The sequence below is a fragment of the Hemicordylus capensis genome, chromosome 4, assembly GCF_027244095.1.
Source record: "Hemicordylus capensis ecotype Gifberg chromosome 4, rHemCap1.1.pri, whole genome shotgun sequence".
Taxonomy (NCBI): Eukaryota; Metazoa; Chordata; class Lepidosauria; order Squamata; family Cordylidae; genus Hemicordylus; species Hemicordylus capensis.
The window spans coordinates 306,399,054-306,687,411 of record NC_069660.1 but is presented as its reverse complement, the minus strand read 5'-3'; the positions used below and the strand labels follow the sequence as shown (position 1 = coordinate 306,687,411).

The 288,358-nt window shown below is 45.7% G+C and overlaps 1 protein-coding gene and 1 long non-coding RNA gene across 4 annotated transcripts; one reads left to right on the top strand and one right to left on the bottom strand.

The window, feature by feature from the left end:
- The first annotated feature begins 72,061 nt into the window (after window positions 1-72,061).
- ADCY8 (adenylate cyclase 8) lies at window positions 72,062-268,614 on the top strand. Of its 3 annotated transcripts, none has more exons than XR_008306004.1 (18): window positions 72,062-74,648; window positions 126,624-126,773; window positions 151,860-151,990; window positions 163,456-163,567; window positions 178,393-178,520; window positions 183,655-183,813; window positions 194,583-194,853; window positions 210,123-210,320; window positions 223,243-223,343; window positions 224,963-225,164; window positions 229,762-229,851; window positions 231,631-231,803; window positions 241,091-241,172; window positions 251,855-252,013; window positions 254,010-254,156; window positions 261,303-261,330; window positions 263,686-263,778; window positions 264,515-264,533. XR_008306004.1 is itself a non-coding variant. In XM_053244775.1 (18 exons), exons 1-18 carry the CDS (start codon window positions 73,770-73,772, stop codon window positions 268,519-268,521), a joined length of 3,678 nt encoding a protein of 1,225 aa, XP_053100750.1. In that variant the 5' UTR covers window positions 72,062-73,769; the 3' UTR covers window positions 268,522-268,614. The 3 variants fall into 3 exon arrangements, 2 of the variants coding, with proteins under 2 accessions (XP_053100750.1, XP_053100751.1); XM_053244775.1 differs by lacking the exon at window positions 261,303-261,330 and adding an exon at window positions 268,034-268,614 and having other exon boundaries at window positions 264,515-264,629; XM_053244776.1 differs by lacking the exons at window positions 210,123-210,320; window positions 261,303-261,330 and adding an exon at window positions 268,034-268,614 and having other exon boundaries at window positions 264,515-264,629.
- On the bottom strand, window positions 172,553-174,891 carry LOC128322805 (uncharacterized). Its single transcript, XR_008306007.1, has 2 exons — window positions 174,353-174,891; window positions 172,553-173,740 (listed from the first exon to the last, which is right to left on the bottom strand). It is a non-coding gene; the product is annotated as an uncharacterized LOC128322805 (long non-coding RNA).
- Window positions 268,615-288,358: the final 19,744 nt, after the last annotated feature.

The following is a 288,358-nucleotide window of genomic DNA, read 5'->3' as shown; positions in this document are numbered from 1 at the left end:
CAAGTCTGCATAAACCCCCCAAAACTCTATTTATTGATTCTACAAATTGCAAAATGTCCAGCAGTTCCCCCTTATTCATTCCCCCCTCCCCTCATCCTTTTGGTTAACACCTAGCTCAGTGGTTCCCAACCTGTGGTCTGTGGACCACTGATGGTCCACAAGGTAACTGCACATATCCATAGGGGGAGAAAAAATAATGTAATCAAAATGTCCTGTGATATATCAGAGGAGAACTGGTCTTATGGTAGCAAACATGACTTGTCCCCTTAGCTAAGCAGGGCCCACCCTGGTTGCTTATGAATGGGAGACTTGATGTGTGAGCACTGTAAGAAATTCCCCTCAGGGGATGGAGCCACTCTGGGAAGAGCATCTAGGTTCCAAGTTCCCTCCCCAGCAGCATCTCCAAGATGGGGCTGAGAGATATTCCTGCCTGCAACCTTGGAGAAGCCACTGCCAGTCTGTGAAGACAATACTGAGCTAGATAGACCAATGGCCTGATTCAGTATATGGCAGCTTCCTATGTCCCTATGTCCCTATCTTAGGTATCATACTTGATGTTACATTATTATTTGCAATGTAATTTGCTTCACAAACATTCTTGTGTAATATAACATTCTCTGAATTTAAATAGAATACTGTGACTAGTACAATGTGAGTGAGCATAATAAAGTAGAAACCACTGTGTTGATGTAGGAGTTTGACTTCCGTCAATCACAGGCTATGTTAAAAGTGTTTTAAATGGCCTGCTTATGAGGTGGCCTGCAAAAGCTTTCGATGGCAGTGTTGTGGTCCCAGTGGCATAGGCAGTCCATTTCCGGGCTATCCACCCATCCCTAACTGGTGGAGCTGGCAACCCTCCCCCTACCACCCCTTGTGCTTGTAGTGATGGCGGCCTCCCTGACACAGTAGCCCATGATAGGCTGCCCTGCCCCTGCCACTCATCTGGCCACCATGCTGAGCAGTGGGGGCAGGGCAGCCTACTCTGGACTTCTTCTTCAGCGAGGCCACTGCTGCTGCCACTGCATGTGGCAGGAGAGAAGGGGTGCCACGTTCACCTTGATGGGCATCTGGCAGTGCCCTGTCTCACCACACACAACGGTGGTTTCCTTGACAAAGCAGCCCGGGGTCAGCTGCCCTGCTCCCACCATTCATTGTGGTGGCCAGCTCAACAGCAGGGTAAGGTCCACCTATCCCAGGCTCCTATGTCAGGGAGGCCACCACCAAGGGAAGGGGCAATGCATGGGCAAGGGGGGTACTGTGTGGGGGAGAGGGCACTGCCAGGTGCCCATCGCAGAGAGTGTACCAGCCCCAGGAAGGACTGGTGGCAGCTCCGGGAGGAGCTGTGCATGGGTTCTTTGTACCCTTGTGCACAATTACAGCCTCCGCCCCAAGTGGTCCACATAAAGGAAAATGTTGGAAACTTCTGATCTAGCCTGATGAAGAGTTTTGGATGGCTTGGATGCTTGACTCTCAAGCTGGTCCCAATAAAAGTATCACCCTACTTTGGATTGTGGATTTTGTTTTGTTTTCGAATGAAGCAACACCGCTCTCTGTGTTCTTGTGCTCAATATGGTGACAGAGTGATTTCTTGCGTGTTGTTCTTCCCCCCAAATTCAGACAGAAAAATGTCTAGATGTAAATTAAGATCACGCAGAAGACGACAATTTCCCACCTGAGAATGGGACAAGGTTGGCAGTGAGACTTTATGCTGTAGAGCAGCCAAAATACCTCCTTGGGGGGTGAGGGCTTCCCCAGTTCAAAACAATGGTGTTTGCTGTTGTTATTTAATCTTGACTGTACTCAAGAGCAGACTTTTGAACCGAATTGCAAATCTTCTCACACCCTATGAATCCTCCTTGTCCACCTCACCACCCAAATCTGAAATGGTGCCCTTCCTTCCCATATGATCTTGGGACTGGACATGGAAGCTTTGTGGGGTTGGAGGACTCTCTATATGGGTGCTCTTCATTGTAAGGTCTGAGAACCAGTGGTGGCCCTCATCAACCGTAAGTGAGGCCCGCTAACTGTTTATTGGGCCTTTGTGCAAAGCTCAATACTCTGCACCATCACCCTGACATCATGCCGAGGTGACCATTGCCACCATGCAGTGCTGCACTTTCCCCAGTGCTGGGGGGGCAGAGGGGGCTGAAGGGGAAAGGAGCCCTCTTGAGCTTCTCCGCCATCTTGAGAGGCATGCACAGAGTGCTGGGAAGTGTGGCCTTTCCCAGTGCTTTCCCCTTGGAGCTCTTAGGAGAGAGCTCCGTCACCTAAAGGGCCCTCCCAGCACAGAGAAAAGCACAGTACTGTGTAGAGGTCAGCCCAGTGCAAAATGACTATCATACTGAAGGTTGTTGTTTGTTTGTTTGTTTGTTTGTTTGTTTGTTTGTTTTTGCCAAAGTGGTGTACACTTGAAAAATAGTGAAGATCACTGCTCAACACCAACAAAGCCTGTGCTTTCAGTCCAAATTCTGATTTGGTTAGAAATTGACACTATCCTGTACTGGAAATATAAGTCAGGAAGTGACATCATTTCAAGTGACATCATTTCTGGTTCAGCAGGCTTGCACTTTCATTCCACCCAAGCTCTGAATGAGACCCTCTGAATCAATGATAATAAGCCAAAGTTTTGTCACAGCAGCCTGGTGCTGTGACAGGAAGTGACTTAACTAGATCATTGGCCAGTGGCAAGAGCCTAGGAAGTTAGACCTGTCAAGCAGAAAAACCTTTCTGAATTTGACGCCTGATGTGCAATGACATCTTGGATCTCAACTGTAGTCACTGAAACTCAGGAGATTCAGATCAGCCCTACCTGCAGTCAACAGTCCTCCCCACTGTTTTTGTTTCCTTTCAAGCTGAGCACTCCAGAGAAGGGGAAATGAATTATGGTAATTTTGATGTCTTATGTCTCCACATTTCTTTGTATAAATGACTTAACTGGGTCATGAAAAGTATAGCCGAGGGCAATTTGGGACCTGTGTCGCTGAGACTGTTACAGTCAACTAAAACCATTTATTTTTCCTCAATTCCATTTCCACTGCAGTATGGAGATTAAAAGAGAGAGAAGAAGATAGGTTGGAAATGACTTCCCAGAAGGCAATGTAAGGAGCAGATCCAATAGATCTCCCAAGTTATAAATATCTTCGAAATGGAGGTATTTTGCAGCTCTGAAGCCATTTGGAGGAATGGTGTTGACATTCCCCCCAGCTACATAGTTTTTGGATCAGAGCCTATGCTACCATACCCTCCAGCACTGCACAGATAATACCACCATTCTTATACTGAGAATGACTGCTTTAACCTACACCACCCCCTCTCCACCACAGCTAGTACCTACTAGAAGATCTCTTGCAGCTCTGAAATCTGATGGTTCTGCGAGGCATTACATATTCTGCCCTCTCTCATTTTACACCACCAGAGTAAACGTTGGGGATTAACAGCTAAGCAGGCACAGAGGCATTTTAAAAAAAAACCAAATGAACCACATGTGTATTTATCGATATAAGCAACCATTACAAATGCTCTTTGATATGCTCTTTGCTAACCATTACAAACGTTCTTTGTCATGAACGCTGTCGCCTAGTAAGATCTTCTGGAGAGGTCTGATTCTGGTTGCCGCCGGCTCGTTTGGTGGCAACTCAGGACTGGGCCCTCTCTGTGGCTGCCCTGGGGCTTTAGAATATGCTCCCTGTTGAAATAAGAGCATCTCCTTGCTTTTAGGAAGACCCTCAAAACACACCCATTTTTTCAGGCTTTTAACTGAAATTAATTTAATTTGTTTTTATTGTGAGAGATTGTTTTTCTCTGTCTTGTGAATTTTGGCTGTTTTTATTCTGTTTTACATAGTTGTGTTTTAACTCTGTACACTGCCTAGAGATGCACGTATCAGGCAATATAAAAATATGATAGATAAACGAGCAAACAGATCACACAATTGTAGGAGGAGCCTCCTACCCTAATTCAGGAACTGGGCATGCTCCCATTTGCCAATCACCCGTCAGTTAAAACCAAGGTTAGAGGCACCATCCAGACTCATTTGCTAAGCAGCAGCTGGGTCAGAGGACTGTTCCTCCTCCCTCATTCAGCGGCTGCTGCTTAACAGACAAGCACAGATGGTGCCTCCGACCTTGGTTTTAACTGGCAGGCGTTTGGGAAATGGGAGCCCACAGCTCCTGAATTAGGGCACGAGGTTTCTCCTACCCTAATTAGGATGATGTGAACTGCCTCCTGGCTGACACCTAGAAACATGCTTCCAACAACAGCATGCACACCCTGCTAGCTCCCTGCACTTGCTGAGGGTTAGGGATAAGTTTCCACTTAGCAGAGTGCTTCCAGAGCACAGGGAGATCACAAAAAATAGTTGCACACTTGTGCAACACAATAGTGCTTCACAAAAGCAGAGGCAGGTCCTCTATGGATGCTATTATTTTATTCATTCATTCATTCAATGTTCTGCATGACTCCAAAGGCTCTTTATATACTACCTGACCGCAAAGGTTCACAAAAATAAACACAACAAAGACAAAATAAAACAAACTGTTAAATAATCAGTTTAAAATATTCAAAGATTACTAAAAGCCAGGCCTAAAAAAAAGTGTCTTAAGGGCTCTTTTGAAGGCTAGTAAAGACGTTAAACCATGAATGTCTATAGGGAGTGCATTCCACAGCCCAGGAGTGACTACGGAGAAGGCCCGCTCCCAAGTCATCGCCAGATGGGCTGGTGGCATGCAGAGATGGACCTCTCTTGATGACCTTAATGACCTCTGTTGATGACCTTAATGTGCAGAATTCTGCATGCTTCCTTCATGCAGAAGAACCATGAAAGGCGGTATATAAATTCAACAATAAATAAAATAAAATAAGTCAGGATATCAGCCAGTGTATACGGTAGTGTTTTTGGTTAATCCATTCCTTGATCCAGCCCAGCTTTTGAATGGGGCTTTAGTTAGCAGGGCTAACAAACAACCAGCAGCAAGACCACTGAAGGCAGACTGCACTTGCTTCTCTGTACAAAATATCTATTTCATCCACTGTTACTATCCCTGATTCCCCTCCACTGCCTTGTCCTTGCATACCACAACTCTTTCCCTTGGATTCTACATATACCAAAGAACATTTGTAATGCTTCTTTGTATAAATACATATTTGGTTTATTTGTAAAACATTTTACATAGGATGGGGCCCAAGCTCAGTGGCAGAGCATCTGCTTTGCTTGTAGAAGGTTCCAGGCTGAATCCCCAGCAGCATTCCCAGGTGGGGCTGGGAGGGTTTTCTGCTTGAAACCTTGGAGAGCAGCTGCCAGTCAGCATAGACAATAATGAGCTAGACAGACCAAGGGAATTACTGACTCAGTATAAGGCAGCTTCTGAGGTTTCTGTGTAGGATGTCAGCCAGTGTCGCTGCACGCATTCATAACCGTGATGCAAGATACAGTTATACTTGCATCTCCAGCCTCCCAGTGCTTGATCAGTCCTCTTCTTTTGATGCCAGTGCAGCTGATGAAAGCCTCCTTACAGATCAGCAACCAAAAATACATCAGTCTATGGCAATATCTTCCAAATTTTAAGTCCTGGAAACACATGCTTAGAGCAACAGCCCAAGAAAAGCAAAGGGAAAGGGAACGGAAACACTGCAGTAATAATAAAGCACTAGCCAGCCCGGGGCAGAGCATCTGTGCGCACTTGGGGGCCGGCGGTTACCTCTTCCCCCCACCTTCTGCCCCAGTCTCCACTTCCAAGCCCAGCTGCTCTCCTCCCAACCGCCACTTCTGCCCCCCACCCCACCCCCCCGGCCTTGCCTCTGCGGCTGGGCTGGGCCCGCCACTGCCTCTGACCTCTGTGGCCAGGCCTGCCGCTACCGTGGCGACCAATCCTCCTGGGTGCACCTCAGCCAATCAGGCCCATCCGCCGCCCAGCCAATCAGCTCGGCACTGGGACACACATTCCAAGGCACGCCCAGGAGAATTATATATATAGATTTTACAGTTTCACTCTGCTCAGACAGGCAAAATTGCTCAGACATGCCCCTATCTTATTCCCATCAAGTATTTCCTGAGCCAATCTGTTCAGAGTCCACCATAGATATTGTAGGAGATGTGACTCCAGGTGCCCCGACTCTCCAGGTGCCCCGACTCTCAGCATCCCTGCCCTCAGACTCTTCTTATTGGTAGACTTTCAGTCCAGCACCTTGTTTCCCACAGTGGCCCAGCAGATGCCTCTGGGAAGCCCACAAGCAGGAGATGAAGGCATGCCCTCTCTCCTGCGTTGCTCCCCTGCAACTGGTGTTCAGAGGAATCTCTCCTCTGAACCTGGAGGTAGCCTATAGCCATCAAGACTAGTAGCCATTGAGAGACCTGACATCCATGAATCTGTCTAAGGCCAGGTTAAGATGCAGCATGGAACCGTGGGTGGGTCCAATGGACCTGTGCTTTTGCGCCCCCTCCCCCCGCTCTCCCATCTACATTCAGATGTTGGGCAGAGCTGCCTCTCTGCAGTCAGTGAGATTGCAGAGAGGAAGGGGAGCTGGCTGTGTGGGCTTCCTTCTTGACAGAAGGACAGTACACACAGCCAATCAGGGCAGAGAGAGGGAGGAGCTTCCTCCCTCATCTCCGGTCCTGTTGGGCCCAAACTGTGGTGCCAGTGTTCGAATGCAGCACTGGCACTGCTAAACCAGAGTTGAGGGTGGCGAAACTCCACTCTGAACAAAGGTACAGAGTGGAGTTTGGCAAGGGAAACTATGATTCTGTTTTCACCCTTAACTCCAGTTTGTGGAGTTCGGACATGCAAGCTCGGACATGCAACTTCGGAAACCGGAGGTGAAGGGAACTCTGGTTTCTGAATACATCTGAACTCGGCCTTTGTCTAATCCAAACCCTTAGGACCACAGGAACATAGGAAGCTGACTCTGGATTGAGTCAGACCATAGGTCTATCTAGTTCAATATAGTCTACACAGACTGGCAGTGGCTTTTCCAAGGTTGCAGGCAGGAATCTCTCTCAGCGCTGAATCTCTCTCAGATGCTGCCAGGGAGGGAACTTGGAACTAATTCTGCTCTTCCCATAGCAGCTCCATCCCCTAAGGGGAATATCTTACAGTGCTCACACATCAAGTCTCCCATTTATAAGCAACCAGGGCAGTCCCTGCTTAGCTAAGGGGACAAGTCATGCTTGCTACCACAAGACCAGTTCTCCTCACCACTCTCCTCAATCCTTGCTCACAATTTATTTATTTTTATTTATTTATTTGATTTATATGCCACCCTTCCAAAAAGTGGCTCAGGGTGGTTTACACAGAGAAATAATAAATAAATAAGATGGCTCCCTGTCCCCAATGGGCTCACAATCTAAAAAGAAACATTAGATAGACACCAGCAACCACCACTGGAGGTACTGTGCTGGAGGAGTACTGCTACTGCATTCCTGACAGATGCTCATCCTCCAATTGAAAACCTCCAGCAAAGGAGATCCCATCACTGCATGAGGCAGACTGTTCCACTGTCAAGCAGCTCATACAGTTAAGAAATTCTTACTAATGTCTGTATTGAATTGGCTTCCTTGTTATTTCAAAGATCTGCTTCCCTGCATCAAAACTGGGATGCAAGTGTGCACAGGATTCAAATTGCATCCACCACTCAGAGGTTTGTCACTTCCAGAAATCTGGGGAAGGAGCCTGTTAGCTAAGCCTAGATCAGCTTGACTAGCTAAGGACTACAGTGATTTAAGGCCAGGACCATGGGCTCATTTCATAACCTGTGCACATTCCTATAGATGCCACTTGAAATGGTGCACACTATTCACTGGCAGAAGAAGCCGCTTGTCTTTGCTGATGCAGAAACTTGCCCTAGCATTTTTATGGTTCCTTGTTAAGTGCTGCTAGCGAAGCGGTTTGACGTCAACGAGGCTTACAGTGCGTCATCAGGAGAATTACAGAGCAGGGAACTCGAGGTGCATAGCAAAGACAAACTCAGCATAAAGAAATCCCACAATGAGAACTCACTGTCAGCAAATAATTTGTCTCGTGGAACATTTTATAATATAATTCCCGAAAAGAAATAGATCAAATTTTACTGAAACACTGGCAGGGACTATGCTCATTCTGAGCTTCTCCCTGTCATTTCAAAATGTATTATGTCAGAAAATTGCAGGGGTTGTAAAATGCTCCCAAACCATGGAGGGTTGTGTACAAAATCACCCATGCTGGCACATAAGTGAGATGGGGAAGAAAGAAAGCTGGAAAAGAGTATTAAGTAACTGTCGATTAGTCAACTTTCCGCCTTTGGCTTTTCCTTCTCTCTTCAAAATGACTCAGAAGTCCACGGCCACCTTGACTGCATAATCAACAATGAATGCCTTTCCATGAAACACATTAGCAGGAAATGTAGGACCGACAAAAGGAAGACCTTTTTCACACTGCACATAATTAAGCTATGGAATTTTCTGCCGGAGGATGTAGGAACATAGGGCGCTACTTCTAATGAGTCAAATCCTTGGTCCTTCTGGCCAAGTATTGTCTACTAGGGATGTGTGAGTGAATCAATTTGGGTACAAAATGATTTGTACCCAAATCTACCTGTTTTGGGTGATTTATGGACAAAACAAATCACCCCTGTGCTAGCTGGCCAGATTCGAGTAAAAAACAAATTGCCCAGATTTCAGACCTGAAAGATTTGTAGATTCAAACCTCCATTTTGTGGTGATCTCTCTTGCTGTGTCCGTTTTGTGTCAGGAATTTTTTAAAAAAATCCTGCCCTCCCAAGCTTCAGATTGGTGACTTACAGTATGTAATGATTGGCTGGCAATTCCCCCCTGGTTCCAGATTGGCTCATTTCCATTCAACTCTTGTGTTGCCAAGGGCGACTGACCATGCATTGGCTAGGGGAAGAGACAAGGGTAGGGGGAGTTTGAAGGAGGGATTTTCAAATGTACTTAAGGAGGCAGCCAGCCACTATTCTGCCTTTCTGCCATGTGGTGGGGGGGGGAGAGAGAGAGAGAGAGAGAGAGAGAGAGAGAGAGAGAAGAGCTTTGCCTTGCCTTGCCTTGCCTTGCCTTGCCTTGCCTTGCTTGCTGCCTGGAGTGGATTCTCTGCTTTTTGTTCCTGCTTTTCTGATTTAGGAAAAGAGAAGATAACCTTTTTCACTCCCTTCCTGCTGCTGAGAGAATCAACACCTGTTCCTGCTGTCTGTGCGAATCAATTTGGGTACAAAATGATTTGTTGCCAAATCTACCTGTTTTGAGAGATTTGTGAATAAAACAAATCCCCCCTGTGCTAGCTGGCCAGATTTGGACCCAAAACAAATTGAGGGTGATTCTATTCGGGTACAAATTGAATAAAAAAAATTGATTTGTGCACATCCCTTCTATCTACTCTGACTGGCAGCAGCTCTCCAAGGTTTCAGGCAGGAGTCCTTCCAGCCTTACTTGGAGATGCCAGGGATTGAATTTGGGACCTAATGCATGCAAAGGAGATATTCTTCCACTGAGTTATGGCCATGTGGTGATGACTACTAGCTTTGACGGCTTTAGAGAAATTCATGGAGGACGAGTATATCAATGGCTATTGCTCTTAATGGCTCTATGTTCCCTCCAGATTCGGAGGAAGGATGCCTCTGAATATCAGTTGCAGGGGAGTAATGGTAAGAGAGGGCTCTTTGCAGCAGCAGCCCTGGTGTTTGAGGTGAGGCTGATACACCAGCTGCATCAATTTATTGAGATAAATGACCTCAGAACAGTAGCGCATATGCTGGTAACCTCCAGACCTGATTACAGATGAGGCAGCCAGGTTGGTCTCTGGGTAATCTCAAAGTAACCACATTATACCTATACTAAAAGAACTACACTGGCTACTAATATGTTTCCAGGCAAAATACAAAGTGCTGATATAAATTATAAAGTCCTCAATAGCTTATGTCCAGGGTATTTAAGAGAATTCCCTCTTTGTCTTGAGCCCCACTGCCTATTGAGATCATCTGGGGAGGTCCGTCTGCAGCTGCAACCAGCTCATTTGGTGGGGGACTGGCCTTCTTCATTGCTGCCCCGAGGCTTTGGAATATACTCCCTGTTGAACTAAGATCCTCCGCATCTCTGGTAACTTTTGAAAAAGCAGTTAGGACACATTTGTTCATCCAGGCTTTTAATTAGACCTAAAGACGTTAACATTGTTTTACATTATTTAATTGGTTTAGTGTTTTAATTCTTAATTTGTCCTGTTTTACTGCAAACTGCCCAAAGTCATGAGTTTTGGGTGGTACAGTGTATAAATATGTTAAATAGAATAAAATAAATAAAATAAAATAAATTCTGCCTTGCCCCATGTCCCTCCTGGGAGCCAGCCCCTTTTCAAAAGCAACCCTTGCAAGCCTTGAAATTGGTGCGAGGGCAAGTGAAGGTTGCCAGCTGCTTTATCTTCTCGCTTTGTGTTTTTAGCAAGATTTGTAAAGAGTGTGAGGAGAGGCACTCCTTACAACGCTTGTAGACCAGCCCCAATATATGAGAGAGAGAGAGAGAGAGAGAGAGAGAGAGAGAGAGGTTTCAGCATGGAACTACAAGAGGACACAGGAGGAGAGACATTAGGGGGGAAATGTTTATGTTGAAAGCATCAACCATCTCTACATATAAGAGTGGCAACCCTGTGTAGTTATACAGGTGAAACTCGGAAAATTAGAATATCGTGCAAAAGTCCATTAATTTCAGTTATGCAAATTAAAAGGTGAAACTGATATATGAGACAGACGCATTACATGCAAAGCGAGAGAAGTCAAGCCTTAATTTGTTATAATTGTGATGCTCATGGCATACAGCTCATGAAAACCCCAAATCCACAATCTCAGAAAATTAGAATATTACATGGAACCAAGAAGACAAGGATTGAAGAATAGAACAATATCAGGCCTCTGAAAAGTATACAGTATACTGTGCTTGATTGGCCAGCAAACTCACCTGACCTGACCCCATAGAGAATCTATGGGGCATTGCCAAGAGAAGGATGAGAGACATGAGACCAAACAATGCAGAAGAGCTGAAGGCCGCTAATGAAGCATCCTGGTCTTCCATAATACCTCATCAGTGCCACAGGCTGATAGCATCCATGCCACGCCGCATTGAGGCAGTAATTGCTGCAAAAGGGGCCCAAACCAAGTACTGAATACATATGCATGCTTATACTTTTCAGAGGTCCGATATTGTTCTATTCTTCAATCCTTGTCTTCTTGGTTCCATGTAATATTCTAATTTTCTGAGATTGTGGATTTGGGGTTTTCATGAGCTGTACGCCAAGATCATCACAATTATAACAAATTAAGGCTTGACTTATCTCGCTTTGCATGTAATGCATCTGTCTCATATATCAGTTTCACCTTTTAATTTGCATTACTGAAATTAATGGACTTTTGCATGATATTCTAATTTTCCGAGTTTCACCTGTAACTAAGGCTGCTGAAATCCTCATTATTCTCTATGGGAAAAAGCTTAAAGACATGTCAACTAATTAATAATAATAATTTTCAAAAATTCTTTAAAATTCACCCCTTTGCCCCGTTTCTTTGAAATATGGGTGGTAGCTTCTAGCCATTGGGCACTACCACCCACCCCACTCTTTTGCACCTAGGACCGCTTTTTCACATTCAGAAAATTAATGTACAAATCAAATCTGGGGTGATTCGGGGGGGCAGATTCGGACCCAAAACAAATTTGGGGTGATTTGATTCAGGTACAAATCCAAAAAAAAAAAAAAAAAGATTCGTGCACATTCCTAATAATCAGATCAGTCCCAGATCTGATGGCAGCAGTGGGGAGCATCTTGGTGCTCTACCACCAAGGTGACCATCCCACCTCACCTCAGGAAAGGTCACCCCTGGCTATTTGCCTTAATCTCTTGCTTGTGAACTTCCCAGAGATATCTAGTGCACCACTATGAGAAACATGATTCAGGATTGGATCAGCCTGAGGCCTGATCCAGCAAGGCTCTTCTTATGTTCTTAATGGAACTGCATGCTAAGCCAGATGCAAGGCAGCTGTGGAAAATGGCATCCCACATCCCTGCTTGCTTGAGGTTTTGTGGGGGCCCTTGAGGAAGACAATGACCCTTCCTTCTGTGGGTCTCTTCCATCCTCGTTGACGTGGATTACTGTAGGCACTGAGTGAGGGGCAGAGCAGCAGCAGAGGCAGAGTGGAGCAGCTGGCGTGCTCTACATATAGGACAGGCACATAAGAACCACCCTTCTGGATCAGGACCAAGGCCTCTCTAGTCCGGCATCCTGTTTCACACAGTGGACCACCAGATGTCTCTTGGAAGACCACAGGCAAGAGGTGAGGGCATGCTTATTCTCCTCTGAGTCGGTGTGGATCCTTTCAAGAAGATATATCTATTAACAGTCTTTTGCCAGTGTAGCTGAATGGAACCTCCATGTTCAGAGGCAGTCATTCCAGTAGCTGCAGGGGGCAACAATGGCAAAGAGTTATGGCCCTCATGTTCTCTGTGTGTCCATCCTAGAAACCTCTAGCAGGTCACGGTGTGAAACAGGATGCTGGACCAGATGAACCAGTAGCCTGATCTGGGAAGAGTTCTCCTTGTGTTCTTAGGTAGCCTTCCTAATGACTGCTCCAATGAAAGCAATTACGATATGACACACAGACAATTATGACATCCGGTGTATAAACAAACACTTGAGACACAAAGAGACTTGTGTCTATGCAAATCCTCTCACTAATCAAGAAGGATGATAACGAAAGACGGGGAATATTGATAAACAAAATTATCCTGTGAATGGAAGTTGCTGTAGGGGTGTGCGTGTGTAGGAAGACTGATGCCAGGAAGCTCAATCAACCACATTTTAAAAAGAAACTCTGCATCAACAATTCGTGTGTGTGTGTGTGTCTCAGAATTACAAAAATAGAGGCAGGTATACCTGCCCTTCCCATCGGGATGTGCATGAACAGGTTCGGTGCTCGCTTTCTGGAGTGCCATACTTGTTTGAATGCTGGCATTTGAGCCGTCTTGATGGGCAGTTGGGGGTGGCTTTAAAAAACAGGTAAGGCATGCCTCACCTGTTTACCCCCTTCCTGCTGCTTTCCCCCCACTAGTGCTGGGTTTTGAAAGAGACACATGGAGCTACATATTCCTTCCTGCAGTCCCAAGCGGTATCAGCATGCACATGATGTGCATGCTGATGCCGATCGGGGCTGCAGGAAGGAATGCTCCGCCCTGCACTCTTTTGGGATCGAGCACTGGTGGGGCGGGGGTAAGCAGGGAGGGGCACTCCCCTCCAAGCTTAAAAGACACTCCCCTCCATGCATCGCCCCAGGGAATGAACGATCTGTTTGTACACCTCCCTACAGCCCACATTTTTAAAAAATGACAGAATGAAAATGGTCTCAAAAAGGAGAGGCAGTGCTGCTTTGTCTCCTTCAGAAAAGCTACATTTCTGGAAACTCCTATGAAACCTAAAGTGAATCAAACAAACAAACAAACCGAAACCAAACAGAGTGTATGGGGCCTGATCTTAAGACCCCTTGGTTTCAATGGGAGAAAGTTCAGCATCTGCTTAATTCTCCCTTGAAGTCAGTGGGACCTTAGAAGTGCCTGACTTTGGTTGGATCGTGCCTTTATGCAGGCATGGGGCAAGATGAGTGGTAAGAGATGACCATAGGCAATTGTGTTACATGCACAGCAGATTTTGCCTCCAACCATTTAAACTGGTGGCCCTCATATTTAGCACGGGGTTGGCAACTGTTCCTATTCAACCCAGTTGGGCAACCCTCCCTGTGATTGTTGCTGTTGTCGCCGTTGGGTTTCTTTTTAGATGATGAGCCCCTTTGGTCTAGAAAACCACCTTCCTTTTGCTGTGTATGCCTTTTTGAGAACATTTTTGTTGAAAAGCGGTAGATATTTGTAATGATAGTAATAATAATAATAATACAGGTGGCCCTCATGCGGGTTCCATTTTTGCCTAGAAGCGTGAATATGAACACTGCAAATAACAAAACCTTGAGTCAATGGGGATTGAGGGGTTTGGTTCCTAACGACCAAAATAAGGGCTAAAAAAGTGAGGAGGAGGCAGAAAAAAGACGGGGGGGGGGGATACTATACCTTGACCCCCAACCCCCAGTTCCTCTGATTTTCCACAGAAAAGCACAAGGTTTTTGTTTTTTTAGAGCCACAAAATGGCTCTGCACTGTAAAATGGCAGCTGGAAATGACAACAGAAGTCATTCCTGGGTCATTTCCAGTCACTCAGACCTGCAAATTGGCAAATTTAGCATATTAATTTGAGAGATGATGTAATAATGCTTTGACTACTTCTTTTCACCTTCCATTCTCACCAGATTGGCGGCATGATCAATTAACTGGGTTGAATTCTTGAACTCCATATAATTTGTAAAAATTTATGTTTCAAGCTCTGGCTATACTGCTCAGAGATGTAAGTTTTGGGTGGTATAAAAATATGATAGATAGATAGATAGATAGATAGATAGATAGATAGATAGATAGATAGATAGATAGATATGCATGCATACATATACTGCCCAGAGTCTTCAGAGTGGGTGGTTTATCAAATGTTCCTAATAAATAAATAAATAAATAAATACATGCATACATACCTCTGTTGATTTTTCTCTTAATTTTCTCTAGCCAGACCCCTGACTCTAGTTTTAGATTATTCTTTTTATTCTTTTTCATTGAGTCTCCTGTTTTAAGTTTTATCTTTTGTATTGCTGAGCCTGCTTTGCTGAGACGGATTTGCAGACTGATTCAGCGGGAGTGGGGAGATGCCCCACTCCCATATTAAGGAATTCAGAAGAATTCCTTAATATGTTTAAACCTCTCAAGATTTGCTCCTTTAACCTATTTCTAATATAACTCAAATAAAACGTTAACTTGATTTCTGGTGTGTGTCTGTTTCACTTTCTGGGCAGTAGGCAAGCAGCTGGTCAGGACCCAATAAACCCATAGCTAAAATCTGGCTATTGGGGAAAATTAGGAAATAAAAATTTAAAATTAGGAAATAAAAATAAAAATTAGGAATAAAAAATTCCAACCACTGCTATATCTATATTTATATACTATCCTTCATCCTAAGATCCCAGGGCAGTTAACAACAAGATAAAAACAATAAAAACAGAAAACAGATTGAGTCTAGCGCTAAAGGTTTTTAAAAAGCAAAGGACAACTCATTGAGAAAAAGGGTAGTCTTCACTTTCCTCCTAAAGGCTGAGAGAAAGGGAGCCATGCGAGTCTCAGCTGAGAGTGAGTTCTACAGCCTGGGGGCAATCACCAAAAAGTCCCTGTCCCATATGCTCGACAAATGGGCCTCAGCAGGTGTCGGCACGTGGGGCAGAGCCCTTCTAGCCAATCTTGTCAGGTGGGTAGATTCAGCTGGGAGCAAATGATCCCTAAGGTACCTGGGGCCCAAGCTGCTTAGGACTTTAAAGGGAATCATCACCTTGAATAGTACCCGGAAACATACTGGCAGCCAGTGCAATGACTTCAAGAATGGAGTAATTTGCACTGTGAACGGTCTCAGAACATATCCCTTTTACCCAAAGCAGGAACTCTGCTGAGCAAAGAGGCACCTTTTACAGTGGAGATTCTCTGATCTTTAGCAGAGGGAGAACAACTGGCCCTAGCCAGCCTCAGCACAGCATCTCTCCTGTGGCTGCTGCCTGTGTCTATTTTATGTTTCTTTTTAGATTGTGAGCCCTTTGGGGACAGGGAACCATCTCTGTTTGTTTGTTTTTTTGTTTGTTATGCACACCACTTTGGAAACTTCTGTTGAAAAGCAGTATATAAATAGTCATAGAAGTCATCATTGTAGCAGAACGCTCTCGAACATGAATCTGGAGGAAGGTGCCTCTGCCTGCCATTCAGTGTCAGCTGCAAGTGCTGCAGGAGTTTCTTGCTTGAGCTGCAAGTGCCTGTACTGTGCAGTACGGAGGCTTGAATCATAGTGGATGACATAATGACATCATTGCTGATGCATGCTGGAGAAAGTAAAAGAATACCAGAAAGAAGTCAATATGTGCTTAATTGACTACAGAAAAGCCTTCGATTGCGTCAACCATGTCAAGTTGTGGAATATCCTTAGGAAAATGGGTGTCCCAGAATATCTCATTGTTTTCATGAGAAACCTATACGCAGGACAGGAAGCCACAGTCTAGATGGAACATGGTGAAACAGACTGGTTCCAGATTGACAAAAGAGTAAGACAAGGCTGTATACTTTCCCCTTCTTTATTTAATTTATATGCTGAACATATACTGAGAGAAGCTGGACTGGAAGAAGATGAGTGTGGTTTTAAAGTTGGAGGAAGGAAAATCAATAACCTGTGCTACGCTGATAACACCACTCTGATAGCTGAGAATGTGGGTGATCTGCAAGCTCTACTAATGAAAGTCAAGAAGCACAGTGAAAAAATGGGACTACACTAAATGTAAAGAAGACTAAACTAATGACAATGAGTACAGCAACCAGCCTCAGAATTGACGGTGAAGACATTGATGTGGTGGATAGCTTCTGCCTTTTAGGATCAACTGTCAACAGTAAAGGATCTAACAGTTAAGAAATATGCCACAGACTAGCACCTGGTAAGGTAGCAATGAAGGCCTTGGAAAGGATATTTAGATGCCATGACGGGTCTACACCTACAAAGATTAGAATTGTTTGGACAATGGTTTTTCCCATGATACTTTATGGATGCGAAAGCTGGACTTAGAAGAAGCAAGATAGAAAAAGTATTGCCACTTTTGAACTTTGGTACTGGAGAAGACTTTTGAGGATACCGTGGACAGCCAGGAAAACAAAGAAATGGATCATAGAACAAATCAATCCAGAATTTTCACTCAAGGCACAAATGACCAGGTTCAAACTATCATACTACAGACACATTCTGCAAAAACCCAGCTCCCTTGAGGAGTTCATAATGCTGGGGAAAATGGAAGGCAAGAGAAGACGAGGACGACCAGCAGCAAGGTGGATGGGCTTGATTACAACAGCAATGAATGCACCACTGAGAGACCTTAAAGGCCAAGTTGAAGACAGATCATCCTGGAGAGAATCTGTCTATGTGGTCATTAAAAGTCGACACCAACTTGATGGCACTTAATCAATCAATCAATCATCTTAAACTGGGGTGGATGATGTCATCACAAACTATGCCATTGAGATGTCCCTATGTGTCCCTACAACTGTACCCAATTGGTTCATATTGGTCCAGGCACTGCAAAGTTGATAGGGGGAGGGGGACACATATGGAAGGACACACACACACACGGAATGCCAGGTGATCATATAAGCTTACTTTTCTTAAGGAAATTAGGCTAAAAAATTGTCACTGCACTCAACATGGTTTGAAAATAAAGGTGCATTGTAATCCCAATAATGCCTTTTTGTTTCCCAATCTGGATAACAGTTGCATTGCATAAAAGTAGAGTACGTGCCAAACCTTCACAAAAGCAAAGTGGTCAGATGATCGCACACTTCACTGCAGTCTGTTTTCAACTGTTGAAATTCAAACAGTGGATTGTTGTGACTCTGTGCAATTCAAAGTTCACTACTGCTAAATCGAGAAAATGAAGGGAGGCCAAAGATGACACCCAGGAGAATTCTAGGTGTACTAGAATCCTCATCCTCTTGTGGGGCAGGAAACCCAAAGAAATCTACCTTGAAATTGGTGTTTATCCTACCAGAACTTACATTCCATTTCAGCTTAAGTTAGGGTTGAACTGAGATGACTTTCCTTGTTTCATGATTGTAAAAAAACACATCTCATTTTGGGAGATTTTTTTCCCCACATGTTGCGATGCTAACAATTCACATTATTTCATGGCTGCCTTCTTCTTTTCTTTTTTTGCCACCATCATCTTCACTGGCTTCATTTGCCCTTCATTATCCTTGGCCTCATTTGCCCACTCTGGTCTCCATTTGATTGACTGTCTGATTTTGCTGATACCCAGGTTTGTACCCAACTAACTGCACTGGTGCAGCAGGGAAGTGACAATTTTTGATGCCCTATCCTTCTCCAAGAAACCCTCTGTGACACCCAAAAAAGGTCCCTGAGGGTTGCACAAACCTCAAGAACATGTTTTCAGGTGTAATTGAAGGCTTCCTGGGGAAGAGGAGGGTGTCAAAGAATGAACAGCCATCCTTGATACCAAGTATGAGCCTAATAAAAACTATATTTAAAAATCAACTATTGCCTGCAATGTGTTTGTGTAGAGGGGTGGGGGTGGGATGGGGAGAGGTTTCACTTCAATTGCACAGAAAGGTTTAATTTGTCACACTTTACCATCTCACTAAAAGCTGGTCAAGTTATGATGCACAACTCCTCCTGGTGCAAATATCTCACAAACTGTGTGTGAAAGTAGCAAAATGTTAATATGTTTTGAGGAACTTTATTTAATCGTTTTACCCCATTGTAACAAACTACTCTGAACTTTTAGCCATTATTCATCACACAATGGAAGCAACTTGAGGCCAAGTTTCCGTGAACATTTCTGACTGGTTGAGAGACACAGATACAGCTGAATCTGACACTGTTCACTGGCCAGCTGAATGCATTTCCCATCTATCAGAGGTTTGAGTCTGATGCAGTTGGGGAGCAGGGAAGAAGAGAAGAGAAGAGAAGAGAAGAGAAGAGAAGAGAAGAGAAGAGAAGAGAAGTGGTGCAGAGACGACACATTTTGGAGAGAACCAATGAGAGGGTCTGGCTCTCTGGAGACTTCTTTATGGGGTCTCAATGATTAGACCCTTGGATCACTTTGATTTATCTTGGTGGCTGGGTCTTCCCACATCTCTCTAAGGCAGGGGTGTCAAACCGAGGCCCTCCAGATGTTGCTGGCCTACAACTCCCATCATCCCTGGCTACTGGCCATGGTGACTGGGAATGATGGGAGTTGTAGGTTAACAACAGCTGGAGCACAGTTAAGGCTACGATCGTATACACATGTGGGAGAAAGTCTGATTGAAACCAATGGTACTTAATTCTAACTAGGCATGCATAGAATGGATTGCACTATAAACCCCAAACCCTTAAACATTACAATATACAGGTAAGCAATGATTTATATCAAAATCAAGCTATCCTCTCGACTGCCCTATAGATTCTACTGCTGACAAAAAACAAACGCAACATTCCTCGGGGGAGGTAACCTATTGTGTGAACCTCTCCCAGCCAGCATCCTGTGCTTCATCTGCCTTTCTCCAAGTTCAGCGGTTGCACAGAATGGTGACTGCACATTTTGCTCTTTAACTCTGCTTCTACAAGGGCTAGAGCTTAGCTTTAAAGAAAAGAAAAGAAAGTTGGGAATCTGAGCAAGCTACTGGGCTAACCAGGCACTGGGGAACATGCTTAACATCCGGTAAATACCTGGAAATCTGGGGGAGATGGCAACCTTATACAGGCCCAGGCATAGAGGTATACATAGGGATACAAACATAAACAGGTTAATAACAGTATCAATAAAAGGTCATGGCAACATATATTAGCTCCCAGCCTCAGCTCAATAGCCTTGGTAGGGGTGTGCACAAAACGAGGTTGCCCGGTTCAGTTTGAGTCAAAACTGGACTCGAACCAGACCCAGCATGTTCAGTTTTGGTACCCTTCTTAACCCCCCGGTCTGGTTCCAGATGGTGCTGTCTCCGGTGGTTCCCCCTCCCCCCGCCAGCCTCCATATATGCCCTAATTGCCCACGGCTGTGCCAGCACCCCCTGGAGGGAGTGAGTACATTAAAAAAAAAAATCCAACTTAGAACCTTCCCAAACAGGCCGGATTAAGTTCGATATCAGACCAAACTGGGTGTGTGTGTGTTTGGTCTGATACTGAGCTATCAAACTGAACCGGTGCAATGTTGAACAGGTTCGGTTCTGAACCTTTTTCCACTTCCCTAAGCCTTGGCACAAGCAGATCAGATCCTTGCTGTTTCTTGGTGGATGGGACACTGCAAACAGGGAATTGGCCTGTGGCTCGTAACAGCTGCAAGCCCTGAAAAACATTAGTGTGGGATCAAAGGTGCACAGCTGATACACTCCCAGCCATGCTCTGGGGCTTCTGAGGGTCAAACTACACCTTACATTACATTTGGGGAGGGGAGGGGTGCTGGTCTTGTGATAGCTTGTGGTAGCAAGCATGAATTTTCCCCTATGCAAACCAGGGTCTGCCTTGCATTTGGATGGGAGAGTACAGGTGAGCACTGTAAGATATTTCCCTTAAGGGATGGGACCATAGCTCAGTGGAAGAGCATCTCCTTGCATGGAGAAGGTCCCAGCTGCTGTCCCTGACATCTCCAAATAGATCTGGGAGAGACTCCGCCTGTAACCTTGGAGAGCCACTGTCAGTCAGTGTAGACCAGGGCTGCTCAACTTCAGCCCTACTGCAGATGTTGGCCTACAACTTCCATAATCCCTGGCTATTGGCTACTTTGGCTGGGGATTATGGGAGTTGTAGACCAAAACAGCTGGGGGGGGGGTGGCTGCTTCTAAAGGCATTTCCTCAAATAGAGTCTCGTTTGATCCTTAAATGACTGATTTAAATTGCTACAAAAGAAGAAAATTAAAAATCAAGTTTCCCACTTGTAGATCACATATTTCCTGATCAAACATGCATACTAATTGGTTGCTGTAACAATTAAAACATGTTGGTTTGCAACTATACAGAGCCTTTATGCTCCCTAGGAGCATATTTCAAAACCTTTGATTGTGTTTCCTGCATGTTTATTTTGCTGCACAGAATTATAACTCATTAGAGGCAAAGGGGTGGTGGTGGTGATTGTGAAGTTAATAGATTTCTGCTTGGTTCTGCTTGCACTCATAGAGGAGATTTAAGCAAGATCACTGGCTTTAAAACTAACTGCCCAGAACTTTCAAGAAGTCATGGCTGGTACTGGACAGGAACACTGTGTATCCAGGAAACAGTAAGTGCTGTTTGGTTGGTAGAGTCCTACATATTTATAAGCTGAAAAATGAATACATCGGGTACTTAACAGGCACAAAATAAGAGTACAGAATTGCCCAGGTGACCTCATTAGATAATCCCAGTGAGATACAGGATAGCACCTCCTGGATTCTAGCATCTGCCAGTGGTGGCCAGTGAGGGTGGTGCTGGCAGGCCAGTGAGAGTCACCTTTAAAAATCATTCATTCACTCATTCATTCATTCATTCAATTGATTATTATACCGCCTTTTCAAAAATGTCTCAGGGCAGTTTACGCAGAGAAATAATAAATAAGATGGATCCCTGTCCCCAAAGGGCTTACAATCTAAACAAGAAACATAAGATAGACACCAGCAACAGTCACTGGAGGGATGCTGTGCTGGGGGTGGATAGGGCCAGTTACTCTCCCCCTGCTAAATAAAGAGAATCTCCACATTAAAAGGTGCCTTTTTGCCAAGTTAGTGGTGGTACTTCCACACCTGTAAGCCACTGAGAATAGCAGTGACCCGCCCAGCATCCTGCACAGCTGCACCACTTACTTTATCTCTTGTGGAGATAAAACAAAACCTCAGAAACATCCATTCGTAATACATTTTATTCTTGTCTATTTGTTTTGAACCTCTCATCTGTGAGTTCTGTCACTTCTCTACTCACACCAAACACAAAGCTATGTTTAACAACACAGTGGATGCCTTCGAACGTAATGTTTAACTGAGGGTTCAGTGGACCCACAGTTTGCCTCCAAGTCCGGCATGCTCCAAGACAATGATGATCTGCAGTCTGGGAGACTGCAAAGGGGGCAGAACTGACTGCTTGGGCTTCCTCCAACCCTGGAAGGAAAGCTGAGCCAGCCAATTGAATTAAAGCAGTGGGAGGAGCTTCCTCCCTTAACTCCGGCTGGGGTGAGTTGCTCTGTCTAGACCAGGGATTCTCAACGTTGGGTCACCAGATGTTATTGGACTTGAACTCCCATAATCCCCAGCCGAAGGCTACTGGGGCTGGGGCTTATGGGAGTTGAAGTCCAATAACATCTGGGGACCCAAAATTGAGAATCCTTGACCTAGATGACATATTGCAGCCTCCAGACATCGGTTTGGTGCCTTATTTACAACCAAGTGTTCAATCGGAGGTTTGGGAGAGTAGGAAAGAGGAAGGGACTGTGACCAATGGCTAAGGAGTGAACTGTTATTAGGGTGCTTCCAGTACTTTATTTATTTATTTATTTATTTATTTATTTATTTATTTATTTATCAAATTTATACCCCGCCCAAACTTACATCTCTGGGTAGCCAACAACAATTAGAACACATATAAAAGTTAAAACAGTTCAACATATAACACATATAAAGTTAAAACAATACAATTATTTAGAGTAGACAGAATCTGCCAAGGTATAGTACCACAATGTAATCACAAATATCAGATCGCATCATATTCACAAACTGTTTTTCATTCAGTTGTTCATCTGGGAGCCATTTTTAATATATGGACCCAGATAGTTTACAGCCTGCTTATTAGATTTTGGGAGAAATCTAATGGCTCCATTCCTGGATAACTTGGCATTGCTTTCCATATACTCTGAGGCTGCTGGGATTATTTCCGATCTGAGGGACACACAATATTTTGAGTGCATTCTTTCTTAAATTTGAATCAATCACAATGTAGTTAATTTCTTTACTAATCACATTTTGTGCTTTTAGGTAAGGGCCTACTGCAAAATGGTTGAAGAAACAAGTTGTTCTAGCAAGAACTAATATGCCTACTTTCCTTTAACGGCAGAATGGTTGAAGAAGAAGAAAAAGGGAAGCGAAGGGAACTGCAGAGCAACAAAGCAAGAAGCGATCAAAAACTACCAATGATGTGACTAGCGAGTGTTTTCTAACAGGCATATTAAGCCACAAAGCAAGATCTAATATGAAAAATACAAAAATATAAAAACAAGTATTTGGAGTGTGTATACAGGGACCATTTGGATTAACAGTGCCCAACCCATGATAAAGGGACACACACCAGGAGGATGTCCTGATGGATACACTCCTTCCTAATCATGTTTGCTAGGGGCTGTATCATCTGAACTTTGTGTAGTGGTGGAGGGAGTAGAGCTGTCAGCACGCTGAAGACTAAGTCAATCCAGTGGTCTGCAGTTTCAGTTAATAACCCACCACCAGCGAGAATTATTTATGCAGACATCATTGCTCTGAACCAGGTATAATAATGAGCCAAATTAGCAAATCCAGAGCCAAGCAGCAGCAACAGATGTTCTAAACATAAGAACAGCCCTTCTGGATCAGGCCCAAGGCCCATCCAGTCCAGCATCCTGTTTCATAAAGAAGCCCACCAGATGCCACTGGGAAGCTCACAGGCAAGAAATGAAGGCATGCCCTCTCTGCTGCTGTTACTCCCCTGCCATTGGTATTTAGAGGCATCTTGCCTCTGAGACTGGGGGTGGCCTATAGCCACCAGACTAGCAGTCATTGATAGACCTGTCTATCCAAACCCCTCTTAAAGCCATCCAGGTTATTGCCTGTCACCACATCCTGTGCAAGAGAACACAATACATTAATTATGTGTTGTGTGAAAAAGTACTTCTTTTGTCGGTCCTAATTTTCTTGTCAATCAGTCTCATGGGATGACCCCTGGTTCTAGGGTTATGAGAGAGGGAGAAAAATTTCTATCAGCTTTCTCCACATCTTGCATGATCGGATAGACATCTATCATGTCTGCCTTCAGTTGTCTTTTTTCTAAAGTAAAAAGCCCCAGGTGTTGTAGCCTTGCCTCATAAGGAAGGTGCTCCAGGCCTCTGACCATCTTGCAACTTTTCCAGTTCTACAATGTCCTTATTAAGATATGGTGACCACAACTGTACACAATGCTCCAAATGTGGCGGCACCATAGTTTTATATGAGCACTATAATATTAGCAGTTTTATTTTCAGTCCCCTTCCTAATGATTCCAAGCATGTAATTGGCCATTTTTATAGCTGCTGCACATTGAGTCAACACCTTCAATGAGCTGCCCACTACTACACCAATATCCTTCTCCAGTCACCAACAGCTCAGACACCATAAGCATATGGGAGAGGGTTGCCTCAATATGCATCACTTTACTCTTGCTAACATTGAATATCATTTACCATTTTGTTGCCCACTCCCCCAGTTTGGAGAGATACTTTCAGAGCTCATAAGAACATAAGAACAGCCCTGCTGGATCAGGCCCAAGGCCCATCTAGTCTAGCATCCTGTTTCACACAGCAGCCCACCAGATGCCCCTGGGGAGCCCACAGGCAAGAGGTATGTGCATTCCCTCTCTCCTGCCTCTCAGGTTGGAGATGGTCCACAGACACCCGACTAGAAGCCATTGATAGACCTGTCCTCCATGAATCTGTCTAAGCCCCTTTTTGAAGCCATCCAAGATGGTGGCCGTCACCACATCCCATGGCAAGGAATTGCATAGATTAATTATGTACTGTGTGAAAAAGTACTTCCTCTTGTCGGTCCTAAATTTTTCAACCTTCAGTTTCATGGGGTAACCCTTAGTTCTCATGTTGTGAGAGAGGGAGAAAAAATTTCTCTCTGTCTACCCTCTCCTTTCCATGCATAATTTTATACACTTTGATCATGTCTCTCCTTAGTCGCCTTTTTCCAAGGTAAAGAGCCCCAAATGCTGTAGCCTAGCTTCATAAGGAAGGTGCTCCAGACCCCTGATCATTTTGGTTGCCCTCTTCTGAACCTTTTCCAGATCTACTATATCCTTCTTAAGATACAATGACCAAAGCTCCAGTACTCCAGGTGCAGTATTCCAGATGTGGCCATAACATAAATTTGTATAAGGGCATTATAATATTAGCAGTTTAATTTTCAGTCCACTTCCTAATGATCCCTAGCATAGAACACGCTTTTTTGACAGCTGCAGCAAATTGAGTTGACACTTTCAACAAGCTATCCACCACAACCCCAAGATCTCTCTCCTGGTCGGTCACCGACAACTCAGATCCCTGATGGGATCTGATACACATCAGCATATATGTGAAGTTGATGTTTTTTGCCCAAATGTGCATCACTTTACACTTGCTTACATTGAACCACATTTGCCATTTTGTCACCCTCTCACCCAGTTTGGAGAGTTCTTTTTGGAGCTCCTCACAATCCATTGTGGATTTCACTACCCTAAATAATTTAGTGTCATCTGCAAATTTGGCCACTTTGCTGGTCACCCCAACTTCTAGATCATTTATGAACAAGTTAAAGAGCACTGGTCCCAGTACCGATCCCTAGGGGACCCCTCTTCCTACCTTCCTCCATTGTGAAAACTGTCCATTTATTCCTACTCTCTGTTTCCTGACCTTCAACCAGTTACGGATCCACACATGAACCTGTCCCCTTATTCCATGACTCAAGAGCCTTTGGTGGGGGACTTTATCAAAAGCTTTTTGGAAGTCCAAGTATACTATGTAAACCAGATCACCTTCATCCACATGCCTGTTGACACAAAGAACTCCAAAAGGTTAGTGAGGCAAGACTTTCCCTTGCATAAGCCATGCTGGTTCTTGTTCAACAAGGCCTTTTCTTCTATATGCTTAACAATTTTGTCCTTAAGTATGTTTTCCATCAATTTACCTGGCACTGAAATTAAGCTGACCAGCCTGTAATTTCCTGGATACCCCCTGGATCCCTTTCCCCCGGATCCCAAGCCTAAATAGTTTGGTGCCATCTTTAAATTTGTCCACCTCTTTCTTTACCCCAATTTCTAGATAATTTATGAACAAGTTAAAGAGCACTGGTCCCAATACCTATCCCTGGGGGACCCCACTTCTTACTTCCATTTAGAGAACTGTCCATTTATACCTACCCTCTGTTTCCTCTCCTTCAACCAGTTATCAATCCACACATGAACCTGTCCCCTTATTTATTTATTATTTAATTATTTATTGAATTTATATACCATCTAATATAACATCTCAAAGTGGTGTACAAAATTAAAAACATAATAAAAATATAAACATTTAAAATTCATAAAACGATAAAAAGATAAAAATCATTATAGATAAAAACACATTAAAATTTAAAAATTAGATTTCAGTTAAAAGCCTGGGGAAATAGGTATGTCTTCAGGGTCCTCCTAAAATCAAACAGAGAAGGAGATGCTCTTATTTTATCAGGGAGCGTGTTCCAAAGCCCTGGGGCAGCCACAGAGAAAGCCCGGTCCCAAGTTGCCACCAAACGAGTTGGCGGCAACCGTAACTAGACCTCGCCTGATAATCTTAATAAGCGACAGGGTTCATGACAGAGATGGCGCTCTTTTAAGTACCCTGGGCCTAAGCTGTTAAGGGCTTTATAGGTAATAACCAATACTTTGTATTTCATTCTGAAATGTATCGGCAGCCAGTGCAGTTCTTTTAGAATTAGTGTTATATGGTCCTTTCAGGAAAAAACAGAGACCAATTTGGCTGCCGCATTCTGAACCAATTGTAGTTTCCAAACTATGTACGTAGGCAGACCCACGTAGAGTGCATTACAGTAGTCAAGCCTAGAGGTTACCAGCATATGTACCACTGTTTTAAGGTCATTAGTCTCCAGAAATGGACATATCTAGCATATCAGCCAAAGCTGATAAAAAGCACTCCTAGTCACAGCCTCAACCTGAGAAACCAGGGCAAGTTTGGGATCCAGGAGCACTCTCAGACTTGTCTCATGACTGCTATGTTTTCTCAAGAGTCTTTCATGAGGAACTTTGTCAAAAAATCTTTTTGAAGTCCAGGTATACTATGTCAACTGGGTCACCTTTATCCACACACTTGTTGACACTCTCAAAGAACTCCAAAAGGTTGGTGAGGCAAGATTTGCCTTTGCAGAAGCCATGCTGGTTTTCCTTCAGCAGGGCCTGTACTTATGTATGCTTAACAATTTTATCCTTGAGAATACTTTCCATCAGTTTGTCCAGTACAGAAGTTAAGCTGACTGGCCTGTAATTTCCTGGATCCCACTGGACACCTTTTTGATAATCGGTGTTACATTGGCTACTTTCTAGTCCTCCAGTACAGAGCCTAATCATAGGGATAAGTTGGGGGGGGGGGGGGGGTTGCAAGGAAGTTGGTAATTTCACATTTGAGTTCTTCATGTACTCTCAGGTGGATGCCATCATGCCCTGGAGATTTGACAAAATTTAATTTTTCATTTTTCCAGACAGTATAGAATGTCATCTCTTGTCATCTATCTGACTCAAATCTTTAGCCTCTGTTCCAGAGAAGCTCGGTTCAGGCACAGGTATACGCTCAGTATCCTTTGCCATGAAGACAGATGCAAAGAACTCGTTTAGCTTTTCTGCCATCTCCATATCCTCCTGAATAATCCCTTTCACTCCCTCATCATCTAATGGACCAACTGCTTCCCTGGCAGGTTTCCTGCTTCTGATGTATTTAAATAAGTTTTTGTTATTCCCCTTGATGCTTCTAGCTAAATGTTCCTCCAACTATCTTTTCGCCTCCCTTATTTTCTCCTTGCATTTCTTTTGTCAGAGTTTGGGTTCCTTTCTGTTCACTTCATTTAGGCAGGCCTTCCAGTTTCTGAGGGAAATTTTCTTTCCCTTTATAGCTTCTTACTTTGACTTTACTTGTTAGCTGTGTTGGCATCCTCCCAGGCTTGATGGTACCTTCCCTCCTTTTTGGTATACATTCTAACTGGGCTTCTATTATTCTGGTTTTAAATAAACCCCATGCATTCTGGAGCGAAGTGACTCTTCTGATTTTCCCTTTCAATTTTCTTTTCACCAAACTCCTCATTTTAGAGAAGTTTCCTCTTCTGAAATTCAAAATGTCTGTGTTAGACTTCCTTGGCGATTCTCTTCTTACATGTATGCTGAATTTGATCACACCATGGTCACTGTTCCCTAAAGGTTCCACAGCAATGACATCTTGCACCTGGTCCTGGGCACCACTCAGGATTAAGTCCAAGGTCTCCTTCTCTCTAGTTGGTTCTATGAACAAGTGTTCTAGGGCACAGTCATTCTGAGTATCTAGAAATTTGGCCTCTTTGTCATTATCTGAATATGAATTTACCCATTCTATGTGTGCATAATTGAAGTCATCCATTTATACAGCTCTGTCTCTCTTTGACATCTCCCTGATTTCCATCTGCAACTCCCAGTCACAGTCAGCATTTAGATCTGGAGGGCGATAGCACATCCCTACTCCCACATTTCCCTCCAGGCCTTGTATAGTCACTCACAGAGCTTCTATGGAGAACTCCAGTCTTCCTAGGTTTTCTAGCTTGTTAGATTCTATCCCTTCTTTAACGTACAGTGCTACTCCACTCCCAGTTCGCCCATCCCTGTCTTTTCTATAAAGTTTATATTCAGGAATAACTGTGTCCCACTGGTTCTCACTGCTCCACCATGTTTCTATTATGCTCACTATATCTATGTTTTCATTAGCAACCAAGCACTCCAGCTTGCCAACTTGGCTTGGAGGCTCCTGGCATTGGCATATAAGCACCTATACGCCGAATCTCTTGCCTAGTGTGTGCACTAGGTAAGGTTAGCTTACAGGCCGGTTAGCTTAATGTCCATTCCAGGCAAATTGATGGAAAGCATCCTCAAGGATAAAATTGTAAAGCACATAGAAGAACAGGCCCTGCTGGGAGTGAGCCAGCATGGCTTCCGCAAAGGTAAATCGTGCCTCACAAACCTTTTGGAGTTCTTTGAGAGTGTCAACAGGTGTGTGGATCAAGGTGATCTAGTTGACATAGTATACCTGGACTTCCAAAAAGCTTTTGACAAAGTTCCTCATCAAAGACTCCTGAGGAAACTTAGCAGTCATGGGATAAGGGGACAAGCACATGTGTGGATTGCTAACTGGTTGAAAGACAGGAAACAGAGGGTAGGTATAAATGGAAAGTTTTCACAATGGAGGGGGGTCCCCCAGGGATCTGTACTGGGACCAGTGCTTTTTAACATATTCATAAATGATCTAGATGTAGGGGTAAGCAGCGAGGTGGCCAAATTTGCAGATGATACCAAACTCTTCCGGGTAGCGAAATCCAAAACAGATCGTAAGGAGCTCCAATAGGATCTCTCCAAACTGGGGGAGTGGGTGACAAAGTGGCAAATGCGGTTCAATGTTGGCAAGTGTCAAGTGATGCACACTGGGACAAAAAACCCCAACTTCAAGTATACGCTGATGGGTTCTGAGCTGTCGGTGACGGACCAGGAAATGGATCTTGGGGTTGTGGTGGACAGCTCGTTGAAAGTGTTGACTCAATGTGTGGCAGCTGTGAAAAAGGCCAATTCCATGCTAGGGATCATTAGGAAGTGGATTGAAAATAAAACGACTAATATTATAATGCCTTTATACAAAACTATGGTGCAGCCACACCTCGAGTACTGTGTACAATTCTGGTCACCACAACTCAAAAAGGACATTGCAGAACTGGAAAAGGTGCAGAAGAGGGCAACCAAGATGATCAAGGGCCTAGAACACCTTTCTTATGAGGCAAGGCTACAACATCTGGGGCTTTTTAGTTTAGAAAAAAGATGACAGTGGGGAGACATGATAGAGGTCTATAAAATCATGCATGGTGTGGAGAAAGTGGACAGAGAGAAATTCTTCTCCCTCTCACTTAACACTAGAACCAGGGGTCATCTCATGAAATTGATTGCCAGGAAATCTAGGACCAACAAATGGAAGTACTTTTTCACACAACGCATAATCCACTTGAATTCTCTGCCATGAGATGTGGTGACAGCCAGCAACCTGGATGGCTTGAAGAGGGGTTTGGGTAACTTCATGGAGTAGAGGACTATCAACGGCTACTAGTCAGAGGGCTATAGGCCACCTCCAGCCTCAAAGGCAGGATGCCTGTGAGTACTAGTTGCAGGGGAGTAACGGCAGGAGAGAGGGCATGCCCTCAACTCCTGCCTGTGGCTTCCAGCAGCATCTGGTGGGCCACTGTGCGAAATAGAATGCTGGACTGGATGGGCCTCGGGACTGATCCAGCAGGGCTGTTCTTATGTTCTATATTTCTTTTGGCCATCTATCTCTCTTTGATCAGCTAGCACATCCTTTAGCCCGGTCTTTATCTGGTCCTACTCTGTCCCCTTCTGTTTTGTCTGGAGCATTTACACGCTTGCACACTAAGGGATAGCATTTGCCAAACTGGATACTTCCCGGCTCTTGTTGGCTATCCCCCAGGCATCATTTAAAATACTGCTCTGTGATCTGTTTGATTTTAAGGAGTTTCCAACTTGGGTCCCCAGATGTTGGACCACATTTCCCATAATCCCCAGCCACAATAGGTGAAGGCCATGATGTGGGTTGTAGTCCAACAACATTGTAGTCCAACAACATTGGTTCTTTACGAATAAGATCTCCTGTATTTGGGCCGAATTGGACTCCACTATTTCTGCAGGGTCTATGGAGGAGGTGTCCAGCAATCCCTCTTGCAGTATTAGATTGCATCAGTTTCAATCTGACTTCTGAGGATGTGGACAAGCTGCTTGGGGCAGTGAGGCCTACCACCTGTTCTCTGGATCCTTGGCCAACTTGGCTGCTTCTATCTAGCAGGGAGATTGTTGGAGGTGGCCTAGTTAATATAATAAATGCATTGCTGAGGGAGGGTAGGGTGCCCCCCTGTCTGAAGGAGGCAATGGTTAGACCACTCCTCAAGAAGCCTTCTCTGGACCCCTTAGCAATGGATAGTTACAGGCCAATCTCCAATCTCTCTTGGTTGGGCAAGGTGACTGAGAAAGTGGTGGCTGACCAGCTCCAGGCAATCTTGGAGGAAACTGATTATCTAGACCCATTTCAAACTGGCTTTAGAGCTGGCTATGGGGTTGAGACAGCCTTGGTCAGCCTGATGGATGACCTTTACCGGGGAATCAACAGAGGGAGTGTGACTCTGCTGGTTCTTCAGGATCTCTCAGCGGCATTCGATACCATCGACCATAGTATCCTTCTGGATCACCTGGGGGAGCTGGGAATAGGGGGCACTGCTTTGCAGTGGTTACGTTCCTGTCTCTCAGGTAGATTCCAGATGGTGGAGCTTGGTGACAGTTGCTCCTCAAAACAGGAACTGTTATATGGAGTCCCTCAGGGCTCCATTCTGTCACCAATGCTTTTTAACATCTACATGAAACCGCTGGGTGAGGTCATCAAGAGGTTTGATGCTGGATGTTATCAGTATGCTGATGACACCCAAATCTAATTCTCCTTTTCATCTTCAGGAAATGGCACTCATTCTCTAAATGCCTGCCTACAGGCAGTAATGGGCTGGATGAGGGATATCAAATTGAAGCTGAATCCAAGCAAGATGGGGCTTGGATTCAGCCCTATTGTGGGGGTTCAGAATGAGGGGTGAGTTAGATCTTCCAGTGCTGGATGAGGTTACACTACCCCAGAAGGAGCAGAAGCGCAGCTTGGGAGTACTCCTGGACCCAGGCCTCACCCTGGTATCTCAGGTGGAGGCCATGGCCAGGAGTGCTTTCCATCAGCTTCGGCTGATTCCACAGCTGGGCCGTTCCTTGAAGAGGATGACCTCAAAACAGTGGTGCATCAGCTGTTAACCTCCCAGCTTGACTATTGCAATGCACACTACATGGGGCTGCCTTTGTACGTTGTTCGGAAACTTCAGTTAGTTCAGAATGCAGCAGCCAGACTGGTCTCTGGGGTAACCTGGAGAGACCATATTATGCCTATTTTGAAACAATTGCACTAGCTGCCGATATGTTTCCGGGCAAAATACAAAGTGCTGCTCTGTAGCTGTTCCCGGGCTGTGGAATGCACTCCCAGGAGAAATTCATAATCTTAATTCCTTACTGTCCTTCAAGAGAGCCCTTAAAACCCATCTGTTTGGCCTGGTTTTTCGGAGTTTTTAATTTATTTTAATTGTTTTAATGTTTGCCCTGGTTTTCCAGGGTTTTTAGCTGTTTGAATTTTTAATTGGTTTTATTCTGTTTTTATAGTTTTGATTTTAATTGTTAACTGGTTTTATTCTGTTTTTATAGTTTTGATTTTAATTGTTAACTGGTTTTACTTGTTTTTATTCTGTTGTAAACCGCCCTGAGCCATTTTGGAAGGGTGGTATATAAATCAAATAAATAAATAAATAAATAAATAAATAAATGATAATAATAATAATAATATGGGAACCAACATTGGGATTCTAAAGTATTGCTTACGGTCACAGATAGCCTAGAAATAAGGTTCTTCATGGCCAAATCCCAATGTCCACACACTCTTCCCCCCCCTTTTGTTTTAAACACACCAGCTACAAAATAACCACAGTTTATCATTCTTCTCTTTAAGAATGGTAAAGTGACAATACATTGGTTATCATATTCCTGACCTCAGTAGCATATGCCTTGCACTGTAGTCTCCAGATTGGATTAGCACTGCATTGGATTAGCACAGTAAATTTCATTCCCTGACCACCCACAGCTGGGCTAGGAAGCTGCCATATACTGAGTCAGACCATTGGTCTATCTAGCTCAGTATTGTCTTCACAGACTGGAAGCGGCTTCTCCAAGGTTGCAGGCAGGAATCTCTCTCAGCCCTATCTTGGAGAAGCCAGGGAGGGAACTTGGAACCTTCTCTTCTTCCCAGAGCAGTCCCATCCCCTGAGGGGAATTTCTTACAGTGCTCACACTTCTAGTCTCCCATTCATATGCAACCAGGGTGGACCCTGCTTAGCTAAGGGGACAATTCATGCTTGCTACCACAAGACCAGCTCTAGTATCACAATACTGCCCAGGCCCCTACAGACCCACCTATCCACCTCTGATCTTGGGTCAGTTACACTCTCTCTCTCTCTCTCTCTCTCTCTCTCTCTCTCTCTCTCTCTAGCCTACCTCACAGGGTTATTGTGAGGATAAAGGACATTTTGCCACCTGAGGCAAATATGATGCCCACCCATCCCTGGTCAATGAACAGTATGCCCCAGCAGGGCAAGGAAGGGCTGTGGCAGTGGATGGTGGAGTGGCACCTGTGGTTGCAGAGGCCCCCACACTTGCTGCCTCCAGTGCTTCTCGCTGCATCTGCATCTGAGGAGATTGCCTCCTGTTGCCTCATGGAAGAGCTGTCCCTGAAATGGTTAGAGTGTTGGGCTAGGAGCAGGCAGACCCAGGTTCAGGTTCCCACTCAGAGGATGTTGTCTATCAATCTGTGTTTCTTGGAGGCAAGGAAGGACAGACATGCAACTAGCAAAATACCCCTGTGGATTGTGTCCAGAAGCCTGCAGTTACCTGTAACTTCATTTTTTTACTTCGTGATGGTATGAATTGTCTAGCAAGCAGTTCATATATATATGGGATATTTCCATCACTCACGCTTGACTGTGAATTAATATATTTGTCTCCCAAGTAGCCGGTTCGCTAAGTACAGATTAATCCTGTGTTTATTTGTCTTGGTGTTGCGTAATTATTCTTCCTGATCCAGCAGCTGGAAGGCAGGCTTAAATCAGCAAAGCATAAGCGCCACAAATGAATCTATTATTCACTGGTTGGCGCAAAAAGGAAGCAAATATGGAATTAGTTCAGTTCCTGCACATTGAAATTATTAATGTCACTGAAAATGCAGTATGCAGGAAATAACACTTCATTCCTCTTTGACATTTGCCAATCAACATCAGTTGTGTGAATAATGTAAGAATGGCAGATTGAGGTCAGGCTCCGTTCATTGTTCAAGGGCAACAATTAAATCTTTGGGGGATTAGTGCTGGGCAGATGAGAGGCCAATAGAGCTCAGGCCATAATCAGCCGTATCCACATTCCAGACAGACAGAAATCTCAGGTCAGCTGGAACCTGGAGGGATAGATCCAGAGCAGGCCCATACAATTTCTGACCCCCACCCTAGGTAATATAGAGGACAGGGAAGACTGGGAAGAGTGGGATAATGCATTGTCCTCACATTGGTCTCAAATCCCACTCAGCATGAATTTCATTGGGGGTTATTTAGGAATGCAGAAGCATCCCTTCTGTTTCTCCTAAAAGTGCTTGAAGATTTGTAAGCAATTGATGCATTTGCAAAATACTCATCATTATCTCCGCTTCCCAACGCCCCCAGAAGCTGAAGGAGCTGGGAAAAAGGTAGCAGTGGAGATAGCTATGATTTCTCCAGTTCCTTCTTCATGCTGGGAATGGTATGCAGAGCAGCATTTTCTGCTAGGGTTCCTAATACCTACAAAGATTAGAATCATTCAGAAAATGGTTTTTCCCATGACACTCTATGCATGTGAAAGCTGGACTTTGAAGACACAAGATAGAAAAAGTATTGACGCTTTTGAACTTTGGTGCTGGAGAAGACTTTTGAGGATACCATCGACAGCCCAGAAAACTAACAAATGGATCATAGAACAAATCAATCCAGAATTTTCACCCGAGGCACAAATAATCAGGCTCAAACTATCATACTTGAGACACATTATTGCTCCATTGCGAAGTCCATAATGCTGGGGAAATTTGAAGAGAAGAAGAGGCTGACCAACAGCAAGGTGGATGGACTCGATCGCAACAGCAATAAATGCACCACTGAGAGAGCTTAAAGGCCAAGTTGAAGACAGATCATCCTGGAGAAAATCTATCTATGTGGTCGCTAAGAGTCAACACCGACTTGAAGGCACTTAATCAATCAATCAATCAATTAGTCAGTCAGTTAATCAATCGATCGATCATGGGCCTTGCAGACCCTGGTGGGAAAAAAGACATTCTGCTGGGTTCTGGAGTGCCTGTCTTTGCCACAGCCGTCCTCCTGCCCAAAAGAAAATTCCAGATGGGCCTTTGGGTAGGGCAAATGGAGGCAATGATGGCAGAGATTACCAACAGGGTTAGGGTGAACACAGCCCTGCTTCCTTGCCTGAGACAGGCTTTGATCAGGGCTGCAATAGTCCCAGTCCTGTGTCACAAGCATTAGCTTTTTAGAGCACCCTTTCTCCAATGCTCTCAATACCCGTTGGGACCTGAATCACCCTCATTCTCATCTTCTATATATTTCTGAAAGAGCTGGACATGTCATGAGCCTTATGGACACATAACTGGAGCACCTGCAGGTAAGAGGGAGTTCCCGGAAGACCCGAGGTAACCCACAGATACGTTAGTTTCACTAAAATCTGAAGCTGGGGGGAATCAAAGGAAGAAAAAATCCCCAAACAGCCTCAGTGTAACTCCATGGAGTGGAATGCTTGTGGATGTCATACTTTAAGAACTGCCGCTTTGATTTGTGCCTAGCAACAAGGAGAGTCAATGCAACTTCTAAAGCACCTGTGAGCTGTATTTCAAACCTGTGGTCTCAGTAAGCAATCTAGCAGTTGTAATTTGAACTGACTGCCTAAAAAGAGAGCAAGAAAAAAATATTATGTTATCCCATCCATTTTCATTATTACAAACCGCATACTGCAGTATGAGGTATTCATGCAGTAATATCAACATATTCACATTTGTTTCATTGTCCTATTTGACTCAATTCGACTCTGTCATATTGGAGATGGGGCTGCAGCTCAGTGGAAGGGCATCTGCTTTGCATGCAAAAGGTCCCAGGTTCAGTCCCTGGCAGCATCTGCAGGTAAGGCTGGGAAAAACGCCTGCCAGAAACCTTGGAGAGCTGCTGCCAGTCAGTGTGGACAATATTAAGCTAGATGGACCAAGAGCCTGACCTGGGCACGAGGCAGCTTCCTATGCCCCTATTCCCATTTATATCATAATTATATCCTAATTCTCCTCTCCAATGTCTATTTCCTTTTTTATGAATGCAACAAATATTTATATACCGCTTTTCAACCAAAGTTCCCAAAGTGGTTTACATAGACATAAATAAATAAAATGGCTCCCTGTCCCCAACGGGCTCACCATCTAAAAAAGAAAAAGAAGGTAGGCACTAGCAACAGCCACTGGAGGGATGCTGTGCTGGGGATGGATAAGGCCAGTTGCTCCCCTCCCCCATTAAATAAAGAGAAGCACCATTTTAAAATGGCGCCCCTTTGCTCTGGTAGCAGGGGAGATTCTTTGTTGTTAGTGGCTGTTGCTGACATCCTGACTCGCAAATTGCCTATGCAGAAGTGTTGCATTCCAGATTAAGGCTGCATGTCGGGTGGGGTCAAACTATTTCCCCTTCCTTTGGTAGCTGATAACGGCCACTCAAAAATATGTCTCTGATTTTTGTCATTATTTTGTATCACAGTTCCTCTTGGCACCGGCCTGTCAGTAGCATCATTTCCCCAAAGAAACCCACCCACCCCCCAAGCATTGCATCAATCCAGGGCATTGCGGCAACCACCACCCAAAAAATGGTGCCCACCCCAACACTGGTCATACAGTGCTTCAGAATGATGCAATATCCATGGTATTGTGGGAAAAGAAAATGGTATTGCTAGAATTCAACTGGGGCATAGCTAGGGGAGAGGGGCCCAGTTTGCCCCTCTCCCCGGCGGCCTCTAGCAGTGAGGGAGATAATGAAGAAAATAGGGATGGGTGGAGCTGGGGGAGCCTCAGGAGCTGGGGGCCCAGGTTCTTTGAACCCATCTGCTCAATTATAGCTACCCTCCTAGATCAGGGTGGAGCACTTCTGTGGATGTCAGGGAAGGTAAGGAAAGACCCTCAGAATGAGTCAAGAATGGGTTATTAAAATGAATAACCCATTGTGATTCACTCAGACTCTCTCACAGAATCATAGAATGGAGATCTTCTAGTCAAACCCCCTGAATGGGAAAATAGGGACAGGTTGGCAGGTATGGAGCCCATGGGGCTGAGAATTCACATAGAGACCTTGGGAAAGCACATGGGGACATCTGGGAAATGTAATTCTGTGCAGCACTGTTTCCATGGCTGTGGTGAGTGAGGGAGTGTAAGGGGATGGCAATGGGTTGTGGAAGAGGACTCAAGCTAAGGTGAATGCTAATGAGGAAGCCTGGAGCCTCATTGCTAAAATCATCATATACCAGACAGTACAAAGTCTGTAAAGCTTATATGGTGCAGAAGTTAGACTGGGCGCCTTAACTTGCAAGGTCTATGCCTTTTAGAGCACAAGTGAAAATCTAAAGCATCTTAGCACTCATCTTAAACTGAAGGTTTCTGGATTACTTAAAATACCTGGGGCTGGGCATTTTGATCATATCACGCCAGTGCTTCATCAGCTGCACTGACTCCCAGTCCAGGGTTGCTGCCCGCTTGATGAGGACATCTGAGGGGGCCCTGCTCCGGGTGCCGACAATGAGAGAGGCCTGGCTGTCGTGCACTCGGGACAGGGCCTTCTCTGTTGCTGCCCCCAGACTCTGGAATGCTCTCCCAGTGGCCATTCGTTCCTCGGACTCCATCACGGCTTTTAGAAAGCTTGTAAAGACTTGGCTTTTTACCCAGGCTTTTACATAATTGTTTTTACTGCTGCTTCTGGGTGTTTTTATTTGTTGTATTGTTTTATGCCTGTTTTTATGTTTTTATACCTTTAGCATGATGTTTTTATTTTGTTTTTATTGTATGTTTTTAACTTTTGTAAACCGCCTTGGGGCGATCTTTTAACGAAAGGCGGTATATAAATGCAAAAATAAATAAATAAATAAATAAATAAATAAATAAATAAATATCCAGGTCCAATTCAGGATGCTGGTTTTAAACTTTAAAGCTCTAAATAGTTTGGGACCAAGTTACATGAGAGAGCACCTTGCCCCAATGTCTCAACTCAGACCTTAAGATCTTCTTCGGAGGCCCTGCTCCAAGTGCCCATGCCAAATGAGGTGAGGTGGGTGGCTACTAGGTGGAGGGTGGTGGCACCCAGGCTCTCGGTGGTGGCACCCAGGCGCTCCACTTTGTTCTTTTAGATGCCAAGTGAAGACCTTTCTGTTTACTCAGGCTTTTAAAAAACGATTATAAAATCGATGTTTTAAAGGTTTTAAAAATGTTTTGTATTGCACTTTGTAATTTTTGTGTGTGTTGTAATTTGTCATATTTTATGTGTTTTTATTGGATGGTGGATTTTTTTTATGTTGTGGTATTGTGAGCAGCCCAGAGAACTTATTTTTTTAATGGAGAGGCTAACAAATAATGTTGTTGTTGCTGTTTTTGTTAGAGAGGGCATTTAAGAGCAATTATTCAGTTGCCCAGGACATTTTATTGTTTTAGAGGTCAACCAAGTAGTCCTGTGGTAGTCTAGGGGCCATCAAGTTATTTCATAAATACCCTAGATCATTTACTTCCCTGTTTCTTGAGTTTGTAATGCTGGTATGAATGGCTGTATGCATTTTGTAATCAGAGTGCCTTGAAAGTTCACTCAAAACAAACATTGGTTGTCCAAGGTCTTCACTTTCCACGAAGAGGTCATGTTATTCTTGGCTTCTAGAAAAGGAAGGTAAAGAACATATGTACAGCCCAAAACTCTGTGTACAAATTAAAGGATGATAAATCTCCCTGCAGAAGGCATGAGAATGCATTCTTTTGGAATGGATGAAACAAAGTTCATCAAAATTTCATCACCCCTGCTAACTTGGCAAAGAGGCACCTTTTAATGTGGTGATTCCCTTTATTTAGCAGGGAGAGAGTAACTGGCCCTATCCACCCCCAGCACAATACCTCCAGTGCCTGTTGCTGGTGTCTATCTTATGTTTCTTTTTAGATTGTGAGCCCTTTGGGGACAGGGATCCATCTTATTTATTTATTATTTCTCTGTGTAAACCACCCTGAGTTATTTTTGGAAAGGCGGTATAGAAATTGAATAAATAAATCATCGCTAACTGTGCATGGCATATGCTCTGATACTCCCCATTTATGAGGCACAGTTCTTGTTTGCTGGAGCCTGTCTCTGGTAGACCACTGTATCTATTTATATCTCTCTGAGATTATTTGCAAAAATGTTTAGGACATGAGTTTCTTGAGCTCTTACTCTTCAGAGTTGGTAGGCCATTCACATTTCAGCTGTTACAGATCCCACTTGGAGTGGCAGGAAGAAGCTTCCAGGCAATAGGAACATTTATCGGTTCTCAGGAGGGAAAAGTGGATCTTGTTCACAACGCTTTGTATTAATGATAAGCTGGTAAAAGGAAGCCACTAATTAAAACTTTCGAGTTGAAACGCATTTGGTAAAAATCAGTTTCTGGCATATCCTACAAAAAAAAAAAGGATCCATAAGTTAACCAGAATGGGTGGCCAGATGTAATTAGGAAGAAACTTTTTCAGCGTCAGTCATAGAACTGAATTTTGTATTTTGGATAATTATTGAGCATATCTTCTGCTGATTGAGGCTCCTAGATTATTATACCAATATTAAGGAATGGATATATTATTGTTTTGTATATTGTGCCTTTGAACTTCCTTTATGCATACACTCTTCAGAATTTAACTGTTTTCCAGGGTCTCTAGAACATAAACCTCCGAGGGTTGGGAGTGCACCGAGAGTGTGCCCACCTTGACATCACAAGAAGATGTCCCAACATGATATTGGAGTATCCCTTAATTGCATGAGGGGAGGCATTCATTTGAATTGCACCTCTACACATGTTCCTAACCCCCTGCTTTTGGAGTGTTTATGGAGGGGTGATTCAGATGAACACCACCATTTGATTAAGGGAGCACCAGGATGTCTTCCTCTGATGTCAAGGTAGACGTGCTCTTGACCAGACTCCATCCTGATCGCATATTGCAGTTGGCAATCATCTGAACCAGCCCAGAAACCAGAGTGTCTAGTGTCAATTGTGCACGTGTCATCAACACTAAAACCCTATTCATACATTATATTGAAATTGTGTACAGGTGTCAGATTTTGGGGTGGTGCAAATGATACTTTCCCAGCCTACAGTTAAAAGGGAGATGTGCCATGATTTTGTCCATCCTGCCATCTTTTGACGATGCCCTGAAATCTCGTAGAGCCGTGATGAACTGCCTCCTCCTCGCACAAAACATGTAGCGATGGAACATGCTAGGAGGATGTCAAAATGTCCAGGAAAGAGGGCAGAATGAACACCCTCTCTGCATATTGTGTAGCTTAGAAAAGTATCATCTGTACTTTGAGTGAATGACTGTATACATGTTCATTTTAAAAGACAACCTAGGTACAGGCACCCTCAAATACAAGGCACAAGCAGGAAGTGCATTATTTCTCTATGTGTGTTGAACATAATAAGAACATATAAGAACCTATTAATATAAGATCCTGCTGGATCAGGCCCAAGGCCCAGCCAGTCCAGCATCCTGTTCCACACAGTGGCCCACCAGATGCCTCTGCGAAGCCCACAGGCAAGAGGTATGTGCATGCCCCCTCTCCTGCTGTTGCTCCCCTGCAGATGGTATTTAGAGGCATCTTGCCTCTGAGGCTGGAGGTGACCTATAGCCACCAGACTAGTAGCCATTGATACACCTGTCTTCCATGAATCTGACTAAGCCCTTTTTAAAGCCATCCAAGCTAGTCGCTATCATCACATCTTGCGGCAGAGAATTCCATAGATTAATTACTCGCTGTGTGAGTAATTAATTTCTCTCTGCCCACTCTCTCTACTCCATGCATAATTTTATACACTTCTATCATCTCTCCCATAGTCACCTCTTTTCTAAACTAAAAAGCCCCAGATGCTGCAGCCTTGCCTCATAAGGAAGGTGCCCCAGGCCCATGATCATCTTGGCTGTCCTCTTCTACACCTTTTCCAGTTCTACAATGTCTTTCTGAAGATACGGTGACCAGAACTGCATGGCACACCAAAGGTTTGTATAATGGCATTATAATATTAGCATTTTAATTTTCAATCCTTTTTCTAATCATTCTAGTGAATTGGCCTTTTTCACAGCTGCTGCACAATGAGTCAACACTTTCAAAGACTTGTCCACCATGATTCCATGATCTCTCTCATGGTCAGTCACCTCAGGCTCCATCAGTGTATATGTGAGTTTTCATTTTTTGTCAGAATACGTATCACTTTACACTTCTTTACATTGGACCACTTTTGTCATTTTGTCACCCATTCACCCAGTGTGGAGAAATCCTTTTGGAGCTCCTCACAATCTGTTTTGGGTTTCACTGCCCTAAAGAGTTTAGTGCCATCTGCAAATTTGGCCACTTCACTGCTTACTCCAACTTCTAGATCATTTATGAACAAGTTAAAAAGAATTGGTCCCAGTACTGATCCTTGGGGGACTCACTTCATTGTGAAAACTGTCCATTTATTCCTACCCTCTGTTTCCTCTCCTTCAACCAGTTACCAATCCACACATGAACCTGTTCCCTTATCCCATGATTGCTAAGTTTACTCAAGAGCCTTTGGTGGGGAACTTTGTCAAAACCATTTGGAAGTCCAAGTATACTATGTCAACCAGATCACTTTTATCCACATACCCGTTGACACTCTCAAAGAACTCCAAAAGGTTAGTGAGGCAAGATTAGCCCTTGCAGAAGCTAATCTGGTTCTCCTTCAACAGGGTCTGTTCTTCTATATGTTTGAGAATTTTATCCTTAAGAATACTTTCCATCAATTTTCCTGGCACCGAGGTTAAGCTAACCGGCCTAAAATTTCCCAGATCCTGCCTGGGTCTCTTTTTGAAAACTGGAGTAACATTGGCTACTTTCAAGTTGTCTGGTACACAGCCTGATTGTAGGAACAAGTTACATATTTTTGCTGGGAGGTCAGCAATTTCACATTTGAGTTCATTCAGAACTCTTGGGTGGATGCCATCTTTCCCCGGCCTTTCAGAATTTTCCAGTTTTGCAAGATAGTTTAGAATAGCCTCTCTCATCACCTCAAATTGGCCATGTTCTTCAGCCTCCATGCCTGAGAAACTCAGTTCCAAGGATGGTATATGGTCAGTATCCTCTGCCATGAAGATAGATGCAAAGAACTCATTCAGCTTCTCTGCAATGTCCTTATCGTCCTTAATAATCCCTTTCACTCCCTCATTATCCAACGGTCTAACCGCCTCCCTGGCAGGTTTTCTGCTTCTGATATATTTAAAGAATCTTGACACTTGACACTTCTAGCTATATGCTCCTCAAACTCTCTTTTTTCATCCTTTATTATCTCTTTGAATTTCTTTTGCCAACTTTTATGTTCCTTTCTGTTCTCTTCATTTGGGCAAGACTTCCATGGTGTGGAATGAGCCAGTGTGGTGTAGTGGTTAGAGTGCTGGACTAGAACCAGGGAGACCTGAGTTTAAATCCCCATTCAGCCATGATACTTGCTGGGTGACTCTGGGCCAGTCACTTCTCTCTCAGCCCAACCTACTCCACAGGGTTGTTGTGAGGAGAAACTTAAGTATGTAGTACACCACTCTAGGCTCCTTGGAGGAAGAGCGGGATATAAAAAGTAAAAATAAAAAAATTCTGAAGGAAGTCTTCTTCCCTTTTATAGCTTCCTTGACTCAACTTATTAGCCATGTGGGTATCCTGAATTTAGTGGTAACTTCCCTCCTTCTAGGAGGAAAAGTAATATATAAATAACTGTACATGCATACAGATCTGTACATATGTTCACTGTACATAGATTGTACACACATTAAATATAACATGTGAACAGAGCTTAAGTTATCATGCAGTGTAATATGAAACACACAACTGATTTCATATTATTTTTCTAAGACTATAGTTTTGGCTTTTTGAATCTAAATTCCCAAAGCAAGTAGTAGGATCTCACTCATACACATTATCTCTCTTTCTCTTACACACACACACATAAACAAACACACACTTCCATTTTTAGCCACACCAGCTGCAGCTCTGCAAGTATATAATAGCAATGATTAGCTAGCCTTGGAAATTATAAGACTGTTTGGGGAACAAACTTTTCCAAGTTGGCATTAGGGGACCAATTAGGGACGTCGTGTTCCACCATCAAAAGTGGTCAATCATTACAGATTCCCAGGGCATGGTCCCAAACCAGTGAGCTCTTTTCAGTTTTCTTTACTAAGCATTCCTCAGCAAAGACATCAGCCTTTCAGCAGCTGCCCAGATGACACATGCATGTGTGTGTGCGCACACATGCACACACACACTCAGGCTTATTCTCCCCTTATTGCAGATAAAGATTTCATTTGATGTCTGAGCTGTAATCTTTTAGAGAGAGTGCAGATTACAGCTGCAGCCCTGGCGGGGAGGGGGGAAGCCTTCTCTCTGCAATACAGAGAGTCAGCATAAGCCTGGTATGCGAATTTCATTTTGTTGATTGGCAAAGCCCAGAGGGTCCAGGAACATGTACAGCCCTGATCACACTGCACAGCGTGGCGCTCTGCATAATTTCCAGAGAAGCCGGCTTCCTATGATGGCATGTGTCACTTTCTGAACTATCTAATAATCTGTATATGGGGCAGTCAGTTCCCAAGGTTCTGTCACACTCTAGCATGACAAAGAAACAGCCCGGGATGGAGCGATGCCCATAGAAATATCTTGTTTACCTGATTAGAAGATGACTCTGAATTTAAGATAACCCCCCTTTAAAAATACAGTTTGTTTGTTTGTTTGTTTGTATGTTTGTTTGTTATCAAATTTGTACACCGCCCCAAACTTTCGTCTCTGGGCGGTTAACAATAGCATAAAATATGTTTAAAACATATACAAAAAACTGAAAACAATTTAACGATTTAAAAATAAACCAGAGATTAAAACCTAAAAAATTAGGAAGCTGAGAAAGCTTAGGTGAAAAGATGGGTTTCCAGGTGTTTTTTTTTTTAAATTGCCAGAGATGGGGAGGATCATATCTCAGCAGGAAGCGCATTCCACAATCTTGGGGCAGCGACCGAGAAGGCCTGTCTCTGGGTAGCCACCAAATGAGTTGGCGGTAACTGGAGATGGACCTCCTCAGATGTCCTCCATCTCTGGACAGACCAAATGGAGATTAAATACAGGTTGTATCATTATTTACCCCAAAGGAAGGGGACTCTGAATTTGAGCCATTTCATTTCATTTTATTCATTGGTTTATCTATGTAAACCGCTTTGGGGACATTTGTTGAAAAGCAGTATAAATATTCAGCATACTATATTCATATAAGACAACACCACCATCACCACCACCACTACCACCACCACCCCAGTTTCTAACTTCAAAGAAATTGGCAGGGTGTGGGAGGGGGGACCTAGTCTTGGATTCATGTAAACACTGTCACTAATCCTGAGTCTCAATAGCTGGACTTACTAGGGATAGACTGCAGGGTGAGTCCCATCCCAGTGGGTACCCAACTGCACAATTTGCCTTATCGCATATAAGTAAGTGTGTACTATTCACTAGGACTGTGCAGTCATGCCAGATTGGCAGGCCTGTCAGACCCAATATGCCTTCTGTCTGGCATTACTAGAAGAAGTTCTGCCAGGACAGGAGGGACTCCCAACAGTCAGAACTCCAACAAAATCCTCCCTCTGATGGCGGAACTCTGTTTTAACATGTCTGACAGACCACATTAATGTCACTTCTTAGCTTGACACTTCTTAGCTGAGAGGTGGCCACTGGCCATTTAACATGGCCTACAAGGATGTTGGGAAATGTTGGAACTCTGATCCAACCTGACAATTTGGTGGGTTATGTCGGACAATTTGGTGGGTTATGTCGGAGTTGGTGGACTGGGCTCATGATGTAAACCACAAAGTCCTCAGCTGAGCTTGGGTTCTAACACTGCTGATCTCAGCGATTCTAACACAACATATTGACAGAGGCAAGCTACTGGAAGGCCAGAGGACCATTGCCAACCATGCTCTTGAGGAGGTTGTTTTGGAAAACATATTAAGTCCTCAACCTGCTGCTCCCAGTCAATGATGCTGTACCACCCACCCCGCAAAGACATCTCCTCTATAACCATGAAGCCCTTCGTGTAAAGTGTCACTAGCCTTCCTGCAAGGTGCAATCAATCCTTTCACAGAAGATCAGGCTCTATAAATCTGATCTCCTGTGAAAGGACTGAGTTATGTGGCAAAATGCACTGTTGAGCCTTGGATCCCTGTGTGGAGAACAATGGCGGTTGAGTCTAAATGGCCTCTGAGAGAGCAGAAGTTCTAGTGCTGTGTTGAACCTTGATTGCTGGTTCACTCTCTTCATGGGTGTTGGTAATAGAACAGGTTTAGTAAGGTTCTGTACAACTCTCTGGCAGGGCACTTAGAAACAGGCCTGCAGTAGGGTTTCTCCTAGGCCAAGGAAAGATAAGGTGAAGGGAATTTTGTAAGGGAGGAATGGCAGTTCAGTCCCCCAATAGCAAAGCAAAACCAGTTTGGTGAGAAAGCAGCAAAGCAAGAGGTCTTGAGACAATTCTTTAGTATTGAAGAACTACAAGGATTTATTCAAAGAAAAGGTTACAAACAAATGTGAAAAGGCTTGCAGCTTACTTTCAGCTGTAGCTCATGGTAGAAGAGAGAGACCAAAACAAACAGCCATCTCTGGAGAGACAAAATGGAGACTAACACTAGGAGAACAAAGAAGGGAGGAGTCCAGCACTTTTATCCATGACCCTAAACCCCCAATGGTCACTATGAGAAATTACGGCTGAGAGCTGATGCTGCCAGGGTCCTAGCTCCAAAACTTCTTCTCATTGGCTTGTGCTGCTGTCTATAAGTACCAACTTCTCTCTCAAGGTTTGGAAACGATCCCCGGGCAATGACTTAGTTAGCACATCTGCTACCATTTGTTCACTTGGACAATACATCAGTTTTACATGTCCCTTTTCTTGTGCATCCCACACATAAGGATATTTTGTTTCAACGTGTTTTGTTCTAAATTTAATATTCTCTGTTTGTGAGATCTCGATGCAGCTTTGATTATCCTCGAACATCTCAGTGGGTTTTGGTTCTTCTGTGTTGAAATCCGACATTAGCTTGTGTAGCCACGCCACCTCTTGACATACTTGAGTGGCAGATATGTATTCTACCTCAGTAGATGAGAGAACAGCTATTGATTGCTTGCAGCTACACCAACTGACTGCTCTACCAGCATAAAAAAATACATAACAACTGGTTGACTTCCGGTCTCTTTGATCCTCAGCCCAGTCTGCTTCCATATAACCTACTAATTTGGGTCTACTACTAGCAGGCAACTTTAATTTTAGATGGATTGTCTCTTTTAGGTACCTGCCTAGTCTCTTTACTGCAGTCCAGTCATCTTTGCTAGGTGTGCTTACTCTCCTATTCAAGATTTCCACAGATGCAGCTATATCCGGTCTTGTTATCATAGCTAAATATAAAAATTTTCCAGTCGCTGTCCTGTATTCACAGTTGTCTGGTAGAAGTTCACTCTCCTCCCTCTGTTTTAAGTAATCTGTTTCCATAGGTGCACTCATTTCTCTGGCCTCTTTAAGTCCCCAGTACACTAGTAAATCATTTATTTTCTGGTTTTGGTTAAGCAAATAGCTTCTATCCTCTTCTCTCTCTGTCTGTATCCCAAGATAGTGTGGAACAGGCCCAAGTTCTATACTTCTATCTCACTATTCAGGTGCTTTATTATTTCAAGACTGTCCTCTCTATTTTCATAACAAATTATCAGATCATCAACGGAAGTAAGTATATAGGTCCATCTGTTGTCTTTGAGCCTCGAGGAAGGCAAGAGTCAGCCTTTCCCTGAGTAAATCCATCATTGACTAGCAACTGGTTTAATTTAACATTCCAGGCTCTTGCAGCCTGCATTAGTGCATAAATATGTTTCTGCAGCTTACATACAAGTTTTTCTTTACCAGGTTCCACAAATCCTAGAGACTGCTCAATATAAATGTCTTCTTTGATGTCTCCATGAAGAAATGCCAAGCATGGTGGCTTCCAAAATGGCCCCTGTGCCTGGCAGGAGGAGGCCACAAACTGGCCAAAGAATGGCCAAAAAGCTGATTTATGGACTAAGGGAGGTTGGCAGGGAAACGGGGACCTCTGTGGCCCCAGCCACCTCAGACAACTCCCCTGGAGGTAGAAAGTTTAAGGAAAATTTTAAAAAATATTTTCTAAAAAAACATACAAACCCCCAGTTCAGTCCGGGGTTCAGTCAGTGGTTCAGTCCGGGTCAGACCAAACAGGGGGTGGTTTGGTTCGACCCCTAACAGTTGAACCAAACCGGTTCGACATAGAACACGTTCAACGTCAAACCTGTTTGCACATCCCTATTGGAAGAGAAAGGAAAAAGTCACTTAGCTAGTCCAATTAGTCACCTTGTAGCTAGTCCTACAAGGAGGGTTCATTCAAACAACTGCCTATTGCAAGGTCTTGTGTAGTATTCACACAAAATAACTCCAGGCAGACACAGACTTCTTAACAAAGCGTTTCCTTTGAGCAACAAACACACAAAGCAAAGTTAGCAGATACAACAGCTTGACAGATGCAATATACTCCAGTAGAATGAAACATATCTGCATATTCACTACATCATTCAAACATATCTAACACCTATCACTGAGCCACACATGTTTGCACCAGTTCATATGTACCATGTGTTAAACAAATGGAACATAATGAAGCCAGCCACAGCAAATACCACCCACAGTATAATGTTTAATGACAGCCCATTTCACAACTGAAAGCAAGTATCATGGCAGACACTTAGAGGGTCAGTTGATCTGTGAGGAGGGTACTGGGGACTTATCATGTCTTTAAAATATCTGTTTAATTGCATGGGGAACCAGACAGGCACCTAGCCAGACAGTGCCAGCCCTTAACCAAGCAACATTCAGGGAGGTCATTCACACAACCAAAAATTGGGAAGGACAAGTGTCCTATAGGGGTGTGCATGGATGGAACCATCTGGCCCTGTTCGGTTTGAGGCTGGACCGGCCTTGAACGGAACCGAGCCAGTTGGGTCCGGCCCCCATCGACACCCCCCCCACACACACCGGTCCAGTCCGGTCCTGGACCTGTCCATGACCTTTTTAAAAAAAATAAATGTAAAAAGTAACTACCTGTAGCCCCTTTGGGGGGCTTGCTGTAGCCACGGTGTGTGTCCGTGTCCATTTTGTGTGTCTGTTTTCGGGGTGTGTGTGTCCATTCAGGCCACTGCTGCGCATGCACAAATGCCCTCTGCGAGGCCTGGCATGGCCTACAGCCTTGCAGAGGGCATTTGCGCATGTGCAGCAGCGGCCCAAATGGCGGCCGCTTGCTTTTACTGAGGCCCGAAAGGGCTAAAAAGACTATGTTTACCTGGCCGCGGAGGTGATGAGGGAGGCCGGTGGGGGGAGAGGGAACCCGCGCGGACACACACACACACACACACACCCCGCGGCTACAGCACGCCCCCGAAGGGGCTACAGGCAGTTACTTTTTACATTTTTTAAAATTTGTGGGCTAAAAAGGCTCTGGCACAGCCCATTCAAGAAGTATCTTTTAGCCACTAGTGATCATGTGAGAAATATTTTTACCTGCCAGCTAAACAAAAGATTAGAGAAAAGGTGATCTCTTAACTTTGTTATCCAAATCCAAGCCACATGGCTCTTTTTCAGTATCTTTTTTTGGCATTAGCATTGACTGATTTCATTTTAAAGAAATAACATTAATAGCAGAAGAAAACCATCACAACTTCATTTTAAAAACCAGGTGATGTACCTCATTTATCAATGTCCCTTTCCTGCTATATATATTGATTAGATTAAAAAATGCTGGATGTGTCTTAAACCATCCGTTGTAAGTCGCACTTGCAATCAACTGGCATTCTGCTCATAATGTAGCCTTTGTTTTAAAAGACAAACACACCAGAGTGGTAACAAATATGCTTTTATCCACTCACTTCCTCAAATATCTTTATGTCTCCAAGCACCTGTCTGCGAAATAATGTATTGCTTCCTTGATTTAAAATATATGTTTTCTTTTCTTTTGATGCAGCCGCCCACAACTTTGGAGAGTTTGATATACGCAGAGCTGTGTGCTGTTAATAAAAAAAATTTTTTTTAAAGGAATCACCTGCTGCCTTTCTCCCCCCACCCCAGCCTTAAAACCTGGTGTTCACCTCCTCACCTCACCAGGTCCCACAAGCTTGAGTAGCTAGACTTTTGATTTAATACAGCAAGGCGGTTTATACATCCTTATCTGCAAAAATGGGCTTCTTTGCTTTCCAGTACTAATGAGATGGCACAGAATGTGGGTAACTTTACTACAACAGCAGTGAAATGCTGCAAAAGTGTTTTATGATGATCATGTTATAGGCTGTAAACTACATCTCTGATGTTTTATGATTGTCATTTCATGATTGCTGTTCTGTTCTTTATCATGCACTTGGTTTCGGCTTATGGCTAAAGCAAATTTAAAAAAATATTATTAAGTTCTCATGGTAGCAGTTCCAGGCCACTTCAGGTAAAGTTTGGATCTCATGTTCATTTTTGGTAAGGGAAAAAGTTATCATGAAGTTTCTCCCCCGCCCCCCGTTCTCTTCTTATAAAGCAACTCTATTTGAATGCTGTTATATTTACCATATTAAGGAGACTATTTGGGGGGGGGAGTGGGGGTGCAAGGGATGTGCCCAGAACCAGCTCCCTTTGAACTGATGATGGGGCAGGGGTGGCTTTAAAGATGGGGGAGGGTGCACTTACCCCCCACCCCTCACCTCGCTTCCCCTTCCGGCGCTCTGTGTAGAAATAGTCCAGTGGGGTGTTGGTGTACCTCCTTGACGCCCAGTTGTTTCACTGACCGGAAGTGACCAGAAGTGCCGTGTGCATGTGTGCACACCACGGGTATGCGGGCAGATGCGCACACATCACTTCTGGTCAGTGAAACGGGGTGGCAAAGAGGTAAGCTGCCGCCCTACCAGACTATTTATACACAGAGCACTAGAGGGGGAAGTGCGGTGGAGGGGGAGAGTAAGTGCACCTGCCCCCATCCTTAAAGCCAACCCAGCCCCTGTGTTCAAACTGGTTCGAACACAAGGGTTCCGAACCTGTTTGGCGTTCTAAGGATAGAACGCCAATCAGGTCCGTGCATATCCCTAGGGCGCTGTTCCTGACAATGATCTCATAACATGAAGATACATTTAGGATAAAGATTCATTGCACAAAAGTGATCAGGGGGAGGAAATCCATCTTTATTCATTCATCCAAATGGATGTGATAATTGGACTCAAGGAGACTTTGGGCAGGGGGACTCAGGCCTAGTTAAGACTAGGTACAGCTATCAAAGAAGGTATTTTCAGAGATCTATAGAGAAGTACTAGTGAGAAAGGTAGAGGAGTGAGAGTAAGGTAGAGGGATGAGTTATAGAGGCCGCCTTTGGACATAGTGTGAAATTGCACGTTGACAAACTTGAGGTTAATCCTTGAATCTGGGAATTGCCCCATAGATGATCTCCCAACCTAGGTCAGGCAACCTCTTGTTCCAGGGCAGAGGAGCCCCTCCCTCTCCCTGGTCTGCCGAGGCTGCATCCCATCAAGCTCCATAGCACTTGTGTTGCCAGACTGTGGGCAAGGCGTCAGCATGTCCGCAGGGCAGAAGCCATTGGCCACGATCTTCAAGGGGGAGTGCCCGGTGCAATCATGCCTTTTCAGCATAGACTGCCCACAGGGAAAGAGCATTTAAACCCTTTAAAATAGCATTTAAACCCTTTCCCTCACACCACTTGCACCGCCGCCCTCATAAGAGCCCCACGCAAGCACAATTACTGGCAATGGGGGGGATGGAGAGGGGAACTATTTTTCTGTTACTCCAGGAAAGGATCATGCTGAATTCCTAGGAGGGGATATGTATATGAGGGCAGGCAAAGGATCCTGGGGTCTGATCCATGGTGGCAAAGAATGCTCTTGAGATGACAGACCTGGTCAAAGCAGTCCATGAACCCCACACAAACTCCTATCCCCGTGTCAGCTTGCCATTCGGGGATTAGCCCTCTCATAAGAAGGCCAGTCCCCTGAGCTGCAGGTCTCCGTAGGACTTCACCCTTGTAAGTTATGCCATCCAACTATGGGGGACCCACTGATGTGAGCCCCCTGGTATGTCTGTTTAAAACTAGAACTCATACAACCTCCTCACATTCCCCACTACATTCAATCCCTACAGACTCCAAGGAGTCCAGACCTGTCCATGTGTCCAGCCATTTTTCTGTGGGCTCAGTCTGGCAAGATCAAGGATGGCTCCTAGTACTCATTTGAAATTCCTGGGACAGGACTGGTGTTGCAGTGTATACAAATTGGCCACTGTGGGGAATCGTGGGTGAGGGGAGCAACTTTTTTCAGTGATCCCTGGCAAGCAGGGTGGCCATTCTGGGCACAGGTGTATCTAGGGAAAATAGTTCCTAGGGCAAGCACTGAAATTGCGCCCCCTGTCCAAGCATCTGACACCCATCTTTCAGATAACTTTATCATAATATCAGCTGAAAAATACAAGTCAGGCTCCTTAATCTTTTAATATTTCAAAAAATATTTAGCAGTGGACTTAGCCAGACCAAAAATGCTGGAAAACTACAAATTTCAGTATGCTGGGGCTCATGAAATACCCAAATACTATGTGGAGATGTACTTGGAAAACTAATCAGAAGTCTGTCTAATTCTCTGCTATGCATTGTAGCATCACCATTACATAAGTTTTAAAAATAAATGGAGAATTTGACTTTTCCCAGATACTCTGTAAATAATTAAAGGATATGCAGAGTAAACTGTGTCACTGCTTGGAATATATTCTAGTCTTTCAGAAAGACAGTTAAAATGAGAGAAAGAGAGCAAGAAACTCCCACTGGGCCTTAATATTAAGGATTTCACACTGATTCAAAGACAAACTCACCATTAATAGCCATATTAGCAAGACAGCACATTTAACTCACTTATCACAAGAAGCAAAGTAAGAGCAAATGAATACAATCCTAGGTCATAAGCATCAACTCAGTATTCACAAGCCCTGATTCTCTGTACATAGTGCCAATCTGAATATGTGTACAGTGTCTTATATTATATTAATGTTTTTAATCTTTTTACCTGTAGTCCCTTTGGGGGTCTTCCTAAAGGCTGTGGGGAGCAGTTGCAAAGGTTCCCCCTCCCACCACTGGCCTCTAGGGCCTAGCAGGTACCATTTGAACATGTGCGGTGGCCATTTTTAAAAATAATCTTTTTTTTAAAAAAAATGGCCACTGAAAACAAAATGGCCACCACGCATGCTCAAATGGCCTCTGCAATCCCTGGCATGACCTAGGGCCTCACAGAGGCCATTTGAGCATGCACAGTGGCCATTTTGTTTTCGGCAGCCATTTTAAAAAAATTAATTTAAAAAATGGTGCCCCCTTCCAGTGGCGCCCAGGGCACGTGCCCTGCCTGCCCTGCCCTAGATATGACCCTTATTCTGGGCAAAAAGGAACATGCATATGTGCCAAGGGACGACCAGACTGCCAGTGAGTACTTTCACTCCTGCTGTTCGCCAGTTGCCATGATGATGTGGAAAGGTGTGGGTGTGGTCCCCTTCCCTGGTGCTTGCATGGATCTAGCAATGGGGCTGGGAAGCAAAAGCCCTCTGGCCTGCATGCATGTCTCTATGTCCTAACACTCTCATGAGAGAGCAGTCCTTGGGGGAAAAAGCATTGTCACACATGATTAGCAATGCAGCCCGATATTCCCCAAAACAGTTCTTCTTACGAGTGATGCCACAGAGTGAGTGCTTGCACCCAAGGGGAAGGGGCTGGGCCCCACTTCCCCTACTAATCAGTGCAAAAAATAGAGCAGAGCCACTCAAGAATTCCCGGGGCTGTCTTTCATCCCAGACCCCGAGTATGACACCCCCTGCATGCATTTTCTTTGTTGGGAAACAACCAGTTTGCCCAGCTTATGATGTCACTGGGAATCCATGTTCTTGTGCAAAGTAGGGAAGTGCACAAATTGAGATTCATGCACAGATTTGAAGCCGAACTGGTTTGTTGGGCTGCTGAACCAATTTGACTGGTGGAGAGTGGGGCAGGAAGAGATGGCGCATGGAACCTATAAAAGTAAGGACAGTAGGCCCTTACCTGCTTCTCCACAACGCCACGCTGTTTCCTGCTTTGGCATCGCTCCATGAGCTTCAGGTCTCCATTGGATTGTGCCCTCATGAGTTAGACCAGCCAACTATATGGGTCCCCACTGATATGGGCCCCCACTATATCTGTAAAAATAAAAGACAACATAAGAGTTAAACTATTATTTACATAAAATAAATGAAAACAGAAAAAAATTAAAACATTAGTTAAAATAAATGACAGCCAAAAAAAAGTTAAAACATTACAACCATTTAATTTTTTTAATTTTTTTTTTTAAAAAACAATGTTAAAACTATTAAAACAGTTTTTAATTAAAAGCCTGGGTGAACAGATGCAGCTTTAAATATTTTTCAAAAAATTCAGAGATGGGGAGGCTCTTATTTCTGCAGGGAGCACATTCCAAAGCTTTAGGGCAGCAGCGGATAATCTGGTGGCAACTGTAGATGGACCTTTCCTGGTTATCTCAATGGGTGGTGGGGTTCATGACGAAGAAGACATTCTCACAGAGGTGCACAATCCCCCAGACCTTGGGGACCCAGTCTGGTCCTCCAAGGTCTGGGAGACCCCCAAATCGCCTGGCCTGGGGGCATCTGGCAGCCACCCTGCGCCTGCACCACCAAAGTGCCACTTTTTAAAACTCTTACTGCAGCCAAGGGGTGGCTGCAGGGGGTGGGAGCAGAGCAATCCTTCTCCCTTATCCCCCCCCCAGCCCCTGGTGGTGATGGGGTGGGAGCAGGAGCGATGCTGCGCCCATCCATTCGGGCCAGCGTCTTTAAGCAAATGCAAGGCATGCCTGCGCAGAGGAGATCATCACAAGCCCATGACATCACGCAAGCCCATGACAATCTCAGAACAGCCATGTTGGATCAGGGACTAGTGCAGCATCCTGTTTCCCACAGTGGTCCACCAGATGCTCTGAGAAACCCACAGGCAAAAAGTGAGGGCATGCCCTCTCTCTTGCTGTTGCTCCCCTGCAACTGGTATTTACACCTTGCCTCTGAGGCTAGAGGTGGCCTATAGCCACCAGACTAGTAGCCATTGATAGACCTCTCCTCCATGGATTTGTCTAAGCCCCTTTTAAAACCATCCAAGCTAGTGGCCATCACTACAACCCATGGCAGAGAACTCCATTGATTGATTATGTGCTGTGTGGGAAATAACTTCTTTTTGTTAGTCCTGAATTTCCTGGCCTTCAGTTTCACAGGATGACCCCTGCTTCTAGCGTTGTGTGTGTGAGAGAAATTTTTCTGTCTATCTACTTTCTCTACTCCATGCATAAATTTATAAACCATAGTCACCTATTTTCAGAGCTCCTGGTGGCGCAGTGGTAAAACTGCCGCCCTGTAACCAGAAGGTTACAAGATCGATCCTGACCAAGGGCTCAAGGTTGACTCAGCCTTCCATCCTTCCGAGGTCGGTAAAATGAGTACCCAGAATGTTGGGGGCAATATGCTAAATCATTGTAAACCGCTTAGAGAGCTTCCAGCTATAGAGCGGTATATAAATGTAAGTGCTATTGCTATTGCTATTGCTATTTCAAAACTAAAAAGCCCCCAATGCTGTAGCCAGGGGCGGAGCCACCATTGGGCCAACGGGTTCAAAGAACCCAGGCCGCCGACCAATCAGGGGCCGCGAAAGCAGCCCTGACACACACACACCCCTGGCATCTGATGTCAGACGTGGGGAGGCTAGATTAGCTGCTGAGTGGGGCCTGCACGGCCCCTTCAGGAGCTAAACAAAGGCTGGCGCTGTGTTCGCAGCACCAGCCAGGAGCAGCTCTTCCCTGCAAAGGCAGGGAAGAGCCACTCCTGGTTGCGCACTGCGAACACAGCACCAGCCTAAGTAGCTCCTGAAGGGGCCGTGTGGCCCCTTCAGGAATTAAAAGGCTGGCACTGCTTTAGCAGCACAGCCCAGGAGCAGCTGTTCCCTGCAGGGAAGAGCCCCTCTTGGGCTGTGCTGCAAAAGCACAGTGCCAGCCTTCGTTTAACTATCAAACGGGCCATGCAGCCCCTTTGGCAGTTAAAGGGCAACTCTCACTCTCCCCGGCTCTGTCTGGGCTGGCCGAATGGAGCCTCAAGGCTCCGTTCAGCCAGACCACGCCCCCGCATCTGACATCAGACGCGGGGTCGGGGTCAGCGGGGCCACAGGAGTGGCCGCACACAGGCCACCGGCGGTCCTGCTCTGCCACTGGCTGTAGCCTTATTGTTGGAAAGAAGCCAAAGTATCACAAAAACCCAAAGGTATAACCTGAGTATGTCCTTCTGGAAGCGGAACAGGGAAGTGAAGAAAACACAAAGAGTGACTGGAATCGGTTCATGGAAATTATGAACCCTGAAATAACAGGGATTAGCCTGAGGGGAAAGGTGAGATGTCAGGAGTTATAACTGGGAAAAACAATAACTCTTTTGTTTGAAGGCCTTGCCCAAGTTAGAAGAGATGAGCAAAGAATCGTAAATATGTAACATGTTAAAGAGCAACATCCTTGCTAGTGTTAGAAAAGTGGCACTAAGTTATGGAGTTGGAGTGGAGGCTGAAATAGTACAAACTGCTGGGAGCAAGAGAGGTGTGTCTGTTTCCAAGAGACAGCCAATGAATCCATAATAAATGGCCTTAATAGTTTGTGTTTAGCTGACATAATTGGCCCCAAAGGATCCTATTAAGGACATATTATCCAGTAGGATTCCAAAGGGCCTTGGAGGGTTTTGGAGTTGGTTCTGCTGGTGATGCTGCTGATGCCCTGGTGGATACCGGGAATAGGAAACTTACCAGGGCAGACAAAATGATCGCTCCTAAATGTCCTCTCTGACCCGCTTCAAAATCAGCTCCACAGTATACGGAAGAGTTACAGGAGCTGAAGCAGCAAAGTATGGCACAGCATAGATCCCATTTGAAGGCAAGGAAGCAATTTTATTTTGCGTGTATACATCTCCAAGTTCTCACCCAGCAGAGCTGTTCTGGATTGCTAGGGTTTTAACTCAAGCTGCTTCTGCTTCAAGTATGTCTTGGAGCAGTACGGCCTAACATCTGATCTCTGGATCATTTCCCAGTATGGCTGATTTCATCCTGCAGGGAGGTTGCTGGAGCTGGCCTGGTTGATTTCACTTAATACCTCACTGAGAGAGGGCAGGATGCCACCTTGTTTGAAGAAGGTGATGGTTAGACACCTTCTTAAGAAGCCCACTCTGGATCCCCTGGTGACGGATAATTATAGGCCAATCTCCAAACTCCCATGGTTGGGTAAGATGAACAAGAGGGTGGTTGCTGACCAGCTCCAAATGGACTTGGAAGAAACTGATTATCTAGACCCATTTCAAACTAGCTTTAGGGCGAGCTATGAGGTTGAGATGGCCTTGGTCAGCCTGATAGATTATCTTTGCCAGGGAACAGACGGAGGGAGTGTGACTCTGCTGGTTCTTTTAGATCTCTCAGGGGCTTTCGATACCATCAACCATGGTATCCTTCTGGATCACCAGGGGGATTTGGGGATAGGAGGCACTGTTTTATAGTGGTTCTAATCCTATGGCTCAGGTAGACTTCAAATGGTGGTGCTTGGTGACAGTTGCTCTTCAAAGCGGGAGCTACTATATGGAGGCCTGCAGGGCTCCATTCGGTCACCAATGCTTTCTAACATCTACATGAAACCATTGGGTGAGGTCATCAGGGGATTTGGTGCTGAGTGCTATCAATGTGCTGATGACACCCAAATTTATTTCTCCTTGTCATCAAGAGCAGGAAATGGTGTTAAGCCCTTAAATGCCTGCCTACAGGCAGTAATGGGCTGGATGAGTGATAATAAACTGAAGTTGAATCCAAGCAAGACGGAGATGCTCATTGTTGGGGGCTGGAATCTGCAAGATGGGATAGAACTTCCTGTTCTGGACAAGGTTACACTTCCACATAAAGAATAGGTTCATAGAATGAGACTGCTCTTGGACTCGGGTCTTACCCTGGTGCCTCAGGCTGAGGCTGTGGCCAGGAGCGCTTTTTACCAGCTGCAATTGATTCAACAACTCCACCTGTTCCTTGAGAAGAGTAACCTGAAAACAGTGGAACACAAGCTGGTAACATCCAGATATGGACTGCTGTAATGTACTCTATGTAAGCCTGCCTTTGTACATCGTTCGGAAACTTCAGTTAGTTCAAAATGCAGCAGCCAGATTGATCTCTGGGGTATGCTGGAGAGACCACATTATGCCTGTCTTTAAACAGTTGCACTGGCTGCTGGTATGTTTCCAGGCAAGGTACAAAGTGCTGGTTATTACCTTTAAAGCCCTGAATGGCTTAGGTATGGGTTACCTGAGAGAGAGCGCCTTTCTCTACAAGATCCCCACCATTGATTGTGATAATCAGGAGGGGTCTGTCTTCAGGTGCCACCTGTTCTTCTGGTGGACACCTGGGATAGGGCCTTCTCAGTTGTCACCTCTGGTTTGTGGAACATGCTCCCCATAGGTAGAAGAGGATTTTCTTCCTTCAGGAGAGCCTTCAGGACCCATCTTTTTAGCCTGGCTTTTAATGCTATCTAGTTTTAGTTTTAATTTCAATCTGGTTTGAAACATAGGAACATAGGAAGCTGCCATATACTGAGTCAGGCCATTGGTCTATCTAGCTCAGTATTGTCTTCACAGACTGGCAGCAGCTTCTCCAAGGTTGCAGGCAGGAATCTCTCTCAGTCCTGTCTTGGAGATGTCAGGGAGGGGACTTAGAACCTAGATGCTCTTCCCAGAGTGGCTCCATCCCCTGAGGGGAATATTTCACAGTGCTCACACATCAAGTCTCCCATTCAAAAGGAACTAGGGTGGACCCTGCTTAGCTAAGGGTTCATGCTTGCTACCCTAAGACCAGCTCTCCTCTCCTGTGTTTTAATTTTAATTGTTGTATTATGTGTTTTTGATTTTAATGTAAACCACCCTAAGCTACTTTAGGAAGGGTGGTATAAAAATCAAAGAAAGAAATAAGTAAAGGCTTATTTAATCCAGCTTCCTGTTTTACACAGTAGCTCACCAGATGCCCCTGAGAAGCCCTCAGGCAAGAGGTGAGGGCATGCCCACACTCCTGCTGTTGCTCCCCTGCAACTAGTATTCAGAGGCATCTTGCCTTGGGGGCTGGAGGTGGCCTGAAGCCACCAGACTAGTAGCCATTGATAGACCTGTCCTCCATGAATTCGTCTAAGCCCCTTTTAAAGCCATCCAAGCTAGTGGCCATCACCACATCCCTTGGTAGAGAATTCCATAGATTAATTATGCACTGTGTGAATTGTTGGTCCTAAATTTCCTGGCATTCAGTTTCATGGGATGACCCTGCTGGTTCTAGGATTGTGAGAGTGGGAGAAATATTTCTCTCTGTCCACCCTCTCTACTCCATGCATAATTTTATACACTTCTATCATGTCTCCTCTTAGTCGCCTCTTTCCCAAACTAAAAAGGCTCAGATGCTGTAGCCTTGCCTCATAAGGAAGGTCTCTAGGCCGCTGATCATCTTGGTTGCCCTCTTCTGCACCTCCCTACAGAGCATGTGTAGGGAGGAGGGTAGTGATTCTCACTGATCCTTTCTACCTCTAGAAGTGCTGTGTGCCTTCCAAAATATGCCCCTGAGGGTTGTGCAGGGTTGTGCAGCCCTCAGGGACATATTTTCAGAAGGCACACAGCACTTCTGGAGACAGAGATTAGCTAAACCCCCACCCCAGCACACATACACTCTGGTAGTGAGGAACCCTTCTGCTCCATTAAATGCCACTTCCCACTGCATCCTCACTTTGTTAGTCAGGATGTCAGGCATTCAGTTGAATGTGCCCTGCACCACACTCACGCCTTAAAGTTGTATCATCTGAAGACAGCTAGAAAGGAACAGAGAGCTCTTTGCTTTCCTTAACTGAAGATGTCTTGAATTGGTTAAAATTGCCCCTTAAAATATAGAGAGTGACTCTAAGAGGTAAAGTCAGTTTGTACAAAGATGTTGTTACTGTGATTTTTGTTTGGCATTTCTCATCATCACAGCTTCAGTCAGGAAAATTCTTGGTGATTCTCTGAAGGCACTCCAAATTGAGCCCAGACAAAAGCCCTATTCAGATGTTATGTTCAATGCATGCACAGTCTGTGTTAAGTTTACACACCTGCAGATCTGTATGTGTGATTATTCACACATTATGCTGAATACACATACAGCATTACACTTCCTATCTTTATCCTACATTTCAGGGGGACTTTACCCAGGTTCACTTCTAAAATGAATGCATGTATAATCATTTACACAAAAACATGTATGAGTGTACAGACATCCAAATGCAGATATATTAGTCTTATTCAGACATTATGCTGTATGTGCATTCGGAAGTCTGCACACATGTACACATGTCTGTGTGAATTACTGTACCTGTGTTCATTTTAAACGTGAACCTGGGTACAAATCCCCCGAATGTATGGTACAGATAGGAAGTTTACCGCTGTACTGTGTTCAACATGATATAAGGAAACTGTACCAGTGTACAGATCTGTATCTGTGTATATTGTACACTCAGAGTTGATGTGTGGATAGGGCTATAGAGCCTGAATAGGGATAATGTTGCCAATGGTCAACCTGTCGTTTTGCCCAGGCTTCTGCTGCCTGCATGACAAAATATCAAGGAAATTATCATCCAAGAAGGCCTATTATCGGGGCTTGGAATGGCATTGCCCAATTTTTACAGCTTTCTCTGCTGTTCAGGGAGTTTGCCTGAAGGTTCTGAAATGCCTGAGAGTTGAAGCCGAGTAAGAGGTGGGAACTGGAGAAGAAGAGCAACAAACTGATTCAAGAGCTGTTGGACTTGACTTAGCAGCAAAGGGGGCAGGATTAAATATGTATCACTTGGGCCCAATTGAAACTGACAGGTAGGAAAACTTGAGAAAGAGCTGCTGGTATTCTGATGCTGCAGGAAGGAGGAAGAGATATAGCTAAGGAAAGGAGAGCTGTAATCAAAAGGGAAAGGCGCACAAGCTGGCAGCCAGAAACATTTGAAGGCTGTTTCTTCTCTAGCATGAATCCATAGATGGATGTCTTTCTTTCTTTGTGTATCCATTCTATACATTTATCCATTGCTTTTCAGCCAAATAAGCTCTCCAAGTGGTTTATAAAAACTAAACACTAATACATGCTCTAAAGGTAAAGGTAAAGTTGTGCCGTCGAGTCGATGTCGATTGCTGGCACCCGCAGAGCCCTGTGGTTGTCTTTAGTAGAATCCAGGAGGGGTTTACCATTGCCTCCTCCCGCACAGTGTGAGACGATACGTTTCAGCATCTTCCTATATCACTTCTGCCTGATAAAGGTGTTTCCCATAGTCTGTGAAACATACCAGCGGGGATTCGAACCGGCAACCTCTTGCTCTCTAGGCAGGTTACTTCCCTGCTAATACATGCACTAGCTTATGTTAATTAATGTTGCTGTTCTTCACCAGCCTGTAGCAGAATGGCTGGCAGTTAATCAGATAGGGAGACCCTGCTCACCAGCTCCCCTAGGAGAGAGTGGAGTTCATGGATTTCTTTCCAGTCTATCAGTCTTAGGTGCCCTTCTGCATGAGATGTGTACCAATGCTCAGCTGACTTGGATGACTCACCATGCCAGGGATTAGTTTGCTTCTGCTATATGGCCAGATGGAGCTGGGTGCCCACATGCAGATAAACCACTCATGGTGAGGAACTGGGAGATGCCCCAGAACTCCAAGCAACTTGGTGCTGCCAGTGGCACCAAATCATTCGTCATGAAAGCCAACAGCAAGCAAGACAGTAGGCAGCTCCAGATGTTCTAAAAAGCCCCACTGCAGCAATGTACAGCCAAGTGAAGAGGGGAGATGTCCCACCTCTGCCAAGTCACTCACCCATGAACCCTGCCACTCATGCACACAGTGGGTGTCCATTCTGGGGGGACTGCCGAGACCTGGAGGCTGGCTGCAGCCTCCTGGTCAAGGGTCTACTTGTGTGTCGCCGTGTGCCATGGTGGCACACAAGCAAAAAAAAATAGGTTAATGGAGCTCCATTAACCTCATTTAAGGGGAGGGGGAATTAGGCAGGCTAGCCACCACCGGGCTTACCTGGTGGTTCCCACGATCAGCAGAAAGCAGACTAGGATCCCTTAGCCCAGTTTCTACTGACCGTGGGAATAGCTTTATTGTCTGCCCCCCCCCCCCGCTGTTTTAAATCAACATGCAATCTGAGGCTGCTTAACAGAGCACAGTATAGACAATCTTATCATGATGGGTTTGTGCTTTGGGGGACCTAGAGAAACTATAGGTTTATCACAGAGAATGGAACCCTATCTTGGAGATGCTAGGGAGGGAACTTGGAACCAATGGTCTGACTCAGTATTTGGCAGCTTCCTATGTTCCTAAAATACTGTCCACACAACTGCACATCACTGCTTCTGCTGTAAACAATGGAAGTAGCACAGCTGCACAGACACTGCTTTCAGTCATTGCACAACTGTCCTGTTGCACAGCAGGAGAGTTGTGCCTTCCACACTGCACAGCAGTCCTGGCAGGTCCCTAGCGTGGAACCTCAGCCACCATTTATAAACTGCTTTTCAACAAACAATTCTCAAAGGAGTTCCAAAGAGAAAAGGACTATTCAGAAGAAGATGGTTCCCCGTTGCCAAAGTGCTCACAGTCCAGAAAGAACACAAAGGAGACACTAGCAAAATTGGCTGAGGGAATTGTGAGCTGGGAGTGGATTGGGCCAGTTGCTCTGCCTGGCTAAATATAAGAGAATCGCCACTTTTAATGGTCTCTCTTTGCCCAGTTAGCAGTCTCGCAGAAGTAGCTGTTTGGGGGTGCGGTGGGGTTGGGATTTTGATGGTGGTGGTTACTGTGTGTGGGGAGAGGATTCCAACCCTTTGCTCCAATGTCAAGTCACTGACTTAACCCCCCCCCAAAAGCCTCTATTAGCCACAGCAGTAGGAAAAAACTTGTGCCTGTAAGGTTTCCCTTTTAAGGCTAACAGGAGCTTGGGTGGCAACTTGGATGGGAGGGACCCTCCTCCCCGGCTCTGATACAAACTTATGGACTGGTAGATGCTTTTACAAAAAATGATGTTCTAAGTTCCAAGCATGGAGCTCCGGGTGGGCCTCGTTGAGAAAGGAGCATGACAGGTGGGGAGTGACAGGAGAAAATGTCCTCCTTCTTACCAATGCTGTTCATGCCTCCACAGATGAACGCAGAAAAAGAAAGGTCTGGTTTGAGTCATAGGAACATAGGAAGCTGCCATATACTGAGTCAGACCATTGATCTATATAGCTCAGTATTGTCTTCACAGACTGGCAGCAGCTTCTCCAAAGTTGCAAGCATGACTCTCTCTCAGCCCTATCTTGGAGAAGCCAGGGCGGGACCTTGATACCTTCTGCTCTTCCCAGAGCGGCTCCATCCCCTGAGGGGAATATCTCACAGTGCTCACACATCAAGTCTCCCATTCATATGCAACCAGGGTGGACCCTGCGTAGCTAAGGGGACAAGTCATGCTTGCTACCACAAGACCAGCTCTCCTCTCCAAGGAGGATCCATAGCAGCATGATCCATAGCATCATAGCAGGATCATAGCATCATAGGATCATAGCACCATAGCAGCATGATGTGTAGCAGCAGTAGGTCAAGCAGCTCTTACAATTATGAAATCTCTCCTAATGCCTAACCTGAATCTGCTTCTTGGCTATTTGAACCAATTGGTTCTCATCCTAGAGCAACAAAGAACAGGTTTACCCCTCTTCTACATGACAGCCTTGTAGATATTTGAAGATGGCTATCATATTTCATCTTCGTCTTCTCTAAAGAAGGAGGGTGATTTGAGAACCAGTTGATGGAATCAATATGTGGGTGTGGGTGTTTTTTAACCTACAAAACCCAATCTGGGGCTGGAGACGTCCTGCTGCTATAAATCAGCAACGTGCCAGCATCCCAGAAACTTGGTGCATTTATTAATCTCCCAACTGAAATTATCATGGCTCTACATTTCAGATTCATATTTGCGTTCATCTTCCCCATCAAGTGTGAATTGCAGCAGTCTGCCTTGATAGATAAGGCTCCATCCATTAGAAGTGTGGCAGGCTTGCAGTGTGGGAATGGTTTGGATGTCGCTATGAATGCACAGAGAGCAATTCTAGGCAAATGGCTCTTAAAGTGTTCCAAATGAATCGATCAGTGCAAGTCAAATGGGCTCTGTGTATTTAGGAATGAGCCACGAGCTAATGTGTGTCTGGTAGCCTGGGTTGACGTAGAGCTAATTTTCACAAAGGTGGTCAATTTGCATCTGAGCTGTATCAATTCAGACTTCAGTTGGAGGTTCACATGCCCCTCTATTAAAACAGGTCCCTGCGTGCAGAAAACAAAGATGTCAGGGAGAATAATCAGCTTCAGTTCTTTAGGTGCAGAAGAACTGAACTCTTATGACTGGACTTTTTTCAGTCATAAGAGCTCTAACCCGAAGAAAACCTTTGCTCTGCTAACATCAATGCCAAGTGGAACATAATCATCTGATGTTTGTAGACATAATCACTGATGTTTGCAGAGCAAAGTTTTAAATGTTTAAAAATGGGGGGGGGGCATATTTTCCACAGAAAATTAAGGCCTTAATAATTTAAGAATTAATGAAAATTAAGATTGAGCATGAATTCCTCTGTGTGTGTCTGTGTGTGTCTGTGTGTATTGTTGCCCAATCCCAGATACACCAAGATCAACAACTTCTCAAGTCCTTGCTTGCTTGTTTTCCTATAGGCAGCTCTTATTTTCTCCTTGGGGAAGAAGAAGAAAAAAGGAAGTTCTAAAAGAAATTGGAAGTTTCCTCTCCAGACAACTGAGTCCATCTTTTCCTATCTCTGTGCTGTAAACCTTATATCACACTGACAATGTCATGGCTTGGAGCCCTTTTGGTAGGCCAACTGCAGCCTGGTGCCACAGGGGACCAATCTAGATTAATGCGAATTGATGCAATTAATAAACCAGCCACCTTGTTTATGGACACAATAAAAGTGCTTGCATTGATGCTTGAAAATGAACAGGTGGTACTTTTCCTATCACTGCATCACCTCTGTGCTCTGTAAACACAGAGATGGAGCTATACCTTAGAGGTTGAGTATCTGCTTTGCATGCATAAGGTCCCAGGTGCAATCCCTGGCACCATCTCCAGGTAGGGCTGGGGAAGACGCCTGCCTGTAACCTTGGAAAGCTGCTGCCAGTTAGTGTTGACAATACTGAGCTAGATCTGGCCTGCTCCACTTTGGCCCCCCAGTTGTTTTTGGACTGCAACTCCCATAATCCCCAGCCACAGTGGCCAATAGCCAGGGAATATGGGAGTCGTAGGCCACCATCTGCAGGAGGGGCAAATTTGAGCAGCCCCCCTGAGTTCGATTGAACAAGGGTCTGGCTCTGTATAAAGCAGCTTCCTATATTCTTAACATATGTATGAAGCTGCCGTATTCTGAGTCAGACCAATGGGTCTTCCCCAGCTCTGATACCTGAAAGTCTTTAACAGGAAGTGCCCATGATTGAAGCTGGGACATACTGCATGAAACACCTGTGCTCTACACTGAGAATGAGATGTCTCCACATGTACCTTGTATACATGTACTGAAAGCACATATTGTAATAGCTGGAGACTAACTACCGTACAATGTGATCCAAACCATTACAGGGTGCTGCTCTATTAGTTCGAATGCATGCAGACTCTGAAGCACTAGAGCACAATCTGTCTTCTGTTTTAATTCAGCTGTTAATATTTACCATTAGTTACATTAGAAGAGCAAAGTGAACAGTCAGAGTCAGAAGATCTGGATTCCTCGAATGCCGATAGTCAAGGAGAAGGTTCCATGTCTGTTTGCCTTCGCAAAACTAGAACAATTTGAAAATTGGAACTAAGATGGACATGTGTCTACGTGGGTTTGGAGAAGAGAGCTGGTCTTGTGGTAGCAAGCATGACTTGTTGCCTTTGCTAAGTAGGGTCCACCCTGGTTGCATAGGAATGGGAGACTAGAAGTGTGAGCACCGTAAGACATTCCCCTCAGGGGATCGAGCTGCTCTGGGAAGAGCATCTAGGTTTCAAGTTCCCTCCCTGGCTTCTCCAAGATAGGGCTGAGAGAGATTCCTGCCTGCAGTCTTGGAGAAGCCGTTGCTAGTCTGTGAAGAGAGTACTGAGCTAGATAGACCAATGGTCTGACTCGGTATATGGCAGCTTCCTGTGTTCCTGTGATTTTTGTCTGCACTGATTTCTAGACAATATATTTCCCGCCCCTCGCTGGCGTGTTTTTGCTCCAGGCTTGCTTTATAGAATTCCCAGGGGCGGCCCTTTCATTAGGCAAGGTGAGGTGATCACCTCAGGTGGCAGATTTTTGGGACACCAGCAGGGTGGCAACACGCCCCCTACTCTTTGGGACTGATCCAACCCATGCCAGCTTTGCAAGGTGTGCAAGGAGAGAAGAGTGGGCTGCTGGCAACCATCCCTCTTCCCTGCCCCCTGAGCCAAACTTGCTAGGGTCAGTTTTGAAAGGAGTCAAACTTGCTAGGGTCAGTTTTGAAAGGAGTCTGGCATCTGCCAAAGGTGTGAGGGCAAGGCAGTATTTGTTGCTTTGCCTCAGGGACCACGGTCTCTTGGGCCACCCTGCATCATGCATGTATTGCTAGAGTGAGATCCCTGTGGCCTGTTGTTAGCTGCCTTGAGTGTCCCGTATTGGGGCGGGAAGGTGGGACAGATATGCATAGTAATAAAAATACTGAAAATTTTGGGCTGCAAGATCTAGGGGCCATAGCTCAGTGGGAAAATGCATGCTTTGCATGTACAGTTGAAGGCCCCAAGGTTCTGCCCCCAGCACTTCCAGTTAAAAGGATCAAGTAGCTGGTAATAGAAAAGACCTTGAGACTATTCTCAGGGGCCAGGGCTAGGCTGCCAAACCCTACTTTGAAGCCCGGCTCTTAGCCAAGGTTGGGAATGAGGGCTCCCTTAGCCTGGCTGCCAGGATCGTGTGCTGTATGCAATCCCCTGCTAACCCCTTCTAACTTGGCAAAGAGGCACCTTTTTAATGTCGTGATCCTCTTTATTGAGCAGGGGGAGAGTCACTGGCCCTCTCCACCCCCAGCACAGGACCTCCAGTGACTGTTGCTGGTGTCTATCTTGTGTTTCTTTTTAGATTGTGAGCCCTTTGGGGACAGGGAGCCATCTTCTTTATTCATTATTTCTCTGTGTAAACTGCCTTGAGCCATTTTTGGAAGGGTGGTATAGAAATCAATCAATCAATCAATCAATCAATCCAATCAATCAATCTCTGAGGAGACAGAGATGGGTGCCTAGAGTGCCCATCTGATGGGGGAATTCCCCAATGTACCATGTTTGGCGTGTGGTGCATTGGATACCTGGAGGCCAGGACGCATCATCCTGGCCTCCAGAGCTCTGCATTGCCTGGTGCAGTGCTGCTTGTCCGGGAGCACGGTAAACGCTCCTGGCAAAGTTCGATGGATCATCTGGTGGAAAGGTGCGGTTTTGCAGCCTTGCCCCACCCCCATCCTCCCGAATGTTCATGTGAATCGCTCCCTTGCCTAAGATCCTGGAGAGCCAGTGCCAGCCAGAGTAGGTAACACTAGCAGGATAGACCAGTAGTCTGCAACACAGGAATATAGGAAGCAGCTCTATAGTGGGGCAGACCAGTATTTTCTCCCCTGATTGGCAGCAGCTCTCCAAGGTTTCAGGCAGGAGTCTTTCGAGTCTCCCTACCTGGAGATGTTGGACAGAACCTGGGACTTTCTGCATGGGCTATGGCCCTTTCCTAGATCTTGCAGTTGCACGGTTTCAGTATTTTTATTCAATGTATTTCTGCCTGGCTCAGTATATGGCAGGTTCATCTATATTCATATTTTGTTACTGCTGCATTTCCTAGACTGTCAATATCTGGGGAACATTTTTTATTAATTAAAATGGGAGGTATTTTTTCATTCTTTCATATTCTCCAAGATAGATAGATAGATAGATAGATAGATAGATAGATAGATAGAATACTATACTCTTCTTTATATGTGTATGGCACATCTTTGGTCATTGGATCTGTTGTATGCGTGTTTTAGATCTATGTATCAGATATTCATCTGTCCATTTTTTCTTTCCTGAGGTGAGGTGCCAGACACGGCCTTGTTGGATCAGACCAAAGCCCATGTAGTTCAGCATCCTGCTTCACACAGTGTATCTGCAAAGTGGGGGGAAGAGGGCAACACCCCTATCCCAATGGTGTTCCCTGGCACCTGGTGTTCAGGGGAATGCCCCCTCTGATCCTGGAGGAAATATACCGCTATCAAGGCTAGAAGCCGTTGATAGCCCTCTCCTCCATGAATTTGTCTAATCCCTTTTTAAAACCATCTTGATTGGTGTCCATCGCCACATCCAGCAGCAGTGAGTTCCATAGTATAACTACACATTCTGCGAAGAAATACTTCCTTTTGTCTAGGAGGAATCTCCCAGCATTTAGCTACAGTGGATGACTCTGGCTTCTAAAATTATGAGAGAGAGAGAAACGTTTGCCTTGATCCACACCATGCATAATTTTATATGCCTCTATCATGTTCCCCCTTACCACCTTCTTTCTAAAGTAAAGAGGCTCAAACACTGTTGACTTTCCTCGTAGAGGAGTTGCTTTAGTTCCCTGATTATTTTGGTTGCCCTTTTCTGTAGTCAACAGCCTCCTCTTTTCTCCTCATGCTCCTTGACAGCTTTGCAGGGAGTATGAGGAGAGGCACACCTTGAAAAGCTTGCAAGGTCCTAGAGAGCAGCCCCAGTCTTGGCAAACTGCTGGTGCCCCCGTAATCTGCCACCTGAGGTGACCACATCACTTTGCCTCATGAAAGAGCCACCCTGATGTCACTTTTTATACGTATATTAGAGGGAGATCAATGCCACATGAGGCCTTCAGGGGCACAGAGTGATGGATAACTCCAACTTGCTCACACTGTTTCCACTAGTGTGTCTTTTCACAGCACAGTAGCTGCTGAGAGTTTTAGGTTTTTTCCTCTCTCTCTCTCTCTCTCTCTCTCTCTCTCTCTCTCTCTCTCTCTCTTGCAATGATTCTATTTGTGTGCAGTCTGTTGCTAAAAATCTCTGCTCAGCTATGACGCCATTTTGGTAATCTTGGGCAATTATGATCTCTTGTGGCATTTTCGCAAGTGACATTATGAGAAGGATGGCTTTTTAATCGGGAAATGTGCCGCCTGCAAAAATGCAGGTTAGAAAACAGAAGAGGCTGGCATTTTAAGTCAAAGGTCCATTTCGCTGAATGGGTTTTGCTTACAAATTACATACCTAGAGAATGGAAAAGGAAATTTAAGTGTCAGTTGTGAAAAATGGTCAGCCTCATCAGCACAACGTACTGTGGTTGAAAATGGAGTGTTTCTATGACCAGCAAAATGCCAGTTGTTATGCATGAAGGGGAAAGGTTTACCTGGGGCGGTCATTTCATGAGGTGAGGTGAGATGGTTGCCTTCAGTGGCTGATTTTTGGGATGCCATCCCAGCAGTGTATCAAGAGGCCTCTCACTGCTGCCTCTGAAGCAGCTCTTTGGGATCAAACTGACCCTTGCAAGCTTCACAAGGAGCACTTTGCCTACATTCCCTGCAAAGCTTGCAAGAAGCACAAGGAGAGGAGACTGCTGGCAACCTTCCCTGGTCCTGATCCCTCTCCCCCATGCCATTTTCATTGCTTGCAACTTTGGTTTTGAAAGTGAGCCGGGTTGTGGAGTACAGACAGTTTTTAATTCACTGCAATGTTATCCTCAAGAATTGCAGGTTACTTCCCTGTAGGAATGGATGGCAGCTTAAAAGTGGTAAAGACAGGCATTCGAGGATACCTCTGAGCATGAATCAGCGCCTCTACCCACCTCCTCCTTTCTGCAGCAGGGCAGGACAATTGCTGAGTGAATCTCCACTGCCACACTTGCCCAGAGGAAGGTCACAGATGTCCAAGCACCAGGAGGAGGAGGAGGAGGAGGAGAGGAGGAGGAGGAGGCAGTTCATTGAACAGAAGAACCTCGGTGGATCAGGCCCATGGCCAATCTAGGCTAGCACTCTGTTTCCCATCCCACAGTGGCCCACCAGATGCCCCTGGGAAGCCCAACAACCGGGAGGCCTGCCCCATCTCCTGCGGCTGCTCCCCTGCAACTGGTATTCAGAGGCATCCTGCCTCTGAACCTGGAGGTAGCCTATAGCCATTAAGACCAGTAGCTGTTGATAGCCCTGAAGACATTGATAGACTTGTTCTCCCTGAATTTGTCTGAGCCTCCTTTAAAGCCTCTGCTTATCCCTTGTCTCCAGGCAACAGAGAGGGCTGGGCACAGTGGGGCCACCCAGAGAGGGAGCTCAGGAGTAAAGGAGATGGCTGCTGCAAGAGTAGCCCCCCCCCCCGCCACTTGCTCACCTGGGCTCTCTCTTTGGGGCCATTGCAGCAGTGGTTATTGGGCCCAAGGAGCCAAATCATTCCTGATATACTACAGGGGGGCGGGGAGTGAGCAGATACAGCTTCCAAGGATGGACAGGTGAGTGACTGGGGCAGCAGCAACTGCTCCTTGCAACCATCACTCATCTAAACCTCCTGAGCTACAATGGGGCCACAGCTGAGCAGTAGAGCGTTGGTTTTGTGTGCAAAAGGTTCCACATTCAGCCCCTGGCATCTTCACCTTTCATCAGCGGCTGAAACGCCAACTGCAAGCTTACCTGGTCAGAGATCGCTTGGCCACAGTTACTCATGTTTTACTAACCTCGCGCTTAGATTGCTGCAGTGAGTTGTACGTGGGGCTGCCTTTGAGTACGGTCTGGAAACTGCAGCTGGTACAAAGTCGGGATGCAAGACAGTGTTCCCTCTAACAGGGATCCCCAGATGTTGTGGACTACAACTCCCAGAATCCCCATCTGCAGTGGCTTTTGCTTAGGGATTCTGGGAGTTGTAGTCAAAAACATCTGGACATCCCTGTTAGTGGGAACAGTGATGCAAGGTTATTTACTGGGACTGGGTGTTTTGAGCATATCACGCCAGTGCTTTGTCAGCTGCATGGGCTCCAAGTCTGTTTCCAGGCCTAATTCAAAGTGCTGGTTTTAACTTTTAAAGCCCTAAAGGGCTTGGGACCAGGTTACCTGAGAGAGGGCCTTGCCCCATATGTCTCGACTCTTAACTCGTACCTTAAGATCTTCTTCGGAGGCCTTGCTCCAAACGAGGTGAGGTGGGTAGTTAATAGGGCCTTTCTGGTGGTTGCACCCCATTTAGATGGTTGCACCTCCTCCCCAGTGAGATTCACTTGGCATCATCACTTTATTCCTTTGGTCACCAGGTAAAGACCTTTTTGTTCACTCAGGCCTTTTGATTTTTTGATTTTTGATTTTTAAATTTGAATTTTGATTTTTAAAACTTTTAAAAATGTTTTTAAATTGTTTTGTATCGTATTATGTGTTTTTGTTTTGTTTGGTGTGATTTCATGTCTTATGCGTTTTTACTTGATGTTTTAATGCTATGTTGTGAGCCACCCAGAGAACAATTTGTTATGGGGTGGCTAACAAATAAAGCTTTTTAAAGTGGGCTGGAAGAAGACTAGGAACAGAGGAACACAGGAAGCTGCCATATACTGAGTCAGACCATAGGTCCATCTAGCTCAGTATTGCCTTCACAGACTGGCAGCAGCTTCTCCAAGGTTGCAGGCAGGAGTCTCTCTCAGCCCTGTCTTGGAGATGCTGCCAGGGAGGGAACCAGGAACCTTCTGCATGCATGCAAGCATGCATGCTTGCCTCTTGCCTGAAAAACTTGGGAGATCTGCTACCATTCAGTGTAGGCAACACAGAATTGGACAAACCAAAGGTTTGACTTGAGGCAAGCCGTCAGGCACCTGTCCCTCTCCCTTTGGTGGCAGGGCAGGGAGGATTAGGCCCACAGCCAGAGGGAAAGCCCAGGCAAGCTGGAGGAGTTTTCAGCGGCTTCTTGCCCATTGCCTCTCCCCCTCCTCCCAGGAATTGTGGCAGGGACTGGGCCCAGGGAACCTCTCCCAGGGAAAAGTCCACAAGCAAGCACAGGCGGCAGCTGCTTTTCTGACAAGTAGTCTCCATCCTGTGTTATTTTGCTTACCCTTCCTTTCTGGGTGTTGCTTCATCAAAGAGGATTGGGTCTGCCGGGTGGATGGGGAGAGGAGGAAAGGGTGAGCCCCACTCAAGGCATATTGCTCAGGGTTCCCCATTAATCGGGAGCCAGTCCAGAAGTCAACCATTCAAGCAGGCAGAAGAAGCCGCCTCTGCTGGGGCTAAAGGCCTATAGCTCAGTGGCAGAAGAAGGTCCCAGATTCAATCAAGGTATTTCCATTGTTTTCAAGTCTTTTAATTGGTTTTAAATGGTTTTGAAAGGGTTTTAAATTGTTTTTATATTCGTTATTGGCAGTGTGTTTTAAATGGGGTTTGCTTTTATGACTTTTTTTTAAAACTTGTTGTGTACCACCCAGAGCCTTTGGATGGGCCAGTCTATAAATGTAATCAAGCAATCAATCAAAGAGAAATTCAGTCTCGTCGGAAACCTTGGAGAGCCCCACAAAGCCGGTCAGCATCCAGCCATGGGCCAATGGTCTGACGTGGTATAAGGCAGTTCCCTATGTTCCTAGGAGATCCTTTAACTCACCCCGAAACCTTTGACTGGGACAAATGAAAGCGCACGAAACAGGACTTGTTTGGGCTTCGACAGAAGGAGGCTGCTTGGCTGAAGTTGGCCTCTTTTCCTCTCCTTTTTGGAATCTCTTGCAGTTCCCAGGCCAGCGGAGTGCCTTGTGCTGCAGCGACACATCCATCCGAAAGCAGCCCTTACTTCCGAGGAACCACGGAGTCGTGCCTGCGTGCAGAGTTGGGTTCTCGGCAGCGGGGGGTGGGGGGAGCCGGGGCTGTCGCCCACCGGACCCCTCGCGGGCTCGGCATCCACGGGGCGGGGGGCGCCCGCCCGGCTCTCCCTCTTCTTCCAGTGGGCGCCAAGGGGAGCGAGCGCAGCCGGGCCTGACGTCACGGGGCCATCAGCTGACCGAGCTGGGCTCTGCCTTTCCCACTCGAGGCGGCGGCGGCGGCAGCCAGAGACGCGCCAGTCGCGCCACCGGACCAGCGTCCTGCCTGGGTTCGCTCGCCTGGCTCCGACTGCGCTCCCGCCGTCTGGAAGGGCTGCTGCGGGGAATCCAGGCGGCGCGTGAGGGATGCCCTCTCGGCTGAGCTGCGAGCCCCTCTCGACTCCCTTTCGGCAGTAGAGTGGAGGGGCTGGCTGGATGCGCGCAGCTGGAAGGGCGCAAGGAGCCAGCCAGCCAGCTGCGGGCTTGGGGGGCAGCCGCCGCCGCCGCCGCCGCCTTCCTTTCCGTCCCCCCCCCACCCCGAACTCCTGCCAGCCCAGATGCCTTCAAGCCTCCTCTCGCCTCGCCTCAGTTGGTGAAGAATCTCATACCGCTTGGGAAAAGGGACATGTTGCATTGAAAGACCCCCATTGGGAGGGGTGGTGTTTTGTTTTTGGCGGGGGGGGCGTCTCCGGGGGGGGGGGATCGTCTTGAAGTGGAATGGGAACCGCTGGCGCTCTGAGGAGCATCACCTAACCCAGATCGTCTACCCGCGAAATGCGCTCTCCAGATGCCCAGCGATGGATCTCGCCGCCGGCTGCTCTCCTCCGGAGGAGAAGGAAGGGCTAAAGTAGCCGGGACCTGATCCTCCTCTCTCCCCGCCGCCCACACTGCCCTCCTCCCCATCGCCCCGCGAGCTGGCCATGTCTCGCTCCAAAGCCCCCCTCTCCAGGAAGAAAAGGAAAACTCTTTCCTTCCTGCCCGGCTGGAGTTTTTTTGGGATCCACGGGGTTGCTCTCCGTGCGCGCTTGGAAAGATGCAGCCGCTCCCGCTGCTGCTGCTGCTCCTGCCGCTGCTCCCGGCCCGGGAGGAAGAGCCGGAGGTTTCGCAAGCTTCGTTGACCTTGCCAATTTCACGCCTGGCCTTCGGCTCGGACCACCACCAGCCTCGTCAATTTCAGGTGGGATAACCGCCCACAGCAGCACCTTGGCTGGGTTCGCCCTGGCCGTCTCTCTGCCTTCCTGGCGTGTTTTTAAAAATTCCCCACGCTTCTTCCTCCTTGTTGCACGGATGGCTGCTGCTGATAGGAGCCTGCTTCGGGGATTACAGCGAACCAGCGCTCTCCTCCAGCCCTCCCCTCCGCCTCTGTGCAGATATCATTAGGTGCCTGTGTGGGAACCGCAAACTCTTCCTCTCGCCTCTCCCTTCCCCTTGTCCCAGTTACTGCTGGCTCCTCTCTGAAGGTGCATGTTGGTCTTGTACCTAGAACCGATCTTCTCTTGCAAAGAATAATACCGTATATCTCACTATATAGGAGTGCACAGCCTTTCTCTCCAAGGAGCTGAGCTCAGTGGTCGACCCCACGCCTGGAATTCAGAAGGTCGTCTTTAGTTCAATCCTGGGCGTCTCTTGTTTAAAGGATCTCAGGGGAGCAGGGCTGGGAGAGACCTCTGTGACCCCTTGGAGAACCGACACCCTCTGGAGGAGACAAGACTGGGCTAGATGGACCAATGCTCTGGACTCATCACAAGGCAGCTGCTGCATATGCCCAACTCCAACTCCTACTTTCTCCAAGTAGGATGGGTGCCATCAGGCAGCCCTTATTTGGGAAGATTCCTTCTCTGAATTTGAGGAGCGCATTGTGCGTATTTGTTGCCCCCTTGCCCCTTCTAGTCTTTGGACTCAGTGTTGCCAAACAGCGACCCACAGGCATGGGGCTTTGATTGCGCATAACTGGACTTCCAGCCACTCATCCACAACAGGCCCCTCGATTCTCCACCCCTTCCCCCTGCTGTAATTCCTGGGGGTGGGTGGGGATGCAATTCAGAGAGCCAGCCACCCACCCATATAAAGGAATAGCCGGTGCCAACGGAGGCATGGGGAGACAGTGTGCTTCTGCAATAACTGACTGACCCTTGATCCCCCCCTCCCTCTTCAGCAAGGGGGAAAGGGGGCAGCGGCTGCCTTTCAATGTGAGACCCCCTCCCCCATCTGCCCCGACCTGCGCCATGGAGCTGTCCGAGGTACGCTGCTTGAGCGACAGCGACGAATTGTACACCATCAACCAGACGCCCCCTAGTGGCAGCGCACGCTCCCAGCGCCTGCTGTGGCAGACCGCTGTGCGCCACATCACGGAGCAGCGCTTCATCCAGGAGCACAGCAGTGGCAAAACCCTGAGCTCGGAGGAGTCCTGCTGCTCCAACCACTCCCACCACCCCCGGCACCAGCTAGTGGGCAAGAGCCTCGGCGGCCACAACAACGGGGGCACCAAAGTCTTCCCAGAGCGCACCAGCAGCACTGGCGATTTGGGCTTCCCGCACCTGGATTGTGCTCCCAGCAACTCGGACTTCTTCCTCAATTGGGGCTACACGTACCGGGGGGTGATCTTCCCCACCCTGCGCAACTCCTTCAAGTCCCGGGACTTGGAGCGCCTCTACCAGCGCTACTTCCTGGGCCAGAGGCGCAAGTCGGAGGTGGTGGTGAACATCCTGGATGTGCTCACCAAGCTCACCCTCCTGCTGCTCCACCTCACCTTGGCTGCCGCCCCCATGGACCCCATCAAGGGCATCCTGCTGGGCTTCTTCACAGGCATTGAGGTGGTCATCTGTGCCTTAGTGGTGGTCAGGAAGGACACAACCTCTTACACCTACCTGCAGTACAGTGGGGTGGTGACTTGGGTGGCCATGGCCACTCAGATCCTCGCTGCTGGCCTAGGTTGTGGTCTTCTCGGAGATGGCATAGGCTACGTGCTCTTCACCCTCTTCGCCACCTACAGCATGCTGCCTCTGCCCCTCACCTGGGCCATCCTCGCTGGCTTAGTCACCTCCCTCTTGCAACTTACCATGCAGGTGGTCATCCCCAGGCAGGCTGTGACCTCCATCAACCAGGTATTTCCTCCAGCACAATGCTTCTTTCTGTTTGGAGTCCCCTCTAGGAGAGACACCCGTACGTGCCTATTTGTCTCCTACTGAGCCAGGTTATTACTGAGCTCTCACTGAGCAAGGATTAATGCAGCCATTCATCATTGATAGGGTAAAATGAACTTGTCTCGTGACAGGTTCATTAGCAAGGATGTGACGTTGTAGTGGTGATTCTCCTTAAAAATAGAGGAGTGAAAGGCTCAGATATTTGGTGTGTTTCATCTCTGGATGGGGGAAAGGATGCGAGACTTTCTGAGAAAACAAAGCAAAAAGTTAGCTCAGTGGCAGAGCATCTGCTTTGCAGGGAGAAGGTCCCAGGTTCAATCCCTGGCATCTCTAGGTAGGGCTGGGAAAGATTCCTGACTGAAGCCTTGGAGAGCTGCTGCCAGACAATCATGATCTAGATGGATCAATGGCCTGACTCAGTAGAAACCAGCTTCCCATATTCCTGTGCTCCTATGACATTTAGCAAACCAGAGAGGAACACAGAGAGAACTCATACTGAGGACACCCACGTAAATCTATTCATCCATCACATTTGTATCCAGCTTCTCCTCAAAGGAGCTCAGGGTGGTGTATAAGGGGTGATCCCATTTTATCCTCATAGTAACTCTATGAGAGGCGGAAAGTGACCCAAGGTCACCCATTGGCTGAGCAAGGGATTTGAACCGGCATCTTCCTGTCCCAAGTTCAGTGTCCCTACCCTGTAAATGGAGGGAGCACTTCATCCTCTCTCTGTGCTCTCATGTTTAGCTGGTGGTGGTTGCCAGGTGTGATCCTAAATGGACCCCCCAATGTTATTGTTTCAATTGTACATGGTATGTAGAGTGGGAGGAAATTCAGATGCACCTGAGCATTTCACAGAATGTGTCCCATAAGGTGTCACAACAACGTGGTGCATTCAGTCTCAAAATCTGTTTTTCTAGCTCAGTCTTGGTTGGGTGACCAAGGTTAAACAAGTAGGAGAATTGTTTTAATTGTGTACATTTTATTCTCTCTTGTTTTTGTTTCTTGTTGCTTGACTGTATGTTGTTGAATCAGAGCTTTTCAGTCTTGTTTCCCACTTTGAAATGGTTGCAAGATGAGTCCAAATGGGTACATATTTATCACATGTACACATTTTTATTGAGCTTTCCTGTCTGTACCTGATCTCTTCAAGGGAACTCTGATTTTATGAGAATGACCAATGGAAGCTGCAAGACAGTGATATGACCCGGGCCACCTGCAGAGTTCATAGCTGAATTTTGCATTCCAACCTGAGTGTCTAAAAGGAAAGGCTGGTGATCTTCCCATTGAATCAGGCAGGTTGTTGGGCAATGCTGCGTTTCAGTCCTTTCTGCTCTGTCTGCTACAAGGAATGGTAGCTGGTATCTATAACATCTAGGTTGCTGTGAATGCTTTTCTTGGTGGAGCAGTTCTCTTTACCTACTACTTGGGCAAAAATATTTTTGGAGGAAAATATTTGGTAGGAAAGGACAGGATAGAGATTTGTAACATTATGCACAGTGTAGAGAAGGGAGACAGAAGTTTCTCACCTTCTCCCATAACACTAGAATTTGGAGTCAGCCAGTGAAATTGATTCACAATAGATTCAGGCCACAGAAAAGAAAGTCACACAATGTGGCAGAGGTTTTGTCTCCCCAGATATTGTTGTACTACAACTCCCAGCACCCCCAGCCACTAGGTCCATTCAGAATGGGATCAAGAGCTCAGTGGTGGAGCATCTGCTTTGCATGCAGAAGGTCCCAAGTTCAATCCCTGGCATCTCCAGGTAGGGCTGGGAAAGATTCCTTCCTTAAACCTTGAAGAGCTGCTGCCAGTCAGTGTAGACAATGTGGATGGACCAGTGGTCTGACTCAGTACTGTATTAGGCAGCTTCTGTGTCTATAGAGTTGTGATCCAACAACTTCTGCAGACCTGGCTTTGAGAACCCCTATGGCATTCACTGTCACAGGTTGTGATGTTGGCCACTAGTTAGATGATGCTAGGAGGAAATTTGATGAATTCATGGAGGATAGTTTTGCTATGGGTGTGACACATAATCTACAGGTTCAGGGGCAGATATCTCTGAATACCCGATGCTGATACAGAAGGGAGGGGGGCTATTGCCTTCATGTCCTATTTGTGGTCCTCCTAGAGGCATCTAGTTGGTCACAATGGAAAGTAGATTGCAAGATTAGATGGACCTTGCTCTGATCCAGCAGGACTCTTCTTATGCTCTTAAGAGGATGTGGGTTTGGAGGAAACAATAATCATTTCCCTATTCCCCTCCATCCCTCAGTTTATAATAAGCCAGTTCACATGGTCCTGGATAGGGTAAGACAAGCATCCTACCCAGCTTTGGGAGCTGTGCATGCTCCCAGTTTTTGATTATGTGCTTGTAAAAACCTAGGCAGGAGGAGGCGGAAGTGATGGTCCTACCCAACATTTTAATGATCTAGGAGGAAAAGCTGTCCTACTCAGCTCAATGTTTGTCAAGGATCATGTGAACTGGCTTAATCTATCAGGGAATGGGGAGGAGGAAGAAATCAGTTAACCACTTATTTAAATGGCATATTGAGTGCTCTTGAATAGATCCACTTCAGTACTCCATGCTTTTGGTTTCTGACATCTCAAAGACGTTGGAGTTGAAATAAAAACCAATTTGCTTTGATTTCAAGTCCCCAGATGCATGTGGAGTGGATTTCATGTGAGTGTTCATGCAAGTAAAAAACTTGTTTCAGATATCGGAAATCTTGCTTCTTTCAAGATTATCTTGTTGAGGCATGATAAATTATATTTTTTCTTGGAATGCCAGATCTAAAAAGAGGGAAACCCACTTCTGCTTTAGACAGATGTTAATGCAACAAAATGGTCTTATTGATAGAAATTGGTTTTTGCAAAAGGTTAAACACACATGCTGTGTGTAATTTGGGAGGAGTGGGTGACTGCTTGAACTGATAAACTAGGTAGTCTATTACTACATGCTAGATTCAGACACTTCAAGAGTAGTGTTGCCAACTGCCCTCTGCAACAGCTTTATTTCTAACAGGAATTGGCAAGTTAATCATTTTTTTACAGCTGGTAATAAACATTTTCACTTGCTAACTACGGCACATCAAGCCACAGTTAAAAGCAGGCCAAATGAAACAGTGACCTTTTTGCTGAGAGATATGTACCTTTGTATGGCACCCGGAAAGGAAAGTCCAGCTCCGAAAGCATTTCACAAAGATGCACAGAATTATTAGACTATCAGTTAATTACCCATGCAGCGGAATCATGTGGTATAGCTTCCCTGGATTGTTCCATTCAGATGGCAGGTGGGAGAATTGCATGAAAGGTGGGAGGATATCTTTTAAAAAAAAAATCATAAACATGAATAATAAAACTGATACATAATGACATTCATTAACTGTCCTTCTAGATATGTAAATAATTAGATGGAGGAGAATGACTGAAATTATCTTGATTTGTGAACAAAATGAAATCTGACCATATCATGAAAAAATCATTAGAATTAGCTTCACCCGCTCGAAGGTGGATAATATGGGTCAATTTTTAAGATATGGCAATATGCCACATAAACTGATACCAAGATGTCAGAGACATGGTTTTATACTTCCAGTGTTGAACAATGGATAATCTAGCTGCAGTTAACATAAAAACTATAATATCTATCCTGCATATTGTAAACTAGCATTTCAAAAATGGATTCCGTTTTTTCCCACTCTGATGTGCTATATTTCTGTTAAGGGTGTGCACAAACTGATTCAGGTGGTTCAATTCCTGTTCGAGCCTAGCTCGAACTGGCCGGTCCACGAACCTATTTGAGTCAAACCGGCCCCCGATTTGATCAAAATATTGAATTGGGCTGAACTGGTTTGGAATCAGTTTGGCATGCTGTAAAGGGGAATTTGGTAAGGATTCCCCATTACAAGCAATGGGGGAACCCTGCCTATCAAAAAAACCCCATCCTAATGGGGTGGGCGAGAGGGCTTCTGTAGTCTGAGGGTGTGGTGCAGAGGCCCAAACTGGCCCAGCCTGCTCCGTTTGGGGTGGGGTGGGGAACCTCCACCACCCCCCACTCTGCAGCTGCTGCTGCCGCCACCAGCACAGCCGAAGCCACCAGTGGCAGCACTTTTCAAGGTAAAAATTCACTCCCCTCTCCCCACAACTCATTTTAGCAAAGCCCCCTGGTCACCCCTTTACTGGTAAAGTGGAATCCTTACCTGATTCCCCTGTACCAGTAATTTCTGGGCCAGCTCGAGATGGACTCAGTTCAAACCGAACTGGGCCCAGTTCAAGTGTGGACAAAACTGAACCGAACCTGGTTACGCTTGAGTATGGTTCGATTCGAGCCAAATCGGGTTTTCCAGTTTTGGGCACACCTCTAATGTATGAATGTATGTATCCAGCCCCTGTCATCTTAGAAACTGAATTGGGAATTATATTTTTTTCCTGTCAGACATACAGAACTTGACAAATCTCTATCAAGCATGGTACCTGCAAGCTCTCTTTGTGTGCTCTATTATTTTTTCTCCCACTTTCAGCATATGAATATACTGTACGAAGCTGCCATATTCTGAGTCAGACTGTTGGTCCATCTAGCTCAGTATTTTCAACACTGACTGGCAGCACCCCTCCAGAGTTCCGGACAGGTATTCCCCCCCCCCCCCAGCCCTTCCTGGAGATGCTGGGCATTAAACCCAGGACTTTTTGTTCTACTATACCCCTGAAGCAGTTTAGGATAACTGCTCAGTACTTCCCATGTATACCAAATATCATGGCATTCTGATGAGCATGAAGGGCAGGGCAAAAAAATAAGCCAGCAATGGATTTAGAACCAAAAAAAAAAAAAAAAAGCATCCCGATACTGCTGGACCTTCTTCCAATGAGGTCATCTTGTAGCTCAGTTTAGAGATCTGGGTCTGTTGCCAATTGATTACAATCCTATTTGCCAGTCTTGGGTAATTTCTTGGTTTTGGACTACAAGCCCCACCATCCCTGGCCTTCAATCAGTGTGGTCAGGTATAATAGGAGTTGTAGTCCAAAAAACAGGAAGTTATCCAAAGCTGCTATTTGCCCTTACCTAGGACTCACTTGCTTCTGAGTAAACATGAATAGAATTTTGTGTGTTTGTGTGTCTATGTCTGTGTCCATATGTACATTCCACTATCAGTTTACACACTACAGTTGGTGGCATAAGTTAGTAAGGATGGGCAATTGCCAAGGACCCAGACCCAGGATGTAATAGACGAATGAGAGGAGGGTGATGTCGAACTCTCTCCTTTCTGTCTATCTGGGTTTTCAGTCCTGAGCCACTGAGACTCAACACACAGAGAAAATCTCTGTGTTCTATTAAGTCAGTGATTCCCCTGCTTGGGTCCCCAGTTGAGGTTGGATTACAAGTCCCATCACCTCCAATTGCAATGGCCATCATTTGAGGATGATGGGAGTTGTCATTCCACAACATCTGGGGACACACAATGTTGACAATCCCTGTATTATGTGTCCATCGAATTGACTTTGTCCAGAGGTCTTCTAATTGTTGGTGTCTGTACCTGGTCTTGGGCTGCCAACACAGAAGAAAGACTCTCTTGGTGTTCCACCCATCCTTCTGCTGATGGGTGAGCTGATGGAAGTGGTCTTGAGCATGGTCCTTGGGGACCAGCATCCACGATCAAGCCTGCTTTACCTAGATGTCATGGCCTCTATGAAAAACTCTGGGTCTATTTCATTTATTTATTTATTTATATTAATGTATTTAACATATTTGTATACTGCCCACTATTGAAGTCTATAGGCAGTTTACAACAATAAAACCAACCAAGAAATCTTAACAATTAAAACATATCCTGAACAAATGAAGAAACTGTTACAATTAAAATGTATTAAAACATCAAATTAAAATACCCATAAACTACCTAAAAACTAGCTAAAAAGCTTGGCTGAAGATATTATTTGTTTGTTTGTTTGTTTGTTTGTTTGTTTGTTTGTTTGATTTATATACCGCCCTTCCAAAATGGCTCAGGGTGGTTTACAATTAAAACAAACCACTAAAACAAAAAAAAGCTAAAACAAATTAAAAACAATATAACAACGATCAACAATTTAAAAACATCTTAAAACAGCAATTAAACAATTCCAGTAATTAAAAGCCCCAAAATTGGGTTAGAATTTAAAAACCCTGGAAAGCCAGGCCAAACAAATACATTTTAAGGGCTCTCCTGAAGGCTAATAAAAAATTCAAATTACGGATTTCCGCAGGGGCGCATTCCACTGCCCCGGATATGTGCCTTTAATTGTTTCCTGAAAGCCAACAGGGACGGAGCAGCTCTAATCTGTGCTGTATGCTTTGGGAGTGTTATCAATTCCTATTGCTATCATTACCATTATTTTTGCACGGTCTCACCCAATTTGCTGCAACTATAAAGAAGGCTCGCCTCTGAGTCCTTACCAGACGAGCCGGTTGGCACCTTCATATGAACATGAAGAGCATAATAGGTGACGGGCCAACCAAGATCATCCATTTGGCCAACCAATGCAGTCTTCACCCCATAACCTGTCCAAAAGTCAGTTTGAAATGAGCCTAGATAATCTGCTTCATCCAATACTGCCTGGAGTTGAGAAGCCGCCACCCTCTCAATCACCTTGGCCAACCATGAGAGATTGGAGACAGTCCTATAATTGCCCAACTCTGAGGGATCAAGTGTAGGCTTCTTTTTTTTAAAAAAAAGGTCTAATAATTGCCTCCTTTAAACAAGGAGGCATCCTACCTTTCCTCAGAGAAGAATTTATGATCTCGACCAGGCCCTCTCCAACTATCTCCTTACCTGATAATAAAAACACTATTCTACCTGATCTCACACATTTGGCCACACATTCTCTCAGTTTGATATCCTATTCTGGGCAGGATGACTGTGGTGAGGCCACTCCTAAGAAACTCTCACTTGACACCTATCACTAATCTGTGGCTACTCTCCAGTTTTCTTGAGTATCCTGTCCTATCTGGGCAAGATACTCAGGCATGTGGTGGTGATGTAGACCTAGAAGTTGTTAGAACATATAGAGACTATTCTCATGATCACCGAAAAGCGGGCTAAGGGAGCCTAGCCCACTTTTGGGTGATCGTGTGCTGCAATGGGAGCCATGTGGCTAGCAGCAGCTACCCCGCCCTATTACCCCTCCCCTTAGACGAGGTTAACCGAGCAAGCGCTCTGTTAACTTCATCTTTTTTCTCGTGTGTTGCTGTGGCATGAAGCAACACACAAGCAGACCCCTGACCGGGAGGCTGCAATCAGCCTCCGGAGTCTCTCCAGGATGGCCGGCATGCAGAGCCGGCAGTCATGTGGGCAGCCGATCCGGCTGCCCAGGGCTGCCTTTGGATCATCTGTGGGGAGAGTGGGCCACTCTCCCTGCAGACCCGGAAGAAGCTCTTCTCACTGATCGCGAGAAAAGCTTCATGGATTAACTGGATCCTTTTCAGACTGGATTCAGGACTGTTTTTGATCTGGAGATAGTTTGGTTACCCTTCTAGAAGACAAGGAATTGGGCAAGGGGAATGCATCTCTGCAGGTTCTTTTGTTTCTCTCTGTAGCTTTTGGCACTATACCACTGACCGCAATATGTTTCTGCAGTTTCTTGGGGCAGGATGGAGGGCCTTAGTTTGCAGTGGTTCTGGTCTTTTTTTGATGGTGAATTTCACAAAGTGGTTCTGGGAGGCTCTACCTTGTGATAGTTGACATCCTCCTCAGACTACTGTAAAAAAGAAGAAGGAAGACCACAACCTCCATGCTCTGCTTATGAGTTCCCAAAGGCATCTGGTTGGTTACTGCTGGAAAAAGAATGCTTGATAGGATGGACTTTTTCCCCCCTGAATCTACACGGCAGTTCTTATGTTCATCTATCTATTTTAAACAGATAGTCTATCCTTTAGCGCTCATTCACCCTTGAATTTATGGTCACTGAATCCTAATTTTGGAGCTTTGTCTTTCCCTGACTACAGAAAATGTGCACTGTCTCCAGTTAGTTTGCTTGGGTGATTTTCTGTGCTAGGCAGTCTTTGTTAGGAAGGGAAGAGAGACACTGAACACTGGACTCAGCACTGAGAACCCAGAGCAGTTCATTTCCACATGGAATCTTGGCTGCTGGACACTTGGCCTCACTCACAATGCCAGTGAGAACTTGAAATAACCAGACATGTTTCCTGGGGCTGTGAGGTTCAACTCCTGAGGGTCAATATCCACAACTGGACCACACCCTTACCCATAGTGGGCTGCACCAGTGGCACAACCACCATTTTACAGTCTTTAGGATTATCTGTTTTAGATAAGGAGAAAAATAGATAAGAAATAGAAAAGGGACAGACAGGACAGACCTTTCATTAGGCAGGGTTAGATGCCTGTCTTGGGTGTGGGTACAAGGAGGAGGCGAGTGGGAAGCAAGTGCCAGGCATGCTTTAGCGCGTGAGCCACGCGACCACATGATCCATGCTGCTGTAAGCAGTGTGGATCTCCAGAGGCCGGGATGATGCACCCCGGCCTCCAGATATCCCACAATGCACTGCGCAACAAGCAGAGTGCATGGGGGGATACCCCCGTGAGACAGGCAATCTAGGCTCCCATCTCTGTGTGCACTCGGGCTACAAGTAGCTCAAGCACACACACACACACACACACAGAGCCCCAGTGCTTGGGCTAAGGGCACGTTCATGCCCTTAACCTTGGCTAAATGCTGGGCTACCAAGTGGAGTCAGGCTGGTGGGCAGCGCCAGGATCAATGCGGATCCCGGGGCTGCACATGAGCAGCCTAACCCAGCTAGAGCAGGAGCTCTGTGACTCAGGATCATGGTACGGAAGGGGTGCTTTAATTCAACCCCACTCCATGGTCCCAATCCAGAGCTAGACCTACAACTTCTATTTGCTCCTGTTTGCTCCAATAAGAGCCTTTCCTCCCCTTTGGCAAATAGCAGCTGTGGGGGAGGTCAATCTGCATTGGGACTATGATGGAGCAGTATTAAAGCCCCCTCCCTTCACTGCAGGCCTGATCATCCGAGGGGCCAATCCAGTTGTTCTTTAACATTACAAAGACAAGCACGCCTTAGCAAAGTAACCAGCAGTTTGATTGCTAGCTTCAGCAATGCTACACCTTTTGAATATTCCAGGTAATTGACTGATTAGTAGAGATATCCAGGGCCCCGCCAAAAGAAACTGCATAAGCCTTACTGAAATCCTTTTTGCCTCCCTTGAAATTCTTTGGTAGTCTAACCTAAGGCTGTCTTATCTATTTATCTATTCGCCTATCTAAAAATACAAAATGTAAATATAAGAACAGCCCTGCTGGATCAGGCTCAAGGCTCGTCTAGTCCACATCCTGTTCCACACAGTAGCCCACCAGATACCACTGGAAGCCTTCAGGTAGGAGTTGAAGGCATGCCCTCTCTCCTGCTGTTGCTCCCCTGCAACTGGTATTCAGAGGCATCCTGCCTTGGAGGCGGCCTGTAGCCCTCTGACTAATAGCCATTGATAGACCTCTCCTCTATGAAGTTATAAAAAACCCTCTTAAAGCCATCCAGACTAGTAGCCAACACCACATCTTGGTGGTTTCTATATGCATATGCAACTTCTATATGCATATGTCATACATATGCATATAGAAGTTGATTGAATACAATGCACAATCATGAATAAATGCAGGGCGGCAGCAAAAATGACATAAAAATTAATGCCCCTCCTATAACATTCACTCATATACAAAAATAAAGATCATGTCCTTTCAGGTGTTTTATATTGTAATTTGCCATCTCATAAGTTCAGAGCTAAATTCCAGGAATAGATCCAATCTTTAATCATTGCAACATTAAAGTCACACTATGTAATGGCTATTAAGATTTTGGCTGCCATTAATAACTTCCACACTAATGCATAATTCTCCACACAGATAAAGCCTTTCAAATACTCCAGCAAAATGCATAATGGGTTAGACTAAAGGATGTAACCTGGAACCACTCTACATGTGCCTTGAAGTTTCACTTTAGGTGAATTGGTGACAATCTCCTTACTCAGGTCTTTGCAGATTTGCCTACTTCATGGAGAATTTCTTCACCATTCCTTGTTTCTCAGCAGGACATCTGGTGCTGCTGGGAGGTAGACGACACAGCATATCTTCACATCCCCTCCCCCCCCGGAAAATAGTGTGTGTGTGATTGCTGTGTTCATCTGATTTGAGCTGGGACAGAGGGTGTTCTTCCATAACTGGTTTGGAATGGGACCAGTTGAGTAGTCTACATTTTATTCATTGTCTACACCTATTTTAGGGTGCTTTTTAAACCATTCTATTCTTACTCACTTTTCTGATTCACAATTCAAGATATCTTTGGGAATATAATAAAGTTGGAGGGTGTGGTATCTGTTTCCCTGGGTTAGAAATTTGTTTTCAGTAATGGATATCACATTTGTAATGTCTTCTACAGAATCATGGTTTCCTAGTCCATTCTGACACTTCCCCAGACATCATATATTGTATCAGATCTCTGTTGCAGAGTATAAAAGATACTAGCATATCAAGAATGATTCAGAAGCTGGAGTCAAGACCCCAGCATCTGAGCCTTCTCTATCATGATGGTTTTCTCTTAGGCCTACCAGGAGGTTGGTAGATAGAGTGTCTCTATGAATATGCAGATCACCTTTTAACTCATTGGTGAGTAGCCACAGGAATTTCCAATCAACTGTGGACTGTTTGTTCATTGTTTAAAATGTTTATAATCTACCCTTCCATCCACCATGGAGCCACAGGGTAGCTTACAACAGAGTTAAAAACATCAGATGTAATAAAACCACATAAAAATCAATAAATGAAACAGCCAACAGCTGAAGGACCATGTTATCACCAGATAAGCCAGCATAGTAGGCAAGAATAAAAAGAATCAATATTTAACACCCCAAAGACCCTCAATAAAAGCAAGATTTTAGCTATGGTGATAATCTAGCAGAGAGGAGGCATGGTAGAGAGGTTAATAACTTTGATGCTGCTAAAGAGGTCATTTCACAATCAAAAGCTGAGGCTATTCACATGCACATGCAAAACTAGGCTAAGGAAGCCCTGCTCTGGGAGTTCCGAGGTGGCACATCCCGGAACCCGACCACTGGAGCTACTGGCAGAAGCTGGTGCTCATCTGGGTGGGCAATCTGCTCGCCCAAGGAGACAGCACTGCTCATCTGCGGGGAGGGTAAGTATCACCTACTCTCCCCACAGAACACCCTAGAGCCCTTCTCATGGATCATGAGAAGAGGCTCACTGTGTTCCACCTGGGTTTGGGAGCTGTGTGTGCTCCCAATTTTTGGTTATGTGGAAGCACGGTAGGAGGAAAACCTGGGTAGAAGGGATTGTGTGGACTGGAAGCAAGGCAGGAGGAAAACCTGGGTAGCTTTTCTTCCTACCTTGCTTCCACACTATCAAAAATTTGGATAGCTCCCAGACCCAGACAGAACACCATTTTTGATTGTGTGAATGGCCTCGAATTATCAGAGACTTTTAGAGCTGGAAGGGACCTTGGAGGTCCTTGAGTCCAGTCCACTGCTCTGTGCCGAAAACTGCTGCAGCATCCCTGACAGATGGCCGTCCTGTTTCTCTTTGAAAACCTTTAGAGAAAGAGAACCACAACTGCACAAGGCAGGCTGTTCCACTGCTGAGTCTGAGACACACCAGATAATCAGCCATTTCTCACGAGCAGTGAGAAGAGGGTTTGTGGGGAGGAAGCCCTAAAGAGCTCACCTCCCCACAGACAAACATGCTGTTTTCCCTGGGTGGGGCAGATCACCCACCCAGACAAGCACCGGCTGCCGCTAGCAGCTTCAAGGGTCAGGGTGCTGGGATGTGCTGCCCTGCCCCACCCTGCCCCTCAGAGCTCCAATAATGCACTAAGTGTGCGGTGCATTTTTGGGACCCCCCCACCGCCGAGTCTGCTAGCTGTGACGATCTGGAAAACAGGGTTAAAGGAATGCTTACTCCCTTAACTTGATGTTCAAGGGAGCTGCATAGGCGGGTTTGCTGCCATGGTGCTGGCAGGATCGGGTCCAATCCTGGCAGTTCACACACACATGCAAAATGGTGCTGGGCTCCCTTAGCCCAGTTTTACATGCGTGTGTGAATAGCCTCTCCATCTAGATTGTCCTCTTAAAGCATGGGATTCTGAAATGGGGCATGGGTCAGATGCTGGTAACACAAAAAGTGATTTTGATTTTACTTGTAGAACAGAGCAGAACAGAATAGATTTTTTATGGATTAGTCAGATGACCATATCAAACAACTGCAGCAGATCTAACAAAAAAGCAAACATGAAACAGTAAATTAAGCCGAAAAAGAACAGTAAATTAAGCCGAAAAAGAAAAAAAGCCCTGTGCATCAGACCAATGCACAGGACATTTTAATAATTAAACATTAACTGTTTGATTCATTTTATATTTGCTAAAATTATAATTAATTAATTTAAAAATTAAATCAACATTTGAAACAGATTTAAACCTATGTGGACCATATCATGAGACCACAGGGCTAAAAACAAGGCAGAAGTTAGACATAACATTTAAACCTTAAAAGACCATATCAAAAGACCATGGGTTTAAAAACAAGGCAAATTTAAGACAATAATATTGAAAACTAAAAACAATAAAATTTCAGTATTATAAAGGAACAGATTTTCCTTGTACATACATGGTCTTAAGATCCTTCTTTGGTTGTTGGAAGCCCATCTGAGTTCACCACAGTTCTAACAATTCAAATAAAAATAGCAGGTCAGAATGATGATCATAGGATCTTTGATAACTAAGAACCCAAGGGATAACTTTCTGCCACTTCATGTTTTAATGGCATTGAGATTAAGAAATCAAAAAGCAAGTCAATGGCTCGGTTCAGACATAGCACGGAACTGCGGATCCAATGGCCCCCCCTCCCCCCACTCTCCTTTCTATGTTCAGATGATGGGGAGAGGGGCATCTCTGCAGTCAGCAAGACTGCAGAGAGGCAGGGGAGCTGCTGTGTGGGCTTTCTTTCCTGACAGACAGCCCCCACTGCCAATAGGAGCCAAAGAGAGGGAGGAACTCCCTCCCTCAACTCTGGTTTCAGAGGGGTGAAACCGCGGTGCCTGTGTTCGAACGTAACACTGGCCCTGCATAATTGCAGTTGGAGAGGGTGAAACCGAATGATAACTGAAGGTGACAAATAGAGTTTGGGGAGGGAAATTGTGGTTCCATTTTTTTCTTTAACTCCAGTTCGCCACATTTGGACGTTCAGTTAACAAAACTGGAAGCGAGGGATCCCCGGTTTCATATTTCATCTGAAAACGGCCAATGTTATTGGATTTAAACTTGGGTCACAACTTTATTGACCTATTAGGGATCTTCCAGAGTTCATACTAGCATATTAAGGATGAACATACTCACCTTCCACCATGTGGTTACTTCATGGGATGATGCTTGCCAAGCTAATTGCTCACTCTCCTCACACCGTATTCTGAGTAAGTTCTCCATCCTGGCTCTGATCATGGAAGTAGTGCCTCTACCTGTGCCACACTCCGTACTGCCACCCATCCACTGCTGTGCTGAAGATCTGTCTCAGCCACTCCAACCCTTGCCTGTTAACTCTGGGTTGCTGGTTGTCAGGATCTGCTGTGTTTAAGGCTGGGTATCTGAGAACTTGCATATGCAGCAAGTTGAACTACAAGGGCCTTGTCAGGCATGGAGTTTTCAGGTAATATCCAGCCAGGCTGCTCATTGGTTTTTTCCAGGACAGGAAGGATATAAGGGGCTTCCTGTCTGGGATCCGGGCTTGCCTTTGTTCCAAGGTCTTCTTGGTTAGGTGTGTTTCTTGACCCTGCTTGCTGCTTGGCTTTTCCCCTGGGTGGGCCGAAGGCAGATCTCTGGATGATTTGCAGTAAGTCAGCACATATTTCTGACTCTCGGTGGTTTAACAACAGCAGCACTAGCCCCCCCCCCCATCCCAAGAAAGCTGTTGGAATGAAGAAAGATTGGGGAAATACCTGAAGTAGATTTTTCTGTGAAAGCATTCTGAGCTGAGTTCAGATATCGAGTGACATCCAGACTAGCATTCTGCAGTTGTCTCCGGTTTTTCTGCTGTTTGTGAGTTGGGGAGTATTTTTGACGCTCTCTTCCTCTCTGACACTGGGACATAGTTTTGGGAGGCACAAGTGCCCAGAGACAGCTTTTCCGGACAGCAGGCTTTGCTGTGGATTTTCTGCAAGGCTTTACTGCAAGTTCAGAGGTGCCCCCCCCCAAAAAAAAACAACCCACCAAAAACCCAACACAAAATTGGATTTTAAAATCCTGGATATAAATTGGGCTACACTAGAATGCGTGATGAAAAACCCAAATTGTGTGTGAAGTGCTCCCCAATAGCTCACAGGGACTTTGGGGTAAATTAGGCTGATATGTGAACACACACTTCTATTCCAGATGAGTTGTGAACTAAAAGCCAGGTGTGCAAAACTTCAGAGGGAAGGCAAGATTGCTGGAAGGTGCCCCTCCTTCCTTGTGCAAACAGAAAAGCCTGGCATGCCCAAAGAAGGTTTCTCTGGATGTTGGCCATTGTAAACAAGTTCTTCTGGGCATGCCTTCAAATGCACCCTGCTCCTTAAAGTTAAGTGTATGTCTGCCACCATCCCCTCTCCACATTCACTATTTTGCAACAGTTCTGGTTGGTTCAGAGGCCACAGTATACTAGGGTTTTTGGGTTTTTTTAAGGAGGGACCTGAAATCTGCCCATTCCTAAACCACACAATGGGCATGAGGCCATAGCTCAGCAGTAAACCTGTGTTGCATGCAGAAGGTCGCAGGTTCAATCCCTGGCATCTCCAGGTAGGACTGGGAAAGTCTCCTGCATGAAACCTCGAAGAGCCCCTCCAGTCAGTGTAAGGAATAGGGAGTAGAGATGTGGAAACTGATTTGGGTACAAAATGATTTGTACCCAAATCTACCTGTTTGGGGTGATTTGTGGACAAAACAAATCACCCCTGTGCTAGCTGGCCAGATTCGAGTACAAAACAAATTGCCCAGATTTCAAGCCTGCAAGATTTGTAGATTGAGACCTCCATTTCGTGGCGATCTCTCTTGCTGTGTCCATTTTGTGTCAGTAATTTTTTTTAAAAAAAAATCCCCCCCACCCCAAGCTTCAGATTGGTGACTTACAGTGTGCAACGATTGGCTGGCAATTTCCCCCTGGTTCCAGATTGGCTCATTTCCATTCAACTCTTGTGTTGCCAAGGGTGACTGACCATGCATTGGCTAGGGGAAGGGTCAAAGAAGGGACAAGGGTGGGGGGAGTTCAAAGGGGGGATTTTCAAATGTACTTAAGGAGGCAGCCAGCCACCATTCTGCCTTTTTGCCTTTTAGGGGAAAGAGAGAGAGAGAGACAGAGAGAGAGAGGAGCTTTGCTTTGTGTTGTCTTTTCTGCCTGCTGCCTGGAGTGGATTCTCTGCTTTTTGTTCTTGCTTTCCTGATTGAGGAAAAGAGAAGATAACTTTTTTGCTGCTGCTGAGAGAATCACTGCCTGTGCCTGCTGTCTGTGCAGATCATAAGAACATAAGAACAGCCCTGCTGGATCAGGCCCAAGAAGGCCCAGCTAGTCCAGCATCCTGTTTCGCAGAGTGGCCCACCAGATGCTGCTGGAAGCCACAGGCAGGAGTTGAGGCATTACACAGGCATTACTCCCCTGCAACTGGTACTCAGAGGCATCCTGCCTTTGAGGCTGGAGGTGGCCCACAGCTCTCCGATTGATTTGAGTACAAAATGATTTGTACCCAAATCTACCTGTTTCAGGAGATTTGTGGGCAAAACAAATTGCCCCTGTGCTAGCTGGCCAGATTCAGACCCAAAAGAAATCAGGGGTGATTTGATTCGGGTACAAATCGAACTGAAAAAAACAGTGACAACAGTGAGCTAGCTGAGTGAATGGTCTGCTTGGTATAAGGCAGCTTCATATGAAAGGCTTGAATGTAAAAGGAGCTATTACCAGATTGTGGTGCTGAAATTCTTGACTTCCCCCCCACCCCCCACCCCCCGCTCACTTCTATTAAGGGATGCTAAAATTAGAACACTTTCTTTTGGCTCCCTCTAGTGGCTTTCTTTGTCTTTCAGCGACAGCTTCTTTGAGCAATCTGTTTAGCTTTGATTCCATATTCTCAGCTACTCCAAGGAGCAGATGTTTCATAGAACAGCAATATTAGATAGGTCCTTTCCCCTCTGAACAATTTTGGCTCCCTAGAGAATGAGCAAAACAGTCTTCTGACTTCTGGGGGCCATGTGTGACATTGGAAAAAGGCTCCCAGAATATTATGAAAGAGAATGCTGTGTGTGTTAAATCATTTAATATATGTGTGAACTCTTGTACTTGAATGTAGTGCTATTATTGATGCAATAATATATGGGCTGAGTATGCTAACAAAGATCCTTAACTGTAAGAACTGGTGTCTGAACCTGCAAGTGTTCGATTCATTCAGAAACAGGTTCACTTTACCCGGTGCCAGAATCAGCCTTTGAGTTTCTTGGTTCAGACTCCAGGAATCGCTGCTAGATTTCATCGACTGCATTTCCTAGAAGCATAAGCTTGGTCTGTGCTAACATTGCAGGGGCTAGCAAAGATGAGTTTTCTGTTTCCCCACGTCGTTTTCAATTAGACATTGCAAACAGACAATGACTTTAGCTCACATTACTTACCTTGTATACAGTATTGATTTCTTGCTTGCTGTTGCGATGTATCAGGAAGCCTTCTCACAGTACTCCTTGCATACATGATGAAGCCCCAGTGATGGGATCGCAGCTGCATCATGAAGACTGGGCTTCTGTTAATGTTGCTACCATAGTGGCCAGAATCTGCTAGACATTTGTTTGCACACATATGCACAGTGGAGGACTCATGAATGACTTATTCTTTTCTCTAGGCTTCACAGTCCACGAGACTGTTGAAATCAAGATCATGCTCTGCCACCTGTTCCAAAATCATATTTAATATGTGGTTTCCATTTTTGACTAACAAGCAGAAGGTTGCTGGTTCGAATCCCTGCTGCTACTATATTGAGCAGCAGCGATATTAGAAGATGCTGAAAGGCATCATCTCATATTGCATGGGAGGAGGCAATGGACTTTGGTAGAGTACAGGAGGCCCCTCCTGTACTCTACCAAAGAAAACCACAGGGCTCTGTGGGCACCAGGAGTCAAAATTGACTTGACGGCACACTTGACTTGACCTTCCATATTTATGCATACAGAGAGGGACAGTGATGGCATGTTCTGAAAAGAAATGCTACAGAATTCCATGGAAAATAGAATTTGGTGGCTGGTTTTAAATTTCACTTGTCCAGTCTACTCACTGGAGTCTGGTGATTCTAGAATCTGAAGGTCAGTTATTGCCTTCTCTAAGTCTTGCTCCTGGCACATCCTGATGACATCACTGCAATGGATGTGGCTTTAACAGTACTTGATTATGGGAGGTGGCTGGCCTTCCTTTGGGGTATGGGCTCCTGATTCAAGCCTCCCAGGCGTCAGCCTTCTTAGAAGCAGACATTCATGGATACAGACAAACAAATGGACAAAAATCTGTCATGTGTCTGTGGTGTTTTTGGTTAATCCATTCCTTGATCCCAGCCAGCTTTTGAATGGGGCTTTAGTTGTATTCCAGTCCTGGAGTAGAGCTGGGCTAACAAACAGCCAGCAGCAAGAGCACTGAAAAAGCAGACTGCACTTTCCTCTCTGTACAGAATACCTATTTCATTAAATGACTAACATTCCTGATTCCACTCCACTACCTTGTCCTTGCATACCCCAACTCTTTACCTTGGATTCTACAGTGCCAGTGGGTTTCTGGAAAACTTGCTGCTTACTTCTCTGATGGCCTTTGCAATGAATTTGGAGTTCTCTTGCTTGCAGGAGCAATATTGAGGTTAACACACCTAGTCCTCTAGATGCTATGGAAGCATAGATGCATAGTTCAGAAGAATCAGGGTTTATTAAGAGAGTGGTATCATCAGTGGAGAAATTGAGGAATGTAAAACATAGTGCCAAACTTAATGTATTAATAACCCTGGCAGAAGGCTATTACTTACTAAGGATTTTACTTATATGCATATCTTTCTATATGCAAGAACATCTCCCCCCCACCCACTGTAACTGGAGCCCATCCAAGAATAGTGGGTATTCCCAGCATGCCTCAGGTGTGCAGACAGGAAGTTATCACAGCCAATTTTCCTTTTGCGAGTAGGAAGAGACCCAATCTTCCAGTTCCTTTCCTGTCTGCCCCAGGGCAGCAGCTAAGAGAGAGAGCTCCAGAAACATTCCCTTTTTCCTCTCACACCTTGTGGGCTATCTCTTCCCCTCCTTCAAAGGCTTCCTGCCCTCCTGGCCTCCTGGTACCCCAAATTTCAGCTGTTGCTATCCTTCCCCACCCCCTTCCAGTGCATGGAACTAACTTAGGCTGCAGAAGCCCTTCTGGGCTCTCTCTCAGAAGGGTCCCAAAGGGACAGAAACCAGCCGCAGTGGGGAGAAAATCATGCTCTTGCCAGAACATCTTTGGGGGGGGGGGGTCAGGAAGGGGATGGTGCTCATTCTCTCTTCAGCAAGGATTAAGGACCTCCTTCCTTGGAGAACAGTGTTCATTCCAGCCTGCCCACATAGCAATAGCAATAGCACTTACATTTATATACCGCTCTATAGCCGGAGCTCTCTAAGCGGTTTACAATGATTTAGCATATTGCCCCCCAACATTCTGGGTACTCATTTTACCGACCTCGGAAGGATGGAAGGCTGAGTCAACCTTGAGCCCCTGGTCAGGATCGAACTTGTAACCTTCTGGTTACAGGGCGGCAGTTTTACCACTGTGCCACCAGGGGCTCATAATGATGATTAACCCTCCAAAGTTTGTATGTGTCCATTATGACTCAGTGCTGACTCATTATGACTCTAAGTTGTGGCCAGATTATTATTGGGCACCACCAGAGATAATATCACCCCTACTCTGAGGGTTACTCTGATGCTCATCTGTTTCTGGATCCAGTTCAAGGTGCTGGCCGTGACCTTTGAAACCTTACATGGTGATGTTTAAACTCTTACATGGCCTGGGCCCTAGATTTCAGGACAGCCTGCTGCCTCTTGCATTTACCCGCCCTATTAGATTTTCTAGAGAGGGGGCTACTCTGTGTTTTGATGCTTGCTGAAGCTCAGTTGTGGTCATGCAGGACAGGCAGGACAGCCAGTGTGGGCCCCTCTTCCCGTTAATCCTAATAGGGGTTAAAAGAGCAGGGCCTGGGGCTTGCCATGCCCTAAGGACAGGACTGAGGACAGGACTGTCTTAGTTGTTGCCCCCAGGCAGTGAAATGGAATATCTTGCCAGGGAAGGTCTGCTCGTTTCTCTCACTCCTGACTTTCCATCAGCTTTTGGAAACCCTCCTTTCTATTTGGTCATCTGGTCTTTAGGGTTTTTTGCCCTCTTCTGGCTGGTTTCTGATTGTTCTTAGACTCTTCTTTCTGTTTACATGATTGCATTTTTATGGTCTTATATGGTATTTTGATTATATCCTGTATATATGTTTAACTGTAAATAAATAAGTTTTCATCCCAGAAAACAACCTGGAGTGGAGACGCTTTTCCAGTGAAAGCTAACTTTGCTCAATCATCCAACCTACAGTGCTTTGGAATAAGCCTTGGTTGAGTGTCCAGGTTTAGTTAGAATTTATTGTTTTGCGGATCGAAGCTGCCTACTTTTGCCTATCCTTCATTCTGAATTAGGAGGGGAAATAATCACAAGTAGTAAAATTAAGAGAGTCTTCTGCTCTCATTACACAAGGGTTTGGCAGTTCTCTAGTAAAAATGCCAGCCACCCTTCACCTCCATTAATTTCAGTCCTAAAAGTGACCACCCCTCTTGTATATGCTATTTAGTTTTCCAGAAAGTAAGAGGCTTCCTTTACAGGGGGTGAAGACAAAAGAAAAGCTTGAGGAGAAGCTTCTCTCTCTCTCTCTCTCTCTCTCATATTTATCTATCTATCTAGGAGGGAGAGGGAATAAGACTTTTGGAGGGACAGTCTGTCTGTGTGTGGGTGAGTGCGGGGATCTGCACCTCTGTTGTATGCCTTTTACACTGTACCTGTCATAGGGATTGGGTAGAACATGGTTTCCAGAACTGAAAAGATCTTGATCAGAACCCATCAAGGTCCAGTTCATCTGGAAGCTGAATAGTTTCTACTGATGAATTAATTGCCAGCTTAAGCAATTAACTTTGGGTTTAAGCAAGGTGTAACAATTATTATTTCACAACTGTGAATGAATGTTAGAAACAAGAACATAAGAAGAACCTTGCTGGATCAGGTCCAAGGTCTATCTAGTCCAACACCCTGTTTCCCAAAGTGACCCACCAGGTGCCTCTGAGAAGCCCACAGGCAAGAGGTGAGGGCATGCCCCCTCTCCTGACATTGCTCCCCTGCAACTGGTATTTAGAGGCATCTTGCCTCTGAGGCTGGAGGTGGTCTATAGCTATCAGACTAGTGGCCATTGTTTGTCTAACATTTGACTAGCTACTCTGGGCTACTCTCAGTCCCGAGCACAGCCTGAGATGGCTAAAATAATTATTAAGAAGAATCTATATTGAGGACTTTCAACTGGATATGGCTGCCATGCCAAATATGGTAGTTGCCCACAGTCATATGAAGTTGATCATGACCAGCACTAATATATTCTCAAGATCTTTGAGGAAACCTTTATGTGTTTGTAGTTTAAGACCATGCCAACTATAAGGGTATTCACATTCAACTATAAGGGTATTCCACAATGCTGGTGGGAAGTGCGGACAATGCTCCTACATGATCTGCACTGCTGAATGCAGCGCGAATCTCCAGAGGCTGGGATGATGGATCCCAGCCTCCACATATCTCACAATTCACTGTGCAATGAGCACCATGCCTTGGGGGATACTCCCATGAGACGGGTGCTCTAGGTGTCCTTCTCTGTGTGCACTCAAGCTGTTAGTAGCCAGAGCACACACAAAACCCCAGAGTCGGGGTTAAGGGGACGCTTGTGCCCTTAACCTTGGCTGAAGGCCGGGCTTCGAAGTGGGGTTAGGAAGGTGGGCAGCGCCAGGATCTGCACGGATCCCAGCGCTACACACAAGCAGTCTAACCCAGGGTCTCTTAACCTTGGGTCCCCAGACGTTGTTGGGCTACAACTCCCAGAATCCCCAGACATGGCCTTTGCAGCTGGGGATTCTGGGAATTGTAGTCCAGCAACATCTGCCCAAGGTTAAGAAACCCTGGTCTAACCCATGATGGGCTGCCGTAGCCTTGGTTAGGCTGCTTGTGAGAACAGCCTTAATATGTCAGACCAGCCGATGGAATAACAGTCCAATCAACTTACAGGTGTGTTAGTTTGGCCACAATATAATTGGAGATACAATTCATATCTAAATTCCATGTTGTCTTCTTTGCCAGGCACCCAGAAGGAGATTCCTTCCAAGTCTTATTAGTGGTTTCACGGATCCTGATGAGATTTGCTACTTGCCAGCTGACTGAGATAAATATATAACCTATAAGACAGCATGATGGTTTTCTGTAGCAGCTGAAACAGGGGCACATGAGCATGCATGCGCAATTGCATTACCTTGCCATGGTGACCATCTATTTAGAGCTGACAACCTCATGAAGCGTTTCTTTTGTTCCCAGTTACAGCTTGTCTTGTTTGGATTTACCTTATGTTATAGCTGAAATATATTAGTACGGTTCATTGAAATTGCCTTAAATATGTTGTGATTTAAGATACAGAGATACTTTATATATGTTTTTGCTGAGAAAGATATAGATATATAGCCAGGGCCGTTGTAGGCCCTGGCAACGATAACTCATGCCCTCGTCATCTCTCCTCTGGATTACTGTAATGCGCTCTACCTGGGGTTGCCTATGAAGACTACCCGGAAGCTTCATTTGGTCCAGAATGCAGCGGCCCGCCTGCTTATGGGCACTAGGAGATATGATAGTATGACACCTCTCTTGCGGTCGCTGAATTGGTTACCTATTTGCTTAGGGCTTAGCACCTTCTTACCTTCAGGACTGCATCTCCCGGCCAGTTCTGTCCTCCTGTCCTGTGAGATCTTCTCAGGTTGCCCTTCTTTCGGTCCCTGGTCTCAGAGAGGTATGTAGTACTAGGGCCCATGGAAGGGCTTTCTCTGTTGCCGCCCCTTCACTTTGGAATTCTCTTCCCCTCCAGATTCTGTCTGCATCCTCCCTTCAGCCTTTAAGATCTTATTGAAGATGCTTCCCCCCCACAACCAGGAATTGGTCCTTTAAATCTCTCTCTCTCTCTCTCTTTACACACACACACACATTTTAGGTACCTCCGCCTTCAAAGCTTACTCTTTTAAGTTCAGTAATACTGAAACATGTACAAATTGATACAGGGTTTTTATATTCTAAATTAGATTTGAATTTGTTTATCCAATAGTTAAAAAGGCAGTCAGTGAAGAATATCCCTGTGACATGGAAATAAAAATCACCATAATAAAAATGTTATTAAAAACAATCATAAGTCAAGCCATAAAATTACATTACAAATACTTTCTAAAAAGCTAAAAAAGGGGTTTCAACTTTTGCCTCTTAAAAAAACTCTTCCTTTGGGTCACTCAGTCTTAACATAATCTCTTATAGTCAGTGTCAAGTCTCTGTGCCTTCTTTTATTTAGGGAGGCTTTTGAAAGTCTACTTGTTTTCTTGTATACCCTGCAGCAGCATCTGACTAGTATCAGTGGGTCAAATAATGATTAGATTAGAAGCTTATCTGCACTGCTACCTACAATGCAGCATTGATACACCAAGGAGTGCTCAGAGGACATGGGGGAGGGGGGAGTGGCTCAGAATCCAGTAGGGAGCATACGGAGGCAGTAGTAGTTGGCATCTTTGTGTATGCTCTACACACAAGGCCACCACAACCATTGTGGCCTCTTTTCCCCCACCAGATGATAGTACTTGCAAGGGTTGTTGTAACCAGTATAACAGCAAGATCATTTGTGGCATTTTTTGAACACTAGAAAGTGCATTGCAAATGCTAAATTTGATGTCTATGCTCTATATGTTGACATCACACTGACTCTTTTCAGATACTTTTCTGCTGCTAGATTGATTCTCTCTCTCTTTCTTGCTTTCTTTTTCTTTTAATTGCCAGATTTGAATACCTCCTTCAAGTAAAATGATCCCAAGGTTGTTTACAGTATCTTTGAAACAATACAAATACGTAGAACACTTAAAACAATACTCATATTCAATTTCAATATTAAAAATGATAAAGATCTATTTATCATCATCCCTTTCTCTGATGCCTCCTGATCTCATTCTTGGGACACACTAGCAGTTCGTACCTTTGTGTAAAGATCAGTTCTATTATAAGCAATGACTTTCCTCCCTGTAGCTTGATGGCAGGTGAAATGGCAGGCTTTATGTAATTATGCTGCCATTTGTCTTGCAATAGTAAATGGTTATTAAATGATACCTTCTAAATAAAGATAAATGGGGCAACTCCCAGAGATCAGACTGTCGTTGCAAGCTCTGCCTCTTGGAGGTGCAGCAATTTGACTGCAGAAGGCCGTTATATTTTCCAGGGCTGGTTCAAGGATTTTGTGGGTGCTGGTCTATGAGTGTTGACTAAGGTCCAGGACTCCACACCGCTGCTAACTCAGATTGATGACAGTGGGGTCCAAGTGAAGACGTTATCTGGGGCTGAAGACATTGAGCTCAATTGTAGTGTGAGATTGGGGAAATATGAAGGAATTGAACTATTTTCACCATTTGGTAGTTATTTTTGCTAGCTTGCTTGCTTTCTGGATTTATTTATTTGATTTATATACCACCCTTCCAAAAATGGATCAAGGCAGTTTACATCAAAATAAAAACAATTAAAATCATTTAAACATTAAAATCATTAACGCTAAAATCATTTAAAACCAACAATAAAAAGTTAAAACCATGAATCTAATTAAAAGCCTGGGTGAATAAATGTGTCTCCAGTGCCTTTTAAAAAGTTGCCAGAGATAGGGAGGCTCTTATCTCAACAGGGAGCGTATTCCAAAGTCCAAAGTTCAGGGGCAGCAACGGAGAAGGCCCGTTCCCGAGTAGCTGCCAAACGAGTTTGCGGCAAACGCAGACAAACCTCTTTAGATGATCTTAACAGGCAGTGGGGCTCATGGCGAAGAAGACGTTCTTCATTGTGTGCAACATACTAAAATGCTGTTGAAAAATAGCTTCCTTTGAGGAAGAAAGTGTCCGACTTTCCACACTAGGGTCATCAGCCCAGTAACAGTGTATGTACACAAGTTGTGCCAATTACACAAATCGTGCAAACACAGAAATGGCACAAATGATGTTACACAAGAGTAAGCCCATAATTTTCAATGGACTTGCTCTTGTGTAAATTAATCAGTGCCACTTTTGTGTCTGCAGAGTTCTTGCACAATATATCAGCCCATGTTCTTTTTTGATTTAGTGCATTTCAGGCTGGGGATGTAAAGAAACTGAGAAAATGTTCCAATATTTCTCCTTGGAACAGACCATGACATTCTCTTTGGAGACATTTTGGTTCCAACCCAAGTGCCCCCAAGAGTCATCTGGAGTTCAGCCAAAGTTGGTAGATTCAAAAAGTCAGAATGGGGAACAAACTTAAGGTATTCAGCAGAACAGAAACGTAGGACTGCCCTTCTTATTGGCCAAATCCCTGGAGAAGGAGTCAGAATAAGACTATATAAGACAAAAGGAAACTGAAAGGAGTTGGGGAGAGAGAGAAGGAAGGAGTTGAATGAATCAGGAAAAAGAAAGATGAACAGGAAGCTGCTGGAAGAGAGAGACAAGGAGTTGAGTAAAGAAGAAGGAAAACTGGAATTTGATGCGAGAAATTTCTGCACCGAGCAGGCCTGGAAGACCCCCAAAGTCTCTTCTTCAAATTGGTTGGTATGGGACCTGTATGAAAAAGGGAACCAGTGACCAACATCCTGACCGATCCTGCACGCATGCAGCCAGAGAAAGCATGAGGCTGTTCTCACATGCAGGCTAGCCCGGGCTAGGGATGCCCAGCCCAGGTTAGGCTGTGCATGAGAACCGCTGGGATCGGGTACGATCCCAGTGGGGCAGCACGGCCTAGCCCCGCTGTTTACCCTGTTAGCCGAAGTTAAGCGATCAAGTGCTCCTTTACCCCAGGCTAACTGCTCATGTGTTTGCTGAGCCTCTGTTTAGCCCCAGCAAACACAGAGATGGGCACATGGTGTGCCTGTCTCTTGGAGGAATCCCCCAGTGCAATGTGGAAGTCACGTGTGTTGCATTGTGGGATTCATGGAGGTCAGAACAGCAAGTTCCGGCCTTGGATACCTCTTCGCTGCTCCATACTTCACAGAGCAGGGCTGCTTGTGTGGGAGCTCCCACCACCAATATCTTGATCTTCTGTGGGGAAGGTAAGATTTTTGAAGCCTTCCCTGCCCCGCCCACTGCTTACCCTATTCTCGACAATTGTGATAATCGCCCCAAAGTGTGTGTTCTGCTTTAGCAGTGATGACACTTACATAGAACAGGGGGAATGTTCTTTCTTTCTTTCTTTCTTTCTTTCTTTCTTTCTTTCTTTCTTTCTTTCTTTCTTTCTTCTGCCCTTCATCCTAAGACCCCAGGGTGGTTAACATCAAGATAAAAACAATCCAGTAGAAACATAAAAACAGAACAACTACTGCTAAAAAAATTAAGAAAGAGGATAAAAGCCTGTATAAAAAGGGCTGTCTTCACAATCCTCAGAGAGGGAGCCATGCAGATCTCAGCTGAGCTAAGAGCAAGTTCCACAGCCTGGGGGCAGCAACTGAGAAGGCCCTATTCCACATGCTAGAAAAACAAGCCTCAGCAGGAGTCAGCATGTGAAGCAGAGCCCTCCCAGCTGATCTAGCTAGGTGGGTAGATTCAGATGCGAGCAGGCGGACTCTAAGGTATCCTTTCCCCAGAAGCACTCTGTGCAGCCTATAAATATTCCCAGAGGGCTGGACAACCCTAAGGGACATATATGTGGGCTGCACATAGTACTTCATGGGCATGGGGAGATAAGTGAAAATCACCTGCCCTCACTGCAGAAGTAAGAGCACAGCTGCTACATATGTGCTTCCTTTGCCTGCATGCAGCCAGAATTAGTCAGGATGTTGGCCAACATAGTTAAGTTTAGCTGGGTGAGTTTCTCCATTGTTATGTTGATATCATTAGTGCTCTTATGGGTTCTCCTCCTGAAAAGCTGTTCTAGAATGTTTCTTCTTTTGTGATCTGCTTTGTTGCTGCCTCTCCACCAATCTTTAATAAAAACCTAATTCTGCTTAAGTGTCTAATTGCCATTCCATTCCCTGCAGACTAATTGGCTGAGTTCTAACAGTGCTTAGAAGTTGGAGAGTCATACAGCATAACTTCTGAACACAAAGAAGATGCTCTGCAACTGAGCTATAGTCCCTTATCTATCTATCTATCTATCTGTCTGTCTGTCTGTCTGTCTATCTATCTATCTATCTATCTATCTATCTATCTATCTATCTATCTATCTATCTATCTATGCCAGAGTGGTGTACATGGTTATGTTTATCCTCATAACAACCTGCGAGGCAGGGTAGGTTGGGAGAACAGTGACTGGCCCAGAGTCACCCAGTGAGGCAATTCTCACGATCGTGTGCTGCAATTGGAGCCGCACGGCTTCCAGCAGCTAGCTGCCCTAAACACTCCTCCCCTTAGCCGAGTTTAACGGAGCGAGCGCTCAGTCCTTTTGCTCGTGTGTAGCTGCGGCGTGCAGTGACACACGAATAGACCCCCGACCGGGAAGCTGCAAGCAGCCTCCCAGGCTCAAGGGTCTCTCCAGGATGCCCCTCGTGCTTGCACATGGCATCCTGGAACTTCCAGGGGCTGTGCGGCCCCTGCTCCCCGCAGCCCCCACCACGCCAGCATCGTGAAGGAGCCGGAAGTCATGTGGGTGGCTGATCCGGCCGCCCGGGACTGCCTTCCAGTCGTCTGTGGGGAGAGCGGGCTAAGCCCACTCTCCCCGCAAAACCCCTTATGGCTTCTCTCCCTGATCGTGAGACTTGCCTCAGTGAGTTTCATGGCTGAGTAGGGCTTCAAACTTGGGTCACCCCAGTCCTAGTCCAGCACTTAAACCACTAAACCATGCTGGCTTTCAATCCTTAAGGTAAGATAGGGTCAGGTAAGGATGTTTCGCCATGCTCTCTCTCTCTCTCAGGCATTTTAAGAAACAACACATCTTTTTAGAGAGGTTTTTAAATATTTTATCCACTGCTTATATCTGGTAGGTTTCTTAGTGTTTTAGATTTTTATTAATAACTTTTAATTTCAATTAAAAAAAACAAACACTTGCCATTTTAATTGTGGTTTTTGCCTGGCCTTTTAACATTTCTTATTTTATTTATTTTTCCCTTGTTCTATATTGTATCTATTTATTAATGTTGTAAGCTGCCCTGAGCAGTAGTGAAATGGAGGGATGGCGTATGGAGGGATGGAGCCCCTGGTGGCGCAGTGGTAAAACTGCCGCCCTGTAACCAGAAGGTTGCAAGTTCAATCCTGACCAGGGGCTCAAGGTTGACTCAGCCTTCCATCCTTCCGAGGTCGGTAAAATGAGTACCCAGAATGTTGGGGGCAATATGCTAAATCATTGTAAACCGCTTAGAGAGCTCCGGCTATAAAGCGGTATATAAATGTAAGTGCTATTGCTATTGCTATAAATATTAATAATTAATAATTAATTATTAGAAAATAAAAAAATAAATTGATGATGATGATGATTGATGATAAAGAAGTGGAACCAGCTGCCCCTGGATGCCACTGGCTTTCCAGCCCCTCCCCCCATCCTTACCGGCCCTCACCCTTTGGGTGGTGGCTCCTTCACCTAGTAGCTGTAGCTGCTTCAACAGATAAGCAAATGGTGGTGGACCACTGACAAGCTTGGGCAGCTGCCTGCTTCTAACTGGTGGAGGGAGATGAAGTGCAGAAGAAGAAGCCTGTGGTCCCTGTTTACCATTTTGAGTTACCTTTTTGAGATACATCAGAACATAAGAACAGCCCAGCTGGATCAGGCCCAAGGCCCATCTAGTCCAGCATCCTGTTTCACACAGTGGCCCACCAGATGCTGCTGGAAGCTTACAGGCAGGAGTTGAGGGCATGATTCTCGGTGCTGAAATTTCTTCATAGGGAATACCTTGAAAAAGTTCTTTCAAACCAAGAATCCACACCAAGGGAGATTGCCAGCCAATCATGAGATAATACAAATGAACCAACCAGAATGGCAGAGGATCTCAGAGGGCTGGCATTGCGGGGACAAAATGGAGACTCGAATAACGGAATCAATTTGAGCTTGCATCTATGGTGTTTTGATTCGACCAGTTGCATCCCTAACACTCAGTATAAACAGTACTGATCTAGATGGGTCAATGGTCTGACTCAGCATAAGATAGCTTCCTCTGGTCCTAGAAGTGACTGGTTTCAGCATGATCCAAAATGCCCATGCCCTGTTAACATTCAAATAGGTTAGATTTGTTTTGAATGAAGGAACAGGGTTTTTTTTTGTCAAGCTCTGTGGAAATATTATTGAAGGATGGTATGGGGATCCATTAAATAAAAATAAGTTTTTTGGGGGAGCAGCACTATCTCAACTTGTATGTTGTCATACATCCCAATTATGTGAACCAAATGTGCAAATCAGCTGTTGTTTTTTATTTTGGCCCAAGGCTAGCATACAAAAAAACAGCAAGAATAAATACATAAAATAGATACAATACATTTAACAAAAAATGGACAAAACATTAATGGCTTCCGATACTGCACATATAGCCAATTCCATTCAAATAAACCAGTCTATCTAAAATGCACATCCCAGCATCTTGTGCCTCCATCATTCTAAATCGAATCTTACTTGCTATAAACAAGAATTTCAAATCAACTGTGGATTTTAGTTTGGGATAAATTTACAAGATATTCCCTTGGTGCTGAACAGGTTCCTCAACTGGGATTTGGGTATGTGGCAGATCCCAATGTAATCTCATAAATTCTGTTGGGCATGAATTAAACAAATATAAGAAGAAAAGTGACAGCCCTCATATTTACCTTCTAAAGTAACATGATTTGCACCCAGACGCGACGCTTAAACACATCAGAACGCCAGTGGCCAATTTGTTGAATGTCAGTGGCTTGATCGCCAAGCTGTGATGCCTTTGAGGCAGCTCCTATGCTATGTGCAACAGAAATGTAAAGACAAGTGGCACATAGGCCTGCCCAGGATGACCAACGCTTTCTTAAACAATGCCCCAAACTGGTACTGGGTGAGAGGCATACCATCTTCATGGGCAAAAAGGTAGCCATGGGATGGCTCACCAAGGGATAGGCAACTTTAAAGCACCCCAATAGGTATTCATTCATTCATTCATTCATTCATTCATTCAACCAACATATTTATTTGTGACGACTGACTTGCTCTATGGGAGGGGACAGCTATAAGAAATTCTGAACCATTCTAGAGCATCTCAAGGTAATAGATGCAGAATCATGTCATAAATCTAGGTCCTTTCTGTGTACAGCTTGAGCAGTCAACCCACCCACCCCCCTTCAGTAAAAGCTCTGATGCCCTGAAGGCACTGAAAAAGACCGTTATAGTAGCTGCATGAAAAAGTGCTGACTCGTACAGAGATGATGATGATTGATGATGATGATGATGATGATTGACATTTTATATCCTGCTCTTCCTCCAAGTAGCTCAGAGCAGTGTAATACATACTTAAGTTCCTCCTCACAACAATCCTGTGAAGTAGGTTAGGCTGAGAGAGAAGTGACTGGCCCAGAGTCACTCAGCAAGTATCATGGCTGAATGGGGATTTGAACCCAGGTCTCCCCAGTCCTAGTCCAGCACTCTAGCCACTATACCACGCTGGCTCTCCCATATTGGCAAAGGGAAGGAAACAAGCCCACAACAGTATCAATCACTTCAGAGGTTAGAGGCTGATGAGAATCCAAATGTACAGGCTGCTCCCTCGCCCAACTTCCAGCATACAATGGAGGTCGGAATTCCCACCCTTCACCACCATGGGTCAGGTGACAGTGGGGTAAGTGCCCTAGGTAGGGTGGGGGGTGCTTTGAGAGGTGCTCCTGAATGTGCACAGCCAGAATAGGCTGGGCGTGGCTAACTAGTCTGCTGGGAGTATTCTGGCAGCATTGGTAATAAGGGCAGGGAAAGACACAGGAGAGGCATGTGTGGAGAAGCTAGGAAAGTGTGGGATGCCTGGGAGATGTTGTTCCTCCTCCAGGCATTCCCATGCTTTCCCAGACTCCCTGTGCATGCTCTACACCTCTCCTATGTCTCTTCCCGCCCTTATTACCTATGCTGCTGGAAATCAGAAGCCACACCCAGCCTACACCAGCTGTGTATGTTTAGGAGTGCCCCGTAAAGCGCCCCTATCCACCCCCCTACCAAATGGGGCACTTGCCCCACCATTGCCTGACTCCTTGTGGTGGAGGGTGGGAACTTAAGAACATGAGAACATAAGAACAGCCCTACTGGATCAGGCCCAAGCCCTCTCTAGTCCAGCATTCTCTTTCACACAGTAGCCTACCAGATGCCTGTGAGAAGCAAGAGCGGAAGGTGTGCCCTCTCTCATGCTGTTATTCCCCTGCAGTGGGTATTTAGAGGCATCTTGCCTCTGAAGCTGGAGGTGGCCGGTATGTATGTATGTATGTATGTATGTATGTATTTATTCTTTCTTTCTTTCTTTTTTTCTTTCTTTCTTTCTTTCTTTCAGTTTTTATACCGCCCTTCCAAAATGGTTGAAGGTGGTTTACAATTAAAACAAAACCATTAAAATCAATTAACTGTTAAAACAAAAACTATAAAACAGCATAAAACAACAATTAAACAATTAAAACATCATTAAACAACAGTTAAACAATCAGAACAATTTAAAAACCCTGAAAAACCAGAAAAACTATAGACACCATGGATAGACCTGCCCTCCATGACTTTGTCTAAGCCCCTTTTAAAGCTATCCAAGCTAGTGGCCCTCACCACACACCATGACAGAGAATTCCATAGATTAAGTATGTGCTGTATGGGAAAGTAATTCCTATTGTGAGTCCTAAATTTCCTGCCAATCAGTTTCATGGGGCCCATAGTTCCAGTATTGTGAGAGATGGGGAAAAAATTCTCTCTGTCCACTCTCTCTAACCCCTTGCATTATTTTATACACCTCTGTCATGTCTCCCCATAGTCATCTCTTTTCCAAACTAATTCAGACCTCCCCTTCCCAATTTTAGAGACATGTGAAGACCTAAGTCACACTGTTATAATTCATCAAGATTAAGATGTAGGAGCTAGTTAGGGTATGACCATTGTTTTTGCCTTAGCCCTAAAAATGGAAAGGTCAGCATTGCAGAAGGCAATAGGGATATGCATGGAACTGTGGCAGGGAGACTTGAAGGTGGCGGGGGTCTCCTTTTAAGAGCAGGGGAGGGTGCACACCACTCCCGCCGCTTTCCCCCCACCAGCATCCGTGTTTCTTAATGCCCATCGAGGCGGTAGCATACCTCCCGGTGGGCGTGTCAACAACTTCCGGTCATATCCAGAAGACGAGGGCAATGGGGCGGCAGGGAGGTACGCTGCCGCCCCGATGGTCATTAAGAAACACAGACGCTGGTGGGGGGAAAGCAGCGGGAGGGGTGTGCACCCTCCCCTGCTCTTAAAGGGAGACCCCTGTGCCTTCGAACCGGCAGAACCACTGGTTCTAAGAACCGGTTCCGTGCACATCCCTACAAGGCAACACTAAGGTATCTCCTACCCACCGGGGCTGTTTTTCATGTAGAAGGCAGTCCCAGTGGTGTTGCACATGAGTGCACTTGTGTAACTACTTAAAACAGTGCACGGCACTTGTGCAATACCATTTGTTTGTGCCTGTGCGCTGTTTAAGTGCACTCTTACACAAGCACACTCTTACACAATACCGCCGGGGCTGCTTTACACATGCGCAGCAGGTCAGAAATGCTAGTGTTGCCTTGCTCAACTTCTCAGCCAATATTAAAAGCAAAAATAGGAAACCCCGAAATCCAAGTACTCTAAATGCGAAACATGGTTGAATCCCGAATTTGCCTGCTGTTTTGTTTCAGCCCTGATAAAAACAGTTCAGGACATAAAAACTGAGATTTGGGGAGACCAGCTTGGCACGCTAAGCCATCCCAGGTCTCTGAGGGTCAACTTTGAGTCTGCCTGTCTATCAGACTGCCTGTATTTCTCAATGAGCATCACTAGCTGTCACTTCGATTCTGATGTACCATAATTTGCCTGAAGACCTCCTGGTGCTGCAGACTAGAGTGAGTCACAAATGCCCCTTCTCAAACAGAGGTGTGCTAAATTATATGTTTCCAAGTTACCAGCCTACCTTTTCCCCTTGGTGTTTGTATTTTATTTTATTTTATTTTATTTTATTTTATTTTATTTGCTTTTCTTATGGTAGAGCTGAGAGAGGGAAGTAGCTATCTTTTCTTAATGCAATATGGATTTTCTCACTCTGTCAATGTTAAAAATACCCCGACACATTTTCACATCAAAATTAAGCACTTTGATCTATGCATATGTCATTATTCTGGGGAAATGGAGGGAATTTATTCTTCACACTGTCAACAAAACCTCACACTGTCAGCTGTTTTTTTAAAACAACAACAACAACAACAACACACTTTTTAAAAAACCCACTGTGAGCTGTTTTTAAGTGTTTCTAAAATAGCATTAATGCAAGTGGGGGCAGGAAATGTCAAAGTTTAACTTTGTTATATTGTGATTGACTGATTTTTCTATTGTGTTTGTTGGGCACAATCATAATGCATTACAACTCTTTCTGCTGCATGTATTCAACAAGTTTATAGTGTTATAGCGGCTAGCCAGCCAATCCTTTCATTAGCCAAGTTACTTGTAAATAGCCGATGATGTTTGGGTGGTGCTTCCTTAGTGGGAGCCAATGGTCGAGATTTGGGAGATATCCCAAGATCTCTCTGGAATGTTTGAAATGGTGAAAGTTGCCAGAGTATGGAGAAGGGGAGGAAAGCTAGTCTTGTGATAAAGGTAAAGTGTGCCATTGTCGGTGTTGACTCCCAGCGACCACAGAGCCATGTGGTTTTCTTTGGTAGAATACAGGAGGGGTTTACCATTGCCATCTCCAGCGCAGTATGAGATGATGCCTTTCAGCAAATTCCTATATTGCTGCTGCCCGATATAAGTGTCTGGGAAACATACCAGCAGGGATTCGAACCGGCATCCTCTGGCTTTCTAGTCAAGTCATTTCCCACTGCGCTATTATTTATTTATTTATTTATTTATTAAATTTTTATACCGCCCTTCCAAAAAGGCTCAGGGCAGTTAACAATTAAAACAGAAACCATTAAAACCAACAGCAATTAAAACAGAAATATAAATATAAACACCAATTAACAATTAAAACATCAAATGCCTCTGGGATGAACTTTAAGAACAGAAGAACAGCCCTGCTGGATCAGGCACAAGACTCATCTAATCAAGCATCCTATTTCACACAGTGGCCTCTGGGGGCCCCAAAGTGTATGCCCTCTCTCCTGCTGTTACTCCCCTGCAACTGGTATTGAGAGGCATCATGCCTCTGAGCCTGGAGATGGCCGACAGCCACCAGACTAGTAGCCATTGATAGACCTGTGCACCATGAATCTGTCTAAGCCCCTTTTAAAGTCATTGAAGCTGGTGGTCATCACCACATCCCATGGCAAAGAATTCCATAGATTAATTATGCACAGTTTGAAAAAGTACTACCCCCTGTTGGTCCTAAATTTCCTGACTTTCAGATTCATGGGGTGACCTCTGGTTCTAGTGTTGTGAGAGAGGGAGAAAAATTTCTCTCTGTCCAACCTCTCCACTCCATGCCATGCAATAGCCCAATGCATTTCACCATTATCAAAGGCTCTTTCCCCAATATCTTTCAGTGGTGAGACAAGGCTAAGACCACATTAGCACGTAATGTGGAACTGCAGGTCCAATGGACCCATGGTTCTGCACACAACATACACCCCGCAGTTACTTGTCCACATTAAGACATAATCAGTGGGACCCCTACTGCAGTCAGGAAGATTGTAGAAAGCAGGGGGAACTGATGCATGGGCTTCCTTCTGAGATGAAGGACAGCCTCGGCAGCCAATCACAGCCAGAGCAAGGGAGGAGCTTCTTCCCTCCACTCCGGTTAGAGCTCAGTGCACTGTTCAGATGTAACACTGGCAGCTTACAACCTCAGGTAGGAAGAACGAAATCCACTACAAAGCCAAAGTTCAAATTGGAGTTTTGGGAGGGAAACCTCAGGTTGCTTTTGGATCCAAATTGTGGCTGCCCATATCCGGATGTACAAAAATTTCAACCTCAGGCCCCTTCAGCTCTGTTTCCTGTTATGTTTAAATGGGGTCTAAGAAGAGACAACTACTTTTTCTTGTAGCTATACTCTAATGAAATGACCAGGAACAGTAGATGTCTTTTCTTAGCTTCATCTGACTACTGAGTGATATTGGAACAAGGGCCCTTGATACAGGCCTTGCTGAAATGTGTCGGGCCATTAATAAAGTTCACCACAAAGGCATTTGAGGATTCTCCTCCTCTTTCATTCATCCACTCAGCAGCTATGCACCTGTACAGTACTGAAGCAGTAGCCCCAATGTCTCAATGACCAGATCATCATGCCCTTTAGTAAGGATGACCATACCCCCACCTGCATTTGGCAGTCCTCAGCAATGGAAACTAGTATTCTGCCAACTAATCTCTGGCACTGAGTGACTAATTGTCTAATATTCCAGAAGATGATCAGGCTCTTGTTGATGTGGCCTTACTTACAGCTCCCCCATTGGATTGGAGGCTAAACAGTCCCTATTTTGCAAAATGTTGAGGGCTTTCCCCATCTTCAAGTGGACATGTTTCATAACTCTATAGAATTAGTGTGTTACTAGCTGAATAAGTAACCAATCATTATTTGAATTGCTGTCAAGAAATTAGCTCCAATGAATTTTTCATTGTTTTCATTGAGCAAAAAAAAGGTGTGGTTTGATTATGATGATGATGATGATGATGATGATGACCAACCTTCTATTATTACTTTAATAGCTGTGTTGCCTCAAAATGGTTCTTCAGGTCTAATTAATCAAGTATTTCTAGGGATGTTGGCAACGTTCACCAGAATCAATTATGGAGACGAATTCTTGGAGCTCAGAAAAGTCCCTCTACGCAAAAGGAGGATAGTCTGCAAATTCTTCTGTGCTTGAATAAGTTCTCCACCTCCTTCCCACCAACCCTCCACTCTCCATCTGTCTTGGTGGTGATGTGGTAACAGGAAAAATAGCAGCAGCCTCAGCAAGGTTGTTCACGTGGGCAAGACAGAGGCTTTTTCCTCCTCTCCCTCTCCCTGTTGCTGTGGCACACTTCTGCTTGCTGGAGAAAAGCAACAGTGATCCTGACAAGCAGAGGATAAAGGAGACCTTTTTTCCCTTCTTTTCCCTTTGAAGGCCAAAGCTGTTGCAATTGGGAAGACTCCAGACTACAAGGGCGACTACACCTTTATTGTGATGACCCGCTCTGCAACTTAACAGAGCAACAATGGAGGAGAGAGGGGAAGGAAAATAGCCGCCATCCCTCCTGTTTTTCTCACTGTCCCGCCACTGAGAAGATGGATAAGGAGCAGGCAGAGAGCTGGTGGATGGGAGATGGTGAACTTACCTATGCCGGTGCAGATTGCCTTGATGAACGTAGGAAGATGCCTTATACCTGAGTCATACCATTGCTCCATCTAGCTCAGTATTGTCTACACCAGGGGTTCTCAATATTGGGTCCCCAGAAGTTATTGGACTTCAACTCCCATAATCCCCTGCTCCAATGGCCTTTGGTTGGGGTTTATGGGAGTTGAAGTCCAATAACATCTGGGGACCCAATGTTGAGAATCCCTGGTCTACACGGACTGGCAGCAGCTTCTCCAAGGCAGGAATCTCTCTCAGCCCTATCTTGGAGATGCCAGGGAGGGAACGTGGAATCTTCTGCATGCAAGCATGCAGGTGCTCTTCCCAGAGTGGCCACATCCCCTAAGGGGAATATCTTACAGTGCTTACATGTAGTCTCCCATTCAAATACAAACCAGGGTGGACCCTGTTTAGCAAAGGGGATAATTCATCGTTGCTTCCACAAGACTAGCTCTCCTCCCTATTATCTGACATCTACCCAGTCTGGGGGTGGGGAGAAGCCCTTGGATAATTTCTGAGCTAATTTGAGAATAGTTCTCTGCTGTTTGCCCATCTCTAATCATTTCCATGGCAACCAATGCTTTGGACAACATGGTCTGAAGATGTTGTATAGACAAACACCATAACTTTGCATTTCCCATAGACTAAATCCTGTTTCAAAAAACCTTTGCAAAAACTATTGGCCAATAGGAATCCTGGTAAGTGGGTAGATTTATTGCTGGCATTTCTTGCTTTGGCAAGACAGTCGTCTGAGACATCTCTCCTTATAGAATTGCTTTTTTTCTTCTGTTCTAATCTAATCACTTTCTGCTGCATTCTGTTTGTAATTGTATTTCAAGAGCTTATGGCTTTGGTTTACTAAAAGGCTTTATCAACTTCCTTGTATGCACAATATCACGGGACTTGTATGCACAATATCATGGGACTCTCTCTCTTCCATCAAGAACATTACCTTTCTCTATAGTTCTGTATATGGGGTCTATGGTGGGCAGGGATCTGTGGCCTCAGAATGACTAACGCCATGCCACATCCACACATGATAGGAACAAAAGAACACAGGAAGCTGCCTTATATCAAGTCAGACCATTGCTCCATCGAGAACAGTACTGTCTACACCAGGGATTCTCAGTGTTGGGTCCCCAGATGTTATTGGACTTCAACTCCCATAATCCCTAACCCCAGTGGCCTTTGGTTGGGGATTATGAGAGTTGAAATCCAATAACATCTGGGGACCCAAATTTGAGAATCTCTGGTCTACACTGACTGGCAGCCACTCTCCAAGGTTTCAGGCAGGAATCTCTCCCAGCCCTACCTGGAGATGTCAGGGAGTGAACCACATACAAGCAGATCCTCTTCCATAAAGCTATGGCATCATCCCCTGCCACATTACATCTCCCTGAAGTGGGTGGGGACCAGTATTCCCTCTAACAGGCATTCCTAGATGAAGTTGACTACAGCTCCCAGAATCCCCAAGCAAAAGCCATTGCAGCTCAGGATTCTGGGAGTTGTAGTCAACAACATCTGGGAATCCCTGTTAGAGGGAACACTGGTGGGGACATTAGAGCATCCCCATGTAGTCACCCATCCAAATGAAAATGGGGCAGATCCTGCTTAGAAAAGGGGACAATTCATGCTTGCTACTGAAAGGGCAGCTCTCCTCCTCATTGATGCCGGAGGACAAGTTGAAGGAACATAGGAAGCTGCCACATACTGAGTCAGACCATAGGTCCATCTAGCTCAGTATTGTCTGCATAGACTGGCAGTGGCTTCTCCAAGGCTGCAGGCAGGAATCTTTCTCAGCACTATCTTGGAGATGCCAGGGAGGGAACTTGGAACCTTCTGCTCTTCCCAGAGTGGCTCCTAGAGGAGAGCTGGTCTTGTGGTAGCAAGCATGACTTGTCCCCTTAACCAAGCAGAATTCACCCTGGTTGCATATGAATGGGAGACTACATGTGTAAGAACTGTAAGATATTCCCCTTAGGGGGGTGGAGCCACTCTGGGAAGAGCATCTATGTTCCAAGTTCCCTCCCTGGCATCTCCAAGACAGGGCTGAGAGAGATTCCTGCCTGCAACCTTAGAGAAGGGGGAATATTCCCTAATGGGAATATCTTACAGTGCTCACACATCAAGTCTCCCATTCATATGCAACCAGGGTAGACCCTGCTTAGCTAAGGGGACAAGTTGTGCTTGCTACCACAAGACCAGCTCTCCTTCAGGGGGAGCTGCTGCAAGAGTACAAGCCTATTCACCTTGGCAGGCATTTGTAAGAATGATCACTACCAACAACTTAATAGACTTCCCTCCGGCCCACCACCATTTCCAACAGCAAGCCAGGGGGGCGGGGGGAGAGGAGCGACCATGCAGAACAGAGCAGCTGCTATACAAATAGCAGCCGCTCCACTGTATACAGGCTGCATTCTGGGAAGGAATCAGAGTGTACTTTCCCTTTGCAGCCTCCAGAATCCCAATTGCCGCCCCAGTGTGCATGTGGGGGTACGATCAGCAAGGCTTTCTTTTCAAGTTGATCATCTGTGGTGAGGCAGGTAGGAGCCTGCCTCCCCACCTGCCCTCCCCGCCACCCAGGTAATAGGTCATGTGCATAACCTTTACATGTAGAATATTTGGCGGTAGACACTGGCTGACATGCAGACTAACAAAACACTTATGCAGTGCATGCCATAGGGGAGTGGTGATTTTCAATGAATTCTCCTTTCCTCTGATGCCCACTGGACCCCACTACAATAGGTCCCCTGAAGGCAATGCCGTCATCAGGGACATATTTTGGGAAGTCATAGTGAACTTAGTTCAGAGACCTATGAAAATTGCCCCTGACTTGTATCATGTAGTGCACATTCTCTACACCAGCATATTTTAAAGTCTGGATGTTAGCTGCTAGGTATATATAAAAAAAGAATAAAACCCAGTTGGATTCCTGCTCCATATGCCACAACACAACTATTTTTTCTTTCTTTCACACAGACTCACCTAGAGGTGAGAGGTTTTTCATCAACTCTGCATCGTGACTTGAGGAGGGATTTTTATTTATTATATTTTGATCACAGCCTTCTTCCAAGGAACTCAGGATGGTGTACGTGGTTGCCCCTTTTAACCCTCACAACAATCCTGCAAGTTATATTAAGCCAAGAGTGGGTCAGTGAGACTGCAGAGAGGGAGCTCTCTATTTCATCCAAATGTGGATGGAAGAGTGAGGGGAGGGAGCATGGAACCTCGGGTCCATTGGATCTGTGGTTTTGCGTTATGTCCAAAGGTGGCCAAAGTGTGGTAGGCTGGAACTGGAGAGCAAGAAGGAGGGAGCAGAGGCTGGAAAGGGAAGCAAAAGCAGGAGACTGATGCAGAGACCTGGCTCTAAGGGAGTTCTCAGTGCAGAGCTGTTGCACCAGTGAGTGCCTGGCTGATACTGAGGGGTTCATAAAGGGAAAAGGAAGCCCCACCCCTTCCTCGATGTAGTTGTGTCCAAACAATCTGTTGCTATCCAGTAGATCATTTTTGGATTGGGCTCTCATAATGACATAGGCTTGGGTAGTCCGGGACAGATGGCTTGATTCAAGCTGGAGGTGAGACTCATTGGTAAAGCAAAGACTTCACATTTAAGAATTATCTTGTTGGGTCAGACTAAAATTCATCCAATTTACCATTGTGTTTCCAACAGCAGCCAAAAGTTGCCCCTGGGAAGTCACAAGCAGGATCTTTATTTTTTGTTTATATGTATATCCCACTCTTCCTTCATGCAGCCCAGAACAGTGTTCATGATTATGTGTATCCTCCCAGCAAACCTGTGGGGTAGATTAGGCTGTGCGAAAAGTCACACAGCGAGTGTGCCCAGAGTCACAAAGCGAGTTTCATGGCTGAATGGGAATTTGAACTCAGGTCTCCCCAGTTCTAATCCAACACTCTAACAACATCACCACACTGGCTCTCTTAAATTCTGGATATGATTTTTTTTTAAATTAATAATAATAATAATCCAAAGTATAACAGTTCCACTCATCCACAAAAATTCACATTAAGAGCCAATTTATTTCAGGCTACCTGTTATAGTACTGTGAGGATAGCCCTTTCCACCTTAATGTTTGTTTTCCTATACTTTCTCTGTTTAATTTTTGTGGAAATGTCCAAAAGAAAACAAATTGCAGAACACAACAGATAAATCTCAGCTCAGGAACAAACAAATATAACACCTCAGGATCATTACTTAGCTTAATTCATTTAGAATGTTTTTAAATACAATTAGAAAATAAAAATCATTTTCAACTGCTCTGGTCTTGCTCTCTTAGCCATGTCCAGAATCACTGACTAGGTTATCAACCCAAGACCAGGGATCATCAGGGCAGTCCAGCAGGATATCAAAGGCTGCACAGCAACCACAATGTAATAACGGATGTGTAGTCACATGGTTTTAAATATTAAATAGAATTCTGAAATACAGAAGAAAATGTCTTCATCAGACACGATAGCACATAACAGGATTGATGGTGATGTAGGTTACTTAGTTTGCCAATGGGCACAGAATTGGTGTCCTGGTGACCACAGAGCCCTGTGGTTGTCTTTGGTAGAATACAAGCAGAGTTTACCATTGCCTTCTCCTGTGCAGTGTGAGATGATGCCTTTCAGCATCTTCCTAGATCGCTGCTGCCCACACACACACCTGTGCATGTTCCTTGCCTGGGGACAAATACGTACCATTTGCACATAACGTGAAACCGCAGTTGAGCGGGCCAGAGGTTGCCAAACCTGTACGGCTGAATGCAGGACACCCCACCGAAACTCTGGTTCTGTGCAGAAAACAACTCGAGGTTTTGCTCTACAAAGTCCAATTTGAACCCTCAGGTTGTAGTGAATTTCACAGCTGAGATTAGCCGCAGCCTGTGTTACGTGCAAATGCAGAACTGCAGGCTTATCTGCCTGGTATTGAGGAGCTGAGGGAGGACGCTCCTCCTTCTCTCTGGCTGTGATTGGCTGTGTGGGCTGTCCTTCATGCAAGAGAGAAAAGAAGGAAACTGTAACAACCAGCTCCCCCTCCTCTCTGCAGTCTCATTATAGGAGAGCAGGCATAGGAGAGCGGGTGTGTGTGTGTGTGCAGAATTGTGGGTCCAATGTTATGTGCAAATGTGGCCACATTTTGTTGCCTGTGTCATTCCATGACATTTAGAAGCCTATGAAGAGTGGGAGAAAATCCCCAGAATTGGGAATTGACTGCACTATTGCAGAAGAGTGTTGCATTCATCGGTGAAGACTCTGTGGGGAGTACTGTTAGAGTCTGCGGGAAGCGACTTTGGCAGGAGGAGCGAACAGTTGAGTAGTGTCTGGGTTCTAGAGAGGAACTGAATTATTCAAGTTACATTGGCTGTCGTGAGTCACTTTTTGCAACATCCAACATTATTATTTATTATTTATTTTATTTATTTATTCAATTTCTATACCGCCCTTCCAAAAATGGCTCAGGGTGGTTTACACAGAGAAATAATAAATAAATAAGATGGATCCCTGTCCCCAAAGAGCTCACAATCTAAAAAGAAACATAAGATAGAAACCAGCAACAGACACTGGAGGTACTGTGCTGGGGGTGGACAGGGCCAGTTACTCTCCCACTGCTAAGTAAAGAGAATCACCATGTTAAAAGGTGCCTCTTTGCTAAGTTAGCAGGGGTGATGACATTCTGATGACATTTTGATGAACTTTGATGATGACGTTTTGATGAAGTTTGTATCTTCATCCATTCCAAGAAAATGCATTCTCATGCCTTCTGCAGGGAGATTTATCATCCTTTAATTTGTACACAAGAAATGTACAGGAAGAAATATATTTCTCCTCAACTTATCCAATTTCCAGGATTAACTGAAATGGACTATTTAAATTAATTTTAAAGGATTGTAAGGAGGAGAATTTATTCAATGTTGCTAAATTTTGTTATATTTGTGGTGTTATACGGAATGAAGTTGTTAAGTCTAAATGATTTTATTATTGTAATTCTGGCCATTGGCTGTACTAATAAAGACTAACTGAAATAAAGAGAATCACCACGTTAGAAAGGTGCCTCTTTGCCAAGTTAGCAGGGGTTAATAATACAACTTTGGCATGACTTGAGTTTTTGAACTGTACAAATGTTCTTTTAGAACTGCATGTTTTGTGTCTGGCTGCACATTTTAAAAAGCCCTGCTAAACACAACTGAAACCAATGAGACATGACTAGCTTAAGTCATATTGATTTCAATGGGACTTTGTCATGACTAACTTAGTCTAGATCCTGTCCTTAGTCTTTAAGGTGCCACAAGTCTCTTGATTGTTTTTGCTGCAAGAGCAGTCCAAGAGTGGGTACTAAACTGAGAGGCTTTCCTCCTCCGGTTTTGAATGGCCTTGCTCATTAACTTCTATATCAGACAATGTGGTCATACAGATGACCTCTTTGGGGAGGGAGGGTGGGGAGGCAGGCCCCTGACTACCTCCCCACACACAATCCACCCTCCTTAATCCGTTCTACTCTGAAGGGCATTGGCTCTCCAAGGCTTCAGGCCTTTCCCAATCCTACCTGGAGATGCTGCCAGGGATCGAACCTGGGACCTTTGGCACTTAAAGCAGGTGTTCTAGCAGTGAGCTATGGTCCATTCTCTGCCACTCCTGCCAAGTAAGGTTTGCCATGCTCAATTCCAATTTGATCCAAGGGAAGACTACCCATCACTACTTTGGTTCTTGGCCATTGTGTGAGTAGCAAAGGAGCATACTGCACATCTGAACTCGCCTTTTCCAAAAGGTTGCTGCTTCCTGATCTATTTCAAGTAGTATTTCCATTTCTTTGTTAATCACATCTAGGAGAGCCCCTTGATATACATTGCATGCCAGGCAACTGATAAAAATAAATTGCATTGCATTAAGGTCTGTTTTCAAATCTGAAATTATCTTACCTGCTTGACTTTGGCTCACTCATACTCCATTGACTTTGGTGAGGTGTGTGTGTGTGTGTGTTTAAATATTTACTGTGCTAAGTGCCTCAAGGTCCCACCATGAAGGATATCTTGTAAATGCACATTTCATTTGATCTGTCATTTAGTTTCTTTGTGGATTCAAAGGAGATAAGAGCTTTTAGTTTCTGGGAAATTGATGAAGTGTCTTAATATGATTGATCAGTTAGTTTCCATTAATTCTGGGGAGAGAGGGCAAGGCATCCCAAACAGTTTTTACCTCCCTAAGTAAGTGGCAAAATAAAGATAGCTTTGGCGATGTCTGGTGTTGTCTCAGAAGAGTTCAAGGTGATCAAAGGAGGCTGGAGGGAGGAGGTCTCCCATCATGTTCTAAAGTCATTGGAGGATGAATACAAGCAGGCAGTTAGTGAGGTTCATGGCTGCCTCACCACTACTCGCCTGTGCCAGCCATGCCCCTTGCACTGGCGTCAGCTGCACGCCAAGGCAGGGGCTGTGTCCAGCACTGGGGAGGGGGGTGCACAACCCTTCCGTCCTTCCCAGCCAGTTCCAGCACTTTGTTGGCTAGATGTTCTTTCTCTCTCTTGCTCTGAGTGCAGGAGAGGAAGAAAGCCAGTGAACAAAGCTCTCACTAGCTGCAAGTGTGGCACAGGGCCCCTTGCCCATTCCCAGCAGTGAGCACTTCATTCACCAGCTAGGTGCCTGCTTGCTTTCCCTCGCTAGGAGGGAAAGAGTGCTTTCTTTCCCTCACCCAGGCTGCCGATCACGGAAGTGGCCACCATCACAGTTACGGCGTTCACCTCTTCAAATGCTATAACCATGTGCAGCACAGGAAGGGGAGAGAGGGAGATTGATTGACACACTGTGGGGTGGGACTTCGAGATCCACTTTGGACAGCATACATAAGTATGTTATCCTGTTTTAAAAATGTCTGAAGAGGGCTTTAGTTTCCACTGCACAATCCAGCTGCACATCAGAACAAATCTTTCTGCTCCCTTCCCCTTCCTCCTCCCCTTCCCTTCAGGGTATCGCCCATAAATCACAAGTAGCTTTGACTTAAACTCTTGCAAACCTTGTCCTTCTGCTCCCTCATACTGCCCTTTGTAGCTGAGGACTCCAGATATTTTTCAGGACCTGCACTATGTTAAACCAGACCTTCCATGCTTCATCTTCTTTCTGCCATGATAAATGCATGGTAAACATTCCCGTTCCATGAGCAGAGCAAAATCTCAAACATGCTGCAATGAAGGGCTATTTATATCATGTGTATCTCTATGCATGTGTCACAGCACTAAATTAGGGGGAAAGATACAAGTTAATATTTATTTTACTAACTGAGAGGTGGGGGTGGTGGCAGAAGTGTACAGAGGAGGTGTCTGAGAGATGAGTTGTTGATGAACCCAGCTTAGATCTAATGAGGAGTGCATAAACCTGGAACATGATAAAACAGAATAACCTCAGTGACAGATTAGCTGATGCCATGGTTTCTCTCTGTTCTTTCCAATTTATTAAGAGAAAGGCACAGTGCTTTGTTTTTTAGCCCCCAAGGGTCCCTTAAGTGCTACACCAAATTATTTGATGATTCCATCTGGTATTATTTATTTATGTTCTAATAGCTTATACTCATGGGAGTCAACCTCAGATGGAATGTTTGGGTGTATGAGATTGAGACTGCTGAAGTTTGAAGGATGGAGAAGGAGACAAGAAGTTCCTGGGCAAAAGAGGATGGAATGTGGTGGATGCTTTCAGGATGCATTAGAATGGAAACTCTGAAATAGCATACGTTTTTGTACATCCCTCTAACTCCTTTCCCTGAGTGGACTATGCAGACACACATTATCTGCATCTGGTATGTGAATGGAAGGCGTCAGCAGCTTCAACTGAGGAGAATTGCCGCAGAACCCAGGTATCTTAATAGCTGCACTGCTGGGGTAACTTGTGGATACAGGAAACTGCTGGCCTGATCTTTGCTGCTCAACAGCGCCACCCTGATAATGGATGGAAGGTGGAATTGCTGAACTCCTCACAAAAATTTGTAACCTATCTCTATAATCAGGCTCTGTACCAGAGGACTGGAAAGTAGCCAATGTAACAGTGGTTTTCAAATAGGGATCCAGGGAGATCTGGGAAATTATAGGCTGATTAGCTTAACGTCTGTGCCAGGCAAATTGCTGGAAAGCATTCACAAGGATAAAATTGTTAAGCATCTAGAAGAACAGGCTCTCCTGAAGGAGAAACAGCATGGCTTCTGCAAAGGTGAAACTTGCCTCACCAACCTTTTGGAGTTCTTTGATAGTGTCAACAGGACTTTCAAAAGGCTTTCAACAAAGTTCCTCTTCAAAGACACTTGAGAAAACTTAGCAGTCATGGGTTAAGGGGACAGTTTCATATGTAGATTGGTAACTGGTTGAACGTCAGGAAACAGAGGATAGATATAAATGGACAGTTCTCTAAATGGAGGGAAGTAAGAAGTAGGGTCCCCCAGGGATCTGAACTGGAACCAGTGCTCTTTAAGTTGTTCTTAAATGATCTAGAAGTTGGGGTAAGCAATGAACAGGCCAAATTTGCAGAGGATGCCAAATTATTTAGGACTAGTAATTTTAAGCCCGTTAAAATAACGGGCGCTAGTAGGGTTGTGTAGATACGTTTGTCAGATCTGTATTTCCTTTTCTGAGAGTACTGCCCCACTCTCCCTCCCTCCCTCCCTTCTGCCCCACACTCTTGTCTCTCTTCCCCTCCCTCCCACCCCACTCTCTTGCCCTTCCCCCTTCCCCACTCCCTCTTGCCCTTCCCCCTCCCCCTTCCCCCTCCCTCTTGCCCTTCCCTTCCCCCTCCCCCTGCCCCACTCCCTCTTGCCCTCCCCCTGCCCCCTGCCCCACTCCCTCTTGTCCTCCCCCCTGCCCCCTCCCTCTTGCCCTCCCCCCTGACCCACTCCCTCTTGCCCTTCCCCTCCCCACTCCCTCTTGCCCCTCCCCCTTCCCCCTCCCTCTTGCCCTTCCCTTCCCCCTCCCCCTGCCCCACTCCCTCTTGCCCTCCCCCTGCCCCCTGCCCCACTCCCTCTTGCCCTCCCCCCTGCCCCCTCCCTCTTGCCCTCCCCCCTCCCCCCTGACCCCCTCGCTCTTGCCCTTTCCCCTCCCCCACTCCCTCTTGCCCCTCCCCTCCCCCACTCCCTCTTGCCCCTCCCCTCCCCCACTCCCTCTTGCCCCTCCCCCTCCCCGGCTCGCAGCACAGAGCAGACCCCGTCGGAAGCCGCCCGCATTCCCTTCTCAGGCCTTACCAACTGTGCGAGTGGGCAACAAATGGCAGATGCATTTTAGTGTTAGCAAGTGTAAAGTGATGCATACTGAGGCCAAAAAACCCCCACAACCCAACTTCACTTATATGCTTATGGGGTCCGAGCTGTCGGTGACTGACTAGGAGAGAGATCTTGGGGTCGTGATGGACAGCTCATTGAAAGTGTCAATTCAATGTGTGGCAGCTGCGAAAAAGGCCAATTCCATGCTTGGAATCATTAGGAAAGGGACTGAAAATAAAAATGCTAATATCATAATGTCCTTATACACATCTATGGTGAAGCTACATCTGGAGTACTGTGTACAGTTCTAGTCACCTTACCTCAGAAAGAACATTATAGAACTGGAGAAGGTGCAGTATAGGGCAACCAATATATAGGTGCAGTATAGGGCAACCAGTATAGGGGCCTAGAGCATCTTCCTTCCTGCTGCTTTTTTAGTTTAGAAAAAAGATGTCTGAGGGGTGACATAATAAAGGTCTATAAAATTATACATGGTGTGGAGGGAGTAGAGAGAGAAAACTTTTCCTCCATCTTGCATAACACTAGAACCAGGGGTCATCCCATGAAACTGAGAGCCTGAAATTTTAGGATCAACAAAAAGAAGTACTTTTTCACAGTGTGTAAGTAATCTATGGAATTCCTTTCCTTGCCATTTGATGTGGTGATGGCCACCAGCTTGGATGACTTTAAAAGGGGCTTAGACAGATTCATGGAGGACAAGTCTATCAATGGCTACTTGTCTGATGGCTGTGGGCCATCTCCAGCCTCAGAGGCACAATGCCTCTCAATACCAGTTGCAGGGGAGTAACAGCAGGAGAGAGGGCATGCACATACCGCTTGCCTGTCGGCTCCCCAGAGGCATCTGGTGGACCACTGTGCAAAACAGAATGCTGGACTAGATAGGCCTTGGGCCTGATCCAGCAGGGCTGTTCTTATGATTTAACCCTGAAATAAAGCATCTGCAAAAGGCAAACTTGAAGACAAAAGGAGGACAGTGATTTACCAGGAATGGGTTTTGGGAAAAGGGGAAATTCTCTCTAAATAGGAACCATTGGACCATGTGCTTGATATGCCTCTTTGAACATCTTGGAAGAAGAGTAGAAGGCATGCATAATGAACATTGGGGAACTGACTGCACTTCCTCTGGCTTTGGAGATTGCATGAGGCATTGTTGTTCCACACAATTTAAAGCCTATGTTTGGAACCACAATACTAGGAACTGCCCTTCCCCCTTTGTCTTTCTCAAAAGTGAAATATGAAGGATAATGAGAACTGTAGCTGTTAGCACTGGCTGTAGCTATTCTACACTTCCATGGGCTGATATATTGCACAAACATCTCTCTGCATTGCAATGAAATATGCACACAATTGTGAAACAGTGCTCTTGTGCGAACGAGTGGAATTGTGCAGAGTTGTGCAATGGGTGACTATTATATCCAGTGGCCATCCATTGCAGGAGTTCATTTAAACTATTGTGTGTGTTTGCGCAAATATTTTTATGCAGCTGTGAACATGGTTTATTACAACGCAGATGGAAGTTTGCATGGTATGTCAGCCATGCAATTATAGAATACACATAGCCCTGACTTTAGTTTGAGAATAAATAAGAGAAAGAAGCATTGCTGCGGCGGAATAGAATGGTATGTAATGACTTTGCAGGGAAAATATATGTGACTTCGCCCAGTGATTTCATTCCAAATGGTGTTTAATCATAATGGGAAAAACCCGATGATGAGGACAATGACGATGGCAATGATAAATCTCAAATGCATACGACACTGGTCACTTTCCTTCTTCTTCTTCTTCTTCTCCTCTGCTGACAGACTAAATTGTGAAATGAGTCGCCACAGCAACATCATTTGTTTGTAAAGACATTCTGCAAAAAATAAATAAATGCTTAATTATGTTTGTAACCATTCCTGACTCCAGTGCTGTGACTCAACTTTTGGGTACATTATTTGTCGTTCAGTGAGAGTTTAATGCCCCCAAGTGCTACATATTTCTTTCTCCAGACACAGGGAGCATCGTATGTTTCAATGCCCCTAATAGGAAACCTACAGTACGGATGTGAGAGCCAGATCGCTTTGAGCCAGGCTCGGTGTTGAGCCAGCCCAGTTTGGGTGATCTGAATTCATACCGACCCAGCCCCCCAAAGGAAAGTGCTGGTCCAAATTCGAACTAGACTGGCCCCCAGTTTGAAGAAGCCGGCTCAGGTATACTTGTAAAGGGGAATCCTTGAGGATTCCCCTTTACAAGTAAGGTCATCCCTAATCCTAATGGTAAAGGCAGCGCAGGTGGTGGGGGTAGCTAAAGAAAGCGGCCTTCATCAGCCTCTGTACCTTTAGATGAGGCGGCAGAGACAGCGGAGAAGTGGTGGAGAAGCATCAGAGAAGGTCGGAAGTGGGGGCTCCTGCAAGCCCCCTGCTGGCCACCCAAATGACAGCTCGGGCTGTGGCCCGAACGGCCAGATCTCACACCCCTACCCTACAGATGGTTTTATTTCTTTAACTTGCTGTAGTTGTAGTCCAATCTAACTGTAAGCACTCAGATATGTGAAATCAAATCTCTCTCTGTAGCTGGGATTCCCAACCATGGTTCCCCAGATGTTGGACTACAACTCCCATTATCCCCAACCACAAGGGCTGAAGGCTGGAGTAATGGGAGTTGTAGTCCAACAACATCTGGGGAACCAAGATTGGGAGTCTCTGCTGCTCCAGATAGGAACATAAGAGCAGCCCTGTTGGATCAGACCAAAAGTCTATTAGTCTAGCCCCTTGCTCCTCAAAGTGGTCTGCCTGATGCCTCAAGGAAGCCCACCAGAAGGGTATGATGGCCTCCCCTGCATCGCTGCTGCCTACCAACTAGTATTCAGTGACATATTACGTCTGAACATGTAGGCTCCATCTAGTCAATGTGATGAAAATCTGTTATAAGTGACCAGTTCTTCTCCATGGATTTGTCTGATCCTCTTCTAAAGCAATCTAAAGCAAGTGGCTCTCATTACCCTTGATGGCAGAGAATGTCATGAATTAATTATGTGTTGCGTGAAGGAGGACATTCAACTAGATTAGTTGACATAAGCCGTATTCAGGCAGTGGCTAACATGCAGCTCAGTGCCCTGTCTATGGAAGAGGGACATGTGTGTGTGTGGCTCCCACCCCAGCCAAGAGCCCATCCTCACTGTGAGCAGTGCAGAGGGGAGCTGCTGTGTGCACACTAAGGTCTGTGTAATTACTGTTGTGCCTCCACCGTGAGTATTCCCAGTGATGGGGCAGTGCAGCAACCATGATGCATACTTAAGTGTGCATTTGGCAGCCCCCACCATCAATTGCTGCAAAGATGGGCCTCTTGGCTATGGCAGAAGCAGCAGGCTTGTGTCTCTCTTCCATAGGCAGCACACTGTTAGCCACTGTTTTATATCTGTGTACAGATGTCATAAGGACAGCCCTGCTGGGTCAGGAGGTCTCTCTAGTCCAGCTTCCTGTTTCACGCAGTGGCCCACCAGATGCCTCTGTGAAGCCCACAAGCAAGAGGTGAAGGCAAGCCCTCTCTCCTGCTGTGGCTCCCCTGCAAGTGGTCTTCAGAAGCATCTTGCCTCTGAGGCTGGAGGTGACTCATAGCTGTCAGACTGGAAGCCATCAATAGACTTGTCCTCCCTGAATTTGTCTAAGCCCCTTTTAAAGCCATCCAAGCTAGTGGCCATCACCCTGTGGCAGAGAATTCCATAGATTAATGATGCACTGTGTGAAAAAGTATTTCCTTTTGTCAGCCCTAAATTTCCTGGCCTTCAGTTTCATGGGATGACCTGTGGTTCTAGTGTTGTTAGAAAGGGACAAAAACTGTTCTTTATCTTCTCTCTCTACTCCATGGATGATTTTATACACCAAAATCATGTCTCCCCTAGTTGCTTCTTTTCCAAACTAAAAATCCCCAGATGCTGTACCAGTCCCTTGCCAGATGTCTATGCACGTTGTTGTTGTAGTTGTTAATTCGATTTCTATACCGCCCTTCCAAAAATGGCTCAGGGTGGTTTACACAGAGAAATAATAAATAAATAAGATGGCTCCCTGTCCCCAAAGGGCTCACAATCTAAAAACTAAAAACAAGATAGACACCAGCAACAGTCACTGGAGGTACTGTGCTGGGGGTGGATAGGGCCAGTTACTCTCCCCCTGCTAAATAAAGAGAATCACCATGGTAAAAGGTGCCTCTTTACCCAGTTAGCAGGGGCAATACATGCACATGTATTTGTGTGAATGACTGTGTGCATTCATTTTAGAAGTGCACCTGGGTAGAGGCCCCCTCAGATGTTATATATGGATAGAAAATGCACTATTGTACGTGCATTGAACACAATGTATCAGTAACTGTAGCCCGATTCAGACGCTAAGCTGTATGAGTATACAAATGGCTGTACACACATATATGTCTGTGGTCTGTACACTCATACATGTGTTTGTGTGCATGTCTGTACTGTGTTCATGGTAAAAGTGATCCAGCCTTTCAAATGCATGGTACTGATAGGAAGTGTACTTCTGTACCTGCATTCAGCATAACATGTGAATGACTGTACCTGTGTACAGATCTGTACCTGTGTACACTGTGCACTGATTGTATGCGTGTTCAAAATAATGTGTGAATGGGCCTTGTATGGCACAGATCTGTATGTGTGTACACTGTACACAGATTTTATGTGTATTCAATGTGATGTGTTTTAACTTGTTTTATGCTATTGTTAACCGCCCAGAGACGAAAGTTTAGGGCGGGGCGGTGTACAAATCTGATAAATAAATAAATATGTGAATAGGGCTATATATGCAGATCTGGAGTCACATTTTCCTCAAGCCATTAAACTCATTGCATAACCTTAGGCCAGTCATTCCCAGTCAAGAAGCACATTGGGTGAGTCACAATCTCTCAGTTTAACTTACCTCACCGTGTTGGTGTGAGGATAGAATTGGATAACCATATATACGCTGATGCTGCAGTTGCTCCCTGAAGGAAGGGTGGGAGATGTATACTCAAGTCAAGTCCATGTATTGTCATGCAGCAATTGGCCATTACACAAAACCCACCAGAAAAACAAATCTTGTACATTGAACATTAAAAAGAGCTGCAAATTATTACAAAAAACCAAAAATCATTAAGCCAGGGAAATACCAAAATCTCTTTGATGAGCCACAATGATCCATAGCATTCTCTATAGCTTTAGAATGCACTAACAGTGCGAAAGCAAGTAATTTTGTGGTTGGAGTTATATAAGGGAATGGGGCTGTAACTCTGTGGTAGAGCATCTGTTTGGCATGCAGAAGGTCCCAGGTTCAATCCTGGGCATCTGCAGGAAAGCCTGGGAGATACTCCTGTCTGGAACCTTTTTGAGCCACAGCCAGGCAGCGTAGGCAATGCTGAGCTAGACGGACCAATGGTCTTGTATATAAAGCAGGTTCCTATGTTCCATTTAGATGATATTGTATATTAAAGGTAAAGTGTGCCTTTGAATTGGTGTTGACTCCTGGCGCCCGCCCACAGAGCCCTGTGGTTGACTTTGGTAGAACACAGGAGGGGTTTACCATTGCCATGTCCTGCATAGTATTGAGATGATGCCTTTCAGCATCTTCCTAGATCACTGCTGCCCGATATAGATGTTTCCCATAGTCTGGGAAACATACCAGCGGGGATTCGAACCGGCAACCTCTGGCTTGCTAGCCAGGTCATTTCCCCGCTGCACAATTAGGGTCAACTCTAAAGCCTGAGTTGATTAATGAGTGGGATTCTACTCATAATAAAGGCAGGTCATTGAATAATTAAAAAATTTCAGTTCAAACTCCCTAATTTATATAGCTGTGTATGTGTACCTATCTGCCTACACAGAGACATTTGGCATCTCATTTATATTTCCTTCCCTTGTTTCTTCCAGACAGCAGCTCAAGCGGTTTTATTTATGTGCATGAACACCGCTGGAATCTTCATTAGCTACCTATCAGACCGAGCCCAGCGCCAAGCCTTCTTAGAGACCCGAAGATGTGTAGAAGCCAGGTTGAGACTGGAAACCGAAAACCAGAGACAGGTAAGGTTAATGGAGCATATGAAGATTCTGGGGGACTGGCCAGATTAGTCTGTTGCGGCAAACCAGAACAAGAGCAGTAGCCCTAATCATGAGTGGTCTTCAACACTTGTACAATCTGTGACTAGTAAAAAGGAAGCTGAAAGGGAAAGTCAGGAGGGTCAAATCACTTGAAGAAGCATGGAACTTATTCGAAACCAAAAGAATAGAATCTTAGTAGTTGGACTTGGTATACGGCAGCTTCATATGAGTGAGGTCCCACATGCATGTTTAACTGGAAGATCAAGGGAAATGCTGCATGTGTGAAAGAGCCATGACAAAAAACTTGCAGATGATAACAAACTCTTTAGGGTAGTGAAATCCAAAACAGATTGTGAGGAGCTCCCAAAGGATCTCTTCAAACTGGGTGAATGGGCAACAAAATGGCAAATGCGGTTCAGTGCTGGCAAGCGTAAAGTGATGCACATTGGGACAAAAAACCCCAACTTCAAGTATACGTTGATGGGATCTGAGCTGTCGGTGACTGTCTAGGAGAGGGATCTTGGGATCATGGCGGGCAGCTCGTTGAATGTGTCGACTCAATGAGTGGCAGCTGTGAAAAAGGCCAATTCCATGCTAGGGATCATTAGGAAGGGGACTGAAAATAAAAATGCTAATATTATAATGCCCTTATACAAAACCATGGTGTGGCCGCACCTGGTGTACTGTGTACAATTCTGGTCACCACATCTAAAAAAAGGACACTGTAGAACTGGAAAAGGTGCAGAAGAGGGCAACCAAGATGATCAGGGGCCTAGAGCACCTTTCTTATGAGTCAAGGCTACAACACCTGGGGCTATTTAGTTTAGAAAAAAGACGGCTGCGGGGAGACATGATAGTGGTCTATAAAATCATGCATGGTGTGGAGAAAGTGTATAGAGAGAAAAATCTTCTCCTTCTCACATAATACTAGAACCAGTGGTCATCCCATGAAATTGATTGCCAGGAAATTAAGGACCAGCAATTGGAGGTACCTTTTCACACAACACATAATCAACTTGTGGAATTCTCTGCCACAAGATATGGTGACAGCCAACAATCTAGATGGCTTTAAGAGGGGTTTGGATAACTTCATGGAAGGGAGGTCTATCATCGGCTACTAGTTGGAGGGCTATAGGTGGGCCACTGTGTGTAACAGGATGCTGGACTCGATTGGCCTTGGGCCTGATCCAGCAGGGCTGTTCTTATCTTCTTGTATTCTTATCCCCACCTCTATTCCATGACAGGAATACAGTCTAAAGCCCTATTCAAAAGCTGGCCTGGATCAAGGAATGGATTGACCACAAAGACCAAAATGTGCTGGCTCATTAATCATTCACCAGCCCATGCAGCTCTACTAGATGAATGACCAGCCTGCAGGCAGCAGGTTTTCATTAATGCTGGGACAGGGTGCAATGAGAGAAAGTGGAGCAAATGGATCTGCAAGAAGGAGTGGAAGCTGTGCCTCAATTGCCTGCCCCCGCCCCAGGCTTGTTAGGACAATGTGCTTCATTAATGTGCACCAGAGCATCTCTTCTCCAGTGTAACATTGTGCACATTATTTCCAAGGGGCTTCGTCAACCAAGTTTTTGCTGACATAGGAGTGTGGGTGGGGATCCTTATGCTTCCACTGCATTGTGCCATATTTGAGTGGTTATGTTCAACACAGAGACAAACTGTGTACAATGTATGCACATACAGATCTCTGTGTACACACAGCACAAAGTCTGAATAGGGTTTCTGGATTGAGTGGAGGCAGACAATTTTGCCTCCACATAGTGGCTGCATTTGCACATGATGTGGAATCACGGGTTCAGTGGACCCGCAATTTCTCTCCCCCACCCCCTGCCACTCTCCTGTCCAAATTTGGATGAAATGGAGTGCTGAGAACCTGCAGTCAGCGAGACTATAGAGGGGAGGGTGAACGGCCTATGTGAACTTCCTTCTTTCATGAAGGACAGCCTGCACTGCCAGTGACAGCTGGAGAGAGGGAAGAGCTTCTACCCTCAACTCTGGTTGCCGAAGAGTGGGACTGCGGTGCTGCGTTCGGATGTAACACTAGCACCACAAAACGAGTTAAAGGCGGTGAAACTTACGACAAACCGAAGGTATCAATCGGAGTGTGGGGAGGGAAACCACGGCTCCATTTTTTCTCTTAACTGTTGTTGCGCACATTCAGATGTACTCAAATTGAAATCGGAGGCCCCTTGAACTCTAGTTTTGTTTTACGTGAGAATGAGTCCAATTTGTGAATCAGCCCTGATGTGGATAGGGGAAACTAGACACACACAAAAAAATACTTTAGTGGAACTTTGCTTCCTACTCCAAAATCCCTTCCAAAATAGCTTCTTTCCAGCTGCATGCCAATTCTATCCTTTCATTCTTGATTTTCCAGAGAATTTCCATTCCTCCTCTGATGCTCTCATATTTTCTGCATGCTGTAATTAAGTAGTCTCCAGGAAAAAGAGATCTGAAGTACTGGGGGGAAATGCTTATCTACTTTGCAGTATTCATCAAGCTCTCATGCCTCTTCTTTTTAATCAGCAGCCAGTACTTGGCGGAAACTTTAATGCAAGGGCAGATCTGCCTGGAATTGGGAAGGCATTTTAAGAGGGTTTAAATGAATCTAAACATAATCACTGAGGGGATAGAAATGACTTTAAATGGAGGATAAAGATCAGAGCAGTGACAAAATACTCAACATTTTAATGTCCTAATGTTTCCAAACGTGTTAATGTGACCCCCGCCCCACCCCCACCCCGCCGCCCAGAAAACCATTGTGAAACAGCTGAGAATATTACAGGATGTTTCCCAGAACCAACTGCAATTAGAAGGGGTTCCATGGTGGATGAGCAGGGTTTCCTCACTAGGCAAGCCACCGTGTTCTCCTTTGCTGGCCACGCCCCTAGGCAAGAGCCAGAGCTGATGCCATCCCACCTCCCTACTGGCCCCACCTCTGCCTCTCCAGCCTAATCACTGCCCTCTTCCTCCTCACTGCCACCCTCAGTTGCTGGAGTGTGCTGCCATTCTTGGCTGCTTGCAAGGTGTGCACAATGCAGTATGGAGTGTGCCTCTGGCAGCGGTGGACGGCTGGACCATCTGTTACTGCTGCCCTCCTAAGCCAGTAATGCTTCTCTTCCCTCTCTTTCTCTCCAGCGGTCTCCTTTTTCCCTCCAGCAAGAAATCTGTCTGCTCTTCAGGGTGCCCACATTCGCTGCCTCATGACACAGTTGCTGCCTGAGGCCACCGTCTCAGTTGGCCTCATGGGGGAGCCACCCTTAGAGAAATTTTCTTTGAAAGTAAGAAGTTTGATCACCACTGTAGTAGAGAAAACGACAGCCTCCTGAGGCCTCTTGAAGACAACAAGGAGCTTCACACGACCTGTGTGAAGCACCAGACTTAACTGTAGCACCAGACGGGGTTTGGTGGGGAGAGTGGGCTTAGCCCACTCAGGACGCAGCTGGTGCAGCAGCAGATTCCCAAAGTGGGATTGGGAGGATGAGGTCCTCCTGCGTCCCACAAGGCACGGCGCAGGCAGCAAAGAGGCAGCCTGCAGCAGCACTCCTCTACCTGGCTACACTGTACACTGGACTCTATGGCTGTCACTCCTGGCAGCTACTCCAACAGCGGCAGTGCTGCAGACGACCAAAACATGGGATAGTACGGACTCCTTTTCTCCCCCTACCTCAGTTTTTGTCCAGGCAGGGGATCTGGGCTACCCAGCTACTATCCCTGTGCTAATTTGACGCCTGTAATGGGAGAGTGGGCTTAGCCCACTCTCCCTGCACATGAGCAGTCGCTTGTTGCTGGACAGCCAGATAGCCCGCCCACACGAGCAGCTGCTCTGGTCGGCCACTTCTCCATTGGGGAGCTCCAGGGGTTGGGGAAGGGGAGCACCGCCGTGCGACGCCCCGCCACCCAAACCCCAGGAAGGTACGGCATGAGTGTGTGGTGCCTTCCTGGGGTCCACCCTGCCTCTCCCCCCCACCCCGAGTGTGTTAGCTGCGGCTGGCTGACACACGATCAAAAGTACGAAGTTAATGGAGTGCTCGCTCTGTTAACCTCGTTTAGGGGTAGGGGTTTTTAGGCGGGCTAGCCACCAGAGAACCACCGGGCTTACCCACGAGCGCATTGGTTCTCACAACCACATGAAAGCGGGCTGGGCTGCATTAGCCCACTTTTGCGCGGTCGTGTGAATAGCTTCAGTGGCTTAGTTACTGCACAGTACCCCGCTGATGGAAGAGCAGGGCGCACATACTGGCGCCATCTTATTCCAAACCCTTTCATTGCTATTAGCGGACACAGAGAGCCTCCATGGCTCCTCTAAGGATTGCATGGGAATGTAGTTACCCTCCTCCCATCATTCCCAATGGGAGCAGGCCTGCTGCAGCACTTGTGCCATCCTAATTCACAAACAGTGGCAATACGGTTTGGAATTGGATGGAGCCAGTGTGCATGCCCCTCTCCTCCATTGGTGGGGTGCCATGCAGTATCTAAGCCCATCAGATTTATGGTGTATAAGCTTTCATGGACTAGAGCCTAATTCATCAGGCACAGGAAGTGTTATCCTCAGCTGGCAGATACATCCATCCAAATGGATGGCTGCAGAGGGGAAAAAATGTCAGTAACAGAGACAAAAGGCATGGAATGAGAGTGATGCAAGGCCTCTTTTGGCATTCAGATTGTGTGCATACTGAATAAGGTCAGTCACACAACCAAAGTGGGGAGACTTGCCTTTCCCCAGACAATTGGAGCCTCTCTGGGGCTCTGCCACATATGTACCCATGTGACTGGTGCCACAGCAGACTCCCAAAGTGGGATTGGGAGGAGGAAGTCCTCCTGCATCCCACAAGGTACAGTGCAGGCAGTGGAGAGGCAGCCTGCAGCAGTGCAACAGCACTCCTCTACTTGGCTACACTGTAAACTGGACTCTATGGCGGTCACTACTGGGAGCCATTCCCACAGCCGCAGTGCTGCAGACGACCAAAACATGAGATAGGATGGACTCCTTTCCCCTCCTACCTCATTTTTTGCCCAGGTAGGGGATCTGGGCTACCCAGCTACTATCCCTGCGCTAATTTAATGCCTGTAATGGGAGAGGAATCCAGTGGCCACATTTGCATGTAACACAGAACCACAGTTGAATGGGATAGAGGTTCACAAGCATTATGTCAGAATGCATGGAAATGTGGTTTGGTGTGGTGTCAAAGCTGAAGTTTCTGATTTGTAACTCCAATCTGAACCCTCAGGTTGTAGTGAGTTTCATCGCTGCAACCCAAGGTTGGACACACCCTGCCGTATGTCTGAATTCAGATCCGCAGGCTGTGTCCTCAGGAGCTAGAGTTGAGGGAGGAAGCTCCTCCCTCAACTCTGGTTGTGATTGGCTATGTGGGCTGTCCTTCACAGAAGAAGGAAGCCCACACAGCCAGTTCCCCCTCCTCGCTGCAGTCTTGCTGACTTCAGAGTGTGCTCTCCATGAAGTCTGAATTCAGACAAGAGAGCAGAGGGAGGGGAAGCAGAAATGCGGGTACATTGGACCCACGGTTCCATATTGTGTTTGAATGCAGCCATTGTCTCTATTCAGGCCTAAATATATAGAAACAAACTTCCTGATAATTTCTATTTCAGTAATTTCATGCTAGTGTCTCCCTTTGAAGTCCCTTCACTGAAACATTGTGACTTTCAGGTCAGCAAGTAACAGCTAATTGCGTTTCTTTTAAAAGACAACCAAAGAATAATAGCTTTCTGAGGTTAGAAACCCCCTCCTGGACATCATTTTGCATGCACGGCAACTATCACAACTACTCACTGGCTGTACTGAAGACCTCCAGGTATAAGATTATGAGTCACCACACTTGGAGCTGGAGGACCATGTCAGGCTATTTATAATCTATCAGTCAGGCACAGAACAGGAAGTTTAACTCTGTTCCCCCCACCTCCTCAAACAACTTAAGGTGTATAATAAGCATTGTCCTAGAGGGACAAAGATAGTTGAACCTATCCTTTTCTGGGCAAAGTTTGCTGGAATGAGCCAAATGAATCTTGACATCAAGCCTTCGTGTGTGAAGTGGTTTCTGTCTCTGGAGTCTTATCTCAAAACTGGTGTGTACTTAAGTAGGGAGACAAATGTGGGTTAGGGAAGAGTATGAAATGAACTTAACACTCAGGGGGTCAAAGAGGGAAAAGGTGCTAAAAGGGACTGTTCTCTGTAGAGTGTATTGAAGGAATGAGAGGTTAATTAATGAAGACATTGGCTTTGGTATATGTGCTCCAAGGAAGTATCTGTAGAGAGCCTTTTAAGGAGAGCAGATGATGATTATAAGGAACACTCAATGTAAGTTTAACTGAATGTTCATAGACAAATGTTGTTCAAGTGAAAAATGGAGATTCTAGTATCCTCAAAACATGGATGTGTTAAGAGAGAATGGTGCTGGTACTGTCAATAGGTCTGACTGATCCTTCATAAGAACATAAGAACAGCCCTGCTGGATCAGGCCCAAGGCCCATCTAGTCCAGCATCCTGTTTCACATAGTGGCCCACCAGATGCCGCTGAACGCCTACAGGCAGGAGTTGAGGGCAAGCCCTCTCTCTTGCTGTTACTCCCCTGCAACTGGTATTTAAAGGCAATATCCTTCAAATTAATCCCTGTATACGTTATGTGTGTGGTGGGGGGAGGACACATCAAGCCCTTTCTTACAATCAGTGAGAAGGAGCTTGAGGACAAGTGGGGAGGAAGGCTTGAAACGCTTACCTTCCTGCAGTCGATCATTGCTCTGGGTCTGGGCACTCAGACGTGCAGTTGCCTCCTCTGGCAGCATGGAGGGTTGGGGACAGGATGCATCTTCCGGCCCCCAGAAATCCTATGATGCACCACATGAGTGCACGGTGCATTGTGGGTATCCCTCTGGCAGTGGGCAGGAGCCCTGCAGTCTCCCAGCCAGTGCTGGCAGACAATCAAATAAGTGGGCTGAAAGAACCGCTCGCTCCCTTAACCCTGTTTAAGAGGCTGGCCTCTTTGGCGGGTTTGCTGTCAAAGCACCGCTGGAATCAGGCACATATAACATGCTAACATGGCAAAGAGGCACCTTTTAACATGGTGATTCTCTTCATTTAGCAATGGGAGAGTAACTGGCCCTATCCACCCCCAGCACAGTACTTCCAGTGACTGTTGCTGGTGTGTGTCTTATGTTTCTTTTTAGAATGTGAGCCCTTTGGGGACAGGGAGCCATCTTATTTATTATTTATTTATTATTCTCTGTGTAAACCACCCTGAGCCATTTTTGGAAGGGTGGTATAGAAATCAAATCAAATTTAAAAAATCAAAATTCCCAGTGGTTCATACAATCAGCCAGGACTGGGCTTGGCCGCTTTAGCTCAGTTTTGGCTTACCATAAGAACAGCATCATTGTTTACAAGGTTTTTGCACCACTGGTTTGCAAATGCTGTCGGTGAATTCTGATGTATATGCAGACTAAGATTAAAACCAGGGACTGTCGTGAAAAAACAAATACTCCATTCCCATGGCTGAGAGGCTGTGGAGAAATTATATTTTCCTGCTTACTTTTATTCTCACTTCTAAATAAGTATGTTTAAAGCAAACAGTACTGCTCTTTGATCCCTTCCCTGAATGCATCATTTGATTTGCTTCCTACAAGGCCAGTGCCGGAAACTGGAGACATAATTTTTCAGATTCAGTGTCTGTGTCAGGCAGGTGCCTGTTTGTGATACGCATGCAACATTTTAATCATGCGTTTGTCTGAAAAACAGTTTCTCTCCTATGCAGAGATCAATGGCCAAGGATCAATGTAATAGTTAAAGAGATATCATAGAGATTTTTCACTCTAAGACCAGCTTTGCAATCTGCATTACAGATGAACATCCTATTGAGTGATGAATGGATTCCTTCAGTTCCAATCTGTAATTATTCTAAGATTGTGATATCCCTTTGCTAATTCCACTTGGAAATCTGGATTCTGGAATAGTGATGTGCACTATTCCTAGTAGGAGGGGTGTGTGAATCAATTTGAGTACAAGATTCAGATTCCTCCTATTAATTCCCCCAGATTCTCAGCTTTCATTTTTTTTAAAAAAAAGCTAAGCTAAGCTCTAGAAGTGGAGCTATGGAGCAAAAGGTGTGGTCACTATTTTTCAAGTGTTTGGATTCTTTGGTGTATAATAACCTTTCCTCAATGAATCCCTATGAGGATTCATTACACACCTTCATTTCTTCTATTGGCTGTCTTTGGACAGTGCCAACTGTCAACTGCCTTGTGCCAACTACACCCCCCTCCCACCTGCAAGGCTGTGGGGTACTACTCAGTTTATGTTCTATGAATTTTTTTCAAGTGTTTAGTCTCTGGTGTCTAATAACCTTTCCTCATAATGAATCCCTATGAGGATTCATTACACACCAAAGAGTCTAAACACCTCAAAAAAATCCTAAGCTATAAACTGAGTACCCAGTGGCCTGTGGGTTGCGGGGGTAGTTGGCACATGGGATGCCACTAATTCCCCACACACAAAGCAGTGGGGTCAAAATGTGTAATGAAGACAACAAAGAATCCTAAAATATAAACTGAGTACCCGGTGGCTTGTGGGTTGGGGTAGTTGGCACATGGCAGGTGGCACTGTCCAATGACAGTAAAAATTAGAAGAGATAGAGGCATAAAAAGAATCCTCATAGGGACTCATTATGAGGAAAGATTATTAGACACCAAAGAATCTAAACACTTCAATATTCCTTAAAAAATAAATTGAGTACCCACTGCCTTGCAGGTGGGGGTGGGGTGTAGTTGGCACATGGAAGTTGACAGTTGGCACTATCCAATGAACAATGAACTGTCAAAATGAACAGAAGAAATGAAGCTGTGCAATGAATCCTCATAGGGATTCATTATGAGGAAAAGTTATTATACACCAAAGAATCCAAACACTTGAAAAATAGTGACTGCACATTTTGCTCTATAACTCTACTTCTACAAGTGCTAGAGCTTAGCTTCTTTTTAAAAAAAAAAAATTAAAGTTGGGGATCCATGTTAGGGTTAGGATACGGCAACGTCAAATCCCCATGATTTCCAATGGCAGAAATGTACAAAATCAGTCAAAATTTAAAAAAAACCCATTAAATATCAACCAAGTGCCCCACTGCCTTGAAATTTGAGTGGTAGGTGGCACCCATGGGGACCTATCCACCACCAAAATATGGTGCCCCTAGAGCCTTTATAAGTGGTTTGAATTGATTCAAATCCAAACTGAATTGAATCAAATTCAAATCGAATCTGGCATGATTCAGGGGGACAGATTCAGACATAAAACAAAACAGAGGTGATTCAATTCGGCACAAATCGAATTGAAAAAAAATAATTAATGCACATCTCTAATTCCTAGTTTTCAAAATCATTTTTTCAAAATGTACAATTTTAGAAGAAAACAATAAAAGGAAAGAGGGAACAGAGCTACACAATATTTGCCTCTTTCTTTCAGGCAGTGCAGAATTCGTAGCACAGCATGGACTGGAATGGGGGTGGAAATGCTAGAAGAGTCTCCTCTCCCTCTTCCAGCCTGACAAATTCCAGAAATATAATGGAAAAATAACAGATTCTAAAAGTTTCGTTTTTGCTCCAGAAAACATCACTGGAAAAGTGGAACCTGGGAATCTGGGATGGAATCCAGTACAGTGGATTTCGTAAACATCTCAAGAATGGATGTGAACACAGGGTTACGGCCTTGCCTGCTCCCCCCCCCCCCGCATTATTTCAATCTTATTTTAATTATACAACAGATACTGTTTAATCCAAAGAATAAAATTAATACCAGGATGAAACAAATAATGCAAGTTTAAGAAATGCAACCCTGTTGGAATAAGTGGCAGACATCCTGACTAATGAAGTGCACATGTAAGTAAGATGTGCAGAAGCACCCCTCACTCGTCTTCTCCATCCTCCTGCACCTGCTTTATTGTGCCAGAAGGCAAAGAGCCTGGGGCGCACCTTGTGCCCTGAAAGCACTTAGTGGCTGTATTCACATGTAACACAATTAAATTCTTTTAAATATCTAGGAGTGGTATTTCACTCGTCAGGATCACGTAGTCCTCATCTTTATTCCACTTTGATGACGGCTCATCTTACTACTAATCTTATTACATCTTTTTATTACTCGAGGGAAACTTCTTTTATCCCGCAGCCGTTAAATTATTTGCCACCAAAGTCCATCCCAAATTGTTGTATGGTGCTCAGTTAGGAGCGGTCAGAAATTTTTCGTCTTTAGAAGTTCTGCCATCTAAATTTCTGAGATCGATATATCGGTCCCTTGCTGTGTTCCTCCTGTTGTGCTGAGAAGAGAGGTGGGCTTGATTAGAATGGTGACCTGTTACTGGAGAACCATCTTCTTATTGTAGTTAAAATTTGTGTTTTCCTGTGTGGGTTTGGCCTCTCTTATAAACATCGATTCGTTTAGGTTTAAGTGGTCCACCCTGATCAGTGACAAATTGGCACATTATAGGTTCTCTACAGAGGAAATTTTTTTAATGGGTTATGACTGGGCCAGGAGGGAAATTAAGCAACGTATTATAGATATAGATCTCCAGGAGAAGGTTGCTCTTCTGCCTAGGAATGTGCATTTGGGGGAGCAAACATTTAGTTGTAACCCTGCAAGTTATCTGTGTTTTGTTATTGTTCCCAAATTTAGATGCATTTTGACTTTAGCTCAATTGGATGTGCTTCCCTCAACTGTTTTGGAGGGCAGATTTAAAGGCATTCCTTTCCCTGCCTGTCTATGTCCTTGCGGAAGAGGCCAAGTGGAGACCAGTGTGCATTCTATTTTATATTGTGATTTTTATTGGGATGCCCGTTTAGGATTAATTTCCCCTTTGTTGACTGATTTTACAGGGCATCCTGATGATTTTCATTTGAAGTTTTTATTAGCCAGTCCTGATGAGAATGTTATTAATAGAGTGGCCAGGTACTGTTATATAATTTGTACAATCCGATCTGGTTTTTAAATGTTTGATGTTCATGTACCTGTTTATTTTTTTTCTCTTTTTGTGTATTTGCTTCTTCTTTGTGTTTTTCTACTCTTGTCTATGACCGTAATAAAGATTGGATTGGATTGTAACACAGAATCGGAGTTGAATGGGCCAGAGATTCCCAAAGCATTACATGCAAATGCTCCCTGAAGAGCTTTGCCATGCTCCCTCCCTCAGTATTATTTAAAAAACCCACTAAAGACACACCTTTTTAAGGATGCTTTTTAATGTTCCACCTTTGGTTATATCTGGGAGGTTTTTTAGATTTTAGTTTTTATAATTTTCAGTTTTTAGCTTTTAAAATAACTTTTAATTCGAACTTAATACCGATTGTGGTTTTTAACTTGACTTGTAACTTGTTTACTCCATTTGGTTAATTTTATGGCTTCTATTGTATATTGTTTTCTATTTCATTGTTGTGAGCTGCCCTGAGCAGTAGTGCACTGTAGGGGTGTGCAAACAGGTTCAATGTTGAATGTGTTCGACATCAAACCAGTTTGGTCCGACTGTTCAGGGTGAAACTGAACCTCCCCTCTGTTTGGTCCAACCCAGGACCGAACACCCCCCCAATGTTTGGGGGGTTCGCGAGCTGACATAGTAAAAAAATATTTTTTTTAACCTTTACTCCCCTCGGGGGAGTTCCTGGAGGTGGGGGGGTCTGTGGAGGATCCCCCTCCCCCTGCTGGACTCTGTAATCATCCCTCGGCTGGTTCGGCCACTCTTTGGCCAGTTTTCGGCCTATACCCGACAGCCTGATGGCCATTATACAGCCCGCACACCTGCGCACATGGCCTCTGCTGCAAAAAATTTTTTTTTACTATGTCAGCTCACAGCCCCACCCCCGGACTGAACCAGACCAGTGGGGTTCGAGGGGGTTCCAGATCGAACTGGCCCGGTTGGGTTCGAGGCCGGTCTGGCCTTGAACCCATTTTGTGCACATCCCTAGTGTACTGGAGGAACGGGACATAAATATTTTAAATTTTAAAAAATACAAACGCGTGCAAATGCGGTGTGGTGCAGAAACATATCCAAAGTTTCAGACTTCTGACTCCAGTCTGAACCCTTCTGTTGCAGTGAGTTTTCTCGCTGTAACCCGAGGTTGGACACAACCTGCATTGTGTCTGAATGCAGAACCGCTGGCTGCATCCCCTTCAGCTCCTCCCTTAACTCCATCCATGATTGGCTGTGCAGGCTGCCCTTCAAGCAAGAAGGAAGCCTGCAGAGCCAGATCCCCCTCCTCTCTGCAGTCTCACTGACTGCAAAGAAATCGCTCTCAGTTACATCTGAATTCGGATGGGAGAGTGTGTGTGTGGGGGTGGGTGGGTGGGTGGGGGGGGGTTATGAAACTGCGGAACCACTGGACAAGCAGTTCCACATTATGTGTGAATGCTGCCAGTAAGATAAGAAATGCATCACAGAATTCTGACTTGATCTTACTTAGTAAGTTAGTTTTGATCTTACTTGGTAATATCAGCAATGCATCACACAAGAGTGAAATTGCCCATGTTCTTGTGGACTGCTGGGATCCGATGCATTGTATGCACATATTTATCACCCAGATTAACAATAGAGGGGGCTGTAGCTCAGCGATCAATTACATCATGGTTCGCATGCAGAAGGTCCCAGGTTTAATCTCTGGCATTTCTAGATGAGGCTGAAAAAGACCGTTGACTGAAATCCTGGAAAGCTGCCGTCAGTCGGTGTGGATCAGGGGTTCCCAACTGAGGGTACTTGTAACCCTGGGGTACCTGAAGGGCTCTCAGGGGATACTCAGCATCCTCCTGCCTCTCCATGTTGCAGCTATACTTTTTGTTCCCCATCTGAGGATCACCAGTTTGAAGCCAATGCATCCTTTTTTTATGCATTTGATGCAGGAGGGGAGGGAGAAGGCTGAAGATCCTCCTCCTCCTCTTCCTCCTCCTCCTTGGTTCCTGATTGACAGGCTACATGCTGAAGCTCAGCCTAGCCCGCAGCCTGACTGACAGGCTTCAGAAAATTGGCACTGAGTACGCCATCTGAAATTAATGGGACATGTAACCATGCCCCATTAATTTCAGTGGAAGTACTCATGAGTCCCTTAGTCTGGATGTAAGCCAGTGATGTATGTACACTCTCTCTCTCTCTCTCTCTCTCTCTCTCTCTCTCTCTCTCTCTCTCTGGAGTACGTGAGCTGAAGGTTTGCAACAGGGGTACATTTCATTGATTTGTTTATTTATTTGTTTGTTTAACATATTTCTATGCTGCCCAAATCTTGCCTCTCTGGGTGGTTTACAATTAAAATTGTATAAACATTAAAATCATTAACCTTAAAATAATTGAAAATCCAACATCAAAAGTATTAAAACTATACATCCAATTAAAAGCCTGAGCGAATAAATGTGTCTTCAGTGCCCTTTTTAAAGTTGCCCGAGATAGGAAGGCTCTGATCTCAACACGGAGCACATTCCAAAGCCCAGAGGCAGCTACGGAGAAGGCCCGTCCCTGAGTAGCCAACATACGAGTCAGTGGCAACTGCCGATGTACCTCTCCAGAAGATCTCAACGGGCAATGGAAGAAGACGTTAAGGCTCTACCCACGATCAGTGGGTAGAGCTGAAAGGGGTTGAGCTGGGAGATCAGCGGCTTGGCTCTGGTGCTCCTGCCACAGCTTGCCTGGCAGCTCTGGGGTTCGGGTGGAGGGAAGTGCCGCCGCATGGTGCCCCCCCCCCGGAACCTCAGTAATGCACCACGCGAGTGTGCAGTGCATCCCTCGGATCTCCCTTCCCCTCTCCCCGCTACCCGAGCGTGCCTGCAGCCATGATGGACACACGATTGCTGAAATGAGATTAACGCAGTACTCATTTAAGGGGGAGGGTATTTAGGTGGGCTTGCCACCATGGAGCCACTGGGCTCGCCCACAAGCCTGCTGGTTCTCATGAGCGAGAAAAACTGGGCTAAGGGAGCCCAGCCCGGTTTTGCTTGCTCGTGAGAATAGCTTCATTCTCTTCAAAACCCAGGGCCTAAGCTGTTTAAGGCTTTATAGGTAATAAACCAGCACGTTGTATTTTGCCTGGAAACCTATCGGCAGCCAGTGTAGCTGTTTCGAAATATGGTCTCTCTGCGATGACTCAGAGACCAACCTAGCCACCGCATTCTGTACCAACTGCAGTTTCTGGACTATGTACAAAATCAGCAAAATCAGTACAAAAAAGAGTGCATTGCAGAAGTTCAGTCTGGAGGATACCAGCATATATACCACTGTTTTGAGGTCATTCATGACAAGAAATCTAGCCACGACATTTCTTAAATAAAGTTTGGAGAACCCCCCTGGTGTAATCAGTAATGGGCTAGATGGAGCAAGGGTCTGACTCCGGATAAAGAAGCTTCATGTGTGTTCACCCTCTAAGTTGGGCTGCACCAAATGTTTTCTGCTTTGGGGCTGAAACAAAGGTGAAGTTGGGCGTTCTGTGCATTCAACTTGACATTTTGTAGGATTCAGAAAATGAGATGGAGGCAAAACCAGCTCCCTATCATGGCAGTCATAGTAATTGTCAACAATGGCATCCTTCTCTCAGTAAATGATGGCCACCATGTTTCCCCCTCCTCTGGAAGTCATTTGAAAAGCAGGAGGTGGTTGGGATGCTGCCTGTGGATGTGGTGTACATGTCCTGCACATGATGCCAGATCTGCTGCCAGAACTGCCCTTAGCACTGTGAGGCCCTAACACATGGCAAGAGGACTGTGCCAGGGGGCACTAGTGGGACTACTGACTCTTCTGCAATTGCATGTTGTGCACTACTTCCATTATTCCCACTAGAAGTAGCATGCAACATGTGATTGTGTGAGAAGTCAGTAGTTCTGGTTCCTCCCTCTTGCTCACCACTGTTGCCACCTGTGTTAGAGTCCTGCAATGGTGCAGGCAGTTTTGGAACCATCCATGTTACAATGTGGGACATAGGAAGCTGCCTTATACTGTGTCAGACCATTGATCTGTCAAGCTCAGTATTGTTTTCACTGATTGGCAGCAGCTTTCTAAGATTTCAGGCAGGGATTGAACCTGGGACTTGGACAACTCCAAGAGAGAGCAAGAGTCAGGCCAGGGATCAGTACCTTAGAGAGTTCCAAACAGGCAAGGCTGATCTGGAGAGTAACACCAAAGCAGTTAAGATATTGTTCCAGTAAAGGTTTGGAGTCTCCTGCACGCTTATGTAGGTTGCTGGCAACGTGGGGTATTTGATTCCCACTCTAGAGAAGCTTCTGTGGTTTAAAGAGGCCTTGCTTGATTTTACAGGTGCTGATTCTGCCTGGTCCTCAGGGGGCTCCTCCACCTTGAAGGATCAGAGCAGAGCCAGAGCCTCAGGGCTTGGAAGGTGTGGTGGAGGCAGCTCCTTGGGTCCTCTCCAGGGGCGTAGCAAGGTTGTAGGGGGCCCAGAGACGAGATTTTAAAATGCCCCCCCCCATCACTGCCTTCCTCTCCTCCTGGCCCAGTGTCTCTGCTAACTATCCCAACTAGTTAAAAGGTGAAGTGTGCCATCAAGTCAGTTTTGACTCCTGGCACCCACAGAGCCCTGTGGTTTTCTTTGGTAGAATACAGAAGGGGTTTACCATTGCCTCCTCCCACACAGTATGAGATGATGGCTTTCAGCAGCTTCCTATATCACTGCTACCCTATATAGTACCAGTGGGGAGCTAAACTGGCAACCTTCTGCTTGTTAGTCAAGCATTTCCCTGCTGCGCCACTTAAGGTGGCAACTACCCCATCCCCAACGTGTAAATTAGTGACTCGTTTCATCTCAGCCCTCATTCTAAAAAGGTTATGGCTGAAAATCAAACTTTCAGTTTTTCTTATCTTATTTCTCTGCTTATTCCATGAGATCTGCCTCTCGTCCTTCACCCCATTTGCCTGATTTCAGTTCATGTGTAGCATTCTGCAGGCTCTTCTCATACTGTTCCTCAAAGCATGCACTGGAATTTGGTGATAAGGAGATTAAAAGAATTCTCACGTCCCTCTTTCACTCTTCCTGATGCATTTCTTCATCCCTGTGTGAGATTTTAAGGCTGGAGCCTGTTACTGATTTGGAAGAGTTTCCAATGCAGGCTGCCAAAGAATAGCATTATCTTCACCCCTATAGTGCAGACGAAATATGTCAGTGATCTTCAGAGGTTATTGGCAGCATTACAGAGGTTTAAAAGAGACTGGCAAAGGTTTAAACAAGTCCTATGCATGCTTACTTGGTAAATGGATAGGTTTAAATCAAGACACTTCCCAAGAATATTTGGAAATTGCAGCAAAATGCAGCATATTGGATTTTGTCTGGAGCTCCCCATTGGGAGCATAGCGTGCCCATTTTGAACGAGTTGCACTGGCTGACCATTTGTTTCTCCAAATCAAGGTGCTGGTTATTACCTTCCAAACCCTTAATGGTTTTGGCCTTGGTTACCTGAAGGAATGTCTGCTCTTGAAGGTTTCTGACCACTTGACAAGGTCATCAGAGGGGACTCCATGTGCCGACACTGAGAAAGGTTTGATTGTCAGGCATACAGGACAGGGCCTTCTCATTCATTGCCTCCAGGCTTTATAATGCCCTCCTGGTCATCATCCACTCCTTGGCCTTCCTTGTTACCTTTTCATTGGAACTGAAGATAGCCAGGCTTTTGCCCTCTAGGGGGTGCTGTTTTTACTAGGGGTGTGGAATTCGGATTTTTGGTGATTCAGTTCAGGACCTGAACCGAATCACCCCTGTTCTGTTTTGTGCCCGAATATGGGCCACCCGAATCACCCTTGATTCGGTTTGGATTCGGATTTAACCCGAATCCGAATCTGAATCAATTTGGGGGGAAAGGGGCCCAGGGGCAAAATTTTGGGGTGGGGTGATAGTGCCCAATGGGTGGAGTCTACCACCCCAATTTCAGGGGAATTGGGCAAAGGGCTGATTTTTGGGAGGAATTTTTGAAGTTTTAGTGACTTTGGGGCAGTTCGGGGGCATAGCATGGGATCTGGGCAAAAGGAGTGGGGTGGGGTGGTAGTGCCTAATTGGTGCAGGCTACCACCCCAATTTCAGGGGGATTGGGCAAAGGGCTGATTTTGGGGAAATTTCTGAAGTTTTCATGTCTTTGGGGCAGATTGGGGCAGAAATTGGGGCCTGGGGCAGAATAGTGGGGTGGGGTGGTAGTGCCTAATGGGTGGAGGCTACCACCCCAATTTCAGGGGGATTGGACAAAGGGCTGATTTTTTGAGAATTTTTGAAGTTTTAGTGACTTTGGGGCAGTTTGGGGGCAGAAAGTGGATCTGCCCCAAAAGAGTGGGGTGGGGTGGTAGTGCCTAATGGGTGGAGGCTACCACCCCAATTTCAGGGGGATTGGGCAGAGGGCTGATTTTTTGGGAATATTTGAAGTTTTGGTGTCATTGGGGCAGATTGGGGGCAGAAAGTGTATCTGCCCCAAAGGAGTGGGGTGGGCTGGTAGATAGTGCCTAATGGGTGGAGGCTACCACCCATCCCCAATTTCAGAGTGATTGGGCAGAGGGGTGAATTTTGGTGAATTTCTGAGGTTTGTCTTCATAAGGTGAAGTGTGCTAAATTGATTACTTCCTCATATTCATAGTAATTGAGAGTGTGAAAAAGTGAAAGGGGGGTCATGAGAGTTGTTTAATTGAAAAAAATCTCATTTGCTATGATAGAATGAGAATTCACACCTCAGAAGTTTCCCCAAAATCAGCCCTTTGCCCAATCCCCCTGAAATTGGGGTGGTAGCCTGCACCCATTAGGCACTACCACCCCACCCCACTCCTTTTGCCCAGATCCCATGCTATGCCCCCAAACTGCCCCAAAGTCACTAAAACTTCAAAAAATCCCCCAAAATCAACCATGAACCGAATCACCCGAATTTTTTGGGCCCGAAATTCGGGTGATTTGGCTTGGGCCCGAAAAATATCGGGGGACATCGGGGGTGATTCGGTTTGGCCCCAAATCACCCGAAATTGCTCGTTTCGGGCACAGATCGTTCTGTGCCCGAAATTTTTTGCACATCCCTAGTTTTTACTACTGGTGCTTTTTTATGAGCAGTGTTTTATGGTTTTGTGTCTCTGTTTATTTTATTTTAATTTTAATATTTCTATTGGAAACCGCCTTGAGATATTTTATGGAAGGCAGTATATAAATGTAAAAAAACCCCAAACTTGATTGAAAACATTGACTGCAATCAAGTTTCCAGCTTTCTTATTCATATTTGTATTGAGCCAGCCTACATAGGAGACTGCTTTGGTTGGCCTGATGGATAATCTCCAATTGGGAATTGACAGGGGAAGTGTGACTCTGTTGGTCCTTTTGGACCTCTCGGCAGCTTTCGATACTATCGACCATAGTATCCTTCTGGAGCATCTGAGGGGGTCAGGGGTGGGATGTGGACAAGCTTCTGTGAGTGACGCAGCCTCCCACCTGTTCTCTGGACCCTTGCCCGATGTGGCTAATACCATCTGGCAGGGAGTTTGTTGTAGAAGGCCTGGTAGAGATCATAAATGCTTCTCTGAGGGAGGGCAGGATGCCTCCTTGTCTTAAAGACACAATTATTAGACCACTTCTGAAGAAGCCTGTCCTGGATTCCTCAGAGTTGAGCAACTATAGGCCTGTCTCCAACCTTCCATGGCTGGGCAAGGTAAGTGAGAGGGTGATGGCCTCCCAACTCCAGACAGTCTTGGATGAAACTGATTATCTAGACCCGTTTCAGACCAGCTTTTGAGAGGTCTATGGGATGGAGACTGCCTTGGTCAGCCTGATGGATGATCTCCAATTGGGAATTGACAGCGGAAGTGTGACTCTGTTGGTCCTTTTGGACCTCTCAGTGGCTTTCGATACTATCGATCATAGTATCCTTCTGGAGCATCTGAGGGGGTTGGGGGTGGAAGGCACTGCTTTGCAGTGGTTCCACTGTTACCTCTCGGTCAGATTCCAGATGGTGTCCCTCGGGGACTGTTCTTCAAAAACTGAACTCTTGTATGGTGTCCCTCAGGGCTCCATATTGTCTCCGATGTTGTTTAACATCTACATGAAACCGCTGGGAGAGATCATCAGGAGATTTAGTGCAGGGGGCTATCAGTATGCTGATGACATCCAAGTCTATTTCTCCATGACAACATCATCAGGAGAAGGCATAACCTCCCTAAATGCCTGCCTGGAGGCAGTGATGGGCTGGATGAAAGGTAACAAGCTGAGACTGAATCCAGATAAGACGTAGGTACTTACTGTGAGGGGTCGGAACTCGGGAGATGGTTTTTATCTGCCTGTTCTGTATGGTGTCACACTTCCCCAGAAGGAACAGGTATGCAGTCTGGGGGTGCTTCTGGACACAAAACTCTCCCTGGAGTCCCAGGTTGAGGCAGTGGCCAGAGGTGCCTTTTATCAGCTTTGGCTGATAGGCCAGCTGCATCCCTTTCTTGAGATAAATGAACTCTGAACAGTCGTACATCTGCTGGTCACCTCCAGACTTGACCACTGCAATGCGCTCTACATGGGGCTGCCTTTGTACATAGTCCGGAAACTGCAGTTAGTCCAGAATGCGGCAGCCTGGTTGGTTTCTGGGTCATCTTAGAGAGACCATATCAGTCCGATCTTAAAACATCTACACTGGCTGCTGATATGTTTCCGGGCAGAGTACATGGTTTTGGTTATAACTTATAAAGCCCTAAACAGCTTGGGCCCTGGGCGTTTAAGAGAACACCTTCTTTGCTATGAACCACACCACCCATTGAGATCATCTGGAGAGGTCCGTCTGTAGTTGCCTCCCCATTTCTTACAACTTTTAAAAGGGCAGTCAAGACACATTTATTCACCCAGGCTTTCAATTATATATGTTTTAATTGTGATTTAATTGTGTTTTAATAGTTTTAACTTTTAAAATTTTAATTATTGAAATATGTTAATCTTTTTATAGGTGGTTTTTATTGTTTTGTAAACTGCCCAGAGAACTTGCATTTTGGGTGGTATAGAAATATGCTAAATAAAAAAAATATTAATTGATTGCTATAACAATTAATGCATACTGATTGCAAGTAAGTACTCTTTGTATTATTTATTTATTATTTATTTATCATATTTTTATACTGCCTGATATGCATATCCCTAAAAGCGGTGTACAAAATTTAAAACGTTTGGAAGTCACAAATTAAAATACATGACAATAAAAACAATGCAATAAAATTATTAAGACAAGTTTTTAAAATTATTAAAATTAATTCTAATTAAAAGCGTGAGAGAACAGGAGGTTCTTGAGGTTCTCCTATTACTCAGGAGAATGAACCAAAACTTCTGGTCATGCAGTCCATATCCTTTTAAAGTACAAAATATATGTGCTGAGGAAGTGATTGTGATATAAAGGACTTTATTTTGCCTCTCTGTATATACATATGTAAGAACACTGTGCAGAATAACTTTCTTGAAGACTTAAATGCCAAGACTCACATTCTACACAGCAAGCCACCAATCCAAGGGAGAGGCTCTGTGGCTACTAAGGAGTGCATCATTGAACTTCCAACTGCATTCCCTGCATTCCCAATGGGAGTACCATTGAAAGCACTGTTCTCTCTAACAGGGATTTCCAGGTGTTATTCACTACAACTCCCAGCATCCCCAGCTGCAATGGCCTTTGGCTGGGGTTATGGGAGCTGTAGTCAACAACATCTGGGACTCCCTCTTAGAGGGAACACTGATTGGAAACATGGTGATGGATTCCTTAGTAGGCATGGAGCCTCCTCGCCGTCAGAAGCAGTGCTGGTGAGATTTAAAGTGCTGCAGAAGCAACGAGCCTACCTCTCCCTTGGATCATCTACCTGCTGCGTAGAATGTAACCCAAGAACTTCCCAGAAGGAAGTGCTGGTAGCTTCTGGGCAGAACAGTTCCCCTGTGACATGGAAAGTAAATGTCCTTGTTGTTTGGTTGACATTCTTAATATTCATAATTTGCTCAATAAGAAATATACGACCTATTGCATCATATTTATAATGCATGACTCAAAAGTAGCATTTTTTTTAACCCTAGCTCATTCTCTTATATAGACAAGAAGGCTGTAATTCAATTTGCTTGACAGGAGGTCATGAGATCAGCTTTTAGAGATTATGAATGCGGACTTATTGTGTTTAGTTTCTTGCATTCAGATATCATTTTAAAGGAACACTTTAATATAACTGTAACATCTGGTTTTAAGAATTAAAAAACCTCATTTTTAAAAAGTATCATCATCATCACTCATCATATCATCATCTAGAATATTTACATACCGTTTTCCAACAAAGTTCTCAAAGCAGTTTACACAGTAAAAAGAAAAAAAAAGAAAAATCAAATCAAATAATGGCTTCCTGTCCTAAAGGGGCTCACAATCTAACACACACACACACAGAGAAAGAGAGAGAGAGAGAGAGAGAGAGAGAGAGCAAACACCAGCAACAGTCACTGGGAGAGATGTTATACTGTGCTGAATAGGGACTGTTGCACTTCTCTCTACTAAACAGAACAAAACACCCACTTTATTGATGTTTATATTTATGCGACCTGGCCTCTTTGCCCAGTTGAAAGGGTTTGTTTGTTTGCTTGCTTGCTTGCTTAACAGATTTATATACTGCCCCAAACTCATGTCTCTGGGCCGTTTACAATTTAAAAACACAAATTAAAACAAAATTAAAATGTTAAAACCATTCAAAATTTAAAACCAATAATAAATTCAATAAATCTAATTAAAAGCCTAGATGAACAAATTCATCTTCACAACCTTTTAAACTATTATTTAATATTTATTTTATTTAACATATTTCTTTACCACCAAAAACCTGCATCTCTGGGCGGTTTAAAATTAAAATCATATAAACATTAAAATCATTAACATTAAAATGATTTTAAACCCAACATTAAAAGTATTAAAACTATGAATCTAATTAAAAGTCTGGGTGAACAAATGTGCCTTGACTGCCTTTTTAAAAAGTTGTCAGAGATGGGGAGGCTCTTATTTCAGCAGGGAGCATGTTCCAAAGCCCAGGGTCAGCAAAGGAAAAGGCCCTTCCCCAAGTAGCCACCAGATGAGCCAGTGGTAACCGTAGACATACCTCTTCAGAAGATCTCAATGGGCGATGGGGCTCATGGCAAAGAAGATATAATCTTAAAAACCCAGGGCCTAAGCTGTTTAGGGCTTTATAGGTTATAACCTTGTACTCTGCCTGGAAATGTATCGGCAGCCAATGAGAGGAGAGCTGGTCTTGTGGTAGCAAGCATGACTTGTCCCCATAGCTAAGCAGTTGCATCTGAATGGGAGTTGCATCTGAATGGGAGACGATGTGTGAGCACTGCAAGATATCCCCGTCAGGGGATGAAGCTGCTCTGGGAAGAGCAGAAGGTTTCAAGTTCCCTCCCTGGCTTCTCCAAGATAGGGCTGAGAGAGATTACTGCCTGCAAGCTTGGAGAAGCCTCTGCCAGTCTGTGAAGACAATACTGAGCTAGATAGACCAATGGTCTGACTCAGTATATGGCAGTTTCCTATGTTCCTAGATATTTTAAGATAGGAGTGATATGGTCTCTCTGAGATGACCCAGAGACCAACCAGGCTGCTGCATTCTGGACTAACCAGCACCTTCTATTTTGTCCAGAAACCTGTTGGCAGCCACTGTAGCTCTTTCAACACAGGAAAGAGCTGTCAGAGATGGGGAGACAGTAGGGAACATATTCCAAAGCCACGGGTTGGCAATGGAGAAGGCCCATCCCTGAATAGCCACCAGATGAGCTGGTGGCAATTGCAGATGGATCTCCCCAGATGATCTCAATAGGCAGTAGGGCTCATAACAAAGAAGGTGTTCTATTAACTTTATCTTTCCTATTTAACCAGGAAGTCCTAGGGACCAAGGATAGATGAATTACTATTGGTGTACAGCTCACCCCGTTGTTCAGCAGAGCCCCTAACTGAGCTGACAGACGTGATGGACCTGTTTGCAGGGTTGGCATTGGAGTTGCCCAGACTGTTGGTGTTAAGGGACTTCAATGTTCACAGTTGGACCAGGTTGTCAGGAGCAGCTCAGGAGTAGTTCATGGCAACCATGACAACTATGGGCCTATCCCAAGTGGTTTCTGGACCAATGCATGTTGCTGGTCACATGCTTGATTTGGTCTTTTGCTTTGATCGAGGTGGTGTTCCATGTGTGGGGACTCATGTGATTTCCACATTGTCATGGAGGGACCACTATCTGGTTAAAGTAGGACTTGCAACCACAACTCACCTCGGCAGGGATGAAGGACCCATTAGGTTGGTCCACCCAAGAAGGTTATTGGATCCAATAGGATTTTAAGAAATCTTGGGAGGGTTTTGTGTTGGCTCTGCTGGTGATTCTGTCAGTACTCTAATGCAACCTTGGAATAATGAGCTCACTAGAGAAGTAAACACAATTGCTCCTAAGCGTCCTCACCAACTTGCTTCAAAATTAGCCCCATGGTATTCAGAAGAATTACGGGAGCTGAAGCGACAAGGTAGATGACTAAAACGCAAATGGAGAAAGACTCAACTAGAATCCGACAGGTTACAACGTAGAACACATCTGAAGATCTTTGCTCTGGCAATACACATCCAGCAGAGTTGGCAAAGAAGCAGTGGATAATACATTTAGGGCAGAGTCTGTTATGGAGGTGTCCAGAAACTCCTCTCATCTCGTCAGACTGCATCACTTTCAGCACTGTGCATCCTTACACCTGCTCTCTTGAACCTTGCCCATCTTATTTTATGTAACATTCAGATTATCGGAGAGGGTCTGGATGAGATTACACATCCCCTGAAAGATCAGGTACGTAGCTTGGACACAAAACTCTCTCTGGTTTCTCAGATTGAGGCAGTGGACAGTAGCACATTTTATCAGCTTCGGCTGATATGTCAGCCTACACCCATTTCTGGAGGTAAATGTCCTTAAAACAGTGGTGCATATGCTGGTAACCTACAGGCTTGACTACTGTTATGCACTCTACCTGGGGCTGCCTTTGTACCTTGTCCAGAAACTACAGCTCGTACAGAATGTGACAGCCAGGTTGGTCTCTGGGACAACCCGAAGCAATAACAATATTTAAAGAATTGCACTGGCTGCCGATACATTTCTGAGTGAAATGCAAAGTGCTCGTTATTTATTTATTTGTTTATCATACACACACACACACACACACACACATATATACACACACACACCACCTGATATATACAACTCTAGACAATCCAAATTCCAATGTAAAAGTAAAAACAAACAAAACGCTTTCACAGAATAAAAACAATGAAAAAGAATTCAGAGTGAAACAATTAACATAATGTCACAGGATAAAAACAATTAAACGGTTTAAAATTAATTGTAATTAAAAGCCTGAGAAAACAGGTGTGTCTTAAGGGTTTTATCTGATTATTACCTATAAAGCCCTGAATGGCTTAGGTCCAGGTTACTTAAGCGAGTGCCTCCTTTGTCATGAACCGTGACACTTATTAAGATCATCTGGGGAGGTCCAGTTATGGTTGTATCCAGCTTGTCTGGTGGCGACTCGGAGCCGGGCCTTGTCTGTGGCTCCCCCAGGGCTTTGGAACGCACTCTGTGTTAAAGTAAGAGCTTCTCCATCTCTGATGTGCGCGCTCTCTCTCTCTCATGCACACCCCCCCAGGGGGTATATAAGTACATAAATAAATAAATAACCAGGAAAGGTTCCTAGGGAGGGGGCAGCATGTGCCTACTCATGGTGTGCATACATCCTGATCATACGACAGGCTGCTGGATGAAATATCATCTTAACTGGCCCTTTGTAAAAGCCTTTTGGGGCTTCTTGGAAAACATCCTGTGAATGGTGGTTTTTTTTCTTTTTTGCTGTTGTTTTTTTTAAAGGACTTGTACAAAAACGGGAGCACGTCAAGAGTACTATCAAAAACACACTGAAAAACATCTTGTCCCAGTCAAAACACGTGCTCCAAAATGGGGTTGGGAGGTTGGGGAATTTGCTGTTGATTTGCATGAACAAATTGTGTTCAGACATCAGCTCCAAGGACCACCGCCTAGCCTCTCTCTTGTTTTGTTCCAGGAGCGGCTGGTTCTGTCAGTGTTACCTCGATTTGTAGTGCTTGAAATGATTAACGACATGACCAACGTGGAGGACGAACACTTACAGCATCAATTCCACAAGATCTATATTCACCGCTATGAAAATGTCAGGTGAGAGAATGTGTCTGCCTCTTGTGCTTTAACGATCTCCTCCTCCGCTGAATGTCAACTGCAGGCTTTTGGGTGCCATCTTTTGATCAGTTCATTAATCACCCATTTGGAATGTTGAAAGTTGTTGCTCTGCTTTCTTTTCTACTGATAAGGGTTGCACACAGTTGTCTAGAATGCATCAGAGCACCATGGTGACTGCTCTTTGGCCACCGATGCTGAATTCCCCCTTGTTTCCTTGCAAATCGGGGGTGGGGTGGGGTTGTTCATGAAAACTGATCCTGAACCATAATGCCCTACTCTTGCCCATCTTGCTGCCCCATTTTCAGGTAGCCAAAAAAGGTGCATTAAAGAGATTTGGGGGATAGTGTGACAAATAGGTGGGAGGATGAAATTCAATGGCAGGAGTGATGCTCTTACTGACGGCTGCTAACTGGCCAGCCTTTTCCCCCAGAAGCCCCTGGGTTCTGAACCTTTGATACTCCAGATGTTGCTGAATTGCAACTCCCATTAAGGGTCTGCAGAATTGTTTTGAATCAAACTCATCTTGCCCAGAACCGGGCCCCCACCAGCTGCACTGATGGGGGAAAGTGCCGGCAGGGCTTTTGATCCCTCTTTTAGTTGCCAGGGATCCCCCTTTGCTTGTAAAGGGGAATCCTTACCATATTCCCTTTTACAAGCATCCCGAATAGTGCCGAACTGGTTCAACCCGGTTCAAATGCACAAAATGAACCGCCCCACCGGTTCTAATGAACCAGTGGACTCACGGACTGGCGGTTTGGTATGAATTCAGTTTGAATTTGAACCAAACTGCCCAGAACGGTTCCATGCACAACCCTAACTCCCATCATCCGCAGCTACAATGCATTGTGGTTGGGACAATGGGAGTTGTAGTTCAGCAACATCTGGAGTACTACAGGTTGGGAACCCCTCCCTAGAAGGATGTGATATTGTGATTTCACTCTGATAGGCCTTCTAGACACAAGAGTACCCTCTCTTGGTCCATTCTGGAGGCCATCATTTCCCCCCAGAACCCCACTTTAGAATAGTGCTTTGTTATCTTGTAGCACTGTTGTAGCTGGCTTTAATGGGGGAAATGGCTAGCGAGCAAGCACTGTTAAAAGAATCACCATCACAGTAAAACACGCAACAGCAAGCAAGGTAAATGGGCAGTTTCACCACCACCCCTTTCCTCCCTAGTCACCCCAAATTTTGAGACAACCATTCTCTGCTGATAATTTGCAGCTTAGTCTTAATGAAAACTGACGACACCAGTTTATCACCACCAAGGCCGCAATCCCAAGCTTTCTTCCTTTCAAGTAAGTCCCACTGGAATTAACAAAGCTTGCTTCCAAGTCAACATAATTAGGATTAGGCTGTAATCTTTCTGGTGCAGGCAGAGTCAGCTATACAATGTAGCCAGTTGGTACAACCACCCAGGGCAGCCCAATTCAAGGGATAAAAATATGACCTGGCCTGACCTGATCTGATCCCTCCTTCTTATTCTTATTATCAGTGGCTACTAGTCCAGTGGCTATAGGCCACCTCCTGCCTCAGACGCAAGATGCCTCTCAATACCAGTTGCAGGGGAGCAAGAGCAAGAGAGAGGGCATAACCTCAGCTGTTGTCTGTGGGCTTCTCAGAGGCATCTGGTGGGCCACCATGTGAAACAGGATGCTGGACTTGGGCCTGATCCAGCAGGGCTGTTCTGATGTTCTCCTGGCCATTAGCCATGGAAATAAGACAATGAGGGAGAGAATTTTGTAAACAAAGAACCAAGCATTTGAAGGGAAGAGACACCCCTCTTGAATCTGAATAAAGCATTCAGAAACCTAGTTAGCCCCAAGTGCTGGCAACCAAAGGCTCTCCCTGCTAGAAGATAGCTTATGAGAGGGTCCTATATGGCAGCTTCTAATCAAGGGATGGTCTCCTTTGTGGTTGTTCCTTTCTGAGGTCAAGTATCCATATCTCCGCTTCACAGGTACCCAGTCTAGGCCATAATCTCCCTGTGACCTCAGCACTGGGGGCAGGCAAGAAAAGGATTCCAATACTACCCTTTGTTTCCTCTGCCCCCCTCCCTTTAGCACCTTCTTCCCCATTCCCTCAACCCCTGGAAGCCAGGACAGTCAGCCCATCAAGTCTCTCCTCATCAGCCCCCCTGCTGCCTTGCTAAAGACTTGGCAGCTTTGACAGTTGCACACCAAGATAAGCACAGCTGCGTCTTCTGGGTGTCCATTTCTCAGTGGCAGAGCATATACTTTGCATGTAGAATGTCCTTGATTCAGTCCCTGGAATCTCTGGAAAGACCTCTGTGTGAAACCTGAAGCTTTCCCAGACAGCATGCTTTACCGTGGGTTTTCTGTGAGGCTTTACTGCGAGTTCAAAGTTGCCCGCCCCCCCAAACCGACGCAAAAAGTGGATTTTTAAACCCCGGATATAAATCGGGCTACACTCAAAAATGCAATGAAAAACCTGGATTGTGTGTGAAGTGCTCCCCAATAGCTTGCAGAGACTTGGGAGTAAATCTGGCCGATATGTGAAAACACCCCCTCCATTCCGGAGGCTATGCAAACTAAATGCCGGGTGTGAGAAACTTCCTAGAGAAGTCATTGCTAGTCAGTGTAGATCAGGCTTATGAAATCGACCTTTAAAAAAAAACACAAACCTGGAACCTGGAGGTCCACCAACTGAAGCTAGGTACAAAATAGTCACTCAGGGCGGTGGGGGCCGAGGGCCAGATGATGGTCATAGTATACATTTACTATGAGGCAGCTATATATATCTGGGCTTATACTGTGCCAGCTCAAATCCTGCCTCTGACCAAGTGCATATGACTATGGGGTGGCTTTACAACAGGCCTGTACAGCATGTGGCTCATCAAGCCAAAACAGCCCACCAGGGTTCTGGCATGGTGGCCTACCCAGCGGGGTTTAATAAACCACTTGCTTGTGTTTCCTGTCTGAAACTGCAGAAACAGAAACTGCAGAGAGCTTGCCGAGGGCTGAGCAGAGAACAATATATTCCTAGTGGGCTGTGCCCAGCCTCCTGGTTCATACGCCATGCAGCTTTGTCTTGCATGGAGTGACCATGAAATATCATTGGCTGGGATCCAAAGATCACTGAGTGGAAGGAGGACATGACTTAGCGTAGCTTTCCTCATGACCAGCCTAACCCAGTTTGGGGCAGCCCAGGTAGGGTTAGGCTGGTTGTGAGAAGTGGCAGGATCCTCATGGATCCCTCTGCTCCCCTCCCGTCTAACCCCCTTAATAAACCTGGGTTTTATCCGGGTTTTAACCCAGCCTTAACCCAGCTACTAGGAATTGTGCGATTCTTCGGGCTGCGTGCAGCCCAAGGAATCACAGAGACAGGCACATAGAGTGCCCATCTGAGGGGGGAATCATCAGTGCAATGCGCGTGCCATGCGTTGCATTGAGGGATGCCTGGAGGCCGGAACAACGTGTTCTGACCCCAGATCTCTTTACCCTGCTCCATGCTTCATGGAGCTGCACAGAGCAGGGCTGTCCATGTGGGCACGCGGGAGGCGCAATGAAGCCAACCTGCTTGGCCATCTGGGAGGAAGGTAAGTGGACAGCAGCCTTCCGCCTGTGCCCTCCCTGCCCACCCAGGGCAATCAGGACAATCACCCCAGTGTTGTTCCCTTGCTAACTGAGCAAAGAGGCACCTTTCTAAAGCAGTGATTATTTAGCAGGGGGAGATCAACTCTCCCTGTTCACCACAGCACAGCATCCCTCCAGTGGATGTTGCTGGTGTCTATCCTATGTTTCTTTTCAGGTTATCTCTCTATCTCTCTATCTGTCTATTAATTGATTTATATACCGCCCTTCCAAAAATGGCTCAGGGTGGTTTACATCAAAATAAAAACAATTAAAATCAATTAATTAGAATCAAAACTAAATCAATCAAACAATTAAAATCATTTAAACATTAAAATCATTAACATTTAAAATCATTTAAAACCAACATTAAAAATTTAAAACAATGAATCTAATTAAAAGCCTGGATGAATAAATGTGTCTTCAGTGCCTTTTTTAAAGTTGCCAGAGATGGGGAGGCTCTTATTTCAACAGGGAGCGCATTCCAAAGCCCAGGGGCAGCAACGGAGAAAGCCCATCCCCAAGTAGCCGCCAAATGAGTTGGTTGCAGGCGAACCTCTCCAGATGATCTTAACAGGTGGTGGGGTTCATGGAGAAGAAGAAGTTCTCTTAAATACCCAGGGCCTAAGCTGTTCAGGGCTTTATAGGTAATAACCAGCACCTTGTATTTTGCCTGGAAACGTATCGGCAGTCAGTGTAGCTCTTTCAATACAGGAGTAATATGGTCTCTCCTAGATGACCCAGAGACCAACCTGGCTGCTGCATTCTGGACCAACTGTAGTTTCCAGACTACGTACAAAGGCAGCCCCAAATAGTAAGATTGTAAGTCCTTTGGGGATGGGGAGCCAATGATTGATCGATTGATCGATCTCTACGAAAACCACTTTGAGAACTTTTGTTGAAAAGTGATATATACATAATCATAGTAGTAGTGGTAATGGTCGTGGTGGTAGTAGTAGTGGTAGTAATAGTAGTTCCATCAACTCATGCTCAAGTAGTCATGGTGGACTTTTTTTCAAATGCAAAGCCACAGCGTGCCAAGGGTTGCATTACAATATGTGAAACATGGTGAATCATGAAGACAAAGTCTGTAGAACCAGCTTTGGACAGGAGCTTGTGCAAACTCTTACACAAAATTGATAGAAGCTGATGGAAGGCCAGAAGTGCGTCAGCTGCGTCCGTTTCTTGAGATAAATGACCTCAGAACAGTGGTACACCTGCTGATAATCTCCAGGCTTGACTACTGCAATGCGCTCTACGTGGGGCAGCATTTGTATGTAGTCCGGAAACTGCGGTTGGTACAGAATGCGGCAGCCAGGTTGGTCTCTGGGTCATCTCAAAGAGACCATATCATTCCTATATTTAAAAAGCTACACTGGCTGCCAATAAGTTTCCGGGCAAAATACAAGGTACTGGTTATAACCTATAAAGCCCTGAACAGCTTGGGCCCTGTTTATTTAAGAGAACGTCTTCTTCGTTATGAACCCCACCGCCCATTGAGATCATCAGGAGAGGTCTGTCTGGAGTTGCCACCGGCTTTCCTGGTGGCTACTTGGGGACGGGCCTTCTCTGCTGCTGCCCCAAAGCTTTGAAATGTGCTCCCTGCTGAAAAAAGAGCCTCCCCATCTCTGACAACTTTTTAATAGTCCTTAAAGATGCATTTATTCATCCGGGCTTTTAATTAAATATTGTTTTAACAGTTTTAACATAGTTTTTAAATGTTCTTTTAAAATTTAAATTGTTGTAATATTTTAACTTTTACTATATCGTTTATTTTGTTTTAACTACTGTTTTAAGTTTTGTGTTGTCATTTGTTTTAACTAACGTTTTAATGTGCGTGTGTTTTTGTTTGCTTGTTGTAAACTGCCCAGAGACGTGAGTTTTGGGCATATAAAATATGTTAAGTAAATAAATAACATAAAAATAAATAAAAACTTTGCCGAATTAGAATAACTAGTCCATGATCCAGGCTCATAAATCTTGGCCATTGGTACCATCAGAGGGGATGGATGTTCATAGTGATTTTTGGCAACGGCTACTCCACTAGAAATGGAAAATAGGTGATAGCATTCTTGCACTTTTCCAGCTTTCTCTGTTATCACCTCTTCTGTATCCCTGCTTGCAAATGATGAGGATAAAAATGCAGTCATTTTTGCACCGAGGAAAAGGTTAGGGTCAGAGACAGAGTTAGGGTAACAATTGACATAGGGACATAGGAAACTGCCATATACTGAGTCAGACCATTGGTCTGTCTAGCTCAGTATTGTCTTCACAGACTGGCAGCTGGTTGTACTCTCTCCATGGAGTAAGCTTCGAAGAACATTCCTGGTCATTTTCATTTCTATTCCTCTGATAACATTGATAAAACTTTATAGTAGTTTTTTGTGGTTTTAAAACGTTTTAAAGCTTTTAAAACACCACTGCACATCTGGCCCAATGGTCAGGATAATAAAAGTATGATAACACCCTCAATACTGAAAATATTGCAATGCTACCACCTATTTTCCATTTCTACAGGTATAGACTTTTTCAAAAATCACACTCATTCTTCCCCCTAGATGGTACTGAACACCCCAGCTGGCTCATGTACTAAACTCCTCTGGATTTTATTAACTTAGGAACATAGGAACCTACCATGTACCGAGTCAGACCACTGGTCTATCTAGCTCAGTATTATCTATAGAGACTGTCAGAGGCTTCTCCAAGGTTGCAGGCAGGAATCTCTCTCGGCCCTATCTTGGAGATGCCAGGGAAGGAATTTGGAACCTTCTGCTCTTCCCAAAGTGGCTCCATCCCTTGAAGGGAATATCTTACAGTGCTCACACCAAGTCTCCCATTCATATGCAACCAGGACAGACCCTGCTTAGCTAAGGGGACAAGTCATGCTTGCTACCACAAGACCAGCTCTCCCCTCCTATACTGAATCACTTTTCTCACACAATGCTTTTCTGCTACGTCAGAAATAGCCTTTCTGGTTTCTGTGACCAGAAGAGATCTTCTGCTAGCAGAAAGTCACTGTTAGATCCAAGCCAGTGCTGCACTGCACATTGTAGTGCTAGGTGTTTTTGTTCCTATGAAGATGGGCTCCTTATCCTTAGGGCTGGTTGACACATGCATGGATCTTTTTTGTTCACTCGTCATGATGACCCTCCACTATATATCTGAACTGTCTCCATTGACAAATGTTTTAGTGAACTTGACACTGTACAGAATTTTCATGAGTGCTTATTAATGTCGAATGGCTCATTCATACATGTAAGTCATCTCTTGATGATGGACATACAGGTGTGAACCAGTCCTTAATGACTAAGGAAGGTCTGAGATTGTTTTTTTGTGTGTGTTTGAGCCACTCAGGGCCTTATTTTGACACGCTGAGCCCCTAAGCTATGCCCTAAGCTATGTCTAAGCTATTTTAATGGCAGCTTGTCCCCAAAGGGCTCACAATCTTAGAACAAAACATAAGATAGACACCAGCAGCAACAGCCACTGGAGGGATGCTGTGCTGTGGATGGATAGGGCCAGTTGCTCTCCCCCTGCTAAATAAAGAGAATCACCACTTTTAAAAGTGCCTCTTTGCTCAGTTAGCAGGGCACAGCTAAATAGCATAACTATTTTTCAACCAGGTATGTAAAACTTTAAATTTAATCTTTTTTGGTATTCAGAGGCCCATCATAATGTGAGGTCCTAAGCTTACTCAGCTTGTGCCTAAATCCGGAACTGATAGAATAATAGTTTTTCTGAAGCTTTCCCCCTCTCACCCTATTTTTCCAGGGAAAATGCCCAAGATATGCATTGCAAACGATGAATCAGCAGAAGCCATATTCAAAACGCATGCATGCAAATTAAAGCTAGACAACTTTGTTGAGAGTTTCTCCTTAAAGCTTTAATATTAGAGTCCTATAGGAACATAGGAAGCTGCCTTATACAGCGTTAGACCATTGGTCCATCTAGCTCAGCAATGTCTACACCAGGCCTTCTCAACTTAACCCCACCCCCCAGCTGTTTATGGACTACAACTCCCATAATCTCCAGCCACAGTGGCCAATAGCCAGGGATTATGGGAGTTGTAGGCAAACATCTGCAGGAAGGCCGAACTTGAGCAGCCCTGGTCTACACTGATTGACAGAAACTCTCCAAGGTTTTAGTCAGGAGTCTTTTCCAGCCCACAGGCCACCTAATGCCGCAGCGAGGAAGCAATCTGCCTAGCGACCAGGAGGCTGTTGGTTTGAATCCCCACTGGTATGTTTCCCAGGTAAACCACTCCTGTATTCTACAAAGAAAACCACATGGCTCTGTACAGGGGCGGAGCCATCATTGGGCGAACGGGTTCAAAGAACCTGGGCCGCTCCCAATCAGGGGCTGCAAGCGCGGCCCCAGACACCCCCACACACATCTGACATCAGATGCGGGGGCGTTATTTCGGTCCCAAACGGGGCTCCATGGCCACGTTTGGAGCCGAAATCAGCCTGCGCATCATAGGTAATGTGGCCGGAGCAACTCTCCCTGCCATAAAGGCAGGGAGAGCCACTCCTGGTCTCGCTGCCAACGCAGTAGGCCAATCAATCTCCCTCCCAAACAGGGCCTCAAAGCAGCGCAGGCCAATCTCCTTTCCAAATGGGTCGCACAGCCCCGTTTGGAAGGGAAACCACGCCCCCGCACCTGATGTCAGACATGGGGGCATGGCTAGCCAGGCGCGTCTGATGTCAGTCATGGGGGTGGGGCCAAGGGGCCATGGCGGCGGCCGCACACCGGCCATCACCAGCCTGGCTCCACTCCTGGTTCTGTAGTTACCAGGAGTCGACACTGACTTGACAGCACAACCATTCCATTCCTTTTCCAACCCTACCTGGAGATGGCAGGGATTGAACCTGGGACCTTCTGCTTGCAAAGCGGATGCTCTACCACTGAGCTACTGCCCTATTCCCAAAGGTGGCATGCATGGATACATGGGTATCCAGACGATACCAAAACCTGCTTAGCTTCAGAAAGGTGGCTGTATTGTGTGTTTTTAAGGCATGCTCTGGGACCTAGCACTAACCCTGGTGCTGCGCCTGCCTGTGACTACTTCTGTAGAAGACACGCCCAGGCTGCGATCATGGGCAGCCATTTCAAAATCCAGACCAACCCATGGGCCCTGCTGGAATGAGTAGCTTAGCTCAGTGGCAGCCAGGACCTTCACTGGCAACCTCATCCATTGTCCTGTCCCCCAGGACTTGAACTGGGAACCTACAGGCTGACGATGGATCTGTTCTCTGTGAGCTACTGGAAAGCATTTAGAACAGTCTCAGAGCCTTCTTCAGGCCTGGAAGGTAATAGGGGTGTGTCCAGAGTAGGGGTGCATAACAGTATTGGCAGGCATTATGACTCTTCCAGCTTTGCCAAGCCTGGTATAAATATCAGGAATCTGGCCTTCTGCCCTAGCCTGTTCAATATTATCTACATACTATATCCAGCATGCAGCTGTTCTTAAAAAGGCCCACTGGTTTCATACATGAACTCATATACAATTAGCTATCTCCAGAATTACATCCTTTGACTCTTCCCTGTATTTTTAGGCATCAGGGTAAGTCACCTCATTCCTGAAGTGCCCCATTTTTTGAATCACCTCCTAACTCTGGGCATCATGATCAAGCCATTAATGGCTGGTCACCGTTATTTATTCCTATTTATTTATTTGTATACTGCCCAAAATGCAAGTCTCTGGGTGGTTTACGACAAAACAATAAAACCAACAAATAAAAAGGTTAAAACATTACAACAATTTAAAAGGTTAAAACTATTAAAGATTAAATAATTAAAACCGTATCTAATTAAAAACCTGGGTGAACAAATGCATCTTGACTGCCTTTTAAAAAGTTGTCAGAGATGGGGAGGCTCTTATTTCAGCCAGTAGTGTGTTCCAAAGTCTCGGGGCAGCAACAGAGAAGGCCCGCCCCCGAGTAGGCGCAAAATGAGCCAGTGGCAACTGCAGATTAACGTCGCCTGATGATCTCAATGTGTGATGTGGTTCATTGTGAAGAAGACGTTCTCTTAAATAATACCCAGGGCCCAAGATGTTTAGGGCTTTATAGGTTATAACCAAAACCTTGTTGAAGGTCAGACTGTTGTTGTCGAAGCAGCTGAAAAATGTGTCATCTTAGGATGGTACACTATTTATTTATTTTTATTTATTTATTTGATTTCTATACCGCCCTTCCAAAAATAGCTCAGGGTGGTTTACACAGAGAAACAACAAATAAATAAGATGGATCCCTATCTCCAAAGGGCTCACAGTCTAAAAAGAAACATAAGATAGACACCAGCAACAGTCACTGGAGGTACTGTGCTGAGGGTGGATATAGGGCCAGTTACTCTCCCCCTGCTAAATAAAGAGAATCGCCATGTTAAAAGGTGCCTCTTTGCCAAGTTAGCAGGGGTTAATGGGTTAATTTAATAGGAGAAGCATAACCTACCATCTTAAACAAAACACTGCTATAATTCTCAAAGGGTTAAAATCAAGCGGTCCCATTTTTGAGTCAGAATAGATTTTCTTCCATCTCTGTGGCCTTGGTTTCACCTAGACATAGGTTTTTACTGAGTCTGGCAGAAGGAACAAGAAAACTGTAAGTGCTTTCCACTGCATTAAATTAGATATGCCAGGATATTGTCTCCTCCCCTGCTGTTTTGTAGCTCAGAAATGAGCAGAATCACCATTATGAAGCTGCCTGATGCTGAGTCAAATCATTGGTCTACCCAGCCCAGAATTATCTGTTCTGACTGGCAGTGATACTTCAGGGTCATAGGCAGAGAGAGGTTTTCCTTATCACCTGCTGCTAGGGTTGGAACTGAAATTTCTCCAAAGTGAGAAGGCATTTCAGGATGCCTTCAAGGAGAAATCTGGGGTTTCTTTTTAGAACATTTTTTAGATAAATGTTGGGGGTGGGAACGCCATACCAGACCAGAAGATTAAAAGTAATTTTATTATATAATATTTTAATGTTACATTATAAAATACATACTGTATAGGTAGTACTTTGTAGTAAATGCTTTTTATATCCATTTCCAAATGTGGAATATCCTTTATAAAGGTATTTTTGTTGAAGGGGAAATTATTTACTTTGGGGATGTTGATGCTATGGTCTGTGTTGGCACTCACCAAAGATGGGTGGTGTTAGTCATTGGCCGCCTTCGGACAGACCAGCAAACTGTGGATCCATCCATGGGGTTTGCCTCCATCCCGTCCCCCATGTGCTTCCATACGATCAGAATCTGAAATCTGGGGGCTGGCAAAGGAGGCGGGACTGGCTGTGTGGACTCCCTCCAGCCCTGGAGGGACAGCCTGCACCAGCCAATGAGCTGGCAGCCTTCAGGAGGAACTTCCTCCCTTACCTCCAGTTTGGGGAACAACCAGAAAATGGATGGGCATGCCTACATGGTGACATGTCTTTAAAACACACAGTTCCTATTCAACGGAGATGTATCTGGCACGAACAATTAATAGACTAAGTTACACTTGTAGTCTTGGTGGCAGGGTTATATAGAAAATGAGGAGACCTACTGCTTTTCCATTCGTTTCTTTGGTACCCCATCTGGCAACACAGCAGCTTTAGCTAGTGACGAAACTGACTACAATCTTGCCTTTGTATATAGCAGGGGTTCTCAAACTTGGATCTGCCAGGGTTATTGGACTACAGTTCCCATAACTCCCAGACACTTGGCCACTATGGCTGGGTATTGTGGGAGTTGTAGTCCGACAGCATCGGGGGGGCCCATGTTTGAGAACTCCTAGTGTATAGAGTTACCACCTGCATAGATTGTGCTAATGACTGTGTAAATACCTGAAATGCTAATTTTATTTTCCCCTTCTGGGTTCAGCATTCTTTTCGCAGATGTGAAAGGGTTCACAAATCTCTCCACAACACTATCAGCCCAGGAGCTGGTCCGGATGCTGAATGAACTCTTCGCCAGATTTGATCGCCTAGCACATGTGAGTCAAGTTGCCTATGCATTTTCAGGACTTCGAAATGAGGTATCATGTTGTGATGGAAGGGCAGTAATCAGTTGTAGTAGATCAGACCTGTACAACCTGCAACCTTTTGGGCTTAACACAGACCAACAGTCCTATACTGTGGTCTGGTTCTTGAGAACTTCACTGTCCCTGCAGTCCCAAGCAGGCAGCAAAAGCAGAATGTTTTTCAGACCCCTGGAGGGCTGCCTTACAGAGCTAGAGAAATAGGTTTGACATGAGGATGTACCACCAGTTTTAGAAAACCATATGAAATTCTGCATAACTCAGTCTTATTGTTTTACTATACCTGTTTCATCTTTGACTGGAGCAACAAATCTTTTGTTATTTACAAAGCAACCTTTGGTTCCTCCTCCATTTGATATGCACCAGCTGGCTAACTGCTGCCTATTCATTGTTAAGCATTCTTAGAAACTACCTTGATGCCCTGGGGAAGACTGAAGACCTATAGTCTGCAACACCCAAATGTTTCACATGTAGAGTATTCCGTGGGAAATGAACTCTCCTTGAGTGCTCTATTTACATTGTAGATGGGGACACCCATCCTAGGATGAGATGTTTGGATGGCTTTTTTCAAAAAAGGGTGTAACAAGGGTGGGGCAGCCAAGGCACGTACCCTGGGTGCCATTGCAAAGGGGTTCAGAGTGCCTGCCGTGTCCCCCCCCCCCAGCAAGCACTTGCCTGTTTATTTCAGACAGTGTTTGCTGCCTAAAAGCGTCTATTCCCCTTTCTCTTCCTCCAGAGAGGGAGAGAAAGGAAGAATAGATGCTTTCAGGCAGCAAGCCCTGTCTGAAATGACTCTGAAGAGCTTGCTCAGGCTCTTCAGAACTCGAGGCTATGCCCCTTTTCATGTGATGTCAAAGGGGGCATGGCCTCAAGCTCCGGAGCTCAAGGCCACGCCCCCTTTGCATGATGTCAAAGGGGACATGGTCTCAAGCTCCAAAAAGCCTGAGCAAGCTGAACTTATAACTTTAAAATACAAGCAAAATCTGGCTTAAAAACAGGTGGGTTGAAGAAAAAGGGGAAAGTGACTTCAGCTGGTAAAACTGAGAGCTTGTTTCTCACAATTTGACTTATCTAATACTACTCAATGAGCTTTGTGACTGAGGCAGCATTTGAATCTGGTGCCTTTTGTATGTAAACGTATTATTTGATTAATGATCCATTGCAGAATTGTCCATTATACAATTTTGAATGACCCCTTTTTTGAAGTACTAGATCTGGCTCATCTGATAATGGTGTTTTATTTTGTCAATCCCTGTAACTCTCCTGTTGGTAAAAGTACAAGCAATCCATTTGTTTTCAGCTTCTTTAAATATTTTCTTCTTATCAGGGCAGTTTTAAAATTTCATGCCTGTGGAGTAGTACTATCAAGTCTGGATTCCATGTTTTTCCTTTTGCATATCCATGAGAATGTATCATCCATTTACTGGTTTTAGTAAAGTTGCACTTCATTGCTCAGTTCTGAGCAAATAGTCGATATAGGAAGATGCTGAAAAGCATCATCTCATACTGTGTGGGAGAAGGTAATGGTAAACCACTCCTGTATTCTACCAAGAAAACCACAGGGCTCTATGGTCACCAGGAGTCGACACCAACTTGACGGCACAACCTTTCCTCTCTCTCTCTCTCTCTCTCTCTCTCTCTCTTTTTTTTGCACTGCTCTGGGCTACTTGGAGGAGGAGGAAGTGCAGGATATAAAAAGTGTAAAATAAAATAAATACTTGTATTTGATCTGATATTATGGTAAAGTTATCTGAAAGACGGGTGTCAGATGTTTGGACGGGGGGTGGTGCAACTTCAGTGCTTGCCCTAGGTGCTATTTTCCCTAGATACGCCCCTGATTTTTTGCCAGCCCTGCCTCCTGCAATCACTACGATGTGCAATAATTCAGATAAACTGGGCCACAAGCAGGAGGTCCTCCTTCCACAGTCCTGAAACTTTCCTATTCAAGCTGAGACAGTAACTAGCCAGGTAGGTTCTTCTTTGCCCCCATGTATATCCAGAAACAGAACTCTATTTACTTCCTTCTCCTTTGTCCTGTGACTGACCACACATTCTTAGACAATTCCAGGGGTGGTAAGGGTGCTCCTGTTACAGAAGCAGCCAAGTCAATTGGCACTTATGGTCCTTAGGAACATAGAATTGAATCACTTTATTACAGCCGTAGGCCATACAGAGAACATACAAAGATTAAAACAAGAGTAAAAGCAAAATATGCCAGCAGTAATATAATACATAATTATCAGGACAAAACAATAGCTCCTAAGAATTAGATCGTAAACAGGATCTTAGTCTAATAGCGACATAGAAGAATTTCGCCGCCACCTTAGTAACCTCATTATCTTGATCCTCAAGACAAAAATTCAAATAAAAGGGGTCAGCTCTTCCTGCTTAGGAACATAGGAAGTTGCCTTATACTGAGTCAGACCCATCTAGCTCAGTATTGTCTACACTGACTGGCAGTGGCTCTCCAGTTTCAGGCAGGAGTTTCAGCCCTTCCTGGAGATTCCAGGGAATAAAACTGGTACCTTCTTGATGCAAAGCCGATGTTCTTTCACTGAACTGCAGTCCATCCCCTAAGAGGAATACTGTATCTTACAGCAGACAGAGCTCACATGTAGTTGCACATCCGAATGCGAACCAGGGCAGACCCTGCTTAAGAACATAAGAACAGCCCTGCTGGATCAGGCCCAAGGCCCATCTAGTCAAACACCCTGTTTCACACAGTGGCCCACCAGATGCCGCTGGAAGCCACAGGCAAGAGCTGGGGCTCATGCCCTCTCTCCTGCTGTTACTCCCCTGCAACTGGTACTCAGGTGCATCCTGCCTTTGAGGCTTAGCAAAGAGGACAGTTCATGCTCATTACCACAATATCAACTATCACCCCTACTCCTTGGGAGGCTAGAAAAACTCCTGAAAGTAAGTGGAAGGAAGCCCTGATTCTCTGGGGAGCACTGTGTTGAATTCTCAGTTTATTTTATCTGGTGAGGAGTGTGCATAAGGAAGAGGTATATGATCTTTCTACAACTGTTGCTTATGGTTGATGAACCAGCTCATGCCATCATGCTGGGATCACCAATTTACAACTTGCCCTACTTTGAGGCCTGTAGCATACTGACCATTGCACTGAGATGTGTTAAAGATTTAGTGTAGTGATAGGCAAATCCTGACCTTTCCATTTCCCTACATGCTAGCATCACATGTTTGGGCATCTTTCAGCAAAAGTGGAGATGTGATTTTTGTAATGCGGATCTCAATTACTTCTGCACAGTGCATGCCTGCCTATTATTTTCTGCAAACATGTGTGGTTCTCCATTTAAAAGAACAGACAGCACTCTGACTGTTGCCTGTTACGATTACAATTGCACATTGCATGGTTTAATCCAAAATGAGAAACAACAATATATATTGATGCATTTTAGTGTTGCCGCAGTATATGCAACTGGGTTTTCAAAACACACAAAAAATGCTGAATGTAATTTACATAGCAAACAAAGAAAAGAAGATGGTTCTCTGTCCCAAAGGGGCTGACAATCTAAAAAGAAATACAAGGAAGGCCAGCAACAGACACTGAAAAGAAAGTTGTGCTGGGATTAATTGAGACAGTTGGTGTCAAAGAAGACAGTGACCACTTTTGAAAGGTGCCTTTGCACCTAGTTAGCAGGGGAAGTACCTTGTGCAGCTATCTAGTTCCCCCCCCCCATGGGGTGGGTTCACACATTACATGGAACTTGAGGTTCCCCCAGCTTGAGATACGGAGAGAACCTGAAGTTGGTGCTGCAGACAGTCACACATCTCAGTTTGTTGGAAGTAGTTGAGTTGAGCCAGAGGTCGCTCCCTGGCTGGACCTCCCAGTGAAGCCCTGGATGCTATCCCAGCCTGCCTTGCATTGGCTCATAGCCATTGGTCTTGATGCCAAAGTGAGCGGGCTTGCTTGGAACACACCAGCAGTTCCTGAAGAGTGTGGGTTCCAACATAATGTGCATCTCAGTGGAAGAAGCACTTGGTTTGGCAAGCCAATTTCAAATCTTGGTTAAAGATTTTGGTTGTGGCCCAGAGTGAACCTCAGCTTCCTGCCTTGGTGTGATTTCACACAATTGTGGATAGCTAGGTAACTGAGGTTGCAAAATAGATTCCATGTGATGTGTGAACCCACCCATAGATTCAAAAATATTTGCAACCCACTGCCTATTCAGAGTACTTAATCTGCAACTGCTAATATGCACAGTGCTTTGGAAGCAAAAAATCATGCCCATTCCCTACTGGATTTCTAAACTAGCAGATGTCTCAGGTTGCTTCATTCTGATGCTTTTGTTATTCGTGTCTGGAAATGTATGTAACCCAGGATTGAGAAACAGTCCTCCACTGGCCACTTACCATCATGCTTGGAAGACTTTCATGGACCCTAGCAACACCCATGGCAACTGCAAGAGAGCCAAACAAATTGGCATGAAACAGAGCCAACAAAATTAGCTACTCAAATGTCAGTCCATGGAAAGAGAGGAGCAGTTGCTAATGTTTTTGTTCTGTCTGATCATAACTCCCGAGGGTGGGGGAGAGAATGATGTGTCCCATTTGGCTCTCTGCTCACCAGGGTGAGTATTCAAAAGACCTCCCTTCTCCTCCCACACCAGAATTTTTATTTTCTTTCTCATTCTGCAAATCTGATGCCCATTGTGCAAATTCTGATGCCCATTGTGATTGCTGAAAAGTTTTGCTACTGCATCCTTTAATTTTAGTTTCTGTGTGTGGGTAGATTATTATCACGCAAAACTATTCTGAGTTGCGTGAAAGGTACAAGAGGTGTTCAAGCTGGGAGGGCCATCTCAGAGTGGAGGTGGAATGAGGGACGAAAGGTCACACAGAAAAATGGGAGATAAAAATTCCAATAAGCCAAGACATGTAATTGTCTCTTTTATACATTACAAGAATGTTTTCTTTGTTTGTAGTGGAGACTCACACCTTACGCTCATGTCCAAATGGCTCAACAGTGAAACAGATTCTTCCCCTCAGAAGTGAGAATTATCTTGCCTAATTATTGAATCAATCCAAATTCATTAACATCTCCCCTCACAAGCCCCCTAATGCCCTGTGCCCCATCTGCTCCCCTTCCATGGATCACTGGAATATTAAAAGGAGATCAACAAATGCTTCCCATTTTCAATTGGTTAGCAACAACATGCTCTCTTTCCTACATCTCAACTTAACTTGGGCTGCAAGAATCCCTGTTCAGTAGGAACACAGTGAAGGATGGATTTGTATGTATATTTGCAAGCCATCCCATTGTTCCATTGTATAGTTCCATTGCACCATTGTATATGGTACAATAGGTATCTGACTTACCTTCCATGAATCACCATTTTGCCTTTGACTCCAGAAGGTGGATCTCAGGGATTTTTATTTTTGTAAAAACAAAGCACAAATTTGTAAGTAGTCATGTTGGCCCATTAGGAAAGAAAATCCACAAGCCAAAGTAGGGAAATACTGTTATTGAGACCAACTGAACAGTCACAAGCCTGCAAGTTCTCCAGAACGTTTCATAAGAAGCTCCTTCTACTGAGTCAGAAAGGGTTCCCTGAAGGTTGAAAGTTGTCCACTGTCCACACTCATCATCTTGGTGCTACAATCAGGGTAATGAAGACTCTTTTCCTCCTAGGTATGGGTTAGGAAAGCCACTAGGTAGTAGCCACTGACGGTGTGCTGTCTCCCTGCTTCCTCCCCACACACATCCCTGATGTCTTCAGTTACTTTGTCATTCAGGGAAAGAATTAATTAACTTGACATATGTAGCATATTTCCTTCTCCATACTGGAGATATAGGCCATATTCAGATGTAACATGAAACCGGAGTTAAAGGGGCCTTCTGTTGAAATTTGTGTAAATCCTAATGTGTGCAACCATAGTTTGGACAAAAATTGGACCTGCGGTTTCCTTCCCCAGACTCCAATTGGTACCTTCAGTTTGTAGTGACTGTCACCACCTTTAACTCAGATTCCGCAGTGCCAGTGTTACGTCCAAACATGGCACCGCAGTCTCGCGATCTGGCAACCAGAGTTGAGGGAGGAAGCTCCTCCCTCACTCCAAATGCTATTGGCTGCTGAGGCTGTCCGTCAGTCAAGAAGGAAGTCCAGGCAACCAGTTCCCCCTCCTCCCTGCAATCTCACTGACTGCAGAGAGATTGCTCTCCATTATGACTGAATTTGGACAGGAGAGCAGGGGAGGGGGAGTAGAACAGTGGGTGCTTCGGACTCATGGTTCTGCATTACAGTATGTGCAAATGCAACCATATAATGACAGTCTCCGAGCACCTTCTGTCAATGCAGTGTTTCCTCAAAGTTCTGTATACATTTCCAAACTCCTTCCAGGATTTTGTAGAGTTCGGTTTAACACCTGCCAGAATTTAAGTTTGGCTGTAGGAAAAATAAAAATAAGGCCTTTTGTGATTACAGGATTTATATTGAGCACCAAAGCATCTGGGAGGAAGTCTCGTATCTCTCTCTAAGCTAACATGAAACAGGCTTGGGGGAAAGCTACCAGAGCCTGTAATAAACCCTTTGCATGTAGTTTTGGTTGCTTGGATTGGAAGGCTTGTTCAGACAGACAAGGACTACACAGTTTCTTCCCCCACCTACCCACCGCAATGTTCAGGAGTCTAAAAAATCAGTTTGGAAATGATTGCTTAGTTGTGTTTGACCTAGCATCCAGGACTTGGACAAAACAAATAATAATTAAAATGTTGACATTTTAAGCAAATCTAATATAGTGCAAACAATGTTATTGGTCAGTTTAGAACTGGAAAGATTATAATTTCCCCCCATAAGTGTTCTAACAATACAAGTATACAATATACAATACTTGTAACTGGTGACCTCTTTCTAAACTGAACTATAGAGAGCTTCTCCATCACTAATTTGGGCTCTAACACTTGCATGCACTGGTATGGATCCTAGCATGTTGTCTAATAAATGAATGGTTGGCAAACAGCTGTAATCATATTCTGCTAATGAAGAAGAAGAGCAAGGGGTTATATAAGCCTTAAACTGCAGTTCCTTATGGAGAGAGGCTATAGCTCAGGGATAGAGCATCTGCTTGCATGCAGAAGGTCCCAGATTCAATCTCTGTCATCTCTAGCTAGGACTGGGAAAGGCCCTTGTCTGAAACCTGGAAAGCTGCTGCCAGTGAACAATCAGGGATGTGCACAAATAGACTTTTTTGTTTTGATTTGTACCTGAATCAAATAATCCCCGATTTGTTTTGGGTCCGAATCTCCCCCCCGCCCATCACCTCAGATTTGATTTGTACCCAAATTTTCCAAATCTGAATCTGAATCGATATGGGGCAAAAAAGTGGGGTGGGTGGTTGTGCCCAATGGGTAGAAGCTACCACCCGAATTTCAAAGAAATTGGGCAAAGCAGTGATTTTTAAAGCATTTTGGCTTTAAGCTTTTCCCCATAGGGAATATTGGGGATTTTATTGCCATTTCATTCATGTTTGTCATTGAATCCAATCTCATTTCCTACCAGAGAATCTACTCTCAGAATAACACCTCAGAAACAACAAAACCCAGTGCCCCCTGGGCTTGTCGTTTTGGGGATGGTTGGTGCCCTATATGCAGTACACCACACCCTGCTTGGGCCACTCTCGTGCCCCCCAAGTGGAGTTATGGGGCTGCTGAAATTCCCCATTATTTCCTGGGGGGGGAACCCTAAAGACACGAAAACTTCAGAAATTCTTTAAAAATCACCCCTTTCACCAATTTCTTTGAAATCTGGGTGGTAGCAGGCACCCATTGGGGCAATACCGCCTGACTTGCTCTTCTACCCCCCAAACCCCTTTTCTTCCCCGAATCTGCCCCAGAGACATGCCAACTTCAAAAAATTTTTTAAAATCACCCCTTTGCCTAGTTCCTTTTAAATCTGGGAGGTAGCTTCCTTGCACCCATTGGGAACTACCATCTACCACAACCTGCTCTGGGCCAACCTGGTGCCCCTCACGTGGGCTGCTGAAATCCCCATTATTCCCTATGGGGGAAAGCTTAAAGATGCTGCAAATTCAAAAATTCTTTAAATATCACCCCTTTGCCCAATTTCTTTGAAATTTGAGTGGTAGCTTCCACCCATTGGGCATTACTACCCAACCCACTTTGGCCACAAAATGGAGGTCCAGATCCTCATATTTTTCAGTTCCAAATCTGGAGTGATTTGTTTTGTAACTGAATCTGGGCAATTGAGGACAGGGGTGATTTGCTTTGTCTACAAATCGCCCGAAACAGCCAGCTTAAGGTACAAATCATTTTGTACCCGAATCGTTTCACACATCCCTATCAGCAATGCTGAGCTTGATGAACCAATGGTCTGACTCAGTAGAAGGCAACAACTTCTGTAACTTCTGCTCTAAGTTTAAGTAGGCATTAAAGGTAAAGGAGGGCAGCACCCAAACAGCAGCAAAGGAAGAGATGAGCTCCAATAAGGCCCAAAGCTTGCTAGAATAGCCCCGTTTTGTGTGAACTTGTGCCATTAGGAGAAACTCTTTTTGGTGAGTGATCAGCCTTGCCTTTATGATTCTTTATATTTTATATGATGAAGATAGATCACCACAGAGGCGCTCTTACCCCTGGACTTTGGGGTCAAAGTCCAGGGCCTACACCCCCCCTGGGGGGGGGCCCAAATCCTCTTTAGTCTGTCCTGGTGGTGTGGTTTGTGCCCTCAAGTACCTATGTGTTAAAAAATGATACTTAACTTGCAGCAGGGGCAGGGGGGCGAGGAGGCTCTAATGGTCTTTAGGTCCAGGCTCCAAAATTACCTAGGTGCACCTCTGGATCACCAAAATGTGCCAGGCCTACAGAGATTACATTTTCATATTTTGCATCTCATTGATCTTTACCTCCTCCTTTTTTTTGCTTTCAGTAGGCGATGACCACACACCTCTCAGCAGAACTATAAGAATAAGGCATTTCATTTTATTAAAGAAAACAAATAAACCCCAGCATGAATTACAGAATAGTATTTTAGAGTTAGAAGGAACCTTGGAGGTCTTCTAGTCCAATGCCCTGCTCAGTCCAGGAATCTGCTACAGCATCCCTGACAGATGGTTGTCCAGCCTCTGCTTGAAAACCTCCAGAGAAGCAGAGCCCACCATTGTGTGAGGAAGACTATTCCACTGTCAAACAGCCCTTACAGTTAGGAAATTCTTCCTAATGTCTAGCCTATATTTGCTTCCTTGTCATTTTGACCCATTGATTCTAGAGCTGCCTAAGGATATGCAGAACTGGTTCACTTGCGAACCAGACCGCTGCGAACCAGGCCGAGTGGTTCAATTTCAAACCACTTTGAACTGGTGCAAGCTGCTTTGTCTAACCGATCAGCCCAGCCAATCGCTTCGTCTGAACCAGTTCACTTTGGCGTGGTTCGGTCCAAATTCAAAACAAATCATGCCAAACGGTCCATGCACACCCCTACTCAGGAGCAACAAAGAACAAGTCTGCTTCTTCTTCTGTGTGACAATCCCTTATTTGAAGATGGTAATTATATCTCCCCTTAGGTTTCTCTTCTCCGGGCTAAACATACCTAGTTCCTTCAACCATTCCTCACAAGGCTTAGTTTCCAGACCACTCACCATCTCGGCTGCCAACTTTTGAAACCTTCCAGTTTATCAACATCCTTCTACAGATTCTCATGCCTGGCCCAATAGCACTTTCTGCTCTTGTGTTCTGAATACACAGAACTACAGGATCACACCCCCACCAGCTCCGATCTTACCAGTTTTTGAGAACAGTATCCTCAGCATTAGGCCACCCCCTGCCCATGTTCCTGGTGGGATTCTGCATTGCTCTTCCCTCCATCTGTTTCTGAAGTCTAGTTTCCAAACTGAGATGAATAGCAGCCTCCAAGCTTCTGCCTGGCACTCAGCATATTGGTCTTGCTTGAAGAGTGGGTGGAATTGATAACACGGCATGGGTCTTCGGAAATGCAATCCATCATTTCTTTTCCTGCCCCAGGAAAGAAGGAATACTGATGAAGTCCCTGCTTGGTGCCTTTCAGTGGATGGAGATTTGAGCAGCTCATTTATTGGGCTCTCTCCTGCATCAATTTGTCATGCTTCCTTTCAGTCGCCATGGTTTGTTTGTTTATTCTACAAGAATAAGCATAAGCATACATCATTCACAGCTCCTTCAGCCATGTGTCATTGTGGAGGCTAGTCACAGCTTAGTGCTAAAGTATATGCCTTCTATGCAGAAGGTCCTGAGTTTATAAGTATACATAAAGGTGCATTATATTGGCCCATCTAGTCCAGTTCTCTCAACTCTGACTGGCAGCAGTTCTCCAGGGCTTCAAGTTGAGACTGAGCCTGGAATGATCATCTGGAGATGCCAGAAGTTGAACCTGGGGTCACGGATTGCCTCTATATAGATGACATTTCACACCCAAGTATTTAAATTAGCCCTAAGCTATATCAGGAAACTGCAGGGTGTGCAAATCTCAGTTTAGAGAATATACTTGCTATATAAGTTCAAGTCCACTGAGATATTGTATTGATAGTTACTGAATAACTCAAGAGACAAAGCTTCTGTTGATGCAGAGCATCTGCGTGCTAGTACTCTATTGCTCCCCTCACCCCCTGCCACAGCCTCCCTCACCTCAGAGATCTCCCCACTCTCACCTGAGCCACCCTCCTGCTCCTGCTCCTCCATCCCGTTGCTTCCATCCTTCTCACCCCTCTTGCTCACTGCTCCATCCCCCTCACCTGTCTTGGTCGTGGCTGCAATGTTGCTGGTGCCTATTGATGAAGCTGCAGCCTCCTATCCCCAGAGACCTCCCCACCCTCACTCGAGCCCCTTTCCTGCACCTCGCCACAGGAGCAGCAGCAGCAGTGGTTGAACAGGCCCTTCCTCACTGCCAGCACCGCCATGGCTGCTCGTTCCTCTCAGGCTGCTGACAGACTCGGATCCGTCCCTCGCTCTTCCCCTCTGTCTTTTTCCCTTCCCTTCTTCCTGTCTCTTTCTTTCTTTCCTTCTCTCTCTCTCAGTCTCTCCCCCTTCCTAAGTAAACAGATCTTGTTCATCTTGTTTCCTCATCTAATTCACACAACAGCAACGTCTTTCAGCTGAAGGGGCTCTTTCCTCCTTCATGACCCCTCTCTTCACAGACCCCTGCCCTCTATCCTTATATAGATAGATAGATAGATTCCTCTCCTCTACAATCAAGAACATCTTCTGACCAGTAACAGTTGCATTCCAACTGACCTTAACCATCACAGGCTCCTCCTCCCTATCTGCATATGGAATCCCCACTGCCCAGTCACAATGGTGCTTTTGCTCTCACAGGCCCTCCTCCCTATCTGTATATGGAATCCCCACTGCCCAATCAGGTGCTTCTGCTCACGAACTCTCACAAGATCTTCCACGCATGGGATTAGCCACGGATATACCTTAGAGAATTATATATATTAGCTGATCTGCAGAGCATCTGCGCCTCTAGATCTCCCTGTCTCTCCCCCCATCTTCCTTTCCCCCCTCCCTTCAGCCCCAGTCTCAACAAAACAATAAAAATAGATAGAAAGATTAAAACAAGTATTTATTGATTTATTGATTTATTTGATTTCTATATCGACCTTCCAAAAATGGCTCAGGGTGGTTTACACAGAGAAATGATAAATAAATAAGATGGATCCCTGTCCCCAAAGGGCTCACAATCTAAAAAGAAACATAAAATAGACACCAGCAACAGTCACTGGAACTGTGCTGGGGGTGGATAGGGCCAGTTACTTTCCCCCTGCTATATAAAGGGAATCACCACATAAAAAGGTGCCTCTTTGCCAAGTTAGCAAATTAAAATTCAAAATGTTAAAACTATTAAAAACACAATTAAAACAATATCTAACTTAAAGCCTGGGTGAACCAATGTGTCTTGACTGCCCTTTTAAAAGTTGTAGGAGATGGGGAGGCTCTTATTTCAGCAGGAAGTGTGTTCCAAAGCCTTGGGGGCAGCACAGATAAGGCCCGTCCATAAGTAGCCACCAGACAAGCCAGTGGCAACTGCAGACGAACCTCTCCAGATGATCTCAGTGGGCGGTGTGGTTCATAGCAAAGAAGGCATTCTCTTAAATACCCAGGGCCCAAGCTGTTTAGGGCTTTATAGGTTATAACCAAGACCTTGTATTTTGCTTGGAAACATATTGGCAACCAGTGTAGATCTTTTAAGACAGGAGTGATATGGTCTTTCCGAGATGACCCAGAGGCTGCCGCATTCCAGACCAACTGCAGTCTCCGGACTACGTACAAAGGCAGCCCCACTGCCTTTGTAGTTTGTATTTTAGAGGCATGTTACCTCTGAGGCTGGAGGTGGCCTATAGCTGCCAGACTAGCAGCCATTGATAGGCCTGTCTTCATGTGCACGGTCCTTTTTCTACAGTCTGAAAATGGCTTCTGTATGGAAGATCCATGAGTCTGCATTCTGACTGGGTCTGAGTAGAAGCCTTCCTGCTAATCCCTATCAAAGCACAGAGGGTTCAGCACTTGTGGTGTTTCTCTAGCACCAAGCTTTTTGAATCCAACCCTAGGCAATTTGGCTAGAGGAAGAATATAATGAAGGAACTTTTGCTTGGGGAAAGGGAAAAAACAGCCTCTTGCCAAAAATGTATCAACACTTGCATACAACAGATCGTTTGCAGTCTTTTTTGTGATATGTTAGTTAAGACTGTTTCATACTTGGCACTCTTCTGCATTGCTCTTCTGCTGTTTTGGCAATTTTTTTCAGCAGATGGCTTGACGTGCTGCATTTAATGAACCACCAAGTTCCAAGCCGTCGTGGCATCCTCTGGTTTTTCAGCATATTCCTGGGAGCTGCTGTCATGAATCTATCAGTAGCAAGGGAATCCACATTGCAGGTGAAGGAAGGGCAATCTTTGAAGACCAGAGATGGCCACCATTGTCAGGAAGAACCACAGAACACAGGAAGCTGCCTTATACCGAGTCAGACCATTAGACTTATCTAGCTCAGTGTTGTCTACACACTGACTGGCAGCAGCTCTCCTAGGTTTCAGGCAGGAGTCTTTCCTATCCCCATTCCTGGGCCTAGGATTGGACCTGGGCCTTCTGCATGCAAAGCAAATACTCTACCAGTGAGCTTTGGCTGCTCTAACCCAAAGGGTGGCATACATGGATCTCCCATATCCACACGCTGACCATACCAAAACCTGCTTAGCTTCAGCAAGGTATCTGTGTGCCCTTAGCCCATACTCTGGGACCCTGAGTAACTATGAGGCTCTACACATGATCAAGGTGTAGATCCTCAAGGGGTCTGGTGGAGAGAGTGGGCTTTGCCTGTTCTCCCCACACACAAGCAGTCGCTCATTGCTGGGTGGCCAGATCCCAGAGGTAAGTCCTGCAGTGACCCCACACTCTTTCAGAAACAATCACTGAGGTGGATTCCCTCCAAGCTGATGAACTGTTCCCAAGAGTGAATTTATGTTATGTATATAATATATTATTACTATAACATACCACTCTCCCCCCCCCCATGTTTACTTGTCTTTCGAGTGGGTCCACATACAACCAGAGATTGTCTCCTGCTGGAAGTTTACAACATCCCTTTTGTATCCCTGTTAATGACACTGCAGTGCATTAATAAGAATAAGCCATAACAAATTAGTGGAATTATTTACTTACAGGAGTTGCTCTCATTTCTGGGTGAGAACTCTCTTTAAAATATTATTGTGACATGGCAGAGAGCAAGGCTCTACACATGATCAGTGTCTAGAGCCTGTAGGGCGTCTGCAGGGAGAGCTAGCCCGCTCTCCCCGCAGATGAGCAGGGAGCTGCCCCTGGGTCGGATCGGCTGCCCACATGATTACCAGCCCTGTAACGGAGCCAGTAGGGGCAGCGAGGATTGGGGGCTGTCCAGCCCCTGGAAGTCCCAGGATGCCCCACGCGAGTGTGCGGGGCATTCCAGGGAGACCCCCAAGGCCAGGGGGCTTCGAGGAGCCCCTAGTCAGGGTCTCCTTGTGAGTCGGTGCAGCACAGAGTGATTCCATGATGACTCATGATCACCAAAATGGGGTAAGCAGAGCGCTTAAAGTGGGGGGTACTTATTGAGGTTTGCTGCCAGGAATCATGTTGGGAGGGCTCGGCTCGCTTAGCCCGCTTTCCCGCAGTTGTGTGAATCACCTCAGCATATCAACCTAGGACCGGGTAGATCTGGGTTCAAATCCCCACTCGGCCATGAAATTCATTAAGTGAGCTTGGGCTTTCAGTTGAACTTAACCCACAGTCTAACTTACCTAGTCAAATGGGAGTGTACATACCACCCCAAGGAGCAACCTGAAGGAAGGATGGGATTAAAACGTCATGAAATAACCATGACTGTGATCCCATTAGTGAGATACAAGCAACCACAGGGTGGAAGTCCTTCTATGTTACCTGAACCGGAAGAGAAGGGTATAAGTAAAGAGGGTCTCAGTCTTGAAAACAAGGAGATTTTGAAAAGCAGAGAAGAGGTGAAGAGACGTTAGCCTGGCTCAGGCAATTGTTTCAATCTAGGTTTAATGTTCTCCTACAACTGACTGTGCAGACCTTTCAAGAAAGCATCGGGCTTCTTTGTTTTTGGGCACACAAAGGTGCAGATTTTCGTACACTGGCACAAAGTCAAGTCGCTGATGGCTTATCACTCACACAAAAGTTGACTGAAGAGCATTCCCATTTAAATTGCAGCATCCATCACATCCCATATGCACCGTCCCTGGAAGTACAATCTCATTGCTGCAACTCACTTTCTTTTTGGATACAGGAACATCACTGCCTTAGAATTAAGATCCTGGGGGATTGCTACTACTGTGTCTCTGGACTCCCGGAACCTCGCCAAGACCATGCTCATTGTTGTGTGGAAATGGGACTCAGCATGATCAAAACAATCAGGTAATTCATTTGCTTTCTCCTTTTGTTTCACTGCCACCGTCACGCTATGCTCTACTCTCTGATTTTTGGCTCCTTGTGGCTAGACTATAGACTGTCCTCAAATTCTCTCTTGTTGCTTTGTTGCCTCCTAGGCATGTGGTGTTATTGTGGGCAGACACCACTTGCTTTCTGGAATGAGGGGTTTGCCAGAGCAACACAGGTGCTTTCCTGGATGGCTTTCGCTCTTGATATTTGGGGGTTGATTGAGGTTACTCATGGCTGCTGGGCGGGGAGGGGAGAAACCATGCAAGCCCCAAAGCATACTCTTTTTAATACAGCAATTGTTTGCTAGTTATATGTCCATCACATGAACCTACCCAGGTATTGAGATGAGACACACAAACCCTGCTCTCTGGCCTGTCATTGGCAGACATCCAGACTAATGCTGCACTAGTCCAAGGCTCTGCTGTGTTGGGAGCTTGTGTTCCAGACTACTACTGTTGCACCAGTACAACAAGGTGCAGGTGCACAACTGTGGTGCACCTCTTGCTGTGAAACCTCTTCCTCAGTCCATACATGTGGCAGGGAAGGATGCAAAGCTAACCACAATCCTTGTTGCGTAAGTGCAGTATTTGTGCAAGTGGACAGAGACCACAGGTGATCACACAACTTTGAGCCTCCACTCAGTTATGCGACACTCTTGCTCCAACTGAGGAGAGCAACTGGGGAGAGCAGCTGGCCCTATCCATCCCCAGCACAGCATCCTTCCAGTGGCTGTTGCTGGTGTCTACCTTATGTTTCTTTTTTCGACTGGGGACAGGGAGCCATTTTATTTATTTATTGTATATCTATGTCAACTGCTTTGGGAACTTTGTGTTGAAAAAAGGTATATACGTATTGGTCGTCATGTGCATCTTTGTTTATTGCGCTAGTGTCATCTAGTGCATCTAGATGTCAGCCATTATCTCAGTTTCACTGGGCAGTGCCTAGAGGCAGGGTTTATTCTGTGGTGGTGCTACAGGTGTGGAATGGAACGCCCTCCCCGGACAGATCCCCCAAGCAGCGTCCTTGGTCATTCAAACAAGGGCTATGAAAACTCTCCTGTTGCATGAAGCTTTTAACTGAGTTGTTTTGTTGGCGTTTTTATGCTGCTGCTTTCATGGAGCATCCTGTAAGTAATGTAATGGCATTTTTGTGGACTGTGTTTTTAGTGTTACTGGCAGATAGCCAGAGTAACACTGCACTACTGCAACCATGTTGCTCTAGTGCAGGCTTCCCCAACCTGTGGCCCTCCAGATATTGCTGAACTACAACTCCCAGCATCCCGAGCCACAATTTATTGTGGCTGGGTATGCTGGGAGTTGTAGTTCAGCAACATCTGGAGGGCCGCAGGTTGGGGAAGCCTGCAATGCCAGGAGGCTATAGTGACAAAGGAAGCTGCCTTCTACTGAGTCAGACCCTTGGTCCATCTAGCTCAGTAATGTTTACCTGGACTGGCAGCAGCTTCTCCAAGGTTACAGGCAGGGACGACTCAGCCCTATCTTGGAGATGACAGGGAGAGAATCATCATCATCACCATCATGATGCAGACTGATTATAAGGAAAGACGCAACAAAGTGGCTGCAATGATCCACTGGAATTTTTGCAAGAATTACAAATTGCCAGCAAGCAAGAATTGGTGGAATCCTTCGAATGAGAAGGTCACAGAAAATGAAGAGGCAAAAATCCTTTGGGATTTTCAAATACAAACTGATAGGCAGTTAGCACACAATATGCCTGAACTGACAGCCATCGAGAAGAATCGGGTTCTGATAATTGATACTGCAATCCCAAGGGATAGGTGAGTCGATGAAAAACAATTGGAGAGAAAAAACTAGATACGAGGACCTTCAGATTAAAATTGAGCGGTTCTGGAAAAAGAAAACAATAGTAGTGCCATAGTTGTTGGTGCCCTTGGTGCAGTACCAAAAGAACTTGAACACCATCTCGACACCTTGGGCATCAATAAAATTACAACACATCAACTACAGAAGGCCACACTACTCGGGACAGCACGAATACTACGATGCTATCTTAAATTTTTATTTCGTTATCCTAGACCTTTGGAAAGGGCCTGGTAATTAAAGTACCAAATCCAGTCAATAACATCTGGTAGACTGTGTGTAAATAGCATAACAACAACAACAATAATAAATCAATTTTATTTGTTTGCTGCCCCACAAAAAATTGTTCTCTGGGCAGCCTGCAATCGAACATTAAAACATGAGATAAAAACACATATCACATTACATCATAACAGACCAAAAAAAAATGGTGGTGGTCGTGGGGGAGAGAATACAAAAATACAATACTCAACCATTGAAAAGACATTGAAGCTTTTCCCACGATCTCTGGAAAGCAGGCTTAGCCCGCTTTGCAGTGGTTTTGGGAACCACCGGGCTCTCAGGTGAGCCTGGTGCTCCCAAGGCGGCTAACCCACCTAAACCACCGTAACAGTAAATATAATGCAAATAGGGCAAAAAAAGACATAATGTCAAGGTCTCCATAATACCAATAACTCAAACCAGCACAGACCTGATCTTGCATGAGGCCGCACAAAGCCTGGCCACACACAATGTTATTTTACTAGAACAGCAATCAGCTAGTAAAAAGGATGTATATCCACCATCTGTTCTAACAGGGATGTTTGATGGGGGTGGGAGATAAGAAAAATACAAATATCTCTATAAAATAAACAGTATAAAAGATCGTGAGTCACAGTCTCAACACCCTGACCACAGGGACAGATCCGGCTGAAAATAGGAATTACGACTTTGCAAACTTTTGTTGGAAAGTAGTATATAAATATTAGTAGTGGAAGTCGTGGCAGTGGTGGATACCCCAGCCAAAAAGCCCCCTTTGGCTCACCCCAAGAACCAGCTGGTTTTGGTTTTGGATGCTGTTCCTGCTAAATGTCAAAAACCCTTGAGTGCATGTTAAAATATTGGATAGGAATTCTCAGAAAGCCCAGTTGGATAGCACTGCTCCCCACTTCCCTGCTGGGCTCACCCCTATCTACCCTAAGCAAAGAAAAATAAGCTTCCTCTTGGGAAATGGTGAGGGAGAAGAGGTGATGGAAGGCTCATGTTGACACAAAGAAGACCCCGTGTCATCTGTTTCCTAGCTGATGGGGCTGGCTGAGTGGTAGAGTATCTGCTTAGAGGGCAGGTGACTATAGGTTCAGTCCCTGGCAGCATCTCCAGGTAGGACTGGGAAAGGCTTCTGCCTATGAAAACTTGGAGAGCTGCTACCAGGCAGAGTAGACATCCTTAAGCTAGATGGACCAAAGGTCTGACTCGGTATAAGACAGCTTCCTTTGTTCCTAACCACAAGCTCATAATCCCTGCCAGGAAATGATGCCATCTTAATCTAAAGAAAGGTCTAGCATGCCCCACCATAATGAAAGTGAGTCCTCCCCACCACCTGCTGTTCCCTCCCCATTCCCCAAGAGAATGCTTCTTATGCTTGGGAAAGGTTAGGGACTCTCAGAGAGAGGGCTGAGTCATGGAGTGACTAGGGTTGCTGACTCTGATGGAAGCTATCTCCCTCCCCGCTGCATTAAAATCTCCAAGATTTCTTTCACTCGTTTCCTGGAGGTGAGTGCGGATTCCTGGAGGCTCCAGGCCAGTCCTGGCAACACTTAATAGTAAGTTTAGTTTAGAAAAAAGGCGACTGCAGGGAGACATGATAGAGGTTTATAAAATCATGCATGGAGTGGAGAAAATGGATAGAGAGAAATTCTTCTCCCTCTCCCATAACACTAGAATCAGGGGTCAGCCCATGAAATTGATTGCTGGGAAACTTAGGACAAACAAACGGAGGTACTTTTTCACACAACACACAATCAACTTGTGGAATTCTCTGCCACAAGATGTGGTGACAGCCAGTCGCCTGGATGGCTATAAGAGAGGTTTGGATAACTTCATGGAGGAGAGGTCTATCAGTGGCTACTACTCAGAGGGCCACCTCCAGCCTCAAAGGCAGGATGTCTCTGAGTACCAGTTGCAGGGAGAGAGGGCATGCTCTCAACTCCTGCCTGTAGGCTTCCAGTGGCATCTGGTGGGCCACTGTGTGAAACAGGATACTGGACTAGATGGTCCATGGGCCTGATGCAGCAGGGCTGTTCTTATGTTCTTAGTGCAAACCCCATTTTGAGCTGAACCCTACAGGAAGAGGGCTGGACCTGACCAGATTTTTCTTTCCCCAAGCAGGATTTAACATTTGAGCTCCTCCTAGTCAAAATCTTGCAGCATTGCCAAGTACTCACCCACACATTCATCCATCTGTTTGACCGACCTACCCAATTTACTATCAAGCATGGTTTATAATTTGGGCAGATAACATATTCATATACTTACCATGGAATGCAAGTGGGAGAGCAGAGACAGCCCTGTTCCCTTCCATCACAGTTACTGTGTAATCTGTGATGTGCTCCACACTGAGGCCTTGGGCAGGTCACACGGGATTTTGTTTCCTCCTTGAAAAGCGGGGAGATCAAACAGATTGGGCCTATGTCTGTATGAACCCCTACATGTTGCATTATATGCATGGTGAAAGGGAGTGGGTCACCTCTGCTCCCGCAGCATGCAAGTGCAGGTCCATGGCCCAGGAAGTGTATGAATGGAGCCCTAGACATGGACTTGGATGAGTCTCCAGTGGAAGAGAATTCCAGCATCAAGGACTAGCCATCAGTAATGCCTCTCTGTGTGCACCCTGGTGATCAAGCAAGGCTCCTCTAAACAACAGAGCCTTCTTTGGGGAAGGGCCGGTGCCATTCCAATCTACCTGGGCACCAGCTACCTAAACTGGCAGACAGCTCCAATATCTGTTGGAGCAACACCCATATCACCCCGTCATATCCAGCTCTCTTGCTTGGAGTGATCTGAGGTCCTGATCACTGAGGTTTCTGCTATGCTTTCCTAGAGCTGTCTGAAGTCTGAGTCCCTCCTGGGACCCCTATTGGCATCCAGATCCCTGCCGTATTAGGTCCTCAGCTTGGCCACTGACCCCACCTGGAACAGGCTAACAAGAGGGCATTTGATAACAACCATGTTGGAACTCAGGGTGGAAATGGTTTCTTAGATACATCTTCTAAATTGTTGACTTTATTTTTCAGATATGTCAGGTCTAGGACGAAGCATGATGTTGACATGAGGATTGGAATACACTCTGGGTCTGTGCTGTGTGGTGTTTTGGGCTTACGGAAATGGCAGTTTGACGTCTGGTCCTGGGATGTAGATATTGCAAACAAACTCGAGTCAGGTGGAATCCCGGGGTAAGTGTGAGTCTGCATGACTGCAATGTTGTGATCTAGGATTGGATCCACTTGTACTCCTAAGGTTTTGAATTTTGGCTGCAGTTGCATCCTCTGAAGCGTCATCTGGCTCAGGCCTAGGTGTGTGTTGGGGAGGGGCAAGCACAGAAGGGGGTGCTGGAGGCCAAGCTGCTTCTCTCTCTTCCACCCCGCCGCCTCCTTCATTAGGTAGCTGTATGATTAACTGTGCAGCTCTACCTGATGAATGCCCAGCCTACAGGCAGGGCATCTCTGGGGTGGGGCAAGAAGAAAGAGAGGAGGAACCCCAGCTACCTCCTTGGGTTCTCCCCCTGTCTCGTTAGGATGAGCTGCTATTGAAGGCCCATTGCCAATGGCTTATGGGACCCACAGGCCCTGCCCCTAAATACATGCTGCTTCCCATCCACATCAGCATGCCCAGCCTGGCATGCTGTCAGTCAGCTGTCCAGACTGACTGACAGCTGTCCTCCAGCTGTCAGTCAGTCTTCATTTCGGTCTTTGACCCATACCAGAACACCTCAAAAGATTGTACAATTGAACACATCCATATTAATAACACATCTGTACACTGGTTCTAACCATTAGCATGCAGAGTACATTGCACTTGTATTGCAGAACAGCAGAATTCCGCGACTGTGTGTGTACTTGACAAATTAGTGAGGAGATTCTCACGATCCACTGAAAGCGAGCTAAGCGAGCTGCACAGCTCCTGGCAGGAAACCCCACAATTTCCCTTTCCTAAATGCAGCCTCCCGTCTCGGGAGTCTCTCCAGCATGCCTTGCGCGCTCGCACAGGGCATGCTGGAGCTTCCAGGGGTTGTGCGGCCCCCAAACTCCCCAGCCCCCAGCCCTCCATAACGGAGCCAGCAGTCATGTGGGCAGCCGGTTCGGCCTCCTGCAGCCGACTGACGGGTCGTCTGCAAGGAGAGCGGGCTAAGCCCACTCTCCTCGCAAACCCCATCTTGGCAGTTCCCACTGACCGTGGGAACCTCCTCAATGTCTATTAGCAAATATTTAACTTAAAATTCATCTGATCATCCTGGCAAGTTTTGTCAAACAGGGTCAGTTAGTCTTCAACTATGTAAAAGGCACACTGCAGGAGCAGATGCACAACCAATTCAACGTTGTCAGAGTTACAGGGGCAATATCTCTGCTCAATCAGAATTCTACTGTATCTAACAGCTAATAGTTCTGAGGGGAGGGCAATGCATGCATGTATGCCCTCGAGAAGGCCCATATGTGTTCAGGGGAGGTAAGGCAGAATAATCCACTGGGTGAGTTCTCATTGCACCACTAAACAGGCAAAATGCCCTAGATGTCCTCAACAGATCATTCTGAAGCTCAGTATCCCAAATTCTTCATTTAATCCGTTCTTTGGCCCTATCCAGCCCCACAGAGAGGATTGCTTTTGGTGAAAGACTGTAGGTACTGAGATTCCTTATGCAGTTCTCCCACCAACTCGAGCAGTGCCTATCTGATAACAGTGAGGGAAGAAGGCTGAAGGGCGTTAAGTTGACTCTTACCCAGGCTATTAATATTAAATGCCAAGCTCTGGCCTATAATGAGATAACACCTGATTCCAGTCTCAGAGTGCCATTAGAAATACATTTAGGGGTCTGAAATAATGCTCTTAAGTACTTGGCTTGGACCTGCTCCAGAAGGGTATATTTAACATAAGGTCCTAACTGTACCCCATATAACAATTGGGCCATCAACTCCACCTTAAATAAATTGATGGCAGCTGGAATAAACCTCCCGCCATGCCATCTGTAGAATTTGAGAATTGATGATGTGTTTCTCTGTGCCTGAACTGTGGCATATTTAATTTGAGCGGTCTTCCTCCAAGATTCTTGAAATACCACCCCCAGATATTTAAAACATTCAACCTGTTCTGTGTCATGATGATTGTCAATCCTGCATTTATATTTTTCCCCTCTTGGAAAAGGCCAAGATTTTAGTCTTCTGAAAATTGGTATTCAATTGCTCTTCCTTACAGTAGAGGGCTAAAGCCTTAAGAGCGCTTTTCATCCCCACTTGTGACTGGGACAAAATGACCATGTGATCTACATATTAAAGTACAGGAAGACGGCTATCTGTCAACTTTCAGGTGTGTATCTAAATCCTGCAGTCACCTGATTAAAGAATTTACATAAATATTAAGCAGTGATGGGGCCAGGATGCAACCCTGAACCCCCCTAGACATCCGAATCGGTCTAGATAGCTAGCCCTTACAATTGCATCTCACACTCTCCACCTGTGGTTGGACTGTAACTTCCCTCATCCCCAGCCACAATAAATTACAATAAATGATTAAATTGGAGCAGGGGGTGATGAGAATTGTGGTCCAGCCACAGCTGGAAAGCCTCAGGTTGGCCACCCTTGATATACAACATGAAACTCTGGGGAGAGTCTGGTCAGCAGGGCCACTGCTGCCCAGCTCTGCTGCTCAGCCCCAGAGAGGCTGCTGAAAGGCTGAGCCCAGCCGGATGAGGGCAAGGAAGCTGGAACTTCATCCGAGAAAGAGGGAGATGCTCTTGGTGCAGGTTCTGTCTTGCCAGATGGAGGTACTGGCCTTATCCTAGATAGAGTCGCACTTCTCCTGAAGGGCCCTGTTTGCAGCAAGGAATTGCTCTTGGAGGCTGGAGCCAGCTCTGTTCCTGGATGGCCAGGAGCACTTTTTACCAGCTCCAGCTGGTTCACCAACTTCTCTACAGAGTGCTGGACTGGTTTGGTTATCCATTGCTTACCAAGGTTCAGTTGCAAATTCAGAGGTGCAGATGCTCTCTATGCAAGCCCCCATTGCTTTGCCCAGTCTGACAGTCACACCCACCCCAACAGCCATGCACCCTTTAGAGAGGAGAGCTGGTCTTGTGGTAGCAAGCATGACTTGTCCCCTTAGCTAAGCAGGGTCCACCCTGGTTGCATATGAATGGGAGACTTGATGTGTGAGCACTGGAAAATATTCCCCTCAGGGGATGGAGCTGCTCTGGGAAGAGCAGAAGGTTCCAAGTTCCCTCCCTGGCAGCATCTCCAAGATAGGGCTGAGAGAAATTCCTGCCTGCAAGCTTGGAGAAGCTGCTGCCAATCTGTGTAGACCATACTGAGCTAGATGGACCTATGGTCTGACTCAGTATATCGCAGCTTCCCATGTTCCTAGATAGATGAAATAACTTTTGGGGGTTCTGTTACAAGTCAAGAATAGTTTCCCAATCCTACAGAGCTTGAACCTCATGTGGTTATTCACCCAAACTGATCCCGTCAGTCTGGATCATTCCCCACAAGGGCGGAGGATGCCACTTGTAAGAGAAGACAGGAAGAATGGTAATAAAATCAACTGCAGTCCATTATTCAGTCATGCAACAAATGGCTGGAATAGCAAGAGCAACATATTATGTCCATTTAGAAAACAAAGGGCTTAGACAAATTCATGGAGGACAGGTCTATCAATGTCTACTAGTCTGGTGGCTATAGGCCAGCTCCAGCCTCAGAGGCAAGATGCCTCTTAATACCATTTGCAGGGGAGCAATAGCAAGAGAGAGGGCAAGCCCTCACCCCCTGCCTGTGGGCTTCTCAGAGGCATCTGGTGAGCCACTGTGTGAAACAGGATGCTGGACTAGATGGGCCTTGGGCCTGATCCAGCAGGGCTGAACTTACGTTCTTAAGATAATAGAGAAAGTGATTGTGCTGCACAGAGGGTGCTCCTGCCTTGCTGCTGCCTGGGGGCCACTAGCCAGCTCTCCTGCACCCTCCCACACTTCCCACACAGAGAGTGCTTCATTGGCAGCTCTCTAATGCTGCTGAGCTCTGTGGCAATCCCAGAGATAACAGGTGGTCCCTTTAAGGGAGGCCTTACTAGCCTCTGCAAGCCACACAGTCTTGGCAACATCATCAGGCCATGCGGGCACAGCTGCAGTGAAGGCTGCCAGTTTGGTGACTGGTTGTGAAGAGGAAGGCAGGCAGGTAAGCCTGCCCATTCTTAAATCTTGCCCCAGGGCCAGCTCCAACCTTCATACACCCCTGATAAGGCAGCTTATCTCCTTGCTAGCAAAACTCAGCTATGTGTTAATAATAACTAAGGTTGGGCCAAAGTCCCTCCCCCATTTTGCAGACCCATTCACAGGCAAATTTGGGATATTACAACAGTTGGGGAGGTTTTTTGTGGGGGAGAATTCACCACCAGCAATCCTCCTTCTCCTTCTCAATGGTGGATTTTCACAATACTGTGCATTCTCCCAATATTATTATTAAATGTTTTCTCAGTCTACATAAGGGAGCTCAGGCTCCAATATACTCAGTGCAAGTCAATATGCTAACATTTGCCATGAATGTGGCTGAGATGCCATGTGAATTCAGAATTCAGGCAGTGGGTTTTTTCCCCCTAGAAAACCTACTAGAGAAACCTTTGAAGATTGCTGGAGAAACCCTCCAGTAAATCTAAAGTTTACCAGGGTAAGTGGCTGCATCTTTCTCATCTGCCCTCCTAATGACATGGCACTTTGGGATTACTACCCTGCAGGCCATATTCACAAATATGACATCTGGAGTTGCAAATATGCATTTGTGGTAACCTTTGCATCACTGGGTCTGCATGGAATATAGTTTCCATCCATCTGCCTAGCCATTTCTCCATCCAAAGTGGCTACTCTAATTGCAGAGTGCAGATGTTATTGCTACCTGACATGGCCTTTATTTCAACACGTTTTGAGAAGTGCAATTCATATATTTAGCATGATAAGAATTGCCCTTTCTCAACAGTGATGATGAGAGACTGTAAGAAGGCAGGAGACTAGCCATCAAGCCACAGATACACACACACCCAGCCCCATCTATAAGCCATTTAACAGCCAATTTTCTTTGGGCTATTTCCTAAACATCCAAGAAGGGAGACACTCAGTTTAGGAATAAGTCACCTCTGAGAACATCTTGCCTACTCCCAAGAACACTTAACTTCCAGGGAAAGTTGTTAAACAACAAGCCTTCTCCATTAAAGATCCCAGTAAAACTCACTAAACTCAATTCCCAAGAGCTTCAGAGATTCATAATGCTTGCAATGGCCAACATGATGCACAGCCTTCCAGAACCAGGACACTCCATTCCGGGGCTGCTGCAGACTCGTAAGGCAGCCCCGACGCTGTTGAGAATGAGTGGTTGCACAAGCAGTGCTATCACTGTTATTACCATTGAAGAGAATGAGAATTGCTGTGGTAGTGCTGCTTGCAAAAATGTTCCTTCTCAGCAGTGTTCGGCTGCTTCACAAGACTGCAGCACCCCCAGCAGAGGGCATTCTGGTGCTGGAAGACTGTGCATCATTTTGGCCATCTATTTTTTAGGGCAAGCATTATGAATCCCTGAAGCTCTTGGGTACTGAGTTTAGTGAGTTTCACTGGGATCTTTAATAATTAAAAAGTAATAAAGTCTTATATTGATTCCACAACTATGAACATACTAACACCACAGATTTGAACTGAACTCTATAAGACATTGAGGCTATTCTCACGATGGGAGAAAAATGGGCTAAAGGAGCCCAGCCTGGTTTTCTCCCTTTGTGAGAACCCCGGGCTCACGGGCAAGCCTGGTGGTTCTCTGGCGGCTAACCCACCAAAGAAGCCATCCCCTTAAATGGGATTAGCGGAGTGAGAGCTCCGTCAACCCCATTTTCCCGATCGTGACTTGCCATGGCACGGCTCTGCACCATGGCAACTCGTGAGGAGACCCCCGCCGAGAGGCTAAAATGAGTTCCCTGGTGTTGGGGGTCTCTCCAGGATGCCCCATGCACTTGTGCGGGGCATCCTGGGACTTCTGGGGGCCAGGCAGCCCCCAATCCCTGCAGCTCCGTGACAGAGCCGATAGTTGTGTGCGTGGCCAATTTGGCCACCCAGCAATGAGCGGCTGCTCGTCTTCAAGGAGAGCGGGCTATCCTCCCAGGCTCTACACACAGATTGTGTTTAGAGCCTCAGTGTTTCTTATCAGCCCCAACACAAAGCTTTCTGGTGCCAGAATGTTGCTCATCATGTCTGCCCTTGAACATAAAATGGGTGAAGATTGCAAGGCCCCTGAATTCTTCCCTAGTTGAGATTAAAATGTGAGCTGGAGAAGAATTCCACTCACCTGGCCACTCCCAATCTCCAAACCTCTTCCCTCCCCTTTAAACTTGGAGTCAGAGGAAGCTTCCAAGGACACCCCCAGCCATGGCCCATGGTGTCACCAGAACAGGATCTTACAAGATTGGGTGAGGCCCCTTTTAAAAGGCCCAAGCTGGTTTACAGAAGTACAGGGTCAAGTCTTCTTGCCAAGCAGGAGTCTTCAAAAGCCAGCAGTTCACTAAGAGAGAAAGCACTGGAGCAACTTCCACCTTAACGCCCAACTTCTGCACTCACTTTTTCAACTCTGACTGTGGTCCTGGCCTGGCCTGTTGCCCTGGGAGCTGTCCTGGTTCTGGGGCCTCCCTGGTCCTTGCTTCAAGAGAGATTGTGGCATTGCCTGGAGCAATGTACAAGGAAACACTGAAATTCAAAGAGGAATTTCAGGGTTCTTCCTAAAGAGAAACATCAGAGGATTTTATCAGGTGGTTTCTCCATAAAAGAAAAGATAAGGAGATCTGAACTCCTGTATCAGATATACTTCGGCCCTTGTAGCCCATCTGCAAGTCAGCAAAATCAAAGTACTAAACTGATTTTGTGCCTCCCAGACATTAATGGGACCAAATTGTGTATACCCAATTTCAACTAGGTTATGAATTGGGCTTTACATTTGCATTTTGATGGAAGTCAATGTCCCACTTTCATTACTTCTATTTAATCAAGTGAATGTAACCAATTAAAGTTGCAGTTTGATTTTCATTAACATGCAAACTTGAGTGAGGTCTCTGGAGCTGAAGCAAAACTTTGATTAATTTAAATGGACTCTGGTTTCAATTCCTTTGAATTGTAATGGCAAATTAAACTAGATGCAGAGAATCCTGAAAGAAAGTGAGATATAAACAACTCAACTAACCCCACACCTCCTCAACACCGATGCTGCACACTCTCCTCCTCAATGGCCAAAAACAAAGAAGGTCATCCAAACTACCGTTTTATGAGTGCAAAGGATGTCATGCTGGTTAGTCCCCTCAAGTTAGGAGCTTGTGCCTGAGATGAGTGTCGCTACAGGTGCAACAGGGAGTACTTGCACAATTTGTGGTGTGCTTCCTGCTGTGAAATCTTTTCTTCAGTCCATAATGTTGCAGTAAAGCAGGGCTATCAAACTGCCAGACAGATGCAGCCTGCAGAGCTCGGCAGTCCGGCCCCCAGCAAGCCACTGTCACCATGTTTCACTGCCCACCCCCACACTTCTCCTTTCCATAGTGGTGTGGAAAACGCCACCAGTTTCCTAACCCCTGCCACAGCACTCTTTAGCCCCCACCACCCTCACCTCGCTTCTTCTTCTTGCCATGACACTCTTTAATCCCTGCCCCTGCCACTGCAACATTCCTTACCCCTTGCCCCTGCTGCAGTGCTCCTTCCCCTTCACCCAAAGCCTAATCCTGCCACTGCTACTCAGAAGAAGCGAAGGCTAGCATAGTTCTTCACTAGGACTGGCTGAGGCAGGCCCCAGTCAGTGGGGAGGGAGAGCTAATGAGCTGGCTGGCTGGCTGGCTCAGAATTTCTTTAAAACACAACAAACAAACATAACCCCCCCCCCCAGAGCATATTCTGGTGTTAAAAGAAGAGAGAGGGAGGAAGAGAGTGAGAGAAAGAGGCTGGAGCAGGAAGAAGACAGAAACTGTGAGGCAGGTGCAAGAAGGCGGTGCAAGGTGGATGCAGCCCCCTGGAGATGCAATCAGATCAAATCCAGCCCACCACGCAAATTGTGTTTGACACCCCTGATTTAAAGCTATCTGTTCTCTCTGTTGCACAATTGCAATGCTTGCACAAGCAGACCAAGAGCACAAGAGACTGAGCATCCACTCAGCTGTGTGGCCTTCTTGTCTTGGTGCATCTTTGTTATTTGCACTAGTACCACATTAGTCTGGATGTCAGCCAGTAAGTGGAAGAGAAAGAGAGCTTCATCAGATTAACAGACGAAGCTGCCTTCTATTGAGTCAAACCATTGGTCTACATTTTCGGCCCAGCACTAGCAACATAACAAGGCTGTTCACACAAGCGGCATTGAGTAGTATAAATGTCCTGTCCAGGTTTGGGAGCTGTGTGCGCTCCCCATTTTCAGTTGTGTGGGAGCAAACAACTAGGCAGGAGGAGGGAGAAGTGATTGTGTGGGAGGCAGGAGCTGGGTAGCACAGACCAACATTTCCTTTCATACCCAGCATTTGACCAAGGTAGGAGGAAAAGCAGTCCTACCCAGCTCCTGCCTCCCACACAATCACTTCTCCCTCCTCCTACCTAGTTGTTTGCTCCCACACAACCGAAAGATGGGTGTGCACACAGCTCCCAAACCTGGGTACAACACTGAGTAGTGACATGCAACTAAAATCTGTCACAGTTGGTCTTAAGTGAATGAACCTGATGGTGGTTATCTTTACCAGAGAAGGGACTGACTGAAGAAGTCACATAGAACATGGTATACCAGCATTTGATTTGTGTACAGACAGCTACAGGGGCAGAGCCACCATTGAGCAAATGGAATCAAAGAACGCAGGCCGCTGCCCCTCAGGGGCTGTGCCTCATTCCCCAGCCACCACCAGCCTTGTCTGATGCCAGATGTGGGGGCATGGTTTAGCTCACAAGAAAGGGTCGCGCGGCCCAGTTTGTGAGCTAAAGCCAGCCAGCACTGCATTCGCAACGTGGCCAGGAACGACTCTCCGGCCGTGCTGCGAACGCGGTGCTGGCCAATTTTGCTCACAAATGGGGCCTCGTTGCCTCATTTGTGAGCTAAATTATGCCCCCTGTGCTGGACATCAAGAGGCAGGGGGTGTGGCTAACCTTTGCCCCCTGCATCTGAGGTCAGATGCTGACATCTGATGCAGGGGGCGGGGCTAGGGGGCCGCGACGGCAGGCTGAACCCAGGCCGCTGCTGGGCTCCCTCTGCCACTGGGCAGCTAGTATGCTTTATCACAGGCACTCACTTAAGATTTTTTAACATTAATATTTCATAACAGAGATGGTTGATCGTGGCCTGAAAAACACATAAGATCCATTGTCGTGACAGCTTAAGCAAAAATAAATACCTGATCTATTTCAGATTAGAACACGGGATCATTCAGTGGTATTGCTTGGCAGTAGATTCAGGAAAGAGAAAAGGAAGTACTCCTTCATACCGTGTGGCATTAAATGTATGGAATACAAGGTTATTTGATGGCCTCTGGCTTTGGAAGGGGATTAGATCAATTTATGGAAGATAGGCCTATGAAGGGCTATTAGTCGTGATGGCTAAATAGAACTTCCATGTTTAGGGGCAGAGAAACAGTGGGAGAGGGCTATTACTGTCATCTCAAGCTTGTGAGCTTCCTGGAGGTATCCATTTGGCTACTGTGGAAAGCAGGATGTTGGAAGCAGGATGCTGATCAGCTCTAACAGGGATCTACTTATGTTCTTAAGATGTATAGTATGAATAACAACAGTATACTGGGAGTATTTCTCATTAAAAAATTTGGAACGTTCACCTGAAAAGTGGTATATAAATACTGTCTGTATGCACTTAGAGAGATGAAGAGCCAAATCTCCCTGGGATCTCAATCTGAGCAGTGCTACTGACAACTTTTAAAAAGGCAGTTAAGACGCATTTGTTCACCAAGGCTTTTAATTAGATTTACTGGTTTTAAATCATTTTTAACAGTTTTAAGACTGTGTTAAATTGTAAAGTGTTTTAGTATTTGAATTTGTACTGCTTTTCTTGTAATCTGCCCAGAGAAATTAGTTTGGGGTGGTATGCAAATATGTTAAAAAAATACATACATACATATATTATATTGAGGTGGCCTGATCATATATCCAGCCCATTCATGCCGTACATGTTTAGGCTCTCTTATAAAGCACCTAAACTGTCAATCCACAAAAGATAAAGTTGCCAACATCGGTAAATCTCCTTGTGAACGAACTTCTCAAAATTTATTATTCATGCAAAAGCTCCTTTCCATTGAGAAAAGTCAGGTTAGTGGACTGGAATACAACAGGACTGAAAATTAAAGTTTACCATCCCTTGGGGAAAGCCCCTGCTAACATGGCAAATAGGCACCTTTTAATGGCAAATAGGCACCTTTTATTTAGCAGGGGGAGAGTAACTGGCCCTATCCACCCCCAGCACAGTTCCTCCAGTGACTGTTGCTGGTGTCTGTCTATGTTTCTTTTAGATTGTGAGTCCTTTGGGGACAGGGATCCATCTTATTTATTTATTATTTCTCTGTGTAAACTGCCCTGAGCCATTTTTGGAAGGATGGTATAGAAATTGAATTAATATAATATAATATAATATAATATAATATAATATAATATAATATAATATAATAATACTGAGGTCATTCACACGGTCAAAAACTGTGTTCTACCCAGGTTTGGGAACTGTATGCTCTCCCAGTTTTCAGTTGAGTGGTAAGAGGAAAATCTGGGTAGAAGTGATTGTGTGGAAGCAAGATAGGAGGAAAAGTTATCCAGGTTTCCCTCCTACCTTGCTTCCATACAACCAAAAATTGGGAGCACACACAGCTCCCAAACCCGGGTAGAACACAGGTTTTTGATTGTGTGGATCACCTCACTATCCAGGGTTCTGTACTGGGCTGTTGCCTATATTGATTCTGTCACTTCTTTGTGCCTCTGCAGGAGAATCCACATATCCAAGGCTACCCTGGATTGCCTCAATGGGGATTATAAAGTTGAAGAAGGGCACGGCAAAGAACGCAACGAATTCTTGAGAAAGCACAACATTGAGACATACTTGATCAAACAGCCCGAGGAAAGTCTGTTGACTCTGCCTGAAGACATTGTCAAAGAGTCAGTCACTTCTTCAGACAGGAGAAACAGTGGTGCAACATTCACGGAAGGGTCTTGGAGCCCTGAACTTCCCTTTGATAACATTGTTGGAAAGCAGCATGTAAGTTCCACTTCTGTCCTTCATGGCGTCTGCTCTGTAAGCATGCTTTTCTGTGTCTCTATAATGGGTGCCTCTGAGGAAACATGTTTTTGTTTAACCTTTTCTCTAACACGAACTGCAGATGATTAAGCAAACCACTGTAGGTCAGAATTAACCTATGGATCAGTATCAGAAAGCGCCAAGGTCCCCTCCCTCCTCCCTGCCCAAATTAAATGTTACACACAGCTTGGTGTTAATCAAATCGGAACCCCAAACAAGTTCATTATATCTAACAAGATGAAGCCTTTCAGTCCTCAAAGTTGCTTAAATTGCTGCCAGCAATAATCAGGCAGCTAATGTTTTGCTTATTTTCAGCATCGTGATCTGGAACCTAGCCTTAGTTTTCACAAAGAGCAGAGGAGGTGGGAAAGCTGCAACCATTTTGTACCACTTCAGACTGTAACTGGGAGCTCATATGACTGAATGCAGCTCAGCAGGGGTGGGGGGAATCTGAACATAGAAGACTATCATGTCTGGAAGAAGGCTCTTCTAGAATCCTTCTCCTTGACTTGTTAGTTTTCTGTGTAGTAAGAACTTTGTACAATAAATAGCTTAGCCATGTGAGTATCCACCTCAGAAATGATATAGTTCAGACACAGAATCTCGTTTCCTTTAGATGTTGGTATATGCTTACCTCTGAAGTGGTATAGTCCAGGTAAAGAATTACCACCACATCTGCTATAAGACGTGGTGAATACTGTGCAAAACTTTGAGAGTATATTTGGGGGCAGCCCACTTTGACCCCCTTCAGCCTGGAGTGAAGTGTTGCCTCAGGGGATCAAAGCAAACCGAGCTAAACACTTTGGCTCACCCGCTACCATTCAAACTACTCACCAGGACTGGCAGGGATGAGGAGAAATGGTGTGGGTGATCCTGGGGTTTGTAGTGTATTCCAAGGCTGCAGCCACTTCTGCAGCCTCAAAAAAGACTACATATCCCAGAAGCATCTGCAGCATTCCTAGGACTCCTTGAGGAAAGGAAAAAAGTCACCTTTATAAAACTTAAGTCACAGGACATGACTGTTCACTTCCTTGCAGAGAGGAGTGAAGGGAAAGACAAGAGCCTTTTCTCCTTGCCTTTGGTGGTCCTAGTAAGTAGTGAGAGGGGTGTGGAGTGAGGTGGGAGGTGAGGCACCAAAAGGTTCGGCTCAACCTGAAGCAAGCCCCCTCAAAGCAGTGCCAAAGGAGGCTAAAGCAAATTGGGGACCCTTCAGAACCCCCGAAGTGGTCCCCAAAGTGAAGAAGCCCCACTTTGTATAGGTCTGGGATATACCTCTGAGGAGTTACAGTGCTAATTTCAGAACTAGGCCTTAATCTGCATAGGAATTTGCTGTGCTTGTGATTCTGTCCCTTTATCAGAAACCCAGAAGTGTGGGAGGGTGTATTGTGGCATAATGATTTTGTGTTCCAATAGTGATACTTCCCCCAAGAGATTACAACATCAGTGGATAATCTATGCATACCTTCCTGCTATAGAAAAATAGCTATTATTTATTATTTAGTATTTATTATTATCTATTCACACACAGTCTACCAGATATTATTGACTGGATTTGGTACTTTAATTATCGGGCCCTTTCCAAGGGTCTAGGATAACTAAAGAAAAATTAAAGATAGCATTGTAGTATTCGTGCTGTCCCGAGTAGTGTGGTTTTTAATTTTTTATTTATTGTTGTTGTTGTTGTTGTTGTTGTTGTTGTTGTTATTAATAACATAGCGCCAGCAATTGCACTTTACAGAAAAATAAAAAAGAAAGGATCCCTGCCTTCAGTATCTTAAATCTAAATTTAGACAGTGGAAGGCAAGAAGGATACAGGAGATGAGGGAATGGGGAATGCTTCTCTAGGGTAGCACTAGCAATGTGCATTGTGAACAGATTCTCCAGAATGTTTTCCATAGGATGGCACACTTTGAAAAATATAACATCATCTAGAAACCCTATTTGGTCCACAAAGTCTGTCTGAGTGGTTTGGTTTTTTTCACTCTCAGTTTGTGTCAGTGACAATCCAGCCTGTAACTTGACAAACCTTTAAGGCTGGGCCATAGTTCAGTGGTAGAGTACCTGGTTTATAAACAAAACATCCCAGATTCAACTCAGTGCTTGGAGGCCCAGTGATGCCTCTGAACCAATGGTCTACATCCAGACTAATGTTGTATGAGTGGATGAATGTTTCTGTTGGGATGTCACATTCCCTGGTTGCCTGAGTGGCCCTGTAGATTCTGGCAGGGAGCGCAGGGAGCATGGCGTCCCTTCTTTTGGGCTTCGGTCTTCACCTGAAAGGAGCAGGGGTGAGATGGTTCCAGGCCGTTTGCGTCATGGTGGGATTGAGCAGCAGAGGCAGGGAGAGCTACAGGGAACAGCTTCAGTTGGGCTACCATGTTGGGCATGGCAGGAAGCAGGAAGTGATACCAGGGTGGGAGGTGGGGCTTGGAGTAGGCTTTAAGCCCTGCCAGTTCTGTATGATGGCATTTAAAACCAAGGCAGCCGATGATGAGGGCTGTTTTTGAGCATGGCAGCCAAAGTTCCCTTGGAGAGGGAACCAGCTGGATGTAGTGAGCAGGAGGACGGCTAAGGTTATAAAGTTATCTCCTCCCTTGGCTTGCTCCGAGGCTGACCTTGGCTGTTCTCATTCTGGGATTCTGGAGTCACAAAGGGCCAGGAACACACCTCCTCCCCCTTGGAGCATGACAGTTTCATTCATGCAAGTGGGAGAGAGGTGATTTTTAGTGATTCCATCCCTTCACTGTGCTGCCCTGATGCCCCTCCCCACAAGAATATGTCCCTGAAGGCTGGGGACAGTGTGGAGAACCCTTATCTGGCTGAAATTGGTCAATTCCATTTTTGCCTTTTAATTAAGATTTTTGTCCCTTTTCAAACTCAGTAGCTGATTGAGACATTAGGCAGGAAGTCAACCAAATCAGGAGATCATGAGTAAAGGAAGAAGTTGACAAGTTTAATTTTCAAAAACAAACATTTATTGTAGATCCAAAATCAAGATATATCTATTTACAGGTTTTTATTCGATGGCCTATTGCACTCTCCTCAGTTACTAATTGATAATTGGCTATGACTTTGGACTTAGTTTCTTTCTTCTACTTCAAATACAGAGTCAGTTCAGACCATACCAACCCTTGCTTAAACAAATAGGAAGGGGACATGTCAAGAGCTTGCCTGTCAGGCAGGATGTCCTACACAGACATCCATACATGCTCTCGGCATATCCCTTTCCCACTTTATTGGTTTTTAAACAAGTATTTGGAGCATCTGTAAAGAGACCATCCAGATGAACAACAACCCACCCACCCCACACACACACACTCATGATAAAGGGGTATTCCAAGGAGGTATTGAGATGTCCACAGAGGACGCCCAATGAGTGTGCTCTTGGTGCATTCCCTTCCTTATCACAAGGATCCAAACCAGCTCACAGACTTTTCCCTTCTGGAGTTCTTTCCTCACTTCTAGCTGTAGGCTGAACAACTGTAGGCCTGTCTGTTACAGACTCTTCATGAAATAGTTGTACATGATTGTGTAACTGGGAAGTAGACTCAGACACTCTGAAGTAACTGTATCACTCACAGGAATTTACCTGGAAGGATTTAGACTTGATCCCTTTACTTCCTCCTTTCCACTTGACAACAGGTTATCTCCTCCTTTTAATTTCCCTAGCTCCTTTGTGTTCCCTTCCCTTCCTATCCCTTCCCTCTATTCTTTTGCAGCCTTGTTTCTTAACTTAGCCCTTTTCCCCTGCCCTTTCGGAGCCAGTGTGGTGTAGTGGTTAGAGAGCTGGACTAGGACCGGGGAGACCCGGGTTCAAATCCCCATTCAGCTATTATTCTAGCTGGGTGACTCTGGGCCAGTCACTTCTCTCTCAGCCTAGCCTACTTCACAGGGTTGTTGTGAAAGAGAAACTTAAGTATGTAGTACACCGCTCTGGGCTCCTTGGAGGAAGAGTGGGATATAAATGTAATGATGATGATGATGATGATGATGCTCAACCCACTCCAATTTCCCCCACTGTCATTTCCAGCTGCTGAATCCTATCTGCTCTCTCCCTTCACAGCAGCCAAACTATGGTATAGCAAGTAACAGAATGGCTGCATTTGCCTATACTCCAGAACTGCAAGTCCAATGGACCCACGGTTCTGCTTCCCCCCCTCCCCCAATGCTCCCATCCAAATTTGGATATTCAAGAGAGCTGCCTCTCTGTAGTCTCTCTGACTGCAGAGAGGAGGGTGGATCTGGCTTCCTGGGCTTGCTTCTTTACTGAAGAAGGACAGCTGTGATAGCCAATAACAGCCAGAGCAAGGGAGGAGCTTCCTCCCTCAACTCCACTTGCAAAGCAACCAGACTGTGGTGCCAGCATTTGGATATCATGCTGGCACTGCTAAACCGGAGTACAGGTGGCCGACCTCACTACAGACCGAAGGTACAAATCACTATTCAGGGAGGGAAACCACAGGTCCATTTTTTCCCCCTCAACTGCAGTTGCATGCATTTGGATTTTTGGAAAATGAAGCTGGAGGCTCCTTCGCCTCTGGTTTTGTGTTACGTGCAAATGCAGCCAATCTTCCTAGCAACCATAACATTCTTATAGCTACTGCAGTGCAACCACAGTAATCCTTTGTTCTCGAGTTCTTCTTTGAGATTCTTCACAGGGTGTATTTTTAACTGGCATTGCATGCAGCACAGGAAGGGGGGATTGTCCTTCCCACTCAAACAGCATGAGTCTGGATGTAGACCAACAGTTTTTAGAAAGCTATTGGGGAACTATGGTTTAGCTAAAATGGTAGGTTTCATCAAGAGCTGCCTGACCTTTCTCATCCATTATTCAAACAATGGCTCCTTGGAATCTCTAGGTAAAGTATCTCAGGTCTAAGATGCTGAGGAACAGACCTTGGCCTGTGACCTTGTAGGCTGCTGCCAGTCAAAGCAAATAAGCGTTAGTGTTGAAGGCACATGATGCAGCCACCTTACTGAGACTAAGCAAGTCTTCTCAGTGCCCAGGTGGGAGGCCACCTGGGAACCCCATCCATGCATACTGCCTTGCATTCTGTAATGGAAGAAAGATGGGATATAAATATACTAATAACTAATGGTTCGACACAGTATAAGGTAGTTGAAAATGCGCATTAGGCTATTAGAAATGTATCTTCAATGAACTGGCCTAGTAAACTCAGGTAGTAGCTTATCCCATACCGAGCTGCAAGAACCTATGATGTGGCATATTTTGAATACCTCCCCCCCACTTCAAAATTGCTATCTCTGAATCGTTTCATAAATTCATTAGCTAAAGGGTGGGCTGCAACCTCATGATGGAGATCAAAGCGAGCATGGAGAGCAGACGGACTGAATGAGATCCATGTGCAGGATTGCCCTTAGTCAAGTCAAAAATCATGGAAATTGCATTCTGTTAGATAGAATCAAAGGAGAGCTCAGTGCAGAAACTAACACTCACTAGCAGAGCCAGACTGTGGGCAGCCCGTGTACGGATTCTACGATAGCAAATTAGAGTGGATTCATGGTGTTTCATTGAAAATCTCATTAGCTATCATAGAATCCACACTCAGAATACCTCTGAAACAACAGAACCCTGTACCCCATGGGTTAGAAACCCATGGGGGTGGTTGGCACCCTATGTGCACTACACTACCACTCGCTCTGGGCCACCCCAGCACCCCCCAAGTGCAGTTATGGGGCTGCTGAAAGCTCCATGTATACCCTATGAGGAAAAACCTTAAAGACGCGTAAACTTTAACAATTCCCCAAAAATCAGCCCGCTGCCCAAATCCTTTGAAAAAATTCAGGTAGCTTCCTTGACCCTACTTGGCACTACCACCAACCCCACACTGCTCTAGGCCACCCCTTTGCCCCCAGCGTGAAGCTATACATTTGCTGACACCTCAATGCTTCTCTATGGGGAAAAACCTTAAAGACGTGTAAAATTCAACAATTCCCCAAAAATCATCCCTCTGCCCAATCACTCTGAAATTGGGGTGGTAGCCTCCACCCATTAGGAACTACCACCCCACACCACTCTTTTTGCCCAGATCCCACGCTATGCCCCCGATCTGCCCCAAAGACACGAAAACTTCAAAAATTCCCCAAAAATCAGCCCTTTGCCAAATTCCCCTGAAATTTGGGTGGTAGCCTCCAACCATTGGGCACTACCACCCCACCCCACTATTTTGCCCCTGGGACTCATTTTTCTTACCCGAATCAATTCGGATTCAGATTTAATCCAAATCCGAACCGAATCAGGGGTGATCCGGATAGCCCAGATTCGGGCACAGAACAGAACGGGGGTGATTTGGTTTGGGTCCCGAACCGAATAACCGAAAACCCAAATTGCACACCCCTACTGGGAGGGCTGCCAAGTCCAGATGGTGAAAAAGGTCGATACCTATCACCAAAAAATAGAGGACACGTTTCACCAAAAAGGTCTCCCAAAGGTCTCTACTTTGCATAAAATGTGCATATGGTTATTGGTATTATGTGTGCACATTTGAATAAAAACTGGATAATTTGAGAATAAATACGGCTCACCACTGTGAAGCTGATAACCAGGTGAGCTATATGTCTGCTCAGTCTGCTGTCTAGGTGTAGAGTTCTCAAGGCCCCTGCTTCTTAACCATGAATTCATCTCCTGACTCGGTTTACCACACACACTGTCCTCCTGCCCCCCACCCCTATGGGTCCCCCAGCCTGCTCTCCCCAGCCAGGCCAGCAACTTCACCTCTTGGCTCAAGGCAGGACAGCCAGCTAGCTACCCAGCCAGCCTCTGTGCACGCTGGCGCAGTGGTGCATGCAAAGTCACCCACTCACTTGCTGTTCTCTGTGACTACAAATATTTAGACACTGCTTTTCAACAGAAGGTTTCACAGTGATTTTCAAAGAAAAATAAATAAGAAGATGCTCCCCTGTACCCAAATGGCTCACAATCGAAAAAGAAATGCAAGGTAACACCTGCATCAACTATTGAAGAAATTCTGTGCTGGCGTTGATAGGACCAGTTGCTCTCCCCATGATAAACCGAAGAGATTCACCACTTTAAAAAGTGCCTTTTTATTCAGTTAGCAGGGGTCACTGCTAACTGAGTAAAGTTAGTTAGCTCACTGCTAACTTCTTTCCTCCACCACATGAAGGAAGCAAGTTGCACCTGCCGGCCCCTCCATTTGTGCTCCTGCATCACGTGGCTCTGCAGCCTGCCACTGAAGCAGGACCTGTTGGTGTAGCAAGTGTTTGTATATTGCCAGAATCTCTTGGGCGGGGAGAAGTATAAGGGAAAGTAGCAACACTTATGATGACACCCATGGGGTGTGGGCTGCTCCCTGCCCTACTGACCATGAGTGACCTCAACCATTGAGTATCAAGTCATGGACCCATAGACCCAAATGAACATAGGAAGCTGCCATATACTGAGTCAGACCATTGGTCCACCTAGCTCAGTATTGTCTAGACAGACTGGGAGCGGCTCCTCCAAGGCTGCAAGCAGAAATCTCTCTCAGCCCTATCTTGGAGATGCCAGGGAAGGAACTTGGAACCTTCTGCATGCAAGAATGCTGGTCCTTTTGCTAGAGCAGCTCCATCCCATGAGGGGAATATTTTACAGTGCTTACACATGTAGTCTCCCATTCATATGCAACCAAGGCAGACCCTGCTTAACAAAGGGTACAAGTCATGCTTGCTACCACAAGACCAGCTCTCCTCATCCTGGGGTCCCCGGGGTCATGTCTTTTGGTCACACTAGAGTGTGCCAGAATATTTGAAGGGTGAAACAGAATCTTGAGCAGTGGCCTGGGGCATAGCAAGGCTGAAGTGGGCCATGGGACAAACAGTGAAATGAGCCCACATTCCCACTTCCAACTCCCTGGCTTCTTTTTCAGAGAAGTGGGAAAGAGAGACCCAAGATCAAGCTGTTACTCAACTGGTGGGCCTCCCTCTCTCAGGGGCCCAGGGACATTTGTTTCCCCATTTGCCCTTTTTTGTCATTATAGCTATGCCTCTGGAAATGATTTTCTAGGCATAAAGGCAGTTCACACAATTATAATTAGGGTAGGACAAGGGTTCTACCCTAGTTTGGGAGCCGTGCAAGCTTCTTTGTTGTGATTGTGTGCAAGGGAAAGAACAAGATTGGAGGGGGAGGAAGTGATCGTCTGGGAAAGAGAAGGTGGGTCAGAGGGCAATTCCTTCTACCTCGGTCAAGTGCTGGGTAGGAGAGCTGGGTAGGACAGTACCATCTGACCCCGCTTCTCTCTCCCAGACAGTCACTTCCTCCCCCTTCGACCATCCTGTTTCCCTTCCACCCGTCCAGAAAATAGTACAACAGCTGCTGAACTAGGGTAGGACACTTATGCTATCCTAGATATAATAGTAGACCTATGTTGGACCTATGTCCAACACTCGTACAATGAGTGTACAGCATACACAGGTCAGATCTGTACACAGGTACAGTCATTTGTGTGTTATGTTGCATGCAGGTACAGTAGTACACTTCCTATCTGTACCATGCATTTGAAGGGCCTGTATACAGAATCACTTTTAAATGAATGCAGGTACACACGCACAAGCACACAGACCTCTGTACAGTTGTTCAGAATAATGCCTGAATCAGGCTAGTGTGAACTGCCTTACTCATTTATGAACACTTTGCTCAAAATGGAGAGCTCAAGCGGCAGTCCCTTTTCAGCAGCCTTTGCCACAAGCCCTATAGGATCTGACAGGGGTTTTTTTGCTGTCACAAAATCCCTTGTGAAGGCTGTCTGCTTGAAGAAATTAAGGAGGAAAAGGTTAAAATGCCCTAAGATACCAGTCTTTCTGCTGTGTGTGAAAGATTGATGCGTCACAGTGGGAGAAGGTTGGCTGGAGTTCCCTTCCCTCCTCACCTCACCAGACAGATCCATCATGACACCACATCTCGTGTCCTGTTCTCCATGTCTTGATCTGAAACGTACGCATAACTGGCGCTATGACTTGGTCGCGTATGGATGTTGCTTTGCCAGCTAGCTACCCTTTGCATAGCAGGCATTTGCTCTGATGTACAAAACCCACGCAAGTCATTTGTGAAGAAATACCTCTGGCCACCTACAAACTGAAGCTGTACATGGAATTGAGTTTTCTGTATCTGCAAAACATAAGTTTGATAGATGTTGTGTGTGTGGGTGTGTGGGTGTTTGCTCTGAGCACGTATGGTTCTGGTTTGCTCTTTTTGCATAATAGCATGCACTGCACTGATGTTATGGTACCAAATATTCCAGAAAACCAGTGGTCGCATTTGCATGTAATGCGGACTGCGGGTCCATTATGTTCTGCTCCCCACTCCCCCTGCTTTCCCATCCAAATTCAGAAATAATGGAGAGCTCCCTCTCTGCAGTCAGCGAGACTGCAGAGAGAAGGGGGAACTGGCTACCTGGGCTTCCTTCTTAACTGAAGGACAGACCCGGCAGCCAATGGCAGCTGGAGCAAGGGAGGAGCTTCCTCCCTCAACTCCGGTTGCCAAAGAGCAAGACTGCAGTGCCGTGTTCATATGCTGGCACTGCTAAACCAGGCAAAACTCACTACATACTGAAGGTACAAATCAGAGTCTGGGGAGGTCTGAAATGGACCGAAAACTGCAGGTCCATTTCTGGCCAGAACTGCAGTTGCACACATTCAGATATACAGAAATTTTAACTGGAGACCCCTTCAACTCTGGTTTCGCGTTATGTCCAAATGTAGCCAGAATGTGACAGGTCTGTCTTCTTCCTGCTCTACTGCTTGCAGTGTTTCTTGTCCCCATAAGCAAGAAGCAAAAATATGCACACCATCTGTTATTCCCATTGTCTGTAATTCCAGCTACACCTGGCCTTATTTATTTATCATGTTTGTATTTTGCCTTTCTTCTCAAGAACTCAGGCTGACACATGCAGATTTTCCCTCATTCTCTCTTCACAACAGCCCTGTGAGGTAGGCCAAACTGAACCCCTATCAATGAGCAGGGAGGAGAGAAGGTTTTGTGCATAGTCCCCATCCCCAACCCACATGCATTCATCTGAAAATCAGAAGATTACCTATGTTTGCACAACTGAATGCACACAGGAGTTTCTTGATGTAATTGGAAGCTCTGGAAAAGGGTCTCCCGTTTCATGGAGAAAACCCTATATGTAGAGAATCTACATGCATAGGATGTGTGAAAGATCTTCAGATGGACACAGTATAGCAGAAGTGGGGCCTGCTGTTATGACCCTGCTCCCCTGCCCCATGCATTTAGTATGCCTAGATTGATAGGGACATAAGGAGCTGCCATATACTGAGTCAGACCATGGGTCCATCTTGCTTGGTATTGTCTACCCAGACTGGCAGCGGCTTCTCCAAGGTTGCAGTCAGGAATCTCTCTCAGCCTTATCTTGGAGATGCCAGGGTAGGAACTTTGAACCTAGATGCTCTTCCCAGAGCGGCTCCATCCCCTGAGGGGAATATCTTACAGTGCCTTTCATATGCAACCAGGATGGACCCTGCTTTGCTAAGGGGACAAGTTATGCTTGGTACTACAAGACCAGCTCTCTTCCCTTGCTGATAGTCTGATAAGGACTTAGAGATGGTGGACAATGCAGTAGAGGCCGCTGCAGGTGCCCTGGGGGGGTGTGGTGGCGGGAGGCCCATTTAAGCATCAATCAGTAGGTGCTTACCTCTGCTCCAGCTGCACCTGCAAACTAGCACTTCCTGAAGCAGGGGATCAACTCCACCATTCAGCTGGCTTCTGCAGAGCCAATCCCCCGCCAGTGGCCAGGTGAGTGGCAGAGCTTATTCCCCCACCACAGGGAATCACCTGGTTGGCAGGTGCAGCTGGAACAGAGGTAAGCATCTACTGGTTGATGCTTAAAAGAGCCTCTCGCCTCCCCCCCGGTGCACCCGCACCAGCAACTACTGGGCCAATGTCAGTTTGCCACAAGAGTGGCTTCCATTTTGTGTCTTGAGGGAGAGTGCTTAAGTGTGCTCTAGGGTGCACTTTCAGTTCACGCAGATCCTGACCACTGTCCTACATGAGTATGAATATGTACCCCAGAACACTTCCCAGAATCCCTTGTGGTCTTGTAGAAGCAAGCATGACTTATCCCCTTAGCTAAGCAGGGTCTGACCTGGTTGCATATGAATGGGAGATGATGTGTGATCTCTGTAAGATATTCTCCTCAGGGGATGGAGCCGCTCTGGGAAGAGCATCTAGGTTCCAAGTTCCCTCTGGCATCTCCAAGATAGGGCTGAGAGAGATTCCTGCCTGCAACCTTGGAGAAGCTGCTGCCAGTCTGTGTAGACAACACTGAACTAGATAGACCAATGGTCTGACTTGGTATATGGCAGCTTCCTATGTTCCCATGTGCTAGGGTTTTCATGGCACACCTGCAAAGAAAGGGCTCCTAGAAACAAGAGAGCTTGAAAGCTGCCACACAACACTGACTCTTCATGTGCATCTGCTATGCAAGTGATATTCATCTTGATTTAAGAGAATTTCCAACCTTGGGTCTCCAGATTGTGACTGTGGATTATGGGAGTCCAGCAATATCTGGGAAGTTTAAGCCACCATTGCTAGATTCAGATCTTAAAAGGGCTCCTGCATCCTTAAGAGTTGCCCAAAAGGGTAAATCCTGCCAGGTGTGGCTTGTTGGAACATTGCAGTGCTATGCAGCCAGAAGAGTCACACCTGACAGAATTCTCCCTTCTGGCAATTCTTAAAGCCACAGGAGCTCTTTCAAGATCTGAAACAAGGGGACCCTGGTCTTGTAGTTAGGATTCACAATGTTTCTTAGGCGCATGTGAGCCCATCAGAGTGTCTCCATTTCATTTCCATCTGTAGCACGTTGCATCGATATCCATTTGCAATTTCCTCCATGTTGTAAGAGTCACGTATCTAGTAGTAAGAAGGGCTGTTTTTAAAAAGGAGGATTTGGAAGGAACACAGGATACACAGGCCAGCCTCATGCAGCAATTGGATCCCATCAATGGCTTACATATCCAAGGGGAGGGGGGAGGCTCTGGGCTAACAACAGGTGGGGCAGCTGTGCCCAACCTCCAGCATTCCCATTGGGAGTCGGGCACAGCTGCTCTGACACAGCATCGTTCGCACAGAGCCTCCCCTGCCTGCATTAGGAGTGGTGACAGGCTGGTCAGTGCTGCACAAGCAGTGAGCCGGTGTCCCTCTTGGGTTTCTTTCTGACCTTCTGCACAGTGTGTGGGCCAATGAGAAGACAATCACTCTAAACCAGGGCTGTACCAAAATGGTTCCCATTTCAGCTCCTCATTTCCAGGGAGGCATGCTGGAGATTTTTCAGCTAAGGGGATGACATTTAGAAGTACAGGTGAAACTTGCCTAGCGGTAGTGGAGCATCTCATGGTGACTGTCATTTCCCCCTTAAAATGCCCCTCAAGAGAATGCTGTATCATTGCATAGCATCCTTCTGAGGTGAATTCGGGGACAATGGGGGGAGTAACCATGACCTGGGAGAAGCTAAATAGGCACAACTGAAAGGCAAAATGGTGGCAATAAAGTAGGCCAATTTCCTCCTCCCTTGCTCCCACTCCCCAAGCCCAAATGTGGGGGCTCTCCAACCCAAAGGTTCTCTAACATCCTTGGAGGACTACAGCCTTACCTTTGAATTCTGTGACTACAACACAATGCTGACTGGCATCCCACACCTGGCCGGAGGGTACAGTTTTGATCAGTTTGCTCGAATACCCAAGCTCATCTCCTCTCATCCAATTAACCAATGAGCATCGGGAGAGAACTCCGGAAACATGAATTAACTGCTTATCCCCATGGAGATTTAGAGCTCATTTCTCTGTCTTGAATTGTCTACTTATTCAAGCACTGGAGTTAAAAAGAAACGTTTCCCTATAATGGTCACCCACTGCCTGTGAGGATAGCTTCGAGCAGGCAGTTATACAGGGATCAGCAGAAGTAACATTAATGGTCATTAGTACTGGCTTTGAAGGCAGTATAATTTTAAAAATCAGGGCAAGTGCAGCTTTGAATTTTTATTCAAGGAAGCTGGTCTTCGGGGAATGAAGGAAATATTGAAACAAATTGCAAAAGCTCAGCATCAAAGCCTTGATATGCTTTTCTGACTCTCCATCCATCATCAACTATTTGGTAACTCATCAGGAGCAGCCCAAAGTATTCCAGCCCTGTGGGGGAGCCATCCCCTTTCAGAACTGACCCCTGCAAGCTTTGAAAGGGGGTCATGGAGGAAAGAAGTTTGCTAGCAGCCTTATCTTTCCTCCTTGTGCTTCTTGTAGGCTTTGCAAGGAATGTAGCAAGCAATGTTCCTTGCAAAGGTCAGACTGAGCCCAAAGAGCTGCTCCAGTGAAGATGGCAATGAGCATCTTGCTAACCTGCTGGTTCCCCAATAATCTAACGCCTGAGGTGACCACCTCACCATGCCTCATTAAAGGGCCATCACTGCTTATGATAGACTTTTGGCTACCTTGTGACTTCCAGCATCCCTGCCAGCTGTTTAAAAGTTTCTCTGCATGGCATGACTGCCTATTCAGTTAAAGCACATAGCAAAAATAAAAAATAAAAAGTCCTGCCCTTATAAGCCTCAAAATTGTATTACTTATAAATACCGATTTTTGAGCTAATAATTTGAAACTTAGCATGTGTAATCTACAAATGTGCATAATTTCAGCAATGTTGCAATGTGTTGATCTGATGAAAATCAGATGTGTTGATCAGATGTGTTGATCTGATGAAAATCAACACAGGTGCAGCAAGTTAAATAGTGCACAGAATTGACACATGGACTCATTTTTGCCCAAATTTTATTGAAGCATGTCATCTATTACTTTCCAATTTGGTGAAAATGACTGATATACTCTGTTCAGGCTTGTCTGGGAAGAGTGCCTTTTAGTGTTTTGGTGAAGTTAGCAGCAATTCAAAAAATGTTATTATGGTTTCCCTGCCCCATTAAAGTCTGTGGCTAGCAAATGCTGGTGAACCTCTACAGAGTGTGGCCAGCTTGACAGTGAAGAAAGAATGCTGACATCTGTGCCAGTACTCTGGTATTGGCAGGGGGAGCCAGCTACTGGGTTCTGTTGCATGTGCAATGTTTGTTCCTATCATTAGAATGTGAACTCTCAGGGAACAAGGGGTGGGGCCATGGAATGTAACTTCCAAGCAGTCAGAGGGTGACTCCTTCAACTCTCTGCATCACCTCCATGTCCTGCTTCAGAATGCTGACAGGAAAACTGCACTTGACTTCTGAGATAAGAAGGTCCCGTTGATGGCAATGGGATCAGCCACTTTACACCTAATTTATTAAAAACACTGGGGTAATCTCAGTGAAATTTGGCCGACTGTCTTCTTAGAAGCAGCACTAAATGTTGGGGAGGGTCCTGGATTGCAAACATTGTAATTATAAATCTCCTCTTCGTTATAAATATCCTCCTCTTCGCAACCCATAGGAATTCTATGGTTAAAAAAACTTGTTGGGTTAAGACCAGAGTTAAGGTTATCTCATTTTGGTTCTTAGGCTTCACAAAGCCAGGAAATTGGAACCTAGGGCTGGTGCTTTAACAGACATGGCACATGATCAGCAATGATGCTGTGCAGTGCCACAAACTGTGCTTACTTAAACTTGTCCTCTATGCCCCACATGGACAACATGGGGCATCTTTGCTGGTGTCAGGCACCCCATCCTCCCTTTATTGATTTGGGCCTCAAAGACCAAGGAACATTGTGGATGGCTTCTCATCCCCGATCTTCAGCTATGAGCACAGACAGCTTTCTAGACTGAGATGACATGGCCTGTACTCACAAATGAATAGTCATAGTCTCCAAGGAACAACTCGCCCATTCGTTCCACTGCAATTTGCTAAGAAGCAGCATGTGCCTCCTGCTTTGGAATCCAATTTGATGGGTTTCATGAATTATTGAATGGTGTAGACTTGCATTCCTTAGCCATTATCCACATAAAGGCCATGAAAAGAATAGAAACAGATGGAATTGCCATGCCACCCCAAAAGGCCAATGAGAAAAACAATGCCATCAAAGCAATGGCCCATTCTGCTTATATGTGTTTCATGGAACAGACCTCCCCTTTCAAAAGGTTAAATCATTTGGGGTGGATGAACTGCATGGAATGCTGTTACGGTTTGCAATGTGACGTGATCGGGGGAAAAGAAAAAGAGAAAGAACATTGCATTTTGAACCCAAGGGGACCAGCAGCTTTATTCTGTTTGCATGTGCTTTCCCCTAGACTCTGGCTGCTCTAACAAGAAATTCAATAAATCTGCTTCCAAACCATCTTGCACAAGCTTTGCATGTCCAGTCTGGGCCTGAGGAAATTAACAAGCGAATAGAGCACACCATCGACTTGCGGAGTGGCGATAAATTGAGAAGAGAGCATATCAAGCCTTTCTCCCTGATGTTTAAAGACTCCAGCCTGGAGCATAAGGTAGCTGGGTCTTGATAGAAGCTTTTTGCCAACTCAGATTGTCTTGAAATGACCACTGAACTAGTGAAGAAGGCATTGCTTTGGTTTTTTCCTGTCTGATTTGTTTTTCCTGCCCCCTTTCACACTCCCAGTCTGAGCTGAAAGCCACTTGAGCACATTGAAACATTGACGTTATTACAGTTGTGTAAGTGATGAGTCAGTTTCAGAGCTGGGGACCCCCTTCTGAGTGAGTAAGACTTTGGAGACAGCAAAGCCACCATGATGAGGAAAAGGACTAAAACGGACCTAGGCCTTAAATTAGGGATGTGCACGAAATTCACCCAAATTTGATTCGAATTCAGAACCGGTGAACAGAGTGGAGATTCATTTGAATCAATTTGAATTCAATTGAATTCAGGCGAATTCACCTGAATTTGATTCAGCATGATACGAATTTGTGGAAATTCACATCAATTCAAACAAATCTCTGCTGAACTCTGCTCAGTGGCTCCGAATCGAATCAATGCAAATTCTATTCGAATTTGAATTGAATTTGGATGAATTTCATGCACGTCCCTACTTTAAATGCTCCTTGGCTTTGCTGCATCAGAAGTAGGCTGACATCTATAGTGTAATGTAGGGGTTCCCAATGGGTGGTGCTCCAGATGTTGCTGAACTACAGCTCCCATCATCCCCACCTACAGTTTTTTGTGGCTGGGGGAGGCGGGAGTTTTAGCTCAGCAACATCTGGAGTATCACAGTTTGGAAACCTTTGGTGTAACATATTGAGTACCATATTTACCGGAATGAAAGGTGATTCTGAATTTAAGATGATGCCTTAAAAGACAGAGCTTAAATACAGGTTATACCTGTATTACCAAGATGAAAGAGGACTCTGAATTTAAGATGACCTCGTCATATTTAACAGAAAGGAACTTTGCTTTAAAAAAACTTCATCTTGTATTCAGGTAAATATGGTAATATTGGCTGACATACTGTGCAGCAAGCCACAGATACAAGAGGGATCTATGCTCACTGTTTTCGAGCCACTTACCAGTCCATTGGCACTGCCAGTGATGGCGGGTGGGGGGTTCTCCATACCACCAACACATCGCATTATTGCCACTGTGACCTCTATCACATTGGCATGATGGGAATAGGTTGCAACTGCAATTAGGCAGTGCATCGGTGACACAGAAGAGCACTTGCCACCTCTAGTAGTGTGACACACTGGTGAGGGTCTCAGAAGCAGTGATTGCAGATTCCTCTTGCATCTATGGCTCACTGCACAGTATTTCAGCCACAGCGCTGGTGGCTTTATTGGAATGTTCATGGACATTCTAAGGGTCGAGCTATGCATTACACCCAAATCCATGGATCTGTAGCCTGGTGGTCCTTTTTAAAGTGGAAAGGCCATTTCCAGAGTGCGTGATAGGAAACAGACATGCGCTAGGCATGCAATAAGGGGCTTTATCTCACAAAAAATGCATCCAAGGCATTTCAGGGTGGAGTTGCTAACTCGAAGCTATTCCTGGAGTCTTTCCCTCCAATAATTTTTGCAGTGTGTTTCACAATATCAAGCCCTTAAACATTCCGGGATTGCTTTCAATATTCACTTGGAGATTGATGCTGATCTCTGGAGACTCTAGGCCAATCCTAAAAGGCTGGAAGTCCTACTGCAGGCTGCTTCAGAAGCAGAGGTGTATCTAGGGAAAATAGCACCTAGGGCAAGCACTGAAATTGTGCCCCCTGTCCAAGCATCTGACACCCATCTTTCAGATAATTTTACCATAATATCAGCTGAAAAATACAAGTCAAGCTTGTTAATCTTTTAATATTTCAAAAACTATTTAGCAGTGTACATAGTCAGACCAAGAAAATGCTGGAAAACTACAAATTTCAGTATGCTGGGGCTCATGAAATACTCAAAGACTATGTGGAGGTGTACTTGGAAAACTAAACAGAAGTGCCTGTCTAATTCCCTACTATACATTGTAGCATCTTTATTATATAAGTTTTAAAAATAAATGGAGAATTTGACTTTTCCCAGATACTCTGAAAATAATTAAAGGATATGCAGAGTAAACTGTATCTCTGCTTGGAATATATTCTAGTCTTTCAGAAAGACAGTTAAAATGAGAGAAAGAGAGCAAGAAACTCCCAGTGGGCCTTAATACTAAGGATTTCACACTGATTCAAAGACAAACTTACCATTAATAGCCATTTGATTAAGACATCACATTTAACTCACTTATCACAAGAAGCAAAGTAAGAGCAAATGAATACAATCCTAACTCATAAGCTTGAGCTCAGTATTCACAAGCCCTGATTCTCTGTACATAGTGCCGAATTGAATGTGTACAGTGACTTATATTATATTAAATTAAAATTTTTTTGTTTACCTGTAGCCCCTTTGGGAGGCTTCCTAAAGGCCATGGGGGGAGGGGCTGCAAAGGTTCCCTCTCCCCCCACTGGCCTCTTAATTCACTGCTGCAGCCCATCCTGGGCTGAGGGCCTTGCAGGGACCATTTGAGCATGTGCAGTGGCTATTTTTTTTAAAAAAAAAAAATTAAAAAATTGCCGCCGAAAACAAAATGGCCACCTCTCATGCTCAATTGGCCTCTGTGAGGCCTGGCATGGCTATTTGAGCATGCATGGTGGCCATTTTGTTTTTGGTGGCCATTTTTTTTAAAGTTGATTTTAAAAATGGTGCCCCCTTCAAGTGGCGCCCGGGGCATGTGCCCTGCTTGCCCCACCCTAGATATGCCCCTGTTCAGAAGGGTTTTGGAGCAGGGAAATAAAGAAGTGAAGCACCCCCTCCCTGCCCACTTCTCCTTCATTCCCGTTGGTCTCCGTGGAGGTGGCTTTTCCTCTTCAAAACAGGAATATTGTGCTACAGTTACTCATTCACAATTGTGCTTACAATTACTCAAAGTAAATTTTACTTTGGCCCTGAATGCTGAAAGATGAAACAGGCGAGGTAGAATATTTGGGGATGGTTGTGACATGATGATAGAATTGAGGGTAGTTTTGAATTGGACTGAGACCTCACAGTGGCTCTAGGGACAGAGGATGTGGTGTGATCAAGGCAGGCAGGATGAGTTCGGATGAGGAGGTAGAGCAAGAAGACCTGAAGCAAGGTGGCCAAAGAATGGAGGTGAAGATAGTAGATCTCCAGGTGGGGCCTGAGGAAAAGACAGAAAGAAGACAGGGACATAAAGGAAGGATGGGTCAATAAGGTTGTACAAGTGGGAAAAGACTATCCAAGACCCAAGACTCAGAGAAGCTGAAAGAGACGGCAGCAAAGGGTGCTAGAAGCCAGGCTGGCTGAATGTAGAAAGCCAAGTTAGCTGAACAGCAGTCAAAGCAGATACTTGAAAAGCACTGACAGGAAAAGCAAATACTTGAAATGCAGTGGCAGGAAAAGCAGATATTTGAAATGCAGTGGTAGGAAAAGCAGATACTTGAAATTCAGTGGCAGGAAAAGCAAATATCTGCGTGGTAGGAACATCATAGTCAAAGAGAATCAAAGGAGAATCAAGAGGAGGTGGACCTGGGACCAGCTTTATACAGGTCCTAGGAAGAGAAACGGCTGTAAACAGCTAGTAGAAAGGGGGTGGGAAGCTAGAGTCTGGGGGCTGGAGAGACAAGGCGACATAGGATTGTCAGAGCCACATCCTTAAACATGTTCTTGAACCTTTAAGAGATGCCATAGAAAGGAACATTCTGCCCAGTGGAGCTTCTCTCTTCACTGCAAGTCTGTGGATGGAAAAGCCATACCAGGTGAAATGCGTTCATTTTGTGTAACATTTTCAGGGGGCTCTCAGGTTCTGGGCCTGTAAACCAGGCTTCCTATGAAGGGAGAAGGAGGAAAGATGAATTTCACAAGCTAATATACACTTTTCAGAAACTTAATACCCATCCAAATCAGGCTGTAGGAATGCAGAACAAATCCTGGGATAAGCTTGATCTGAGTTATTTCTAGGCAGGCAGGTTCCCTTTGTAAGGCATGAGAGGGGCTGGCGCTGGGCCTTACTTGGCTGCCTTCCCCTTGTGGCGATGCTGGCTCTGCTCTTCAAGGAGCCCAGGTGCCGTTGCTTCCAAGAGAAGCTGGCAAGATGAAGACTTGCCCTGGCACAGCCCATTTCTTTCCCTCTTTTTGTGCAGCAGTACAGTCCACAGGCAGGTCACAATGGTGGCCTTCAGTTACTGTTACTGAAAAATGCAACTTTCTTTGTAACAAAAGCTGTGCACTTTTAATTCCTCCCAGGATTCAAATCTCCATGTCATGGCTGCTTTCATTTTGACTCCTATATCAGCCAATCAAAACTGATTCTTAGACTCTCTTTTTAAAAAAAAAAATCTTCAGAGGAAGCAAGTAGTACGTTTTTAATTGTCTCTCTTCTTTCTCAGCAGTTAGATGATTCCCACTGGACATTCACTGCTGCAAATGTATTAGCATATTTTTACAGACTTGTATACATACCTTGCAACTCTACTAGAGGCAGTCCCTAATTTTTGGTAACTGTTCCTGGTAATATCACTGTCCCCTTCCCCCCGCCCCCCACACCATTTTTACATTTGGGGCAAGGCCTTATTATAATGTTGGTTGTGTGAGTTGAACGTGAAAGTAAATGCACGTGCATGGACACTATGGCCAAGCCATGCATAGCCTGACATTTCACACATTGTGGATGTTGTGTGATATGTATGTTGAATATGTTGATAACATACTGTAGGATAATTATGATTTTCTAGTATATCATGCTTTTAAAGTCAGCTGAGATCAGGCTGCTGCAGAGCAAATCAATGCTTAATACAACAGGCAGTGAAGTGCTATTAACAATTGACAGTATCCTGACTAGCAGTCCCATGAATGGAAAATGCGTTCTGCTGGCTCAAGGGCAATTTTCTCTGATTTTCTTCCCCCTGAAGCCACTACTATTACTACACTGCCGCCACTACTACTACTACTACTACTACTACTACTACTACTACTACTAGGGATGTGCACGGAACCAGCGTAGGGAAGTTAGAAGCTGACCTTAAAGGTGGGGGAGGGTGCACTTACCTCTCTCTCCTTTTCCCCCCCGCCGGCACTCCATTGTAAACTGGTCCGGTGGGGCAGCAGCGTACCTCCCTGCTGCCCCGCCCCCTCGTCGGACGAGAAGTAAGCAGAAGTACCCAGTGTGCATGTGCACATGTGCCAGGTACTTCTGCTTACTTCCAGTCCGATGAGGTGACCAGGCAGCAGGGAGGTATGCTGCCGCCTCAGCGGACTGGTTTACAATGGAGCGCCAGCAGGGGGAAAGTGGTGGGAGGCATAAGTGCACCCTCCCCCACCCTTAAAGTCATCCCTCCTGCCTTCAAACCGTCAGAACCGGCAGTCATTCAAACTGGTTCCGTGCCCATCCCTAACTACTGCTATGACTATGGATACCCTTTTGCCCTTACAAATATGTCCCTGGGGGTTGGGGGAACCTCAAGAGCAGATTTTTAGGTATCCAGAGGACAGCAGAGGGAAGGAGGGATTGGCAAGGATCACCCCACTCCCCTTGCTTGAGTGAAACATCTTCCACTCACAGAACTATTAGTCAGGATGCTGCCGCTTGTGTGAGAATGGAGGAAGTGGGGCTCATGAAGTGGTTCTCTTTGTATACTGATAGAAATGTTACAAGCATTGGAAGGCATGGGTAAAGAGGAAATCCAGTTTTATGGCTCAAAAGAAGAAGAACATTTCTCCTTATTGTATTCATTGAAATGAGGAGCCATCTTTAGCTATGAGGAGCCATCTTTAGCTAATATCCCAATATCTGGTTTCAGTCTATGATTCATTACATAAAGTTAAACCAGGGCAGAACCAAATTGAAATCAAAGGGAGTGGGGTGTCCCTGGCTAACTAGAAGCTAATGTGACCAACAATAATAGCAAGATTGTTTTTCATTTATGAAATTTGAAGGTACATTTCCTCCAAACAAACTTATAAGAGCTTACAGCAAATCAGGATTCTGAAGAAGTGGTTGAAGTACAGGATTCTCTGACACTACAGAGTGACCTGAGAACGATCTGACATGGTGCAAAAGAGTAGAGCTAAGAAGCCCTGTGGTTCCATGCTTGTGTGTAAAAGGAGCTTGGATGTAGGATTATGGTCCTATGCAGATGTTTGGGGTGATCTTCCTGAACAGGTTAGGAGTGACAGCTCACCCTTCTCCCCATATGTTTGTGGGCATGTTTTCAGCATTCCTCACAATCAGAAAACCTCCACAGTCAGGGTCCTTGATCACACAACCTGGCGCCTATGCATGGAGAAGATTGTGGCTGCATTCACATGCACAGCCGGAGGTGCAGGGACCAGATATTTCCCTGCCTCTGGTCCCTCTGGAAGCTACTCCCTCTCTCCGGCTGTGATTGGCTGTGCAGGCTGTCCTTCAAGCAAGAAGGAAGCCCGCACAGTCAGTTTCTCCTCCTCTCTGCAGTCTTCCTGCCTGCAGATAGCCTGCTCTCCTTTTTGTCCAAATGCATACAGGAGAGGGCATGGGAGTGCAACCAAGGGTCCATTGGGCCCAAGGTTCCACGTTACATGTGAATGTGGCCAGAATGTTAAGGCATGTTGTGGATGTACTCACAAACATGCACATGTTGGAGAGGGAGCTGGCACCACAGTGACACCCTCCCAGTCTATGGGGCTCCAGCCATGTCCCCCAAATGGCTAATGTCCCCAAGTAAAAACAGGAATATTAGTGATCATGTAAACAAGGGTATGGCTCCTTTACATGCTAATTGTGTGAGTTGCTGCCAATCCTATCTGCCTGCTTATTACAACGTATTGGGGTCCTGAATTGACTACATCTTCAATGATGTTACTTTGATGTAATGTCATTGAAGTCAGTGGTACTCCCAAAGAGTACCCCTGTTTGAATAAAGTGACTTACAGTAAAAGAATACTTTCATCATAAGAAGTTACAGAGGCACTAATGCAAGAAAAACTACGTTGCATAAAAGTCAATAACACTGTTCTCACTGAGTGCAAAGAATTTGCCTCAATGGCTTGGGGTCTTTTCTCCTTCCCTTGACAAAACTGGAAGGATGGTGCTACTTTGATCTCCCTTCATAGACTAGCAGCATAACAGCTAGGCCCAGGAAGAGGTTAATCCCAGGGTAAAGGGAACCAGGTTCTGTCCCTAGTGGGGAGTAGGATTGTGCACAAAACCAGATTGCCCAGTTCTGTTAGAGTTCTGACCAGCCACGAACTGAACCGGGCATGTTTGATTTTGTGAACCCCCGAAACACACACACACACACACACACCAGTTTGGTTCAGATTCAGGGGGTTTGTGACTTAAATTGTCTTTATTTATTTTTAGAAATATAACACCACCGCAATTCTTGGGGGCTTTTCAGAGGCCATGGGGCGGGTGTCTCTGGCGATTCCCCCTCCCCTCCATTAATGTCCGAATCACCCAATTCAGTCAGTCTTCAGCCAATTCCGGGCCTGCCCTCTGTTGCGGTGGCCATTTTGGAGGCTGCTGTGCATGCCCAGTGTGGCGGCCTCCAATATATATAAACTTAGAACCTCCCAAACAGGTCTGGGGTTTTGGTTCGATATTGAGCCATCGAACCAAACTGGTTTGATGTCGAACAGGTTCAGAACAGGTTTGTCCATAGCTAGTGGGGAGAGAGAATTCAATATACTTCTCTCTACGAACACAGGAGCCCAGCTCCTGAAAAACTTTTAAGGCTGTGTTACTGGAAGATTAGGAATTACACATCTGGGAATCTAAGCGAAGTATCAAAAGGGGATACTTGACAACCAGAACAATGAAGTCCTTGTGCAGACATCTTGTGCAGCTGTGAGGATGTTGTGCTAGTACACATATGCCATGGAAGTGCAAGGATATTGCATGAATTAGTTCTGCTATGTTGGTAAATTAGAAGTTTGCTTTCCAGTCTACTGTTGTGCTAGCTCCAACATCTCTGTGCTTGTGCAACCTATGGTGTGCCTCCTGCTGGGAAATCTCTTTCTCCACCCATTTGTATCACAGGGATAGTTTGTGCAAGAGTGCTACTTGAGATGAGAGCTGGTTTTGTGGTAGCAAGTATGAATTGTCCCCTTTGCTAAGCAGGACCCACCCTGGTTTGCATTTGGAAGGGTATCTACATGTGTGAGCACTGTAAGATATTCCCCTCAGGGGATGGGGCCACTCTGGGGAGAGCACCTGCATACTTGCATGCAGAAGATTCCAAGTTCCCTCCATGGCATCTCCAAGGTAGGGCTGAGAAGGACTCCTGCCTGCAACCTTGGAGAAGCTGCTGCCAGTCTGGGTAGACAATACTGAGCTAGATGGAACAATGGTCTGACTCAATATAAGACAGCTTCCTATGTCCTTGGGGATTTTTGTGCAGCTACAGTGCACAACTTTGTTGCATGTGTACTAAGTTAGTTTGTTTGATGCTGTGCCAAGATTATAGGTCATAGAGCCTACCTTCTGATTACCTGCATTTTTTTCTCCATTCCATGCCTCCTGCCATCAGCTCCTGAGAAGTTTATGGTAGTGAAGATTCATGAGAGGTGTAGAATTAGTGGGAGGCATGCCTAGGTCTCCGGTGAAATGCCAGCACTCTTATCCAATGAAAAAATGATGAGTCTTATGAGTATGAGTCTTATCACACGCTCATCCTGATTGCTGCAAAGCCACACAAAGGAGATCCTTTAAAAAAAAATATGATCCATCCAAAAACCAAATTGCCCTGCCTTGTTTTATCTCTGCATCAAGAGAACGGCCATCTACGACAGGCCATGATTTATCAATCCAAAGTTTTGGATCACAACAGGGCTCTTTTCCTTCTACTAAGTGTCTATAAGAGACTGGATAGTTCATCCAATTATCATCCCAAATTGTACGGCTACAGTTGGGAGTAATAGATAACTGTTTGCCAAAACAATCAATAATCCAGGGTAAACAAACACAGGGATTACTTTTGATTCGTTCAGCCAAGTAAGTAGAATTGGCTTTTCCTGGTTATAGTAGGTAGAGGAAAGGTGTCCCCAGACAAAAACATTTTTCTGTCTTCTCTGATCCCCTGAAAGAAAAGTTAGATATAAATCGAGTAAATTTAGGCAAATGGACCAATCTAGAGAAGATCTGAAGTTTTCCACTTGGATTATCTTTGTCATTCAACAGTAGCCTGATCTCTCATGCTGTACGCCACTGATTGGTTGGTTGGTTGGTTGGTTGGTTGGTTGGTTGGTTGGTTGGTTGATTAAGTGCCATTAAGTCAGTGTCGACTCTTAGCGACCACATAGATAGTTTCTCTCCAGGATGGTCTGTCTTCAACTTGGCCTTTAAGGACTTGCAGTGGTACATTCGTTGAGTCCATCCACCTTACTGTTGGTCGTCCTCTTCTTCTTCTCCCTTCAACTTTTGCCAGCATTATGGACTTCTCAAGGGAGCTGTGTTTTCACATAATGTGTCTGATAGTTTGAGCCTGGTCATTTGTGCCTTGAGTGAAAATTCTGGATTTGTTTGTTTTCCTGGCTGTCCATGGTATCCTCAAAAATCTTCTCCAGCTCCAAAGTTCAAAAGCATCAATACTCTTTCTATCTTGCTTCTTCAATATCCAGCTTTCACATCCCTAGAGTGTCACAGGAAAACCATTGTCCAAACAATTCTAATCTTTGTAGGTATAGACACGTCACTACATCTAAATATCCTTTCCAAGGCCTTCATTGCAACCCTACCAAGTGCTAGTCTGCGGCATATTTCTTGACTGCTGGATCCTTTACTGTTGATGGTTGGTCCTAAAAAGCAGAAGCTATCCACCACTTCAGTGTCCTCATTATCAATTCTGAGGAATTGAGGCTGGTTGCTGTGCCTGTTGTCATTAGTTCAGTCTTCTTTACATTTAGTCATAGTCTCATTTTTTTCACTGTGCTCCTTGACTTTCACTACTATAGCTTGCTAGCATCCACAGTCTCAGTTATCAGAGTGGTGTCATCAGCATAGCATTCTCAATTGCAGCATCCTCCCTGGGTGCAAACAGCTGCGTTTCTTCCCTTGCCTTGCCTTTCTTCCTTCATTCCTCACCAGCTCTGCACTAACTACACTTGACTGCAGGAAGGGCATCCTGGCCACTTAATCGCATAATGTTGTGCAATCCTGGAATCAAAACGATTTGGCACAAAAATCCCTTGAGGAATATCAAATGATGGTTTTTCTAGGAATAAATAATGATTTCAGTCATATCACATAGGCCAGGATTCTCAGACTAGGATCCCCAGATCCCCCAGGCCTTTGTTCATTGTGGCTAGGGACAATGGGAGCCATAGTCCAAGAACATAACATAATCCAGCTCTGCTGGATCAGGCCCAAGCTCCATCTGGTCCAGCATCCTGTTTTGCACAGTGGCCCACCAGATGCCTCCAAGAAGCCCATGGACAAGAGGTGAGGGCATGCCCTCTCTCTTGCTGTTGCTCCCCTGCAACTGGTAATTAGAGGCATCTTGCCAAACTGGAGGTGGCCTATAGTAGCCATTGACAGAGCTGTCTGAGACCTCTGACATAGGTTCATTTCTTCTTACATGTTTTTCTCTGCTTATTTGTATAACTCCAGCTCAGTTTTGAGGGACCAGGCTACATTTCTTGCATGAACATAGTAAAAATCAAATGGCTGTGTGGCAGGTCTAGAATAAAAAGAACTTTCTTATTTCATCAGTGCAATAGTTGTCTAGTAAAGCCACCTAATGGTGCAGCAGGGGAATGACTTGAAAAGCAAGCCAGAGGATGCCGGTTCAAATCCCTGCTGGTATGTTTCCCAGACAATGGGAAACACCTATATCTGGCAGCAGCGATATAGGAAGATGCTGAAAGGCATCCTCTCATACTGTGCAGGAGATGGCAATGGTAAATCCCTCCTTTACTCTACCAAAGACAACCACAGGGCTCTGTGGTCACCAGGAGTCAACACCAACTTGACGGCACACTTTACCTTTACCTTTAAAGGCAAGTCAGAAACTACTATAACTTGATACCTGCCACAAGAACTAGATGCATTTAGTTTCGATGCCTAGAGACACGGGTTTAACCCCACCCCACCCCCACCCACAGAAGCTATTCACACGATTGATCAAAACCGGGCTAGCAGAAGCCAACCCAGTTTTGATCAACCATGGGAACCACCAGGCTCGCTGGTGAGGCTGGTGGTTTCTTGGCAGCTAGCCCACCTAACAACCTTTCCCCTTAAACAAGGTTAACGAAGCGAGCTCCATTAACCTCATTTTGTCAATCATGCATCAACTGTGGGAGGGAGAGGGGAGGTGGGACCCCAGGAAGGCACCGCACGCGGAGTGCCTTCCTAGGGTTCGGGGGGCCAGGGCACCATGCAGTGGTGCTCCCCTTCACTCAATCCCCAGAGCTCCCGATGGAGCTGCAGCCGGGTGCAGGAGCGCCTGACCAGTTTGCACTGACCCTCACACTGACCCTCCTGGCACTTCACACCAGTCGTGTGAACTGCCTCACAAGCTTTCATTTATACCACAGAAAATCAACTTATTCAAATTCTGTAGGGCTAGAATGAATTACATAAACGTGATTTGATTATTTGATTTAGTAGCATGACATTTATTGTATTGATTCAATGGATGGTAAATGTGTTTTCCGTTTAACAGCAATGAAGGTGGTGTGTTATTCAGGAGTTAGTAATCCCCATCTAAATTAAATAATACTGAGCTCCTGCTACACAATGTGCAGAACAGCATTTTGCAGAATCTGAAGAGTGGGGCAAAGCTGGATGTGACTGGAAGTCATCTGAACTGCTTTAGAGCAAAGGATGAGGCGTATCATGGATGTTCTTACAGAAAGGACGTAATGTCATATGACCTGTCCAGTCTCTGCATTGTCATTCCTGGCTCAGTAGTGGGTGTGCAGGCTGAATCTGTATGCAACATACTACAAAGTCCTGGACTCAGGACTTGTAGAGGGTTCTTGGACTTGAAGAGGAGAGCTGGTCTTGTGGTAGCAGGCATGACTTGTCCCCGTAGCTAAGCAGGGTCTGCCCTGGTTGCATCTGAATGGGAGACTTGATGTGTGAGCACTGCAGGATATTCCCCTTGGGATGAAGCCGCTCTGGGAAGAGAAGGTTCCAAGTTCCCTCTCTGGCATCTCCAAGATAGCGCTGAGAGAGATTCCTGCCTGCAACCTTGGAGAAGCCGCTGCCAGTCTGTGAAGACAATACTGAGCTAGATAAACCAATGGTCTGACTCAGTATATGGCAGTTTCCTATGTTCCCAAGTCCTGGCTGACAGGTATTCTGCCCTAATTGACTAGTGAAATATAAGTCGAAAGAGACATGAGACTTCTAGACTCTTGATTGGGGACAGAAGAAGAGACAGGAGAAGAAACAGGTATATGTGAAAAACAAACAAGATCCTCCCATAGTTACTAGAAGCACCGTTCAGACCCTCCTTAGTGGAAGAGAACTGTCCAAACCGGGGCTGGACAAGGCAGGCTGGAGGCATAAGCTCTAATGGGAGCTGTTGAGCCAGCAAAGAGCTAGCAACGGAAGGCTCTGATGTCTTGCTAAGGTCCTTCTTGGACTCCTAGCAGCATCTTTCTGGTACTCAAGTAGCATAACCCATCCATTGTTTGATGTTTAATGCAGCTGATGGAGAAGACAAAGCAAGTCTAGTAAAAGTTGGTTAAAAGACAAAGTAGTTTGCCTTTCCTTTCCTGATGAGAGTGCTTTATAGGTTCCTCTGTAGCATTTTTTTCTCTGTGGATTTTAAAATATATAAATAGGGGGGAAATATCACCACAGGAAGCTAATTAATTTCCCAGACTGTCTTGCTAATTTCCCAGAAGCCTCACAAAACTGTCTTGCTCTCTTTGCAGAGCTGTCATATGAGACCAAAGTTATTTTTTCCCTTTGTCTTCTGTTTTCTGTTTCAGTATTCCCAGATGAGAGATGAAGTGTTCAAATCAAACTTGGTGTGTGCTTTTATGGTCCTCGTATTTATCACTGCAATCCAAAGTTTGCTTCCTTCCTCAAGGTAAATACAAAGTCATCCAAAGAATGGTATTGCAAAGAACCATTGGATTAGGCTGAGTCTGGATGAAGGCAGGTATAACATTTTTTAAAATGATGGAGGCAGCTGAAATGTTCCATTGCTACATACTGTACATGTGTTGTTCTGTCCTGGAGCAAGCTCTAACTGGGGGAGGGAGAAGTTTCCAGGTTTTCCATTGTTCAGGTTGAACTGATGAACAGCTATTAGCTTGTGCCTGGGACATCACCATTACCAATTCTTGGTAATGCTTTGCAACTGGGTGAATCAAGTGATTTGGATTCAAACTGAATCACCCCTCAAAAAGATAATTCGATTCAAATTTGAAATGGATTTTTGAAATTCAGTTTGAATTCAATTCGAGAGCCATTTGACACTTGTAAAAAAAAACCATTCAGGCCCCGTGATTGGTTTAAAAAAGCGCACCAAAACAGGGTCTAATTGATTCATATTTGATTCTAATTCAAACAGAATTTTCAGACTAAATTCAAATCTGATTCAAATTCAAAATGAATTTTTAGAATTTGATTCAAATTCAAAATGAATCAAAAAATGTGTTTTGTGCACATCGCTATTTCACAACTTCTTTTTTATAATGTTTGCTATTTAGCAGAGAGGAGAAAGTGAAGGCTTAATGCAAATCTTTATAAATGCACATGTGCCCCTAAAAATAAATGGTTTTTAAAGCAGAGAACCTGCCTGATATGAAGATGTGGAGGAGGAGTGTACACCTGAACCAGCATTTGACTTTTTGTATGTTTGTGTAACACAAGCTGCAAAGCTAGGTTACTCCACAGGTGAAGAATCTGCCCTCTCAAGAATTCTACATCCATCTTTGCCCTCATATTTTTGCAATTTGTGTTCTATTTATCTGAAAATTTATTTTAATAAGCAATTATTTTGTTGTAGGCAACAACTAGGTCTTGATCTTTACTGATGAGGGGGAAATTAAAATTACACTCCCATTCATGCTTCTAATCAGGGTCAGATCCAATGCTTGTTTTTGATTAACTATGCTATTTAACTATAGTGGTTTGGCTGGGAATCCCCAGAAATTCCAGGATTGCATGTCATTCTCCATGGGAGCATGTGAAGCTTGGTGGTTGTGGGTAACTCTTTAACCACTCCCATTATGGATCTGAGAACATGGCCTTTTATGCACAATCTGTATGCATGTTTCTGTCATATAGGACAATGAGCTTGCATGCATGGATCAGTCAATCTGTTTTTCTTCTGATATATAGTCAATTTAAAAATGTTTCCTCTGATCTAAGCTTTTTAATTTTAAGAATACCTGAAATTTCTGGTGCTCTCCCCACTGCCCAGTGCCCCAAATTACCTGGGCTGCTTGAGCTAAAATCCACCCTCTCACAGTTTCCCCAAATCCACTGAGTTGGAGAAAAATGTGGGCAAGATGTTTGACTGCTGTGAATCCACAACTTTAATATAATAATTAGTGATCCAAGAATTCAGCTTCATTGGCTCCGCGTGGGGCATCATCTTTCATTGTTAGACATCTGTCTAGCTTTTAGCTTTTTAGCTAGAAAGTACATCCAAAAATATGATCCTTTCTTTCCCCCTTTCTTTCCTTTCTTTCCCCCTAGGATGATACCAATGGTCATTCAGTTTTCAATTCTGATCATGCTGCACTCGGCTCTCGTGTTAATCACCACTGCAGAGGATTATAAATGTTTACCCCTTGTGCTCCGGAAAACTTGCTGTTGGATTAATGAGACCTACTTGGCCCGAAATGTCATCATCTTTGCTTCAATTATGATTAATTTCCTGGGAGCCATCATCAATATTGTAAGCATCCAAGGGGACATGGGAGTGTCTGCATGTATCAAAGGGCATTAGGTGGAGGAATAGGGAGAGAAAAAGAATGTATAAATTATTGAGACAGATGGTTTTCTCAGCCACCATAGCTACTAACAAATGTGTTTAGGAACCAAGGAGGATTTAAACATAGCCCCCCAAAAGTCAGCCAATCTGCTATTTGAAGTAGTGTGAGATCAAATGTCGGCTGATTTGTCGCTTGTGAAGATTATCTATTTTTGAAAAACATACTCGTGGCTGCATTCCACTCAGTATGTTACTTGCTTTCCAGCCACATATGGTCGACTGTGATAATATGGCTTCTCAAGGACTAATATAAATAACATTAAAATCAGATTAAATGAACAGAGATCTCTAATCCAGTGCCATGCTTGTGTATCTCTAAACAGTTGTGGCCAGGAGATTGGAAAGTGTGCACTACAGATCTAAAATTCTGCTGTCAGAAATGCTGGGATTCTGTGATTCAGAATTCAGCTCCAATTGAAAGGGTCAAGCTAAGAGCACCTTTCATGAGTGGCTGCTACAAGACCAAGGACTGTTTCTCACTTTTTATTAGTCCTTTATTGTGGCCTTAGGCTAGAGCAGGGCTGCACAACATCAGCCCTCCAGCAGTGTTGTGGGACTACAACTCCCATCATCCCTGAATATTGGTCATTGTGGCTGGGGATGATGCAAGTTCCAGTCGAACAACAGTTGGAGAGCTGACTTTGTGCACCCTTGGGCTGTGGGCAGGGAAAGGAAAGAGCTTAGTTTATGGGTTCTCAGACATGGAGTCCCCAGAGGCTGTTGGACTACAACACCCATCATTCCCAGCCATAATGGCTGAGTCACTTCTGCTGCAATTAAGTACATTTGTTCTGGATCGGGATGATGAGTTGTCAAAGTTAGTTGTAAGTGAATCTAATTGAAGCCAAAGCAGCAAGTTAGTTTTTACTTTTTCAATGAGATCTTCAGTGCAATCCTGTACAGGTTTACTCAGTCCTAATGTGACCAATTGGGCCCAGGTAAGCATGCATAGGATTGCAGCCACAATCATGGCTCACTTTGTGTGGACTGGGGCCAGTCTGTTTAGCAAGTTAATAAATTAGAACTTATAAATTAGAACTAAATAAATTAGTTAAATTAAATTATAAATTAGAACTAAATAAATTAGAACTTATAAATTAGAACTAATAAATTAGAACTTAGATTAAGCAATGAGGGTGCATTTTTAATCTTTGAGGCTTTATTTACTTAGTTAGTTTTGAGGCTCTTTTGTCAGCCTTTTATATTCCTGTAATGGGGAATGAAAAAGAAAATATTAAAAATCAGGCTAACCTGAAATTCCCCCCTTTTATTTTTCCTCTCCAGCAAATTTCAGGGGTGTGTGAAATGGCATGGGCAAAATGGAGCTTTCTGGCAGCACTCCTCTGGTTATCTGGTGTCCACCATTTTAATTTCCCATTAGTCCTCTGGGAATGACACTACATTGTCATGTAGGTCAACCTTAGGGACTTATGGGAAATTAAAATGGTGGCTGCCCCCTGTGCAGAGGAGCATTGTCACTGTAAATCAATGTCACTGCCAATAAAGAAAAAAAGGCATTTTTGAGGAACTGTTTGACCCTCTGCCCTTCCTTCAAGTGTTAAGTCCAAAGTTCTCAACAGAGAACATGTGTTTCAGCCTTCATTAAAGCTGTTCTTTTCTCCTAACAGTGAATGACTGTAGTGAATAGCAGATTTGAGCCCAACCTTTGTCTCAAGGCAAGCCCATGGTCGGGGGAGAAAAATGCTGTTTAATTCCCTCCATGTTTACTCAACAAACGCTGTTCCTTTAAAACTTAAATTGGTAGAAAATATGCTGCCACCACACCCTAATTGTTACAGAATTCCCCCCCCCCCGCCGCATTTGGGTGAATATCCAGGGGACTCTCTCTTTCTCATTTACCAATGGAAAAAATACAAAAACCTCTCCACATGCAGCTTCCACGTGGTGGGAAAACTTGGTAGGTTGCTGAACAATTAACATTGAGGCATGTTTGCACCAGAGTAAAAACCCCTTTTCCTGAGTTAAAAATCCACTCAGAGGCAGGTAAAATCCAAAGAACAAAAAAAAGGGGGGGGGGATGTTATTCAAAATACTACAGACTGCTTCAGTCTGAGGCTTTCTCAGCTTTTAGTTACAGGTAACAGAAGCACTCAGTACTTGCAAGAATACTTTCAAAGAGCCCTCCAGCTGGTATTTGGAGTGGCACACTTTAAAAATCGTGGTTACCCAGTTGCAAAAATAATTCAAAAAGCACCCCCCCCCCAGTTTCAAGGAACCTTTAAATCATCTTTACAGGGTACAGAGACTTCTACAGCACCCTGGTTGGAATATAGGGCTCAGGTTCAGTTGCTTTTAGTAACATTACAGATAAAAACACTATAGACCAATTGTAAGGATTTGCAAAAGCACAAAATCAAAAGAAATCTAACGCAGGCTACCTAACACATGGTTGCCTGCCTAAACCTTTCCCCGAAGCCAAAGCCCTTGGCTTCCTTTCCCCTTGAACTCACCCCAAACTCCAGGAGATAATTCAAGTTTCCTGCAATCCTGTGTCTCAAGGATCTGCAGATGTTCTTCCATGAGACAAGTCTGCAGGCTGGCTATTGGCCATGAGGCAGCCAGACTTCATGGCTGGTGCTCATGAAACCTGCTCCCCATCTTCTCTCATCACCCTTTTGGCTCCTTCTGAGAACAAAGACCCCCTCCACTTCCTGCTGCCAGACTCTCTAGGTCCTGGTCACCGTGTGCTGAGTGGCTGATCCCAAGAGGTCACTGCCTGACAGACAGGACAGGGTTCACTTCCTGTTCACTCTTTAGGGGCAGGATGATCACCACAATGACCACTTTTGTTTATCATCATTTTACACTTTCTTCTTTGGTCATATGCAAATATATTTATATTTAATGGATCAATTAAACATTTTTTCAGTTAAAAAGCAGATGATTAATCCACTAAATTTATTTAATTGGTTGACAGCTCTGGTTTGCGCTTAAGTGACCATTTTAAGATTTTGGTTCACTACGCTGGTTTCAGAGCCACAGGTAGGGGTGTGCACGCAACCGCCAACTGCAGTCCAGCACTGGTGTGGGGGTGTACCTTTAAGAGTGGCGGGAGGGTTTACTTACCCCTCCCGCCGCTTTCCCGCTTGGTGCCATAATGTTTAGAGCAATTGGGGCGGCAGGACACCTCCCTGCTGCCCCTTCCCCGACGTTGCTTGAAAAAATGCCCAGGAGTCCTTTGCGCGCGCACGCACGTCACAGAGACGTGCTCTCATGCTCTCTTTTTGAAGACGTGCTCTCTTTTTGAATGGCCTCCGGACCGGTCCGGGCCCATCCCTAGCCACAGGCTATGGTCTTGAAGCTTTGCCTTCTAAATAAGTGTCTCTAATGAGCCAGCATTTAAGAAGTCTTTAATGCCATGCTGAAGATTTTGCAAACATCCCACAGGATGCACCTGATTTGCTAAGATCACAGTTATTAAAAGACCAGATAATAGGGCTGCAAGATGAAACATCCTTAGAAAGTAATTATGTGGACTTGAATCTAATTAAACAAGCTATTAATTGTGTTTTAGAGAGTGTCAGAGGATCGTGTCTGCCAGCTTAGTGAAATGACCAAATCTAATTATTCAGAACTAATAATAATGTAAAAGAAAATGCTACACATTTTCATTTCCAATAATGGTCTCTTACATCATGAATGATGTAGGGCTTGCAGGGCTTCTCAAACTTGGATCCCTAGATGTTGTTGGACTACATCCCCCATCATCTCCTAGCCATTGTGGCTAGGAAGGATGGGAGCCAGACATCTACAAATTTAGGCTTAGCTCATTAGCCAGCCATTATTTGTAGTCCTCACCAATTTTCTCTCTTCCCCAAGATATTTTTCTGGCACACAGTTGGAGGACTTAGGAGAGAAGCAGGTCTTCTGTCATTTGCAGTGGGAGATGGGAATGGTAAGAAATGATGGGATTCCTCTCCTGCTGCGCAGAAAGAATTCCTTTTTTCTTCTTCTTACCATCTCAAAAATGGCAGTGGGGAAGAGATCTGTGTGGTGCTGGGTGATCTGCTTGCCAGAGGGCTGGGATCACTCACCACTACCCTTCAGGAGAATGCTGTGTCATCACATGGCATCTGGGGCGAGCAGTGACCTCTAGTTCTCTCTCTCTCTCTCTGTTCAGTCATGTCCAACTCTCAGTTGCTCTATGGATCAATGCACTCCATGCCATCCTATCTCGTACAGCTTCCTTTAATTCCACCATAGTCATTCCAGTGCCATTTTTTATAATATCCAGCCACCGAATACAAGGCTGTCCCCGTCTCCTCTAGTTACTGGCCACCAAAATAACCGCAGGTTTGCTGGGTACATTTCACCCAACACCTCTGAATTTGCCCCTACTCCTGGAAAATGGCAGAAATCCCACCCTCATTTAACTGATCGGGAATGAGGTGATGAAATGGGGTGGCCGTTTCAGCTCAGGCCTAGTAATTTATATATTGACTTGCCCATGGCATTAATTTTTGGTCTTCTTTGTCTGCAGCTGTGGTGTGATTTTGACAAACCAATGCCTTTTAAGAATCAGACATTCAATTCTTCTGTCTCTTTTACGGACATTTGCTCCTACCCAGAGGTAATTCTGAGTGTATTGTTTTAGAAGTGCTGTGTGTCCATCAAAGCCATTGCATTGATCCAAAGCTCTGCAGGAGAAGATAGATCTGAATGTGCCGTGGCAAAGCTGTCCCCAGTATTAAAGATGATACAGAAGCCCTTGATTATCTGAAGAAAAACACCCCATTTGCATTTTGGAGTTTCCAGATGCAAACAGAGCCCCTGGATCAGGCTGTACAAAGCAACCTGTTTTTACAAATTGGTCCAACCTGTTTCCACTGCATAATGCTGCACTCATAACTTTTAGCTGCTACTATAGTCTCTGCTATATTATAGTAGATGGAGTAGCACCAAGACCAAAATCTCATCTGCATCCATTAAACTTCCTGGGTGTTCCCTCTGGACAGAGTCACTAGCCTCCAGATATCTCTGCCAACACAGATGGGGCTACATGAAAGAGCATTTTATGTCGTGGCACCCAGAATGTGGAACTCCCTGTCAGTAGGGGATCTGTTTAACCTCCTCTTTACCTGTGTTCCGACACTGACTGTAGCCTATTCAGACATACCATGTGTGCATTCAGGTGTGTGTACACACACACATATATCTATACGTGTGTGGATCACTGTACACAGGGCCAGCTCAAGGGTTTTTGGCACCCACTTCCACACATTAAATATAGAGAAAAATGAGACGTCTAGAATGGACTTTTACATGCATTTATTCGGCATTCTCATTCAATGACATCCTCTCAGCCAAGAGCTTGCGTCAGTCTGTGTGTGTCAGAGTGACTCCGAGTAAATGTAGCTTGACCAACAAAAAAAAAGCCTTTTGCAGTGTTTCAGATAACAGAAAGAATATGTAGATTGATCTACAAAATGTTTCATCTGCAGTTCTTTATACCTAGACTATTCAACAGAGAGATAAAATACTTGTGTCTGCTTTGCCGTCCCTTAAAGCTTGTCACCCTACACGAACGTCTGGCTCACCTATATGGTTGGGCTGACCCTGACTGTAGATGTGCTCATTTTAAAAGTGAACCGGGATACAGCCCCCCCCCCCTGAAATGCAGGGTAGAGATAGGAAGTGCATGGCTGTATATGCATTGAACATAGCGTGGAAATAATTGTACCTGCTGCATATACATTTGCACCTATGTACACTGGCTGACGCACTGCACAAGGAAATACAAGCAGCTGGAGACCATTATTTCCAATGGGTGTCACACCACTGCATTTGAGCAACTTTGAAATGGATTGGACTGGCCCTGCTCTGCAACACTGTCAGCACTGTTTACACACACACCAACAACCCAGCTTTCCTCATGCAGTATGTCAGCCACTGTACACAGATTTTCAGAGCATTCGATATAAGGTGCTATTAGGGCTAGTAGGTTGACTCTTGCAGCAAGCTTCTACTGTTTAAACAATGTCTTCAGGTTAACTAGCTCCTTGGGGAGTTCTTCTTAATTGACTTTTAATTTGCTGCCCTTTTGATTTTTGTTTTGAATTGTTGTTGTTCAGTACACTCTTGGTTATTTTATTCTGCTTCTGTGTCTCCCTAATTTTATTTAAAATGTACTCCACCTTGAGTGCTTCTCTTTGGGGATTTGAAAAGGCAGGATATAACTCTTCGGACAGACAGATATTGAACCAGAGTAATGGCGTGAAAATATTCAAAGCCGAAACAAGCTTCTAGCATTTATAGTCAAGGCCAGTGAGAATGAATGAACTGTAACAGGTACAATTTGCATCAGTGCTGAATGCTGAAACTAATGTTTCTCCCTGCAATCCCTATTAAGTATTTTGTCTTCACCGGGATCTTGGCAATGGTGACCTGCGCTGTGTTTCTCCGTCTCAACTCTGTCCTTAAGCTGGCAGTGCTTCTCATTATGATTGCCATCTACTGCCTCCTGACTGAGACCATTTATGCTTCCCTGTTTCTACGATATGATGACATCAATCATAGTGGAGAGTAAGTGTTTAATGCAGCTTAAATGTGTTTTGTTTTGGTGGGGATCTTTAAGGCAGAGGTCTTTGTTTAAGGCCAATGACAACCCCCGTCAACCCTAAGTGCAGCTCCCTGACTTATTGTTTATTCGACCTGTGTGAAGCTTCAGCCAAAGCAGAATACTCTTCACAGCTCCCCTGGCACCATGCAGAGACAACCATTCTCACTGGGCAGTGCTGTGCTCTGCCCAACACTGGGGGGTTATTTTAGGGGACATGGGGCCCCGTTGAGCCCCTACACCATCTCGGAAGGCGTGCACAGAGTCCTGGAACGTGTATCCCGTCCCAGTGCTTTCCTCTTACAGCTCTTAAGAGAGGGCTCCGTCTCTCTTAACGGGCCTTTCCAGCACTGGAGAAAGAGCCGTACTGTGCAGAGGTCAGCACTCTGGGACATGGCTCTCATATCGGAGGGTTGTGTTTTTTTCCAAAGTGGCCCCCGCTTGGAAAATAATGAAAATCATTGCTTTAAGGACAGTGGTCCATAAGATAGGTAGCATTATATCTCCATAATGCTGAGGAGCAGAGGGAAGCTGGTGGCAGCCCGTGTTCAGCCACTGCTGCAGTTTCCTGGCCCCGCCCCCTGCATCTGATGTCAGATGCAAGGGGCTGGCAAGCCACACCCCCGCATCTGACGTGAGGCATGGGGTGTGGTCTCCTTCCCAAACGGGGCCACGGGGCCCTGTTTGGGTTGGAGATCGACCCCACTGTTTTGGCAGTGAGGCCAGGAGCGGCTCTCCCTGCATTTAAAAGTATGGAGCCGCTGCACACTACATTGGGGCTACTGCTGACCTGGAAGGCATCCCTGAGGCAGTAGAGACTGAGCGTTCATGCAAGCAGGGCTGCTGCAGTTCAACCCATTTGTGGCAAAGGTGCTGCTTGCAAAACTGCCTGTTCTCTACAGCATTGGAGCTGCCTTCCGGGTCTGCAGAAGCCCTGGGATGGAACATTATCATGGGCAGAGCCGCCATTGGGCGAACGGGTTCAAAGAACCCAGGCTGCCACCCCCAGGGGCCGTGCCAGATGCGACAGGCATTATTTTGCTCCCAGACAGGGCCATGTGGCCCCGTTTGCCCGGAAATCAGCCCGTGCTGCATTGACAGTGCTGCTGGAGTGATTCTCCCTGCCTTTAGGGGCTGATGCAGACCTGGAAGGCAGCTCCAATGCTGTAGAGAACAGGCAGTTGTGCAAGCAGCCCCTTTGCCACAAATGGGTTGAACTGCAGCAGCACTGCTTGTATGAATGCTCAGTCTCTACGGCCTCAGGGATGCCTTCCACTTCAGCAGCAGACCCAATGTGGTGCACAGGGGCTCCATACAACTGTGCATCATGCTAGTGAGTTAATAAGGCCTCCTGTCAAAGCAGGATTCATGGTACAATGTGTTACCTAAGTTCTGCCCTCAGACCTTATGTGCACAATGAAGAGAGTTGAATGAGTACAAGACTGCTCAATCACAGGGACTTTTAGATTGCTGAATCACAGGGATTTTAAAGCTGTGCTCAATCACAGGGATTTTCAGAACTCTGCTCTTGTGCAAGAACTTTCCTGCAAACCATATGAGGCATTCCACAGGTTGGGCACCTTGCTGTGCAAGCACAAACATATTTGCATTAGTGAAACACTAGCCTGGAATGCAAGCACCACACTTAAGGGCAATTAGCTAGCGCAACAGCCGTCTGTTAGTGCAGCATACTTGTGCAAGTGCAGCATTATTCAGAATGTAATTTTGGGTGCCCAGCTGGGATTCCGTATAAATAGGAATTACATGATAATGTCTTGAGTCATGACTGGTTTTGATAAGTATATAGGATGTGGTTCTCTTTGAGTGGAGAGAGCTCTCTTTGGGCAGAGAAAGAGCTGCCACCAGACAATGTGGACAATACTGAGCCAGATGAATCAATAGTATTATTCAGTATAAGACAGCTTCACTTATAACACCTCACTCCAGATTCAGAGGCAGTATGCCTCTATAACTATCAAAAGCGGGAGGGGGGATACAAAATCCCTCCTCTAGCTGTGAGGAGTCCTGGGTAGGCTGCCACTATCATTTTTTTAAATAGGAGCAGATTCACCCTTCCAAGGGAATATTCTGGGAGGGTAAAGTGGAAAACCCCTCCCTACAAGAAAGGCTTGAGCACTCTTAGGCGTTCAGGAGCATGTGACTAGAGCAGGACCCAATAAGGAGTGACACTCTTTAACAACACAGATTTATTAATTATTAGATAATAAGGAAAACTATAGAGGCATCAACAATTGCTGCTTCCATTCCTGTAGTTCCTTTCCGCAGGAACTACAAGAACTATGCAGTCAGATCCAAGCACTGGATGATAAATTCCCTGACACGCCTAGCTAAATGATAAATTCCCTGACACGTCTAGTTAAACTGGTCCCTAATATCTTTCATATTTACTTCCAGGTAAGGAACTCCCAGTTGATTCCCAGCCCAAGGCTGTTAGTCTCCCTTTTCCCCAGAGTGGTTACTGATCAGACCTCCTTCAGAGGCCTCCAGGGAAGAATGGAACTCTAACACACACCCCTCCCTTCCTTCTCTATAGGCTGTTGTCCAGTAAACCCTGCCCCTCACCCTGGATTGGGTCACAGGGATTTGATTCTCCCAGGTTTATTAGGAGAAGTCTACCCTCCAGTTAGTTACTCTAACTAAGGCCTAGTCCTCCCTCAACTTGACTATCACTACAGCCTCTGAATGCAAGTTGCAAGGAGATGGGTGTTCAAACAAGCATGTGTAACCAGCTTTGAGGCCCATGTAAAAATGCAATATAATACAGGAAATACACACACCTGATGAATTCTGGCCAGCAGCCAATCTCCTGGCTTAAGAACAAGAAAATTGTCTGCTACAGCAGAACAAAGTTTCATGTAGTCCAGCATTCTGTCTGCCAGAAACAAATGTCTTGGACATGGGTAAGTGAAATAAGAAGCAAGTTTCCCCAATAGATTTCAAATATATCTGTTCTAATGATGAAACAAACCCCATCTATCAAGAAAGTACCATTCTCACTGGTACAGTATGTAGAACTAGATGTAATTATTTATTTCCTTTTTTTGTTAACGTAGCCCAAAGGTCATTTAAAATATGTACATTTTGGGCATATTAATGCCCAAAGAAACCAAAACCAGTTTGTTTGCTTTTCTGTCCTGCTCTTCCTCCAAGGACTCATGGGTTATATTTATCCTCACAACAAACCTGTGAGGTAGGGTAGGCTGAGAGAGAAGTGACTGACCCAGAGTCACCCAGTGAATTTCATGGCTGAATAGGAATTTGAACTCGCTTCTCCCCAGTCCTAGCCCAACACTCTTAACCACTACACCACACTTTACCAGTTGCCTCCTGCAGAGCTGCCTCTCCTTCATGATGAATTGTTTGGTCCACAACTGCACTTCTTTGGGGTTTTGTAGTTTTTTGTCTATTACAATAAGTTAGCACCAGTTCAGCAAAAACAAAACAACACAAAACAAAACAGAAACATGCAAAAGCATTTCCTGGATGGCGCTACTTCAGGCTGCAGAAGGTAGAGGTGAGCTGTGTGTCTGAATGCTCCCTACATCACATGTTCATGGAAAACTAAACCGTTGCTTTATACTGAGTCAGACCATTGGTTTACCCCAAAGCTGCAGAACCTTGCCTCTCCTGCAGATGGCCTACAACTCCCATAATCCCTGACAATCAGCCTCTGTGGCTGGGGATTATGGAAGCTGTAGTCCAAAATATTTTGGAGTTGGGGAGCCAGAATTGTGCAGCCCTACTCTACGCTTGCTGGAAGAAGCTGCCCAGGGTTTTAGACATATATTTCTTAGCCCTGCCTAAACACCAGGGATTGAACCTTGGACCTTCTGCATGCAAAGCAGCTGCTCTGTACCAATGAACTGTGGCCCCATCCTCAAAAATTTAACAAGTCAGAGAGAACAATTCAGCCTAGATTTCTCCCCGGAATGCTGTTTTTCTATGCACAGGGGCTGACGTCCTGACTAACAGGAAGGGGCTTCCAGAAGGATGTTGCAGTAGTGCAAAGCTGTTGTGTTAACTCCTTGCACTAACCTCAGAGCTTGCATTCCAGATCAGAACTGCAGCTAGGTAATTTTGGAGCTTGGATCTAGTGGCCTTTTGCCCCACACACCCACCCCTGCCTCATGAAAAGCATCATCCCCCTATGAACAAACACACCATGACACACAGTATTTAACGCATGGGTTCTTGGTGGCCCAAACAATGTAAGGATATAAAACAAGTATATTTATGCAGATATGCATTAGCAGAAACACTTCAACCTGTAACAACATATTCCATCCCATCCCACATATTTCTTTCCCCACTCTGTCCATAAAGGATCCAATTTTTAAGCAATGGATTTGCAAGGACGTAGTAGCACTTAATAAGGCTTGATTAATGCATATCCCATTTTAGTGTTTGAACATTTTAGCAGCCAGACAGAAGTTTTGATAACTGATCTCACATTGATCCTAACAAAATGTTGAACTTGAGCATCTAGAAATTCATTCTAATCACAGCTGCTTCCCGTCCCTACACAATTGGATAAACAGCACTTTACCTCTTGTTCTCTCTCTGGACCGACTTTGGAAGGACGGGTTTCTCTCTCTTGCTGGTGTGCATGTGTGTGTGGCAAGCCAGGAACCAGGCACATGAGAGGCAGGCACACGCTGGCTGGTTCACTGCAGGCATGCCTGCCTACCCGGCTCCCTGTGCTCTGAGTCCTACATACAGGTGAAACTCGGAAAATTAGAATATCGTGCAAAAGTCCATTAATTTCAGTAATGCAAATTAAAAGGTGAAACTGATATATGAGACAGACGCATTACATGCAAAGCGAGATAAGTCAAGCCTTAATTTGTTATAATTGTGATGATCATGGCGTACAGCTCATGAAAACCCCAAATCCACAATCTCAGAAAATTAGAATATTACATGGAACCAAGAAGACAAGGATTGAAGAAAAGAACAATATCGGACCTCTGAAAAGTATACAGTGTACTGTGCTTGATTGGCCAGCAAACTTGCCTGACTTGACCCCATAGAGAATCTATGGGGCATTGCCAAGAGAAGGATGAGAGACATGAGACCAAACAATGGAGAAGAGCTGAAGGTCGCTAATGAAGCATCCTGGTCTTCCATAACACCTCATCAGTGCCACAGGCTGATAGCATCCATGCCACGCCGCATTGAGGCAGTAATTGCTGCAAAAGGGGCCCAAACCAAGTACTGAATACATATGCATGCTTATACTTTTCAGAGGTCCGATATTGTTCTATTCTTCAATCCTTGTCTTCGTGGTTCCATGTAATATTCTAATTTTCTGAGATTGTGGATTTGGGGTTTTCATGAGCTGTACGCCGTGATCATCACAATTATAACAAATTAAGGCTTGACTTATCTCGCTTTGCATGTAATGCATCTGTCTCATATATCAGTTTCACCTTTTAATTTGCATTACTGAAATTAATGGACTTTTGCACGATATTCTAATTTTCCGAGTTTCACCTGTAGGAACATAGGAAGCTGCCATATACTGAGTCAAACCATCAGTCTATCTAGCTCAGCATTGTCTTCACAGACTGGCAGCGGGTTCTCCAAGTTTGCAGGCAGGAGAATCTCTCAGCCCTATCTTAGAGATGCTGGCAGGGAGGGAACTTGGAACCTTCTGCTCTTCCCAGAGCAGCTCCATCCCCTGAAGGGAATATCTTCCAGTGCTCAAACATGTAGTCTCCCATTCAAATGCAACCAGGGCAGACCCTGCTTAGCTAGGGGAACAAGTCATGCTTGCTACCACAAGACCAGCTCTGCTCTCTACGGCTGCCTCTCCTTCTCAGGCCAGCCAGGCGTCGTGGGTTTCGGACTCAAGCTGGGACTCAAGCTCTGGAGTCTCTCTCAGCCAGCTTCCAAGGGTCTCAGTGACTGCCTGCCTGAGACTCCCACCTCGCCTCATGGTAGCCCACTTAGCAAGAGCTCCTGCTCCTGCTGTGCTGCTGCCTTGCCCTCGCTCGCTCTCCTCTCCTTGTGCGGTGCGCTGCACGTGGCTCAATGCTGATGCAGCGCGCGCTGTCACAAGTGCAAGTGGCACACACACAGAGCGCAGGCGCTGCACTGAAATGGCCAGTCAGAAGCTGCCGCTTGGGCTCGGCAGCCTTCTCACCTGGCCTGGCCCCACTGCTGCCTTATTGAAATCTTTCTGCCTCCATTTCAGCCTCCATTAATTGAGAGGGAGAGTAGCTTATTTCACGTGATTAGTAGAGATGTGCACGGAACCACAGAAGCATGGTCTGGCACTGAGGGGACTGTCACTTTAAGCGGGGGCGGGGGTGGTAGTACTTCCCCCCCCCGCCACTCTTCCCCCTCCAGCACTGGTGATTTAAAAAATCTTCTTGGGGCGGCAGAGTTCCTCGCTGCCGCCCCTGCCCCCGTCATTGTCCTGCTAAGCTTGGAACGAAGAAGAGCTATTGGCGCGCATGCGCCCTTCGCGGCGCGCGTACTCGTCTTTGCCGCTGGTGCCCGCCACGTGACGTATGCGGCGCCTGTGCGCCATCAGCAGAGACAAGCGCATGTGCTGCGAAGGGCACATGCGCGGATAGCTCTTCTTCATTCCAAGCTTAGCAGGACAACGACGGGGGCAGGGGTGGCAGGGAGGAACTCTGCTGCCCCATGAAGATTTTTTAAATCACCAGCATCAGAGGGGGAAGAGCGGCGGGGGGGGGAAGTACTACCACCCCCACCCCTGCTTAAAGTGACAGTCCCCTGCCCATCCGAACCTCTGGACTGCCGGAATTCCGGACCAGTCCAGAGGGCTTTTCCATTGCGCTGAACCAAAACCATGCACACTACTAGTGATTAATGCTGAGCTGATTTGTCTGCTCAGCAGCTTCTCTGGCCTGGCCCCACTGCCTCTGTGCATGCTGATTCTGGGGACACAGGCTGGCCGGGGGGAGAAATCAAGCAGTCTGGCTATTGCACGAGTTGCGCTGGGGGCCCCAAGGCCAGCAGGGACCGGACTTCCACCCGGAAGTCCGGTCCAAATGGCACCCTTGTTCCAGATTAGTAGTGTGCTTACCACAAGCGTGCTTGTGTTTGCTCAACAGTGCACAGCTGTGGCATTTGCCATTTGTTTTAAATAGAGTTGCAGGTGTACAAATCCTTGGGGTTGGGTTTGTTGTTGTTTTTTGGTACAACTAGGTGATCCTTTTGCACTAACGCAACTTTATCCATTTATTTATCTATTTGTTTTTACATTTATATACTGCTCTTCCTCCAAGGAGCCCAGAGCAGTCCCCATGGTTATGGTTATCCTCACCACAACAACCCTGTGAGGTAGGTTAGGCTGAATGATGAGTGACTGCCTCAGAGTCACCCAGTGAGTTTCATGGCCGAAAGGGGATTTGAACTCTGATCTCAATGGTCCTAGTCCAACACTCTAACCACTACACCACACTAGTTCTCCATGCAAGCACTCTCTTAGGATGTCAGTCAGGGAGTTTATGTCTAGGGGAATTTTCAAGCTTCCTCCCACCTTCCCAGACACACTGAAGCCTGAAATCATGTCCTCCAGGAAAAGCTATTGCCATTTTGCTGAGTATATAAACAGGCACTTATACAACAACCCATTATTTCTTCAAATAACAAACGTAAAAATAGTCTTGAGATGCAGAAAAACTTACCCGAGTCATCTCATATCTAGACAAGATGATTCCTCAGTGGTGCTAGAAATATCTCATCAACTGGAAACGGATGCAGGAGAAATGAAAGAGAGCCGCCTTATTATGGATCCGCAAATAGGAAAGCAATACCACGGATGGTTTGATGTGTCAATCTTTTCCTGTTATGACGGTCAGAAAGTGGCTCTCTGAGGATCATTGACTGGGCTGTAGGTTCATTGCCATGGAAATGAGGAGAGACTCGAGGCATCAGGTGCGATGCTTCAGAGAAGCTGGACCTCCCCACCAACACACCCCAGACAGTGGCATGCAATGAATGCAGCAAAGTGACAGACTTAGTTCAAGGTATTTCTGGAGGATTTCACTATGAGAATTCCCCCACCCCAACCCCATACCACTGATAGCTTGACTGAGGTATTTTCCATGGCGGGTGAACTGCCTTAGGACCCATTTGGAATTAGATATGGCAAAATGGACATTTTTGTTTTTAAAGGAAAATAGCTCAAGTGTTTTCAAGGTTAATCCCACATTTGGAAATTCCAAATGTGATTATGGATTAATTCAAGGTTAATCCCACATTTTGGAAAGTTTTAATTGTTTTAATTGTAAACTGCCCTGAGCCATTTTGGAAGAGTGGTATAAAAATCAAATAAATAAATAAAATAAAATAAAATAAATTCCCTCAGATCCCCAAGGGTCAGATCCCCGATATAGTCCCCAGGGTTCCCGACTGCATATGCCCTGCTTCTGCCATAGTTCCCAGAGTTACAGAGAGTGCTGGCATTGAGGGGAGTGGTTACCAGGCATGCTCACATTAGCTCTACCTAGGTTCACTGTACCTGGTCCCATAACTTCTGAACAAGGCTATCGGCTGTATAAGATGAAAGGAAAACGTCCAATTGGGAGCTAAATAAAACCCACCAATAAATAAATAAATAACTGGCCAACATCACGGGCAGCCCTTAGGGATCTGCCAGGGCTTCTGCACAACTTGGAAGGCAGCCCCAATTGTGTAGGGAGATGGGGCCGCTGTGGAGAGACGCAAAACCACTCCCCAGAAGTCTCACAGTGAGCTTGTGGTAGCTTTAGATTATCATTCCTCAGTGGCCCTGTCATGCTACACTGTTGGGCCTGCTTTTTCAAGTTGCTCAGCAGTTAATCCCTAATGCTGTCCGCTGTTGGTTTTGGTGTGATTGCTCTGAGAATGTATTTTCAGCAGTTCCATACCCTCTTACTGTCTTCATCTTATTTATCTTTGCCCAGTATTTTTCAATGAATTCTGTATATACACCAAACAGGATGAAGGGTTTTTCAAAACTGCTTTTTCAGCTCACCCCTCATTTCTATGTATAACATCAAAACATACAAACAAGCAAAAAAATAACCTTTGGGGAAGAAAATTGGAAGAGGGTGCCTCAGTTTGCCAAGCAGAAAGGCAGCAGAGAAGTCCTGGATGATCCATAGATTTCCAGTATCATGGCTAAACCACACAGATCAGTCACTACGTTTTGTCTGAATCTTTGCTATTCCTTTTCTTTCTTTCTTTCTCTCTCTCTGTCTCTCTTTTTTTCCAGTACAGACTTCCTGGGAACTAAGGAGGCCTCCTTGCTTCTCATGGCCATGTTTCTGCTAGCTGTATTTTATCACGGCCAACAGGTAAGGCAAGCATTTATTTGTCATGTTCTCTCGAAAACCTGCACATGTCCATGATTGCTTCCCAGTAATTACCTTCAAACTAATAGCTGCCACTTGGACCAAATAATGAAATATCAGCCAAGAGAATTTTATGTCCTTCAATAATTGGATGTCTAATTAACCTTCAAGAGAGACTGATGAAGGAGAGCCTATCTCCTGTACTATGCAGTTACATTCATGCTTCACTAAAATATATTTATAGACAACCCAGTTCCCAGTTATCAACCTCTCTTTCCTAGCATTCCATTGCACTCCAGTATGACTAGAAGCCATACTCGTGGTTGGGACCATGCAGGCATAGGCTGATTATACATTGGGACACAATTGCAAGAAGGTCTGCCCTATGCCCAAAAGACTAGGGTCATCAGAGGCAGGAGGCAAGCTTTGTACCTACCCTGATGGTGCCTGTGAGTACACTCTTCATTGACTCCTGTATCAGTGAATGGTATCCATTCTCTTCCACAGGGAAAAGGAAAGCACTGCACTTAGGGACAACCTTGCCTGGAGCCAAAACTTGCCCAACACTCCTGAAACTAGTGCTGATCTCACCCTCTCTCCCCAATTTCAAATTCCCCATTTGTGGGTAGCAAAAACCAGGAGCAGGGGCAGAGCCACCACTGAGTGGATGGGTTCAAAGAACCCAGCCGCAAGCCATGGAAGGGCTGTGCGAACCCTCTGGAGTGCAATCCCAGCCAGTGTTTGCTGGCTAGGTGTATTTATTTCCCTTTCTCTCTCTTGCTCCGGAGAATGTGCTCCAGAGAATATGCTCCAGGGAATGTGCTCCGGAGGGCTTGGTGGATCCTCCGGCAATCAGGCCACACCCATGTGTGCATGACATCATGCACAAGGGGCATCACTGGCATGTGCGGTGCATGCATGGCGGGGCTGCTGGGAATGGGGCAGGACTGACCAGCAGTTTTAATAGGTGCATCTTTGGACCACAAAACTACCATAACTTGGCAGGGGGGAGTTTCTTTTTTTTCTTTATAGAAAACGCTGCTGCTGTGAGGTCAGCAGCAGTGCTTCAAGCACTTCTGCTCTTCTAGGAGGCCAAGTGTTTCTTCCAGAATGTGCCATCATGACAAAATGGGCAACAGGAACTGACAACCCAGAAAAGCAGCAGTCACTGGTGCCACTGCTGCCCATGTTTTTGAAATGTGGTGCAACATTTTTGTAAAAAAATACTCAAAAAGCAGGCAAGCCCCTTCACCTTATTAAAAATGCTTGGCAATTTTATCCCCTCCCCACAAAATCACTGTGATTCATCCAACCCCTGTAGTCCCCAGTGGTGTCTTGAAATGCACTGGTTGGCATCCGGACTAATGCTGCACTAGTTCAAACATTCTATCAGCAAACATGTTGCACTAGTGAAAGGATGTTGCACTAGCTAGTTCCACTGAAGTTTGCATCCCAAACTAGGGTTGCACTAGCACAACAGTCTGCACTTGCACAACCTGTGGCATCCCTCCTGCTGTGAAACCTCTTCCTCAGTCCATGTATGTTGTAGAGGATGATTCCGAACTATCCAGTACCCTTGCTACTATCCAGTACCCTGAATACATAAGCACAACTCTTATCCAAAGAGACTGAGAGCACAAGAGACCAAGCAACCTGGAGCATCCACTCGACTATTAGGGGTGTGCATATAACCGGTTTGGTTGGTTTGACCTTGAACCAAGGTGTGTAGGTTTGGTTTTGGTTTTGCTTAAACCTCCCCCACCGCCAGGTTCAGTTCAAATTCAAACCCAACTCGAAACGCTTCTAAAATGTTACATAGGGTATAATGGGGACTCAAACTGGCCCATTAACCCCTATGCAGAGGACCTAGGGGCACAAAATTGGGGTGGGTGGTAGGCAACCATGGCACCCAAAGCAATCAGACACTCCTGTGATTTTTAATGAATTCCTGAATATTTTTTCTCTCTTCATTTCCCCCATAAGGAATAATGGGGATTTGAGGCATTCCCCTCTTCCCCCTTGGGGGGTGCCTCAGCACCCCAAAGTGGATTTGGAGGTAAGCCACATTGGGCCACAACTCCCCCCCTCAAGCTCCAAGCTGGTGGGGTTCATGTTTTTTTTAATGATTTTTTAAAAGTTTTTGCCTATTCTCTTCTCTCAGTGAATGCATTCCATTGAGAAGAAATCCACACACTGTGAACTTGCTGTGACCTGACCTGTGTGTGAACTCATGGATGCTTCTTCTCAATGGAATTCATGGAGCTGGGCTGATTTAGCAGGAGGAATTGCCTTCTGCATTGGCACCACTGCCTGCGATGCTGTGCCACTAGACTGGGAGGAGGAAGGGGTGGGAGATTAATGGCTGCCCGCACTGATGCTGAGTGTGAGTCACACACACTCGGGAGGCACACCATCACCACCCTCCAGATCTCTGATCCTCCTGACCTCCTCCTCTCTAACTCTGTTGACCAGGAGTTCCCTCCACCTAGACAAGTCATCTGTGCAAACAACATTGCCCTTGATGGCCGGGTCACAGAGACAAGCCAGGACATAATCCTCTCTGCCACCCAACACACCAACCAGCCTGTCAAAAGCCCCAGTCCTCAGCTGTCCAGCCAGCACATGTCCCTTTGGCATAGTGAGCAAGGTCCGGAGTTCACCCATCCGCTTTTGCAGGAGAATAGCTGCAGTCAGGGCCTGGCTCAGAGGAGTGGCATCAGCACACACAATCTTCATTGTGAACAAGAAGTGCCGAGACCATCTCAGACATGAGCTTCCACTCTGAGGTTGCACATGCCCAAGGCCTCATTCCTCACCAGGTCATCTAGGGCCACCTCTTGATCCAACAGGCTCTGAAGCAAGAGGAAGATGGGAGTTCCACCAGGTATCTACATCCGTGGGAATGAGATGGCAACGAAGGCCATGCTCATGCTGCCACTCACGGAGCAAGCACCTGGACTTCTCACTCCAGTAGAAGTGAGCTGCAATCTTGAGAGCCTTGTCCACAAGCGCAGCCATGGCAGTAACAGCACCCTGCATCGGGCGGCCCTGGTCCCTGAATGCCTTAGCCTCCTTGAGGCCAAGGGCATCCCTCACAGCCAGGTGGAGCATGTGTGCCATGCAGCAGATGTTCACACACTCCAACACAGTCTTTACAGCTGCAGTAACATTGGAGCCATTGTCTGTCACAATGAAGCCCATTATGAGTTGTGGCAACCCACTTATCCACTCCTCAGTTTGGCAGTCGAGTACGGCTCCTCCTTGGTGTGCTTGACGTTTGCTGTGCTCCAGATCCAGGGTCTCCATGTGCAAGATGGCCCACCTGTGCCAAAATGTAGTGTGCGACACGCTGGAGACAGAAGCAGCACTGGAGGTCCCCTCTCTCTCCAGGCCCCACCAGTGAGCAGTTAGGGCCAGGAAAGCAGCATGCATTCCACTCATACTGATCCACAGATCAGTGGTGAAATGCACACAGGTGCCAGGCAACACTGCATGCAGCACCGCTGACACAAGTTCCCTGCACCTCTCATACAGGGAGGGAACCACAGTCCAGCTGAATGTGGTCCTTGAGGAGAATGTGTAGCTCGGCCCAAGCATCTGGATAATCTAGCGGAATCCAGGGTTCTCAACCACCTGAAAATGTTGCTCGTCAGTGGCCATCATCTCCCCTATGAGGCGGGTGAGGAAGTATAGGTCCACATGACTAGGACTCTTCTTGCCCAACTCCTGTGTCCACTGCTTGACTGGCAGCGAGCCCTGCTTCAAGGAAGCTGGTGCACAGCCATTGTCAGTGCTAGTCACAGACACACTAGGCGCACTAGTGCTGCCAGCAGAGGCAAGGAGATCTGGGTGATGTCACCGCATATGTCACCACATGGAGGTCATCCCCAGATGCTTGGCATCCTTCCCCCAACTGGCCTGTGCCCTGGAGTGAACACACCAAGCAGCGGTTGGGGCATTTTGAGGGATTTCAAAATGCTGCCACACCACTGCTCTGGGTGGCCTCCAATGTCCTGGACACCGTCCTGGGCCACTTTGGTGTCGACGGACCTACTGGAGCTGCTGGTTGCCCACCACTGTCACCTACCCCACTTCCACCCTGCGTGTCAGAAGTGCCGGGCTTCAGCTGTGGGGCTGCCTCAGTCTCAGCAGCAGACTTTTCCTCCTCAGAGTCAGACTGGGCCCCGGAGGACCCAGAAGTGGACTTTGCCATGACCTGGACATCATCAGGGGGGAGCACTGAGTGGAAAAAGGAAGGTGGGGACTGCAATAGAGAGAGACAGTCTGGCTGCACTCCCAGTCATCAAGCCCCTGCCCTCCACCCCTGCCAAGGAAGCAGGAGAACCGCCCACACTGCCAGGCTCTGCACAGGGCAGCAGCACTGGCAGGGCACCCAGACCTGGCTCAGAGGTAGCAGGCTCCTCCAGATAGGAGAGCCTTTGTGCCGCCACCTCACCGGTGGCAAAGAATTTGCCAATGGGGACCTGTGGTACCCATGCTGTCTTCTTTGCCCCCCCCACCGGCCTCCCACACCAGCTGGGACATCCCTCCCTCCTCTGCCTTCCACCCTGCTATGAGCCTTGCTCACAACACGGTGCTGAGACATATTCCCAATCCCCAGGGGCTTTGGGGAAAATGGGGGGGTTAAAAAATTGGGGGGACCCAAAAAGCCCTAACCAAAAAAACTAACCAAAACACCTACCCACCCACTCCCCCCCCAACAACACATAGAATGAGCAGATGGGCAGCCATGGGCTACCCACCCATCCAAACAAACAAATTAAAATAAACACTGAGTGAAATAAAATAAAACATTGAGGGGAAAATTGGGGAAATTGCTGGGGAGAAGGTGAGAAAAGTGGGGGTGGGGGAGCCTAGGCCTGTGGGACAGGCAGAGAGAGCTGCTGGCCAGCTGCCACTGGAGCAAGCAATAGGGGTGGGGGGTGAAGCACCTGCTCCAGAGAGGACAGAAACAGTTTTTAAAAATCCCCTAAAGAAATCCAAAATAGAATGAAGGGAGGGGAGGGACTGAGGCTGGGGACAGAGTCAACCCAGGCCAGAAAAACAAAGCGGCCAGTCAGTCAGCAAAAAGGAAGGGGGTGGGGGAGATTTAAAAAAATGGACCAAAGGCCTATGGCCACCCTGGCAGTGGCTAGCTGGGCAGAGCAGGAGGAAACACTTCAGGGGGCGGGAATCCAAAAGGGAAAGCACACAGCAGCCACACACAGCCAGGAAAAATTACTTTTAAAAAGAAGGGGAGTTGGGGAAGGGTAGCAAAAACGGGGGGGGGCGCAGGCAGGAAAGACCTCACCAACACAGCAGCAGCAGAGACCAGACCAGAGAGACAGAAAGGCAACACGCAACTCCACAGCTAAATAAGCAGCAGCAGACAGCTCTCTCTCTCACCTCAGCAAAGCAGAGTGATTTCAAGGCCACAGGGCTTGCCTTCTAATAGAAGTTGACTCTCCCTCCTTGGAGCGCCCTCCCTTGCCCTCCCCCAGGGCCAATAGAGTACCAGTTCTCCAGGAATGGAAGCACTTAAAAGCCTCCCAGAGAGCCAGACACATCTGGCCAATCAGGGAAGCCGGAGTTCGGCAAACCACAGCAAGTGATACAAAATGGCCACCAGAACCTAAAATGGATGAGTCTTTGAACCGGTTCAAAGAGAACCAGGCTCTGTTTGGTTCAAACTTGGACCAGCATTGCCAATTCAATGCCCTGTTTGCTCTGAATTTGAACCTTCGAACCAGTTTGAATTGGAACCTGTTTGCACATCCCTATCAGCTATGCATCCTTCTTCCTTGGGCACATCTTTTTCATTATACTAGTGCAGCATTCATCCAGATGCCAGACACTAAAAATAATGTCGACAAATTATCCAGGACACCTATACTGAGTGTCAGGACTGTTACATTGGAACATAAGAATCTGTTATATATTGAGTCAGACCATTGGTCTATCTAGTTCAATATTGTCTACATTGACTGGCAGCAGCTTCTCCAAGGTTGCAGGCAGGAATCTCTCTCAGTCCTATCTTGGAGATGCCAGGAAGGGAACTTGGAACCTTCTGCTCTTCCCAAAGCGGCTCCATCCCCTGAGGGGAATATATTACAGTGCTCACACATCAAGTTTCCCATTCATATGATACCAGGTCTATTCTCTGGAACCCAAAATATTTTGGGACAGCCTGCAATTATGGTTGAGTGAAAGAGGGCAGAATCATATCTGTGATTTGCAACAGGGGCTATCTATCAGTGATCAACTACCAAAGGTTTTCCATTCCTGAATTACAATCTGCCAGCAATTCTTTATAGAGTCCCATAAATTCCTTCCTAATGCACAACCCTGATGCTGAACATGCAGGCTTTTAACTTAATTTGTCTTGGTAAAACCTGAAGTAGCCAAGCCTATTTGTTCATAATAGGGTTTCCCGTAGATATCTCCTGTAGTCAAAACATCTGGAAAATGAGTTCTGCTAAGCCCCAGATTAAAACATCAAAATAAAGAGACCCATTAGCCATTATTTGTGTATTAGTGTAAATCAGGTCATTTTAGGCCAGAGACTTCACCTAACAGAAACACAATGGTTTCTGAATCGGAGAATGATATGCCCTTAAAATCATTATGTTGCACTCTGGCTTTCAGAGGCACTTTAAAACTACATTAAAAGTGGGGGAAATAATGTGAAAGAGGCAACCCCAACAGCATGCATCTGTTCTAGGCAGAAAGGTAACAAGTTACAATTTAAACAAGAGCAGAGTATGGTATTAATAGGTCTGATGTGGAATGCTGTGAAACAGTGAAGACCTTTGCTAACTGGCCAAACAGAAGCATTTGAAATACTGTATTAAGCGGGGGGCGGGGAGCAACTGGCCCTATTCCACCCTAGCACAGCATTCCTCCAGTGACTGTTGCTGGAGAATACTCCATGAGCCCTTAGGGGACAGGGAAACATCTTCTCTTTATCCTTTTTCTATGTAAACCACTTTAAGAACTTTTTTTTTTTTTGGATGAAAAGCAGTATATAAATAGTAGTAATACTACTATTGTAGTGTTGTAGTACCATTACTGTGTGCAGTAGTACTATTGTACTACAGTAGTAGCAGTAGTCGTATAGTAATTAAGGGTGTGCATGAACCACTCAATGTAGAACTAGTTTGGATCAAACCAGGCCAGTTCGGCAGTTCGATTGGATTCCCCTTTGGAAGTATTGCCACCCAAACCACCAAACTGGTTCAATTGAACAGACCAGACCAGATGGTCAGTTCTACCAAAATAGTTTTCCAGAATGCCATTCGGTTTGAATCAGTTATAATTCGAACCGAAACATGTTTATTGGTTTGTGCACACCCCTAACAGTAATTTGATCATTTCAAGATTTACATAGTATACAAAAACCCCGGTCCTGTCACACGCTAAAGACATCTGTATATCACCTTTCCATGCAAGGTCAGGTTTTGGCATCAGGAATCAGCCATGTTAAGTACCTGCTGAGGCACAGACCAAAGCCCCCGGAAACAGCTGCTTCTCTGCCTTGGCGGTGATGGTAGCTCCTCCTCTTTCTCCTCCTACCTACTGTTCTTATCAGCTCACTTTCCTGCCTTAGTTCTGCCACTCAACTTGCTTCCTCTGGGTCTAGATTCTGAATCAAATTTTAGATGAATATATGTTGATTAAATGGAGGTTATGAATGCCACCGTGGGCTTCCTGAAGGAAGAGAGTAGGACAAAAATGTAATGAATGAATATTAATGCTGATTTGAATGATTCACAACAATTCCCCTGCCCTATTCATGAGTGGCAAATGGAGAAGCTCAGTCTGTGGTTTTTCAAGGGTGGGGAGCAAAACGATGTCATTTCTTTGGGGGAGGGCTTCCTGTAAGGTCTCCAAGGATTAAATAAAACATTGCTATGCCTCTTGAAATGCTGGTGGTCACCTCACTGTCTATGCGTATGCAGTGTTTACTGGAGAGAGATTGTGTCTGTCTAATCTAGAAGAGATTCGTAGTTCAAGAGGAAAATAAAAACTCTTAAAGAATAAATAAAAGTTTATTTTTAAACTTTATCTAGTTGGTGGGTAAAGAGTTGCTAGTGGCACCAAGATAGGCCCTCCTACTGGATTCAAGACCCAAGCCTTTTTGCCATTGGCATCTCACCATGGGCTCACCTGCCAGCTACAGCTTCAAGAACTGAATGCCCATATTTAGGATGGATGAAGTTAATTACACTACCACAATCCATGGCTCCTAGCTTAAGTTCTCAAACTTTCTAGAGAAAGTGGCGGCACCTGGGGGGGGGTTGAGGGGGGCACAGGAAGGGCAAAGTGCATTTCTGGGTGGGCAAGATGTGTCCTGCAAATTAGATTTCTGAAACAGAAAAAGTGGCAGATGGGGGCACAAACTATTTGTCAGAGAGTGCACTTGCCCCCCCCCCATTCTCAAAAAGTGGCAAATGGGGGCACAAACTACTTGTCTGAGAGTGCGCTCCCCCCCCCGTTCCCCTTCTGGAGCCACCCTTGGTAGAGATCTAGATCCAAAAGACTGTTCTTACAAAAGGGGGCCCAACTGAGCATGGCCCTAGGGCAATGGTTAACCCTGACCTAGCAAAGAGATTGCTGTAAACTAACAAAGGATTTTGATTGATTGATTAAATGCTGTCAAGTTGGTGTCGACTCTTAGTGACCACATAGATTCTCTCCAGGATGAGCTTTTTTCAACTTGGCCTTTAAGGTCTCTCAGCGGTACATTCATTGCTGTCATAATCGAGTCCATCCACCTTGCTGCTGGTCGTCCTACTCTTTTCTTTCCTTCAACTTTCCCCAGCATTATGGACTTCCCAAGGGAGCTGGGTTTTCGCATAATGTGTCTGAAGTATGAAAGTCTGAGCCTGGTCACTTGTGCCTTGAATGAAAATTCTGGATTGTTTTCTTCTGTGATCCGTTTGTTTGTTTTCCTGGCTGTCCTTGGTATCCTCAACAGTCTTCTCCAACACCAAAGTTCAAAATCCTCAATACTTTTTCTATCTTGCTTCTTCAAAGCTCAGCTTTCACATCCATAGAGTGTCATGAGAAAAACCATTGTCCATTGAACAAAGGATAGTCTTCTTTAATATATAGGGCCTGTGATGTCTTTCCATCTGTGGGAACATATGGCATCATCTGGCACTAGTCCTTAGCTTGATCTCAAGTATGCAACACTTACATCACAACCTTTGTTGTAAAGATTTCAGTTGAAATAGAAGTATGTTTTCCTTAAGAAGAGAAACATTGCTTGCAGCCTCTTGAAGCATTTTGAGCTTTTCAGAGTTATTTTGTTGAGAAAAGAGCACTTATCCTTGAGAGGTTATTATTTCCTCTTTCTCTCTGTAGAAAGCTTGCTCAGCTTTCTGTACAAATCCTCTGCAAAGTGCTATAAACAGAGTGAATCTGTACCAGCACTGCAGTGGCTAGGAATGGGGCAAGAATCTCAGACCAGGAAAGGAACCCGCAGGATACCTCACTTGCAAGGCAGATCTTTAGCACCCTGCAGTGCTTATAGGATGCATTACTTAATCATCACTTGGGTCAAGAAGACTGAGATCTGCAACCGTTCCAGGCCCTAAACCTAACCAAGAACCTGACATCAACTTTAATATTTGGTCCTTTATGGACCTTTATGGACTTCTGCTCCATCCAGCTAGATCTCTCCTGCTAATGGGACCCCTCTCCTATCATCTTTTTGATCTCTCTTTCTCTCAGCTCTAAAAGGAAATTAGGGACATGCCCTCTACTGAGTCAGACCATTGGTTTATCTAGGTCAGTATTGTCTCCTCTGATTGGCAGCGGCTTTCTGGGGCTTCAGGCAGGAATTTTTCCAGCTCTGCCTGGATCTGCCAAGAATTGAACCTAGAATCATGCTAAGGAGATGTTCAACCATTGAGCTATGACTCCCACCTCTTTTTTTCCTTTTCTCCCATTCATCCATGCTCTTCATTGCCATGGCATGACTGGTGTGGCCCACCATATGCCAGTTTGCAACTTACCTTCCATGACCTATGATAGGGGTTCTCAACCTTGAGTTCCTAGATGTTGTTAAGCTCCACGTTGTGACTGATTATGATGGGAATTGTAGCCCTAGAGCATCTGGGGACCTAAGGTTGGGAACTTTCACTGAGCAGTTAAGGCTCAATCAACTGGAACAGGGAGGGATAGACCTCAAGCTGGCAGGATTTACTTTGTGTTTATTAGTAACCCAATGTCAACCAACTAGCGCCAGATGCAAATCACCCAGAGATCTACCACTAGATCCTCATCTGCTGGCTGCCCAGCGCTAACAGTTATGGCCAATGGATCACTCTGCCAAGGCAGTTCAGCATGATAATGAACCAATAGTCCTCCTAAGCAGTTTTTTGACCAATATATGCCCAAAGGTTCAAGTTCTCCCCTTTTTTCTTTTGGTGTCGGTTTGTTCCTCCCATACTCCTTTGCTGCCCACTAGCCAGAGTTACATTGTGCCTGGATTCCCTGCAGCAAGATAATCCTGTATAAAAAGAGTGACTACATAATGGGAATCAGGTGTTCTGGAGTCCCTGTGAGACAGGTGCTTGATTGTGATACATTCATTCCCTTCATCAAACATAATCAAAAACTTAGAATCAAAGAAGTTAAACATTTGGTTTTCCCCCCCCTCCCTCTCATCATCACTACAGCTTGAATACACGGCAAGGCTAGACTTCCTGTGGCGTGGCCAGGCCAAAGAAGAAATCAATGAAATGAAGGAGTTAAGAGAGCACAATGAAAATATGCTACGCAATATCCTCCCAAGTCATGTTGCCCGTCACTTTTTGGAAAAGGACCGAGATAATGAAGTATGTAATATTTTTATTCTGGTTTCATCTGATCATTGTTAGGATCTAAAGAAGGAGTATAAAGAAAAGGTATTCCATGAGCAAATGGTTCATGGAAGAGAGCTATTTGCAATGCTGAAGCTTCTTGCTGTTACCTTCACAGCAGTGAAGCTCCTGCTGCTAAAGAGACAAGCCACTGAAAAAGCTTGACTTTTTGGCCATGCATTTTGCTGCCCAGTAACTGTGAGCAAAGCTTTGAGTGCATTTGCAACTATCTGACATGAGCCCTGGAACCGTACACACAAAATAACCTTGTATCTTGAAACCCCGATTTCTATGACTGAAATAAGCAATGCAGTGTAAAAGACACCAAGGGCATCAAGCTAAACATACTGGCAACAGAAACCAAGAACCTCGGGGCCAAATTAAATGATGCTGCATTCGCATGTAATGTGGAACCATTGTTGAATAGGCCTGTGGTTCCGCATACCTTACATATGAATGTGGGGAACCATAGTTGGACGCAGTGACAAAACCAAGGGTTCAGGATTGGGACTCCAATCTGAACCCTTGGGTTGAAGTGAGTTTCATCGCCACAACCCAAGGTTCCAGGCAGCCTGCAATACGTCCGAATTTGGAACTGCAGGCTGCTGGCCCTGGAACTTGGTGCCAATAGGATCTTTTACACTGGGGTAAATAGCTGCCATGGGAGGGGGGGGTGAATTCCATGCTGAGATCACAGTGGGGCAGAAGCTTAAAGCATGCTCAAGCTGACAGGTCCCAATCACATAACTGACATATCATCCAGTCTGGCTCTTTCAATCCCGCTTAGCACAGGGGGAGGCACTGCTGGTCTGCCATTTTCTATGATGCTGCACTGCCACCACTTGCAGATGACTAGAGAGTAGTATTAAAGGTATCAGTTCAGCCAGAGTCAGGTGATACAAGAAGCCAATGGGAGTTCTACCTGGTGCTATAGAACGGCTGCCTCTGGCCTAGCTTCTCATTCTGACCGACATGTGGTTCGAGACTGGGTTGAGCTGCTCGACCAGTCTGCCCATTTGGTTGCCTGCTTCAGTCTGGATCTAGATCCCGAGCCCTGACAATATAATGTGCATAAATTTCCTCAGTTGCACCAAACCAGAGGCTTTTGTGCACACAGCCAGTTACATCCATAATATGAAGCTGCCTTATTGGTTTTTCCAAAATATTGGTCTTTCTAACTGTGCATTATCAATACTGGCTAGTAGCAGATCTTCAGTGTTTGGACCTCACTCCCTCAACCTCAGCTAACAGCCGGGTTGAAAAGCCAGGCTAAGTGGCATTGCCCCACTTGTTTTATTCACCTTCCCCCCAGATGAGCTATACTATGCTTCTGGGAGCATGTACCATGAGCACCATGAGCAGTGCTGCTCAAACTGCAGTTCGTGCACATCCCTAGCCCGTTCCTGTTTCAATGTGACAGCCCTTCCGATATTTGAAGACAGCTGTCGTATCTCCCCTTTGTCTCCTCTTCTCCAGGCTAAACAAATCCAGCTCATTCATCTGTTCCTCACAGGACTTTAATGTCCAACTTTCCCCAGAGTAAAGCATTTAGAAATAGGGCCTAGTAATGCAACTATGGGGGGAGTGTTGTGTGAGAAAAGCACTGGAAAAGCCTACATCTGGTAGCCCTGCCTCCTGCACATGTGACAAGCCATTTGTGTGCACCCACCGTCAATCCAAACATTGGGCCTTTAGTCCAGTCAAAACCTACATATAGCAGCAGGAGCACATGACCAGCTTGCCATGCTCTAGGGGTCACCACACAGACCCAAGTGATTGTGTAGATCAGAAACTTAATTAACTCAGAAGTATGAAACATGCTTCCTTTGTTTTGCTTGTAAGATGGGACTAGGAACACTCACTGGAATGGTCACTGCAGGAAGCAAACGGTCACAGTAGCTTATCTCCTAAAATGTGCCACTTGGCGGCTGTAATTCCCAGTTGTTTTCTTTTCTCTTCATTGCCTCCCTAGGAACTGTATTCTCAGTCCTATGATGCCGTCGGCGTCATGTTTGCTTCCATCCCTGGCTTTGCCGACTTCTACTCTCAGACGGAAATGAACAACCAGGGAGTCGAGTGCCTGCGCCTGCTGAACGAAATCATTGCAGACTTTGATGAGGTAATTTCATAGCCGGGGTGGAATAAGCTTCAAGGACTGGAAGTCAAATGGAAGGAAATGGATGCAACCTGCTCTGTGTCCACATGTTGATTTCTGCTGCTTTTATTTCAGTCTGTGCTGCATTGTGCTTAAACCAGGGGCTCTCAAAATGGGGGTCTGCAGATGGACTACAACTCCCATCATCCCCAGACACAATTGCCTTTGAACATTGTTCTTGGGGTGATGAGAGCCAATTTTCAGAAGCCCTGGTTTAAGGGATTTGTGGTGGTTTGAAGATGAGGCCTCTGGCATTGATGTGCTAAGATACTATAATGTCATGGAAGACTGATTGAAGACTGCCGGGTGATCAACAGGGAGTGCGCACCTGCCCTCCTCAGGTGTTTGCCTCCTCCAGGCAGCAGATATACTGCCACTGCTAGGCTGCAGGGGGTGGTTTTATTTTATTTATTCAATTTTTTATACTGCCCTTCCAAAATGGCTCAGGGCGGTTTACAATTAAAACAAAACCATTAAAATCAGTTGAGAGTTAAAACAGAAATTTCAAAACAGTGCAAAACAACAACAATTAAAAATTAAACTATCATAAAACAGCAATTAAACAATCAGAACAATTTAAAAATCCTGAAAAACCAGGTTACAACATTAAAACCAATTATAACTATTTTAAAACCCTGGAAGGCTAGGCCAAACAGATAGGTTTTACGGGCTAATAAAAGGCTAATAAAAAATTCAAATTGTGGATTTCTGCAGGGAGTGCATTCCACAGTCCAGGAGCGGTTACAGAGAAGGCCCGCCTCTGGTTGGAGCAGGTGGGAGAGTGTGCATGTGGGGCCTGGGGAAATGTGGGGCTGGGGGCAACCGCCCCAGTTGCCCCACCCAAAGGATGGGCCTGCCCAGCACCAACCCTCCTGCCGGCCACGTGTTGTGGCCAGGAGGGTGCCCAGGCAGGCGATGGAGAAACCGCTTGGGAAACTTGTGTTGAAAAGTGCTATATAAATATTTGTAGTCGTTGTAGTCGTTGTAGTAGACGTAAGGGAAACAGGGGCCTAGAAAGAAAGGAGGCAGCAGTCTAAGAAAGCAGAATACTAAGGGAAGCAAAGAAGGGAAGGCTGAAAAAACCAGGCCAAAGTGAGGAAACTGTGAGAAGAACAATAGGGAGGGGAAAGCAAAGAGATGCATAGGACCAGGAGTTGCAGAGGGGAGGAATGTTCAAGCTCATGGACTGATTTGAAATAAAAGGGCGAAAGCCAACATATAAGGATCTGAAACACAGACTTAGAATCATGCATAGCAGATCCAATAGCCAATAATACAACAAAACACATAGAAGGTGAAATGTAATATGAAAAATGAAATTCCAGTCAGTAAATCCTTTTTAAATAATAACTGTAAATAGTTAAACATGAGACTAAAAAAGCACACCTCACTCTATACTAATCAACGTGACAATATAAAACATGAAATAGAATAGGTGACATCCAAACAAAATAACATTCAAAGCATACGACGCAATACAATTCATAAAACTTACGCAGTTGAATTAAACAACCACATCACTGGCCTTCAATGGTAACACTTGGCGTATAGCCAAACACGGCTATTTATGTGGATAGCCATGGCTCCCTAGGCTTTTTTGTGGTTGAAATAGCATTGGCATGTGCTCATGGGTTGCCAGAATTGGCTTTTTAAAAGCCAAATTCTGGGTTACGGCCCATTTGACCCACGAGTATACCCCTTAGGTCCTGGCAACCCATGCTTCCCAATACACTGAGAGGCTGTTCACACGAGCAGCCCTCCCCGGGCTTGCACAGTCCTATCCAGGTAGGGCTGCTCATGTGGAGTGCCACATGAGCCGAGCCCAGCACTGCCCTGCCTAGTAGCCCAAGGTTCCCCCCTGGGCTATTACCACCTAATGGCACACCTAATAATAGCCACCTAATGTCACAGCGGGGAAATGACTTACCTAGGGAGCAAGAGGTTGCTGGTTCGAATTCCTGCTGGTATGTTTCCCAGACTTTGGGAAACACCTATATCAGACAGCAGCGATCTAGGAAGAAGCTTCATTTTGTTTTGTTTTTTAAATTACCTTTTACTCCTTGGGGGAACTTACTTGGGGGAGTTCCTGGAGGTGGCCGGCGGGGGAGTCTACAGAGGTTCCCCCTCCCCCTCCGGTCTCCCTCATGTCCCCCTCAGCTGGTTCAGCTGCTCTTCGGCTGGTTGTCGGACTTCACCTGGCAGCCCAGTGCCCATTATGGAGCCCTGTGCACATGCCGTCTCCATGGCCCAGGCCACGCAGAGGCCATGTGTGCAGGCTCCATAATGGCCACCGGGCCACCGAGTGAAGGCTGAAAACTGGCCAAAGAGTGGCCGAACCAACCGAGGGGGATATTAGGAAGGCCGGCGGTGAGAGGGGGAACCTCTGCAGACACCCACATCCCGCTGCCTCCAGGAACTCCCCTGAGGAGAGTAAAAAGTAAATTATTATTATAATTTTTTTATAAAATGAAGCTCGCGAACCACCCCCCCCCATGGACTGAACCGAGCCGGAGGGGTTCGAGGGGGTTCCAGACCAAACTGGCCCGGTTGGGTTCGATGCCAGTCCAGCCTTGAACCAAACCGGGAGCCGGATCCATGCACATTCCTACAATGCACCACACGACACTCCTTGTGTGGTGCTTTGGGGAATATCTGGAGGCCGGGCTGTGTTTCCCCAGCCTCCAGAACTCCATGCTGCGCACTGCAGCAGTGATCATGTGTACGACCAAGTGGTGTGGCACAAGGATCACCGCAATCATGTGGGGAAGGTAGGTATACTCCTGCCTTCCCCCCAGCCCTCCCTAATCACCAGGGATTTGGGTTGTGTGGACGACTTTAATGTGTATCATAATATCCTAAGGTATGTTTCTTCCATCCAGTGCTGAATTTCATGTTGTTGTTGTTGTTGTTGTTGCAGCAGCAGCATTTTGATTTATCAGCGAAAAAACAAAGTAGATCAAGGAACACATCAAGACAAATGTGCTATTCAAATAGCAGGCTTGTCCACCTTCTTGAAAGTAAATTTGCTCAAGGGTAGTCCTTCCAGCTAACCACTTCAAACGCAGTGGTAAAGCATATTCTTGCAGTTCAATTTGCTGGCAGTTAAATTCTAGCATGTCACTTGAAAGCCTGGAGCACTTTCACCTAAGTAAGTTTCCTCACAGGTATACTCTCCAGCTTGCCTTTTCAAGCATAAGGGGGCAGAGGCTGGCATCCAGGCAAACAAAGCACTTGCTCAACAAAACAGCACATGTGCAAGAAAACTGCATACCTGCACAAAATCCCAAATAGTTATACCCTGCCCCTCCAGTACACTAGTGCTCGAGGCAGCTCTCAAAGTCAGTAAAAAGATAAAAACAATATAAAACTAGTAAACTTATAGAAACTAACTAAAAACAAGCCTCAGTTATAACCAAATTCAAAATTACAAGTTAAGACATTAAAACCCACTGGATATGATAAGACGTTAAGACGTTAAAACCCACTGGGAGCCAGCGTGGTGTAGTGGCTAGAGGGCCGGACTAGGACCGGGGAGACCCGAGTTCAAATCCCCATTCAGCCATGAGACTTGCTGGGTGACTCTGGGCCAGTCACTTCTCTCTCAGCCTAACCTACTTCACAGGGTGGTTGTTGTGAGGAGAAACCTAAGTATGTAGTACACTGCTCTGGGCTCCTTGGAGGAAGAGCAAATGTAAAAATAAATAAATATAAATATGAGGTGCAGCTAAAAGGTTAAAATGCCTCCCTCTGAAGAGATGGGTCTTCAACAGTTTCTGAAAGACCCTGAGGGAGGAAGCATGGCGGCGGTCTTCTGAGAGGGTGTTCCAAGGCCAAGGGGACGTCACTGAATAGTCCCTGTCTCTAGTGCCCGCCAACCAAATCTCCGTTAGCAGCAGGCCATGACCAAAGTTGTGCTCTTGCACAAATGTTCCCTGCAATGTAAACAGATGGAGGAAGAGGTTGCCCAGCAGGAGGCTTACCAAACATTGCACACCTCATTGCACGAATGCGAGGATGTTTCTGCTAGTGCAACACTAGTCTGGAACTCAGTGGAACAAGCTGGCGTAACAGGGTGCCAGTCAGGCTTCCTTGAAATGTTGGCTTTTCATCTCAAGGTGATGTTTTGAACATTTGAACAAAACTGGGTAGACTGGACAAGTCTGGAACATGAGAGAGGCCATGTTCCATGTTCTTTATGACATAGGGCAAATTCAGGTTTAATAGGAATCCGGAGGCCCCTTCACCTCCAGTTTCCATAGCCACATGTCCAAATGTGGGAAATAGGAGTTAAGAGCGAAAAGGGAGCCATGGTTTTCCTCCCCGAACTCCAATCTCGATCTTTGGTTCAGAGTGGATTTTCACCACCTTTAACTCTGGTTTTGGGGTGCCAGCATTCCATCTGAATGCTGACACCGTAGTTTCAGCCCCATGGAACTGGAGTTGAGGGAGGAAGCTCCTCCCTCACTCTGGTCTGATTGGCTGTACAGTCTGTCCTTCTGTCAAAGAAGGATGCCCTCACAGCTAGCTGACTGCAGAGAGGCAGCTGTCCTGAACGTCCAAATGCAGACGGGAGTTGGGGCAGAACCAGGGGTCCCTGGCATCCACGGTTCTACATTATGTGTGAATTCGGCCATAGGAATTCAATAGCAGATGGTAAATAACTTGGATTACACTGCAGCTCAGAGACATTGCAAACAGCCTTTCAAGCACTGCTGACTGAGTATACCTGCCTGCTGTGCCTAGTGGTACAGAACCCAATTTGATGCCTACATTCCTACCAGCGATCACTGCCTTTATTAATGCTTTTGTTTTTCATTTTCAGAGCTTCAGTAAAACATTATGATTTAGAACCAAAGCAAAACATATCCTATCCATTAAATATGCCATCCAAGCAGGAAAATGCAGTACGGGCAGGAAATTCCCATGGTACCGAGCTGAAATGTGTCAACCTCACTGAGGAACATGACATTTCCTTCCCACACCTACTGCTTAATTAATAAAGGATCCAATTAGAGGCTAACGCTGTGACTGTGTCACCTTTAGGCATATAATGGATCATTTTGGAGCCAAGACACAAGATGAAACAATGCAGTCCTTTGCTAGTTGCTAATCTATTTTTAATTTTGTGACACAGTTGATTGACTTCAGCAAGGGGCCACTTTGAGCCAAGTAAATGAAAGAAAGCGGCAGAGACAAATCAGTTAAATAGAGAGTTGTTATGTGGTTTGTTATGCTATCAGCATAACAAACCACACAAGCACCTCCATATGTATGGGAAAGGGATGAATTTGTTCATCAATGGTGTTCAAACTGTGTTGTGGGACACTCTGAAATTCTTCAGAAGACTATTAAGGGTTTCTCAGCAGGAAGGCAAACTTTCCAGAAGTCCAACCTGCAATATGCAACTGCAGAAAAAAGCCTGGGGTACTCGAGGTGGGATTAAGCCAAAATGCCCTCCCATTTTCACAGCTCCATTTGCAATTGGCAAAAATGGGTGGCGGGGGGATTTGGGCAGTCTTTCAGGGATGAGTGGAGCATGAAATTGGGAGGCATGAAACACACTACTGGTAACATTGTTCCTCCTAGTGGCCATGGCTAGCTACTACCTTTTCCCCAGAACCCCCCTCAGACTAATGTAATGTTATGACAGCAACATTCCAGGAGGGGATTGTGGGAGAAAAAAGGGTGGCTGCCAGCAAAAGCACGGCCGCCACAAAGCAGATAGCAGCGAGAGGCAAAAATGGTACTGGCAAAGGAAAAGGGCTGATTTGATCTCCTTTTACATAAGAACAGCCCTGCTGGATCAGGCCCAAGGCCTCAGGGCTAACCTCTTATCCAGAGTAGTCCAGCAGATTTTTTTTCATTCATTCATTCATTCATTTTTGAACACCACCCCACACTTGTGTCTCCGGGAGGTTTACAGCAAAACAAAACATATTAAAACAGAAACTAAACCTTCACACCTTAAAGGATCCCTCCAGTACTGGGCAAAGTGCAGCACTGCATGCTGAGAATGGTCATCTCTGCATGGTGCCAGTGTGACTGTGCAGAATCTCCTGCTTTGGCCAAAGCTTCACACTGGCACAGTAAAGAATTAGTCAGGGAGGCACACATAGGGTTGGCTGAGGCTGCCACTGAACAGCCCTGCTGGATCAGGCCCAAGGAAGCCCATCTAGTCTAGCATCCTGTTTCCCACAGTGGCCCACCAGATGCCTCCGGGGAGCCCACAGGCAAGAGCTGAGGCATGCCCTCTCTCCTGCTGTTACTCCCCGGCAACTGGTATTCAGAGGCATCTTGACTCAGAGGCTGGAGGTGGCCTATGGGCCGCCTTAGCACATAACACCAAACTGGAGGCAATCTCACCTCCGGTTCGACCTCCCATATTGCCCAAATTATCAGAACCTCCGTTCCCAGACCCCACCATGGTTCCGATATTGTCCTCAAACCTGGGATTGAACTCTCAGTTAGTAGTGAATTCCACTTACCCAACCGAGGGAGGGTCCGTTCCCTCCTCCGTGTCATCCAGATTGGGAATTTAACCCAAACTGGAGTTAGCTGAGGAAACCCCTCCCACTGGCTTCCATCCCATTGGCTGGCGCAGGCTGTCCTTCCAGGGTCAGAGGAAGCTTGTGCAGCCGCTCTTGCCCCCTTTGCCAGCTCCCAGACTGAAGATAGTGATCATCGGAGAGCACGCTGGGGGAAGGTGGAGGCAAACTGCAGGTCCGTTGGACCCATGGTTTGCTGTTCTGTGCGAAGGTGGTCATAGCCATCAGACTGGTAGCCATTTGTCCTCCATGAATTTGTCCAAGCCCCTTTTAAACCCATCCAAGCTCGTGCCTGGGCTTTACAATGAAGAACACTGTTCTACATTCACAAGGCACCTGATAGACAAATGTCCTTAATTGTTACCATAATAATTCCCTGAAATGACTCTACAAATTGGCATGATCACCAGGTATGATCAAAGTCTGTATAAAATTCATTGCTTCTCCAAAGACACAGGCGTTTGGGACCCAGACAGCATGAAGTTCCCCCTTGTGAGCTCTCATTATCTGCGGAGCTTATTCCATCTAATCTGAAACGCTCTTTCCTTTGTTTCTCCTGGTGCAGATAATACTGATATCGATATGTTCATAAGGTACTATTAATGTTTCCATTTCAGGGATCGTTTCCCTTTATTTTCTGATCCTGGGAAGATTTGTGCAGGGTGCATGAAATCAGACTGTTTTGCATGACATTTATAACCCTGCAAATGCAGACGACGGTTGTTAGGTTTTCACATTTGGGAGTTTAAGCCTCATTTGCAGGACATGTCAACTGTCTGCATAGCAGATAGATTAAAGTTATTCTGCAAAGTGCACCTGGAGAACACCCATTGTGCATTCTGTCCATGAACACACTGACCTTGAATGTAGAAACGATTGCAGTGTCATTCTTATAGATGGCTTGAGGCACCGCATGAATTACAGTGTGGCTGAACAGACTGTGCAAAGTTCTGTGTACATTGTAATGTAACATGCGCACAATTGCACAAGTGTGCTCTTGTGCAAATGCAAACAATTACACAAATGCAGTTGTGAAATAGCACAGCCATTATTTTCAATATGCAAAACATATGCCATGTGCCACAGAATTCCCGTCTTGTTGCACATATGCAACAGGGATTGAACCTGGGATGTTCTGCAGTCAAAGCAGGAATTCTGCCACTGAGATACATTCCCATTGCCCATTCAGTTCTGTAATGAACAACAGTAACCAAGCCTCCTGTGGCAGTTTAAAGGGTATGATGTTTATTGTGGCATCAGCTTTCCTGGACAAGAGCCCCATAAACGCCAGCTGTTGACCAGACACCCTGTGTTCCCTGTCTGTCCCTCGGTAAATCACTGTCTCCCGTTTGTCTTTTGGAAGGGCGAGGAGTGCGGCTTTTAAAATGTTGTTGCAAGAGTTGCCATTCTTCAGATTTCAGCCCCCTCCCATAAGTCTCTAGAAATCTAATCTCTGGGGTGATGGGCAGGTGTATGTTGACTGTAGTGCACAGAGAACCACAGGATGTCAGAGTTGGAAGGTACTTGGGAGGTCTTCTGCTCAGTGCAAGAAACTGCTACAGCTCCCCTGACAAATGACTGTCCAGCCTCTGTTTCAAAACCTCCAGGAAAGGAGAGCTCACCACTTTACAAGGCAGACCATTCCACTGCCAAACAACTCTTACAGCTAGGAAATTCCTCTCAGTTCCTAGCCTAAATCTGCTTCCGTTTAATTCCAACCCATTAGCCCTAGTCTACCTTGCCTTCCAGAGCAACAGAGAACAAGTCATAAGAACATGCCCTGCTGGATCAGGCCCAAGGAAGCCCATCTAGTCCAGCATCCTGTTTCACATAGTGGCCCACCAGATGCCGCTGGAAGCCACCGGCAAGAGTTGAGGGCATGCCCTCTCTCCTGCTGTTTCTCCCCTGCAACTGGGACTCAGAGGCATCCTGCCTTTGAGGCTGGAGGTGGCCTACAGTCCTCCAACTCCGTCTTCTGTGTGATCGCCATTCAGATATTTGAAGAGACTATCATATCTCCCCTTTGGTCTTCTCTTCTCCAGGCTAAAAATACTCAGCTCCTTCAAACCTTCCTCATAGGACTTGTTTTCTAGACCTCTCACCACCTTAGTTGACCTCCTCTAAACCCATTCCCATTTATCAACCATCTTGTCTGTTAAATGCACATGTGGATACAAAATGCCAGCATCTTCTATCTGCTCCCCTTTCCTACCTCAAATAACTCCATCGCCAGATGATAAAACGTTGCAGAATGTGTTTTAAATTCCAGTTTTTTAATCTATCACAAGTCCATTCAGATGTTTGCCTAATATTTAAGCATCCATAAATATACATAAAGTCAACTATTATAATCAGTTTGCTAACAGTTCATTATAACAAAGATGTTAAAACAAACAATGATCAATTAGGCAAGACACTGCTGAATTAATACCTTCCAAACTGAGAATTCCATAAAAAGTTCCAAAAAGAACTCTTAAGCTTAAAAATTAGCATATTTATTGTCGCTCAATGAATTAGCCATCTTTAAGGTGCCACAGGACACTGCTTAAAAAATACAAAGAACAGACCAACACAACTTGCCCATTGGTTGATTTTGAGAACAGTGGCCAACAACATGGCGTACAGCGCAATGCCGATGATGGACATCAGGTGGTGCTGTTGTGCATGTGACAGGCAACTGGGTCCCTGCATATTGTGCAGCAGTATGACAGAAGGAGCACTGCACAACGCCAGGGGCACCCAGGCACAGTTTGAACTAGTTGCACAACTGCCCACTTACACACCACCATAAGGGCTACCTGTTCACATGAGCAGCAGTGCCAGCTGATGATCAGTGCCAGCATTGCATTGCCCATTATGCCAGCCACAGAAAAAGATCAAGTTGATTAAAATTGGTGGGGGGGGGGTAAAGAGAGCTGGAGTATTAACAGGACCTCTCTCGTTTTTAGTTACTAGGTGAAGAAAGATTCCAAGACATTGAAAAAATTAAAACCATCGGCAGCACGTACATGGCTGTATCAGGATTATCTCCTGAAAAGCAGGTAAGAAACTAGCTGGGTGACTCTGGGCCAGTCACTTCTCTCTCAGCCTAGCCTACTTCACAGGGTTGTTGTGAAAGAGAAACTCAAGTATGTAGTACACCACTCTGGGCTCCTTGGAGGAAGAGCGGTATATAAATCCCTGACCCCGCATGCTGCAGGCCTAATCAGGATTGTGGCCCCCACAAGAGCTAATTTTTTAAATTAATTTTTTTTTTAAAAGTCTGCCATATAGGCACTGACCATGCTGAGACCATACTGTTTGGCTATAACTACATAACAGTATTGCGTTCCCCCTGACCAGTTTCTGAATCCTGCAGTTCTTACTTGATGTTTCTATTTAGTACTTTTAGCCATTCCTATTCCATCTTTCTTCACCATAAAGAGACACCTAAGGCTTCTGACAAGCAAATTTTACACCATCAATAAAATAAAAAAAATATTAAAACAGCAGCAGGCAGCAAAACACAAAGATCATCAGAATCAAGAACAAGGAGATCAAAGACTAGCCAATGTTCTTCTGTGCATGTGGACACACACAAGTCCTTTCTGTTTCAGAGCAAAGTCTGTTACACAATAAAGAGAAAGGTCTGCCCATTAGCGTAAACAACTTCTGAGTTTGGCCCTTGTGGGGTGTGGAGACAACCTATTTTTTTAATGAAATTTGTATGGTGCATCTTTGCTCTACTGATAAATGTCTGGCATATGTAATGGTGAATCTGTTTAATTCATTCCCCAGCAATGTGAAGACAAATGGGGCCATTTGTGTGCATTGGCAGATTTCTCCATTGCACTGAATGAGAGCATACAGGAGATCAACAAGCATTCGTTCAACAACTTTGAACTCCGCATTGGTATGTACAGGTGGAGCGTGTCAAAACTAGTCACCCAGATAGACAGTCCCATGCGGGTTTTAATCTGGATGGTGTCTTGTGCATCGGCATCTATATGTTCTTTAGGAAATGTCTCTTGCAGAAGCGTCTTCTAAACAGAGGTAGAAAATCCTTGAAAGCTTGAATAATCCACTAGATGAGAGCCATGATTGGCAAAACACAGATCATGGAATCTGTAAGGACTCATGGACAAAGTAAGGATTCTGCTAATAAGGACTACCCTCTTCTCTCCTATGTAAGAGACTGCTCTGCATGCTGGAATGACCCTTCCGGGGCATAGGGGAGTTGGAAGCAGCATCCCCCCCCCCCACCGCTTCTGCCTCTGCACCCCCCACTCCCTGCTTGCCTACTTTTGCAGCCCACTGCCACACAGCACCTACCTGTTGGGGCTAAAATGGGATGGCCTTCATCCTCACAGTCACCTGAAGTGGCAACCTAAAAGAATGGCAAGCCCTACATATATCCCTTGGACAAATACTAGATGGTGTGCAATACCATCTCTACCATTGGTATGGTGATTTGTGTTTTTAAAAAAGAACAGAATGTACATTCAGTGAGTACATTGGTGATTGATTGATTGATTGATTGATTGATTGATTGATCAGTCGATTGATTAAGTGCTGTCAAGTCAGTGTTGACTCTTAGCAACCACATAGATAGATTCTCTCCAGGATGATCTGTCTTCAGCTTGGCCTTTAAGGTCTCTCAGTGGTGCATTCATTGCTGTCGTAATCGAATCCATCCACCTTCCTGCTGATCGTCCTCTTCTTCTCTTTCTTTCCACTTTTCCCAGCATTATAGACTTCTCAAGGGAGCTGGGTCTTCACATAATGTGTCCAAAGTATGATAGTTTGAGCCTGTTCATTTGTGCCTCGAGTAAAAATTCTAGATGGATTTGTTCTAAGATCCATTTGTTTGTTTTCCTGGCTGTCCGTGGTATCCTCAAAAGTCTTCTCCAGCACCAGAGTTCAAAAGTGTCAATGCTTTTTCTATCTTGCTTCTTCTAAGTCCAGCTTTCACATCCATAGAGTATCATGGGAAAAACCATGGTCCAAACGATTCTAATCTTTGTAGGTATAGACACATCACGGCATCTAAATATCCTTTCCAAGGCCTTGATTGGTAACTCCTCCTAAATATATGCACTTTAGCCCCATTCAGACATTATGCTGTACGAATGTACAGACGCCTGTACACTCGTGCATGTGTTTGCGTGAATGACTGTACCTGTTTTCATGTTTCATATACTGGTGCTCAACATAACATGGGAATGACTGTACGTGTGTACAAATCTGTACCTGTGTGCACTGTACACTAATTGTACAAATGTTGAAGATAAAAGGTGAATGGGGCTATTGTATCTTTCAAATTACCAGTTGCGAAACCCTTTCCTACTTGCCTTTGTGCTTTATTTCCCTCCCTCCCTCCCTCTTCCTAATTCAAGGTTTCTGAACTTTGGGTCACCAGATATGGTTTGTTGGTTCATTATTTATTTATTTAACACATTTTTATACCACCCCATATACACGAGTCCCTGGGCAATCTAAAAACACAACAATTAAAACACTGACACAATCAAAACAGTTTTAAAAACAGACAAAAACTCTAAAACCTAAGACTTTAAAACTATAAACCAAAAGCTTGACTAAACAGGTATGTCTTTAGGTCCTTAAAAACATTCAGAGAAGGGGAGGCTCTAATTTCCTTAGGACGTGCTCTCCAGAGTCCCAGGACAACCCTTGAAACGGCCCGGTTTTGAGTCAACACCTACTGAGCTGGTGGCAAGCAAACTCAACCTGGACCTCCCCAGATGTTCTTAATAGGTGGCAGGGTTCATGAAGAAGAAGGCGTTCTCTTAAATACCTTGGAACCAAGACATTCAGGGCTTTGTAGGTAATAACCAGCACTTTGTTTTTCGCCAGAAAACTCATTGGCAGCTTGTGTAGTTCTTTTACAATAGATGTAGTATGATCTCTTTGGGGAACCCCGGGGACCAACCTGGCTGCTGCATTCTGTACCAATTGCAGTTTCCGGATTACGTACAAAAGCAGCCCAATGCACAGCTCAATGCAGTCATCAAGTCTGGAGGTTAACAGCATATGCCCCACTGTTTTAAGGTCATTTACCTCCAGAAATGGATGTAGCTGGCATATCAGCCAAAGCTGATAGAAAGCCCTCCTGACCACTGCCTCAACCTGAGAGATCAGGGAGAGGTTTGGATCTAGAAGTACTCCCAGATGACAACTCCCATCATCCTTCGGCCATTGTGGCTGGGGATCATGTGCGTTGTAGCCCAACACCATCTGTGAACCCAAGAGGCTGAGAACCCCTGACCTAGCTGAAGAGTTGGCCACACTTCCAGCAATAGTGGAGTCAAGCATCAGGAGCTGTAGCAACAGCTGAGCTGCTGATCTTTGTGAAGAATGCTTAACACTCAGGTGCCCTCTTTTTATTGGCCCTGAGTGACTCACCTAACTCACCACTTTCCAAGGGGTGGACATAGGTTATTCCTCAAAGAGGGTTACCTCAGTCATGGTCTCTGCAGGAATTAGCATTCCACGGCTCTTCTGCTCTCCTTCTGCATAGCTGGAGGGATTGTGGAGTTTATCAGAAGTGGCTGAGGACAAGCAGCAGAGGCACTAGCAACAGCTGAGTCGTGGGTGTTCTTGGAAAGGGCCTCTCCTTGAGCCTTCACCACCCCCGAGGGCCTCCCACAAGTCTTGTTTTCTTCATCAGGCTGACTCATGCACAGGATCCCTGATTTCAGTCTGTTCACTCATTTTTTTAAAATGCCATCTTGCAAAACAATTTTATCCCCACCTGGAAGGCCCATGTACATCTTAGAACCATCGATCCCAAGAATCATAGAATGTTAGATTTGGAAGGGACCTTGGAAGGCTTCTAGTTCTGCTCTGTGCAAGAAACGGCCTCAGCATCCCTAACAGAGGGTCATCCAGCCTCTGTTTGGAAACTTCAGCAGAGGATCACTGCTGAACAGGTAAAGCATCCTCCCGGTTACCTTCAGGCATCTGATCATGCAGGCTCTTATCCAGCAATGCTCATGCTATCTCACAGGGAACCCCAACCTGTGGTCTTCCAGATGTTGCTGAACTACAACTCCCATCATTCCCAACTACAATTTATTGTGGCTAGAGGTGATGGGAGCTGTGGTTCAGCCATGCCGGGAGGACCACCGATTGGCAACGCCTGCCATATCAGATTTGTGGGACCTTAAAGGCCGACAGATCTGATATGGCAGGGGCTCCCAACCTGTGGTGCTCTGGATGTTGTTAGTTTTGTTAGCCTTGCTGCAACAGACAAACACTATTCCTCTTTCAGAATGCTTTTCTCTGCTTGCTTTCTAGGTATCAGCCATGGCTCTGTTGTAGCAGGTGTTATTGGTGCTAAGAAACCCCAGTATGATATCTGGGGCAAAACTGTTAACTTAGCTAGCCGAATGGACAGCACTGGCATTAGTGGTAGGATGCAAGTGCCCGAGGATACATATCTCATCCTTAAGGACAGGGGATTCGCCTTCGACTACCGGGGAGAGATCTATGTCAAGGGCATCAGTGAGCAAGAAGGAAAAATCAAAACTTATTTTCTTCTGGGAAGAGTACAGCCAAATCCTTTGATCTTGCAACCGAGAAAACTGACCGGGCAGTATTCCTTAGCTGCCGTCGTCCTAGGGCTTGTACAGTCTCTTAACCGGCAAAAACAGAAGCAAATCCTCAATGAGAACAACAATTCCGGGATCATTAAGGGACACTACAACCGGCGGACTTTGCTAACTTCCAGCGGACCAGAATCAGTGGCCCAGGCAGAGGGCGCCGATAAAAGTGAATTGCCATAAACCTGCATCTCTCTTTGTGTTCTTTTCTTTTTCTTTTTTTAATTTCTTTTATATATAAAATAAATATATAAATAAAAATATGGTTTAATTTTATTTAGAACCTGGTTTTATTCCTTTCTTCTACCTCTGCTGCACACACGTCCCCCCTACACACATTGTTTGTACACAAGGGAATGTGCATGCACAGATACACATGGGGAAAGAGGCATAAATTTGTTAGTGGAGTGATATGCTCAAGGGGCTACTCTGGCAGCAGCCAGGCAAGGATTCCACAAGTCAGGTCCAAAGCACAAAGCAAGTCAGGTCCAAAGCACAAAGCAAGGATTCCACAAGTCAGGTCCAAAGCACTTCTGTGGTGCACTTGATGCACTACATTAGACCTTATTCCCTGTGCCACCAGCAGAGGGAGCCCTTGGCCTGGCTTATTGCTCTGCAGCACCACCCAGATAATGGCCAGAGTGAGGTACTGCAACTCATCAGGCCAGCTACACAAGGTGATCCGAAGAGCAGAATTGGGGCGGGGGGACCGGCTTGGTTCTTGGTTTTACCTAAAGCAGCAGTGTGGGGCCTGAACCAGAGTGCAGGGAAAGATGGGCTTACTCTTCTCCACTGCCATTAGCCCAGTGAACCCCTCTGCTCACTTGAAGCTGTGGTTTGCTCTGACTGGCAAAACATATGTAAGTAGCAGCACTGGAGGTAAATACAGCAGATGGTGAGGGTAATTTTCAGCTGGGAAACAGCACTGGGGCAAGGGTTAGGGCAGAAAAATCCATGCCATTGCCCCACGCAGGAAGGATTAGAAGGTCAGTGGCAGCTCACTCAAGACCTCTGTGCACTGAGGCAGGGTAACAAATGCTGCCCCAGCTGCACATACTCTCCTCCCCCTCTTTCTCTCTCTTTTTTTCCTACAGCAGGGAGGTGGAGGGCATCTTGCCACCTCACTGGAACCCCAATAATCTGCTGCCAGAGTCAACTGCCTCACCTTGCCTCCTGGATGGGCCACCCCATGCCGAAGATGGTTTGGGTCAAAGAAAGAGCACAGGAAGGTGCACATGGACACCTGAAGCCTCCTTTGTTTTTCATATGGCATTTTCTCTCAAATCATTTCCCCCCATTTTGCTCCCTCGGCCCCCTGATCTCTTACATTTTGATGGATGTTCAGTTCATTATATTCTCATGGAAGGATGCAGAGACAGAGACAGTTGATCAGCAAGCGTATGGCTGTGTTCGCAGATCTCTTTTGTGCCACAGAGCCGACGTCCATCCAAGAGCTCTCCTTGGGAATGCGCCTCACGCCTGCTCCTCCTGACCTAGCTCTCTCATCCCACTGAAGAGAGCCGAAGCTGCCTAATAAATATGCTAATGTTGATAGGTTGACAGGTTTGCCAATTTACAGCACAGGATGCCTTTGAAGAACTTCTGAGCAGACCTGCCTTCGGCTTCAGGGAAAGAGGAGATTCAACACGGCTTCACCTTGAGAAAGAGCAGGAGAGGAAAAAATACAGTTTAAATAAAAAGGACTGTCCTTGAGAAGTATTAGCAAATGAAAATGGCTTTATGGGATGGTTTCTTGGGGGAAAGACTTATATGAGGAATGGCTGTGTACTGTGTCAGATCAGAGGTCCATCTAGCACACACATCCAGGTTTTCTCAAAAACCCATCTGGTCAAAAACCATTGGTGTCCAATACCTGAAGAAGCTCAAGGGGTTTTGTGAGCATTCAAAGGCAACACTCACCTCCCCAAAAAGATGGTTTGAATCTTCCTCTGCCAGTTCCCCCCATTTGCAAGTACATAAACTGTTACCTTTGCAAAATGGGAGAGTGTGGTCAATAGCAGGGAGAACTCACAAAGGCCTTGCCCGTCTCTGATAGAGTACGGCCAGATTTAACCTGAATTCTGTGTGATATATCAGAGAGCACTCCATACATGATTTGGGGTTTCCCCTGTGTATTGGAGCTTAGCTCAATTTATGACCAGAGTAAAAAACAAAAAAAAAAATCCACTGTTTGCATCAGGGTTTTGGGTTTTTTGGGTTTTTTTGTAAATTCAAGCTCACAATAAAGCCTCGCAGTAAACCCACAGTAAAGCCCGATGTCTGGGAAAGCTCCAGGAAGTCCCTGGTTCAATCTCTGGCATTTCCAGATAAGGCTAGGAAAGACTCATGTCTGAGAGCCACTGCCAGGCAGTGTAAACTGTTGGAGACATGACTCCAGAGGCATTGAAGTCATTCACACAATCAAAAACTGTGTTCTACCCAGATTTGAGAGCTGTGGGTGCTGCCAATTTCTGGTTGTGTGGAAGAAAGGTAGGAAGGGAACCTGGCTAGAAGGGATTGTGTGGAAGCAAGGCAGGAGGGAAACCTGGGTAGCTTTTCCTCCTACCTTGCTTCCACAGAATCACTTCTACCCAGGTTTTCCTCTTACCTTGCTTCCACAGAATCACTTCTACCCAGGTTTTCCTCTTACCTTGCTTCCACACACAACCGGAAATTGGCAACACACATAGCTCCCAAACCCGGGAAGTACACAGTTTTTGATTGTGTGAATTTACCTCACTGACTCTCAATACTAATACCTCCAAACTCAAATTTACCTCAGCCTGCCTGAAAACAGAGTGCCCCTTCCAAGTGGAACTCCATCAGCATAACTAACTAGAGGAGACACCAAAATGCCAGAGATTGAACCGGAGATCTTCTTCACACAAATCATTTGCTTAAGCCACTGAGCTGTGGCCATTGCCTCAGAAATATCCTCTGTCCCCTGTGGAAATTAGACATGTGACCTTCAGCAGAGACTGATGTATGCCATCTTGTCCTAACATGGTTGCTTGTGTCGAACTGTTTCACACAGGCACATTAAAGGCAATTGGAATCATGGCACTGAAGTTCTTTGCCCGATTGCAACTCTTATTTTTGTTCTGCTTATTTTAGTCTCCAGCCCACCTTATCCTTATGACCCAGCAGGATTAAATAGGATACACTTCATAGACAAGTAATAACCAAACTGTGTTCCTGAACATCTGAAGAATCCTGAGATTCTCTGGGAGCACATCATCAGAGGTGTAGCTATAATTAGGGGTATAAGGAAGGAGCGCTCATCTTGTGGTAGCAAGCATCTTTCTCCTCTTTGCTAAGAAGGGTCCACCCTGATTTGCATTTGAATGGAAGACTACATGTGAGCACTGTAAGTTATCCCCTTCAGCGGATGGGGCCACCCTGGGAAGAGCATCCACATGCTTGGGGAACATGTGGGAACACAGGGGGCATCTAAAGTGAGCCTGGTGACAGCAGGTAGGTGGGTAATGCCTGGGGTGGGGTGCTTGCATTCACCGCCCCATGGTGCTCTCGCCTCCTGAGTATCACCTCACCTTGCCTTACAGGGGAGCCGCCCCTGACTATACATATCAAATGCAATTGTCCAGAAGGCAGTACCAACACCACAGTGAACTAACCTGCTAACTTGGCAAAGAGGCACCTTTTAACATGGTGATTCTCTTTATTTAGTAGGGGGAGGGTAACTGGCCCTATTTCCACCCCCAGCACAGTGCCTCCAGTGACTGTTGCTGGTGTCTATCTGGTGTTTCTTTTTAGATAGTGTGAGCTCTTTGGGGACAGGGATCAGTCTTATTTATTTATTATGTCTCTGCCCTGAGCCATTTTTTTTTTTGGAAGGGTGGTAAAGAAATCGAATGCATGAATGCATGAATGCATGGCAATCAGAGGTGGGCCAGCAAGTGCAACCCTGATCATTCCTTCTATATAGTCACTTCTGCTTGGAATCAGTTGCACACATAAGGATTCACACCGGAGACAAGACATTGAGTCTATTCTCATGAGTGTGCGAAACTGGCCGGGGCTCCCTTAGCCCAGCCTGGTTTTGCACGCTCGTGAGAACACCACCAGGCTCGAGGGCAAGCCTGGTGGCCCCATGGTGGCAAGCCTATCTAAATAGCCTCCCTCTTAAATGAGGTTAAGGGAGCAAGCGCTCCCTTACCCTCCTTTTTTTGATCGTGTGTCAGCCATGCAAGCAACCGTGGCTGGCACACTGGGGGGCGGGGCTCTCGGTGATGCATGGCACACTCGCATGGTGCATTATTGAGGTTCAGGGGGTTCCCTGTGCCTGATCTCTGGAGCTGCCAGGCAAGCCATAGGCAGCCTGCAGGAGAGCCGCTGCTCGTCTGCTGGGGTGATCCACCCGCCCAGTGAACGGTAAGGGATCGTCTGCAGGGAGGGTTGGGCTAACCCACTTTCCCTGCTGACCTGCCCGAAGCTCTTCACACAGAACGGAATCAAGCGTTTCATTTCGGAAAGACATATTTGATTTCATTTTCAGAGAGATTTATTTTTAGATGCTGCTAGGACCCTTCCAAAAAAACTACATTATGTGACTACAATCCATAAATCAAGATGCATCTCCTGTACTTTGGATGAAGACTAATTAGGAGGAAGAAGGAATTATTCTCTTTATGGGCCTCATCTCCTCTGCCACATTTCGGATCCATATGGCTGTCTGGCTCTGGCTCGAGAAAGAAGTTGCACTTTTAGCTCCTAATATTTCACTTGGATTAGCTGCGGTCTCCAAACAATGGAGGCGGGATATTTTATTGATGAATGTAACGGGGCGAAGCAGCCTAAAAGCCTCCACCACTCTGAATTATTAATAGGTTATCAGCTCAGCATGCAACATAAATAACATTGTTACTCCTTGCCTTTCCTTCCTCAGAAAAACAACTGCATTTTTTTTCTGTCTTCATTGCCTTCCCAGCAATGTCGTCTATTAAATCCATTTCATTGGCTTCCCAACAGTGCGGTAATGACATAAAAATACAAGAAGAGCCCCGCTGGATCAGGCCAAAGAGCTATCTCATCCAGCATTCTATTTCTCCCAGTGGCCCATCAGATGCCTCTGGGAAGTCCACAGACGAGAGATGAAGGCATGTCCCTTCTCCTGCTGTTGCTTCCCTGTAACTGATATTCAAAGACACCCTGACTCTGAATCTGGAGGTAGCCATAGCCATCAAGACTACTAGCCATCAATATACCTGCCCTCCATGAATTTGTCCAAGCCCCTTTTTTTACTCAACCCAGGATGTCTTCAGACAACCCAGGTTTTAAGGAGCTAAGAGCTGCCATTCTGGCCCTAGGGTTGCCAGATCTCTTGGAGCTCAGATCCTGGGAGCTAAAGGGTGGTAGGTCAGGGGTGTCCCTTAGCAGGGTAGAAGTGGAGCCTAAAAGGGCCTGGGAAGGGCAGAAGACATTGAGGTCATTCACACAATCAAAAACTGCCTTCCACCTGGGTTTGGGAGTTGAGTGTGCTCCCAGTTTTCAGTTGCATGGAAGCAAGGTAGGAGAAAAACCTGGGTAGACGTGACTGAAGCTATTCACATGCATGCATGTGCAAAACCGGGCTACAGAAGCCCAGTCTGGTTTTGCACGTGTGTACAAACTGCTGAGATCGCGTCCAATCCCAGCGGCACCACGGCGGCAAACCCACTTGTGGAGCCTCATTCTAAAATGGAATTAAGAGAGAGAGAATTATCCTAACCCCAAAGGCTACCAGACTGCGCGGAGCCCAGAGAGGGGAGGGGAGATACCCACGATGCCCCATGCACTTGCACAGTGCATTATGGGCACTCCGGGGGCGGGGACAAGTCAATCATCTGGGCGTGCAGGGAGCGTGCTCAGCAATGACAAATCAATCATCTGTGGGGAAGGTAGGTTTAACCCGCCTTCCCCACAGCCCGCACTGGAGCCATTCTCATGGCTTGTGAGAAGAGGCTCATTGTGTGAAAGCAAAGTAGAAGGAAAACCTGGGTAGAAGTGATTATGTGAAAGCAAGGTAGGAGGAAAACCTGGGTGGCTTTTCTTCCTACCTTGCTTCCACACAATCACTTCTAACCAGATTTTCCTCCTATCATGCTTCTACACAACTGAAAATTGGCGCGCACACAGCTCCCAAACCCAGGTAGGTCACAATTTTTGATTTTGTGAATGATCTCAGTAACCGGTGTGTGCGTAGCAGTGCCCAGGAGGAGTTCAGGGGTGGAGAGAAGAGCAAAAGCTCTCCAGTCAAGCAAAAAATACCTCGGCAGACATGCTGTACAAGAGTGGATCGGCCTAGCACTGTTGCATTTGCACAATACACACAAACACAAATTGTGTTACACAAAAGTAAGCACATTCACTCCAATTCTTCTTCAACATACTTAGAGCCCTTTCTCACGTGCAGTGAGAATGGCTTGAGGGCAGACTGTGGGGAAGGCAGGTTAAACCTACCTTCTCCACAGACGGTCAATCCAGCATTGCTGGGCACGATCCCCACATGCCCAAATGATTCCCTGCTGGCCCAGGCAGAGGGGAGGCTTAGGGGCCAGGATGAATTGTCCTGGCCCACAAAGTACCCATAATGCACTGCACGAGTGCGCAGGGCATCATGGGGGTCCCGCCTCTTCTCCCCAAGCTCTCTGCGGTCTGACACACAAGCACAAAAATGAAGTTAAGGGAGTGCCCTTGTTTTCAAGGCGGGCTCCCCAAGTGGGTTTTCCGCCACGGTAATCCTCGCGGTTCACACACATGTGCAAAACCAAGCCCATTTTTTCACATCCGTGTGAATAGCCTCTTATTCTTGTGTAGTGCAGTTTGTGCAAATTTTTGCCTTTGTGCAACTTGGTCCGAGCTGGTCTTGTGGTAGCAAGCATGAATTGTCCCCTTTGCTAAGCAAGACCCCCCTGGTTGCATTTGAATGGGAGGCTACATGTGTAAGCACTGCCAGATTTTCCCTTTAGGGGATGGAGCCACTCTGGGAAGGGCACTTGCCTGTTTGCATGCAGAAGGTTCCCATTTCCCTCTCTGGCTCCTCCAAGATAGGGCTGAGAGAGACTCCTGCCTGCAACCTTGGAGATGCCGCTGCCAGTCTGTGTAGACAATACCGAGCTAGATCAACCAATGGTCTGACTTGGTATACGGCAGCTTCCTATGTCCGTAACTTCTGCAAATGTATGTAAGCACCTCTGATGGGGCTGCACAGAACAAGCTCCATGCATGCAGCTCTATGATGCGGTGTCCATTATTTCCAATGGTCATCACATCACATAATTGTGCGCATGGAACTTTTCCTCTGGAGCATTTGCTGCCCTGTGGCAGAGCCCTATTGGAAGTGTTTGTATGCATGCTTTAGCCTCCGGGATTCCCATACACAGTATGTCAACCACAATATTTAGGGTACTCATACACATTTCCCCCCCTCCAAATTCAGCTCACTCCCAAATTAAATGGCTAGCCTTAGGCCTGCCATTGGCTCAGCCCCACATTTTCTGCCACAACATATACACAAACACACACCGCATTGAAATAGAGCATAATAAAACCGCCCTACCTCACAGGGCTGCCGTAAAGCTCACTACTGAAATGTTTTGAGCTTTTTAAATGCACGGCTACAAATGTATTCTTCATCCTAAATCCAATCCCCAGGATGAGGCTGCCCAAAGTTCATTGTGTAGGAGCCACTAAATCCAATTTCAGTAGCCCCTGAATAATGAATTTTCCTCTTAGCAATACATCTAAGGAATGTTTGTATGGCGAAGCAGCTTTCTCGACACAAAATGCCTTTCAGATTCTATCTCGGAGCGTGTGAATGACAGCCTTAATAACTTCTACTTCAACTAGTGAACTCCAGAGGCTGTCTCTGGCATCACATCTTTCACCATCAAACACTGAAATGGAGGAGTCCTTTACTACCACTAAATAAGACAGCTCCCTCCCTTCCGTTTCGATTCTCCACTGACAGATTTAATTAGGGAGAAAGGCAACCAGCTGGGGGCTTCAAACCTCTGACCATCATCGTCTTCCTGAAGATGATGCTTACTGTATGCTATTACTGGTGTATGCTCAGAGGCAGAGCACCTATTTTGCATGCAGAAGGGTTCAGATTCGATCCCTGGCAGCATCTCCAGGTAGAGCAGGGAAAGGCTCCTCTCTGAAGGGCTGTTTTTGTGTGCAGAGCAAGATGGCCCAGTGGTGTGACTCAGTATCAGGAAACTTCCTACGTTCATCAGGAAACATCCCATTCATTCATTCATTCATTCATTCATTTGATTTCTATATTGCCCTTCCAAAATGGCTCAGGGCAGTTTACAACAAGATAAAAACAATTCAAACAAGCTAACAGTTAAAATCAAAACTATAAAAACAGAATAAAACCAATTAAACCATTCAAACAGCTTTTAAAAACCCTGGAAAACCAGGGCAACCATTTATAACAATCTAAAAGAAATTTTCAGTCATTTAAAAACCCTGGAAGGCCAAGCCAAACAGAACTCATTTATTTCCAGCCAATGACCAAATAAACACTACAGCAAAGAACAATATAGTACAATAACATAAGTAAAAATTTTAGAACAAGTTTGCAGACACCTTATTTTACATGCCTCCAAACAAAAACAAGCAATCCTATGAGTAACTTCTTCATGCTTAGCTCCTAAAAATTAAACAATAAAATGTTCCTCAGTCCAATCCATATGTTTCTTTTGATAGGGGGTGATCTGAATGGAACGGGCAATATCATAGAAAGGGCAGTTAAACAAAGTATGTGTTAATGTTCCCACCTCAGCAGCTCCACGTGGGCACAAACGTTCCTCCAAGGGGATCCTGCAAAATCTGCCCTCCAACACAGCTGAAGGGAGGACATTAAAATGGGCCTGAGAGAAGACCCTTATTAACCTGGGTGTAGGCAAATGTGTAAGGTACGCAGCTGGCCTTGGGTAGTTTGAAGAAGATGGGGCAAAGCTACCATCTGTGGGATTATGACTGAACACCAGGCCAAACAGAAAGATTTTAAGGGCTGTCCTGAAGGACAGTAATGATCTCGAATTACGGATTTCTGCCAGGAGTGCATTCCACAGCCCAGAGCAGCTACAGAGAAGGCCCGCCTCCGGGTTGCCACCAGACGAACCGGTGGTAACTGGAGACGGACCTCCTCAGATGACCTTAATGAACACTTGCTTTGCATGCAAAAAGTCCCAGTTTTGGTCCCTGGCATCTCCAGGAAGTTTTCCACACCTGGCTTTTAGCTCGCATCTCCTCCGGAATGGAGCGGGTGCATTCTCATATTGGGCAGATTTACCCCAAAGTCCCTGTGAGCTATTGGGGAGAACTTCACACACAATTTGGGCTTTTCACTGCTCGTTAGAGTACAACCCGATTTATGTCCGGAGTTTTTTAAAAATCCACCTTTTGCATTGGGTTTTTTGGGATAGCGTTGAGTAGAGTAAAGCCTCGCAGAAAACTTGCGTTAAAGCCTGCTGTGTGGAGAAATCCCTGGTACAGCTGGGAAAGATCCCTTTTTGCATGAGCTTCTGCCAGTCAGGGTACTGAGCAAGATGAATTCTTCCAACCTCTGAAGATAGTTACTGGGCTGGACAAGGGGCAGGTGACAGGCTAAAGGTGATTTATTTTGCTCCTGCTAGCTGGTCTTGTGGTAGCAAGCATGACTTGTCCCCTTAAGCTAAGCAGGGTCTGCCCTGGTTGCATACGAAAGGGAGACTAGAAGTGTGAGCACTGTAAGATATTCCCCTTAGGGGATGGAGCCGCTCTGGGAAGAGCATCTAGGCTCCAAGTTCCTTCCCTGGCAGCATCTCCAAGATAGGGCTTAGAGAGATTCCTGCCTGCAACCTTGAAGAAGCCGCTGCCAGTCTGTGTAGACAATACTGAGCGAGATGGACCTATGGTCTGACACAGTATATGGCAGCTTCCTATGTTCCAGGGTTTCACCTCCCTGGTTTATCTTGCTCCTGCCAGCAGGGTCTTGCATCCCAGGTAATCTCTAGTTGTTTTTAAAAAGACACACCTGTTTTTTCAGGCTTTTAATTAATTACTTTTAAATATTCTGTTAATATCATAAAAATGTTTTGATCATTTTATTGTTTTTATCCTGTTTTTTCCTTGTATTTAACTGATGTACCCTGCCTAGGGATGCATATGTTAGGCGGTATATAAATACGACAAACAAACAAACTTAGACTTTCCACCTGAGTCTTCTTAGAAGAAGACTATCCACATTACAAAGGCTTTCCAATTTTCCAGCACGATTTTATGTGCTCAATGACCTGAACAGTAACAGCATTGATTCCAGTGGTTTCTCCTATTTCACACCTTTCCATGACACTCTAAGCAGCACTTGTCATTCCTTTATAGCTGCACAGGAAGCAAAATGTGCCCCATAGCTGGTTGTTATAGTGCCAGGCATATTGCTTGAAAGTAGTTTTAGATGGACGCAAGCATCTCACAAAAAAGCATCATTGTTCATTCTGGCTCTCCCGAAACTATCCTTTTAAATGTGTGCTGTGGGCGGGAGGAGGAGACGTTCCGATTTTTCTGCCTTCGCACTGGCTTTTGTGGCATGGTGCAGTTGAAAATCTCTGGCAAGAAAATGGAAGGAAGGAAGGAAGGAAGGAAGGAAGGAAGGAAGGAAGGAGTGGCTGATCCACCACATTTATTTATTTATTTTTTCATTCATTCATTCATTCATTTTTTCATTTATAACTCCATCTTCTTCCAAGGAGCCCAGAGCAGTGTACGCAATCATGTTTATCCCCACAACAGCCCTGTGAGGTAGGTTAGGCGGCTGGCCCAGCGTCACCCAGTGAGTTTCATGGCCAAATGGGGATTTGAACTCCAGTCTTCCCAGTCCTAGTCCAAGCACTATAACACACTGGCCCCTTTCCTGCCCACGGTGCCCTCCTCAAAAAGCCTAACTGCCATTTCTCTGGTACCAGGACCTCCCAAAATGAGAGATGAGGAGGATAGTTCAGGAAATGAGAAGAAGTGGAGAAACATTACAACCCAGACTGTAGGACCCTTGCCACCACCCTTGCAACCATGCCACCAGGACCCTCCACACCAGGAGACCCGGTGGAACCCAAGCCAGTATCTCTGCCATGATCTGTGATCCAAGGACACAGCCTTCCTTCATTCTATGACAGAGGATTTCCCTGTGAACCTGCCAGTCCCAGTACAGGTCTTCCAGTGCCTCTAGAGCAAGAGCTTCGAAAACTGGGCTTTTTAAAGCAAGAGATCCTTGCCTAGGGAAAGGGTGTGGCTAACTGCCTGGGCAGCAGCCATCAAAACCAGCAGTCGGCTCTAAGTAGCTGCTGGAGCAACAAACCTCCTATGTTGCCAGATCCAGCTCTTCTGGGTTCCTGCTCAGAGCTAACTGAGATCCGAGCCCCTTTCCCCTGGCAGCTGTACATGGTCAATGTCTCCCAGATTCCTGCCTCAACAGATCTCTGGTTGAGCCCAGAACAGGATACCAGCACCGAAAACTAGCTCCTGTCCCAACCAGGAACCTAAGACTGCATATCTGGGAGGCTACCTGGTGGCCATCTGAGGAGGTGCTCCATGTGCCACAGCATGGCAATCATGGCAAGAGCCTTCTTTGTGGTGGAGATGGCAGCTCTCTTGCCAAGAATGTTCCCTTGGCTGCCAATGTTATTAACTACAAATCCCACCATCCCCAGTCAAAGGCCATTGCAGCTAGGGATGATGGGAGTAGTAGTCAATAACACGTGGGTATCACTGTTACGGGGAGCACTGCTTCATGTAGGCACCTGGTGTTATTTTCCTGGGTTTTTGTTTCACGGCACCCTTTCACAAATTCAGCCAAATATCTTGAAGCCAGGGGATCTTGCCAACACATGCCTTGACAATGGAGGGGGGGGGCATAGCCTTGCTTCTCCCTCTGTAGCCCAATTCAGACAGTATGCGATGCTGTACAAGTGTACAGATACCTGTACACTTGTACATGTGTTTGTATGAATGACTGTACCTGTGTTCATTTTAAAAGTGGGCCTGGATAAAGGTCCTTCAAATGCATGGTACAGAGCGGAAGTGTACTTCTGTACCTGCGTTCAGCATAACATGTGAATGGACATATCAGTGTACAGATCTGTATACTCATTGTTTGAGTGTTGAAGACAACATGTGAATGGCCTTCTTTGTTCAATGGAAACATGGTGGGTCTCTTCTGAAGAGGAAGCTCCTAAATGTTTCTCAAACTCACTTTTCTCCTTATAACTTTGATCTTGTTCAATGCATTAGCGCCTCTGCTGTAACTTTCTCTTCTAGGACAGCAGCTCATTATTTCTAGCAATTATTTCTGGCAAAAGCTGTCCCATCACTAAGCAAAATGAGCTTCTTTCATGGAAAGACTCTTTTCATAAGGCAGCTGACACTTAGTTCTGGCTTCTCTCACTAGCAATTCTGTCAGTGGGTAACAGGGAAGGGGGCTGTCAGCTGAAAAACCGGAACGTAGCGGTGTGTGCAGCCCTAACAACGTTTTAAAATATCATTTCCAATACCTTCCCCCAGGGCTGAGGGCTGAGGAAAGCAGCACACTCAATTTCACCATCCCATATCAGGTGGTGAAAATGGGAAAGGACATTTAGGAGCGGGGTTCAGTGGGGAAGCAAAATGGTGTGAAGCATGGGGACCTTGCCAGTATTTGGGGTGCTTCTCTGGGTATCTGGGGGCTACCCATTTTTATTTCCCACAATTCCCCTGGGAATTATGCTATGCCATCAGGCAGCATCAATGGCCCACATGATACACAGGCTAATGCAGTCTCTTATATCCACTCACGCTGCTGAGGGCTTGTAGCCAAGTGCAGGTGGCCGTGCCCTTTTGATTAGCACACCCACACTCTGGGAGTGGTAGCTGGATCAAAAATACATCGCTGACGGTCAAGTGGAAGAACGCCAGCACTTCACTATGAGAATCAGCACTGCCCGAGTAAAAGGAATGTGGGGGGAAATGAGGTGGGAAATAAGACAATAGTTTCCTTTCCCCCAAAGGGTTCACAAATGAAAATGAAACACAGGGGAGATACCAGCAACAGCCACTAAGAGAGATGCTTTGCTGGGATGAATAAGGGACAGCCCTTCTTCTTTGCTATCTAAATATAAGAGACCCAGTACTTTCTTAAGGGTCTCTTTGCCCAGTCAGCAGGGGTCAATGTATGTCCGCATAATGCTTAGCTCCAACCTGTAGAAAAAGTGCTGGTATGTTTGTTTGTTTTTCCTTTGTTCAGGGTAAATGAGTTCACCCACGCAGCAAATGAGGTGAGAAAAACTGTTCCTGGATTGTACCACTGCAGAATACAGGTGGAGGCAAGAGTTGCCTATTGGAACGTTTCCCCATGAAAAATAGCCTTGCACATAGAGGGCTAGGCTACCACTCTTCCCCTTGACCCCGATTTCTGCATGCAAGGAGGTTTGTTTTTCTTATGGGCGAACTTCCCAACATGATGGTGGCTGAAGTAGCACACTTCCAAAATAGTTTCACCAGGGGCATTGTTGGGTACTTTAAAAATCAAGACTCAGGGCCCACAAGCCCTCTTCCAATAATTAATAATTAAACTCAATCATACCCACAAGCATAATTACATATGGTTGTGGGTTTTTTTAGTCTTTAATGCCTATATCAGGCAGCAGCGATACATGAAGATGCTGACAGGCATCATCTCATGCTGCACGGGAGGAGGCAGTGGTAAACTCCTCCTGTATTCTACCAACGAAAACCACAGGGCTCTGTGGTCGCCAGGAGTTGACACCGATTCGAAGGAACACTTTACCTTCAATGTTATCATAAAGCACCTCTGAAGGGGGAAGGGGCAGAGGGCCAGGTGAGACTCAGAGCTCTCTCCCATGCTCTGGTGCACTTCATTTCTGGAAGAGCTCAGGGAGGGAAACATAAGGAAAGCCCTGCTGGATCAGGCCAATGCCCACCCAGTCCAGCATCCTGCTGTGACCAACCAGTTGAACTGGGGGCAAGTAGGAAAGTGGCTGACGAGATTCAGGGCTCTGAGCAATTCCCTGTGCCTCACGGGCCACCTCCTAATTGCACGCCTGATCACCACCTCATCTGCTGCTTGTGCCCACCAGAAGGAGAGGTAGCATACGGGCGTAAATACGTATTCACATAGAGAATACGGGCAGCTTCCCCACTTGCAGCAGCACCGTCCGTGATGGTGGATGCACTCATGCACTCATCCACCCACTCACTCCCCCCACATTTCCCCCCTCCATCTGGCCAGCCACCTGGTGCCCCTGTAGGCTTCCAATGGCATCTGGTGGGCCACTGCCACAGGCCGCCTCTGCCTCCAGCCACCTGGCTCCCAGGTCCGCCCTCCTTCCACCATGTGCACTCTCCTTCCATGGCCTGGGAGCCTGACCAATGGAAGCAGGATGGGCCTGGAAGCCAAGCAAGCGGCTGAAGGAGGCAGCTGGCGGCAGCACCTGGAGGGGGAGGGGGGAGCCCGGCGGCTCCTCCCAGATGCTCAGAGGCTCCCAGACACAGGATACCGCAGCTTCTTCCGCAGCACACCTGCCCTGTTGAAGCCCTGCCCCTGCTTTGTACCTCACCAGTCATTCCACAGAGATCAACACATGCCTAGACACATGTGATGCCTCCCTAGCTAGACAGTACTGCTACAGGCTGTGGGTGCAGGAGGGTGGCATATTTTGACAGATGCCATATTACACACAGCCCTTTGTCTAGTTTTGCCAGGGGGTGGGCGCTTGGTTGATGTCTTTGCTGTCAGGCATAAATTAAAGCTTCCTGGAATGAGTTTCTTGCCTGTGCCTTATGTGTTTTTTTTCTTCTCCCCAAGGCTTGAGAAAAAGGAAAAAGGAATAGAAAACACGCAAGGCTATTTATCTCTGTTGTGTCACCATTATATAGATCTGATTGATTCCTTCATTATCCTACAAGCCGAGCATAATGGAGAATGGCACTTAGTGGCTGTTTGCCTAGACAACAACACTCCTACTTCACCATTCAAAGTCTACTTGTCAAAGCCTCTGTAGTACAGAGAAAAGCACCATTCTTACAAAGTGTACTGCAACAATTTGAACACCCATAGGATTCAGTTCCTTGGTTTTCCTCTTCTGCCAGTTTAGCATGCCAATTGCACAATGAACACTTAGATGGGGTTCTCATCATCTGTGCACTGGCATCACACAAACCAGCATGGTATTTGTTCAAAAACTAGTGCTTTAAGTAGGAAACAAAACTTAATTGGCCTAGAACATAAGAAGATAACAACAGCCCTGCTGGATCAGGCCCAAGGAAGCCCATCTAGTCCAGCATCCTGTTTCACACAGTGGCCCACCAGATTCTGCTGGAAGCCTACAGGCAGGAGTTGAGGGCATGTCCTCTCTCCCGCTGTTACATACCTGCAACTGGTACTCAGAGGCATCCTGCCTTTGAGGCTGGAGGTGGCCTATAGCCCTCCCACTGGTAGCCATTGACAGGGGCGTAACAAGGCTGGAGTGGGCCCAGAGACAAAATTTTAAAATGGGCCCCTCGCTGATACAAACACACACACTTCACAATATATAGTCATGTGACTTGCCTCTGGGGGAGCCCTCGAGGCGTGGGGGCCCCCAGGCAGCCTAATAGTAGTTATGCCCCTGGCCATTGATAGACCTCTCCTCCACGAAGTTATCCAAACCCCTCTTAAAGCCATCCAGGTTGTTGGCTGTCACCACATCTTGTGCATTCCACAAGTTGATTATGCGTTATGTGAAAAAGTACCTCAGTTTGCTGGTCCTAAATTTCCCAGCAATCAATTTCATGCGATGACCCCTGGTTCTAGTGTTATGTGAGAGGGAGAAGAATATCTCTCTGTCCACTTTCTCCACACCATGCATGATTTTATAGACCTCTATCATGTCTCCCCGCAGTCGTCTTCTTTCTAAACTAAAGAGCCCCAGGTGTTGTAGCCTTGCCTCATAAGGAAGGTGCTCTAGGCCCCTGATCATCTTGGTTGCCCTCTTCTGCACCTTTTCCAATTCTGCAGTGACCAGAATTGTACACAGTACTCCAGGTGTGGCCGCACCATGGTTTTGTATAAGGGCATTATAATATTAGCCGTTTTATTTTCAACCCCCTTCCTAATGATCCCTAGCATGGAATTGGCATTTCTCACAGCTGCCGCACATTGAGTCTAAGCACTTTCAATAATTCAGTAGAGGCCTAATTCCGTAGCGCCGGAAAAGCAAAGCTCCACACTGGATCTGCCTCCATGGCAGTCATGCCCCAAATCAGGCCTGGTTTCATCTTCCATCAATGTGGGAAGAGAACAGTGGCCACCTTCGCACATAACATGAAACTAGAGGTGAAGGGGCCTCTGGTTTCAATTTGTGTACATCCGAATGTGGGCGACTACAGTTAAGAAAATCAATTGACCCACGGTTTCCCTCCCCACACTCCGATTTCTACCTTTGGTTTGCAGTGAGGTTCGCCTCCTGGACTTCTGCTTCCACAGTGGCAGAGTTACATCCAAACACGGCACCACAGTCTTGTTGTCTGGCAACCGGAGTTGAGGGAGGAAGCTCCTTCCTTCCTCCAGCTGCTATTGGCTGACAGGGCTGTGTCTGTCCTTCAGTCAAGAAGGAAGCCCAGGCTGCCAGTTTCCCCTCCTCTTTGCAATCTTGCTGACTGCAGAGAGGAAGCTCTCCATGACATCTGAATTTGGATGGGAGAGCGGGAGTAGTGGGGAGTGGTACTGTGGGTCCATTGGACCCGTGGTGCCATGTTATAAGTGAATGATGCCAGAAGCTGACAGAAACAGGGCCTTGACAGTGATGGCCCAAGGTTGCAGAAAGTTCTCCCCCCCGCCGGGCTGTGGAGTTGTATCCTGGCCTCTAGAAAAGGGTTTGAAGACTGCTCCTTTCCACAGGAGTCTGTCTGGATGTTTTGTCCTGCATTTGAGGTCTCCTCCCAGGTCTCCCTGCCAGTTGTGGTTAGGCAAGTAGACCAGTAGACCAGTGCCAGGGGTCTACCAGGTTTAGCAGCTGCAGAGGGCCCAGAGCCTTCAGAAGGGTCTGCTGCTGATCCTTAACATACCACTGTGCCCACAGCCTTTTTATGGTGGTGGCGGCTGAGCCATTCTCCCTGCCCTGCAACACTTAGTATGCGACACTTAGTATACAGCTTAGTGTACAGCGCTAAGTATATAACATTAAGCTAGGACTAGCGAGCTCTCCATTTAAGGCAAACTTGCCTATTCGTGTTCAATTAGATTAAGCTTTCAATAAACTCCTGATAGTCTGCGGACACTTTTTTTAATAGATTCCTTTTATCACCAGGTGGCTTTCTAGAAGTGTGCAGCTGATTCTAACACATCACTATTTCCAGCATCTTAATCACAGTTGGAAAGCTCCATATCCTTGGATGCCCTTAATGCATGTCTTTTAATTTGCCTTCACTGCCATCTTGTGGTCTCTCTGACAAAGTGCTGGTTAGAGACAAATTCCAGAAGGGTAGCTGACTGTATAGTGCAGCAGTACACAATCCTGAGTCCCAAGAGTTCGTTGGGCTACAGTTCCTATTACCTCTAGAAACAATTGCCTTTGACCATTGTGGCTGAGGGTGGTGAGAGGTGTAATCCGACCACCTCTGTCTCCCAAGGTTGGGAACCACTGGTAGGGTATATGCAGACAACATAGTACACAGGCATTCTGATACTGGTGGTGGTATTCCATGGGGTTACCATGGTGTCATGAGAACATCAAACAGTCTGATGCACTTGTGATAAAATAAGAGCAATGTATTCAAAGAACACTCAGGAAGGCTCCTAGGCTGTATCAGTCAAAAGCAGGGGCGGGCGGCGGGGGGGAGAGTACAAAATCCCTCTCTAGGAGTCTGAGGTAGTCTGCCACCATCCACTTTTTAATAGCAGATTCACCCTTCCAAGGGAACATTCTGGGAGAGTAAAGTGGAAAACCCCTTCCTGCATGAAAGGCTTGAGCAGTCTTAGGCCTTCAGGAGCGACTAGGGCAGGACCCAATAAGGAGTGACACTCTAGAACAACAAGACTTTATTAATCATTAGATGGTAAAAGAAACTATGGAGGCATCAACAATCGCTGCTTCCATTCAAGTAAAATTCTTCCCCAGGAACTACAAGAACCATGCAGTCAGATCCAAGCACTTAAAACAAGAATAAATTCCCCGACACATCTAGCTAAACTGGTCCCTATCGTTCCTACTTACTTCCAGGTAAGGAATTCCCAGATGATTCCCAGCCCAAGGCTGTTAGTCTCCCCTTTCCCTACAGTAGTTGCTAATCAGAACTCACTCCAAGGCCTCCAGGAAAGAACTGAACTCTAACATACACCTCCCCTTCTCCTCTATAGGCTATTGGCCAGTAAACCCAGCCACTCACTCTGGATTGGGCCACAGGGATTTGATTCTCCCAAGCTTTCTTCCTTATTTGGAGAAGCCCACCCTCTGAGGTATTACTCTAATTGAGGCCTAGTCCTCCCTCAAGCCTGACTATTATTACATAGGCAAATGTCATGATATGCATTATCCTATACAAAACTCATGTCCTGACTAATGAAGAACCAGTGGAACCGGGAAAGCACCAGTGCTTCTGAAAAGTTCAGCTAGCTCAGTTACATTGCTGGGTCAGAGGTGGGAGCAACTTTTGACAAACTCCCCTTCTCCAGGAAGTGCTCTGTGCCCACCCACCCCCACTCCAGATATGTTCCTGGGTGTTATACAGCCCTCAGGGAAATACTTTTGAGTGACAGAGAGGGCTTCCAGGGGAAGGGGAGATCAATGAAATTCCCCACACATAGATGTGTGTGCACACATCTTTGCACACATAAGCATGGTTGCAGTATTACTGAGTAACTTTTTAGAAGCACTGGTACAACACTCAGAGGCGTAGGCAATATTGGGTGACAGAGTTCAAAGAACCCAGGCTACCGCCCCCAGGGGCCACACCTCGCAGCCCTTACATGCCCCCCACATCTGACGTCAGATGCAGGGGGTGTGGTTTAGCTCCTGAATGAGGCCATGTGGTCCCATTTGGGAATTAAATGGCCAGTGCTGCATTTGCAGCAGCAGGGAGAGCCACTTCTGGCTGCACCGTGAGCACAGCACTGACCCTTATCCAGCTCCCGAACAGGGCCACGCAGCCCCATTCGGGAGCTAGACCATGCCCCCTATGTCTGATGTCAGATGCAGGGGGCATGGCTAGCCATCCACATCTGACATCAGGAACAGGGGGCAGGGCAAGGGGAGCTATTGCGGTGGCCAGACACGGGCCGCCGCTGGCCTCTCTCTGCCAGTGGCTACACTGGGTTTTTCTCTAATTGCACCAGGATTTCTTCATTAGTCAGCCACTGATCTTCAGCTTCCTGTCCTATTGTAAGCTCAGATTCTTTTGGTCAAGGATAGGCAAACTTAGCCCTGCATCTGATGTTGTTGAACTACAGCTCCCAACATCACCACCCATAATTCATTGTGACTGGGGATGATGGGAGCTGTAGTTCAACAACAACAGTAGTAGTTCAACAACAGTTCAACAACAACAGTTCAACTACAGCTGAAGGACCAAGTTTGCCCACCCCGGCTTTAGGTCCATGAAACAACAAAGGAACAACTGACTGACTGACTTGTCATATCCAATCAATTTAAGCAACTAACTTCTCAGGAAAGCAATAATGGAGCTTGAGTTTGAACAGGAATGTGAAAAGAACCCACCTTATCAAGGGGGTGGAGGAAGAACATTCTAAAGCAGTTGGGAAAGGTTGCAAAATTTCCATGGCAATGAAGAGGGAGCAGAGGAGGGGAAAGTGGGAGTGTCAAGTTAATTGTCATGAGTATTTTAGATTATTAGTAAAATTATATCAGTTCACCGTTTGGTAGTTCTTCATGATTTTGTTTTATATGAACTGAGTCTGCCTCTTCTATGCCCCTGGAGTACCTGCTTGCATACACCACATGGCCTCTCTCTGTATGACCTCTGCCCCCTCCATCATGTGATCAGC

What these genes read in the sequence shown, in the direction of transcription:
- ADCY8 (XM_053244775.1), top strand. Translation starts at nt 73,770, where the DNA reads ATGGAGCTGTCCGAGGTACGCTGCTTGAGCGACAGCGACGAATTGTAC. An exon ending in AAACCGAAAACCAGAGACAG is followed by an intron (nt 126,774 to 151,859) that starts GTAAGGTTAATG and finishes GTTTTGTTCCAG; the next exon opens with GAGCGGCTGGTTCTGTCAGT. An exon ending in ACATTGTTGGAAAGCAGCAT is followed by an intron (nt 194,854 to 210,122) that starts GTAAGTTCCACT and finishes GCTTTCCCCTAG; the next exon opens with ACTCTGGCTGCTCTAACAAG.